General features: G+C 39.4%; 5 protein-coding genes across 9 annotated transcripts; 3 read left to right on the top strand and 2 right to left on the bottom strand.

Annotated features, from left to right (window-relative positions):
• Positions 1–109,244: 109,244 nt before the first annotated feature.
• Positions 109,245–161,753, top strand: VSNL1 (visinin like 1; the record flags this gene model as incomplete). 2 transcript variants are annotated; one of them, XM_080617021.1, is made up of 3 exons in its annotated part: positions 109,245–109,406; positions 160,410–160,625; positions 161,556–161,753. In XM_080617021.1, 3 exons carry the CDS (start codon positions 109,245–109,247, stop codon positions 161,751–161,753), a joined length of 576 nt encoding a protein of 191 aa, XP_080473147.1. The 2 variants fall into 2 exon arrangements, with proteins under 2 accessions (XP_080473147.1, XP_080473148.1); XM_080617022.1 differs by lacking the exon at positions 160,410–160,625.
• Positions 161,754–164,049: 2,296 nt separating this feature from the next.
• On the bottom strand, positions 164,050–197,236 carry SMC6 (structural maintenance of chromosomes 6). Of its 4 annotated transcripts, none has more exons than XM_080614945.1 (28): positions 197,100–197,236; positions 195,258–195,310; positions 193,271–193,419; positions 191,205–191,322; positions 190,793–190,898; positions 189,473–189,609; positions 188,784–188,845; positions 187,304–187,384; positions 185,911–186,012; positions 185,633–185,752; positions 185,430–185,528; positions 184,160–184,306; positions 183,695–183,783; positions 183,134–183,298; positions 181,643–181,821; positions 180,416–180,617; positions 180,158–180,272; positions 177,891–178,051; positions 176,204–176,339; positions 175,225–175,305; positions 174,543–174,713; positions 173,358–173,495; positions 172,822–172,967; positions 172,014–172,139; positions 170,495–170,600; positions 169,147–169,299; positions 167,750–167,847; positions 164,050–166,496 (listed from the first exon to the last, which is right to left on the bottom strand). In XM_080614945.1, exons 3-28 carry the CDS (start codon positions 193,412–193,414, stop codon positions 166,388–166,390), a joined length of 3,291 nt encoding a protein of 1,096 aa, XP_080471071.1. In that variant the 5' UTR covers positions 193,415–193,419; positions 195,258–195,310; positions 197,100–197,236; the 3' UTR covers positions 164,050–166,387. The 4 variants fall into 4 exon arrangements, with proteins under 4 accessions (XP_080471071.1, XP_080471070.1, XP_080471069.1 ...); XM_080614944.1 differs by having other exon boundaries at positions 195,221–195,310; XM_080614943.1 differs by lacking the exons at positions 195,258–195,310; positions 197,100–197,236 and having other exon boundaries at positions 164,050–165,353; positions 166,378–166,496; positions 193,271–194,285.
• Positions 197,237–197,396: 160 nt separating this feature from the next.
• Positions 197,397–216,468, top strand: GEN1 (GEN1 Holliday junction 5' flap endonuclease). Its single transcript, XM_080615618.1, has 14 exons — positions 197,397–197,470; positions 200,550–200,747; positions 202,569–202,755; positions 203,821–203,997; positions 205,616–205,726; positions 208,540–208,613; positions 209,127–209,218; positions 210,012–210,162; positions 210,248–210,284; positions 210,387–210,467; positions 210,927–211,057; positions 213,689–213,750; positions 214,287–214,430; positions 214,660–216,468. The coding sequence occupies exons 2-14, from the start codon at positions 200,587–200,589 to the stop codon at positions 216,120–216,122; spliced, it is 2,871 nt and encodes a 956-aa protein (XP_080471744.1). The 5' UTR covers positions 197,397–197,470; positions 200,550–200,586; the 3' UTR covers positions 216,123–216,468.
• A 16,431-nt stretch (positions 216,469–232,899) lies between these two features.
• MSGN1 (mesogenin 1) lies at positions 232,900–233,415 on the top strand (the record flags this gene model as incomplete). The annotated part of the gene is made up of 1 exon (XM_080615301.1): positions 232,900–233,415. The coding sequence occupies one exon, from the start codon at positions 232,900–232,902 to the stop codon at positions 233,413–233,415; it is 516 nt and encodes a 171-aa protein (XP_080471427.1).
• A 9,656-nt stretch (positions 233,416–243,071) lies between these two features.
• On the bottom strand, positions 243,072–254,162 carry LOC308220143 (zona pellucida sperm-binding protein 2-like; the record flags this gene model as incomplete). Its single annotated transcript, XM_080615931.1, has 19 exons — positions 253,257–254,162; positions 251,751–251,878; positions 250,922–251,065; positions 250,187–250,270; positions 249,485–249,652; positions 249,321–249,417; positions 248,997–249,220; positions 248,449–248,602; positions 248,169–248,377; positions 247,965–248,082; positions 247,604–247,809; positions 247,033–247,150; positions 246,229–246,398; positions 245,406–245,479; positions 245,199–245,326; positions 244,200–244,389; positions 243,640–243,781; positions 243,282–243,378; positions 243,072–243,145 (listed from the first exon to the last, which is right to left on the bottom strand). The coding sequence occupies exons 1-19, from the start codon at positions 253,360–253,362 to the stop codon at positions 243,072–243,074; spliced, it is 2,631 nt and encodes an 876-aa protein (XP_080472057.1). The 5' UTR covers positions 253,363–254,162.
• Positions 254,163–288,358: the final 34,196 nt, after the last annotated feature.

Below are 288,358 nucleotides of genomic sequence, written 5' to 3' on the forward strand. Positions count from 1 at the left end.
TGGTATCCTGGTTCAGCAGTAGCAGTCATTTTTTCTGCTTCTTAGTAGCTGGTGCAGCGCTGTGGTTTTGACTTTGTGAGTCCCATGCTCTGCCAGGGAGAAGGGGAAGCCAGGAGGAAGCAGAGACAGGACACCTGACCCAAACTAGCCAAAGAGGCATTCCATACTACAGCACGTCATGCCCAGGAATGTAGAACAGATAGTTCCTGGAAGGGCTGGATCACTGCTCTGTGTGTGGGAGTTATCAGTCAGTGGGTGGTGAGGTGTATTCTCTTCCCTTGTTATTTCTTTTATCATTATTATTATTGGTGGTAGCAGCAGTGATTTGTGTTATACCTTAGTTATTAAACTGTTCTTATCTCAACCCGTGGGAGTTGCATTCTTTCGATTCTCCTCCCCACCCCTCCAGGAGCAGGGGGAAGAAAGGTGGGGGGGAGGAAGTAGACTCTGTGGTTCTAATTTATGGCCTGGGCTTAAACCACAACACCTGGGAATCATGATAAATAGTTCCTTGAAAACATCAGCTCAGTACTCACTAACAGTCAAAGAAAAAACCACAAATAAACAAAACCTTCCCAAACTGTTAAGACTTCTTAGCTGAACAATAAAAAATAAGAGAACAAATATGACTACACCACTATACAAATCCATTATTCACTCATCCAAAAACACTGTGTGCATTTCTAGTTTGTTTGCCTAAGGAAGGGCATATTCCAACTCAAAAATATTTAGAAAAGAAGAAAAGGATAATCAGTTCCGCAGTTTCCATATGTGGAATGGCTGAGTAGACTGCGGGTCTTCAAATCTGAAAAAGAGATTACCTAGGAGAGTATGACAGAGCTGTACAAGCCACACATGGCATAGAGACAGTGGAAATGAGTTGCTGTTTGCTACCTGTTCCTGTATGTGTTTAATTTCAAAAGAAACTCAGTCAGCCTGGATCAGACTAAAGAGTTAATCAGTGTAAAAAGGGCTGCCTCATATTCTTGATTTATTTCACCTTTCTAGTTCTCAATTTTGTAACGCTCAGATGTCCATTTTATTTTTGTGGAGAGATAAAATGGACGTATAATTCTGTGCATATTTCTTTTATATAGAAGTCCAATATTGGGGCACTAGGGATCATAAGATGTGCTGCATTAAACTTATATTATGCAGCATCTTTTTGTGTGGTTGAGCCACACTGAAATATACAGGAAAATAGGAAAAATAAAGCTTTGTTACTAATAGATTATGATATCATTCTTCAATTTTCCATATTTCTGAAATTATTCTAAAAGACTAAATCATGAAGGAATACTATATTTGAGAAAGACAAATACTGAAGAAATATGCAGCAGAAGAGGAAAAAAAAGAACATGTATATCTGCCTTTGTGGATAGCTGCAGCTATGTTATAGCTATGTTATAGAGGTTCTGTTGCTCTATCTGTGATGCTACAGGGTAAAATAAATATTATAGTCAGTGCTAACAGTTTTTATTAGACAAGTAGGTATGCTCAGAGAAAGCAGAAAAGCTTTCAGGCACACAAGCCCTACAGATATGAAAGAAGAAGACAGAAGTCTGCTTCCAGTGCTTTAATAAAGCACTGACCTCCTACAAGCTCTGCCTGCTAAAACATAGACTCAAACCAGAGCTTCTGGAGCTCAGCAGACGTACACAAATGCCCTAGGCAACAGATGATCATTATGGCTGTCTCCAAGCAGGGAGAAAATACAGAGGTAACAAGAATGATGATTTCATGGAATAGAAGGAGAATCAGACAAAAATGTTTCCCAAAGTCCTCCCATCCTAAACTCATCCTTTCCATACTCTTTTTTTTCTAGTGGAAAGGCATCTCACATTTTCTCAATAATCTCTCTGATAATGTCCCGAAGACTAAGCAACTCACCCTCTGTTTTTTCAAGTGTGACTGCTGGAGAGGACACAAGAAACCTGAAGAGTATCTTAAAGAAATCACAGGAGAGGACAGAATATGTTTGTGCTCAAGAAGAGCTACACAAGAGCTGTAGTTTTGTTAGACAGTTGTAGCTGAGGATTTATGGCTTACAAACAGATATGTGTGAAATCTTTTCATAAGGAACATTACTTGGTCATTTTTCTGCTCAATTTTATATCTTTCTGCAATGGAATTAACATTTTAGTACCAAGAGTAGTCACAATATTCATATCTTTAAGGCTAATCCTTTGACTTGGCATCAAACTTATGAATGCACATTGCATAAACCATTAAAATTTACACAGAAAAAAATGCTTGTCAAATACCATGAGAAATAAAAAAGAACACAGTAATTTTAATACAGATTTTCAGCACAATTCTTTTTCGTAGGATTGCCGGGTGGAATGATCCACTATGCCACACTGATGGAAAGGAAAAAGTATCACCCCTAAACAGAGGAAGACACTGTAGGCACCATGTTTTCACTGTAGATAAGTTGCTACAGTTTTCAGAGCATTAAACTGTTTAAATTAACCTTTGAATTTTCTTTGCACATATTTGTCCATAAGCTGTTTAAGCTGCTATGTGCAGTGCAACTATTGCTCAGTGCAACACTGAAACGCAGAACTCTAAACAACATATTTACCATCAGCATTTCCACTCCACCTAATCCTCTAGGGCTTTGTTGACTTCCATCCATATGAATGACAGAGATTGAGCCAGTTCAGAGTTACACTATTTTGTATAATAAAAGCCATGTATAATACAAACTAGGCAGTTATATTTATTGATTTTTATTATTTTGATGCTTTCTTTTGAAGTGAAAATTTTCAGCATTCCAGATCAAGAAATTCTGTTGCCAGCTTGCAAGCCTGAGCAATCCCATTTTTCATGTTCTACACCTGTTTTCTTAACTCATGAAGATAGGACTTTTCCATAAGCATCACCGTGTGTCTTCCACTCCTTAATCCTTCCTCTGAAATCATTGTCCCCTCTCAGGATATGATATGGCTCACAAAATGGGTGTTTGCGGAAAATCTCTTTTGCACTTTTGCCTCAGTTGATGTGGCTCCCTGTTACGACAAAGTTAAGTGGAAGTCATTCCTACCTCTCTAACTGCATGGTCTGCTACATGCCTCATGCAACAAGGAGTTTCTTTACTTCAGAAACTTATACATTAAAAACATATAGGACTTCCGTTCCTATGCTTCCCATATCTTTTAATATGGGACATAAGATGTAAGACTGAAATAGAGGCAACCCTATTGCTACCCATTCCTTTCCCAGCTCTGCTCCTTACAAGCCCAGAAATGTCTCTTGAGCATCCACAGCTGTGGGCAAGGACAGGTCTCCCCAGTCAGCTTTCTCTGAGCCAGTCTCACTGTGTCAGCAATGGCACTCCCCCACATCACTAGTGTTCTTTCAGTAAACACCACCATGGGCCAATGGCTGGCCAAAGTCCAGCACAGTCCATCTATTGGAGTTATAATTTCCTTTTCTGGATTGCTGCAAGGATCCTGGCATATCATTATGATGGAGACATTTATCCTAGATTATCCCCTAACACACAGAGTTCAATAGGAAAGCAATAGCATAAAGGAAGACGGACTTCAAATGTTAGTTGCTCTGGAAAAGTAAGAATGTGCACACCATTTTTGACAAAAATTGAACCTCAAGAGCTTTAAATAATTTGACTGAGGTAGAATGAATTGAATTATGAAATAAGGCTGGTGAAATGTCAACCTTAATTAGGGGCTGTCATTAAAATAATAGCACCAAAGATGAAAAATATGTATTCCAAGAGTTCAGTGATAAATGCTAACCAGGGGAAACATATTTGGATACTATGATGTTTTGGCGATACTATTTAGAGATGAATCTTGAGGAACAGCTGCTGTCAGAATAATTTTCTTGACAATTATTATCATCTTATGTAAGTATCACTGATGCCACAAGATAACACAGAAGATAAAGGGGATTCTTGATATGAGGAATTTACAGACTAAGTGCTAAAAATAATTTCTAAGTCCTCATTTTTCAATTTTGAATAAAATTAATGTAGAAATAGTCATTGAGAAAGGGCACTCTGCCTCAATAGCTTCAGATCATTTGATTTTACCTTGCATTTCAGAGCACTCTAAGCAATTAAATTGGCAAAATGTGAAAAAAACCTCAAGTGACATTTTGTGTGGTTCTACAAACTTATGATTTCATATGTTATTTTATTTCAGGGTCATTTGGAAGAAGGGTCATCACTAAAATAATTGAATTACATCCTCTTGAATTCTATGGCATATTCTTTTCCTGGTTTTATAATTGCAAATTTGTGTATATGGCTCAGAAATACTTTCATGAAAACTGAATCTGAAATATCTACTTTGCTGCCCCAGGGTAGCTGATCGCTAAACTGTTTCCTCAAGTGTCACATCTTCCTGAAAACTTCTTCTGCACTGGTGGATTCCTTTATTGATTTTTTTCATTCAAAAGATCAATATTAATCTTTCCTCAAGGAGATGAGTAAAGAGATGAACATGGCTTTTGTTCATTTCTATAAAAATACAGGTAGGTCCCTGTTCACCAATGTCAGTATTACAGGCACATCAGCCCAGAAACTTCCCTGTTAAAATATTTTTATTTATACATATTAATGGGTAATAGAGGTGGACTGCACAAATAAATTTTGATTACATCAATCTGTGGCGTAAGACCAAAGTCACATAAGAGCTAGAATGAAATTTCACATGTAGTTTGAACCTTATATGAAAAAAAAAAACCAAATCCATTCCTCTGTTATTCAAAGCTCTTAATATTCAAGATTATCTCTTTTCCCTCTGAATTTGATTACAATAAAACCATTCAATGTGTAATTAAATTTCTTTTGGTTGAATTTGTTTTCATTTGAAAGAGGAAAATATACTCTTAGCTTTAGCTGCTGTCTTGTTTCTTTTTATTTATTGAGGGGCATTTATGCCTATCAGCATAAAATACAGTGCTCACTTTTCATACTGATCCCCAAATTGTTCTTGTATATATAGGAATTGCCTCACCTCAGCAGCTTAATCTTAGATACATTTGAAAATTAATATTGAAATGGAGAAGGAGAAATACACGAGCAAGAGTACAAAAACTGGTATGAACAGAAATATCTGGAGGGATTTTGTATTTCCCTCTTAACCTGGCCAGACCTAGGTGTACACACGCTTCCAATTAGCTATAACCAAACATGGAAAGAAATCTGACTCGTGCTCACTGGAAAAATTTGGTAGTTCAGGTATCCTTAGTCGCCTACTTCGGAATACAGCTACAAACTGTGAGGGTAATTGGGTGCGAAAAGGCGGTCACATCTGGCTGGAACCTGGGTCACTTTGGGATGTCACATTGCAGCACAGAGCTGGAGCATTGGATTAGTGAGCACTGACAGTTGTTACTTAACAATTAGTGTTTTATAATCTAGGGAAGAAACAAAAAAAACCACACAAAAAAAAAAAACCAACACAAAAAACCACAACCACGTGCTGGTGTTAGATTACGTAAAGGAAAATCTTTAACCTCCAGTAGCCACAACATGTTCCTATTCTATTTAATGCAATGGCTAAAATGCAAGTGATTTAGTCCATATTAACTAAATCACAAATGCCCCACTAATGTGCTAGGCTCCCTGTGTGTTTCACTGTGATTAATCTTGCCAGACTACCCTGTTCTAACAACATACAAAGTTATTTTGCCTTGCTGTAGAGCAGAAACACCTCTTACAGAACCACAGAAAAGTCTCTGTTAATAAAACAAACCAGGCTGGGACACGGGACTTGATCATCTGTGCTGTTAAACTGTCAGGCTGCTCCCTGACCACTTGGGCAGAGTTTAGCAGAGGCTGAGCAACACTTTCAATGTGTTGCTCAGGGTAAAAGGATACCAAGGGTAAAAGAATTCGATAGTATAGATGCTACAGAATGGTCCCATGTCTGTTTAATTTCCTGGTACAGACAATGCCAGAAAGTTTGTCTCTCCTTCTCCCTCCACAGCTGGCTAGGCAGTTATTTTGCTTTCCTTTTCAAACCTCCTTTCAACACCTCTTCCGAAAGTTGTCAAAATATGTCTTAACTGTATAAAATAGGCCTGAGACCTGGACTCATTATACTGTGGTGAGATTTCTTAAAACAGCAGGAGTATGAACCTGAATGCAAGGAAAAGAGCTTAACTTTTCTTCACTAAGGTTGCTATTTGAAATACCAAGCAAATTAATTAGATTGTGAGTAAACTTTGTGTAGACAAGATAAATCTGAAGATAGATTATACTCTTTGTATATTTCTCTTGAATAAAATATATCAATATGCATTGACACCACTGAGAATACAGATGTGGTTTTGTATTCTGGTATTAATTAATTAATTAATTATTTTATTTATATTATATATTATATTATATTATATTATATTATATTATATTATATTATATTATATTTTATTATATATTAATTAATTAATTATTAATTAATTTAATGTTTTCTGGACATTCGAAAATATAACATATGGCTTAAATCAATTATCAAACATATTTTTCAATTTTGTAACTGTTCTAAAGGCTGTACAAGAGAGTTTCATGGAATAAAGACATCAATGGCTTCCACCAAAAGAGAAGTAATAGGACTTAAGTGACCTAAATTCTATTATGCTTTAAATTCTTTGGGAAAAATTTATATTGCTGGTGAAAGATAATCTAAGACTTGGCAGATGGTCCTAGTTGTGATTTAAGACAATATCTGTTAAAAATGCATACATTTTTCCAAGTCTGAATTTCTTCACCTAAAATTTCAGTGACTGAAGAACTTGTCTTCCTTATTTTTCTGCATATTCCACACAATAAATGTAAAATATTTAACTAATTAAAGAAAAACATACTTGTACTTGTTTTAGGCTCTGAGATGTAAATCCAAAGGCTAAAAATCCAGTTGTGTGGATTCCCATTGACACTGACAAGACCTACACCTGCAACCTGCAGAGGAGACCTGAATCTTTGTGAAAAGAGGAGAGAAACTTCATTTATTTCTAAATGAATCCTCCACCCTGAGAGGCAAAGTATAACCCATACAATATACTCATGCCATGCGTGGTAAGGCAATCACTTGTCCTATATATTTCTGATTTCTCATCCTTTAGTTTTTGCTCACACACATACAAAGGGAAGAACAAGCAAAGCAGGTTTTGTGCTATCTTTGTGTTTTTCAAGTGATGCGAAAAAACTGTAGTATAGTGGTTAACCTACCCCATCGTGTCCTGTGATGATACTCTTCAATATTGGCTCAGACTACCTTCATGTTAATCAGGTGTGTCTGAGACAGACCACTGATTAGTTTGGGAAAAGGTGAATAAGAAAGTATGTTTGAACTCAGCTTAGACACCCAGCAAGAACTCGACAGTAGTAACTCTTCAGCACTTTCACCCACAAGTATATGCAAAAGGATTTGTTTTTTATTAGGTATAGCTGGTCTCCCAGGAAGGAGTGAGGCACATTGACAGTTGATGCATGTGAGAGTGGAGCTGTCCCTGGCATGCAGTGCGTGTTCAATGGATAGCCAGAGGATATGACTTGATCTTCTACTGCCTGCCAATCTCGGAGCTTTCACAAACACAGATCTTGCTTTTATGGATAAAAACACTGAATTATTTAAAGCTAAGAAACTGTCTGCCAGCTATGCACACTAATTTTTTTATCAATAATATTTTCATTTAAATACATCAGGTTTACAGTGGATAACTGGCAGCTGTCTCACAATAACCGCTAGAGTCTATGTTAATTCTCTGTGAAGTTCACTCTGCAATTACTGATTTTCCAGGTGAGCTGATAAGCAGCTGAAAGCCTAACAGCTACAGCGAGATTCCTGAGGCATTCTCTTCTGTTTATAATGCCAGAAAAGAGTCTTGAAGCCTAACAAATTCTTACAGTAAACCTGGGGTTTGTTTGTATCCTCTATTACTAGACATGAAAATTACTTGAATTTTAGGATGTTGATATTGGAATTGGAGCATGATCTTGGCAGAGATAAAAATCCTGCTGTTCATTGCATATCTGAAATGGCAAATTATAGATGGAAATTTTGGTAGCCAGGTACAAGTCTTCTCCAGTTCCTTTATCTAAAAGTTTGAAAAAATCTATAAAATACTAAAATACTAGGTTAAGAGCTTCTTGATATGATCTACTTGAATAAAAAGTTTGCAAAAACTCATGGATAAGTTATGAACATTTTAAATACATGCAAAAAAAAAATAAAATAAAATAAATGCCATAGTATCTCTTGCATTTCTATGCCAGTCTTACTTGGTAATATGTTTGTAATTCCACTTGGGGGAAAAGAAAAGGAATATAAAGATCAGAATAAGCTGAGAGTCTCATATCCTTTTAGCACAGAGAGGGCAAAACAATTTCCAAGAAATAGTCACAACCAGACTTAAAGCTGGCAGATCAACGTGTTTCACCCTTTTTGCTATGCTACAGGACAGTAAAAATGGGAATGAGGAGCGGGAAAGGAAAGGAAACAGAAAAGAGGGTTGGAAAAAACAGGCAAAGGTCTGTACATGCTGAGCACCTGCATCTCAGTCATGGATGCAAATTGAACAACACTGTGGCTCTTTTACATGCTTCCTAAACACTAACTAACTAAGCAAATGAAACCCCTAAATTATAATATTATCCCTTCAGCAAACAAGCGTCAAGAAAACACATAAGCTGAAGAGTTTTGATATTCTCAGCACTTTCCCTGATGCTACACTGGATAAGTCCGTTCAAATGCTGTATTTGATGAGACAGGGCCAGCATGTCCTTTTTCAGATTTACACCATGGATGAGCAATAGACACCTTACTTTTAATGTAAAATGATCAATACATGATTTGTGGTTTAATATAAGTGCAAACTATTCTATGATTCTATATCTAAGAAATATATGATGAGTATGGACTGAGGTTGCAGAGCAGGAAACTACTACTTGCTGTAAAACTGGAGTGATGAAGTACTCCAAAATCGTCAAACAATAATACTAAGAATTTAAGAATGCATATAAAATATAACCTTTATAAAATCTGACTGGTTTGACACCTTTTAATTGAATTTGGAAGGAGGGAACTTACAAATTGTGAGCAATGGTGGAGTTGAAGATAGAAATCTTTCAGGAAGAAAACATTAGTGATTATTAAAACACAATTTTTCAACTTTTATCTCACTTTATCTTTTACTTCAGCTTCAAAAAAGGTATTTGTGATAATTAGGAGTTAGTTAATATTTACATATAGCTTGACAAAACTGTATCCCAGTATATAGATAACCAGTATGTATCAGCATCATTTATTTATCTGAATCAGTTTAGCCCCAATACTCTCCTACCAGACTGTAAACTCCTAAAGACAGGGGCCTGTGGTCCCAGCTTTTCATTTACTTCTGCAAAATATGGAATAATCATGTCTATCCATGCAGCTCTCCTACTCTTCCTTTCTATTTTCTCTTTTTAGAGGAACACCAAAGTTTTCTTTTCCACTCTCACTGATTATGAGCTAGTGTTAATTTCCTGGATTCTAGAAAGTGATTTCTGGATTGCAGTGGAGGTAGCTGAAAGTCAGGCTTATTAATTCCTAGAAACTGAGTGAATCATTTCTTATACACTAAAACAGTTCCTTCTATTGTTATACAACACATTTTAAATATCACTTGTAAAATTTTATTCTTGTGTGAAATATTAAATTTCAGCAGATATAAAGGATCAAATTCAAGCCTTCTGTAATTTAACTGATCACAGCAAAAGCTCACCAAAGCTAGAAGATGAGAAAGCTAGAAGAGAGATGGGTGTGATTACATGGATTCATACATTATTCTTTCATTTTAAGATACACTGAATCCAAGTGGTTTTAATTCAAAGTGTTTTTAAAGGTTTGATTGGGGTTTTTTTTCCCAGAAAATACTGGCTTACTGGAACTGAAACTTTTTGCCATTGTGGTCTTTTCCAATCCTTTCCCTGCGACAGTTTTCAGAAATAAAAAATTTAATTGCACAGCTCACAAAATAAAAACCTATCCATCACTTATATTTTGATTTTTTGAACACTCTTTTTGGCCTTTTCAAGCAATTGCTAGGGGAAATCCCATGGGCAAGGCTGCTTGAAGGTAAAGGGGCCCAAGATAGTTGGTTGACATTCAAGAATTGCTTATTCCGAGCTCAAGAGCAGAGCATCCCGACATGTAGGAAGTCAAGGAAGAGGGCCAGAAGACCTGCGTGGCTAAATAGGGAACTACTGGGTATGCTCAAGTGGAAGAGGAGAGTTTGCAGGTCATGGAAGGAGGGGCTGGCCACTTGGGAGGAATATAAGGCTGCTGCTAGAGGATGTAGGAAGGCAGCTAGGATGGCTAAGGCCTCCTTAGAATTAAATCTGGCAAGAGGGGTCAAGGACAGCAGAAAGAGCTTTTTCAAATACATAGCTGATAAAACTAACACCAGAGGCAAGGTAGGCCCACTGGTGAACGGGATGGGTGCCCTGGTGACAGAAGATACAGAGATGGCAGAGTTATTGAATGCCTTCTTCGTCTCAGTCTACTCTGCCGGAGGCAGTCCTGAAGAGCCCTGTACTCCTGAGACCTCAGATGAAGTCAGGTCACTGGAGCAGTTTGCCTTAGTCGATGAGGAGTGGGTTAGAGACCAGTTGAGCAATCTGGACATCCATAAATCCATGGGTCCAGATGGGATGCACCCGCGGGTGCTGAGGGAACTGGCGGAAGTCATTGCTAGACCACTCTCCATCATCTTTACCAAGTCTTGGGAAACGGGAGAGGTGCCTGAGGACTGGAGGAAAGCAAATGTCACTCCAGTCTTCAAAAAGGGCAAGAAGGAGGACCCTGGTAACTATAGACCGGTCAGCCTCACCTCCATCCCTGGGAAAGTGATGGAGCACCTTATCCTTGATGCCATCTTAAGGCATGTCAAGGATAAGAGGGTTATGAGGGGCAGTCAACATGGCTTTACCAAGGGGAAGTCATGCTTGACCAACCTCATAGCCTTTTATGAGGAAGTAACATGGTGGATGGATGATGGCAGAGCGGTGGATGTGGTCTACCTTGAATTCAGCAAAGCATTTGACACAGTCTCCCACAGCATCCTCATAGCTAAACTGAGGAAGTGTGGTCTGGATTATCAGGTGGTGAGGTGGACTGCGAACTGGCAGAAAGAGAGAAGCCAGAGAGTTGTAGTCTATGGGGCGGAGTCTAGTTGGAGGCCTGTATCTAGTGGAGTGCCTCAAGGGTCAGTACTGGGACCAGTATTATTTAATATATTCATCAACAATTTAGATGAGGGAATTGAGTGTACTGTCAGCAAGTTTGCTGATGACACTAAGCTGGGAGGAGTGGCTGACACGCCAGAAGGCTGTGCTGCCATCCAGCGGGACCTGGACAGGCTGGAGAGTTGGGCAGGGAGTAACTTGATGAAATAGAACAAGGGAAAGTGTAGAGTCCTGCATCTGGGCAGGAACAACCCCAGGTTCCAATATAGGTTGGGGAAGGACCTGTTAGAGAGTAGTGTAGGGGAGAGGGACCTGGGGGTCCTAGTGGACGGCAGGATGACCATGAGCCAACACTGTGCCCTTGTGGCCAAGAAGGCCAATGGCATCCTGGGGTGTATTAGAAGGGGGGTGGTCAGTAGGTCGAGAGAGGTCCTCCTTCCCCTCTACTCTGTCCTGGTGAGACCGCATCTGGAATATTGTGTCCAGTTCTGGGCCCCTCAGTTCAAGAAGGACAGGGACCTGCTGGAGAGAGTCCAGCGCAGGGCAACTAAGATGATTAAGGGAGTGGAGCATCTCCCTTATGAGGAAAGGCTGAGGGAGCTGGGTCTCTATAGTTTGGAGGAGACTGAGGGGTGACCTTGTTAGTGTATATAAATATCTAAAGGGGGAGTGTCACGAGGATGGAGCCAGGCTCTTCTCAGTGGCAAACAATGATAGGACAAGGGGTAATGGGTACAAACTGGAACACAAGAGGTTCCACTTAAACTTGAGAAGAAACTTCTTCTCAGTGAGGGTGACAGAACACTGGAACAGGCTGCCCAGGGAGGTTGTGGAGTCTCCTTCCCTGGAGACATTCAAAACCCGCCTGGACACATTCCTGTGTAACCTTATCTAGGTGTTCCTGCTCTGGCAGGGGGATTGGACTAGATGATCTTTTGAGGTCCCTTCCAATCTCTAACATACTGTGATACTGTGAGATGTAGAAGATCCACCTAGATTTCCTTTAAGTCATCTGATGTTACATCGATGTGAAAGAGGATTTTTGGCATACTCTCTATTTTTTCCCCATACCCAAAAATGAAAATAACCTTGAATTAATTACAGTTCAGAACAGGACTCTTTTTTTAAATGCTGAGATTTTACAAGACTATTTTCCACTGAGACCAATAAGTGACATGAAATGTTTTTAAGATGAAATTAATGGTACTATGAAAACACACATATTAATATGGGGAATATGCATATAAGGGGAGGATAAGTTTCTCATTCCCTCTACCCATATAGTATGTTTATTGTCCATGGAGGATAGTAAGCTAATTTGGAACTTACTGCTCTTGCTGACTCCAGAGATCCTTTCCTTTTTAATGAAGGTTTAAAATGTACCATGGGAAGAAAAGCTTCAGACTTAAAGTCTACATTTTATATATATTCAGAGTAAAATGGAGAACTCTGTATACTTTCTGCTTGAGAAAGACAAATACTGAGCAGATTCTTCCTATATCTTTTCAGCAGAGATTTCCAACAGGACAACATGGAAGTTACTTGCACTAGGACTGTTTTTTCAGAATTCCAGTACCCGTGACGTTGTTAGAAATGTTTGCAGAAGAACTTCAATCAATAATTTTTATTTTCCATTTTAAGGTTTCTAAAATTCAAGTGATTACACTAGATAGGCTACTGTATAATTATTTGACCACTTTTTGTGCAACAGTGCTGTCTCACTATACAAATTAAATGTATAGCTAAATGAAATGGGACAATATGTGTTCATTTTGGGCTTAGTTTTCTTCCTAAAAGCATCAGTATATATCTTCTCTGTCCATTTTATTTACTGAATTGGATGAATGATTACCATACAATGGTTATTAGGCTGTACAGACAATATTTTCCCAATACCCAGATCCACGGCATTGTTTGATTTGTTTGCTTAGATGCAACTTCTGGGTCCCAATCATTCTCATGATCTCTGTTGATGGTGAAAATAAAACCCCAGTGGCTTTTATTTTCCATGACAATGGATGCTTGCTCTGATTTCAGCTGGGATAGAATTACTTTTCTTTCCAGTATCTGGTGCAGTGCTGTGTTTTGGCTTTAGTGTGAGAACAATGTTGATAACACACCAGTGTTTTACTTGTTGCTAAGCAATGCTTACCTGGATCAAGGACTTTTCAGTCTCATGCTCTGCCAGTGAGGAGGGGCACAAGAAACTGGGAGGGAGCAGAGACAGGAGACCTGACCCAAACTAGCCAAAGGGGTATTCCATCACACAGCATGTCATGCTCAGTACATAAAGTGGGGGAGTTACCTGGAAGGGATGAATTGCTGCTGAGGTCAGTCTGGGTATTGGTCAGTATGTGGTAAGCAATTGTGTTGTGCATCACCTGATTTTCTTTCCTTGGGGGTGGAATTTATTCCTTCCTCTCTCTTTATTTCTTATTATTGTTGTTGTTGTACTATATCTTACTTTGATTTCAATTATTAAACTGTTCTTATCTCAATGCACAGGTTTTTACTTTTTTTTCTCTTCCCCATGCCCCTGGTGAGTGTGGCGGGCAGTGAGCAAGCAGCTGCATGGTACTTAGCTGCCAGATGGGCTTAAACCACGACAGTGCTGTTTGACAGTCAATACTACCTTTCTTAGAACTATTCTCTTCCAAAACTCTGAAGAGGAAACAGAACAGAAACCAATTTGAACAGAAACCAGAAGAGGAAACAGCCAGAAGAGTCCTGCCACCTACGCACACATTAACCTTATTACAGCTTTCGCCTGACTCACTGACACTTGACATGTCTTTAGGATTCCTTTATTGGATGGAAATATATGTCCAAGAAGTTCTTGGAAACAGAAGTTCAGCAGAAGTACTGATTTTATGTGTCTGTCCCTTAAGGACCTTATTCAATGCTCACTTAATTATATTATGCTGCACCTTGGCATGCTGCATGCTTTCTTTCAAATTAATTGGTATTTTTTCTGTTTACATGTAATTACATAGAAACAGGTTGGGTTTAGCTTCAAAAGAGAAAAAAATCTATCTAGCTAGAACATTTGGTACTTTGCACCCTCTTCACAAATTCTCTCATCAAAAAAACCAGGTTATGATATATGTGCCTTTCACCTTTTTGTCAAAGTAATATTCATTCATCCCTTTGCAATTTTCCAGCAGTCCCAAGAGTACAGTCCAAGAAAACGGAGGATAGCAGCATAAATCACAACTAAAGTCCTTTGCAAAATACAGCAGTGCATGCTTAGGAATTTTCCTCTTGTTTCAAACATTTGAACTTCCTTTATCCACAAACACAAAAAGGTAGACTTGCCACTTTCTTTCCTCTCCAAGGACAAAGAAAAAGGGCAGGCTTTTTCCTTTGGAAAGAGGTTTATAGTGATACCTCCACTTACTTCCGGTGACCTTTTAAGGAAATTTAATTTTGAACACTGTCCAGCCAGGAAATGCTATGCTGTACAGTCACTAATTGGAAATTTGACTTCTTTTTGTCACCTGAGGCATCAGAGCTTTTCTAGGAAGGGAGGATTGTCATGTTACCTTTTCTTTGGTGATCATTTGGATGGTTTTCCATCTCAATTCTAAATTGCCCTTCCAGAATATTATTTTAGAAATAAGGTTTGTGTGTCTGAAACCAGAGCATTCAGAACTAACTTACTAATTCCTCAAATGGAAAAATTATTAATAATCTAGTCAAGAATCTCCTTTTGAAGTAATTCCTTCAATATCCATGTTTGGTACCAAATTAATGATAAAAGTTTATGTGTGGATACTAAGGCGATCATGCAAAATGAGAGGGCTTAATTGTTGCAACTTTGTGAAAGTCCATAATGTGAAGACACAAACTTCACGATTAGAGAGTGAATCACTTTCTATTTCAGCATTCAGACATTTCCCATCCTTAAAAATAATCCTTTGACCTATTTGCTTTAATATTTGTCTCTAACAGCTTCGACTTCATTTAGCATCCCACTGTATCTGCTGCCTTTCTCTTACAGAAACTCTCTTGCTTTTTACTCTTTGACCCATTTTTGCTTGCTAGCTAATGGCATTACACTTACAGGTTTTATTTTCTTGTTGCCTTTTCTGCCCCTGACTTTTCCCATGCTTGCTGTGTTCCTGGGAATGATGACCAGTGGTGGTGAGACAAGTTCTCCATTCAACCTTGGCAATAAAATTTCATCTATGGCAAAGTTTGCCAAACCCTAATTCATATAAATATTGCCTCATCACTTGTAGTTTTCAACTAAACAAAATAAATCTTCTCCCTGAGAGCTTGCCTGCTATTTGATAGGCAATGGATCTGTATGTGTGTGCCATCGTGTCATTTAACATACTGCCATTGCCTAAGAAATCCAAATAATTGATAATATGTATGAGTTAGATGCTATATTCATCTCAGTTGGCTGTAGGTACTTGAAGTGTTTTAGTTAGGAGCTTGATTGCCTTATGTATCTCCTCAAATCAACAGGGAAAGATGGACATCACTGGAAACAAATTAACTACAGTTTTAATTGTCCTCTGGCTGCTCATTCTTGAATAGTTTCTAAACAAGGTAGGATGAATCTGGATTTATATCCTAATTTGCAAGTTAGTTGGTGAAATAAATGAATGAAAGGTTGGAGCCCATATATCTCAGTTCTTGAATAGCCTCACTGTTTCTGAACAGGATGAGCAAACCCTCTGAGTTAGTCCTAGTACCTTAATAGAAACTCTGCTGACTAACTAAGCAAGAGGCACAATTTAAAAGACAAAAAACCAGCACAATGTAACAGTTAATTGTTGTGACAAATAACCTGCAAGGACATAACAATCACTGAACTATTTATAAAAATTACAAAGCTATATGATTTCACTATTGGACTGACAATTCCAGAGACAGAAATAGGTTTTATGCCTAGACAGTTCAATGGGGGAGTAACATTTCTAACATACTTTGTATTCAAAATAAATTGTATTTAATTGAAATGTTTTATCAGGCTTTGTCAGCTGCAGCCTATCTCAAACATAAAGACAAAACATACTAGACATCTCCCTTTTCTGTTAGAGTTGTTTACAGTTCTGCTTCTGTCCTGAACCACAGTACGCTGAGCAAGCCCTGTTTCTCCCCCAGGGCTGATTCAGAACTGATGTTTCTCTGCACTGCTGTAGTGCAGCAGACAGGATTATGTCTTGTTTAGAGCATATGCTCAACACTTAGGGTCTCAAAAACGTGTATGTATGTCCACTTAAACAAACAAAATCCAAAGAAAAAGATGGAATCTGACTTTTTTTACAATAACATCATTGGTTCTACAGCATTTATTAAAAAAAAAAAAGCATGGCCAAAAACAGCGCATGTAAGTAGCAATATCATAGCACTCATAACACAGAATGTGGTTTGGCTCTGAGCCCAAATTCAGATACATTTCTCAAGTGAGATCCTAATTTCCCATCTGAGACTACTTTTTTGTTTTCTGCTCTGTTAAAATACAATTAGTTTAATTTAAAATCACAGAGAAGCAGCACCAATAGTTGTCCTTCCCAACAGAGCTTGTTCTGCAAACATGTTTTTGTTCTAGTGGCCGAAAATCAAGCAGATTTCAGCTGTAGAAGAGAGAAAAGGGGAAAACACAGGTAGCAGGTGTCTCTTGAGAGGCAAGAGGGCTTACTGTCTAGCTGATACTGGTGTGTGGCTGCATGAACACTTTTCTCCCTCTGCTCTAGTGCAAGTTAAACAGTTTAGTAGAAACTGGCTATTTGAAGCCACAGTTAAATAAAACAGAAGTTCAGCTTTGATTCCAGCTGTATCCAGTTACGGTTTCAAGCCCCTGCCTATAAAGGGACACCATTTTACAAGCTTAGGATGCAATCTGTGCAAGAGTATGATAAGTTGCGTCATCCTACTTGAACACAGGGAAATGCACAGCGTAAACGTCCCTTGGGACTATTGGCTGATGAATAGCATCTAGAAGGTTGTGCTGTGTGCTCAAAACATATATATATATCTCTTTATATATATGTCAATAGAAATATAAATTGTCTTGAGGCAACAAAACTCTGCTTTGGTTCTGTCCCAGATACCATCTTTTGTAAAAGTACATAACAAAATCCAATGGAGGTTGATGACATGATTGAAGTCAGACCAGAAAATTTAATGAATGAAGTTACAGCTTAGAACTAAAGCTTCCCTTATGTGGAAGAACAGAGCACACCCAAGACCAGTTAATCTTTCTGAGCCAACTTTAATTTAATGTTAAAATGAGCGCATACCTTGATATTTACTATGCCAACACCTAAACAGGTCCCTGGTGGCAACACCGCATTTCCAGTCATCATCAAATGAAGTTTAATAATCCTAAATACTTGCAAGAAGTTGACTGAGTCAGCTAAAAACTTGAATTTGCCTGTGATACATATCACTATCAGATTTTTAAAAATATCACTATACAAGACATGCATAATAAAGGGGGGGGGAGGGGGAATTTGAGGTCTTTTCTTGCTGTCAAAGTGACCAGCAGCTTATTCTCTCTTCACAAGTTAATTAATTTTCATTTGTAACTTCTTATATGAGAAGGAAGATACTTTTTCTTGGTGATGGGAAACTACTATGTTATTTTATATAAAGTATTATGCTTAAGCACACAGAAGAGGCTCAACTCAAAGAAAGATAATCCCTGTTGGAGCAGGTCCAGAGGAGGGCTATGAAAATGATCAGAAGACTAGAACACGAGGGGTGTTGGACTAGATGATCCTTAAAGGTCCTTTTCAACCCAAACTGTCTGTGATTCTGTGAAAGACCACTGATACACTTCTGGCTTTAGTACACTTATACGTCCACTCTTCGTGAACTGCAACATTGTCCTCCCACAAATACAGGGACTTGCAACACTGTCCTCTGTACCCTCCATAGGGAGGCCACTTAAGCTAACAGGGAGAAGATATTCTTTAATGGATGGAGTTTGTTTTCTGCTCTTCATGCTTGTAGAGAGAAGATATAGAAGAAAGGCAACACACACTTCCAGTGGATGCATGGACTTGATGTTTCTCTGTCCTAGAGCAACTTCCCCAAAGGCTATGACTAACACTCTTTGAAATATTTTTTTCAAACTTTACATTTGCAGAGGGACCAGGTCACTGTCAAATCCTAGATGTGGCAGTGGTTTTGGGTCCTTCCGCTATATGCCTCCTTCTTCTGTCCAATTTATGCATTTAATGAGTTCCTACCTGTAACTGCGCAAACCTTTCTCTGGTGACTTACACCTTGTTGGAATTTGACATGTGCTAACAGCTTCCTTTTTCAGGCAGTGAAATGTGTAGCTCTATGGAGAACTGAATAAAAAATCCTGCATGTACAGCCTGGCAATAGGGGTGTAGTAACTCCCTCCCAGATGAAGCAGCCTGCCACTAAGAGTTGCACCTACGTATCTCCCTCAGAGAAGTTCTTTCAGATTTATCTGGAGAAATACTTCAAACAAAAGCGAAGGAGCAGCAGTCATTGTTTATACAATTTTTTAAATTACTATTATTTTGCATTTACAAGGGTATTTTAGATAAAGTAACTACATCAACAAGTTTTCCTGCAGTCAGCTGAGGAAAGTGAGGCACTTCTGCCCTGATTCAGGTTTCAGACTGCTACAAAAAAGGAGTAATGTCATTCCACTTATCTTTTTGGCACCAGAAAATTAGTGATCCTAGCAGCTATTTGGTCTATTGATTTAAAATAGGTTTAAAGTATCTTCTAAAAAGGCCTTCTGGATCACTTCTTAAGCATAGCCAAACCGGACATGTCTGCCGTGGTATTACATGCAGCAGTCTTGAAGTCTAATGCCAGGCATTTGAAGTCTAACGGTTAAATAATATAATGTGTGTCTGAAATATGCCATTATATTTATACAGGACACCAAATAAGTTGTGATCTTCAGTATTGTCACATTATTACACTACTATTGCTTTGGTACATGGTAGCACTTTCTAAACACGTAGCTGAAAGCCAGAGCTCCAAAATGCTTACCTCACTCAGAATATTAATTGCAAAATCGATCTGAAGTTTTACAGGGTAGACTTACTGAATCTCTGAATTTGCAGAAACAACACTTAGTAAAATGTGAATAGTTTCCTTTTTGACTTTCAATTTTCAATTAACATATAGGCAGAAGGATTTCTCTATGCTTTTCTATGCTTATCAAATAAATGGGTCTAAATTGCCTTATATTTCCATTAAGGCATTTGCATTTGTTCTTGGCTTGGATATGAAGTCAGAATCAAACTCCATCTAAATATCCTAACTCCTGGAAAGATTAGAAATATTCAGTTAAACTTTCTTCTATAAACTTCTGCTACTGAACATTGGTCTTTGTCTTTTACTATTTTGGGGGGTGATCAAAACCTGTAAGGATCACAATAGTTTAGGAGAAGGAAGTTAGTCTAATTCATATGTGATCTTATAACCTACATAAAGTATGAGGGATCCCAGCAAATCTGCAGTGAAAACATACACTAAGAAGGAATCTGTGGCTTAAACGCTTTGACACATACAAAGATGTTATTTGCCTGAAGGGTGAAGTTTCTGACTAGTTTTGAGATAATGAAAAAAAAAACCCCGTAAATATATGCCTTAATCACACCAAAAATCAGATTAGATATCTGAAGAATCATTCTGAATCTTGGTAGCTCCTAGCTTCATCCAGAGGCCTCCAGCCCACAAGTAATCAATGGAAGTATCAAAAATACAAAAGAATATAAAAACTTTGCTGGAAAGAGGTGGGAGCTATCACTCATAGCTCATAAGTAAGTCAGGAGTGGTAGAGCAAGGTAGTGGTCCACCACCAGCCTGATTTTAGTTGCTTTTTCCTTCAGACTTTTCAGGAGTGACGTCATCTGAAGGATGATGAGCAAGATTGGTTTATCCAAGTTCTACCACCTCTAGACAACCCTGCCACTCCAGTGTAGCCTACATCTGATTTCCCTTACCATGATGTTGCCTGGAACCTTCCTTGGACCACAGCTCCATCTCTGTGACAGAGCTGCTGGGAATTTAATACTTGTGGATTCCTAGATGTGACATGGATACTTAATAATAGTATTAATAAGTGCTGGGACTATATGAGAAGTATGTTAGTTCAGCCTCTCTTCTTTCATGTCAGAGATAATATGCTACAATAAGCCTGCAGATTCCATAAAAAAGTGAAAATTAATTTTGATTCATCATAAGAATAATTTATATTTTCCAAATGCATTTAGGATGATTTAGATACTAACCACTTTACAATTTTAAAGTATGTAGAGATTCCACTTTGAATTCTGAGATCAATAAAAATTAACTATGTTTGGTGCCACTGTAGCCCAGAAGCTTTTGAGACATAATGTTCATTAAAAACGGAAGTCAGAACTTTACTGAAGGTTATTGAGATTGTCATATCTTACTAATGCAATTTGCTTATCAGCTTTTCACCAAGTTTTTAACTTTTTAGAACAAACAAATATATCAGCAAGATCAATTTTATTTTGGTCATTAAAATGGCAAGATTAAAACCCAGGCTCAAACAGAAATCATTTTCAACTTTAACTACAGACAGTGTATCATTAAAGTGTCCTCTAGGCAAAAGAGTCTGTCATATATCAGCATGATATATGATGCTAAATCATTGGATTTCAGTTCACAGGGGAAGGTATTCCTCACTGCAGCTATAAGCCCTGAGACAAATGAGAGTTTAGTACATGTTTCATTTTTAATTCTTCCTGGCAACGATGTGAAACAGATAAAATAAAACTCTATTATGACTGGTAGAGTGGGATCTTCATTTTAAATAGCCCATTAATACATCCACTGGAGGAGAAACAAGATAACTTGATGACTTCAGGTAGACGTACTTGTTACTGTCCAAACCCTTTCTAATAGCAGCTCATTCTTATGTCACTGTTGTTCCTGGAATCATAGAATCATAGAATAGTTAGGGTTGGAAAGGACCTTGAGATCATCTAGTTTCAACCCCCCTGCCATGGGCAGGGACACCTCACACTAAACCATGCCACCCAAGGCTCTGTCCAGCCTGGCCTTCAACACCGCCAAGGATGGAGCACTCACAACCTCCCTGGGCAACCCATTCCAGTGCCTCACCACCCTAACAATAAAGAATTTCTTCCTTATATCCAATCTAAACTTCCCCTGTTTAAGTTTAAACCCATTACCCCTTGTCCTGTCACTACAGTCCCTGATGAAGAGTCCATCCCCAGCATCCTTGTAGGCCCCCTTCAGATACTGGAAGGCTGCTATGGGGTCTCCACGCAGCCTTCTCTTCTCCAGGCTGAACAGCCCCAACGTGCTCAGCCTGTCTTCATACAGGAGGTGCTCCAGTCCCCTGATCATCCTCGTGGCCCTCCTCTGGACTTGTTCCAACAGTTCCATGTCCTTTTTATGTTGAGGACACCAGAACTGCACACAATACTCCAAGTGAGGTCTCAGGAGAGCAAAGTAGAGGGGCAGGATCACCTCCTTCGACCTGCTGGTCGTGCTCCTTTTGATGCAGCCCAGGATACGGTTGGCTTTCTGACACTTAGGTCACTGCTATGTGCTACAAGTTAAAAAATGCTTACTGTCTGAAGACAGCATTGGCCTGCATGGAGTCTAATTTTTTATTTTTTAAATAATCTGTATTCAGGCATCTGTGTATAATTTTCTTCATTACCAGTTTCTTCACATTCTGACTGTCTTTTAAGTGCCAGCCCCTGTATCCTCTGCATTGCAGACAGCTGCTGTAGATTGTATTGATTTTAACTGATCCTGGTGGATTGGTTTGCCTTAGCTCCCAGTATAAATTACAGAAATGTCATCCACTCCCTGTAAAATATTTGGCATAACATTTCCACACACATAAACACAGGAAGAACAACTTTTATACAACTTTTTATATAAGTAATATCAGAAAACTCTTTTCAATTTTATTTATTGTAATTGTCTTATTTTTATCTTCCTTTTTATTCATTTTCACATGAAAAGGTTAATATGATAAGCCATGCCTAGTGATGAAAGAATCTGCATTTCTATAGGTTTTTTGTTTAAAAAGTTAACACCTTCAGCCTCCTGGGGTGATCAATTTAGTTTTACAATTTTCTTGGAAGTCTGCTGAAACTGCTCCTATCTTCTATGGGGGAAGCCATTGGTAGCAGCTATAGCAAAGTACATTTTAGCCTGGTAAAATTCATTTAGAAGGTACAGGCATTATGTATACCTGTGCTGGACGCTTGCTTTACCTGGAATTAAACTTGAAAAGAACAATTTCATTTATTCAGTCTTCATTTTAGATGCTGTTTATCCTTGAAGAAATGACCAGTGTGAGAAATGTGCTTTCAGTACGCGAGACCAAATCAGACCCATCAGACTAATTTTATAATTCTTTCCATAAGAGCAGACACATACATTTTAATTCTCTTTCCTAGCAGACCATGCAGAATGCATTTTTTTAATTATATACATCTAACTTCAGCAACCTCAAAAGTCTCTGCAACTCTCAATGTAAGTAGTATCTGACTCATGTCAGGTATATGGGGCAGAACACAAGTTTCAAAATTCACTTTAAACGGCTGGTTAAACCTAATCTCCCTAGCTGTTTAGCTGTGTCCCTCTGTGCATATCAAGCCACCCTACTCTGAGTAACTGTTTAACAGCTCAGGCCCAAGGTCCCAGAATAAACAAATGTCTCCCTGAGGTGCTCCTGGAATTTGACCTGCAAAGTTTCTCAGACCATACCAGATGCTGTCAGAGGCAGACACCCTGCAGGACATACTTGTGACAGCACTATCCACTTTTTACCCTGCCATTTCTGTGTAAAGTGGGATGACTTTTCTTTTCAGATTTACAAGGTCAAATCTCCATCTCCCAATCACAATAGGTAGCTATTCTTGAAGGTAGAATAAGGATGGAGGAATGCTATCCTACTCACCACGAGAAACTAGCTCAAATTTCTTTAGACCACAGTGTCAATAACATTAAGTAGAATTATGATTACATTATTCACTTTGGAGCAGAGTGATTCCAGAGAATTACTTGTGCATTTTCTAATTAAACATAAAAATAATTCTAGGAACAGGAATGAGACCTAAACCAAAGATAGGTCCCTTTCAGCTGAGTGCCCATTGGTCAAATCCTTAAAAAACAAAAAATCCTTCTAAACCCTTCCTTTCTGCCCCAGTGAGCTCTATGAGGGACCTGTCTCCCCACACATAAAAACAGCCTCCTCAAGGCTGAAAAACCTTCATTGTTAAAGTACCTTCAAGTGAGATAGGAAAAGTTAATTTAAATATAAAGCAAAGAAGCAAATTGGAATGTTCTAAGTATCTCAGTTCTGTATTTATTAAGTGTATATAGGCAAAGGTGTGTGTCACTACAGTCAGATGTACATGAGTTGAGCTGGGAGGAAAATGAAGAGCTGATCTCTGAGACCCTGCCAACATATCACCTCAGTAGCCACAGGTTGTGCCTTTCCTCCTTTGGCCCTCCTGACTGCCTTCTTGTATATTAGATGCTTCCTGAAAGGGCTTATGACCACCTCTTCCCAGGCTGTGGAGCAAAAAGGAAAAAGGAGCTTTGTAAACCTATGTGAGCTATCTGAGACCAAAAAGCAGAAACAAAAAAGAGGACCCTTGTTGTCAGCTTTTTCTGTTGTCATTAGTTCTAGGCAATTTTGCTCAGCATAGTAACTGGTTTGGGTCTGTTCTGATGTAACATTTGATAGGAAATTAGAAATATAATTTCTTTGAAAGAAAGATGAAATGACTCTCTTTGGGGAGGGGTTTTAACATTGGACCAGGTCTTTTGCAAGCCCTCCCAAAAAACAGTTTTGACAAAAGAACGTTATGGTTTTCTGTAACTGCTAAGTTGTAAAAACCTTTTCCTATCTGCCTGAAATTTCTTCTATTGTGATTTACAGAGGGAGAATGGATTCATCAGCATCCAGGGTCAGTGTGGTCAGTGAGATTTCAGGATTTTAGCAAGTTCAGTCAGGCAGCTTGGGGCAGTTGACTAGTTTGGTTAGCATTTTCATAACACTTACAGAAAAAGGGTAAGTCTGAATAAGCTGATTTGTGAGCTCTAGATCATCCAGACTTAGAGAGTCAACTCATATCTTTCTTAAGGCAATCACCAAAGATACCAGGAAGATCTGAACCTCACATGCCGTTTGATCTGAATGAAAATCAACACAAAATCACTTTTTGGTGCAGGACACAGCTCTGCTCAGTGAGACTGGTTAAAATAAAAGCAATTTTTTCGCCTGTTCTTTTTTGTCTTCCTTATCCTTGTTTGCAGTGTATTTGACATGAAAAAGCTCTGTGCAGTCCTACAAAAGTCTCCTTCCTGTCACCTTGAAGCCTGATCACGTGCCTGCTCCTCTAAGGAAACTCCCAGGTTCTTCTCCTGGGGCAGAATTGCTCCTGGTGTGGTCTCTGACTCTTCCTCCCTCAGCTCCAAAAGTTTCTGCCTTCCCTGAATGCTCAATATCTTCCCAGGAAAGAACAATCTCACCTCTGTCTAGGGAGCTCCTCCTGAGGGCAAGAGCCACAGAAAGGTAGAGCTGGGATTTCTCCTGCTGCCCAGACACTGCCATGAAGCCAGACCAGATCATAGGCTATACCTAAGACAAAATGCCATCAAAAAGTAAAACACTGTCCATCGCTTTTGGCTTGCAATAGTGATGATACATCAGCTAGTTAGCAGTATAAATTCAGTCTGCAATTGCTCCCTAGGGTTAAGCTTCAACTTTCAAGACAAGCTGAAAAACAGCTAGCTGTTTATAATAAATAACAATTTACTATTATTTTCAGCCTGATTTAAGGCCATTCATGTTATGCAATGCTGACTTTTCCTTTATGTTCAGAGGTTTTACTTTTTGGCTGAAATATTAAGTCAGCACACTTCTGTTCCTTAACATTCATCCATTAATTCCTTAATTCTCATGTACTACTTCTTTAAACATAAGGGGTTTGCTGCAGTGTCCTGGCCAAACATCAATTTGATACGTCGAAAATACTGCCTAGCTCACCTGGAGTTTCTGCCTAATACAATGAGACTTCTCACTGTCTCAAACTGTGTGTCTCAAATTAAACGTGTGGTGCTCTTCAGCGCAGTTCCTCCCATCAGTGTAAATTCACAGCACTGTTGTGAGAATGTATACATGTGTGTCTGTGTGTCTGCAGCAGATACAACATCTAAAAGGTTGTCTTGGAGCAAGAGAGATCTAACAGCATCAGGAAGTTCTCCTTCAAATTAGTTTTATAGAAGAAAAAAACCTTGGTTTAGAATGTACAGAAAGGCAAGGAAAGTTCCAAGGAAAGGTGTTCAGTCCTGACACAACTACCTTTTGGCTGACCTTTGTTAGATTTTAGTGAATGAATATTAATGAATTTCCAGCACAAAAGTAATTTAAAGAGTAAAAACTATTTAACACATTATTTTGGCACTGGAAAGCTACATCTTAGTTGCCTAATAAGCCTACTTGCTAAATTTTCAAATAAAAACACAAAAGTAAATTTAACATGTTTTAATGGAATTTTTTGTTACAGATCATGCTAAATTGGTGCTTCAAGTTGAAATATGTTTATTTTTAAGAGAGAATCAAATTATTTAATTCTAACCACAATTAGACTTTGTTTGGTTTACAAAAATTGTTTCTTGTGATCTCCATAGTTTCTAATATCAGTCTCATTTTCTCACCCATAAAACCAAAATCACTATAGCCCAAAATGATTTTCCCATCAAGGGGGAATGATATTACATTATTTTATGTTATTTTTATTTAAGTAGGGATTATCATTAATAACCTTTGTCATGTTTTCCTTATATATTGCTAATGTTTTAATTATACGAACTAAGAGTTTACAGTTCAAACCCAGCCAGTGCTTTTTTCAGTCTGCTATGAAACCAGTGGCAGTGAAGAGCAGCCTAGAAGAAAACATCAGTTATTCTGATTAAACATCCGGCCTGATCTAAACTATACAGACTAAATTATTGATGTTCTACTGCCTTCAAGACACTTTGAACCAAATCCTCGAGAAGCCAATCAATAGTGTCAATCACAATTGGGAATAAATAGCCAATCAGTTGCTGAATCAGGAAATAGTATTTCAAAAAAGTTTAGATGGCTACAAAAAAGTTGAACCAAAGAATTTGGTAGGTTAATATTTTGATGAGTCATGTTCCTGTGCAGACAAAACCATTCTGACGGTTTTATTTTGTTAATTTTAGAAAAATAAATTATTCAAAATTAGAATAAATTCACCTGTGCTACATAGAGATTATGTAGGATTTAAAAGACTTTTTACAAGAAGTGTGTTGAAATTTTGTGTGTTTAAAAACAGACAAGAAATTGTAATTGCAGAATGGTGGGTCTGCAGAAAAAAATAATGATTTATATTGACTGTATGGATAGCTCCTTTTTCATGGCATTTTTTTGTTTGTACATCCTCATCTGCTCTCACAACCATTTCAGGTACTCAATATTTATATTACTTCACAGGATCAAAACCAGATTTATTCTTATCGGGTAGATTGTATTAGAGTATTACAGCTGAAAAGAAAATCAGGGGTTTTTTAATCAGCTGTAAAATAATATATAACACACACCACACACACCCTGTGAATTGATATGAAATTTAAAAAAAAAAGCAACAAAACTTTCATGTTAAATTCAAGAATAGTTTTTTACAGCTGACAAGTGCCACATCTCAGGCGAAACTTAATTTTGGTAAAATAATTTGGATGATACCAGTTACCTCCATGTGCTAAATACTGTTATTTTCTTCATTATAAATGTGTGGGTTCATGAGGATGATTTCTGTGAAATTGCAGATGAATAATTCTAGACTATTTCTCTTTTTTAATGGATTTCAATGTGATGCAAAAAATGCTCCGAACAGCATAAGCAGCATTCACATCTGCCCACACTCAGAAAGCACAGCCTGCCTGTTAGACCGCACAAACATCGTGCTTCATAGCTCTCTTTGTCCAAATAGCACACTCACCAAAAGTATGTATTTTTCAGAAGTTTGTGCAAATACAGTGAGTTTTACTCTTCAGGAAAGATTAATAAAAGCCAGTCTGTCCAAATCTTATTTCCCTGATATTTGCCTTGCCCCCTTTTCTTTTTCCAGATGGCTTGTACAATTCTCAAATCTAGATTGTATAATCTTATCATCCCATTATTCATTATTTTTATATGATTCGTGGCAGTAATTCTGTAGCCAATATGAGAAAACAGATAATAATACAGAGAACTCAGCAGCCTGGGAATTCACATTAGGACGCATCTTCTGAAAGTGCACCTTGGTGTGGTTTCCTGAAGTAATATTAAGTAAATATTATCAATAAAATGAAAGGTTTCGAATCATGTTTCCTTATGTTTCCCCAAGGAAGGATGATCGTCATTCACAAGAGGGCCTTGGAAGGTGCCCAATGCTGCTAGAGCAGGTTCAGGAACTGTCTCCATCTACTTCAACAAGAAAGCCTGCGGCCATTAGTAAAGATAAGCCATTGTCAACGATATGGGGATCGCTAAGTGGACATCATCAATTTCTTGTCTTCATAGAAGAGAACATTTTCTGCAGAAATGTCTCAGCTTCTCCCCAGATAAATAATCAGGAAAATTAGCTCTACATGAGCAATATGTGAAATAAATGTGAAAATAAATAAAACAGTCTGGTTTTCACTTTCTAAGAAGATACAAAGGGATACAGACTCTGAAAGACATGTCTGCATGGCTAGGAAGTGCTGCAGAAACAGCAGTTGCTGCCCCTTTTGCCTGGATTATAATTTGGCAGCTCTTCTAGAACTGGTCTACTAAATTAAGAAAATGACAGAGAAGGTTACCAGTGGTTGATAAGAATGACAACTGGGGGCTTGACAATCAAATCAGTTTAATCTCAGTTTTCATAATAAAAAGAATGGTCTGGGGCATGAATCCACCTTCTAATAAATTACAATATCTTCAGCAGTTTTCACAAGATCAGTAGACATTCAGCACAGCATTCAACTGTGGATATAAAAGGCAAAGGAATAAAAAAGTAAAAAATATTGCAATAAAAGTAAAATGAAAAAATAACATCCTTGTAGACAAAAATGATTGTGTGAAGTAGGAAATGCAAAGAGGGGAGAAAACAAGTTGAAGTTGTTTTTTTAAATTAATTAAATATGAAGGCAGTGTGAGGGAGAAAGCTTCTGATAAACTCAGTCGGTATGATTTCTTAGAGAGATGTAATCTCAAATGTTGTGGTTTATCACCTGATATTGCTGGATTAAATATGTTCATAAAGAGGACCTTTACTTCTCTAGACATGCTGCTCATGCAAGGAGCAGCATAAAACAGAGTGGCACGTCAAAACACTCACTAAGGGACTTGCCTGTCAACCCTAAGTTTTTTTTTGTGGAAGAGAATAATAATGCTTCATACGGGATTTGTTCAGCTGACCATTAGTCACCTCACTCTAACTATCCAGATGGGTGAGATGGTGCTGGAAGCCAGTTGTGGTCTGAGCAATGAACAACTGTTGCACATGCCAATAGGTCAGACACAGATTTATCCCACAGCTGGGGTTGACAAGCAGTTTGGGCAAATGACTGCAAAGCAACAAAGATTTTGCTGTCACGACAGCTAACAGAAACAGAATGGCTCAGAAGAACATTCCTAATTTAGTTATACCTAAACTTAACAGCATTTATTCATTTTTTACCATGGAACTTTAACAAAGAGAAAGTTTTGGAGAATCTCTGCTAGATGAGAATCTATTGTCAGCTTTTCCAAAAGTAATATATCATTATGACATCAGAATAATATCTAAGCAGATATACTTGGATTTGATTTCTCTGTGGAGTGGATTTCAGTGAGGCTGAGACTGAGTACATAGTTTCACATACATTTACAGTAATCTAGGAAGTGAAGTGATGAAACAGTAAGAAGTCAATTTATTCTTCAAGAATCACAACTCATTACTAATGTCATCATCTCAGACTAATCCTCCTTGAAGAACCGATGCTAACCTGAGATCAAGGTGGAGAACAAATTCTCCTGGGACTGGCATAGCACTTGCTCTAGGAGTCACTGCACTCTGCAGAGTTCAGAGCTCTGTGAAATAGGAATACAAAAACTTCTTTATATACAAACAAACCATTTGGAATTATGTTCAAAGAGAACACGCGGTGATAACAACCGCAGTTGTGCATTTAAGAACAGGGAGCTCAAAAACCGTATCTCAGAACACAGTATATGACCACTACAGCGACTGTAATGCATTCTAGCATGTTGTTCAGATTTCTTCTTCTGAAGCTCTTCCATCTTGTACAAATACTTAAATATTCATGAGTGAGGTGAGAATGACGCAACAGGTTACACGCTCATGCACTTATTGAGGAGGCAGAACAAGCAGCTGTCAGATCCTGTTAAAATAATTACACAAAGTAGAACATCTGCAGTTGAATGACTGAGTGAAATTATACCCACATGGTAGGACACCTAGAAGGCACCAGGCAGGCAGAAGGTGAAGAAGCAATGTTTCTTGATGGAGGACTTAAACTTAAGCCTTCCTCATATTGTGTAAGTGTTCTAATTACTCACTGAAGCCAGTGCTCATGGCCTGGTTGCAACTAGTGCTTAAAATTTAGTACTGTATTTCTATAGCTTACTTTCCTTAGAAGTCTCTACACAGTAAACAAAATGTTGTTTGACCTTGAACTAAATGTTTCTTTGATTGAGAATGAACGTTTCTCACCTTTATACTATGAGAATAAAAAAAAAAACAAACACCAACAAAAAAACCCCACAACTTAAAAAAAAAACCCAACCCAACCCAACCCAAACAAAAAAACAAAAAACAAAAAAAAAAAAAAAAAAAACAAAAACAAAAAAAAAAAAAAAAAACAAAAAAAAAAAAAACAAAAAAAAAAAAAAACAAAACCGTGCTCCAAACAGAAAATCTTTTAAAAAGTAAAAAAATTCCAGTTCAGGCATTTCTTTTCATGTTTTACTCAGCCACTGGAAAAAAATTAATCTATTGCACAGGCTTAAGAGAGATCACCCTTCTTATAAAGAATCAGCATGACATAAATTGTCAGTCATTCACAGAGGCACAGCAAGAACTGCAACAGTATAGACTGGGACAAGTATGGCAACAATAGGCTCAGTGTCTTGCCAGGGATGCAAAGTCCATACCATAGCGGGCAGCCTAGCAGCATTAAGCAGGCTGCGGCAGGGTCAGCCTGAAAAGCCATTAGCAGCCTAGTGTCACCAGCAGGAAGCACAGCAAGGATATATGAGTGAGCAAAAGACAGCAGAAAATGGTTCTTTAAGATTTTAAGAGCCACAGTTTTCTCCAGAACAGCAGCCAGGAGACAGGGGGTTGCATGGCAACATGGGAATCAAGAGAGATATTTGTACAGTCATAAGCTCCCATATTTCAGATGGCTCAGTGCCAATGAAACAACATCAATTATTATCAAATTGAGAAGCCCAATATCATCTCCTTGAAACACATCAAGTGTATCCAGTAGTCCAGAATATTTGATAACGATAGAAAATCTGTGATACAGAATCATAGAATCATAGAATAGTTAGGGTTCGAAAGGACCTTAAGATCATCTAGTTTCAACCCCCCTGCCACGGGCAGAGACACCTCACAAAAAATCGTGCCATCCAAGGCTCTGTCCAACCTGGCCTTCAACACCGCCAAGGATGGAGCATTCACAACTTCCCTGGGCAACCCATTCCAGTGCCTCACCACCCTCTCAGTAAAGAATTTCTTCCTTATATCCAATCTAAACTTACCCTGCTTAAGTTTGAACCCGTTACTCCTTGTCCCTAATGAATAGTCCATCTCCAGCATCCCTGTAGCCCCCCTTCAGATACTGGAAGGCTGCTATGAGGTCTCCACACAGCCTTCTCTTCTCCAGGATGAACAGCCCCAACTTTCTCAGCCTATCTTCATACGGGAGGTGCTCCAGTCCCCTGATCATCCTCGTGGCCCTCCTCTGGACTTGTTCCAACAGTTCCATGTCCTTTTTATGTTGAGGACACCAGAACTGTACACAATACTCCAAGTGAGGTCTCAGGAGAGCAGAGTAGAGGGGCAGGATCACCTCCTTCGACCTGCTGGTCATGCTGCTCTTGATGCAGCCCAGGATACACTTGGCTTTCTGGGCTGCGAGTGCATGCTGCTGGCTCATGTTCATTTTCTCATTGACCAAAACCCCCAAGTCCTTCTCCACAGGGCTGCTCTGAATCTCTTCTCTGCCCAACCTGTAGCTGTACCTAGGACTGCTCTGACCCAGATGTAGGACCTTGCGCTTGGCATGGTTAAACTTCATAAGGTTGGCATCAGCCCACCTCACAAGCGTGTCAAGGTCCCTCTGGATGGCATTCCTTCCCTCTAGCGTATCAACAGAACCACACAGCTTGGTGTCATTGGCTGTCCATGATTTGTCCATGTCACCAACAAAGATGTTGAACAAGACCGGTCCCAACACCGATCCCTGAGGGACACCACTTGTTACAGGTCTCCAGCCAGACACTGAGCCATTGACCACAACTCTTTGCATGCGGCCATCCAGCCAGTTCTTTATCCACCGAGTGGTCCACCCATCAAATTGATGTCTCTCCAATTTAGAGACAAGGATGTCATGTGGGACAGTGTTGAACGCTTTCCACAAGTCCAGGTAGATGACATCAACTGCTCTACCACTGTCCATCAGTTCCGTAGCCCCATCATAGAAGGCCACCAAATTGGTCAGGCAGGATTTCCCCTTAGTGAAGCCATGCTGGCTGTCACCAACCACCTCCTTGCTCTTCATGTGCCTTAGCATGTCTTCCAGGAGAATCTGCTCCAAGATTTTGGCAGGCACAGAGATGAGACTGACTGGTCTGTAATTCCCCGGGTCATCCATTTTCCCCTTCTTGAAAATGAGGGTCATATTTCCCTTTTTCCAGTCATTGGGAACTTCACCTGACTGACACGATTTTCTCAAATATGATGGACAGTGACTTAGCAACTTCATTTGCCAGCTCCTTCAGGACCCGTGGATGAATTTCATCAGATATCATGTCTTTGGACTATCCTGAACAAGTTGTTAGTATTTTTGACAGATTTATACCCTTTTATTGCCCAAAAATGTCCATCCACTGTTGCAGGCATATTCCTGATCTCTCTGGAAAAGATTGTCAAGGGAAAAGTTGTAAATGACTGTGTATGTAGATGCTAGATAAAATGACTGAAAGACTCCTACTACTTCTGCCTGTGGTGGCCCAGGAAGCATCACACACCTCCTTGTTGTACAGGAATCCTTAAGGACCATAACTAGGAATCAGGTTGAATTAGATTTTTTCGAGTATTTTCTTTCCCTGAGAAGGACAGGTTGATGCAAAAGCATACTACAAGATTTGGCCCTAATAAGATCTGGCAATAGCCAAACAACCTCACATTTGACCTTACAATAGAAAAAAAGGATAACAAAAAAAGGACCTATTTATCTCTCTTTCCCTCTCCCTCATTTTCTTGGAAGCTTCTGAAAAATAAGAGCCTTAATAGGATAAGTGGGAGTGCATGAAATATTGCTGTACTTTGGATTATTTTGTGCCATTAGTGACATAGCTCATGCAAGTAAATATTCATTCTAGAAAGAAAAGCAATTACAAATACAATTCCATGTTCAATATTATTAGTTCAGCATTTTAGTAAACGTTAAGGTTCCTATAATGAGACCTAACATTGAACTATTGTTATTCCCTATAAAATCTAATTTAATTAACTTATCTGGGAAATGCAGGTAATCTATTTTGCCTTTGTCACTGAATGTGAAAACAGATTCAGCAGTGTGCAGCTGGAAACTTGTCTGTACATATTTCTGGGGCAAAATGAAAAGTAGGTGGACAATGAATATAATGAAAGGCTTGATACAAGCTTAGACTGCTGGTTTTTTTAATGGAAATTTTTTTAATAGAAGAGCACAAACATGTATTTTTAAAAGCTGGATGAACAAATAAGAATAGCCCTGGGCAGATCTAATCTGCACAGCTAGCACTTATATTATGCATTAAAGAATTCAAGCTGACACTGACCTTGACAACACTTACAAAGGAAGAATTTTCACAAGGATGAGCATGTCTGATGCTGTGTCTTCAGTTTTGTGAACAGTCTTGTATTTTTTTTTTAGTATTAACTATACTTTTTTGTCATCTCCATTCTTTGTACTGTATAATTATCTGCAATCAATAACATACTAAACACATAGGATGGATAAAAGAAAAGTAGTATAGTGTATTATACAAGCATAATTGAAGCCTTCATCATCTTTTTAAAAAGATCCTCTTCTGAAAATATGTCAAAACATTTTTTTACAGCTTTCGCCATTCTAAAAGCTTTTTTACAGATATATTGCTACTGGCAGGGTTTTAAAAAACAAATAATAAAATATACATGTAAAAATAGAATGATACACAAAAAAACGAGCATAGGATTATCCGCAAATACTTATTTCATAGGGAGGAAAAGAAGAGTTACATCTTAACTTTCATGGCACTCTCTTTATGACACTTTATGACACTGGTTCCAAAATCACAAAATCATAGAATCAGACAAAGGTTTGGGTTAGAAGGAACCTTAAAGCCCATGCAGTTCCAACCCCCTGCCATGGGAGGGACACCTTCCCCTAGACCAGGTTGCTCAAAGCCCCATCCAACCTGGCCTTGAACACTTCAGGGGATGGGACATCCACAACTTCTCTGGGCAGCTTGTGCCAGGGCCTTACCACGCTCACAGGGAATCAATACTATGTTCAAGTTCGTTTGACCATCACATTCCATAGGTTCCTGGAAACTGTCAATTTCTAACACTACCAGGTTTTTTTACAACCATTCCTGCTAACTGTTCCAAAGCTGGGCAACTCAGAACTGCCAGGGTCATAGAATCATAGAATAGTTAGGGTTGGAAAGGACCATAAGATCACAGAATCATAGAATCATAGAATAGTTAGGGTTGGAAAGGACCTTGAGATCATCTAGTTCCAACCCCCCTGCCATGGGCAGGGACACCTCACACTAAACCATGCCACCCAAGGCCTCATCCAACCTGGCCTTGAACACCACCAGGGATGGAGCATTCACAACTTCCATGGGCAACCCATTCCAGTGCCTCATCACCCTCACAGTAAAGAATTTCCTCTTTATATCCTTATATAGTCTATAGGACATTACCTTTCCCATGGACAGTTCCCTGCCGACTGCATATGTACAATCCATCACTTCACTCATGCATACTCCTCCAAATAAACAAAATTGCAATAGAAAATATTAGTTTATCTACAGTGTAGAAGTAGATTGCTCTCTTGGAAAAGCTTTTTTTCTTTTTTTTTTTTTTTTTTTTTTTTTGTCGTTTTGCTTTCTTTAAATGTGATAGTCAAAAGCAATAAATGAATTAAAGGTAAAAAATTAATTGTAAGATCTTTGGGCAACTCAGCTCACCTTAGAGCCCACCTTACTGTATTGGCTGGAGTCTCCCAGGTCAACTCAATCTATTTCCCATCCCTTCATGTGGAGTCATAACCTCTGTTCCAAACTGGGAAATACATCCTTGCCAGTATGTTGCATTAGAGGCTCCAAAATGCCTCTGTTAACGAGAATGCATTTTGGTTATACTTTAAAACCTGGTAGGTTATACAGGTATCCATATCCATGCTGATGCACTTATTTTTCAAGTTTCTTTGGTAGGCTTTGCATATTTTTGCATATTTAAGCTTTGACAGAAAGTATGTTAGCAGAGAATTAGTCTAGGCATCTTTCTTAGTGCATACACTGAATATAATTTGGATTGAATTTTCATTATGACTCCTGCCTAAAAATATTTTGATAATTCAAGGGGCCTTGAGAGGGAAAATGTTAAATAACAAAATGGAAGATTCACTTCTCTTTAGATATCAAACTTAGTCTCTTCCATCTTAGCATTGACTCAGACATCGAATGGTACCATGTATTTTATAAGATGACTGTTTCCTTTGCTTACTTTATTAAATCATGATGAAATAATTTTGCTTATGAAATTAATCATAACTTGTAAATGTTAAATTGCTGCATTTCACATAGACAGCTGTCAGCCTTTCATCTATCACCAAGACTGTCAACAGACAACTAGTTTCCTTATTTACAATTTCACTTGAATCATACTCAGAAGAAATAATTTTGAGCAAAATTAACTTTCAATTGTCCCCAGTATTATTAAAACTAATTTTGAGTTTACCTGATGCTCTGCTAGAAATGCTCTGCTGATGGCTCAGGAGGAACATGGCAGGTAAAGCAACTTTGGCAAGGGGCAATGGCAGGTATGTTCTCCAGTGGTGTGTGGGAATAACGTGGTGGGATGTCCATGTTGGGAGCAGAACATTAAGATTAAAATTGGATATGAATTGTAAAAGCAAAAGTTGATCTCACCCTTAACTACATGAAATTTCCCAGTAACACATATTCACAAAATGCCCTGGCACCATCTTTCTTGATGAAGAACCTTTTGCAATATACAGTCATTCCAGCACTTTCTCTGATGCTTTCCCTCAAATGTTTGTTGTCTGCTCTTGTTTGGAAACTGTCTTCAAATACTAGAAGGCGTAACTGGGCTTCATTACCTGTTTCAATTCAATTCCCTGGAAGAGGCAATAGCTATACTTCTAGTATTCAGGTGGATTTTAACAATCTTGCTTTTGTTCATTTATTAATCATGCATATTTATCCAAAATACACTGAGCAGTATTAGCTTTGCATCTAGTAATTCAAAAAGCAGACAAGAAGGATACTTCCAATTACTATTTATTAAAAAATCACATGTATTGGTACATATAACAGAATTCAAAGCTTTCAGTAGGCTATAATTGAATCCTTTTGTATTAAATAAACCATAGCTGTATCTATTGTTCTAGCAGCTGACAAAAAATTTGGAAATTATATTTAAGCTTTTCTGCATAATTATTAAAGTATAATGGCACTTTGCATCTGCATTTCTGTTAGAGTCAGCGTTACTTAGCTTAGCTATCTCAAAACATATCACCAGATACTGTGTCTACAATGAAAAAAATTCAAAATCTATACACATTTCTTCAATAAAATATTCAAAGGCACATGGCGAGATCTTTGCCTGGCACGCACCTGCGCAGCTCCAAAACCCAGTGGAACAATGCCAATTTACATGGCTGACATCCACACTCATGTGCTTCCTTCCGGCATTACAAGGAACCTAAGCTCTTCCAGCCCACAGGGGCGGGGGAAGCTGAAGCTGGCCAAAGGCCAGTCTTGCATTCCCAGTGCCAGTGATTCCTCTTAGCAGCTACCTTCAGCTGCATGACCAGCAAACCAAAGTTTACACAGCAGATCACCTGGTGTACTGCATCCAGCTCTGGGTCCCCCAGATAAGAAGGATGTGGACCTAATGAGCAAGTCTAGAGGAGGCCACGAAGAGGTCTGGAGCACTTCTCCTATGAAAATCTGAAAGAGTTGGGCTTTTTCAGCCTGAGAAGAGAAGGCTCTAGGGGGACCATAGAGCAGTTTTTCAGTACCTGAAAAGGGGCTGAAAAGAAATCTGGACAGGGACTTTTGACAAGGGCCTGAAGGGACAGGACAAGGGGAATGGCTTTAAACTGCATGAGGGTAGATTAGATATTAAGAATAAGGTCTTTACTGTGAACATGGTGAGGCACTGGCACAGGTTGCCCAGAGAAGCTGTGGCTGTCCCATCCCTGGCAGTGTTCAGGGCCAGGTTGGATGGGGCTTTGAGCAACCTGGTTTAGTGGAAGATGTCCCTGCCCATGGCAGGGAGGGTGGAACTATATGATCTCTAAGGCCCCACATTGTAAAAAATCCTCCTATTGTAAACATCAACCATTGCAAATATGAGATATATAAGCTGACTGGTAAGACATCACGCCTGAAAGCCAGTTCATGTTGGGCAGCAATCAAGAAACTCTTCACCTGGTTGTGAGGTCAAACCTCCTGGAGGGGACATTCAGATGCCTACAGAGAAGCTCTCCTTGTTCTGTGCCAGGTACACAATAAAGAACACTTAGCTGAAGATTTTTGATCAGTTGCTACTTGCTGGGATTCAGAGAAACGTAAGCTGATACTTCTGCCAGAATACTGAGAAACCAGCATCCCTTGACTCTTTATTTACAACTGATAAAATCTAAAGATCTCATACTTACAAGGACCAAAATTAAGTATGAGGAAGACAAAGCAGTGACCCCAGGTTGCCATTTGGGGATTGCTACCAGTCGTAAGTCCACAGGCTCCTCCCCACTGATCTTTATGCCAAGTCATCCTCCAGGACACCAAGATGGCTGCTGATGGTGGTGAACGTGTCCCAAGGTGAGTCCATCCCACCCCTGTCTACCCCACATTGTGTATTGAATTTGCTTTGCTTATAGGATAATCCTTTCCTATAGGATAAGCATTCTGATATATTTACTATTGTATATGACATATTCTGAAGGTTGCTGCTAAATCTTGGCACTGTTGCCATGGATTCTAAAGAACAATTTATCTATAGGCATATCTCCCTATCAATTCAGCTTGCTCAGCTTTCCTGGGGTCAGCTGCAACCAAGTGTTATTATTTGTACTGAAGCTTATCATCACTCCATCAGTGATCATGAATCCATGCTCGCTATATGGAAATTCTCATCCACTGCAACGTAAAATACTCTCTTTCTAAAAACCTTTGAGCAATCACATAGAGGATTTAAAGTTTTCGTCATGATATCTGTTATTGGATTACTCTTGCCTGACACTCAATGATTTCTTTTTTTTTCCAGACTTGACCCATGTTTATTTCTTGCTGTGTTCTTGTTTGGTTAAAAATGGATCTATTTATCAGATAACGCAAATATCAGTATATTAACTATTATTAGCAGATGTCCCTAACCAATAGTTGTATGCTTCAGATTAGCCCAAGTTTCCCCATTTTTTTGAGATAGATAGCCCCAGAACTTATGTGCTGGTATTTTGCTGTCATGTTGTGTGCAGCAGAATCAGTGCCCTCAGAATAAGTATTCTGAAGTCTGAAACATTTATAAGTCTGAATCACTTATAAAAAGTCTGAAGCATTTATATGTTTCCTCCTTTCCAACTCTGCACTGAAATTCAAGGGATTTCTTTGTCTAATGAGACAAGTGTGGAAGTGAAAGTACCTCAGAGGAAACGACCTCCAATGTATTTGTCCTATTTAGTAATTTGAACCTAGCTTCCTGAAATTCTCTCCTACACCTCTCTAAACATTAGTAACAAGTCCCTTTAAAAATATAATTAAGTTTTTTAAACCATATAAACTCATAGAGGATTGTAAGAACGTCTGAGTACAACAGAAAATTTCAACTGCATATTTTAATAGATGAAAAATACATGTCAGATTTTATTAATAATACATAAACTTTAAAAGGGCCTCATATTTCCATTAAAACTTCTACTAGTAAACATTCACTATAAATCCCTTTGCTATCAAGTATTCACAGGAATATTCTTAAATAAATCACTAGCAAACATTGCAATATTAATGTCTAAAAATACTATAAACCACAAAGATCAAACTATCAACCAAAACACTGAACATAAAAACATTTCAGATGTTTTCAAGCAGAGTGGTTCTATTTGAAGGCTGGTAAAAGTATCCGGTATCATTTCAGATAAGGATGAAGCTGTTGTTTGGGCCTAGCTTTTCTTGACAGACCAACCCTGATGGGGCCCTTGCATGTTTTGAGAGGCTGTACTCTTATAACTTCACGTGACAGAAAGTATCCTATATTAAAAAAGAGAAATAAAAAGTGAAGGTAAACCCAGAATTCCTATGAAATACAACGGAATTACATAAATTAGATTAACATTAATTGCAACTTCTCAGTCTTTGACTGCATTCTATCTCCTTTCCATTTGGTTCAGCTATAGAGCATCTGACTCTTCTTTTGGGTTGAAATTGAAATGCTAATATTAGATTCCTTCAGATCAGAAGGATCCCTGACCTAACATTACTTAACTTTCCTAACAGACTGGCAAAAGCATACAGTATGCTGCACACTACCATTCTGGGACAGAGCAGACATACTGAGAGGAATATGCTTTAATACTTACCACTAGTCTGAAGGACTTAGATGTACAAATCCAAATTACAGAGCCGGGAATCACTCTACTGGTTATAATAATCATGATGCCTTGTCCTGTGCCACTCATTTTACAGAAAGTGGGAGAGGAGGATGTGGACTATCAATTCCAGTCTATTTGGTAAGGTATACACCACCTGGTTATCTGGAGTATGATTCATAGCTTTAGAAGCTGTTCTGTTTTGCATAAAATAACATACTCAGTGGGGAAGAATAGAAGACCATGACCTTATAAACTAGAGATTAGGACAATAAATCATCCAGAAGAAGCAATAATCAATCACACAAGAAGGTGTCAATTTTTTCAAGATCTTTTCCGGTTCAATTTTCCATTATTCTATGAAATGATGAAGCACTGAGCAATTAGCTAAGATATCAAATAGTGAGCCCATTAGATCCTTAAGCATTCAGCTGGAATCCTACTAAAGGGAGAAAAAAAAAATGATCTAAGCCTTTCACAAGAATTTTAAATTATGGGATAAAAAAGCAACCCCAAAACTCTTAAGTGAATGATGAGATAGTAGTGCTGAGATGCCTTTTGTAAGCCTCGTAAGAGTCAGTTGGAAGAGGAATTGCATGCACTAAAAGTCAGTCAAGTGTTATGGGTTTATATGTAGCCAGTAAAGCACAGTAGTTAGTCATGCTGAACTGTAAAACTGCTGAAGTATAAATCCTCTTGTCCCACCTAGGTATCTCCTCCTTTCCAAAACAGTTTCTGAGGCAACAGTCACTTCATGTGACCAAACCGTGGGATGTAAAGCAAAGAACTCATTGGTACCATTAAGTAGAAAATCACTACCTCCTAATCTTCTAACTATAGGAGTAATATGCTGGATTAAGCCATGGAGTTTTGGCAAGTAAACTGGTAAAATTAATAGGCTTGGATTCCACAGCAGAAATGGTGTTCATATCCAAGGTAAATAACCAACCCCAATCATACAAGAGCACATGTGATGGCTCAGAATCCTACTGAAAAATAAAGGGAGACAGCCACACATCAGCAAAACTTCTGACATTAACTCCTATCAATACAGTAAATATAATACTCCTTCTGACAAAACCAGCTATAGTCCTTGCTTCAGAATAATCTCTAAGACAATGTTCAGTGGCAACCGTCTCTGCCAACCATAGATTACAGCACAGAAGCAATGTAGCTCCTTCTGGAAAAGAAGATGCTCAGCAGTTCCCTATTTGCTATCAGATGAGAATGACGATGAGAGGAATGTTGTATTTTTTCAGCTTCTTCTACTGTAAGTATATTAGATACCTGTTGATTCTGATAAAGCTCTTGAAATAAGGTATAGAATGCCTTAGAAATAAGCAAGGAACCTGCAAGATTTCTCAGCAATCATGGGATAAAAAGAAGTCAGTCATTGCTAAGGCTGCTTTCCAAAGGTTTCTGGAGAAGCTCAGATGGGAATTTTAAAATATTAGGAAGCAATGTGAATGGAATAGCTACTGCTATGGAGAAAATGTCTGGTTTTCTTTGCCCTTGGTGCTATGGCTGAAAACAGGAAAAGAAGAAAGGAAAAATAATCCAGATTAAGTCATCTTCTGATTAAGTCATCTTCTGATCTTCTGCAGGAGCTGCAATCTTGCATCTAGCAAGCTTCAATGCCATCTGAACAAAACTTCCAAGAACAACATGTTACTATCAATTACCTTGTGCTGTTATGCACAACACAGCATTCTGGAATTTGAATTTTCTCTAAGCAATAGCAGCACCTACTACAAAAGTCAGAAAGTAGAATCCACTTGCTCCAAAAAAAACCCCAATAAACAAATAAACAAACAAAACCAAACAAAACACAAAACACAAAAAACACCAACAAAAACCAAACACATTATAGAGCCATGATAAACTGTGACAAATAGTGATAAACAGTGAAAAATGTAGAGCAGAATTCTCTGTTGCAGTTTGCATTTGGTATATGAGATATTATCAAAAGGTGACATATCTTCAATATAAAATAGGTAAGAAGAACACCAGAAGTCATCTGTAAATGTTCAGGATTTTCAGTCTTCTCATTTCGCAGACTGGCCAGAATGAAGGAAACAACTTTCTGAATTCTGAGAAGAGCAAAGCGTGCATCAGTTTTAAGAGGTGCAAGAGGTGAAAATCAAGATTTGGCTTAGTGAAACAGAAATTGTCTATAGCCTTTTCCCTATAATGTTTCAGCATTTAATTGCAAAATAAACCAATAGCCTTGTTTTACTAAACGTTTTCAAGTGTTAGGGAAAAAAAAAGAAGAAAATCATGCTTTCTGAAGTGCTAATAAATTGATTGGCAATATCCGTCTGAATTTCTTTCCATGGTACATCCAAAAGTACAAATCTTCCAATAAAGGTATATCAAATCACATTCTCCTGGTAGTGTATCTTCACTATATCACAATGACTGGAGGCCCAAAGAGGTTTGTCCAGAATGGCTCAAAACAAACAAACAAGGAACACCACATTGTTAAGAGTTCTTTTCTTGTGTCCAAAGGACAAACACTCTTATCTGCATAACTTGCTCTGTGACCCAAGTCAAAGACAGGACAGCTTCCTAGTAACCTACAATTAAACAAAATGTGATTGCTATAGAGAGAAAGATATAAAGAGGAGTCACAAATACAAATGTCTGAGAAACAAGTTTATTAGCACTGGTATTTGTGGTATAAATAGCAATGTAGAATTACTCTTACCTCCCTCTTTCTGTAAATTACAGGTTTGTTCCTTAAGAAGCATGCAGGATAAAAAAGCAGGGTCCCATGTGTATGGCTTTCTATAAGCTATGTCAAAATAGCCTTAAAACAGAAGCAGAAGTATATTTAAGATTGTAACTATTTTCCATAAACAAATAATTAAGTTTGTTTCATTTAGTTACCAATTTGTGTTTCTTGTTGATGTAAAAGGTGTATGTGCATCTTACAGGAAATATTAATGAAGCTAGGAAGTCTTACTCTGAGGGGCTTGTCAAAAGCTATCCAAGCACCTCAGGAAGATCTCTGCATAGATGAAATGATGCAGGTTTTAATCCTCTGATGACATGTCATTTTCTCCACTTGGATCTTTATTCCATGCTCCGGCAGAAAAGTGATCACTTAGAGAGCAATTTATCCAGTATCTGTTAGGTTTTCATTCTCCAGGACAAGGCACTCAGGTGTAACTCGCAGCACATTCTACTGTGAAAACTCCACTGAAGAGAACTCCCTCTAGGGCTTTTCTGTGACACTTTTCCAATCATTTCACAAACACTAATTACTTTAATAAAGCCCCTGCAATCCTCACCTAATAAATTTAGGGCCAACTCCCTGAGAAATTTATTTCCGATGCCAAATCTGAGATGGCTGTATTTTAATCAGGTATTTCACCAAATATGACCAAAGCATACCTCTTATTGATTTTATCTGCAGCTGTGAGAACCCATCACCTCTGCAAACTGAATTTCAGGTACAAAATCCAATACGCGCGTTGTTGGAAAAGTGCTTGAATAATTTATTTATCATATAGGAGCCATCTGTAAAAGGTACAGCATTCAACTGGTTCTTGGAAGTGTTCAAGGTCAGGTTGGACAAGGCTTTGAGTAACCTGGTGTAGGCCGGACAAGGCTTTGAGTAACCTGGTGTAGTTTAAATGTCTCTGCTCGCTGCAGCGGGGAATTGGACAAGGTGAACTTCCAAAGTCCCTTCCAACTCAAACTATTCTATGATTCTATGATTTGATTACATCAGCTGTAAGGAAACAGTTGTCTCCTTTGTGAATACTGTATCAGGTTTTATATGGAGTTTTTTCTGTCTGTGAATGTGCACCCCTGGAGGTGTTCAAGGCCAGGTTGGACAGAGCCTTGGGTGATATGGTTTAGGGTGAGGTGTCCCCACCCATGGCAGGGTGGTTCGAACTAGATGATCTTCAGGTCCTTTCCAACCCTAACTATTTTATGATTCTATGATTCAATGACCTTACTGAGTCTTTGATTCTTTTAGGTATTTTAGAGCTTATCAGGATGAAATCAAAGACAAAAGAAATAATCTATAATGGCATTTTTATTAAGACAGGTTTGAGCAAGCCTGAAACTGGCTGACTGAATTCTGAGCTACAACTGCTACGGCACAGTCTGTAGGCAGCAGTAGTAGTGTAGGATTTTTGCATTTGGCTATTCACAGGCAAGTACCTTTTGTCCAACAAACCTTTTGCATTTCAATGAAAACTCTGTTATTGTCATGGAATTATTTGAGGAACACACCTTTACAGCGAACCAAATATTGCATAAAATTTAAATTTTCTCATTAGCATAATAACAAATAATTCTTTGTGCTTACCTTCTGCAATAGGTGAATGTAGCAATTCTTCAGTTGACACTGTTGAAATACAACATTCCTCAGATACTTTCTGGTCTTCATTTTGATTTGACATCTTTTCATTTAATGAGCTTTCATTACTGTCAGTTATGTTTTGCCCTTCTACAGCACCACAGATTGTAGAAGTACATCTTTTCTTTTGAGAAACACTTGTCACTTTTTTATCTATCTCCTCAGAATTATTTAATTCACAATAATTGTTGTGTGAGTTTGTTTCCAAACCAGATAAATTGTTTTCATTTCCCTTGCTAATTTCATGAAACATACGTAGCTCTTCTAGCACTAAATCAAATTTTCTCTTCAGTTCAAATTCATATGTGATTTTACTTTCTAAAGGTAAATACTGATCTTTTACATCTTCAAGACATCCATTGTTTATTATGGATAAATGCATTTTTAATTTCTCTTCTGCAGCAATGACTGTTTTAGCTTCATCTTCTGAATATGAAATAATCAAGTCATTCATTACAGTCTCACATTGACTTTCATTAGTTACATGCATTTGTTCATCGTTTATCTTTTCCTGTTCTTCTACATATTCAGGATGTTGTTCCAAAGTTGCTGGCTCTGAAATGGCTGTTTCCCTTGCCTGTGTATGCCCTTGCAAGGAAAACTGAACGACTTCTTTAGCCTGTAATGGCAAGTGTGTATCTGCCATGGCAGCACTTTCTGTGGTTGGATATTGAGTAGCAGCAGGATTTTTTTCACTCTGTTTTTGTTTGTCTGCACTTGAAGAACTCCTGCAGTGTCCATCTTCACTTACTACTCTGTCATTATTGACAAAACATCTGCTGTCTAATGGCAAAGTGACAGACTGATAAACATTTGAGGAACTAGGAAATAAATTTTCAAAATTTAAGTAAGCATTTTGGTTTTCCACTTTTTCATCTTTGTTTGTTAAATATGGACTATATGTATCTATTTGCTTGCAATATTCAGGTTGGTTATCTTGTAGCAAGAAAGAATGACATTTTTCCATAGCTGGTTTTGACTGCTCAGGTAGAATTAAAACATCATTTGATTTAGCAGGCAAATTATGAACCTTTTCTGAACTGGTGACTGCATTTTCTTCAAATAACCCTTTTTTGGCAGAATTGTCATGGTTTACAACTAGGAACTGGTCAAACTCTTCAGAATCAGTAGTAAGGGGAATTTTTTCATATGAGTCAAAAATAGAGAAAGATTTTTTGGAAAGAAAATTAAGAGAGTTTATTTGCAACTCTTCTGACTTAACATATTCTTTTCTATCAGTATTTATATAACCAGAAGTACCCAAGTATTTTTTCCTAGTATACATGACTTCATCTGTGACCACATTTGTAGAAGTCATGGCAGTTCTATATCCAATTGTTTCATGCTTCTTAGTTTCACATAGAGCAAAAGGGAAAGCTTTAAATACTTCCCCATGACAAGAGCTATTAAACACTTCACTTGGTTTCCTCTCCTGCTTTACTGATATTTCCCAATTTGCACATTTACGATTTAACTTTGCAAATTTCAGTTCCGAACGGGCAGGAAAGCAGCTCCAAAATCTAAGACTTGCTCCTATCAGATGTTGTACTTTTGTGATATTACAGCAATACATTTTGTCCAGTGAAGAACAATCAAAAGCACCCTGCAACAAGGTTAAGCATTTAGCAACTAAAATTTGCTTTTTCATACCATTTTTGTGACTGACCGACCTCAAATAGGTACTAAACCCTTCACTCTCCCTGGGTAAGAGGTGGTGCTTTCTGACATGTCTTCTCTTATATAATCCACTGTTTTGGTCATGAAAGAAGGCTCCTCGTTTTAGGACAGTGGACTCTTGCTCACCTAAAGATATAGAAAAATGTCTTCTCTGGCATTCATTATGAAAGGCAAAACCAATGCTTTCCATGGATTTGGAACTTAAAAAGCCTGGATAAGTTTCATTTTTTTTATAAAATTCTGTGTTTTGCCTCAAAGTATTATCAGTGCATGAGTTTAACTGATTTTGTTTTCTCTCACATAAAGGCTGTTTCTCCACGGACTTTTCTTCTAATGTATTTCTGCTACTGAGAAAGGAAGCAAGAATTACCTTTAGTGGTTCCACCTTCAAATGCTTTGAAATAATAGCCAGCAAACAAATGAGTATTTTATTGTTGAGGTTCCTATTTATATTGCTCTTTACTAACTTTTGAGCATCACAGTGCTCGTTTAATATTTCACGAAAATGAAACCCATGTGTAACACTGTAATCCTGACACATGGGCATATCTTTGTATGGAGATTGAGGCTGTGTCCTGACCCATCCAAACAACATGTTTTGAAATGAAAGCTTCAATTTGAACATTTCCTTTCCCCTAAATATACTGCAACTCACTTTCATAACTGGAAAATTCTGTGCAATAGTGCAAGAACAATTCCTTTCAAATATCATAGTTTTAGTTAAGTATCCTTTGAAATCAAGTATGTCTTTTGTAGAAAGTTGTGATTGTGCTTCATACAAACTAACATGAGTGTCAGACTTATGCCCACAACAGTCTATATCCAACTTACTTTTCTCTAACACTTCTGTTATTACTGGAATACTTGTCTGTGTATGATGAAATGTTCCCGCATTCTCATTACTGCTCTTCCTCCCTGTTCTTTTCAAAAGATCATTACCACTAACACATTTCTTATTCTGAACATTTCTAGCACTAATGTAAATGTGAATCTTTGACTTCTGGTCATCATCACCTTCTGAATTCTCCAGCAGTTGATCTTTGAATTCATTTTCAGCAAATGTCTGATTAAATTCAATATCAGTGCCGTCGCCTCTGAAGTAAGTTACAGAGACTCTTCCTCCTTCTGCCAAAGCACTGTTCTCTTGTTTGCTAATTGGTGGGCAATTATTTTCTCCAAGTTCAGAACCAACAGTTGAAGCTTTTGCACTACTTTTATCATTTTTCAGTTCTTGTTTCTCTATCTCATACATTTTTTGTACACTGTGTATCTGTTTAGACTGTACCAAAGATGGTTGGCCTTGAAAATTCTTCCAGTCTGTCTCCTTTAAGAGAGTTGATGTCATTCCACTGTTTGTTTTACTTGAAATGCAAGGAAGTTGAAAATTGGGGATTTCCAGTGGTTGTATACTTTTAAAGGGTTTTAATGTTGGAATGGTGTATGATGAATTTTTTTTTTCTTTACTCTCTCTTTCTGTAGTATTTTCGTTATCATTACTGGAGTAATATTTACCTTCTATAGAACACACTTTTTCCAGAAAATTATTTTTCTCATGTCCTATGTGTGAAAACACAGAACTGGTACCACATAACAATGGAATTTGCAGAAGCTGGTATTGTTTCCACTTTTTATCAGAGACAGACTTATGATTTAACAATTCCATCTGAAACGAGTCTCTGTTGAAGGGTGCAACTGAAGAATTTTGTTTGAGTTCATTTTCACTATTTCTTTTATTGTTTTGTCCTATATTGCTGTTCTGCTGCAGTTGGGGTGGATTTAGTACCTGCAGACTTTTACAAGTGTTGGCATCACTCCACACACTGAGTGACTCTATTTTGAGAGGCTGTCCATGCACATTCAGTGAAATGCCATCTTCTGTAGTACTCCGGTTTTCATTTTCAGAACTGCATTTTTTGCTGGACAGCTTATTTTCTGATACACTACATGGCAATATTTCACTATTACAAGTTTGAAAATGGACAAAATTTCTCATCCAAGTTTTTCTTGTGTCACAACTTTGCTTTTGTAATGCCCAGTTGTTTTGCCTTTCTGATAAATATACAGGCTCAAGTGTTGATGTCTGGTATCTGTTCACACAATGTGTGCTTTGCTCTAGCTTTTGCTGCTCCTCTTTCTCTATGCTTTTCTGATTACTTTCTATTTTAATTCTCTTTGGGTATAGGTAGCATTCAGTTTCATCTGAAGATGCAGAAAAAAATCTTTCAGAACATGTACTTTCCATGCTCACCAATGTAAGTTCTATACTTGCTGAGGCAGTCCTGAAAATTAAAGAAGTATTAAAGTATTAGGCATAAATGATCTTGTAATGAATTCCAAAATGTACAGGACACAAAGTCAGTAATTCTATCATCTACCCGTTATCTCACTGATATTTGTTCCGCATACATTCCAGGCCTGAGAAAAAAGCAGGATCACTGAACATTTAAAACCAAGATCTAGAATTTAAGATAGAAGTAATTCACTAAAGTTGCAGAGTTATGCAAAATAAAATGGGTGATAATTTCACTGTGTCGCCAAGTTAAAGAGATTAAGTGCACTTCTCATGCATTTGTCCCACTGTACTTTTGCCAAAAAATTTACACTGTGAACAAATACCAAGAAAATAATGCCCACTGATGAACTCTTCAGGATCTGGGGAGTGGATCCTTGTTAAAAGCTGAAAGAAATTGACAATCTTGTCTTCACTGTGTGATAATTTGTAATGTGGAAGTGAAGGCAAGTCTATCAAAAGTCCCCCAGTATGACAAAACACTGTATCAGATTGTATCCCCATACACAAAGAAACAGTGATGTCTCCGGCACAGATCTAAATTGTTAAATGTACTGATGCTGAAGCACGTGTCTCTTCAAGTCAAGTGCACTCAGCAATTCCATTTAAAAATTGATCTACCCAGTGTGTGGAACATAATTTGCACAAAATGAGATTTCATAAATTGAGGGAATTTATTATACTTGCAGCAGACTGGTTCACCACTACGTCTGAACAACCCAGTCACCGTGCAGAGTTGACCTCAGCCAGCCAACAGGAAGGCTCTCAAAACGTTTCATGAAGTATGTAATTGACAGAATTAATTTGTTAACCAGGGCTGCATGATTAAAGAATCAAGTGGCATTCCTGATTTGACAGGTTTACTTCTGTAAGTGCACAGGAAAACCCATTTTGGCAAGAAACACTCCTGCGACTGCGGGATATACTTGTGAAGCGCTGAGAGCAAACGAATCCTCAGGCTTGTGGTGTTTTCGCCTCCCTCCCCCTTGCTGAAGGTGACAGGACCCCTCTGTCCTGCCCCTGAGGTTATTCACCTCTCTGGCAGACAGCAATCCTGCTCTCTCCTCTCTGAATTAAGTTTTACGGGCAGGAAAGCCGTCTCTCCCTCCTGCTTTGTACAACCTCTAGTCAGCTTTTCTTTTAAAGGATTTTTAATTCCCTCCCTGCAGCAGGGTGGCTTCTCTCTCAGCGTCCCGACCTGCCCTGAGGTACCTCCTCTCGCTGCATTCCCCAGGAGCGCGGGGGTTACCCTCAGACCGGCTGCTCCCCCTCTCCCGAGGGTGCCTCCTCCCTGAGCTCTGCCCGCCCGCCACCCCGCTGCCTCCGAGCAGGGCCTCACTCCTTTGGGAACCCTAAGAAGCAGGGCTCGTCCCTCACACCGACCTAGCAGACAGCCACCCAACCCGCCGCGCCGACTACCCCACGGCGGGAAGAGCCGCCGGCGGGAGGAATCCCTCCGCTCCGCTCCGCCCCCCGCCCCGGCCGCCACACTTCGCACACGTTGTACTGTCTCTACGACGATGTGTCCCTCCGCCAGAAAGGAAAGAGGCCGGTGGCTTCTCCTCGCCCCTGCTGTGATTTTTGTGCCAAAAGCAGCAGGCTGAGGAGCATGGCTGCTAAGAGGCTGTAGAAACTGCACTTTGGTTGGAAAATCCTTTCTTTGGTGCCTGAGAATGAGAGTCACCGACCAGAGCCAAGCAACCTGCCACCAATTATTTCTACAGTTATTATTTTCCAAATTGCATAACTCCAGAAGCATGAGATCCTGCCTATGCAAATACTCTTGTCTACAGCCCTTCTCTGCCATCCTTTTCTGGTGAACATATACCAGAAAAGACATTGCTTCCTTTGATTCCAATATCTAAGGAGCCCTACAAGTATTCCAGAGATGGACTCTTCGTCAGGGACTGCAGTGATGGAACAAGGGGTAGGACATGGGGAAATGGCGTCAAAATGAAAGAGGATAGATTTAGGTTAGATATAAGGCAGAAATTCTTCACTATGAGGGTGGTGAGACACTGGAACAGGTTGCCCAGAGAAGCTGTGCCTGTCCCATACCTGACATTGTTCAAGGCCAGGTTGGACTTGGCTTGGAGCAACCTGGTCTAGCGGAAGTTGCCCCTGCCTGTGTCGGAGGGGTGGGACTGGGTGATCTTTCAGGTCCCTTCCAGCCCAAATGATCCTATGATTCCATTATTCTGGGTTTGGCTTTGTTGTTGTTTTTTTCCTTCACAGTAGCATGCATTGATTCAGCCAAAGACTTTATTCCAAAAATAACAAGTATTCGTGCAGCTTTGCGCTTTTGAAATAGGTGTTTCCTTTTCAACCACTGAAATTTCATGTCCAAAAGGTTCCTTTTTTGAAGTCTGCACTAAACCAGCAGGTTGCTTTAGTACCATTAAGGACTGGCTATAAAAATAGAAACATCCTTAGGGCCCATGGCTGAAAATATTTTTTTTTAAAGGTTTATCATCCATACTACTGTGAACAAATCCACTGAAGCCCAACAGGTCCATTGTTCCTAGTAGTAAACATTACATGCAGGAACCATATAGAACCAAGCCTTAAAATACCTTTCTCTTCAATATTTCTGCTTTTGTTAAGTAAATCTGGCTAATAACTGCCTTCTAAAACTTACGAAATGTTATTAATTGAATTAATCTTTATTTAACAAGGTACAGTTCCTGTCTATTTTTAAACAATAAACAATCTGGCTGAAATCAATTAGATTGCATTCACATTTTAAAATACTGAAAATACCACACGCAATGACAGTATAAACAAGATATAAACAAGAAATAGGAGGTTTAGGCATGTAAGAGAAATGCACCATGACACTTATGTTTGATAATCCTCTGCATTGGAATAGCATCTAGGAAGCATTCCAGGAAGACAAATTACTGTATTTTTTCTGAAGGGGAAATGCCGCAGTGTTCACAACTGTTTCTAATGTCTTCTGAATAGAATATTCCTCCATTTGCCTGTCAGTGGGAAGTCCCTTAGTATGCATGGTAAGTTGCAAGTAAAAAGAAGTCAGTTTAAAATTACTCATGTCTTTGAACAGTGAAAACAACCAGAATTAAATGAAAAATAAAGAGAACTGCCTTTTTCTTGCATCTACACAGCTGTAGATGAAGATTGTTTATTAAACCCCATCCAGTTGTTTCACATCTATGGTTTACTTTGTTATTTATAACTTAGATACCTAGCATAAGCTGACAGGCTTCCACTGAAGCATATCCTGTATGCTATGCACTTTTCAATTTGCAACTCACAAAAAAAAATATGCTACTTGTTTACTGATAATACAAAATGTATATAGCATATTTCTACTAATGGAGTGGAAAAAAGACATAATTGCTTTCCTGCTACTCAGTTCAATAACATTTTAACAGGATGAAAACACCACATTTTGGTTGTAGGATTTTTATAATTTCAATCTTTCACTTTCTTTCAATTGATTACATCACCACCGCAGTTATCAGGTGTATAACTATTGTCTTATATTGCATGTTGACAAAGTGGGTTGTAGAGCAGCTTTTTGATGATGTCAGCAAAGAAGTTTTGGGTTCTAATTGAGTAAGCAGTTCTCAGAAATACTCCTTCACTTATTTAAGTCTCTTACAAAAAGTTCTGTAGCTCTCATTCTTTTTTTTTTTTTTTTAACTCAAAAAGAAAAACATTGAAAAATATTAAAAAAGAAAGGTCAGGAATAAATATCAGGAAATTAAGTTAAAAATCAACAAAAACAGCACCAAAAATAATTATTCTAAAATATGACAATCTTGATTGGTCAAGTGAACAGTGCAATTTGGATTAAGTCCTTTATCTCAATTTAGCCTTGTCCTTACAATTCATTGTAAGTAAACTGCCTTTTTAGAACATGCAATTTCAAGACTGAAAGTCTGCTGTTATCCATCATGTTTCTATCATGAACTGTAATGCTAAAAACTTTCCACTCTCAAAGTAGCTCACCTTATAACACTCATTCATCAAAGGTTGGAACTAAGATTCCAAAGAGAATTAATTGCTTTACCAGGAAAATATTCATTTTGATACCTGTTTTATGAGCAGGACATTGGTCCTTAATGTTTTTAAGACTGTATTTTATAAATTACCTTTTTCTTGTCATCTTACTGTCACATGTCATACAATCACTTCACCATTAAAAGTATTATTTAAAAAGTTGGTGTGTGAAAATACTTCCTATACTTTTGATCACAGCTGCTTACTGTATCTGCGGCCCTAACTCACATTCTTCCTATCCATCCATGCTTTGAAATAGCTTAAAGGAAAACTTTAGTCCTTCCCTCTGCTCTAGAGCAATCCATATTTTCTGCTCTGTTAAGCCTGCTAAATGTTCTTATATAATTAAAATAGAACTTCAACTTTACCCAATGTACTTAAAATCACAAGGAAGCTAATGTCTCTCTGTGTGCACTGCATACATTAATTCCATATTCTCAACAGCGTGGCCATACTGACTAAGAAAGAAAAAGCATCACGTAGGAGGTACACTATGTTGCTGTCAGCTTCCATGTGTGTGCAAGCAACAGTCCTAATGCAATTTAGTGATGTGATGGTCCATCAAAGCTGGACCCGGAATAAAACTGTCCTGAAAATCACAGACTCCTTGAAAAGTTATTGAGTAAAAGTTTACTAACTGCTCAGTGGAATTTCTTGAGATGCCATTATTTTTATATTTGCTCTCACTTTTTATCTCCCTTTTTGTTTCTGCCATTATAAATGGTGACAGCTCTTTCATGACGAATACAAAGTCCTCAGAAAAGAAGGAAGCTGTTCCAAAAAACAATTTTTTTTTTTCTCTTGAAGCCTTATACAGAGCTAAATTGAAAGGAAAATACTGCTGTAAAACAAGGGGAACAAAGTGTGTGAAGATCCACTGTGAGACATTCAGAAAGCATTTTATTTAAGAGTAATAGTATTCTGTACCTAAGATTAACAAAACTCCTAATACAGAACTAATCCACATAAAAAAGGTTGGACTTGATGATCTTAAAGGTCTTTTCCAACCTAGTTGGTTCTATGATTCTAATAGAGAAGTGCAAGACAAAGCCTCTTTAGCTCGTGGGAACAGGAGTTCATTGACACACGCCCTCCAGTCCCTGTGCTGGTCTCACTGCTACCTGACTGCCATGATGATGACTTGAATTCTTCGAAATTGGTTTGGTACTCTGATTTCTGCTGGTAACAAACCCTTCTGTTGCTTTCAAAAGGAGTTCTTTTACATCTTGAGGGAGATAAAAAGAACGTGCTTAAGAGGCGTGTAAGAACTTAAGCTAGCCCTATTTAACTGTAGGGTGAATCATACCCCTCTATTTTGTCCACTACAGTGAAGTCACTGCTTGACTCCTTCATGTCCTATGCATTTGACAGCTGTCAGTTTGAATAAAAACTGCTGTTTATCGGACTTGATATTTTGGATACGTTCTGTTCCCATTACCTGACGCACTGTTTCATCATACAACTCCATTGCTGCAACCATATCATTCTCTATTATATAAACTCCCTGTATAATCCTAAAGATGTTCTCATTTTCCAGCTGAAATACCATATTTGCAGCTTAATTCCAAAACAGAAGTAGCAAAAAAGGATTTTTGTATACACAGCAGTAAACACAGAGATACAAAGGATCTTCATTCAATTTTATCTGCCATTATCCATCTTCTTCGCAAAATAGTTTTGCCTGCCAGACAGTTCAAAACCTCTTTGTTGAAAGTTGCTGCTGAATTCAGGTCACAGGCATTCAAAGGCACTCAGAATGCAGTGTTGTTCTTTTCATGCTAGCAGGGCAAGTAACTAAATCCATATGATCCCTAAGCCTCATTTACTTTTGCTCAAGATACTACATAGAATATACAGGCTTGTTCACAGAGCCACAGACAAATTTAGGTTGGAAGGGACCTCTGGAGATCATCTCAGCCACTCTGCTCAGAGCAGAGCCAGCTTTCAAATTACATCTAACTCAAGTCCTTGATCAAGCTGCTCAGGGCTTTTCTAGACAAGATCCAAATATTTCTAAGGTTGTAGATTCCTCAGCGCCTCTGGGGTGCTTGCTAGAAAAAGCTAGTTATAGCACTAAATTTTAAGCAATCCATCTTCCCTTTTCCAGTCTTTGTCTTCTTTTAGTCTCTGTGCTTGCCAAATGTGAACTAACTAAACTCATGTGCAATACATGACTAACAGGCATAGCGATTCACTCAGTCTTACAATAATATCTATTTCTGATAAAAAGCTAGTTAAGAATAACATATTACATTTAAATAAACAAGTCGTCTTCTTTAGACACATCATGAAGTTACAAAATATTTACATATCCTGCTTTACTCTTGAATAGTGTTTACAGTGAAGAGGTTACATTTCAGAGTCACATAGTAAAGCTAAGTATTAGCCATATCTGCTTATCAGTAGATTTTAATGTCCTTGGAAATAAGCCTTGTTAACAACAAACACAGCACCCCTTCTGCCATTACTAACTGGGTATAGTGCAGAAGTTGCAGTTGGCTGCTCAGGAAGCTTCTCAGTCAAATGAAGCCATTTAAGAGGTGACAAATTATTGCAGAAACTCACAAGAAGTACTGCTTAAGTTGAGAAGTCCACAGTGTAAAAGCTAAGTGTGAGCTGCACCCACACAACATTCTGTGTAAAACATCCATGGGACAACGGTGAAGTTTCACAAAATAGTTTTCCTGTATAAGCAAAAGGACAACAAAACAGGGACCCTTGTACCTTAAGTCATTTCAGAGCCCATCATTTTAAATGTGAAGCTAGGACTATATTTTTTCCCCTCTGCAGTAGTTTATGTTACTTCAAATTGAATTTCAACTGCCAGTTTATTGTCCCATCTCACAAGGTCCTTCTACAGTTCTTCAGCTGTGGTTCTCATTTTTACTACTCTAAATAAGTCAGTGTCATTGGTAAAGTTTGTCACCATGCTATGCATTCCCTTTTCCAGATCACTTTCAGATGTGTCAAATAGGATATAAGAAACTCCTTGCAGGACAAGAATTGAGGTGTATCACTAAAATTAATGCTCCAAAAGCATAGCACAAACAAAATATAGTACTTTTCATGTATAATTAAATTGTGCAACTCATGGTAGCATGTAGTGATGAGGCTCAAAGGCTTTGAGACTAAGATAAAATTCAGGAAGACTACCTCCATATCCTATTAAGCACAACGCCTTTTGCAAACTAAGAACCAAAAAACTGCAAAATGTTGTTGTCAGAAACTAGAGAGTACCAAGTGAAGGACTATTTAACATTTGCGGTGTTTCTTATATACTTTCTTTAAGCATCAGATACTGGCCACTGTTGGAGACAATATACTGTGCCCATCTGTAAATAGATCACGCATACACATCTGATCCAGTACGCCCATTTTTCCATTCTTTGATTAGATGTATATTTCAGATTATTATTAATGCTTTAAAAATATGCTGTATTTTTACATTTTCAAGAAGATACTGGATTCTGAAATGTGCTACTAATGAAAAATAATCAAATCTAAATATTATTGAAATAATAAACAACTGGCCCTAAAAACTCCATGGATGAATATCCTCTTTAAATCTGTTAAAGATTTTTTAATGAGTTCTTCCTTTCATTTTTATTATTCCTGTTTGAACTAATTCCAAAATGTATACCTGTCCAGTGAGAAAAAAAGAAGGTATGTTGATCTTTCAGGAGGCAGAACAGCATAATGGCGTGTTTGTTCTAATGACAGGTTTTGATTATCAGAGCAATTGGCTGGAATTTGAAGAAGACATTATTCCACGGCAGTTACATCCCATAAGTTTTTTAAAACTAAAATGTCTTATTTGGACATCAGAAATTGTTTCGTGTAATGGCATTGCAACTGAAGACATTATATTTGTTAGCAAAATATCTACTCCCAATTATTCAAATATGCAGTCCATGACTAAAGCTCTCTTTCAGACACACATTCCTCTGTTCATATATATGAGCCATGATAAATATCTTCTGAATTCTTTAATTTAGTATGATTGTAACACATTTGGCAACCATGAAGTAAGATTTACATATCAAGAAATAAAATGTATTGCTTACACTGTAAGCACTGGGAATTAGCACATTATAATTGATAGATGCATTATTTTTTCTTTTTTATTCTCCCCCACCACCCTGTTCTAATAAATAGTATTAGTTGTAGGCATGAAATGTGGGTATAAACTACAATTGTTTAGTCAAGTGTCAAAATCTGTTTATTGGGGGTTCACTTTTGGCAGGCACATAGAACTCATAATAAGTAGCTGGAGTGTGTCACCGAGCATGTGGGCAACTTATGTGTTCCCTGTTAATTTTGTAAAGTCTCCAGATGTCATGGCTGTTAATATAAATAATGTGGGTGAAAGCTGTTCCTGTGTTCTGAAACACTGGGAAAGATTAAGCTTCTGAACTACAGGAAAAACTCTTATCCTAGGTCTTAGCTGTTACTCCAAAATATGATTTACTATCATAAAAAAGTGAAAACTTTTTTATAATGTATGTATCACATCTGTAGAAGCCTTCTATTTTGGAAACTGAAACTCTTATGTTTCTTGGGTTCTAGGCTGCAAAACATCTGACAAAGGTATATCTAGGAAATCTGGATGAGGTATATCTAGTACAGCTAGATCAGAACAGCTCGCAACGTCCTGATTTAATGTACTGAACTTCACTTTTTCTGACATCGTTTGTATAACTGAGCTTTTAAAAACTGTCTTTTCATGCATTTAATATAGAACCATTGGGAGCTGATTATGAATTATTGTGAATAACTTAGCAACTATATTTAAAATGATGACTAAAAGATGAATGATGCAAACAAAGTTGACAAAGCTGAAACTCAGAGAATTACAAAAGCAGGAATACTGTTGCTAGTATTTGAGGAAACTGTAGGCTATAATGATGAAATACTCTAAATGGCTCAGATTCAAAATTCAAATATTTTTCCCTGTGGAAGCACAATTCACAAATATCTGTTGATTTTGCAGTATTCAATAATAATACTTGGGACATCTTGTGCAGTATTTTTAAGGTGAAACCAAGTAAACCTAAAATGTTTTATCCAAATTAATTTTAAACATAATGGATGGCACTTTCCTCTTACTATCTTTTAATGTTATCTTAGTCTGAATGAGATTCTGTAGTTACAACAAGATATATAAAATACTGTAAATTGAGATGCATATTTTAATTTGTTAGCATATAAGACTGTGAAGTGTAGGAAAAACAAATAATGTGGTATGTTAAAGAATGGGGGTGATGATAAAAAATGTTATAAGACCATTAATATGAGCAATCCTCTACTAGTCAAAAAATACAGTAAAAATAAATAATATCTATTCTTATTTTTAGGAAGGGAACAGCATAGAATGCTGCTGTTACGCAATGGTTCTACAACATAGGAGCAATATAGAATTCTTCCTTTTTATTTCTTTAAAGCTGCAACAGGCAATAGGTTGTTATGATAACAATCACTGGCCATTTTCTCATTTTCTTGAAAAAAATAGTGGCTCTTTGAGTAGTTTTATGTAAAAGATGCTTTCTGACATGAAATTAAAGTAGCTACAGTGTTAATTCATATACATATATTTCTTTACAAATATCTTCTTCACAGACACAGGAAAACACTTGAAGAAAGGAAAAGTACCTAAAGTGGGCAGACACAAATGTAAAACATACATTCATCGGCTCTCAGTTCTGCCTGTTGAGTGGGCTGGATGGGAGTATAATTTCCTGTGATCCCAAGTTTTCCTGACAATGCTGTAAATAGCAAGAGCATTGTATCTGTCTTCAGCAAGGAATCAGGCATAGCATACAGGTAGGCAGGCTATTCCTCTCCACTATTGCACAGCATGTAGTGATTTGATATAGCTGAAGGTCAACACTATAAATGAGACATCCTAGCAACTGGTAAGTGGTTTCCACACTGACTGCTTGCTAAAACAACTGCTAGACTATGTTGATTTAATAAGCAGTTTGCTTTTGAATTCAGCAATTATTCTTTCTAATCTATTTTAATATATTCAGGTGTTGCTATTTTGAAAAAGAGATGGAATTTCAGTAATATTCATGGTAGGAATAAAGATCAGTTAATCATTTTTATAAAAAATCTCCCTTTTAAAGATTTTCCTTAAGAGAGCCTTAGGAGAAAAATAAAGGGGGGAAATTATGGCCATGAAAAAGAAATTGAACAAGGTCTATAGGGTCCATAAATTCAGGAAGAACTTAATGTTCTTTTTTCAAGCATATGAATCAGAAATTTATGTGCAATAAAAGCATTAGGGGGAAAAAACTTCTTTAAGATCATGGAACTTTTTCTTGAGGTTCATGGTGAACACTGAAAAATTAGATAGCTTCCAGCTCCTGCTTGGCCCAGTCTCAAACATGGTCAACTACCAATGTATGACACAAGGAAGACTGCAGGCATTTCTTTATACAAAGTAACTTGTAAACTGATTGCATCATTCTCACATAAAATACACCAATTATATATATATATGTATTTTTATACTTTGATAAAATTATTGTGTGTATGACAGTTATGTACATTTATGCAATTTTATATAAAATGCATTCTTATGTGTAGATACAAGTATACATTAAAAATGACAGTTATGTAGGTCTTTAGAAAATTCCTACATTCAACTCCCATTTCAACTATGGATAGAAATTTAGAATAGACTCAAGATAAGCAAAGCAATTTGATTAAACATCTATGAAATAGCTCTGATGTCCGGTTAAACATCAACACACTGGTAAAACAGACCAAGCCACAGAATGGCTGAAAAAAAATCAAACCACCCAACTGCCTAAAAAAAAAAACTAAGAAGCAGGGAAGTAACAGCCTAAAAATTTTATAAACTAATTCTGTAAAGACAATAAAACATTTAACACATGAGACTGGGCAGTAAATAATGTAGGTTTAACATTTTTGTGTGTGTGTGCAGTTGCATACACACACAAATTATATATATACTAACCCACATTTAAACAACTCACATAGACCATAACATAAATTTCTTAAGAGAAATAACAATCTCAGTTATGCAATTGTTCACATTAAATTAAGTGGGACAAAACACTTACTAGTCTATCATTAGTCTGAAATGGCATCAGAATGAAGGATCGTGAATTACTAGTTGTTTTACAAAGGCAAGGAATCTAGAACACAGTATGACATTAAAACCTAAACCACTGCTTTCTTAGGATATTGTGCCTGCAAGAGATCATCCAGTGACAAACAAATGAGGTCTAAACTTTTTGCCCCTTCACTGTGTAGCTAATTATCACCTCACTTCTGTAATTTAAAAGTTGAATGTCCAGCATGGGAGACGCTCATCTAGACGGTGATTGATGTTAAGTCTCTAAGACAGAAAAGATGTGCTGCCATGCAGTGGTATCTCCTCAGCTATAGAGAGACTGTAAAATGATTTGCAGTAACGATTTTTTTTTTATAATAATGATTAGATTAGGTAGAATTATTTCCCTCTAAACTGCTGAAAGATCAACATGCTGCAGATCCAAGAGGTAAACCTGCCATTAACCTATTACCCATTTCTTACCAAGCTTATCTAAAAGATAAGATTAAAACCAGAGTACTGATTAACAGACTGTTAGAGTCAAATGATGGCACATGGACTGGATCTCCCGATATTTTCTAAAACACATTATGTGCAGAAAAGGGAATAAAATCTAAATTAATGCAAATTCAACACTGAAGCAACTGGGTCAGCAATGTAGGTCCCACAGATTCGAGCACCAGGACTGCCACTTTCACAATTAGCAATATTTCTTATCAGTCTGAAAACTACAGGGTGCTTTTCATGTAACCTAATTTAGGACATCTGCATCTGAGCTAACCACTTAAAGTTCCCTTTATAGACAGCAGGGAAAATAGTCACTTCTGGGCTGACATTAAATTTTATTTTATTTTAGATGTTTAGGAAGAGATAAATGATTAAAAATGTCTATTTGTTTTCTGACTATATTGGCAACATAGTGCGACTAACTCAAATGTAGAGGGCTACTCCAATGTCTAAATTTGATTAAGTGAATCTTAGCCCATGTGTTTGCAATTACATGCTAATCATTTGAGAAGTTAGTGAAATATTGCTTCTAAAAAGCCTGGAGAGAAAATAAAGCAACAAAAGATTGTGTAACGAACTGCATTGCAGCATGCAAGGTCGTGAACTTTAAAATATTTGTGTATAGGCAGCAGTTGGACCTGGGGGTAAATAAATCTGGACTCAGGGATGCATTAGCTCTTACTATCCCAAGTAAGCTCATTCAGGATTAGGAGTCTCTGTCTGGAACAGCATTAAGAAACACAGACATGTCTTTTGACCAACACTATCCTTTTATTGACTGTTAACCAGTAGTTAAGCTGCTACTTTTCAACTAGGCAAGCTCAGTGGATCACAGGGAGAAACATTATCTTCACTGAGACTGATACTTGCAACAGACATGTAGTCTGAGCCGTCTGGGCTTCCTCTTGAGTTTCTATATTGTGCATGCCTGCAGAATTGCTCCACTCAGAAATGAGAAAGAAGAACATGCTCTGCATTTATTAGTGGACAGCTCTTCATGGCAAAAGGAATAAAGAACTACATCCCTCCTCTGTCTCCTCCATTCATAAAACAAGTAGTTAAAAGCACAGGAACTGTATGTTGTAATTGGCTTCGGGAAACCTCATACTTAAGGTACTGAAGAAATGTAAAGAAAAGTCTGTCTTACCTATATACATCACAATAGCACATACACATCCTAGTATATGTGTACAGAGTGTGATGAATCTTTGGCTAACTATGTATGTATGCCAAAGTACAGTAAATGAAAAGGAACAGGTCTAAATAGTTTTGCTGTGCTCATAGACCTACTCAGTTCATGTTTAGTTATCTGAAAATTATTTGTGCATACAAATTTTTCAACTGGAAAGATATTATCTCCTTTGACTTAAAACAGCCTTCAGAATAAAGCATTTTCCTTATAATTTTTTTTTTTTAAATTAGAATCATAGAATAGTTAGGGTTGGAAAGGACCTTAAGATCACCTAGTTCCAACCCCCCTGCCATGGGCAGGGACACCTCACACTAAACCATGCCACCCAAGGCCTCATCCAACCTGGCCTTGAACACCTCCAAGGATGGAACATTCACCACCTCCCTGGGCAACCCATTCCAGTGCCTCACCACCCTCTCAGTAAAGAATTTCTTCCTTATATCCTATCTAAACTTCCCCTGTTTAAGTTTTAACCCGTTACCCCTTGTCCTGATGAAGAGTCCATCCCCAGCATCCTTGTAGGCCCCCTTCAGGTACTGGAAGGCTGCTATGAGGTCTCCACACAGCCTTCTCTTCTCCAGGATGAACAGCCCCAACTTTCTCAGCCTATCTTCATATGGGAGGTGCTTCAGTCCCCTGATCATCCTCGTGGCCCTCCTCTGGACTTGTTCCAACAGTTCCATGTCCTTTTTATGTTGAGGACACCAGAACTGTACACAGTGCTCCAAGTGAGGTCTCTCGAGAGCAGAGTAGAGGGGCAGGATCACCTCCTTCGACCTGCTGGTCACGCGCCTCTTGATGCAGCCCAGGATATGGTTGGCTTTCTGGGCTGCGAGCGCACCCTGCCGGCTCATGTTCATTTTCTCATAGACCAACACCCCCAAGTCCTTCTCCACAGGGCTGCTCTGAATCCCTTCTCTGCCCAACCTGTAGCTGTGCCTGGGATTGCTCCGACCCAGATGTAGGACCTTGCACTTGGCATGGTTAAACTTCATAAGGTTGGCATCAGCCCACCTCACAAGCGTGTCAAGGTCCCTCTGGATGGCATCCCTTCCCTCCGGCGTATCAACCGAACCACACAGCTTGATGTCATCGGCAAACTTGCTGAGGGCGCATTCAATTCCACTGTAATTCCACTCAATTACCCAAAGACAATAGATAACGTGTATTATAGAGGACTTTGGGTCTAAGGAATCTGAAGGTGTGCAAGTCCATGGGACCTGATGAGATGCACGCATGGGTCCTGAGAGAACTGGCAGAGAGAACTGGCAGATGAAGTGGCATTATTTTTGAGAAGTTGTGGCAGCCCAGTGAAGTTTTCACTGACTAGAAAAGAGAGAAAAAAGGAATATCCAGGGAACTACATGCCAGTTAGTCTCACCTCTATGTGGCAAGTTCACAGTCCTGAATGTGAATTGGGGCAATCCAAGCACAAATACAGGCTGAGTAGAGAATGGATTGAGAGCAGCCCTGAGGAGGACAGGAGATCAGCATGACCCGGCAGTGTGTACTCACAGCCCAGAAAACCAACTGTGTACTGTGCTGCATCAAAAGAAGCAGAGCAGCAGGTCAAAGGAGGTGATCCTGCCCCTCTGCTTTTCTGAGACCCCACCTGGAGTACTTACTTCAGCTCTGGGGTCCCCAGCACAATAGGGACATTAACCTTTTGGAGCGAGTCCAGGAGAGGTCACAAAGATGATCAGAGGGCAGGAGCACCCCTCCTGTGAAGACAGGCTGAGAGAGTTGGGCTTACTCAACCTGGGGAAGAGAAGGCTCTGAGAAGACCTTAGAGCAGCTTCCAGTACCTAAAGGGGACTACAAGAAAGCTGGAGAGGCACTTTTCACAAGGACATGAAGTGACAGGACAAGGGGGAATGGCTTTAAGTTGAAAGAGGGTAGATTTAGATTAGATATCAGGAAGAAATTCTTCACTACAAGGTTAGTGAGCACAGGCTGCCTAGAGAAGCTGTGGCTGCTCCATCCCTGGCAGTGTTCAAGGCCAGGCTGCACAGGGCTTTGAGCAACCTGGTCTAGTGGAATGTGCCCCTGCTCGTGACAGGGGGGTTGGAACTGAGTGATCTTTAAGGTCCCTTCCAACATAAAACATTCTACAATTCTGTCATTATATGAAGTAAAATATATTCAGCATTTCTCCAGACCTTGTTAAATCTGAGTAAAGGAGATTATAAATAATGGTAAGTTAAAATATCTAAGGCCTCTATTAGTCTTTGGGTTTATTAAAACTCATCCAACTCCATATTGCTTTCATTTCTTTGCCGTTCATGCTGTTGTACAGTGTTACAACATATTACTGAGTTAGCCGCAGCCTGCAGTCATATAATAAGGAGCTAGGGGCTATCCTTTTTTCACAATGAGTTGATTTTAAATTAAACTTACTCCATGATTTTTGATTCACCTCCACTGATGGTCTCATTATTGAATAAAACAGTACCTGGGAATGACTTGAATTGTGTTGACCAGCAATTTAGACATCATGTAGAATATGGGTACAAAAATCATGATCAGTAAAGAATGTGAAAATTAAAGGAAGATTAATTGGTGTACAGTACTGTATAACATGAAATAAACTACCAAATTCTTAAAAATTAAATAGAAATCTATGTTGAAGTTGAAAAACAATTTTATACACATAGCAAACAGTTGTCATTGCTATATTATATCTAATTTGGATAAACTAACAGAAGTATGGAATAATGCATTAATTTTTTTTCATTCATCTCCAGATACATATATATATCAAGCAACCACAGAATAATAGCTAGAAAAGTTGATAACGCTTATTTGAGACACCAGTATTGCAAAGGATCTGTTGCATTTGTTTGAAATATTCTGGCTTGCTACAGAATGATGTTTATGACAGCAACATGAGACTGTTCCCCCTTTTGCTTGGCTTACTTTGCTACCAGTGATAAACAAATCACAAGAGCAACTAAAAATATTAAAAATCCCTTTCTCCTATATAAGATAATAAGCCACATTTGAACTTTAAAATATCATATGCACAGAGCTACTCTCTATTTTGGTAAACCCCTTCTCTGGGAGCAGCCAGTCATTCTGGAAGAGGGCTTGTGCCCCAGGTAACAGGCTATTAGATGCAGCAGACAGCATGGTAGATTCCAGGGTTAAGGAATGAAGAGTGATGCAGCATGATCACAGGACCCTAAGAGGGAAGACAGAATTGAGGGAAATTTAACAATAAGGGCTAACCACAGGTTAGGGTGGTGAAAGTTATTCAGGAAGGGTCAGGGAAGAAGAAACACTTCAGAATAGTATCTGATGTTGAGCTAAACCACCTAGGGTGGTTCTCACAGGTAAAGGGTTTTCAAGCTCTTACAAGTTTTTGAAGGCAGGTTCTTTTCATCCTTACTCATCAAATATAATAACCTGTTAGCACATGGATACCCCAGGTGCTCCCTGAGGTCTGACTTTGGGGGATGGCTCTTGAATTCTGCAGCAAGCACACATGGTTATGGGATATACTTGTTTACAAGCTTAGAAAGTGGTGGTTTGTTTTCTTTTTCATTTTTATCAGATAGAAGAGAATGAAAATCTGTACAGTCAGTTCAGTATTAATATTTTTCATATTTTTATATTATGTCTTTCAATATTTATAAATTCATACTTTCAAACTTACTTCAAATTACTATGCTGGTACTGCACAGTTTGTTTTCAGTGTGGCACTACTTTTTTCACCACTGAATATGAAAAATGGGGTCTGTATTAATACTATGAGTCAGTATTTTTTCATGTATCTAATGCCCAGTTAACTATGGAAATCATTGTAACGGGAAGTTACAGAAACCACAGATATAAATTACTTAATAATGACAAATTCATGCCTAAGAAGCTCATCAGTGCCTGTTAAGTATCCTTTAAGTATCCTGATCCAAATGTACACTCCAGCTCTGCATGTTCCTAAACTTGAAACTACTAGAAAAGGAGGTGTTTTTGCAAAAGAAACATTGCGTAACTGCTTTGCTTTTGATACGCCTTTCTTAAGCTGACATCTCTGATACCAGGTACCAGACTAGATGCTGTATAATGTATTTTGGGGAGAGAAGCAGCAATGTGATTTTGACAAATAGAGATGTTGGCAATAGAAAAAAATGACCTAGTATTACATGTTAAAAGACTTGTTTTCATTGCAAATGAAATTATGAAATAATTTTTCAATGTTTTGTTTAACATCTCTTTTCCCTGATGAGCACGTCTGTCTGTTGGGTTTGAACTTATTTTATGTCCAGTAGCCTAGTTTCTGAGATGTATCTCCACTTTTGGCAGTAAATCCTGATTTTGTGATTATGGGCAAAGAGTGCTGATTCACTGCTGTTTGCTTAAACCAAATTATATTTAAAAGTATTACTTATGAAATAAAGACTGTTATGAGAAGTCCTTGTACCCCACAGTGCAGTTTCATTATATAAAGATAACTACCTAAATGTCCACCAAGATCTGAGTACATTTTGTCCATAAGCAAGTAAACAGTCCTGCTGTAATTTTTACCATAGAATCATATCATAGCATCATAGAATCATAGAATGGTTTGGGTTGGAAGGGACCTTAAAGATCATCTAGTTCCAATTGCCCTGCCACAGGCAGGGACACCTTCCACTAGACCAGGTTGCTCAAAGCCCCATCTACCCTCCCCACCATTTTTTAGTAGAAAGTACATTCATATGACACAGCATGGAAGTCTATTATAAAACATGCAGAACTGTAGGAGAAACATTATTAATAAAAATTATGCCAAAAATGCAAGAAAATGGAGTAAAATAATCTGGTGTCCAAAAAAAGATTAGGTAGCAACTTGTTTGTTTTGATTCGTGATGGTAAGATTAAGCATTTAATTATTAATAAATCTGCTAACCTTGTGAAATTTGTGGCCTTTTCCTTTATTTTTATATCCTTTATTATTTACTATTATTTCTATAGTTGCATTCCAATTTTTTACTTGTCACCAATTAAATATTTTCACAAAGGACAATCACTCATGGATTAAGTAAGCAAACAAAGCCCTCTTGGAACATCTCAAGATTGCATGACCGTTTTTACTTCACAGGAATTATTTTGTACATGTAAGAGTTCTGCCTTGAGCAAAATGGCAGAGGAAAGCATGATGCTATGTTTAGGACATCTGTAGAAACTGAAATGCTTCTAAGTTTTGTCATTCCTATCCTTCTAAACCATTATTTACTTGAATCTTCTTGAATTTCTAAGCCATTATTTACTTGAATCTTCTATTTCTCAGGTCCAGAATGTCAACCTTTTATTTCCACTTGAGCAAACACCTAACTCAAGAAGAGCAACTGGAGCAGCTTCTCTGGGAAACAGCCCTACTGAAGGGAAACCTGCGCTTGTGCCATTTAGCCTTAGACGCTTCATTTGGGTGCCTAAACTCCAATATATTTTTTTCTTGGCTTTTCGTAGCCAGGTTCCAAGTCTGAATCACCCTGTCAGGGCTTCTTTGTGTTTTCACTGACACCAAAGGCAATGCAAGGAAACAAGCAAGTAATTTAGCTATCATCAAATGTAGGTATCCAAAGTTAGGCATTGCATGTGCTCCCCAGTTGACTGCATTATACCACATCAGAGATGATGTTATATAAATGTTATTTTCTTTACATTTCATTCCATGAGAATGAGAAACTGAAGACTAATAAATAATCTCATTAATAAAAAGACTGAAGTATAAATTATTTGGTTTGACACATACAAAAGGGATGCATATACATAAAATCATTACATTTCATAAAGAAGAAAAATTGGATTTATTTGTAAAGTAAGTCCATTTTGGTTTATCTGCATTATTAGGGGAATTATTTAAAAATTAATGAGAGATGAATGTGAAAGATAACACATACACTTAAAATGTAATTTTTAATATAATTTTATATAGCACATTAAAGCAGCAAGACAATCTACAGTCATTTTGAAACTGATAATCTCAGTCACGCTCATCGTTTGCTTTTGAGTATCAAGAATCTTACCCTTTTCCAACTGCAGCGAGTTGCAGCAGCTTTATTTAATCATAGAGCCTTGAAGCAGCTCCCTTGGGCCAATCCTTGCAGCCGCATTGCTGCTTTCAGTTCCCCACGTAACAGACAAGTGTATTTCAGCGTGCAGAAACTGCATGAAGGGAACAGAGAAGGCAGAAAGGAAATAATTCCTTCAAAAGGCCTAGCAGAACATAAAGTATACAGATACAGATGTAGATACAGATATTTATTCTGGTGTTGATTCTTGTAAAATATATTTGCAAATATATTCCTAGCAAGTATTGAGCATAAAAGGGAGAGAGGAAAAGGCAACCTCCGAAATTGTATTCTGCAATTAAATTGGTGTCTGTAAAACAGGAGGTCATGCTAAAAAAATAAATAAATACCTAATTACCACTAATCCACCTACTGAGATAGTGACTCCTCTCAGAGACTACTGTGTCTTTTCATATTGAACTCTCAACTCTGGAGCAAAGAACAGAGAGAGAAAAAAGGACGGGAAGAGCCTCGATTTCGTTTGATTTTGAATTTCCCTCTGGAGATGCCTATCTATCTCCCTTGACAAGATCAGAGGTTTAGGGCATCACTCGGCTTCTTTCAAAGGCATAAACTGAACATTTAGGATTCAAAGCCTAAAGGAGACCCATATAAGCCATGGTAGACTGTAAAAGGAGCATGTACATTTTTGTGCCTACATTCATTCATAAGCTAAGAATTCTTATATTTACATCTACTACACTAAATAGAAAATTTGGGTAAGATCCTGATTTGGTTTAAATTGCTGTAGCTCTGTTATAAGCTTTAGGTATAAAAGCTTTTAGATATAAGCTTTATATCTGTGCTTTAGGTTCAAAAACCACTTAAAGTTGCTACATGTCAACAATTAGTTTCATTTGCAAAATCCGAAGAACCGTTTAGCAGGAAAACAAAAACTCCTAAAACTATATGTATGATACAGAAGTGCCATGGATCTAATTCCCCAGAGTCTAAAATACATTATTGTCATTTACATAGATTAAAAATGAACATTAAGTGACTGAAAATGCCAGCGGTCTGAACTGGAAAATTTGTACACCCAAGTTACAAAAGCCTCCAGTGATTGCTTACGGTGTAGGACAGCACAGTATAAGGCATGCCACAAGAGCACAACTGTTGACAATGTCATTATTACCTTTTAAATGATAAACCTATGCATGGTTTACTAGGCAACATTAATTAAATTGTTGATTTACAGAAAAATGAAGGTTCTTCATGGGCATTTTGGACTAAGCAGTAATACTGCACATGGTGAGGTTTTATGTATATTTACTTTTCAAATGGCATTTTGTATTGCATTGTTACTGTACTGGAGTACATGAAAAAAATAAGCCAAAGTTTTATAGAACAATACCTCAGAGTACTTCTTTTTTGAATGAGCATAATGTTTTCAAATGCATTTGAAAACATAATCTATGTAACCTGAATTTACCCAGAATTACCTCATCCTCAACTAGGATGGTTATACATGAAAGCACGACAGTATCTTCTGCTTAATTTACACTTTTTTAGAGTAGATGGAAATTCTGCCACAGGATTCAATGGGGAAAAAAAAAAAAAAAAGACAGGAAAAATCCCTTTTAAATGTGCTTTAGCCACAATGTCTTAAAATTCAACCTATAATTTTTGCTTTTTGATGACAAGCAAATGGTCAGCACCTTTTTGAAAAGGATGACCCCAAATGATATTAAAAGGCATGTCATCAATAAGCACCAGTCTCTTAGTAGATGACCCCAAGCTAGCTTTCAACCAGCTGACTGAGATATTTGTTGTGAAGCAGCAGCAAAACCCATCTCAGGCACCAAGGAAATGCCTGGTTTTACAGCCGACACAGAGCTCTGCACTGTGCACTGCCATAGCTACCACTTGTGCTACTAGAAGAGTTACGAAGATGAGATGAAGTCATGCATGTGGACACAATCAAAATGGGTCACAAAGAATTAATGTTGCACTGTGATGGTAAAAAGACAAACTTACAAAGAACTGAACAAGAGACAGAAAATATGATGGAACAACATGGTTAAAACTCATCAAGCAGATGCCACAGCACTCTAACTTTCATTATGCTAAAGACGATTATCAATGATCTGGCAGGCCAAACAAGCAATGGGGTAGCAAAATATGAAGATGACAGGAAATAATTTATATTAATCAGAACATGTACAGCAGAGATTTTGTAGATACTCAATGAAGTTAATCACCTCCTAACTGTTTGTTTGTGCCAGGTCTGGAATCAGCCTAAATTTTTAGCATTTTCAGATTGCATTTTTGCACATACAGAAAATCAAAACATGAACTGAGGGAGAGGAAAGCATTGGGAAATTCAGAAAAAGTGTAAAACTTAAAAATTATTAGCTTACACATAAAAAGTAATTCTGGGTGCAAAATTGGTGATTTTTGCTTATCACATAAGGATAAATTATGAGTTCGATTGTCTACATTAGCAAGCTGAAAATACTGTAGCTTCCTGTAAATTTGTATAGTAACTAACATATTAGTTGGTGTTCTAATTGAAATTTTCAGGCATTTCAACAACAAACTAATTATTGCCATCATGTGTTATACAGTCTTCATGCTTTTATATTTTTTTTCTGAAATTATGAGTAGCAAGATAAAAATGGGCATGGTTTGATCTAAGTACTCTTTCTTATGTATGTCATAATTTTGCCTGCCCTGCTGCATCCACCCGCTTTCCCCAGTGTTGTGCTTAAGACATGTTAAATATACTTAATTTGTGTAAACAGCGACAGAACTTGCCATGCATGACAGTCAACATTTACCTATGTCTTTGCCATAAAAGGGTCCTACCAACTGCTGTGCGACGTCTAGTGAAAGAGCCTTAATCTTTACTCCTCTCAGAACTACTATGAGGACAGCGACCACAGCAAGGGAAGGGCAACATCAGTTGATTTCTATATTGAAGGGTGCTATTGGTTTAATTTTATATGAAAGGCTGAATAACATTATCCAAATTAAACCATCTAATAATAACTTCCTCGCTATTGTCAGAAGCTTGTGTAAAACTGCAAAAACATGCAAGAAGTTCTTCGCTGTTATGGTGGTGAGACACTGGCACAAGTTGCCCAGAGATGTGGCTGCTCCATCCCTGGCAGTGTTCAAGGCCAGGTTGGACAGGGCTTTGAGCAACCTGGTCTAGTGGAAGGTGTCCCTGCCCATGGCAGGGGGTTGGAACTAGATGAGCTTTAGAGTCCCTCCAACCCAAACCATTCTGTGATTCTATGAGGGCTACAGGTGGCTCCACACGTGGGACCCAAGTGCCGTCAGCCTGGAGCAGCCCACACTGTGAAGCCTTCTCCCCACATACAGGACGGCTAAGGATGGCTCCACGCACTGGGCAGAAGAGCCACCAACTGAAGCGCACCCGCAGGGCAAGGCCGCGTCCCTGCACACGCACGATGCGGTTTCGCTCGGGTCGCTGGCAGTGGCACTGAAGCCCCCGCGACTCCGCGGAAGGCCCCACCCTTGGCGCGGGTTCCCGGCCCGCCGTTCTGCCCCGGGGCTTCCCTCCCCTCCTACCCCACCCCTCCAGCCGCCAACGAGACGTCTCGTCCTGCCGCGCGCGCGCTCCCCCTCCCTCACGCCCGCGGAGGCGGCGAGCGGCCGCGCGCATGCTCGGGCGGCGGGGCGGCGCGTGCGCGCGGCGCGGCGGTCTGCAGTGCAGGGCGGGCGGGCGGCGCGCGGGGCGGAGTGGCGGCGCGCGGGGCGGGGTGGGGGCGCGCGCGGCGGCGGCGGCGGTGCGAGGTGCGGCGCGAGGTGCGGCGGCGCGAGCGGCGGGCGGGCGCGCAGCGAGGCGCCGTCCCTCCGGCCCCAGCACCCCGGCGGGACCCCGTGGCCCAGCGCCCTCCTCCGCACCGCGGACAGCTCTCGGCGCCCTCTGTAAGTGCGCCACGGGGGTCAGGCTGGGGTGGGGGGTCCGGGCTTCGCACCCGCCCGCCGGGCTTCGGAGCTGGCGGGAAGCTTCGCCGGGGCGCCGGCAGAAGGGCTGCCCGCCGGGCGGAGATGTTGGAGCGGGGAACGCGCTGCCTCGAGCTGCCCCGCGCGGTGTTCTCCCGAGAGGACAGCGGGGGCCGGGGCGGGGGCTGCCGGGGCGGCGCGGCCGCTCCCCATCGCTCGGGGGTCCTCCGCCCCGGGAGCGGGGAAGTGGATACGCGCGAGTGGTCCTCGCTGCGGCGGGCGCGGGAGTGTGGCCTCACTCATGCAGGGCAGTCGCGCCCGCGGCGATTTGCCGTCAACTGTTGGCGAGATAGGAGACCGAACCCCGCATCGATCCGGATATCGATACCGGCAGCATCAAACGGAAGCATCGATCTCTCGCTTCACAGTTTGCGCCTGGAAATTGTTTTGGGGAAAGTGGAAGTCTTTGGCGTTCTTGTGCGTTTGAAAAGAGCGAACGAAAAGGTCGTTACTTTTTTTTTTCCAGTAAGGAAAAAGATAGTAAACCCGAAAGACCCTGCGAAAGCGAAGAGCAGGAGCAGTCCTCGCAAGGTCATCACACCCTCGGGGAAGGCAGGAGTGCTCCCGGCCCTTGTGGCCGCTCTATCGCCATTGTTACTGCCCGTGAGAGGGGGTTTATTTCGTTATTTCGTTTTATTCGGCACACGAGGCGGGCGCGGGGCGAGTCTCGGGCGCGGCGGGAGGTGCGGGAGCGGAGGTGCCGCGCTGCTACTGCGCGGTCGGGCACTGCTCGAAGTGAAATGGAGGTGGGAGGAGATAACACAGGCTGGTGTGCGGTCCCAGCCGTCATCTCCCACACGAAGGCGTGAGGAGGAGGAGAAGGAGACGACGGGAGAGAGAATTTCATATCCAGAGATCAAAACAAAAGGAGGAAGGAGCAGTTTGAGGCAGATCGTGAGCAGCCGTGGGGAAAAGTGAGGCGTTTTCCGCGCTGAACCGCGCGGAGAGGAGTGGCGGGGCTCCGCGAGGTGCGCGGCCGCGGAGGGACGGACAGACGGTGTGGGGGGGCTCAGCCCGGCCGGCGCAACTTTGCGCGCAAGCTCCGCTTGGAAACGAGTTATACGCGCGGGGTGATGTGCCGTGTGTGCGGGTCGAGGAGGCGGCATGCCTGTCGGCGGGCCGGCACTACGGCTCTCTCCCCTCCCTCCTTCTCCGCAGCCTCGGGAAGGGGCTCTTAGCCCCTAGCCCCGCCGGGAAGGCCCTAGTCCTGGCAGTGCGGTGCCGGGGCCGCTCCCCTAGCCCACGGGGATGCCGCACCGGGACACGGGGCTCTGCGCTGGGCGGGATTCCCGCCACTTCTCCGGCGGGGGCCGCTGGAAGGGCCCCACCAGCGCTGCCTTGCCCCCTGCAGCTCAGGTCCCTCCTCCCTCGGTGCAAGGGTCCACCACCATCACCCAGGGGTGTCCCGTCCCTCCCCGGAGTTCTCCGCTCTCTCCACTGCTCCCACCGGTGACCACTCCCTAGACGGGCAATCCCTCCCCTGCATGGAGCCACCTGCAGTGTCACCCCACAGCCCCTCTTCTGCATCTTGTGCCCAACTCCACTGAGCTCGTCATCTGCTGGGGGGTGTGTGTGTGCGCCCCAGCCTGGGTTGGCAGCTTCGGCCTCCGACGTGGGGAGGAACGGTTGGAGAAGGGGGAAGGAGCCTGATCTTATGCAACTGCAGCCCCCCCCGCGGTCCCTGCAGGAGCCCGTTCAGGAGTTTTTGGGAGGTGGAACGGGGCTCTCTGCGTTTCCAGGGCGAAGGGGGGAGCCCGAGCTCGGCTGCGCGGAGTTACCGCCGGGGGAACTGCGCTCCCAAATCCCGCATCGCCCGAAACGGTGCAGCGAGGCCGGGGGGTGACGGTGAGGAGGGGACGGCGATCACCTCCACCGGCAGGCTTTTCGGCTGACAAAGAGTGCAGATAACAGGGTAATTAAAAACGTGCCCTTTCATTAAAACTGAAATGTGATTACTTACACATACGAACCTCGGCCAATTAGCAAAAGGCCAAATGTAAGAATAAATTCCATGTTCTTGCAAAGAAGATGATAATGTAACAGATACAGGTGCTTCTCCCAGCAATTCTGCTGGCAAAATATTTTTAGCAGTAATTTGTAGTAACCGTTTCTGTGGATAGGCATTGAATTCCTTCATATATTAGAAAGTTCGTTTCTCAGAGGTACCACCACCTCTTCATGAAGAAGAAAAAGAGGCACATATTTACTAACTGGGATATGATAAGGAACAGATTCCTCACATTCAAGTAAAACTAAGTATGCTCAGCTTTTGTAAAATACATATTTGCTGGCCCTTTCAGAAGACATGCTTACTAGTAGTTTATTTCTATGACACATTTTCAGACTCACTAGATTTCGCTACTACCCTTTTTCTTTACAGAATACCTTTTTCAAAAAAGAACAATGTTTATTTAAGACCATTGTTTACTTGAAGGGTCTTCCAGTTCAGTGTTAGAGCAGCACTATGCATTTTGTGGACTGTGATCAGTTTTAATTAATTACATTTCACTTCTCCATTCAAACAAAACATAAAGTAGTGTGGACTAATGCTGCTGTCAAGGAAAAACAAGGAAATACATTCTTGATCCTTGTTATGTATTATTCCTGCCTTTTAATTAAGGACTGAATCCTTATCTTCTTGTTCAGCCACAAACGTGACTGGCATGGAACTGTAATATTTAATCAGTTTTTTAGGTCATTCTGTTTTCTTGCCCCATACAAATGCATACACATGCACAGAATTGCACCAGTGATTTTTCACCGTGCTTCATGTTGTGGAACGTCCAGCTATTGACAGCACAATAGCTGTTTCGTCGAGCGACATCTTCTTCAGACTCTCGCGGCATTACATAACCTCACAACTGCAGAGCAGTGCTAGGGATGTCCCCACTGCAGTTGGTTCCATTGTACAGGTCCCACTGTGCACTGCTAATGATGTAATACACCGACAGAGTCATAGCTTATACCGTGCCACAGTTCCAACTAGAAGAAGAATTAAGCCCTGGCCAGAATAATAAGGTAAAGTCTAGGTGTGATGTGATGAGTAGGACAGGGCAGAGCACAGCTGAGGATTGCTGGTTCAGCCTGCAGGAATCAGGCTGGCTGCGGGGGGATAGAAGTGATGTAATGAAGCTGACATTGGATCTGTTTGGGAAAGCACTGCATGTGTCCCAGGATGCGACACCCTGCTGACTGCAGCACAGCTGGGCTGTGCTGGGGTTCCCCATGCGCCTTCCAGCACCATCTTGCTCGAGGGCTCAGGGAATGAATGGGCTGCAGTACCAAGCTCCTGCAGCTCCCTTTCTTCTCCATGTGTTGGGATGGTATAGCCCTCTTGACTTTTCTGCCTGTACTCAATGTAGCTGCCAGCAGGATCTGAATCTAACAATCTAGATTCCTTTTAACAAAGGCATGAATATGGTGAACTTTGTTATGGGAGCTTCCAAAACTGTTTACTTTTCAAGCTGTTGTCCTGTTTCTGTTTTGCACTTTCAGAATTCTAAATTTATGTCTGTCTGCACTGCGCATTCCTGAGTTTTTTCTGTTATCTTTGTGCCTCATGCTTGTGTGTTATGTATTCACTTGTGTAAATTTTGCAGATTCCTGTGGATTTCTATGATTTCCAGAAGTTTATGTCACTTGGGTACATAATGCTGGCTCATCCTCCAGTTGTGAATTAAACAGTAGTTAAAATTACAAACTAAACACTAATTGAAATTAGAGTTAGAACATTTTCAATACGATAGGCAAATTTCTCTTTAAAGTACTTGGAATTGAAACACGTAGCACTTACTGAAAAACTGTGTTCCTTGTCTGTGATGTCAAACGTTTGCAGTGTTGGCCTTCATCCCTTTGCTTTTAACTTGTTTTACCAGCATGGGTTTGGGCTAAATTTCCTTTGTTGTTAAAGTGGTCTAAAAAGAATCTTGTTTCAGAATTTAATTGCCAGTAGATTTTACACTTTCCTTTAATTTTGTATTACACTAGGAAAGAAGAGCAGCCATGTGGTCTTCACACGATTCCTCAAGCCTAATTTTGACTCAGACTTCACTGTAATGAGCCTAGATCTGTCCCTCTTTTCTTGTGGGTCCCCACTACTTGCATTTGTGTACCTTTTAACATTCTGTACATCCTTAACCTTTTTCTTTCTTCCTTTGGAGTGTAATTTTGTTTCTTCTGTTTGTGTACCTTCATTGAATTTTTGAATTGCTTTTCTCTTTACCAGTTATGTTCTTCACTGTTTATTTCTTTTAATCCTTGGAAAGATCATGTCTTACTCTATAGCTTCTCTACGTGGCATCGCTGAAAGCATTTCTGATATTGGAATGAAGCACACATAGGGAAGACTATAAGCATATGTAGTGCTATAAGATGTAAGGGTCCAGATGGGCTTCCATCACAGGGAGGCGCTTTCTTACCTCAGTTCTGACTCTTTATTCATAGAAAGAGAGAATCTTATCTTTTGAATTTTATACTATTGCTCTGAGAGTAATAGCTGTAATCCCTTTCAAACTGAAACAGATGATAAAAAGGATACTTGTTTGTGGAATACAAAATCCCTGGGTAGTGCTTCAAATCTTGCTGCTTCTTAAGTTATGATTTAAGTTGCTAAGAATATAGATGTATTTTTTCAATTTGTGTTTTAAACTTTATGTGGACATAATCCACAGGGTTTCTGTGTTCAGGAGCTGTTCCACATTTAGATATGAATGTGACCCAAAGGACAATAACGCACATGTAGGAAATTAAGGCAGATTATTAGAGATGGTCTCATAGCTGAAGGTTGTAAAAAGTAAGTAGTTTCGGAGAGCGAATTGAAGGAGAGGAAAAGATAGAAATCATTTGATATTCCATTTCACTAATGTGTTTGTTAAAAATATCAAGCTGTTTTTCTTTGTGATTATTCCCCTGAGGAGGCTAAGGAACATAGAATCATAGAATGGTTAGGGTTGGAAAGGACCTTAAGATCATCTAGTTCCAACCCCCCTGCCATGGGCAGGGACACCTCACACTAAACCATGCCACCCGAGGCCTCATCCAACCTGATCTTGAACACTGCCAAGGATGGAGCATTCACAACCTCCCTGGGCAACCCATTCCAGTGCCTCACCACCCTCTCAGTAAAGAATTTCTTCCTTATATCCAATCTAAACTTCCCCTGTTTAAGTTTGAACCTGTTACCCCTTGTTCTGATGAAGAGTCCCTCCCCAGCATCCTTGTAGGCCCCCTTCAGATACTGGAAGGCTGCTATGAGGTCTCCACACAGCCTTCTCTTCTCCAGGCTGAACAGCCCCAACTTTCTCAGCCTGTCTTCATACAGGAGGTGCTCCAGTCCCCTGATCATCCTCGTGGCCCTCCTCTGGACTTGTTCCAACAGTTCCATGTCCTTTTATGTTGAGGACACCAGAACTGTACACAATGCTCCAAGTGAGGTCTCAGGAAAGCAGAGTAGAGGGGCAGGATCACCTCCTTCGACCTGCTGGTCATGCTGCTCTTGATGCAGCCCAGGATATGGTTGGCTTTCTGGGCTGCGAGCGCACAGAATGTGTTTCATAAAATAACTTGTAAAACCACAGTTAATTGAAATAAACAGTGTTCATTGGGTTTGTGATGACAAATGCCTAAATGACTTAAACATGACATATTCTAAAATGCTGATATTGAGGGCAAAGAAGGAAGTATTACAGATATTATTGGAGAGTCTCTGCCTGGAACAAATCCCACTGAGTCTTGTTTTCGATCCCAGATTGCACAAATTTAACAGAATGTATTATAGCTTCCCCAGTTTCACTGTCTTGAAAAAGCAAGAGTTTGCTACATTCTTGAGTTTTTCAACAACCTACGATTTTTAAAGCCATGAGAAGCGATAATTTGAGGTAATCAAGTGGATTTTTTACTAGGAAGATAAAAATTTAAAAATCACTTTATGATCAGAAAGCCATTTGGAGAAGAATATCTACACAAACAACATTACAAGAATCTAAATTGATGTGCAGGAAAAATCCAAGCTGGTAATGGTGATTTTTATAGATTTAACACTAATATTTATGAGACACTAAACTTTTTGATTAAAATGATCTTTAATCACATTTGGCTTAAAGCAGATGTAGTTTTAAATACTTGATGATTTTGAAAAAGCATCATTGTTTTTATGCAGCTCCACTGTATAGTTTACTAAATACCAGAAAGATTCATTTTACCTGTTTCTTGTTCACTAACTTGGACTTTCTCAAAGTTTGTTGATGAAAAGATGTAAAAACTGACATCCATAATGGTATGTATAAATGTCTTTTTAACTGTTTTGTTTTTATTTGGTCCTACCAGGGTATTTCCATAACATAGTTAGTCATAACAAAGTAGTGAGATATTTACCTCTGAATGACTTGAATCCACCATTGTAATGACAACCAGTGGGATTACCTTGGTTGTTCAGACTTTGATAAGGAATATACTGTCAGCAATGTACAAGTCATAATCTATACTCAGGAAAAAAAACAAACTCTGATGGTAATTTACAGAGCTTTTAGACAAATACAAGGTTTTAAACCTTTTGATGAAAGCTACTTTAATTACTTTTAACTTATAGCTAAGTAGGAAGGTGTGTTTTAGAAAGCTTTTAGATTCATATATGTTTAACTCTGCAAGCGAAAATAATATGAACCTTAACCAAGTGTCTAGCGGAGTCCGTAACGTTTGACTCAGCAATGCTTGTCTAGTCTTCTGTTCATGAAGCACATACCTTTTTGTTTTTATTGAAAAAAACCAAAAAAACCAAAAATCAACAACCCCCCCTCCAAAAACCAAACAATCCCAACAACCCAAAATCAGTGTTGATTTACAAGACAGGTAATGGCATTTTTTTTTCTGCAGTTCTCCCTAGGATTTTGTAGTAGTTAATTATCCTTAATGTTAAAACATGCACTTTGGTTCTGGTCTTCATTACCAGTTCTTGAGCCAATCAATCTGTGAAGTAGTTGAAAGAATATTAATCTTAAATAGGTAAACTATTGAGCCAGGTGCTTATAAAATACCTATGACTTGATTTTAGTATCTAAAATATAATTTATCTTTTTCAATAAAAGATTAGTGTTCCACCTAGTACAAAACATTTTTATTCAAAAGTGGATATTAAATCACTCACCACAAGATGGAATTAAATGGAAGTGAGGAGGGCCGAACATTACGCTTTTTGTGGACTGCATTTGAGAATATCTGTGTATTTAATTAGACCTTGTTCAGAATGGAGTCCTCTAAAATTAGAACATCTTGTTTATAAAAGCTCTTAGAATACTGCATATTTCTGTGTACTCTTATCTGCTATATTTAGAAATACAAAGTAACTGAAGACTCTTGTTTGGGGTATTAGCAGTTTGAATTAAAATGCTTTTGTTTTTTAATAAAAGTTTGTAAATCTAGGAAAAAAACTGTGATTTTGAAAAGTTAGTGAAAGTGAACATTTTTACAATGTCTTAACACTGAAAATAAAATCAGCTTATATAACGGATAACACTCAAAAAGTTATTTGTGCAAGTATTAATGATGCCCAGCACGTATACAGTTGATGTTCTTACATACTGCACTTTTTTAAAGAAGTCAATTTTCATTTGAATGTATTTTTTTTTTTAAATGACACAAATGAGTACCTACATTCAAGGATGGTCTTGAAATACCTGTTTTGAACTGCATAAAAGGCTTTCAGTTTGAAAGTGTGATATCCTGAAAAGGAGTTTTAGTTTGATGCGTAGAACTTTGGATTGTACTGTCACTTTTTGCAAACCAGCCTGACTTATATGAAATGACGGTTTCTTCAAATGCCTTCTAATGAAGTTTGACCTGTATTTTTCACCTGTCTTGACATTTCGCATCTCAATTGGATATATTAGTACTGTTGTATCTGATCACATTAGCCACATTGTAAGGTCAGAGAATGCTCTGCAGTGTGCTCCAGTGGGCTTGGAATCTGGTCCTTCATATCCATTCAAAATGAGAAATTTTAGAAGATTAGCATCCTTTTTGGTCTTCAGAATGTTAGGAGGTTTACCTTGTTAACACATACAACACATCCTTAAATTAAGAGAGTCAAAGAAATCACTAATTGTTTTTCCGATATAAATACATAAAATATGCCTGCTGCCTTCTGACAGTGAATTTCTAATGATTCAGCTGTATTACTGAAAATACAAGAGTGCTTAAGAGAGGTAGTTTCTAAGGCTCCATTTTCCTCCTCAGGTATGGTAAGTAGATCACAAAGTAGCCGTCATTATTTTTCATTAACTAGTTTCACTTACAAGAGCTGTCTCTTGCTATCGTACACATTAAGTGAGTGCTTACCTATTGAGTTCAATGGCTGTTTTTCCTTGATATTAATTCTTGTCTGGGAAAATAGGAGGATTGGAAGGGGTTATGAGGCTTTACATTTTTCTAAAGTGTCTGCCACAAAGAAGTGCTACTGGAACACAGATCCATAAGTAATATTAGTTTCTACGTGGTTTAAGTGATGAACATTACTCATTCAGGCTTCCCACTCTGTTATAAGAATTTAATCCTGAAGTGTCAGCAGGTACTAACTCTGCTTCATGTCTTATCTCATCCTTTAGCCTTCACTGATCCCTTTTTTCCTCCCTCTCTGGCTCTGCTTCCTTTCTTCTTTGATTCTGCTCCAACAGTCTCCTGTTGCCCGTCTCCCTCTCCTTAATGATACCTGGCTGTGTTTCACCACAGGGGATGCCTCCCTCATCTTGCATTTTAGCTGTGGCTTTGTGTTTGGTTTTTAAACTGTTAGCCTTATAAAACAAGGATCTGTTTTAGGAAGTGCAGCTGTATGTACAGTGCTGTAAGGGTAATTTTAAAATTCTAACAACATATAAAAGATCTTGTAACTGCAGCTTGTGCATGAAGATAAGCTGCATGTTCAGGGGTTTCACAGAGTGACATTGAACCAATCCATGTCTGATAGCAGCAACTGAGTCCTTCTCCTGCAAAGCTAATTAGGATATATTTATTCTGTAGTCACTAGGTTGTGAATGAAATATGCTGACATACTCAGCCTATCCCTAAACCAAATATATGATGTATCTGCAGCAAGCCAGACACAGCAGTATAGAGCTTAGCTGTACTCAAGTCTTCATCCTGCCCTTGAGCAGGTTATGCAGCCTGCAGCACGTTCTGCTTTGTCCTGGTGGGGCTGGTTACAGTGGCAAAGCCAGCAAGGTAAAAGCTGGCTCAGGCACGCATCTACTCCAGCTGCAGGGGCTGCAGTGTAGACGCACCTAGAGCACGTTCTAAACAGCTGGGTTTGTATACAAGTATCTCTAGATTGGTATTTTCAGGGAGAAGTCTGTAAGAAGTCATGGTACAATGCAAACAGATGTTGAATACAGCTGTGTTCTTTCTGTGTATCTCTCCTCTTTGTCTGTTGAATCACTCTCTTCAGTGCCCTGCCTCCCCATACCTCAGTGCAGGGCCCAAGGGAGCTTCTTATAAATCTGCATAGTAGGAACACAGGCTATGTATTTATTCTGCTTTTATTTTTTTAGTTTGGTTGTGTAATGTTGGAGTGGGAAGATGTGATACAGAAGACCAAAAATGTCACAATAATTTAGCATAACATATTCTGCATTTTTTATTTCTACATGCTGTTATCAATGGTCCCCTTCTCAGTATGTACATATCACTTAATGCCATAACATCCATGTTGTTAATTAGCTTAACAAAATCTATTCGTACAAGTTCTTCAGTCACAAAGCAGTTTGCTTTCTTTAGACAAGAATGAGCTAGAGAATTGTTTGCTAGTTAAATGCTATTCCTTGTGAGATACATTACATTAGTACCTCCTTCAAATATTTTTCACTGAATATAGATTTTTTTTCATAATATGCGACTGTAAATAAATGAAAACAGTTTAACAGGGTTCTGAATTGTTGCAAGAGAAACTCGTGGTAAATATAAAATAATAATTTGTCTTTTGGTATCGAAAAGTCCTATCATTACTTTGTATTGCTGGTTTAATATTGGTGAAATACAAATAGTCAATTTAAAATTAAAAAAAAACCAAACCAACAAACCCTGCAACTTCATGCATTTGGAAAATACGTGAAAAAAAATCCCTGTGTCTAACTATGGCTTGAGTTTTAGTGGGTGTCTTGTATTCCATAGTTAGCTGAGGAGCAGACAGAAAGATATCTTGAAAATTCCACTTTCTTCCATATAAGTTGGAAGGTCTTGCAGTATGTGACTCACTTCAACTGTATGCATCTCCGTGTCACCAGTAGGAGTGTATTAGTGTTGACCAATAACAATATATCAATGTCCACTCATCTCCAGATAAAAGGAGGAGTTCATGAAACATTCGAGGTTGCTCTGGGATTATATGTTACAGAGATACTGAAATTGTAATTCTCAGTGTTGCCCAGTAAACACAACTGTTTACTGTTGTCAGCATTGATACATTCAGAAGGACTTCAACATCCAAAGCTATGTGAGACAACTAACATACTACCTATTTCTGCAATTCTGCATTTTGTCACTCAGAATGGTAATTTATGAGATTCCTGATTCTAGGAAGACCTACACAGCAGCTAGTGGCCGTTTTAGTCTTGTACTTCTCTTTTCCATTGAAAATCCATTCAAGAAGTCTGCAGATAGGAGCAGTTTTTTGTTTATTCTAAATGATCGAAGTTAGTGGTATGACTCTGGACACTTGAGTAATGAGGTACTCTTCTATAAATATTGAATCTAGGAGGACAAACAAACTAAGGGATCAATTTCACACAGATTAGAAGGGCAAAGTCATGTTGTGTCAGCTGTGCTGTGATAGTTTGCCATGCTGTAAAAATTCAAATTACAGTAACTAATTTAGATGTGGCTGTACAGCAAAAGGAAGTGTATGTCGTTGGTGGGCAGTGGCATTAGCAGCTCTTTTGACAAGCACAGACATCAGGAAATATATGGGAGCAAATGGAAGGATGGCTTGACGGTGCTTCATTATTAAATGCTACCATAGAGTTGAATGTCAACTGGAAATTTCTTTTATGAATCAGTCCTATTCTGAAGTAGCTGGACCAAAGTCCCAGGTCACACAAATAGGACTCATTCTGTGAGCTGATGCATCAGATCCCTACTGGAAAAACTGGATCAAAGAATAGATTTGAATAGTGCAAAGAACGTCTTGAAGCACCAAAACACTTCTGTGAGTGATTAGATTTAAATACATGGGAAAATCTGTTGGTTTGAACAGAGTTGACTAGAAATGTAGGTGTAAGTATTTAGCTAGCTCATAGCCTGAAGGAGATGAGACTTGAGGAAAAGGAGAAGGTGTGATCATGAATCATGTTAGAGATGTAGGCAGGATGAGACCTGTGAGGATTTCAGTGCTAAGGAGAAGACATTTTAAATGAATCAAAAAGGAAGGGGGAAGTGAGGAAAAGGGGTAGGATAGCATATGAAGGTACCAGAATCATAGAATCATAGAATAGTCAGGGTTGGAAAGGACCTTAAGATCATCTAGTTCCAACCCCCCTGCCATGGGCAGGGACACCTCACGCTAAACCATGACACCCAAGGCCTCATCCAACCTGGCCTTGAACACCGCCGAGGATGGAGCATTCACAACTTCCCTGGGCAACCCATTCCAGTGCCTCACCACCCTCTCAGTAAAGAATTTCTTCTGTTGCTAACTCCCCAAAGAAGGCCAGTCAACATTTATTATCAAATATGAGGAAAAATACAACATGTTTATGTTTATACACAGAATTATGGAATGGCTGGGGTTGGAAAGGACATTTAAGATCATCTCTTATGGAAAGGGATGCCTCACATCTATGCGTGCATTTTCTCTCCTGTGAAACACGTTCAGCAGATGCCTCCATCTAAGCTTACAGAACCAGGCAAAGGTGTCAACATCTAGGAAAGAGGAGTGGCAACCCTCTCACAAAAAGGGTGATTAATTAGAAAATCAACAGATTCACCACTTCTCACTTTTTTTTTTATGTGTTATGAAAAAATTTTGCAGGGAAAAATCTGAATTTCGAGGAAACACTGAATTTTGTGATAAATCCAGCTGATTCTTGCAACTTTTCTTTGAACTGCATCTTCAGATGTAGTGATAACCAGGCTGTATCAGAACCATGCTAGGGCAAAAGCATGACAGGTGCTTAGAGAAAGCCTTAACTGAGATGCCAATAGCTAGCTAGCTGAGCTGTGGTAGCTTTGCTTAGATGTATGTGTGAGATGGGTGATAGATGTAGCTGTTGGGGAAGAAGAAGGGGAATTGAAATGGTTTTAAGTCACATGCAAGGAAGTCCTAAAAATGACCAGAGGAACACTCCCAGTGCAGACTCCCTTTCGCAGTGAGTTCTGTGTGGGTGCAAGGGAATTTGCTCATGTAGAGGCATTTGGGACATGAAACTAAGTGGGGAGAAGGATTGAAAAATAAAATGTGAAGCATTTGCATAAGACTTTAAATGTACTCTCATCGTATGATTCATTAATCTTATGATTGAGCTACTGCTTTTAAAAAGCCTGCTTTTTTTCTGTAAAAAGCTGTTAGTTTGGGGGCCCTGATTTTGAAGTATTTAAATGACAAGTTGCTCATTGTTTTGCAGTTGTATTTATGTGATATGTAGTTTTTCACCGCTGATGTCAGTTTTGAATGGGATATGACACCTACAGTATTGGCAAATTTATAGAATTTGACATGATTTCATTCACACTGTATTACATGATGATGCTGAAGACAGAAACGTGACTCGTCCAAGAGCTCTTGGAAAACTGAAGGCAAAGCAGAGGGTGGAATCCAAGACGCTGCTTCTCATAGTGAATTGTAGACCATGTTTTACCTATCTGATCACAGTGTTATAGTGAGATTCCTTTCATGGGAGGAACTCAGTTTGCACTGCTAATATGAAAGAGCTTGACTAAAACCTCAAAAACCCTGCTTCTAGTTGCAAGACAAGGTGGAAAAATGTTTCGCATTTGTGTAAATTTTTCACTGTTAAGCCACAAGTGTTTTGGTCCCACTCATCAGTAGAAGCCAATCTCTTCCTCAGAAGACCTGTCTATACAGTTCAGATACCATTCCTGCGTTGGTGATTGTTTTCTGCATCTGGCAGTGAGATGAGTAGTAGAGGATTTGCTGGTGTGGTGACCACATTTGGTATTTGGAAAGAATGAGGATGCAGACCTAGAAATTTGGATGAAAGCAGTTTCCCATTGGACTTTTGGTGTGATAGGGGTCTGTCTTGACTGAAGTGAAATGCAGTGCCTGATTACATCAGCACCAGCTGATCTGTGGTCTTGACAGTGGGAGAGTGAATGGTGGCACCAGCTTGGGCTGATCTCTATGCAGCCCAGCCTTTCCTGGCTAGGTTAACATGGTCACCGAATTACATTCATCTGCTAGAAAGGGAAGTGTTTCCTGTCGCCTTGCTTGGCTATTACCACCTATTCTTTTGCAGGTTTAGCTCACCCAAAAGATTTGTTTTTTTCTTTTCTGAGTGAAGAGGCATGGCCAGTATTTCTTTTTTTTGCCCTACCTTGCATGTGCCATGCAAGTCCTAGAATATACACAAGACACTAAGCAAGGAGCTGTTTCGAAAAATAGGAGAGGTTTTCTTTGGAGGGTATAACCCTTTTTGGCAACGGAACTGGACTGTCAAATTATAATCGCAATGTAATCCTTCCCTGGAGTAATGGGACCAATACAGAATTGTTACTGTTGTCTGCCTGTGACCTGTTCCTGAGGCTTCTCTTTCCTCTTGGCTCCCTGAGGTACTTGGTTTGAAGCTAAACAGTGCAGTTTAGAAATACTGGCTATACTTAAAAATTCTTACAGAAGCAAGTGCTTGTGTGCAGCTCATGAACTAAAAATGAAATGAAAGTATTAATGAACTAAAAGTAATAACTGCTTTAAATCTTAAATTTAAATTATTATTCTACCACCACTTTAACTTTGAAATATTTTTACAGTGGCAATTTATTAGTTACAGTGGTATTTACATCTCCCCCAGGTTCCTATACTTTTGGTGCTGAGATCTCAGTCAGGTGGTAGTGTGATAATAAGGGTCCACTTGGACTAGAGCTGACGAGGAAGTGGGCTGCAGTGCATGGATTGGGCTTTTTTAGTAGACAATGAGGAGATGCATGTCTCCGTTGTCTCTAGGTTTTAATTACATTGGATTAATTACATAGTAAATTTACAGACAATTATTACATCAATTTTATCAGTTTAGCCATGGTCCTTGACATATTTCTCTTCTTAGGTTTTTGCATAATAAAACACAGGTGTCAGGTCTCCACTACACACATGAAAATTGTTCTTGCATACACGGTTGTCAATATATGATGAAAGAATAAGGTCCCAGATCAGTTTCTCATTTGGGTTTGAAGTTATCTTTTAGAAAGAAGCATACGACTTTTTGTCAGTTGTATGCTTTATGGCAGACTAAAGTGGTGGAGCTCTCCTATAATACATAGCTGTATTCCATTTTAGTCAGGCTTTGTGGGTTTTTCCCTTGGACATGGTAAAGTATTACCTAGAAGTCAGTTTGTGAATAAACTGGAATATAAGGATTTCTCAGTACAGTGAAGTAAACAGGCATAACCAGTCGCATTCTGCTAATCTCCAGTTGTGCCGGAGATTTGTCATTACAGTCAGAGTTGGCAGCAGTAGCTATTTGTTCTTGCTTGTTTCAGAGGGGAATGGTGTGAGAATGTAAAGACTGAGACCTGGTGCAAGTAGGGTTTTTTTAAAGTACTAAGCAGAAGAAAATGAAAGGTACCTGTTTTATGTGGAAGGGTCCAGAAATTGTGTGTTCCCTGTTTTTCCTTTGAAAAATCTCTATTTCTTTGGCCAACTGTAGGTTATCATTGCTTCCCATTTATTATTGTGGCAAAATATTTAAAAGTGGAGTCATTTGAGCACCAGTCACACTGGATATGAGCCAATTCAACTCCATCAGGCTCCATTAAGTTCTTATTAAGTGCTGTCAGCCAAGTCCACATTATGTAAGACAAAAGATTAAAATCTGCCATATATGAGTTGATTGTACAATTTTTTTTTCAGCATAGCAAGACTCCAGAGCTGGTACAGCAAACTTTTCAGCTTAGATGTGTATTCTGAAGGTAGAACTTCAGAGTCTGGTTGTTTTTCAGCAAAAGAGCTTGCCAGTTTTATTCTATTCTTGTAGTTTCAGACCATTCAACAGGACTTTTTCTCATTCTAAATGAAAAATTTAAAGGTATGGTTTAACTGTAGCGGGACTTTGCTTTGGCTGGAACAGCCCTGCATCCCATGGGTAGCTCAAAGGGCTCAGTTACTTGATACTTTGCTTATTTTTCTGCCTGAGGCACTTGGACAGCACATGCCTTAATGTGTCCCTGCAGTTTTGCTTGTTCCCAGGGGGACAGATGAACAGGCAGGCAGGAAACAGTGCTCATCCTGTCTCTCTTCCTGGGCAGCATTCATTGATCAGTAGGCAAGGCAGCTGCCTGCACTCTGCCATTCCTGCAAGGATTTCTCTAAATCTCACTTCCCCTCAGCCAAAATAAAACTAAGCCTCAAGGAGTGGAAAAGCAGAATATGGCTGGTGGGAAGCATCAAGCAGCCCTTCCTGCGGTGAGCAGATGAAGTAACTGTTCAAAAAGGAGATTATTATAGGAATATATTCACTAGCATGAAGCTTACTCAACCTATTTTTTTTCTCTTTATCAGATGCTTTCTTCTGGTTTTATGTCAGGTAGTAATCTCTGCATCTGTGATGTATATATATTAGCTCATGTCTAGATTGCTTTGGAGTGAAATAAGTACTTCCTTGGTTGGAGTAAAGCACGGAGAGTGCTGCTGAGGTCCTGTTTCTGCATCTAGTGTGGGCACAGCCTGCTAGCACCAGGTCTCTGCCTTGCGTGGGCTGGGGAGAGCTGACCTGGGAACTGGGAGCTGGGGCACTTTGGCAGTCCAGTGCAGAACTCGTCTCAGCACCCACTGGTTTGATGTGACGGTTGGCACCTACCATGAAGACTGTCCAAGTGAATAAAGGCATAAGACGCCACAGACAGCTTGAATGATAACCCATTTTTCCTAAGAAATAAACAGGCTGCATAAGTTATGCCAAGGTCACAAGTTTGCATTTCCCCAAGGTCTGCATGAAGCTATGAGGAAAAGTTTCTTACTCAGCTGTTTCACATACTCAGGATAATTTGCCATTACCTCTGCTTTGTCAGTTGGCTTCAGAAGAGCCTAGCTTATTTTTCTCTACGTTATTCATGAAGAAATTTGCAAAGCTACCTTCTACCTCTGTGCAGAACCTCTGTATGGTATAGTATGGAGTATAGAAAATTTATGAAGTATTCAACACAGTGTGCATAGCTTGAGTGGGGATCTCAGTAGGGAATCTTTTAAAATAGAACTAAATTCAAATTTAATTTATTTTTAAAAGGATTCTACAGCTTACTGCAGAATCTGCATAATTTAATTATTTTAATGTAGTAATTCTCCTTCCAGTGCAGTTCTTATAAAATCCTGTAGCAGAATCAATTTACTATTGATTCAATTTACTATTTATCAATTGTAATCAATAATAATATGAGATTTCTGTCTGTAAGTATATAGGCCCATTGGTCTTACACGTTCTATGTAAAATGAGAGATCACATTTATGTAGTGAGGTGAATACCAAAAAGGAGCTCTCCTGTTCCTGATGTTCTTTGGGAAAAGCTATTCCAAAATAGTTCTCTGTATAGGTGCTGTTAGTCTATATAGAATTGTTATTCTCTGGAAACAAAGCTGTGTTAATAGATGCTTTACTGAAGGGTGAGAAGGGGATGAGAGTGTTATTACCTTGCATTTCTCAGGAATACTTTTTGTAGTTCATACCCAGTCCTGATTTCAGTCTGAACTAATACTCAAGTATAAGCATGTCCGTAGTGATTGAGTCATTAGAAGAGTTTGAAAGAGTTACAGAAACTTCAAAGACTGCGGTTATCAAGGCAGTAAAAGCAACTCTCTGTATGTAAGAATAGAAAGCTAAGCTTGAGACTGAAACCACGGCCCCATAAATGGACTTGCTGCACATCGTGTTCCTACCCGCAAAATTCAGGAGGTAATTACCTGGCTTAATCAAGCACAAAAGAAGGGCTGTCCTAGGAAGAAATTACCTCATCCTCAGGTTGGAACTAGGACAAAATTTCCTGGTCCTGAGAAAGGTATATTTACCTTTCTCAGGGTTTCCATGCTGCTTATGAAGCAGTTGGTGGTTAATATCTCCATTTTGTCTTAGTGACGCAACCAGCCTCAATTCTTTTTCCAAAAGCTCAACATAGTCTGAAATGCCACCGTGTGACCTGTGAAAATTGCTGCTTGGGTAAGTGAAGCTTGAAGGACAGCCTATGCAGTTTCCAGGGTGTAGGAAACTTTAGGAAATACTGACAAAATCAGTGTGATGAAATAAATAGTATTCTCTGGCTCTTTGTCTTAGTTTGAAAACATTACTTTTTATGGCCACAGATTTTCCAGTGGGAAACACTGAATGCAGTTCAGGGCAAGCTTTGTCTAGACTTCCCCTGGTCTTAACTCCAAGAAACTATTTGGCTCCTTGTTCACTGTAACAGTGCTAGAATTAAATTCTCTTTTTCTGACAGAAAATCACCCCCTGATTTGGTGCCTTAAGCTCTTAATGCTAGTGCTGTTAGAGATCCACATCAGCATTTTTTGATGGATAAATAACTTGCATTATTTCTATCTGTATCTAATATCTTAACTCAAGTATTTTACCTGTGGCACATTCAGTGGTATTTAGTTACCTAAAAAGTGCTCTGTCTGAGCATTACACGGGTATCTAGGTAGTGGATGTAGTTTTGCTGTTTATATCATAGTGTTCTACAAGTAACACCATGGTGGTTCAGAGTGATCTATGGCCGTAAAGCTGTAAAATAACTTCCAACAGTTCATCTTGATAGTCTGTTGAAATTGGACTGCTCTGACTATACCCCCTTCAGGTTCACTGCCAAGTTCATATTTTATCCTGAAATTCCACAAAGGAGACACTCAAAATAAACACTACACTAGCAACAGCTTGCATTATCTTTAAGGCAGTAGCTAGCATTGTTTTCACTTTAGCCTCTCTATGGCTTTCTTCATTTGGAAATCCATGAAGTTTGACCTTTTGGATACATTTTGCTCTTATTTATTCCCCCTGTTGCCTACAATGGGAACTGGATGAATGTAAATGAGAAGAGAATAGATATATCGTAGATGCTGACCTGTTACAACTAAATTATCCCTGTTAATCCCATGTTTCCCAGCACCAGCCACATATATGTGTATTTCTTCATTAGCTTTCTTTCAGGATAGAAAAATCCAGCTATTAAATTTGTGTTTCAGTTTTCTTAGGAGGGGAAAAAAAGCAACCTGGAAATTACAGGATTATTCCAGGCACCATTTCAGGGATGTTCAGCTTTTTTGTTCTGCAAATGCTTTTTCTTTGCTACTGCTTTTGAAAATGGTCTGATCTTGTAATTCACTGTTAAAACCTTAAGGTGAATGTGATCAAAAAAGCCAGTCACCAAGGTCAGAATACCCTTAAAGAGGTTTGCTAATTTTAAGCTTTAGTGTTTTTCAGAAAGTAGTGTCTTTAGAAAGAAGAGGTAGAATGTAAGATTGGGACAATATGAACGCGCACACATCTCTGCCAATGAAAGCAAAGCTCGCAGATCTAATTTTAGGCTTTTCAGCCTTGGTATTGTTCCTTACAGCACAGTTATTTTCCATATGATACAAAGGAGTCCTTTTTTCAAGTTTTATAAACTGCTTTAGAAGGCAAAAACAAGGACAAAGTGAGTACATGTCATGGTCGAAAGAAAATCAAAGAAGCTTAACTAAGTTAATGACAATTGCAGTGCCATTTCTATATGCAGAGGACAGTTCTTCAAGAAAAGCAGGAATCTAGAGAAACATGTCATGAGACCTGGAAGTAAAGTGAGTTACACAGTGTCTGAACTGGGACTCTTGGGTGTGACTGGATTTGCTTCAACTTGTTTAATTAACTGACACTCTGCTTAGATGCCTAAGTCCTCTTAAAATGTCAAAAGGACCTGTGCTGTTTGGAGAAGTAGGGCTTACAGGGTATCTACCTCTCTCTGTGTGCTTGAAACCAAGCATTATAGATGCAGTGGGATATTACAACTAATTTGTTATGTAACACCAGAGAGATGCTATTTTCTTTTACTGATACATTCATATAAAACAAATTTATAGAATTAAAGAAGTATAACACTGTAGAAATGCTTGTGTTCTTTCCTTTATATTAATTACCAAGGATTGGAGCTTGTTGGTACTAAGTCATTCCCCGTGGAAGTGTCAGGAAGTCAGTGGTACTAACCTGTCAAAACTATTAAAAATACCTTTAAATGTTAACAATAGTCCCAATTTTTCATCCAAGAGAAGCTTATTAACTCAATAAATGTGTGACAATGGCCATACAAAGACCAGAGAAACTGGAGAACATAAAGCTCTGTTATTTTTGTTAATAAATCTGAACCCCCAAAAAAGAGCAGTTTGAAACAGGTTGGTAAAAGGCTGCATTGGCAGAAAGACAATTTCTTGGAAAGTCTGCACAGGGGCTTGCTGTAATGTCGATCTGGTGTTTTGTCCCACAAGTACAGCCAAGATCCACTGCCTCCTCTGTGGACTTCACCAGCCGTGTAGTACTTATGTTTGGGTCATGAGGATTGAAGCGCAGTTTAGCTGTAGGCTCTGCAGTTGTCCTCAGACCAGGAGGGTCAGCTCAGCCTGAGCTCAAGGGGTGGTATTTTTTTTTCATGCCATTCTAGTTGTCTAGAAGTTATATGTTTAGTCTAAACTAATTGTGTAGGCTTTCTTGTTAGGCAAACAAAAGCAGGCATCTCCAGAGAGCAATTAATCCTACTTATCTTGTATGCATATTTTTAGCATGGGATGAATTGCCTCTTGGTGAATTGGGTGCCTGTTTCTCTCCATTGCGCATTGGAGCCTCGATAACTAGTTTAGATTAGATATCCAGCTTCTAATGGCTACCACCCAGGTAGAAATAACGTGGATTAATCAAGTTCCCTGCTACTGACTACGTAGTAACTTCCCTATTACTATTCTGTGCATGATTTGTGGATGCTGTGTTGGAGAAGAATCTTCTCTCGGTTTTCTTTGCAATAGTTTCAGATAGTTTGGCATTAACAGTACAATTGCTCATTCTTCCGTGGTCCCCAGTCATATGAAAGTTAAACATTGCAACTGTTTTTTTTGTTACTTATTTTCATCATTAAGAATAAAAACAAAACCCAAAACATTTTCATTCAGTCTCTTGAGGAAACAGATTAAGCTACAGACTGGCAGTTTGATGTCATTCTGGATTGTGGCCAGGTTCTCAGGGTTGTAAATCAACCTAGCTGCTTTCAAGTAACAGACAAATGGTGTTTCTAAGAAAGTTTGGAGGACTGGTAACAGAATACAGTGGAAATATGACATTAGCAAAGAATGAGCAGGCCATCGAGTGGCTTTATTTGGTGGCAGGCACCTTCAAGACAGTAACTGTTTGGTGGTTTGGGGATTGCAGTTCCTAAGGGCTTTCCCAGGCCTGTCAGATTTAAGATTATTTTTTTTTCAGCAACAGATCTACATGGCGAGCAAAACAGGAATGAACTGATCATTCCTCTTAGCTATAGGGAGTTTTTAAAAGAGAAAGTACAAATACAAGTGGCATCTCTGACCCCAACGCCCTTTCCTTTTTATCCTTTTATCAGGGCAGACTGGCAGCAGCAAGAGTCAGGTTCATTTCTGTATTTGTTCTGGGAAAAACAAACAAACAAAACCAGTTCAAGCCTCCACCTAGACAGCTAGATGAGTCGACAGTGATCTCTGCTTCCCTGCTTACAAGCATCAAACAAATAGGTTTGCTCAACACTACTTTGTTAGGAGTGAGGATGGGAGAAGGGATATAGAATAACATGCAAAAAATGTAAGTAACAACTTGTCCGCCTGGTAGTTTGAATTCTCTTTTTCTACATGAGGATATCGACTCGTCCCACACTTCTTCCTCCTATCCCACTTTTTAGGTGATTAGATTCACCAAGACCCTTTAGGATCTGAAAATGGTGTATTGATGTCTCACTTGCTGTTACTGCTTGTGAACATAACTGTCTCCTGCTCTTACTGCCCACAAACGGCTCCTCTGTACGTGTTTCCTCCTCCAACAAGCCTGTGGTGATTTTGGGTAATTGGAGGAGTACACATAGACATACGAACCCAGTGCATTTGCACACGTGTGAGGGAGATACCTGTATCACTCTTGCCTTCCTCCCTGCAGCTGCATCTCATGCCTGTAAATCATGGTGTTTCTCAAGTGGCTGCCTTGGGTTGTTTGAGCTTTACACAACGTAATTACAAGCTGCATAATTTACTTAGCTTTACAACCTGTTTTTTAACATAAAATGCTCTCAAGCATTGTATAAAGTGTACAACATCATTTAAACATGCTGAGGCCTGCCCCCCGTCCCTCCTGTTCAGGGCTGCCTCTGTGAGACATGCTGGCAGCCCTGCTGGCAGCGTGGGCATCCGTCCCTCTCTGCTGGTTTGGAGTGGTTGTATTGTGCCCGAAGGTGCCAAGATTGTTTAAATGTCAATAAGATGAATTCTCTGTAGTTAAGCAAGCAAAGCTCTCTTTTTTTTGCCTTATACACCTTGCATGCTGTGAACATCACTGCTCTCACTGCTTTTGCTGATAAAAAGCCAAAAAAGGAAAAGTACAGATAAAACACCAGGGTGATGAGAATTGGAATTGGGTAGGGAATAATAGCCAGATAGGAAGAAAGGAGGGAAGGAAAGTGGGAGAAAGAGTCAGAACGTGCTGGTACAGGTTTACTGGGACTGGTTTGACAAGCATGTTGCCAGAAGCCAAAAGTACGGGGAGAAGACTGGACAAGGAAGAAGAGGGACAACTTGGGGCTGAGGTTCACAATCAATGTACTGTTATTTAACTGTCTGTATGATAGCAGAGCCATGGTAATACTGTGTAGACACTCTTACCGCTGAGCACGTCTGCATAATAAACCCAGCTTAGCCTATATTTATTGCGTGGGTACATCTATATTAGGTGTCACTGTTTCTCAGCAACATTGTAGTCAGTAATTTCACTGGGCTATTCAGGCACATTCTTTACCGCACTCTTAATGTGCGCTCACAGCTTGGCACTCACAGCTCCCCAGGACTAATGATAATATGATGTATCATTATTCATGTGCCTGGCTATTTTTATGAAGAATCAAATGCCAACTTGAATGTTTCACAGTGGCAGTGTGTGGGAAATGGGGACTTTCAAAATGCTAAGAAGTGGTACCAGGTAAAACAAGGCATGGATGCACAGGCTAGCATGATGAAGTTCAGTGCCTAACCTGCTTTGTATGCTAGGGTTGTGTTCTTAGAAAGTAGAGGTGACAGAGTTGCATTTTGAGCAGGGAAAGCAGCAGCTAATACTTTAGATGAGATTTGCATAGTTATTTAAGTACTTGCTGAGATTTTGTAAGAGCACTCAAGCTGCTGGAGAGACGGTTGATACTGAACATCACCTTGACTTACTTGGAAACAAACGAAGCAAGGCAATTTAGTAACAACACCTACATTAACCAGTAGTCCAGAGCCATAGAAGTGCTTACATGTCTTTGTAAATCTGGCTCCTTATACCATGTGCCTTGATGTCTACATTTTCTTGTTCCAAGATACACACATTTTCCCACAGAATATAATACAGATTTTTATAAGCAAGAAAAGAGATTTCTGATCCTTTTCCCTGAATTTATTTCCTGACATACACTCACTCCTTCCCCTTTTACTTGGCCTCAGTAATGAGGCTGCTCTGGTCAGGAAAGATAAAGGAATTTTTTTCCAGCATGAAGGAGCAGGCAGATTTCCTGAATATCATTTGTTCTGTATTCTGTTTTGTCTTGGAGACTGAAAAATATCACTACCAAAAGTCCATCGTTTGGAGTCTTGCTCAGTTCCAGAGGGGATTCTGGAACAGGTTCTCTTTATGCTGCGTCTTTTTGGAGTAATTTAGGAGGAAAAAAGAAAGGAAAAAAAAAAAAAAAGGTGCTGCAGCTATAACCAGCTCAAACAATTCTTTGCCTTCTGGCAGCCAACAGTTTTTATATTGCATCCTCTGATTTGAGTTACTAGCTGTTCAAAGCTCCTAGCAAGTGCCACAATAGCTTTTAAGATTACTCTTGTTTCTTGCTGCTGTTTGGGGGGGGTGTGTGCTTTTTGTTATTATTTTATTTTATTCCACTGTTTAGCTTATTGCTAAACTGTAGCCTTCTTTTCCTTTAACTTTTCCCTCTATTGTCACACCAGAGAGAGTGAACAGCTCTATCAGTGCAGCATTTAGCACAACCAGGGCCTGATCCAGCTATAGATGTGGTAGATTATCTGTTGGTTTAAAGCTTTAAATCAAGACCAGGTGCCTATCTAAAAACTGTACTCTTGCTTAATGACAAAGATTGGAGATAAACCAGGAATTTGTGTGTGAAATTATGCTGTTTCCATCTTAAGTGATCACAACACCTCTTCCCAGGTTGTTAAAATACATGAATCTATAAAATTTCATCAAGTTTTTAACCTTTAATGATAGCAGCATGTTTAAGCCGTCTTCCGTCTAGTTTTGAATTTTCTAAGTCATTTGTAGTATTCATATATGCGTATATACATAGGCATAAAAACAGTTACCACACGGTTTTACAATTTATGTAGAGTGGGGGAAGAAATAAAATATATTTTAAATGACTTGCGGAGTTACTAGGAAAGTGAGAAAGCTTGCATATGATTTGACATCACCCATAACAATCAGATTTAAATCCGGCTCTAAAGTGCTGCAACATGATTATGTAGTACTGTATATTGGGAAGATAAAACAGCAAGTGAATGTGTTGGCAATAAGAATAAGGTTATGCATGTGGGACAATGTATGTTGATAACTATAGGTTACCTATTAGAAAATAAGAATGGATCTGAGAATTAATGAGGATAGATCTCTGCAGTTACCTGTTCATGACAAGTAGTAGTTAAAATGGCTAGGAATTACTTGGACAGAAGTAGGAAAAATACTTCACTATATAAGCATGTGGAGCATCCTATCTGTAGTTATAGTCACTTCCATGATAATGAGTAATGAAATTGATAAAAGTCTAGAAAAAAGGGGTAAAGCTGGTTAGGAACGTGGAGCATAGACTAGGCAGAGTCTGGGTGCTTCACAACTGCTGAGAAGCAGGTGAACGAGAAATAGTCACTGTTTCTCACAGTGCAAGAAATAGGGTCACCAATGAAATTATTGTTTAACGTTTAATGAAATTATGAAACTGATTTCCACAGGATGTTGTGGAGACCAAGATATAAGTGTGGTCAAAAAGAGATCAGGCAAATTCAGGAAAGCTAATTTAGTCAGTGATTATTAGACATGATAGTCTGGAGAGTCAATGGAGAGAACAGCATCTCCAATGTATGACTCATTCCACCCTACGAGAAATGCCTCAGATCAACTTGCTGAATTGCTATCTGGCTATGACTGTCTCTGTTGGCTGAAATGACTATATTAGTGTATTTGAGAGCACTGAAGCCAGGTGATTTCAATCACACTATACATGTTACATTCATAAACTCAAATTGTGGGGTTTTTTTGCAATTAAGAAAGCTGTGGATGCAATTAAATGGTGAACACGCCATTGACTATGAAGAAAGGTTATTCTTCTACTTGACATCCAAGATATTTTTGTTCATTCCTAGGAGTTTAATTTGTGTAACTTATTACAGAAATACAAAAAAATTAGAAGACATTATATCATCCTCAGTCACTCACAGCCTCTGGAATCATTAGAGGGAGCGACAACTATTTGTGATCATAAACCTTTTCACCTGCACATTCTCCAGCGATGAGTGAAGTAATCATGAGGTAATGCCAAGGAAGGCAGTGTTTGGTATTTCTAGCTTTCCAGATTCTACAGACTTAAATAGTCCAGGGTAGCTGTCAATGCAATTGCAGCTGCTTGGTATCATGATTAGGAATACAAGTATTTCACCCACTGCTGTCTCCTGTTACCTGGGAGCAGCAGTTACTGTGGAAGGCACAGTCATGTCAATGCTGCCCGAGCTGTTCGTCCTTACCTGTTACCTCCAACAATTCCCCCTTGACTTGCAGTGATAATCCCTGATTGGCTTTGGCAGAACCCACAAGGCTGTCTCAGCAACTCTGCTTTAAAATGGAACTGTCTGTTTATGGTTACTTTTCTGTCTGGCACCTTTTTAGTTGTAGTTCTGTAGGTCTCAACTACTCCTATGGACAATTCAGTGACAGACAGCCCTAAGTTAGGAACAAACATCCTGCCCCTTGAGAATGAGAGTTACATGTCGTGCTTTCCATGATTCACAGACTGTAATAATGTCTTTTTCTTGCTAGGTTTTCTAAAGTAGTTTTCCAGGGGGTCTTTATGTACCAGAGGTGGGCAGTGAGTCAGAGCAAAACTTTATTTTCCTAGACAATTTAATGGAACTGCAGGCTGGTATTTTAGATTGCAATTTTGAGACCTTGGAAAAGATTTTTGAGTCAGCTTGTTTGTGCTTAGCAGCCTCTATCAGTTGCTTTATCCTGGTGGATGATAAACTCAAGGAATTCAGACATTATTTTTTGTATTTTTATATTTCATATTTTTATCTGCATCACCTTTGCTTTTTTTCTCTTTTTTGGATGTATTGCTACAGCCTGTCCCAGAGATTTCGACTCTCTCTTCTACTTTTTGTCTATCTTTTATTCTATATATTTATACTATTTATTCCAGTAGAGCTCTATTGAAAAATAGTTTGAAGAAATTATTCCAATTATTTTTAATGTATGAAGTGATAAAATTGTGTAGTCCTTTAGCAGGAGAGGCTTTCTCTCTTTGGTTTTCTCTATCTCCCTGCCTCCCTCTGGCTTATCTTTTAACAGAAAGACCATTTGCTGTGATTCATATTTGGGACTTATGAAAAGTTGTATGTTTTACTTAGCTGTCTCTCCAAACTATTGTTTGCATAAATGAAGTCAAAACTAGAAGAAATATCTCACTGCTTTCAATTATTGCATATCCAAGATTTTCTGGTTTGTGTTTCTAATTAATTTTTTGTTAGGAAAGACATACATGAGGCTTAGAGGCTTGCCATTAAGGTCATGAAATAATAATGAAGTTCCTGTACTGGGGACATAGAGTCTTCTCAGAGACAGCCAGCTTTTCCTTTGCTTTGTCCTTTTTGTTCATTTTGCAGTTTCTATCAATATTAATGTCAGAGTGCATTCTTCTTTTCCCTCAATATATAACCTTGCTCGGAGCTCTGTCATCTGTAAGAACACTTATATTTTCCAGGAAGAAGGGTTTTTGAGACTCAGCTATGTTATCTGTCTCTCTGATTTCAAATAGCAATATTACTAGCATGTGCTAATTAATGAGGAAATACTAGCTAAAGGTTATGTGCATTATGGCTTTTTGATGCTGGGTTTTGCTGTTTAACTGAGATACTCTGTACTGAAGAAATCATTCTTACATTTTTAATTAATTGCATGCTTTATGACAAAAGTTAGGTTGGCAGTTCTGGAAAGTAAAACTCCTAAAGGAGGAAGGAAGCACAATGAATACTTCTAAGGTCAGTCCTGGTGGGTTTCGCACTTTCTCAGCCTCGATGTTTTTGCTCCAGCGTTCATCAAGGATACTAGTCAAGGCCAAAAAATGACTTGGAGATGAGCTACGACTTGGTCTTCCTGTGCGTTATTCTATAAAATAGCAAAGGGGTGTCATAGTGGTGGACTTGGCAGTGTTAGATTAACAGTTGGACTCAATGATCTTAAAAGCGTTTTCCAACCTAAATGATTCTATGGTTCTGTGATTCTGTATATGGACAGCCTGTTAATCTAGGTTGGAAACATCTTATTTCCCACTTAATCTTCAGATGCATAACAAAGCCGTCTTCCTAGCTTAAGTGTGGAAGAAGGCAGGCATTTTTCGTGAACTCCAGAGACAACCTGTAGGTATAAGCCTGATGCAATAGTTTAGGTGAACAGGGTTTGTCTGTGATGGCTTTTCCCTGTTTCCAAAACAGGGCTCTTTGGCACTTAGCTGGTTTGCTAGGCTCAAGTTAGCTGTCTAAAGTAGGTAGGCAAGATCTCATTCAACTGATTCAGCTGCTTCAGTAGAGGTGTTAAGTGCATTCTGAAAGGCTAAGGTGTCTGGGACATCCACATGGAGTTAGCAGATGCTAATGCAGGGACCAGCTGGGACACGCTTATGTCTGGGCAGCTGAGTTGACCTGAGTGGCTTAAGTCATACTGACAGGACTCACTAGAGCATTTCATGCACTCATTGCTGTGAGATGGTCACCAACTTGCCTGCTTAAACTAGATTGAAAGAACTAAAATATTATTTCAAATGAGCCATCAGACCACTCTAATTGAAATTATTACATTAATTCCAAACCATAAAAATCAAAAGGGATGGAAATAAAACTTTGCATTTCATAGTAGTGTGATGGAGGAATTTTTATTTGAAAATTCTACCTGAAGAAAGCATTTCCAAGTTTTCTAATGTGTTTCTTTGATAGTCAGTGTTACTGCCAGTCTAAATATATTTTTCCTGTTTAAGCTGTTCATGTGATTAATTTGCTCGCTTGTTTGTATAAGTAACATTTTTTACTGTCCCTCAATGTCCAACTCAAAAGTGTAAAGCCATTGATTTTGTTTTGCAGAATCATGATTCATCTTCTCAGTAATGCATTTCCTCTGCATTTAATCATGCTCCATCTGAAGCAGTCACAAGGGATAGTTCTGACTATCTGTTTATAATGAATTTGTGGTGAGCATTGCACCAATGGATCACTAGCCACAATGATGTAAACACTTTGTTTTGATTTTGAAAGGGTTTTAGTAAAATAAAAAGCTGTGATCTGCTTTCCTGCTAACCACTTTTGTTAATAACTGTCGTAGCATAGTCACGTGCTTTTTAGTTGTAGTTGTTTAGCACACAGGTCAAAATCATCAGTCGAAATCAGCTGATTCACAGCCATCATAGATGGATGTGCAAAAGCAAGCTAACTCCATAGGCTTAAGTGTTTCTTTTTAATGAAGAAATTGAATGGAAGCAAAATACTTAAATGTATCTGTATGTGTTAGCTTATATATATATATTTCTGTTACCACAACAGTATTTACAGACTATATGCTGATACCCCTACTCAGCATTTTACTCCATCCTTTGTCAGTCATAGTTGTAATTACACCACACAGGAATATTAACAAGATAAAAAGAGACCCTATCGCTGCTTTGTGAGTTGGGAACAGAGAGAAAACAATCTAGGCACTGATCTTGCTGCTGTTAATCCCAGCTGACACTGGAGGAGGGCCTTACAGTGCTCACCATGCCCACTTGTTGTGAATCCAGAACAATGACACAGTGTCTTGTGCTGCTGGACATAGCTGCTAAAGAGACTATGGTGGAGAGCTGGATTTTAGAAATTGGTTGGAGAAGACCAAGCTTTCATATAGCATTTAGATGGTCAGAATGAAATTTCTTACAAAATAATACTGTATTTAATAATAATAAAAATATATTATTCTTATTCTTTGAGGCCAGGACTTTACTTGGCTAGGAACTGTACTGGGGAAAAAACATGGGATGACAAGGGCATAATGGAGCAATCATCAGGAACCCAACCTCTGCAGTTTAGCTACTTAAAACTGTTTTGGTTTGGGGGGGCCTGGAAAAGGGTGGAAAAGAGGTTTGGTTTTTTTTTTCACTGGTTTGATGGAAGTAAATTCAGGAAAGACTCTGTTTGGTACACCAGCATTTGTACTTGGAATGGCATTAATGACATCTGAATAAAGATTGCGGTACATAGGATTAACAATCAACCTTGGCAAATCTGTGTGTTTCCTAGTGAGATCAGGAATGGCATTTTGATTCTAGGTTATCCACTGTCAATTAGCAAGGTAGGATTTTTCTTGCTTCACTTTAAGCGTTTAGAAATCCAGTCAGATCTAAGCAAGTACAGCGCTGCCTCTACAAGCAGCAGAAAGAAAGAGACATTTGCAAAAGGTGATTCATCCTGTCTTAAAATAAGTATACATGTATTCATCCTGCTTCTTCCAGGCATCTCTCTCTGCATAGGGTGAATCACTCTGAAGTCACTTCTGCCATCTCCATTGACTGCAGAAGGACCAAAGACAAATTACTTTTGAAACAGCTAATGTTTGATGTGATTAATCCACCTTTTCAGAAAAGTAGGGCAGTGTTGTTTAAGTGCTGTGATGAGGAATATAGATAAAAAGGAAGAGTGAATTTTGTACCATTAAGTAAAGCCCCAGTGACTTATGGTCATAAAAAGGGGATGTGATGGATTCAAACTCAGAATAAGGCTTGAAGGTGAGCAATAAAAGGACCTCTTGGTAAACACAGCAACTTAGAGAATTTGGCTTTTCACATATCAGACATAAGAGTACTGTGACATTTCAGACTAGCAATAGAACAAACTGATAGCAAATAAGACCTCCTGTAATATAAGTGGAGAGAAAGTACGTATTACTTTTTATAGGCAATTACAACAGAATAAATGAATATTTAAAACCAAAGAAAAACTGAGAAAAAAAAAAAAATGGTGTGTATATGTAAATATGGTCAAGGCAATGGCTAAAGTCTAAAGAAAATCAACATTTTAATGAACTTTAGTCTCTACAACTGGATATGTACAAAAAATATATATCACAGACAGAGGAAATTATATGGTTTAGCATTAAAAACCCTAGATGGATGTTTACAGTCTACATAAATGTTACCCTATTGTTACAGAAGATTGGAACCCACTCAGGGAAACTGTAATATTCAGGCATGCTTTGTCAATCTTCCCCCTCAAAAAAGGTGTTTGCAGTGGCTGCCCCAGAAGAGGTGAAATACTGAAATACCTAGAATTGAATAAGCCACTCTTTTGATATGCAGGGCTTGGAAAGTGATCATTAGTGCTGACATGTAACTTGTTCCACTGGCCACCCTGAACTAGAGTGAACATCACTGGAGTGATGTCCAAGAGGTTTTGGATTTCTCTGTTAACACATCAGGGCATCTCATGAGGGAAAGCCTATTGGAAACCATATTCTAGAATATAATCTTAGAAAAAAACCAAGATCTGTTTTACGGGGTAAAGTTATATAGCAAAGTTGTGCCTGGAATCAAGGCTCTGGTGTTGGAGCATTCTGGATAATCGGGTGATTGGAATGGTATTCAGCATATGAATTATTACAAAAAGGCACAGTAAATATTCTGCATGCATTTTAAAATATTTATTTATGAGGACAGAATTGAAGAAAACAGACTGGTGAAGAAAATACTCATTTCACTGCTGAAAAATAAAGCTTCTTCCTCAACTCACACCTCTTTGTTACCTACTGATCACCACAGCTGATAGAAGCTTGGCCAATAGTAAAATGAAACTATGGCACCAGAGGTACTTATGTGTTTGTCTGACAGTTAGCATTAGCAAGCATATTGTTCTTTTCAGAAATTAGTTGCTAAGTTTTCCAGAACATATAGGTCGCCAAATTCTGTCAAAATATTAGAGAAGTAGACATAAAAAAATCGAAACAACCTAAACCAAAACCAAAGAAGTTTGAGTTATGGCATGCAACAAAGCCAAGTAACAAAGTGAAGGAGAAAGCAAAAATTTTCTTAAGGACTTCTGAGCATTCAGAGTCTAAGCTTCTGTCGCAATATGGGTACTCTCCTTGTAGTCTAAAAAGAGACAGAGAAAGAGCAAGCAAAAGAGGGAATTTTCCCTGTCTCTCCAGGTCTAAAGCTAAGAGACAGAGCCTCAGAGCTCTTCCGAGCAGTTGGGACTTGTTGGACAACCCAGATAAGTCTCTGCTTTATGCTACGTACCTCTTCTCTGTCTACTTTCAAAGGAGGAAAACCAGCTATGACATGTTGTAAGCAAATGAACAGAGTGGGCAGAAATAAGACCCTGTTATGTACTTCAGGCCACATGTCTTCAAATAAGCTTTTGCCCAAGCTGCCATCTTCAGCGCTGGGCTTTGAATAGAGCCCTACTACTGTGACCCTCAGGGGTGCATCAGCAGTGGAGCTACTCGTGAGTCTGGCATTACCCTTGATTTTCATGTTGCAACTGTAGAGAACTCCCTTTTCTTTTAATTCCAGACTCAACAGAAAGCAAATCCTCACTTTTAATGAAATAAATCCAATTTTTGCTTCTTAGTCACCTAGAGAAAAAAAACCCTACATACCAGTCGTTGTTATGTTAGATCATCCTCCTACACAGCTTTTACCCTTTCAAATGTTTTTTTATTGCTTGAATCTAATTGAATATCCATCTCATTGCAAATAAAATTTTAAAATATATCTCTCTTCTTTTGCTTAAACCTCTTTTCTCCATTTATTATTCAATTTGGTTGGATAATTGCATTCCTTAATGTTATTACTCTCTATTTTTCCCCATTTCTTTTACACAGAGAGATTGCAGGCCTGAATCTGATCTTTGGTAAAGCCAGTAAAGTATCTGAAATCACTGGATTTATTCCAGGTTTTTTCTGTGGTGTAATATAAATCAGAACCTAGCCTGCTTGTTTCACCCTTAGTTTGAGGTTTATGTTGTCAGCAATAAATTATGACTGCTTCTAGGTTCTGTATGGTGTTACACAAACATACACACAAAAATCCTTATCTTAGAATCACAGAATGGTTTGGGTTGGAAGAGACCTTTAAAAATCATCTAATCCAATCTCCCTGCCATGGGCATGGATGTCTTTCACTAGATCAGGTTACTCAGAGCCCCATCCAACCTGGCCTTGAACACTTCCAGGGATGGAGCATCTTCCATCTCTCTGGGCAACCTGTGTCAATGTCTCACCACCCTTATTGTAAAAAATGTGCTCCTTGTATTCAATGTAAGTCCACTTTTTTTTGAGTTTAAAAACATTACCGCTTGTCCTATCACTGTAGCCCCTGGTGAAAAGTCTCTTTCCATCTTTAAGTGCTCTTTACTAAAAGTCTTTCTCAGTCTTTCTTAAAAGCTCCCTTTAAGTATTGAAAGGCCTCAACAAGATCTCCCTGGATCTTTCTCTTCTCCAGGCTGAAAAACCCCAACTCTCAGCCTGTCTTCATGTCAGAAGTGCTCCAGCCCTTCTATGAAACAGTAAGTGTATTTGAAGGAATGAGGCATCTGTGTGGATTGATAGCCTGCTTCTAGTTATCCTTCATGCTCATGTTAGTAGAGAAAAGGCAGTGTCAGAAGTAGCCTGAGGAGAAAGGAACAATGCTGGGAGTTGTCAGGAGTTACAGTTATTATTAGCACATAGCTGGAAATTTGATAAATAGTCTGCTCAAGAATAGCATGAAAATTATTCTGGTTTTGTAGATTATAGACATAGTTCTCTGCTTTCCCAGCATTTAATTGTTTGGGGGTTTGTTACCCCTATATTGCAGTCTATACAGCGTTTAATGTACTGTTTATAGATTTGTATTGTGTCAAAGATTGGAAAGACACCCACCACGTGCCTGCTCAACGCCTGGATTTCACATGTCATCCCCAGGCCTCTGTGTGTTCTTGTGGGAGCTTGTAGGCTGGGAGTGGGCAGAGGGGTGGAGATGAACCACAGCTTTCCTTCCAATCTAATGAGTGCCTGCCAGCACAGCTGAGCTGGCAGAGTGAGTGTTGTCATTTGCTTCTGGCATAGTCCGCATGACTCGTTCCCATTTCCCAGAGCTAGGGAAGAGCAAGAAAAAACATGCACCATACAAGCAAACTCGTTTAATGCAGAGACCTCATGAGGCTGCAGAGATGTTGGCTGACTACCCCCTGCAGCTCATGCAGGATTGCTGCGAAAACAGGAGCATGAGCATGGGCAGGGGCAGGTGTCAAAGCAACCAAAATATATTGAGATACATACCTTACCTATCTGTAATGGTAGCCCTATTCAGTTAGATGCTTGTGTGTGGGGACATAGGGTGAATGTCCCTGTACTCTTGGGGTCAGTAATGAGAGGGAGGTGACTGCAGTCACCAGCATATCTTTTCCAAATGGTCCTTGGGATGAGCCCTTTTTCTCTCAGCTACCCATGGAGAGAATTTAGTGAAACTAGGCAGCTACTGCGGATACAAAATGTTAGGTGGTATGACTGCCCCATTTTCTTCCCGAGTGTTTCACAGCGTCACTGAGGTTGGAGGGAGCCTCCGGAGATGCTCTAGTCTAACCCCTTGATCAAGCAGGGGCAACTAGAGATGATTGCTCAGAGCTGTGTCCAGTTGAGCATTGAGTATCTTCAAGCATGACGAGTACACAACATTTCTGGATAACCTGTTCTGGTGTTTCATCACCTGCATGATAAAAAATGTGTTTACTCACAATCAGATACAGTGTCCTGAATTTCAGTTCAGGCCTCTTGTCTCTGTGTACCACTGGCTCTGCTGTCTTTTGTCTCCCCTGTTGGGTATTTAGACACACATTGGTAAGACCTCTTGAGTCTTCTCCAGGCTGAACAGCCTCAGCTCTCTCAGTCTTTCCTTGTGTGATAGATGCTTCAGTCCCTTCATCACCTCTGTATTGAACTCCAGTTGTGTTTCAGCAGTGCTGAGCAGAGGGGAAGGATCACAACCTGGCAACACATTTCCTAATGCAACTTGAAAATAAAATGGTTTTGTATCATTGACTTTAAAGAAAGCAAGCAAAATGACACAAAACTGGATTTTAGGGGTATGGTTGGTCGTTGTTGGTGCTGTCTTCTCAAAGGAATATGGTTCCTTTTTCAGCACAAATACGTGATCTTCAGCAGCACTCAGTTTACTTCCTTAGGAACAGCCGGAGTTATATTTGCACTTGATCCCGTTGAACATTGAACGCTTGCCGAGGAGGGCAAAGTGGAACAGAGGGGAAGGGAAGAAGGAAACAGGTGGGAACGGAGCTGCATTAGCAACAGTTTGGGGGTGTTTTGAAATCGCTAAACAGCAAACAAGCTTCTGTAAGTGTCATGTTTTGCTATTGAAATTTAACTTCTCTCTTTAATAAAATTCTGATTTGTAAAACCGTACTCACACTGCCAGTTTAGTACTGGCAAGCCAAGTGGGAGAGGCAGAACTGATAAACCTGTGCAGGAACTGCTTGCAAATATTCCATGGAAAAAACCTTCCCATTGGCCAGGAAGTTTGGATGATGATTGTGTGGAGAGTGAAGAGCTTTTGAAAGAGCACGTGTGGGACATGTGATGGCATTGCAGGAAAGGTGTCAAACAGGGAAAACTGGCTTTAAAACTACGTATGGTCTTAAAACTGTAGGAACTGTCTTCTGCATGTGACTTAATGCCCGTTACCTCCAAAGTCCCCAGTAAATCATATAAAATCAGTTTGCTTAGCCATGCTGCAGAGTCATTTTAGAGTGACTTTCAGTAGCTGCTGAAGCCCTTTCCTGCTTCCCGGGTGGGCTGGCATGGACCTCCTGAGGCCCGGCGGGGCAAAGAACAAGCAAATATGGCCTCATATTGTCCCTGCCTGCTGCTGGCACAGCCTGGACTGCTGCAGGTTGAGGGTCGGTTGTTTAATAAAGTGCCATCTTTTAAATCTGACCTTCCTATGGGTGTGTGAAAACAGCAATTAAGGTGTTACTTAATGAAGTATTGAAGTACTACTGTAGTGAGCGTTTCTGAAAAGCTTATTTCTTTGGGTAGCTGATGGCCCCTTTGCAGCATTTCAGCCAAAAGGATGTGTTTTAAAACTAAACCTTCATTGCTGTTGCTACTTGTGCCACAGCAATAGGGTTTTAGTGGTTTTCTTAATCTCTAATTTGGATTCTGTTCCCCTTTCTAGTATTAATAAGCATTCTCCTGCCAGAGTATGCTCATTTGGAACTGACTTGACACCTTTACTGGTACCAAGTGCAACCCGTGTACTGTGGTTCCTTGTTTATCATGGAGCTCTTGTCCATGGTGGTTTGCAATCAAAGTATGCTGCTATTTGGTGGGGTGTGTTCCCTTTCATGATTTCTGTCAACCAGAAAACGCAACAGATGAATAACAGTGCTTGGATTGTCACATGTATGGTAGGAAAAATGGAAGTTGGAAGCAAATTTATAGTTTAAAAGAATAACATTTATTAAACAAAGAAATGCTTGCAGGGTGACCTTTCTCCTCTTGAAAACTTAGTGATTGTGCAGCTGTTCTCTCCTGTCTTTTCCTAATGCATATTCATAGATTTTTCACAAGGAAAAAACACGTTTGGGAAACCATGATTATAAGTTAATTAAAAATATTTTTAATTTTTGAAAATTAAATGTGTTGGCAGTGGCATACTCGTTGCTAATGGGTGATTGTACTTTTTCAATAATAATAAGAGATTCAATGAAACTCTAGAAGATGTTAGAATACTATTAACTAGATAATCTATGTATTTGAGTTTTTATTCCCAAATAAAACAGATTTCCCAATGCCAGAAGTGTGAGTTTATATTTGATAATTATATGACACTCTTGAGCTTTCTTGCGGATTGTAATTCAATTCCATGAGAAAAGAACTTTAAAGCGAGACGAAAGAATGGGTGCCTCTAATTACAGGAAGGCATTGTGACCAGCTTGGTCAGCTTGTTCAGTCCCTTGTTTCAAACAGATCCTGACAGATTATGCACCGTGCTGTGCTGGAGCAGCAAATAAGAGTATGGAACCCAGCAGTCCCAAATTATACCTTCCTCAGATACTGGTTTGGTTCTGTGGAAAAAAATTGTTTCTGAAAGTGTTTATCAAGATGTGAGCTGCGGTTTTCATTTGCTGGAGGCTATTATATGGTGAGGTACATCAGGGCTGGCTGGAAGCTGTTTGTGATTTATTGGACAACCCATGGCAGAACAAGCAGCTGACCAAAACTAGGGACCTGTATCACAGAGGCAGAAAATTGGTGTCTTGTTTCTTCGGATCTGATAAGAGAAAAGGTTATGCGTGGATATGTTTGTCCAGTTCTTTATTCATGTATTCTTGAATTTGTGCACTCACTCCGTTTTCTATGGTGTTTTGTGTCCACGCTACTGAAAACAGCATAGGTACCTTTGGAGGGTGGTGCTGAGGTTGTAGGTTCCTTCTGCTTCCACTGCTGTGTAGTGCCAAGTCCAAGGGCTGTAAAGCTGACATGATAAATACAGGAAAAGTTGCTATTACAGAAGATTTGTCAGTCAAAACCACCGGATTTTATGTGCAAGCGTTGTTGAGTTAGATATTAATGGGGATAAGAATCCAGGTGAAAAGAGTCAAGTAAAAGCACACTTGGCTAAATTAAGACAGCCAGAAGATGCCTTATGAATCTACCTAAGGTAGTTACTATAATTGCTGAGAATCTTTAAGGGTCCTCTGGGTCCTAAGTAAAGCACCTTATGACTGCAAAAAGGTAACACAGTTTAAAGTAGGAAAAAGAAAAAAGGGGAAATAAACAGATCCCTTGAAGATTAGAACAAATAAAATAGTCTATTGGAATAGTCTATGGAAATAGTCTGTTGTTTGCTTAAAAGCCATCTGAGTTGGAGCTAAAGAAATAACTAAAGTATACTTTAGTCTCCATGAAATTTAAATTCAGATTATGCCAAATTAGGCCAGTGCCATACATGAGAAGATGGAGATTCCAAGGATAAAGCTGGGGCAATTGTTCTAAATACTATAAATTGCAAACCCAGCATTTAATCAAAATGGCTAATTTCTGGACATCTATGTTTACTATTAGGCCGTGGAAATTACCTGAAAGATTGCACTCCCTCATATTTGTGCTAAGTTTACCAAAACATGGATGGGAGTTTGGCAAAGCTTCAGGGTAAGTTTAGAGCAAGTAGTATGTTGCCATTAATTAGCAGCTGGGTGAGTCCTTGCAGCGGGCTCAGAGAAGATACAGCGCCTTGAGCAAGAAAGCACTGCGGCATTCCGTGGCATTGATACAAAGAGGGTGTGCAGAGCCTGGGGAAGGGAGATCTTCTTTCTGGAGGCACTGCGGGTAATGGTGGCTCACTCCCACTTCCAGGTACATCTGTGCACAGCACAGTGCACTTGTCTAACAGCAGCGTCCCGAAGGCATGGACGCATTTCTGGCTGGAGTTCCTAGCCCGATGGTTTGTGGCATTTTGTACTTTCCAATGATCGAATCTCCCAGATTTGTTCCAGTGAATGCTTTGACGAAAGACACCTTCCTTCTGGGTGTCAGGGGTGTTTGTGTGGCCAAGTTGTGTGCTGTCTTGGCAAAGAGGTTTGCTGCCAGCCCTGGTTGTCTTGATGGGCTGGGGGGTGTGGGAAGGGGTGAGGACAGACTGGGGAGGACCATAGCCAAAAGAGAGGGGGGGCCATGATGTGTTTCAGAAGGAGACGTGGTGCTGCTGGTGGTATGGCATCAGAGGATGTGTTGGCCACTCACAGACCAGAAAGAATGTTTAGCTTTGCACTTGCTCAAGTGGAAAGGAAAAAATAAGGAAATTATATAAATATATTGATTTGTTGGAACAGAGCAAAGTGTGTCCTTTTGAGGAGAAAAAAGCTTCCCCTTCAAAATAGGGGAATGTAACAAAAGCAGTAAATTAGTATCAGGAATGGTTGGTGATATGGACTTAAAATCACTGCATTCAGTGTGATGCTGTCATTAGAGGCATGCTATACTGGGAGATAAAATGGAAATGCTAAGCTAGGCTTAGGAAAGAAATTATTCATTGTTTTGCAGTTCTGTACAGGACAAGTTAAGTACTGTCTGTCATCTGATTAAAAAACAACTGGAAGACATTTCCTGCCATGAAACAAACTGTAGTAAAGTAGAAAAAGTTAAAGAAAAGGATTTCTCAGAAATCCTCTCAAAGGACATACTTGGTCAAATGTCAGAGGACCTGGAAATATCTCAAAGGGCCAACGTGAGTAGTACTGAAATTACTGTACATATCTATATGCACATGCTTATTTTGTATTTCTGTGTGGTTTATGTTTAATGTTTATAAGTGTGTATGCAAAATGTAAGTAACATGTAGTGGATATCTTTAGAGTTAAGTGATTAAATATAAACCATTTACTGTGTATCATTATGCAGTAAATATATACATACACATACATCAACATACACATACATATTCATGTCTGCATATATACATATATATGTTCATACATATAAGAATTAAATTAATTTTTCCAGTTTGGTTTAACCATTTTTTGAGACCAAGTGTGTGGCCCTCTCACTTTCCTTCCTCCCGGTGGAGCACCTAGTGCTGACATTACAAGCCTGTCTGTCCACGGCCTTGTACTTGTGAGAAATAGCTGCTACCATGGATGTCATATCAGAAGAGATTTGCAAGATAAAGTATAATAGGAAATTGTGGACATGCCTAAATCTGTGAACAATTTTTGTTAAATTCAAATAAAAAGTTAAATAATCTTTTTCAGCCTTAGAGTGAAGAAAAGTAGAAATTACCTAATTTGAAGGCAAATGAGCAAGGCCTTAAAACTTCTAAGGGAAAGAAGAATGTTATCTTTTTCACTGTTTTTAGCCTCTAATATTCAAGCATAGCTTAGATTCCTGTTCACTAGTGAATTATGAAGTTGTGTTTGACTAAAACCAGCAGTGAATATGAAACAAGTGATGAGTTCGAGCTTTGTCACTAGTTCCAGTTTAAAATGTACACAGCAACTTGGGTAATTGTATTATTTTTTTTCTTCTTAAGGCAGAATGGGGAAACAGAATAGCAAGCTGGCCCCTGAGGTGATGGAAGATCTGGTGAAGAGCACGGAGTTCAATGAACATGAGCTAAAACAGTGGTACAAAGGATTTCTAAAGGACTGTCCAAGTGGTAGACTGAACCTTGAGGAGTTTCAACAGCTCTACGTAAAAGTAAGTTGTTTATTAAGTTCCTATTATTTGGCTGTAGAAGGTTGCTAAGTAATATGGTCAAGAGCTGCTAGTTGCTTAGACTAAAGAGTACCTTTGCTAGAAGAAGCAATGGTGAAGACCAGGAGATAAATAGAAAGTGCTCATCACACCAGCAATTCATGTAGCTCCAGTGGTCAGAACCAAAAGTTTAGACAAAAAGCTGTGATTTATTCACAGGAAACATATTCTCTGCATTCTGTAGTTTATGGTCCTCTTTCACCTTTAAAGATGGTCCTGTTCAATAAACAGCGCTGTACCTGTGTAATACTGCTGGAATATAAGCCTGTGATTGCTGGACCTACTCATATGAAAAGCTGCCCTTTTGGTTTCAGAAAAAGTGGTGGGATTTCATGACAGTATGTCCTGGAGATACATTACACACTGTGCAGAAAGGATTTCTTTCTCTAAATTTTAAGTATTGCTTTTATTTTTTCCCTGCTATCTCTTTGCCTTTGTTATATAGGAAAGGAAAACCAGGCTGCTCAGTCTGTTTTCTTCTTATTTTTCATTATTTTATCAAGTTCAGTGTAGTCTTTTCCTTACATTTATTATGTATTTATTCTCTAACAAGAAGAGCATGGGGGTAGCATAAGGAGTGTATTCATGTTACAAAGATAATTATATTTTAATTCAGAATCGAGTGCCTGCCTAAAGGTCAGAGACTTCAAAGTAGTTTTAATTAGTTAAAATATTGGATGGCAGTGATGAACAGTAGGATCAGAATGGTTCATAAATATAATATAAGGCTGAATAAAAATTAAAAAGTCTTTCAAATGCAGCAGTTAATATTAAGCCCACTCACAATTTCTGCAGACAAATGGGACTGTCTTTTCCCTTAAATGCATGCTACAGTCCTTTCCTAAATTTCTTCAGCCTTGAACCAGATCCCTCTGCAAATTATTACCTACCCCCTTTTTCCTTCTGTTGAATGGTCTAGCAAAGCCTGCTGACTCCAGCTTACATAAATAAGCTTTTGTCTTAATGTTTATGGCTCAAGATGTTGCCTCATGATTCTTTTTGTAAGAAATGGCTGACTTTGTAATGAGTGTTATTTTCAGATGAAAGAATTTTTAGTGCCTTGAGGGATTGTGTTTGTTATTGACCAACAACGTATAGCTTCCGTTTCAAACAGTGCACATCCAGCAAGATCAGACATCTAATAATTTCTTATACATGTTTCTGTGGAAAGTAAATGCTCTTCACAAAATACGGGTTCCTAATGAGATAGATCAAGTGTTTTAACTCCTTAGAAATCATTCTATTCTTTTTGGCAAATCACAGTAAAGGAATTACTTTATCATTGTTTTTTAATGATTTTATGTGTTGTGGGAAACGTATCTTCTTATAGCTTGAAAATGTTAGGACTTTCTCCCTTCAAAGGGGTGTTTGAAGTGTTACCAGGTATTTCACAAGACACTTTACTCATAAAGAAATAGCAAAGAGTAAATTCAATATCCTGTTTACAAAAATGGTAGTGCAAAAAATACTCTGAAGAGCACAGCAGTATTTTGATCCTGAAATTTGGAGACAGCTCTGTAGTGTTACTAAGCTGCAATATCTAGCTTTTAGTTTTATGGCCTCACACATTTTTAGATATGCACATCAAATAAGATTGTCTCCCTTGCTTTGGTAGTTATGGGTTTTGAGGTTTACTCTGTAGTGGTACTGTCATATATTTAGTCCAGTTTATTGTCATTCTATATATAATGTCTATATGCAGAGCAAAATACTAATTTCGTAGAGGACAAATACAATTAGCTGTAGCAAATCCAAAGCTTTTCTTCTCATTCTGTCATAGAAATGCTTGTGAAATTATGGCCCTAGGCTCTTCGAGGAGCTGATAGCCTGAGAGTTGGCTGTGGTGGTGACTTCTCCTATGAGGACATTCTGCCTGCCCTGGCTTCAGGCTGCAGACAAAAGCCCCACATGAGAAATGATCTTTCAAGGAGGAGCCACCAGCAGGAGACCCAAATCATTACGATTACTTTTACAGCATTTCAGTTCCTTTAATGCATATTAAGGGAGAAAATGTATGAAGCATGTATTAATTAGTCATTCCTCTATGTGAACTTAGAGTTGGGAGGGATGACATTTATCTGTTGGTCTAAATTGGGTTTTATTGAAGAAGATTTCTGTAAATCATGATATTTGGAAAACAAATATAGGACTTACCTTCAACTCAGGTTTACATTTTATTAAGATGACATTGTTTCTTTGTTCATGAGAGTTGTGTAGTGCACTTTAATGTGTATTCATAAAAGGGTGTTGGTCATCTAACTAAGATGAAAAGAAAGCTCTTCTTTTACTCACGCACAATAGAAAACATCTTCAGCTTAAAGAGAAAAAACATTTTTAGATTGTATCAGGAGCAATATTGTGAGGTGAATTTCCTGGTTACCTCCACTTCTCCTCCGTTGTAATTACAGAGTGGGGTGCACAATCTTAGGGCACAGAAACTGCCTCTTTTTTTTCTATTAAATTTACATCTGATGTATCACTGTATTTAATGTCAGCTAATAAGCTGGAGTTGGTCTAAAGTAAAAAACACCCAGAACATGTGATGCGGATGTCAAGTCCTCAACACTAACTCTTCCACTCCACGTATTTTCATCAATTGTACTGTGCCGTTTACTGATGTAGATGAAGACTGTATTGACTGAAGAGGAAATCACTCTAGCTTGGCTTGGAAGCCTTTGCTATTGAAGTTTCCATTGTTCAAATCATTCAGCGCTTAAAATAATAGCAGTTACACAATCGGGCTCTACAGAAGAATTATTTGCAGCACCTTTACTACAAGTGTCTATAAAAACATTTAGCCAAGAACACCTCTTTAAATAAGCAGCCAATAGACAGGAATATATGTTGTACTGCTTCGTATTTAGCATTATCTGCAATCAATTCTTGGGATCCGGAATCTGTGGCAAGCTGTTAGTGCTCATGTTTCCCTCCATGGTGCTGAATGAGGTGAATGCTTCAGCAGTTTCTGAAACAGTTTACTGAAGAATTGTTTATGTACTGTAAATCCAGAGCCAAAACGAGACCTAAATGCTGAAACACTGAGTTAGCTGTCTCGACAGTCTGCACGGAGTATGAGAGGGGGAGAAATTCGTGGATACCATTCTGGGGAAGCTGGAATTCCAGCCAGCATGTTGTAAACAAATGGGCCAATGCAAACCCATCAGGTGATGCTCAGGACAAGGATTTATATTAAATTCTACATTTCTCCAGGGTATGTACATGTGTTTTCATATTGGGAGTTCCATCTTCCAAATCTCTCCTGCAGAGAACTATCTAGGGCATTAGAAGTCAAAGCAAGCCCAAGTGACTCAAGTCCTTTTACTTTCTCTCTTAAGTAACAAAGACAACGTTTATGCATTACTTTTACCACAGTGGTTTAAGTACTCATCAAGCTGTAGAAAACTCTTAATCCATTATTATGTCCCTGTAAGGAGTCTGAGTCTGCACTGCTCACCCTCTCATTGCTCTACCTGTGAGGAGAGATGCCCATCTGGGCTGCTGGCAGTATCCCAGTTAACCTCTTTTTCTTTAGGAAGTATCATTGGACAGGCTGGAACCTGCAGTTTCCATCTTCGAAGAGAATATCCTAACCGTTAAGCTTAATCCTTGCTTGCTGTCTTCATTTTCCTTATTTCTATCCTAAAAAGCCCTTAATTCTTGTAGCTTACATATAACATCATTCATATTGTGGGCAGAGAGCTGAAGCAGTTAAGTTCAGAAGTGTCATTAAAATAAAATATGCCAATAAAGCATTCTGGACTGTTCCTATCATTTTTTAGGGTTTCTTGCAGTCTAGAAGGCCAAATACGTTTTCCTTCAGTTCTTTTCAATTCACTGAGTTTGGATGAATATGCCCTAGAGTGTGTGAGTATGCATAATCAATGCTAATATTCACAGGAATTATGCATGTTTATTAAGGGGAAAATAGACTTCTATATTGTGATACTTCTTGGAACTGGGTCATTGAACATGAGAAGCATATCCTCTGGATTAATGACAAAAACAAGCATCAGTGGTCCTTTAACTGGAAGGGTAGGGTTAGGAGTGATAAAGATGTAATGCTAGCATTAAATAAAGTCATTGACTTTGTGAATTTATTGCACATCTATTATTTAGGTATGTTTTGGTATTTTATATATAACGTTTAAATGAAAAAAGTAGTAACGCTATTTGATGAATTACAGTTAAATGGTTTGTCATATTTTTGGCTTTTATCTCACATTTCCTGCCTTGAAGGGAACTGATTTTTAGTCTTTCATTTTAATATGTGTAAAACAAAAGAATGTCAAAAATCCATTGAAATTTAAGTGTGTATATTTGCAGCCTCTTTTTCTCTATCCAGATTTTCAAGGCAGACTAGCATTTTTCTAAAGATGGCACAGAGCTCCTCAAAATGTTAGGTTAGATCTGCATTTCAGGCTTTCAGTGGCTGTGAAGAACTGGGATTCCAGAACAGCACAGCTGTGTTTACAGATGCTTCTAATATAGATGCAGTTGCACTGGCAGAAACTGATTTTCCTGGGATCATTTCTATTAACTGGAAGAGCTGTGGTGGTTTTACGAGTGTGGTTTGGCCACTGAAGTTCTCCCTATAATAGGAGCACTTTTTAGGAATATTATACCAATTAATAGTTACATTATACCAATCCTGTATTGCTAAAGGACTACAGCATGTTTTGAAATCATGCAGATTATCAGAAATATTGACATATCTACTCATGCAGTGATTTTAGCCCATGCTGTTGTTGCCTTCCAGAAGATGACATCTGGGGTGCTAGCAGTCTTTCTGGACAACATGACAGTATCTTTGTTGGATGCACCACTTAAATTTGAGCACAACACAGAAAACATCATGCACATCTATTTATAAACATGCCTCTAAAAATCCTTAAACAGGTCAATAGTGCTGCTGTGTTACTGAATTTTTAAGACTGATTCGAAATAATAAAACTATTATTGTTAGGTTGGAGACAATCAGACCAAAAAAAAAAAACAAAAGTAAAGCAACAAATAGCTCTTACCCAGGGACATTACAAGGTGGCTCTACAAGAAGCAGCACATATGTAGATAGACAGAGGCTAGAAAAAACTAACAGTAACATTATTGGCACAGTGGAAGTTCTGCTTTCAGGGGAGTTTGTGGAACTATCTATGAGATAGACATTCTTAATGCATTCCTTAAGCACTTAATACAAATCTGCACATTTGAGACAATTACAGTAAAATCATTAGCAACAAATGCTCCTAAGGAATAAAAAAACCTTTCACCAGAAGTGCAGTGAAAGTTCCTGTGAAAGGAAAATTAATACAGTAGAATCCAAAAGGCAGTATGCTGAAAAGAAAATGTATTTGCGGTCCAACATTATCACAAGGGAGTGCTTTTCAGGATGTTTAGTGCTCCAAAGCTGTATTAAAATTAGGTTCTGATAACTTTAAAAACAAAAGAGATTGCAATTGCTTTTAATGCAGAGCTTGGTTAAAAAAAATAAAAAAAAAAGGCTTCCTTTTGTTGTCTGGATGTTTTCCATGAAAAACTGCTTTTGCCATTATTTCTCCTTCTCCTCATAAACATGAATAGGCAGGTGCTGTGCCAAAATGCAGGTCTACTAGAAAACCACATAAGAGGCTTATAATATGTTTCAAACAGACGCTGAGATTGTGCTGCATGAATTTAAAAAAAAAGGGTCAGAATGTTTCTTACATATAAAACCAAAATAAAAAAAACGCCTAAGGCAGTGTTAATTTTGAAGCTGATTTTGAATAATTTGAGGAAGGGGATGACGCCCGTCTACTGTCTGTGCTGATACCAGAAAAAATAATGGCTGGACTTACTATCATTTTAAGGAACATCTTTAAAAACCTTTGAGTAAACATATCAGCAACCATACTGAAAAATGAAATTCAGTAAATAAACATGGATTCTCATTTAAGCTACAAAGTAAAATGAAACCTGCTTTTTAGAGGAGGACCAGCACAATGGGTAGCAAACTGTTCTGAAAATCTGGTTGTAAATCACAACACTGCATACTAAGAGCCTTTAACAAGGTAAAATGGAGTCAGTTTAGATTGAAATCATAATCTCACTGAAGCTAATGACAGTTTTATTCCTGATCCTTATTTAAGCACTTAGGACTGTACTGGGCTCTTGAAATTGTTTATCATCATGAGACCTTAATCCTGTGAAGTCTGATGCAAACTCCATTAATGTCCAGACCTATCAGCTGGATCTAGAGTCTGAAGAGCTTCTCTCATCACGTGTAAAGAACATGCACATTGCTAGCTGTCATTTAAAGGCAGCAGTTCCTCAAAACCTAAGTCTGTATTGGATGAGTGGTGAGAAGTTAGTAAAAAAGCAGTTTCAGAGGCAAAGAAGGACAAGTCCTATTCTTTTTGCAGCATTATGGCTAGTGGCTAATTTTAAAAGCTAAAATATATTTTTGTTTGCCTCTGTTGCAGAGCACATAATGGCCCATATCCTCCAGGTGATCTCTGGAGACTATATGTAGAGAATGAGGAGGTCAGGCAATTCTAAGAGATGAAATCTAAATAGCTAAATCGTAATTGCTACAAATAGCAGCTTGCGGAGTGTCCAGGCTAGTGGCATGAATCTTCCTGATGCTTGAACGATTGGGTAACATATGCTGACACCCTCTCTGTGAGAGGCAGGAATGATGGGCACATGAATCCAGAAAGCTGACCAACTATTCAAAGACATCCCCATGGCTTACAGCATCAGCAGTTGTGTGGGGATGTGAAGGTTTAGTCCAAACCTCTAATTATTATTAAGTATTGAGTAGTTCTGTAATTCTGTGGCTATATGTGGTTCCTGGAGGCATTCTAACATCAAGTCCAAAGCATTGAAGAGAGTATGTGCAGCCAGGGCAAGATGATCCAGCCTGGAATGCTCAAAAATCTCACCATGTACATGCGTGCCTAGTTTCCAACATAGCCTGATCAAAGGATCTGGGCTGTGTAAATTTTCCAACAATAATATACAAATTACTTTTACTTCATCTTTTATTCTGAAGGATACTTGCCAGTTCCAAAACCTGTTATGTATTTTCTAGATCTTGTTCATTTACAGCTCAGCTTTGCTCTTTGTTGGATTCCTTGGAGAAAGCAAAACAATGAATTTGGGATCACAAAATCACAGAATGGTTGAGATCGGAAGGGACCATTGGGGCTCATTCAGTCCAACCTTCCAAGCTCGAGGGACATTGTAATTATTTCTGTAGCAAAACACCGGATTCACTAATACATTTATGATTTCTCTGAAGGGTAATGCAGGATGTTAACCCAAGTCCCATAGCTGTTACAGTGTTCAGGTCTACTGTTTGTTGTAACAATGCTTATTTTACCAATTTAGTCCTCAGAGCAGTTGTCAAAACTGATTGGTGGTTCACACCCTTTACCCAACCTGTTGTAAAAAGTGTTTTGGGCTGTTTTTCTCCTGAAACTTCATATTTCCTGGTTCCCTTCACACCACCTCAGTGCTTTCTTTCCCATCACAAAAAAGGTGTTCTCAAAGCCAGTGAGGATGTACATTGAGGATGTACAGTGAAGAAGTGATGATAATGACTGTACTTTTTTCAAAGATATTCCCTTCCCTTGCAATCTAAATAAAATAACCATGAATGGAGCATATAAAGTCTCTATATTATGTATAGACAGTTGAGATACAAAAAGGTTAAACCACTTGCTTGATGTTTTTGGCAGGGTCAGGGTTGAAATTCTTTCATAGGTCAAAATATAAATGACCCTCATTTTACTTCTTTTGAATGAGAGGGTTTTTTTTTCCTACAGAATGGCTTGGGAATGACTTCCTGAGGTCACACGTACGCACTATAGAATGGCACTTTTGGCCAGACTTTAATCGAATGTCTACTCTAGATCTAAACTGTGATCTGCGCTCTGTAGTTAAACTGTGACTGTCTTAGTGGAAACCTGTATTTTAGGTCTTCAGTAACTTTGATTTGGAAAAATGCATCATCCTGAAAGTTTTTCTGAAGGCTTGTAAGCATATATTTTTGTTACTTGAGACAAAGTCAAATCAGGTCTTTCAGGGACTTCAGTTTGTCACATTTCTTGAACTATAAACATTTCTGTTTGTTTAAAATAAAAAAGCTGTTTGGTATTACAAAGCTCCTGAAGGAACCTTTGAAACCAAGGCACTTCGTTTCAGCACTTGTAATGCTGTTTTAAAGTATTTTGTCTTAAAACATTAAGTGTTTTCCTCTAGTATCAAAGTCTGCTTCCAATATCTCACTTGTACCCACGTCTGAAAACAGCGTTCATGTTTCATAAAGTGTGGATGCGAACTTGGTGCTCTGAACCAAGTCACTTCACCCTGATGTGATGCCTCTGACTCCGTGCCTCAGCTTTGCCTCCCCCTCTTCTTCCAGGGAACTCTTCTGTCCTTCAGAAAATTAAATTACGTGATACTTCTAGATCTTCCGAGATAGACAGCTGTGAGTCACTGTAGCTGGGTATGAATACTCCAAAAATTAAAGGGGTCTGATTAATCTGGACCGTGGCTCTTACAGCTGTGCACTGCGTCTCAGTCTGCTCCATCTTCTTGTGGTACTTTGAGATGGCAAATTGCTATTGCCAGTGTCAGGCATGCTGCTGTGGGTAGCTATAGCTATGCAGGTAATGAAACATCAGATGGTTTTCAGGTTTCTGTGGTATAGAGAGACATTTCGGAGCTTGTTTGGTTGCCAAGTTAAATGAAGTTTTTATTATCATGTAGACATTAGTTGAGATTCTAGTCAGGTTTCTACTAATCATAGTCTGAATGTTTCCAGTACCTTGGGATATAACTTTCTTTTTCTTCAATGAGAGTAAATTTCCATATTTTCATGTTTAATTAAGGCTCATAGGAATAGACTATTTGCACTGACAAACCGATTTGATTGCTGGATTGAGATGACTTACTGCTAGTTGGCATGACAGTCAGCTAGTTATCTTAATTTTATATTCAATCACAAACAAAAAATGAGAAAAAACATACTGTTTAGAAGAGAAAGTAATCAACACAAGGAAATTCAGACTGACTGGAGGAGATTTTGCCATTTTGCTGAATTGCACATGAAGCATTCTCAGAAGAGATTAGTGTGAAATCCACCTGTATAAGAAGTTGTGAAGTTTGTCTGGTTGCATGGATAGGCCAGAACTGAGCATGCAGCTTTAAATAAAATCTCTCTGTAGTCCAGAGAATCAGCAGTGTAAGCAGAAGTGTAAAGCAACACTACAGTTCACCTTAAAGTGCATATCAAAGTTAATTGAGGATTATTTCCATGTTAACAAAGCTATTAAAAATAATTAAAAATTCTTAGTTCATTAATTGAAGTAAGTTTTTATATGGACCTTGTTAGCAGCTTTCAACAGAAGTATATTCAATTGCAAAGTTATTTCTAAATGCCTGTGTCCCCTTTCATTTGAAAAGATATGCTCTAAAGTTGCTGTCAGCCCTTACTAGGAAATCACACACCTATATGAATACTCATGACTCTTCACAGCTTTCTTTGACAGATACTCACTAATTTGCTGCTCCTTGCCCAACTGATCAGGAAACGAGATTGCCCTAAAAAGTTAAAGCTCTAACCCAAGATACATGAGTTTCGGCTATGTCATTCCTGTCTCTAGTGCCAATACAAAATACAGAACTGATTAAAAGGAGCAGTCCTCGAATTTGCTATGATATTCACAGGCTCTGTCTACCACTGTTTCTTGTGTCCATGTTGACTAGATCTGTGTCCCTCTTCTAAATACTTTTTTGGTACTGGAAACGCTTTTAATTGTGTTGGTGTTTATTAATGCAGCAATTGCAGTGCCTAATCTTATAATGTATGTCAATGCAGATAATTATGTAATTAAACAATGTAACTGAAATGATGGCGTTGTCTAAGAATAGACGAGTTATTTAAACAAGAAATTGTGCTGTGAAAGCCTCCCAGGACACCACAGGTAAAGCCAGCAGATGACTTCAGGAGATGTCCTCCCTCCTAGCATGGATCTGTTTTCATCAGAACAAACTCCAGCCAACTGCTTTTGAGCCAGCTGCTAAACATGGGTAGCTGGAAGTGATGCTCTTTGGATGTGGTCCCAGTGAAATGCAGATGCCCTCAGTTCCCTTCAGAGTCTCCCTACCCACACACACATGCCTTAGCCCCAGCAGGAAAGGAGACAGTTGTTCCTCCCACTAAATCGGTTTCCTACTTTCCCTCTCACAGATGCTAGTGGCAATTTGGCAGGTTGGGTACCTTCCCCTGCACACCGTTAACACTTCTAGCTTAATTCAAGAGTAGGACACGTCGCCTTTCCTCAGAGTCCTGTTTCTACATTTCAGTACAAAGCATCTTCAGCACATTGAGTCTTACATTGCACATGGGTTGGTAAACTTGGTACAAACATCCTATACACACATTAAACTTCTCCTGGTTTCTTAATTAGGACAAGTCACTTATGTGATAATATACCACTCTGAGTTCACAGTTGCTTAGTGGTGACCAAATCCTAAAGTTTTCTTGGAGGAATACAGTCATACCATTTCACGTATACCTAAAGCCACTGGAGGGTACTGCTCAGCATCAGCTTCACAGTAATGGTACTGCACACATAATTTTCATCTTTTGTCTTCTGTTGTTCATTTGTGTAGAACAAGGTATGCCTTAACACTCCACTTGTTATTTAGGAAGTTACAGTTTCTAGTATTTGACTTTTTAGAATATAATGTCAATACATAGCATTTGTTTGTTTAAAAAAGAAAAGTAATACTTCAGATAACACTTGGCCTGAGAAAGGTGCATTTTCTGAGTTACAATATTTGGTGGTTCTTAAAAAGCCATCAAGAAAATTATGGCTAAAGTCTAGAACAGCTTTTTAAAGCATACCTAATGTCTTCTTCTTCTTCTCTTCTCTTTTTTTTTTTTTTTTTTAAGTTGGAAAAAATACTGATCTACAGCATAGGATTCTGAAAATGGAAGTTTATAATGGTAATAATTATATTTAAAGGTCCTATGTGAATCTTGGTTTAAAGAAGTAATTCTATATCTATCATTTAGTTGTTGCAACAGTTAAATATGGTATATGACAAGGGAAGCTAAATAAATTAGTGGCCTTGTGTTCGAATTGCAAAATCCTTGCCACAGATTAGCCCCTGTGGTGTATCGGTCTATCTGCTCATTTATTTTTAAGATTCTTTTCCCCTGGAGTGTTTCTGTGTAGCATGAAAGTGGTGTTTAATGGGCCTGATGTTATTTTCACGGAGACATAAATTCTGGGTTTGTTATAATGTACAGCCAAGGGTAGGGAGAGTAATGATAGTTTCTACTTCCTGTATCTACTACCCTGGGGTATCTTTGAAGCATGAAAAATTATATAAAGGGGCACATCCCCTAAAACAACATGCAAGGAAACCCTGTTTTCACTCTCAGAAAATGAAGTTGCTCATACAGAAAATTACCAGCAGGTTCAGTGCAGTAAAACTGAATAAAAAAATAAAATAATGCTAACAAAAGGTAAATGCTGGTATTCAGCAGATTCTTTTGATGAGGTGTACCTCTTTGTTACCTCTCAGTAGGAATAATGGCATTTTCCCAAAGAAATCAAATCCATTTCCAAAGGCTGAATTTAACACATTCAGTATAAAAATTACATTGACATGTAGTCAAATTTATTAAAGACTTTTGAAAATGCTTCTTTTGGCACTCAAACTTCTAATAGGCACCCTATAGAAGTGGACTACCAGTGGGAAATCAGCTCTTGAGCTCTATCCAGCGGGCAGTTTGTCAGTGTGAGATAAAAGAACTGCATTCTGGTTATCCAAGGGTGGAACTTTTCTTGCACAGGCACAGTAAATAGTTTTTGCTAGCAATACAGAGGCTGCCAGATCAGCCTATCTGAATAAAAAGCATGTTGTGCTTTACACATGGGAAAAGTGCTCCAGAACAGTTAATCCCTATGAAAACATTATCCCTGCTGTATCGCCAATAGTACTTGCCTTCAGGCAGTTTTCAGTTATTTGTTTCTATTTTCTATACATATACCCAATGTTCTTTATTTCCATGTGATTGTTCATCTCAATCATTTTCTTTGCTCTGATCTATTCCGGGCTCATGCGCATGCATTTTACATATTGCCAGAACACTATGGGCTATATTTAAGTTTCCAGATTCATAGAAATATTCTTCTATGTATAATGCTGTGAAAGCAAGTATGCAGTCCTGAGAGGATCACTGATTTCTGTGGGATGGTCCATGTCACTGCAAAGTGCACCAGTGGGCAAGAACTTTTTCTCCTTCCTTTTTATGTAGATTAGAAGCCTGAAATAGTACAAAAATTCCTTGGAAGTCCTGTATATGTGTGGTGTGAGTGTGTTCATGTAGCTTGCTGGCTGAAGAAGTCTCTCCCAGGTTTTATTGCAGCACATTGGTGTAGTAGCTGGGTCAAGGGGCAGGTGAAGTCATGTTACTATGCAGACAAGATGTCTGGGAGCCAAAAGAACAGCAAGGGGGGAAAAAAAATGTCTTTTCAAGAAAAGCAATCCCTAGTTACTGTGTAGATCATTTACCATGTTACAAAAGAGAGTGGTAACAGTGCACAAGTCACATGCATAGTGAAGCGGAAGCATCATAGTGGTGGGTAGGAGTTTGACCAAAGTGAGAATAGTTCTTTAGTATAATCCATGATGGACTGAAAATGCACTTTTTAGTATTAAAGCTTACTTACTGTATTAGGGCCTTAATTCTTGCTGTCACTGGGTAAACTCACAGAATGCAATACAAAGAGAAAGCAAGTTTTCTCCCGCAAGGAGTAAAGTGCCCTCCTTCATGGAGTAGCCAGAAGATGCAACCTTGGCATCTCCAAATTCCTGCACAGTCCTGGCTGTCAGGCATACAAGGTCTTGACATACATCCCCATCTTTTGCTTAACCCGAATATGCTTTTCTTCTCAGCTAGCTCATTTCCTTCTTTCCTAGGACACTGGCTAGGTGCGTGGTGAAGATAATGTGATGTCTGTACCTAGGTCTTTTTCTTCAGCTTTTGAATTTCTGCAACCCTGCCTTTTTGGACAAGGGATGCTGTGACTTCAATGTAATCAGAAGCTTGTTCTTAGTTGTGCTCATTCAGCCTATGATGAGGGCTTGGTTAATTTGTTTTAATTTTTCTCTCTCTTTACCTTAAGAAAAGGTCAACGTGACAAAGCCAGCCTGGTTCTTTATGCAAAGGAGGACCTTATAGATGAAAAGACAAGTCGACAAGCTCTGGCAAGATTCTGCATAGCAAAGCAAAGTGAATGGGCATAGCTGAGTGTTCATTATTCATTCTTAATGGAACCAAGAAACATTTTAAGAAGTGGAACTATCCAGAATCTTTTACTTGAGCTAAAATGAAATGTCTTCAGAAAGATTTTTGGAATGCCTTCCTTTTAATCTTTGAATGTATGCATTTCTAATTTACTGTGTCAGAAGTTTTTATTTTTTTCCTTTGTCATTTTTGTATTTAATTTTTGGGGGGAGCACTAATGCCAGTTATATGAATGGTGTGGTGTGAAACAGTACAGGTTTGAAGAGTGAAAGGAAATTAAAAAGAGGGAAAATTGAGGCTGCATATTTTTTTAAACCTAATTGGTTTAAAAATCAAGATAGATGGTGAAGAGAATGTTGTCAGTGGGGACATTATCTAGGTAATCCATTCCATGTTTAATATTATATATCTGTAATAAAAGACATGGTTCTGAGAAGAACTGTACTGCAGTCTTTAAATGAGGTTATAAATTAACAGACTGAATAGCCAGTGGTCCTGTTCCATATTCCAAATCCATAAGAGATTTGACGCCTTTTGTGGGACCAAGACTTGGGTTCCATTTTACCAGGTTATTGATTTATAACATATGATATACTTTGCAAAAGAATGACAGATGGCCTTACAACTATATTTTTTTGTGATGAGAATATGCTCACAAAAAATATTTGTCTTTTGTATGGAAATTCCTTCTCTCTTGGTAACTTCCACATCAAATCTGTTACAAGCTCATCCTGAAATGACAAATACAGTATCTGGAAGTACACAAGATGCTGGACTGGGCACTCCTGGGAACTCCCATTCAAACCATTGTGGGGTTTTTCAGTTCATTGGCCAAACAAATCAGATTATCACATCTGTTTAGCCATATGGTCTTTCTAGTGTCATGAGGCAAGTACAGTTGAAATACTATCTACAACTAGCACAAGGATTGTATTGACAACTTACTGCAGAAAAAGGAGCTATATTATGGAAAACCACTGCTGATAGCATTTGATGGTGATTTCCTTTGCTAATAGGCAAATGAACTGAGCACCATGTTGTCCTGGGTTAAACACATGTCCAGCAATGGTTGGGGTATGTAGGTACTAGGTAGCAGCTCAAGAACGCTGGTTGGTTGCTGGATTGTAAATTAGGAGCATTAATTTTCTATTAGTCTTGGCCTGACCTGCTTGATAGTATCAGATCTTTTTACTTCTTTCCTCGTTTTTCCAATAGCTCTCAGCAAAATAGTATTGTGTGTATTTTGGGTTCATTAGACTACTACTTTCTTCTGCTGGATTGTCTGTACATACATTAGTACTGTTAGGTCTATACTACATAATTAAAAAAGACGATGAAAGAAATTATCACAACTGCTGTGCTTCCAGCTAAAAGAAACTACCTGAGGTCTTTTTCCAACTTAGCATTCAGTTGATTATGGCCTTCTAAGGAATCTTCTCCCAAACGCTGATCCAGCAGTAGTTAAATCCTAAAAAATTGCAGTGACTGGCTATCACAATGGAGTCAGTTGAAAGTTCAAATGTTGTATGACACTTTGTATATTAAATAAAGTGAATTTTTTCCCCATAGACCTTGAAAATTCCATTATTATAGGAGAAACATATGAAACTATATTATTACTGGAGTAACAGTAAAGGCATCTCCAGTTCAAATGGGCAAGTCATCGTTACAAGATAAATGTATAAGATTGATGACGGAAACCATTCTGTGAAGGAACCTATCTATGTGTATCTGAAAGGTGCCAGTGAGCTGTTAGAAGGCTAGAACTGGGAAGAGGAACTCAGACACTCGTGAGAGGTATTTGAAAGAAAAACGATTTTACAAGGTCTTACGGAGACTTCATAGTGTTGCTTGGAATCTATAAGGATGTTTTATATCAGAATCTTCATTTTTTTCTGAGCAGATAGCAAAAATCAAAGAGGTAATTTCCCTTCACACACTTCTTTTTTTTTAATTGTTGTTAAAATCAAGAATCCACTGTGGTCTTTAGCAAGATTTTTATCTCCTTTGGTGGAGGCAAGATCAAGTCTTGTGGACTTAGATGGACAAAGGGAAAATACAAGCTGAAATGCATGAAGGAAAGGTGTGCTTTTAGGCATGTGTAAGCTCTTTCTTTGCTTAGCTTAGCCTTCTTTGCTTTGCTTCCCCCCCATTCATACGGGGGAGGGGGGGAGGTTGTTTCTGACTTTTTATTAGCTTTATGATAATTATAATAATTACTTTAAAAGTCACAAGCCAGGAAATTCTAAATGAGACAGTGTAATTATAATATATAACCGTAATAATGCTTCCTTCCATTCCTCACTTGGGTATTGTGAGGCTTAATTAGTTAATGTTTGTACAGCAGTAAAATGCAAAACACCATAAAAGTATTAAGCATTTTCCCTGTTTCGGTTCTTCAGTGTAATGGATTATCCTTCACAAGGTTCATAAAGGGGATAATTTAAAAAGATCTGTATAAACCAAACTGTGTTTTATATCTGTCCTATTGGTAGTTGGAGTGGCAAATCAGTGTTTAATTGCATCAGTATTTCTCATGAACATGCTGACACTGTGACAATGGATTTGGGCTAGAAATATTTGTTGATTATCATATTTCAGGGCCTTGCAACAGAAGTGTTCTTATGGGAGCCAGAGACACAGCTGATGGAAATTAGTAGAGAATGAGTGACACAAGCTGACAAACCATCGTATTTAGAAGGGAGAAAAAATCACAAATAAATTGTGTTCAGTTGGAATAAATAAAACCTTTTGTCAAATACTCAGGAAAATCTCTTACTTTTTCATTTCTGCTTTACATAGTTTAGTTAAGAAAAAGACCTTGTGCAATGCGTAAATCTGCAATGTATAAACAACAAATAGAGCTCGGGGAATGAGTCACTGTAGACTACAAATTGATATTTTTAATTATTTTTAAGCCAAAGGAGTCCCTAAAAAGGCCTATGTATCAAAATAACTGCTTTCCAGACTGTAAGAGTCAGCCAGGGTTAGAGGTGGAAATGGATTTAAATTAATTTTCAGGAGATTATTAGAACCTTTGTGGGTAGCACTCAGACCTGTGAGTTAAAATCCAGGACATTGTCCACTATATTATTGTTTATTTAGTCACCCTTATCCCTGCTATTGAGCTTCGGCAGAGATGCAAGGGCTGGGATTAATTTTACCAACTGAAGGCTAGTTGGTAATTTAGACTGCACTAGAGTCAATGGAAAGAAAGACATTTCCATTCACTTTGTCTGCCTTATACAAAATCGCTTTTGTTTCTTTAATAGCTAATGTACCGAAGGAGAGTTCTCAAAGGAATTAATCTGATCTTAAACACTTCTTTTTGGAAGAAATTAATGATGCTATGGAAATTACGTTCTCCATTCTTTATAAAGGGATTCTCAAGTTTCACAGTTGTCTTTTAGATTTGAACAATTTAGATGCATAAGATGTATTGCATCCTACATGTGCAAAGTATTAAGCCTTAAGCCTAATGATGAGCATGGGCATAACCCTCCCGCATGCTACACACCAGCAAAGCAGAAGATACTTAAGCACCTGTAGAAAGGGACAATGCTCATCGACTGGGGTCATTCTCAAGTGTATTAGTTTCAGTTTGAAGACCATTCTTGCTGATGGTACCGTAGAATTAGGAAGCATCTGTTGTAATCCACACATTTCTGTGAGCATATGGACCTGTCAAATACAGATTAAAACAGGTATTTTTTTTTTTTTTTTAGCTAAGATTGAGTGCTAAGCAGTTGGCTTTAGATTGATTCTCATGGACACTTGGATCTGTGTTTTTAAAAATAAGTTTTAACAAAAAAACCTGAAGTACTATGAAATACCAGTTCTCTAAAGGCAGCAAAAGTTTTGCAGTTGACTTCCATGAATATCTTATTTCACCCATTAAATGAAATGGAGTGTGGTCTGTTTTACTGGTAATTATATGATGGATAAATGCTAGAGTAATCAATACATAAAACCAATCATAATTAAATATTGACTCTTGCTTTTTTTGCCTCAGTCTCTTTATTATATGGGTTGTGTCAGGCTGGTTGGCTTTGTATTCGAGAATGTATTTTGTTTGGAAAGAATTTTTCTAATCTAATATTGCCACATACTCTGCTTCCAGCTGGTTTATAAACATCCGCTTTCAGCAGGCAAGAGCTTTCCACTTTTGTAACCGCGAGAATTTCCATTATTGCGTTTACATGTCTCTCAGCCACTGCTAAGCAACAGGGCTAAGTTACCTGCCAAAGCTCTGATTTAAATCCCAGGTTTGTAAAAAGGATGGATAGAAATATAGACATGTAATATACTTAAAATAACAAGTGTGTAATGTGGTTTTGGAAATATGTAGAAATGTGGAGGTATAAGAGGAATATAATTCCATTCTAGAAACATGTAAATAAGGGTAATATAATGCGTTAGAGAAAATTTAGTCAATCAGTGACTATATTTAGGTGATTTTTTCTTGAAAATAAACTATTGTCAAATTGGTTTTGCTTTGCCAAATCTTACCATGAATGGTTAGGTCTAGATAATGGGAAGCAAGGAGTAGGGAGAACATCAAGAAGAATATTTGAATGCATATAGTATTCCTAAATAGACCAACTGTATAGTGGCTTTGCTTCTTCTTTTAAGGACAGATTTATTTGTATTTGGAAAACAAATGAGTCAGGCTCAAGTGCTTTTTAAAGACTTGATTGACTTTCTTTTCTATTAGTGTTTTTGGTTTCATGCCTTTGGCTTGACAGGGTAGGACTATTTCTAAGAAATGGTTTGGATGTTAGAAATGCTGTTGAAATTAATAGCATTAGCATTTAAGTCTATAAGAGTGCATGATGTACCAACACAAGGCATGAAGATAGTCTTTACCCTGCAAACCATATAGTCTGCATTTAAGGAGGAGCTGGTAGATGGGGAGAAAACGGGCCATGAGAATAAATGTGAATAGTGAAACAATACCAAGAGCCCTGGAAGTCACAGCCCGAATGACAGCTGACCATCGTCAAGCCCTAGGTAGCCAAAGACATTTCAAGAAGACATTTTGAATAGGCTGAAATACCTGCAGTGGGCATGCTCTGGAAGAATGGGTAATGCTGCTTGCTCCAAAACTGTAGATAGTTACAGGCAATGTCACTGCTTGAAGTGAAGAGCTGGTCTACATTTGTGCCTTGGTACAGTGAAGAAAAGTACCATGAAGGCTGCAGGTTGAAGTGACAGGACAGGTAAATGAATTTTGGAGCAGTGTTGGTATGGTGTTAACAGTGGGAAGATAAATTTTTGTAGAATGAGGAAGTTCAAGCTGTTTGGACAGAGAAAATACCAGATTTTCGCCATGTACAACAGAAGCAGAATTTCTTTATTCTCCTCTGAAGTTTGTTCATGTTTTTCCCTTCTTTTGAAGGCAATTTATAATTCTTTAAGGCATTCCCTGCTTTGTAATAATACTACAAGCCAAGTAACCCATTTATCTGACATTATTAAATCATTTAAGAGAAGATGCCTAGAAAATGGTTACTGTTTCTTGCACTTAAAGACACAATCTGGTGAGACTGTAACGTCATAAAATATCATTTTAAACACGCAGTTTATGCAATAAATTCCTAATGCTTTCTTTAGTTTCCCTGGTTGGCTTGAAAATGATGTGTATACATGTAATCCCTAAACACGAAAGTCATGAGAAACAAAACATTTTCACATGTTTACTGTTTTACTAACAAAACTGTTGAAATGAGGCCACAAAACTGTGGTGCAATTTGGGGCAAAATACTTAGGCTGTGAAAAACAATGAAACAAAATACTACACAGAAAAAATGATACACATTTATTGCTGTAGAAAACAAGAATCGAACAACTGAATTTGTGCCGTAGTTTAAAAGATTTAGGACTAGTTTATCTTTATGGAATAAAATTGCACTGTATTTTTTAGAAAAAAAAAATTGGCAAATGGCATGGAAAAAGTGACGTACAAGAAATCAGATTAAATCAATGGTTCAGTCTAATTGAACATAGAATTTTTTTCTTCGGCACTTAGGAACCTATGTCCAGTTTAGCTGTATTTCCCCTGTCAGCATCGCTTGTATGAAGTCTGCAATTTAAGCATTGGGATTTATATATTTACAATCTGCTGGGGAAGAGTCAACACCATGTATTCCTTCCCTACCTCTCAGAGATCTCTGAAGGGGTAGTTGGGTATGTATATGAAGATAACCTGGTTGATACTGTTTACTTGACTTTCCAAAGAATTTGACAAAGCCCGTCACCAAATGAGATATTAGTGTCTCCTAGATTTTTTCAAGTTACAGGAAAGAGATGAGCTCTTCTCCAGGATCACCCAGAACAAGGATATAATTTAGTTTCTCTGATTTGACCCTATGTGAAACCTGTCACTCTCAGCTGAATACAGAGGGCCTTCAGGAAACAAGTACCCCTTGGATAACCCCACCCTTTGCAACTGCTTCCTTTAATATCCATGCTGGGGTTTTAACTGGATTTTCTGGATTCCTATGTCTGACAATGCTTTATTGTTTTTGTTAAATATAATACGCTAGTGCTGTTTTAAAGGGCACTGTATTCTCAGCCTTAACTATCTTCTGGGATATATTAAAGCTGTGGGGAGAAGCAATGGTTATCTCATTTGAAAATCTTACTGCTGTTCTCAGAGCAGTAATTGATATCTCACAGAGTATGGATACCTTTTTCTTTTCTCATGTGTATTATGATTCATAAAGGGGGATCTTATTACCTTTTTGAATAGCAGTGCCTGAAGGTGCCAACCTGAAGTGCTTGGAATAAAGAGATTGTGTCATTGGCACCAGTGGAGAAAAGCCATAGGAAGAAAAATAAACCTCTAAATAATGTGATTACTTCTCATGCCAGCACTTCCATTAAAGCTCTCACCTGGGCTCATGTGTTTTAACTTATCTGGAAGAATTTGAGCTAATATACCCAGGGAGAAGTTGAAATGGAAGATGAGACTAAAAATAGATGGCATCATGGATCACAAATAAAAGACTTGTAAGTAAAACAAAAACAAAGTAGCCAAAAAAGATGTGTAGATATGGTGCTTAGAGACATAGTTTAGTCATGGTGTTAGGTTTACAGTTGGACTCCATGATCTTAAGGGTCTTTTCTAACCCAAATGATTTTATGATTCTATAAAAAACACATCTGGATGACATTGGTCAAGGCAACCCCATCATTCTTTTCAGTAGCCCTGTTGAGAATAGAAGAACTGTGTCCCTGGGTTAACTAACCAAGAGAATGAACCCCTTAATCCCACTGATTCTGGATCATCTGCTCTGGCAGCAGGGACTTGTGTTTGCCGGTGATTGTGCTGGCAGCTGTGCTCGCAGTGACCCCAGCTGTGATTCCCTAGGGGACAGGGATTATGTTATGACTCCTGAACCAGCAGCTTTTGAAGCTGGGACTTTAGGGCATATCCAGAAAAAGTGGTTAGTCTTTATTCCTGTCCTTTTCAAACCCTCACCCAAAGTGTCCTTACAAATTGCTGTGTTGAAGGTGTAAGAAACAGTGCTGGAAGCTGGCTCTTTCACTTACAGGTAAAACAGGGCCAGTCTGCTGCTAAAATAGCCTACTGGTAAAACAGTAACAGTATACTAATAGAGGGACAAGTCAGAGTCAGATGGACAGTTCTGGTAATGGACAGATAGAAGGAAAAAAAGAGTCCAAAAGCTGTGATGGATTCAGTCGTCTGTTAAAACAATCTTTAATTCCTCTGGAGAACCACCCATCACTAAATTAAGAAATAAATCGATGACTGGTCTTGTGAGGCAATTTTCAAACTCATTAAGGACATACCTTCCTCTCGTTGTCTTCATATTTAAAGGACATCTTCCTTTTGTATATAAAAGCACTTTTGGAGAAAGAAGGCTTACTGATGTCAGTGAGCCATCTGATGTTGTGCAACCAAGAACATGTGGTTTGTATTTTCCCCTCTGCTGCTAACGGAGGGCTCAACATGTGATTTGTGTAATCAATAGACTGTGAGCAGTGGCTGTTCTGCATGGCAAGCCTTAGCTTTTAAAAGTCAGGGTCCTGTTTATTAGAGTGTGTTTGCTTGGGTTTGATCTCGTTTTCTCTGTGCCAACATGAGAGATGATCATACTTTATCTACCTTTGCCAAGGAAGAGGGACCTGGGATAGATGATGTGGTGCCATGTCTTAAGCTTCCCTATGTTACAATCTGGCTTCAGAAGTGAAATCCACGTGCAAATGAGCTACATGAAGGAGACAAAGCACTTCCCAAGCAAGAGCTGTTAATTGCTTGTGAGTGGTATGATTTGGAAAAAGTAGCATCAACAGTCTGCATAGAAGTGCTATTGGGGGGAGTTTGTGCACATGGCATGTGCACAGGAGATCCTGGGTGTAGCAGCCTAATATAAATGTAAAAAACCGACCTAACTAGACAGATTCAACAGGAAATGAGTTTTCTTTTTTTCTTCACACAAGGTGTGTGTCCAGGTGCCTGCTCAGTGGGTTGAGCAAGCTGAGACACTTGTGCATATTTTCAGGGAAGAGCTGATTCTCTGATGAGAAGTGTCCAGGAGGAGGAGTTAGTTTAAGTCCTGCTCTCAGGAAACATTGCACCCCATGACCTGGGCTGAAGACATTTGTGTCCCTCAGTTCTTGATTCCCAGAATGGAGAACCCTTCCTGGAGCAGGGCACCAAGTCAAGTTCAAGCCTTTCCACAAAAGTAATGTTTCTGCCTCCTTTATAGCCCCCATTTTAGTGCTTCAGAGTATGCTGGGGTTTAAGGGGTAATCTTACCTCTACTTGAGAGTATTTAAGCTTAGTTTTCCAAACTCCCATTAAGGTCCCCTTGACATTTGAGTGTCATATCTGTCTGGACAATATTTGCTGTCTCTTAAGGAAATAAAGATGATGTGATTGAGTTGTGTGCATGTTTGCATCTGTCTTTCTAATTTCCCCTAATGAGTTTTGAATATATATCCATGATTCATACAATTTGGTCAGAGGAATAAAACTCTCAAGAGAAAAAAAAATCCTACAAGTTTTATATAGCAAATACTCACATGAGGCCATAATACCCTTACAAAGACACCAAGATGGACTGAAACAGTCTTAGATATTAGAGGATTCACATGGGCACTTGATAGTGAGATACAATGATGAGTCTGCTGCTCAAGAGGTTATCTGTCTCCAATTTAACAAGTTTAATAGCTTGTTCAATATTGTACTTAATAATGAAACTCAATTATTAAAGAGCTCTATAAAGTGTGTTATATTAACCAGTTAAGATTATGAAGCTTATGGAAGCAATCAAGTTCTTGTTTCTCTCCCATTCTCTTAATAATTTAAGATAAAATGTATTACATTTTTGTATCTTATCATTCTGAATTCAAATTTATTGCTTAAAACCTAGTAGATTGTAATTAACAGTTTGCATACAGATCTTGATAAATCTCCCTGTCCATTGTAAGTATATAAATCAGGGCTTCAGGTATGCACTACAGACTATTTTCATGGCTTTTTAGTTGTCATACATCCCTTAGCACTCCAGTGATGTGATGCAGTGATTGTGTGTGGAAGAGGACACACAATTATTCATTCATTATGGTAGTAGTCCTTTTAGTAACTGAATTTGCTCAAATGCCCCATATTTTAGAAGCATTATTTGACTGACATTTATCTGCGGTTCATGCCTGATTTTCAAGGAATGGCCGGTTCAGTGCCTCACACAACATCATGTGTGTTCATTCTTCCAGTCATGAATCAACTGATGAAATCTTGTGACTCCCCTCGCAAGTGTTCTCCATCAGTGATATTTTGAGCAGCATGACACAGTTCACTACCTGATGTACAGCTTGTATTATTTATAAAAGCAATATAGCTAGGGCTTAAATAGAAATAATGTTTGACGGGAATATCATATGATCATTAGAAACCGTGAGGTTGCTAAATGAGTTTTGATTGCATGGTAGCTGAGTTTAATAGGTGCTTCACTGCAACACATCTGTCCTTTAGTAGAGACTAATCTCTATCCGTTGCACTGCCAGGCATCAAGTCTGTTAGTCCCCATGTAAACTCAAGTGTTTGAAAGATTTCTCCAGAGGAGATTAACCCATTTTCTGCATCATTTGTCTATCACTGTCATGTCATAAATGTACTTCCCTCTATGTAAAACTACCCAAATGACCTTTTCTCAGGTTGGATCATTAAAATAATCTTCTTTCTTTCTAATCTGGGATCATCAGTTTTGAATGAGGTTTTGGGGGTAGGGCTTTCCATTTGCCTGCTGTTATCAGCTAGTGGTGATTGTATTGAAATTAAAAGTCTCTAAAGCTAAGCTGTTAATGCCATAAATTATTGATTTATTATCACTCTTTGGAAATGAGTTTGTCATGGAGGGGAGCTTGAGCAATCAGAAATCTCTCTGTTGCAGACCAAAGGGGAAAGGTTCTCAGTTAAAAAAATAAGCAATAAATAAGAAGCTAAGTGTGGCTGTCACAGTTGATAGACTGGTAATTGCAGGGAGCACTCAAGAGGCTGGAGCTCTGTATGTGCTTTTGCAACTCCCTCACAGGCAGGGGAACAAGCAGGAGGGTCCTGCTGGTGTGCTTAGCGCTGTGTGTTGAGGGCAATGTCTCAGTTGCTTGCATGGGACAGGTGCCAGTGAGGGTGATGCACTAAAGGGTGATGCCCCTCTCTGTGCCCTTGTCCTTATGGGCAGCTGAAACATGAGGGAGGAATGATGTCGGGTCTTGGTGCAGCTGGGAGAACTGCTCTCAGCTGGGACAACTGCAGCTGCTCCAAGTGGTCGCACAGGAGCAGAGTTCCCAGCTGCTCCCTATGGAAAGGGACTCCTCCCTCCCTTTTCCTTCAGCGTTCTTCTCATTGGCTGTGCAGGACAGTGTAGTATCCCTTTAACATCCAAAATGGCTTTAACAAAGGCTGTTGTTTCAGATCAGGTTGGGCTGAGGATGTTTGAGAAAGATAAATCCATTTCAGTAAAAACCCTTCCAACATGAAAGAGCTCTTGACTGCAGAGCTTACCTCTGCTCAGAGCCTGGATACCCTGGGGACCATGGTTTGCAGAATGAGCTGTATGATCTAGTCTACATCAGCAGCACAGCTCAGAACTGGGCTGCCAATTGTAGCACCTTTCAAAATGAAGAGCTTTTAAAATGCAAAGTGCAAGAAATTGCTGTATAGGAGGCTCTACATTACAGTACGGGTGAAGAAGTCGTTTCACTTCATGCTGAAAAAGCCTTTGGGATACAATCCCATTTCATCCAACCTGTTTGCAAATTAATTATGCTAAACAGGTTCTTGTAATTACATTGCTGGAAGGAAGAGCAGCAGAACACGTAAATTTCACAAGAGAGAAAGCAAAGATTTCCACTGCCTATTACGGAGCTAAATTCAACAGAGTCAGCTGTAGCATCATGGGGCAGAATGTGATTATTTTAAATGAAGTGTAGAGAAACTCCTGAATCCCTCATTTTTGTTTTCATCAATGTCCTGCAGCGCTCGATTGTATCACACTGGGCATGACATTTTCCAAGTATTAAGACTTTCCGTTATGCAGCTTTTGTAACACAACAGCCTGGAGCAAGTTAAAGCACTTGGTTCTTGCTTGGGAAGGATGAAGGATGCTGTTTGACCTACACCATAGTGGAGGCCTGTACAGTGTGTGGAAGTTTCTTCTTCCTCGAGGTTTCTGAGAAAGCCAAGCAAAAAGTGTTCAGGTACCCCGAGTGTAGTATACACCATCCCCATCTAGTGGTTGCCTTGTAGCCTGATGGATAGCTGGCTGGAAAGTATTGGGCAGAATTATCCTGGAAATTGGGAAAAGCCTCAGCTGGGGCTGTTCTACCTCAGGACATTTCTGTATGGTTTATTTGTTTAGTTAGGGACAGTATTCAAAGAAAACAATAATTCTGTTGATAATTGTGTCTCTGTGTAACAGCTGGAAAGGCCATTTGAATGGAGTACAGAATCTGCAGAATCCTAAAATGCAGTGTGGGAGAGCACTGGTTTTTATGAGAAATCACTAAACGTGAAATACTTGGAATGTGACTCTTGCGTGTTACTTGCACACTTCCAAAAGCAAGTGGAGGAGTTTTAAAAGGTAAATACTTTAAAAAACCATAAGCATGACTCCCTTTTTAGCATGTTTCTTATGCTGAGCAGATAGAGCAACACTAGTCGTTGTGAGGAAGAAGGACTTAAACCCATCTTTGTTAAGCTTTTATTTTTATGCACATATTTGATTTGTCATTTTTGCAAACAAATATCTTCAGATAATTGGACTCATACAAGTAAAAGTGTTGTGCTTTATGCAATAGCATTGAGTGGATTGTTCAAGGCAGAATCCAGAATATCCATCCAAAACGTTCATAAAATTCTTGAAGAGTCACTCTGGTTGCAAAATACTGTGTTCAACTCACTCACTTAACCTGTGCCATGTTGGAGTCCAAGCTACATTAGCCACCTCCAGCAACCACCTCCTGATAGGAGTTTTCAGCCTACCTATTCCAAGCATCCAAGACAGACAAGTCTCCTGTTGCAAGCAATTGCTTTTCTTCAGTCACTGTTAAGGGAACCTTGAGAAGTAGCTTAGATGGAATACCTGGTTGTGGGACAGATAAAGTGAGGTAAATCTCTTGAAAAAAAACTAAAGGCACAGCTATTAGAGAAGAAGAAGAAATCACCATTTGATCTTGTGAATCAAAGTTGAATCTTTAAACTTAGCCTTTTTTTTTTGGTTTTTTTTTTGCTAAATATAGAAATGAGAGCTCCCTGCTCTGAACAGCAATTGGAAGGATCTGTCTTGCAAGCTGTAAAATCATCTTTTCTTTCATTTCCTGATATGAATGTTAAATATTTCACATGGGCTTTGGAAATTCAGGCCTTTCTCTTATTGTAAATAAAAGGTTTTGAAAAGTCAGCAGTAATGAGCTCTGTTTCTTATTCATAATTTCTGGGTGGACCCTTTGTTCTGATTATGTGAATTACAACTTCAGGCTCTCCCCACACCTTACTCTGCAGTTGGTACATTGCTGTGGCTCTTCAGAGGGACCTTGGGCTGAGGGACAGCATGAATTAGAGAGACATGGCCACATGGGCTGTTCCTGCACTCTGTGGTGTCTGCTCTGACCCACTTCAGAGACGGTAGTGGGGCCAACAGTGTACATAATAAACTCTTGGCTGGACCATGATGTGAAAAACAGGGAGCTCTGTGTGGGGAAGGCTCCTTGCTAAGATCATCTTCTGTGTATTCATGCTCTGAGCTTGCTCCTTCTTCCTGCTCCATCTCTCTTTTGTGACGTCTCTTGGTCTCTTGGTCTGCTCTTCCTTTCCTTCCATGGCTCCATGTCTCCATGTGTCTGCACTCTCATCTGCTGGCCCTGTGCTGCTCGTGTTGAACGAACCAGGGAGAAGCCCTGGGCCAGTGTGAACTGGTGCAGTGCGAGCACTTCAGTGAAATCACCAACTGGGGAGCTGGCCCTTGATCTGGATTCAAGGCAGCAGAGTTTCCACAGCTCTCCTTGAACTGTTTTTTGCTTTCTTTAGTCTCTGTTCCCTCAAAAAGATTTATTACCCTTGAGATATCTCAAGTTGATGCTAATAGAAAATGAAGCTTTCAGTAAGGGGGCAGAGATCCTCTCTCAATGCCCAGTCAGTCCTTGACCTTCCTGCCTAGACTTTTAACAGCATTAGAGCTCCGCTAATATGCTTCATTCTGGAAATATCGCTAGCAATTAAACCAGGACCACCATCTCATTCTGACAGCTGTCAGATACTAATGACCAGAGTTTGCTATGACCAGAGCTGGATTAAAACTGGTGACCTACATGTGAAAGATTTTGTATCTCGCTACCTCAAGCTATTCACCCCTAGATTTCTTTGAAATATAATGCTGTTTTCTGGCTTGCTCTTATTAGTCGTGTTTGCTGGTCTCTGCCTGCTTTATTCAGTGAAATGTCTGGGGATCAATATTCCAAGTTCCTCTCCCTCATATCACACACTATTTTCACCCATCCCAATTTTTGTTCACTCTAGCTGACCTTAAAGAGATCTAGAAACTGAATAATAACTCAGGAGTAAGAAGATCAGAGCTTTTTACATCTAGGTCACTACTAATAATCCAGTGGTGATCATTAGAGCATGTTTAGCAGCTGATGTAAATTCTTTCAAGCCCCTTCTTTGTGGACGCAAAATAAAATTTGTGCCTTTGTTTTATTGGCCCTTTGGGTGTCTTCAGTGGGTCTTTGGCTAATTAAGAACAAATCTGCGCTTAAGGCATCTATTCAGCATTTGATCCCAGTTCAGTAAGCTTCTTGTTGACTGCAATTGTTTCTATAAGATGAGAACCAAATGAAGATGCAGTGTTGGAAAATTAAGATGTTCCACCAGGCTGTCAACACGGTTTTGACTCTGCCTTGCCATGTGCTTCCATTTTGGTTGGTGTGGGGGTCCTACAAAAAGCCTGCAGCTGCTGCATGTTTCCAGAGAGCACTGAATATGAAGAAAAAGGGTTCTAGGCAGAGATCCAAAGCAGGGATGTTGCCAGGGTTCAGTCTGTATTTTAATCCACTAGCGTACAAGTTTTCCAGACAGACTGGTTCAGCAATTCAGATGTTCCCACCCCAACTCCTGGACAAAGAAAGTGAGACACATGACACATACACGTGTAAGAGGGAGCTCTGTATGCTGCAGAGCTACTGCCAGATACAAAATACCATGAAGGAACAGAGAAATGCTTTGAATTCTGTCATGCATGCTTTTGGAAGGAGAGTGATGTTATTAGCAGTGAGATTGTCTCCTGAAATGGAAATACATAATTCAGTTTGTGGTTCAGTTAGTTCTATTAAAATTTTGTCTTTATTTCTGCTGTCAAAATACATTTAGAACAAAACCTTCAAGTCAAAGGCAGGAAAGATTAAATTGCTCTTATCTTTTTTCAAGTTAAACTGAAAAGAGATGTTGGTGGAAGCGAGTTCTGGAGGCAGAGCAGTGCCGGAGTCTGTCTGTGTCTGCTCTGCAGGCAGTGGGAGGACAAACCTACAGGATCTCAGTGCAAGCTAAGGAATGTGGGAGAATCTTTATTCCAATGTCATAAGTGTTTCCAGTGCAAATGGTCACTATTTCAGGGCCCCAAAGCTCTGCCAATTCCCTGAAGTTTACTTGGATGCAGCAGAGCTTTTAGCAGCCCAGAATGTTAAGCTGCATTAAACACAGGGGCAGTATGAAACTGGCCCCCCCTGTGGAAGCTCCTACTAGGTCCTTCATGCTTCAAACTCTCCCTCAGCTTTGGACAATCTTCTAAGTAAAGCTGAAAACTTGGCTTTAAAAAGTGATTTGGACTTGTTTGGAAGCATAACAGACATAAAAGCCTCATCTTAGTTCACTGGTTGGCCTTGGCATTTGTTTCTAATGCCTAAAACCAAATCCCAACCTTTCCATGGAGAATTTGGAAGAAGATCAGATTCACAATCCAAGGTATTTAGAAACCAAGATCTCACCTGCTTTACATGGAAACTGTAATTCCTGGGCTTTATGGAGCAGCCTGAAATTTGTCTGCCCTCTCAGTAGTACACTGCTTGCTCTCATGGCTCGAGAGCTGTAGATGATTCAGGCGTGCTAATTCTTGCCAACATCTAAAATTCAAAATATGCTGTTTCTCATAGTTGTGTCTGGACTTCTTGGTAGTCTTCCTAGGGCCAGTTACGTGCTTCCACACTATGAATGGCAGGTCAACACTTCCTGTTGTCTGTATGTTGTATAACTAACATCTATATTAGTGTAACTAATTAGTGTAACTAATTTGCACTGAAACAATGAGCTTTGCGCCTTCTGGTGTTAGCCCTGGGTGTGTTGTACATGTGCAGATTGACTCTGCAGTGCATGGGCAGCCACTGTGGTGCTCCTGGTACATGTCAGACTTACTGTGCTTTACTGGGGACTCAGTCTGCAAACACGGGGTAGTCCTGTTTCTGGGAATTTGAGTTTTCCTAATGTTTACTTAAAGCAAATATTCCACCCTGTTTTCCACCAAAAAGTCCCAGCAGATGAACCCAAATCGTAATAATGTGATAGGTCATGTATAAAAGTGGTAGAGTTGGTAGGTGGCTTGCATACGTACAATCTCGCAAGCGCGTTTGTTTTGTTGCCTTGCTCTGCTGGTACTTTGGTGTCCATCTGTGTGGGCAGGTTGTGTTATTAGACTGATGCTAGCAAAGCACTTTGGGATCACTCAGATTTCTGTAGGTGTGAAAACAGCTCTTTTTAAAGTTGAAAACCTGTTATTAACCACATCTGACAAATTGGTATAGCTAGATAAAATCTACACACTGTTACCTCTCCTGAGGCGACGGGAGCATTGATATCTGTCAGAGGAAAAACACAGAGTTTGCTGTGACTAGGAAATGTACATTGCCCTCTTGTGAAAACACAGCTCCGCTGCAGCAATAGAAATATCCCAAGATACATTTTAGCTGAAAAGTCAACTTATTCTGCCATTCTGTAAAGACAGTACAGGTCAGTCGTTGCTTTAGACTGATATCTCAGAGAGTGTGCTCACAGGGCAACAGAACCAAATCTTTCATATTTATGTACACAGGGCAGAAAATAAACAGCTTTTTTCTCTTGGCTCTGCAGTCTCTCTGGATTTTAGTCACTTCATCAGCATGCTGGACTGGTTTGTCATTGTATCACTGTGACAGCTTCACTTGTGTTTCAGCTTCATGACAGGTCTCAAACACATGATACTGTGACCTCAAATTTGCATCGCATTCAAGCTTCAGTGCCATACCATTTCTTTTTCTCCATGTCATTTCATGAGGAAATAGCACTTTATATTTCAACTGAGAATTAAAATCTTATTTTTCATTTAACGTGTAGTCATGCAGTCCTTTATAACCCAAGAAATCACAAAGCACTCATCTGGAATAGGATTGAGGTCATGCCTGCTGTTGGGATATATAACCTGTCTTGGAATAGATCACTGCATCATGATGCAGCATCTCTTTCCACTGATGAAGAAGGCTGAGCAATGAGCTTTGAACTGGTGTTTGTCGGGCTGACCATTGAGCTAAATGTGACAGATCATTTAAACACCTTGGCTCACAAAAAAACCCAGTTTTTCAGCAGTATTATTAAAATAAAGTATATTCACAGATATGTAGGTACAGTGGTACTGATAAGGTATCAGGACTGTCCATGGCTGAGAGGCCATCAGGAATCTAGTGAATAAAGAAGCCAAACCTAAACATTTTTCTGGGGTGTAGCTATAAGAAGTATTGATGCTGACAGCCAGTAGAAATGATTAAGACCTTCTTTCTCTGCCAGGAGGGCTTTGTCTAGATGGTTTTCTCCATGAATAACCTGGGCAGCTGTGAAAAATCTACCTTTTTCTGCGCTTGCTTTGAGTATACACTCACTTTTACTCAAATAAAGAGAGCCAAAACCTTGTCACAGGGAGTCTCCAACTGGCAGACTTCTGTGAAAATACCATTGAGCTCTGAGAGCTACCTAAGAGTTGATGGCCTGCTTACACTCTACGAGGAGAGAGCGAGCTGGCAGAGGTACAGACTTGCTGACAATTCTGTAAGAAAGGAAGACCAGAGCTATCTCAGAACGCAGTTTCTGATTGACCTTCACAGACTTTGGTGCTTTCGGAATTCTTTCATATTCAGACAACCCAAAATACTGCTGCTAAGTGCTAATGGTGTTTGCTTGAGTGACTCCTTAAAGCGCTCAATTTGAGAGCTCTGGTGCTGTGCTTCAGGATTTTGCCTTCTTCCTCATGAGCTGTTGCTGCCCAGGGTCATAGCAGGTGATGCTGCTAAATCTGCACTGGCAGCTGGACTAGGTATCATCTGTGCTGCATCCCAACTGCAGAAAGAAATGTCAGTGTTGTGTTTTCTAGTTCGACCCTAGACCCCAGCCTGGAAGAGGAGCTTCTCTGTATTTTGGCTGAAAAGCACTGGCGCCCGTTAGCTTGGTAGGCTGTTCCTGTTCTTTAGACATGTCCTATCTAAGTCATAGTTCAAGTTTCTTCTCTGCTATTACACAGTATCACAGTATCACAGTATGTTAGAGATTGGAAGGGACCTCAAAAGATCATCTAGTCCAATCCCCCTGTCGGAGAAGAAATACCTAGATAAGGTTACACAGGAATGTGTCCAGGCGGGTTTTGAATGTCTCCAGAGAAGGAGACTCCACAACCTCCCTGGGCAGCCTGTTCCAATGTTCTGTCACCCTCACTGAGAAGAAGTTTCTTCTCAAGTTGAAGTGGAACCTCTTGTGTTCCAGTTTATACCCATTACCCCTTGTCTTATCATTGTTTGCCATTGAGAAGAGCCTGGCTCCATCCTCATGACACTCCCCCTTTATATATTTATATACACTAATAAGGTCCCCCCGCAGTCTCCTCTTCTCCAAACTATAGAGACCCAGCTCCCTCAGCCTTTCCTCATAAGTGACATCCTCCACTCCCTTAATCATCTTAGTTACCCTGCGCTGGACTCTCTCCAGCAGGTCCCTGTCCTTCTTGAACTGAGGGGCCCAGAACTGGACACAATATTCCAGATGCGGTCTCACCAGGGCAGAGTAGAGGGGAAGGAGGGCCTCTCTCGACCTACTGACCACCCCCCTTCTAATACACCCCAGGATGCCATTGGCCTTCTTGGCCACAAGGGCACAGTGTTGGCTCATGGTCATCCTGCTGTCCACTAGGACCCCCAGGTCCCTCTCCCCTACACTACTCTCTAACAGGTCGTTCCCCAACCTATACTGGAACCTGGGGTTGTTCCTGCCCAGATGCAGGACTCTACACTTTCCCTTGTTCTATTTCATCAAGTTTCTCCCTGCCCAACTCTCCAGCCTGTCCAGGTCTCGCTGGATGGCAGCACAGCCTTCTGGCGTGTCAGCCACTCCTCCCAGCTTAGTGTCATCAGCAAACTTGCTGACAGTACACTCAATTCCCTCATCTAAATCATTGATGAATATATTAAATAATACTGGTCCCAGTACTGACCCTTGAGGCACTCCACTAGATACAGGCCTCCAACTGGACTCCGCCCCATAGACTACAACTCTCTGGCTTCTCTCCTTCAGCCAGTTCGCAGTCCATCTCACTACCTGATCATCCAGACCACACTTCCTCAATTTAGCTATGAGGATGCTGTGGGAGACTGTGTGCTATTGTTTAACAGAGACTATATACAATTCTCCTGTGTTTCTTGTTCAGTAAGTATTTTTACATCCTCAGAGACTGAATTCTCTGGCTAGTTTGTTGCAGTCTTTGCCTGGGCAGTATTATCACCTTTAGGTATTTGGCTGTCACCAAGGAAAGATGCAAAGAATTTCAGGACTTTTTTACAAGGAAATCTGGTGCTGACCTTAGTTATGGAGATGCTGCCCCTCTCCATAAAGATCTCACACTATGAGAAGTGGAGGATTACCCAAATTTATAAGTGCATGATCTCTGAAACAGAAGAAATGCCAACTCTGTGATATAATTTTAAGTACGAGGCTAAATATTATGTATTATGTGTTATATATCATGTATGGAGTCTCTGTGAAACTAGTTGCATTCTAGAGACAGCTGCCTTTTAGAGAGCAGTTGTGAATTGAGTATCTCTTGCACATGATTTATGAAGTGTTTAGAGGCTTGGAAATCCTTTGACCATCAAGAAGTCAGGAGTGTGTTGCAAAATTAATGCAATAGAAGAACAAATTCAGAAAATCCCCCATGCTGGAGAAGATTGTTTACCTGCTGCTTCAGTGATAATAGCAACCAATCGAGAAAATGCTTTCTTGTTGTATTCTCATCTTTCTGTAACTTTGGTTTTGATTTTTTTGTTTGAGAATTTAACATCTTACTAGAATTAGGTCATTATTTTTCATCCTTAGTTGCATCTGATATGAAATGTAAGTCTATCAAATAAATGTGAAATATATGTCATTACTGTTCACTAGAAAGAACTTGTCTCTAAAGAACATTATATGCAGTCAACTCATAGAGGAGATATGAAAGAACTTTGGGATGTCAGGAACTGGGCTGTATCTCCCAGCTATAAACTTTGAAAGGACGTTTGGGAACTGGCATCACCAAGAACAGTGTTCCTGGGAGGCTCACTGTTAGCAAGCATAAACCGGCATCTTTCTGGAAAGCTGTTGGTAGCATAATAGGTTGGTCATGATTGCATAGTTTATTGTTCAACCATTAATGTCTATAGGGGTTTTTTTTCATCTTTGTTGACTCTGGGGTAGGGGAATATTAGAAAGGATGCAATCTGCTGCTCTTATAAGATAGAAGAGCAAACTTACCTGAAAGCAGGTGTCCTCCTTTGAACTCTCACCCCAATACTGAACTCTTTTTTTGCCATTATTATTATTATTATTTACTATTATTGTACCATTGCATGCTTGCTAAGGACTGTGTAGCTGTTGTTGTGTATTCGTGAAAGCCTACAACTTGATATATTTAACATGGTTGCCAGAATACTTGGGGGAAAAAGACAAATCTATTAATTACTCAGTATGGAAAAGCAACAGTTATTCCCTAATGTGAGCTAGTTACCATAATTATATTGCTGGGCAGTTGAGATTGCATCAGTCTGCATTTTGGAGCGTATTTTTAATAGATCTTGTATTTTGCTCCCTGCAAGTGGGTTTAGTTGGGCTTTCAGGTTTTTAGAGATTTTTTCTAGCTGGGGAGAAGAATTCAAATAGATCTGATATTGAAAGGAAATTACGTTCTCTACTACAATGAAGACACCAGTTTTACATTGGTCACACTCAGAATTTTGTGTCAAACTGAAGTGGTAAGAGTATCTTCAGTTGGTCTGGTGCACAGAGGGTGACTTAATCCAAAGAAGAATGTGTAGCTGCACTAAGCTTGTGTGATAAATAAAGCAGCAAGGAGCGCTTTTTATTGTCTTCTTTTCAGCTGACTCCTAATCGAGTTATTGAAACTTCACTTGTTATGATGGTGTCAAACAGTGCATGCAGTGAGATAGCCTGGCGTTGGAAGAATTGCATAGATAGTAGCTTTCTTTTAAGCATGCATCTTTTGTTAATATAGCTTTGTTCACCCTTTTAGATAAAAATCATTTATTGTTTTTAATTAAAGGTAGCTTGTTCTCTGCAGATTTTAGAATTGATTTTATACTATCCCTTTGTATGGGATAGTAGGAAGGGGAAAATGGATGACCCAGGAAATTACAGACCAGTCAGTCTCAGCTCCGTGCCTGCCAAAATCTTGGAGCAGATTCTTCTGGAAGGCATGCTAAGGCACATGAAAAACAACAAGGTGCTTGGTGACAGCCAGCATGGCTTCACTGAGAGGAAAGCCTGCCTGACCAATTTGGTGGCCTTCTATGATGGGGCTACGGAACTGATGGACAGTGGTAGAGCAGTTGATGTCATCTACCTGGACTTGTGCAAAGCGTTCGACACTGTCCTTTAGACATACTTGTCTCTAAATTGGAGAGACATCAATTTGATGGGTGGACCACTCTGTGGATAAAGAACTGGCTGGATGGCCGCACGCAAAGAGTTGTGGTCAATAGCTCAATGTCCGGCTGGAGACCGGTAACGAGTGGTGTCCCTCAGGGATTGGTGTTGGGACCGGTCTTGTTCAACATCTTTGTCGGTGACATGGACAGTGGGATTGAGTGCACCCTCAGCAAGTTTGCCGATGACACCAAGCTGTGTGGTTCTGTTGATATGCTGGAGGGAAGGGATGCCATCCAGAGGGACCTCGACCCTACAGCTGGGTCGGAGCAATCCCAGGAACAGCTACAGGTTGGGCGGAGAAGAGATTCAGAGCAGCCCTGTGGAGAAGGACTTGGGGGTGTTGGTTGATGAGAAAATGTGAACATGAGCCAGCTTCAGTGCGCGCTTGCAGCCCAGAAAGCCAACCGTATCCTGGACTGCATCAAAAGCAGCGTGACCAGCAGGTCAAAAGAGGTGATCCTGCCCCTGTACTCTGCCCTCGTAAGACCTCAGTTGGAGTATTGTGTGCAGTTCTGGTGTCCTCAACATAAAAAGGACATGGAACTGTTGGAACAAGTCCAGAGGAGGGCCACGAGGATGATCAGGGGACTGGAGCACCTCCCGTATGAAGACAGGCTGAGAAAGTTGGGGCTGTTCATCCTGGAGAAGAGAAGGCTGCGTGGAGACCTCATAGCAGCCTTCCAGTATCTGAAGGGGGCCTACAAGGATGCCGGGGAGGGACTATTCATCAGGGACTGTAGTGACAGGACAAGGGGTAACAGGTTAAAACTAAAACAGGGGAAGTTTAGATTGGATATAAGGAAGAAATTCTTTACTGTGAGGGTGGAGAGGCACTGGAATGGGTTGCCCATGGAAGTTGTGAATGCTCCATCCCTGGTGGTGTTCAAGGCCAGGTTGGATGAGGCCTTGGGTGTCATGGTTTAGTGTGAGGTGTCCCTGCCCATGGCAGGGGGGTTGAAACTAGATGATCTTAAGGTCCTTTCCAACCCTAACTATTCTATGATTCTATGGTCTTATTGCATTTTAGTGTTAAGTCGTTCATAGTCTAAGTACATGAATAATTCTAAGATCTTAAAGGAACCAAGTGGCAGGTAAGCTCTTACCCAGTTGATTTATCTGTAACAGAAGAGGCTGTTGTACCCATTATAGCTTTTAGCTGCAGTGGTGGTTTTCTCATAGCAGAAAGAAGCTGAAATTCAAAGGTATCATGTGCTGAAGGCTTTAAGTCACTTCAGCAGGCAAATGCAGGAGAGAAGGCAACCCTGCTTCTCACTTGCAATGCTTTAAATCGACAAGTGGCATGTTCCAATTTTTTACTAATAGGTTTACAGATTTCTCTAAAATGAACTCTTGAAAATCATGTCTGATATCTGGAAGAGTGAATAAAACCACAAAAACCCACTGCAAGTTGATAATACAGAGTTACAGTATTGAGGGGACAGAATCTGTGGGTAATTTTCCCCCTTCAAACATCTGCTTTACTTATGATAATCTCATACAAGGCTGCATCCCCCACAAGTTGATTGGGGTAGGAGGGATGAAACAGAGGAGAAGCGCTACTACATGTGGGATGATACTGTCTTCTTTAGGTGGCCAGTTGTCTAAAAAGAAGACACCTTTGGGAACCATCTAGTACTGATTATCACAATATCCACATTTTGTCTGCATTGGCTCATGAGCACAGTCAGTACTGGCATGGCAGCAGCATATACAGGGAGATGCCATGTCTCTGAAAGCAGCAATCCATATGGCCCACAGGGAGAATTTCTACATCTCTTTCTACAGATGGCAAAGAACATAACTGATGGGGAAAAGATGATTTTGTGTACCATGAGGATTTTCGCTTCTTGCACCATTTTAGACAAGGAACAAGAATGTAATGCTCCTTTACATCCTTGCATTCATCCTTTGAAAGTCTTTGTTCAAGATCCCTTCCCCTTAGGGGGGTTGATCTGTGAAGCTAATGACGAGGAGACAGTGTTGCTGAGAGCTGTCTTTGCACATCTGTGGTTTATTCTAGACCTGCCCATACATCTTAATTCCCAGAAGGTGACACAATGGGTTGTGTCATTCCTTTCTGCTTTCCCACTCTTGGGAAGATCCATTGGAATCAAGTCACAAAGAAAAGTCCTCCAGGCTCCTTTGCACTGACTTTACCTCTTCTTTATTTCTCTTGTATGTTGAGATCTAGGTTTTATGTAAGAAGTGCTTTTCAACCAGCATTCCTAGATATCGTGGCTATCAATAACAACAATAATAATACTTCTATTCACATGGAACTAGAAATGTGCACAACAGTTCACATAAATAAAACGGGGATTTTTTTTAAACGTCAGTGAGCTCAAGAGTGTTGTCCTCCAAGACATTTTTCCTAAGCAAGAACTGATTTAGTCCACATCGATACATACAGATGTGCTATCCTTTGCACCAGAACGATGATATTTCAAAGTTTTTGTGTACAATTGGGCTTGTAGGTCTTGGCATTGACCTTTGAAAGAACTTACAACATAAGAGAAAGTGTAGATATGGGAGAAAATACGTTATCTTGCAAAGCTGGAATCTTAAAACTGCACTGTGTTAAAAGAGTCCTTTTTTATTATCTATTCACCATAAGAACAGAAGTGACCGGGTTACAGAAGATGGATCTTCAAAGCAGGGCTGTAAGTTTCAGGCGGCTACCTGAAAACCTGTCTGCTCACAGCTTCCTTGCAAAGGGAAAGCCTTGCAGCAGTTATATAGGAGCCCATTTCCAATTTCAAATTATTAGAAACTTCATTTTAGTACAGCTCCTCTGTGAGTAGTTTAATTGCTTTCAAACTCAGTACTGAAAATAAAAGTCAACAGGATATGCCAAGGGAAAAATGGATGATACGAAGTCATTGCCCTCCTGCTCCTTGGCTAAGTACTACTGCTGCCACTGCTGCCATCCTTCCTGTCTCTCACCTCTAACTTTAGGGTCCTTTCCATTCCCTTAACTCTTCCCCATTTTGTCCTGCATGGAAACCTTATTCTTCTGTTACCAACTCCAACCAGACACATGTTTGTGTGACAAGACCACAGGAGTTCAGGGACAGATGTTGCGTTGTCTCCAAGCAGGGATATCAGGATTTACCCAGCTGGGTTCCCATGTGCCCTGTGTCATTAATTCTGCCTGGCCCTTAGGCATTGTTGCAAGTTTTGAGTACAACACAAAAAAACCCCACTGCCTGCCCACTGCCTGTGGTTGGCTGGGACCAAAGGGATGAAGTGCACAGCGCTGCACACTGACCGACCTAGGGACTGTGACTGTCATACGGTTACTTATATGTTGAATGTGTTCCTACTGGGACCAAGCTGCCTGGAAATGCTGGCTGTAGTTCCCATTTCTAGCCTGCGATGGCAGGGAGCAGCAGGGAACACCATTTTTGGGGGCAGTCAGCCCTTCCATTGTCTCTCCGTGAGCACTCAGTGACTTTCTGAGCACTTTATTTTTCTCTCAAGATGCTTGTGGTGCCATACAGCTTTCCTCTTTTCTACTCCTTTGGTCTTTCTGGACTTCAGGTTGTAGTTTCCTTCCTTGGATGGAAAGGTTTATGGACTGCTGTTATTACCACAGGTTTTATGAACTGGAAAAGATACCTGAATCCACCAGTTCCCAGCTCAGTGAGCTGTGCCTAAGGGAATTGATAGTTCTTTCCAGAAGTTAAAGCTAGTTGTTGGTAATTCCTGTATTAGCAGGTTTTGCACTCGGTATCAAGAAAAGGGATTTTGTAGTTTAGCAGTCACTGGGATCTTGAGGTTCAAATTCTCAGTTCTCCAACACTCCCTGCTTATAGCCATTTTCCTTCTCTTTCTGCAGTTTCCTTTCTGCAGTACTGAGCTACAACAACTCCATATGTATAGGAATTTTAGGAGGACATATTACGTAAGTATATGAGACAGTCAGATATTTCAGGCACGAGCATTTTTTTTGCAGCTCCATCTGTGTATTCATAAGATGGTTGTCTCAGACTTTAGTGACTTTGTGTTTCAAATCCCTTTCTGGCTGGAAATAGGACTTCCTGATGCTTCTATAGGCCTGTTCTTTTGTGAAATTTGCACTAAGGACTTCACAGCACAGCAGGCGCAGCATTCAGGTTAATGCTCTCAACATTTGGAGCCAAAACTCACTGGGAAAATAAAGCCTTTTTCAGAGATGAAAAGGAGTCAGGTGATCAGTACTGGGGGGAAGGGAAAGAGGAAGAGGGGGAGAAGGAATGTTCCAGATCAGTGTATTCTCCATCTGGTACATTACCAGATTCCTAAAGAGATAATATGATGTCAAGAAAAAGGATGTTGTAATTAGGCTGGGGCATAGCTACAGCACAGCAGGATCCTGACATTGCCATAGCCTTGTGCTGTCACTGACCTTGGAGTAGTGGAAGACTGTGCCAAACTTAAAATAAATAAAGAGTTCCAGTGCTGCAGCTCAGTTAAGGAAGATCAAAGGGAAATAACATTTAATCAACAGTTGTCATGGCATTAAGCACTGGCAATACTAATTGTTTTGACAATACACTCTGAATTCAGATATTTTTTTTTTTTGCTAGCACTGAGTAATAGCTGATGTGCTGGTGTATTGACCTATAGCACTCCGACAGCTCAATTAAGTGTCTTATTGTCCAAATCTAATCAAGAGAAAAGCTGAGATTGAAAATCAATTCATTTCCTGGTAGTTAATAACTAATTCCCCACAAATGTGAATATAGAGATTAACTTCTCAGGTTGAAAGGGTTTTTTTAGAGGTAGAGGCAGATGGATGCTTGAGAAGCAGCAGCATGGCTTCTCTTTTCCCATCCATCTTCCTGCAACCTCTTGTGGATCTTACTTTATCATAGCCTATAGTGTGTGCTTATTCTCTGGTCTCTTAACCTGCGTCTCACGTAATTGCAGAGAACTGTTACTGATAATTCAGGGTTAGCTCCTAAATTCTCAAGTATTTCTTCTCCATATCCCTGAAATGAGCATTTCTGCAGTGGCTAGAAACGTCTGCAAGATCGGGTGACTTACAATGTAAGAGCGAGGCACGGTCCTTGGAGATCTGGGTAAGAAACAGATTCTTCTCTGATCCCACTACAGGCTGAGCCTGTACAAGTTGTGAACTTTTCCCGTGAAGGGGGAAAATTACATTTCTTGGCTCTTGTATTTCTTCTTTATGTGAAGAACTAACAGCTGCATATGAGCCTCCCCGTGTGTCTGTGCATGCATTCATGTTCACAGCATGAAAGATACTAAGCAGAGACATAAGCAGTAAACATCCATGAACTTGGCAGTTCTCCCCAGTCCTTGCTGTTTGTATGACTCCCACTGCAGCAGTATTTGAAAGAGTCACAATTCTCTGTTGTATTTATCTCACAGAGCACTTCTGAGGTGGGGACTTCTCACAGATTTACACATGGAGAACTGAGGCCTGGATCTATATAGGCATTGAGGCTCTGGTCATTGATGGTCCTCAAGATTATCATTTCCAGAGGCTCAGCCCTGTGGCTCAGGGGCTGCTAAAACCTACATACCCATGGCTGTAGATGGACCCTCCAGCAAGCTGGAGGCAGTTTTCCTATGTGGGATAGTTCTGCCTTACACGGCAGATGTGCTGAAGAGTGCAGCTATACCAGACTCAGCATCTGTGCAGACAAAAGACTGGAGAGCTTTTACTGTGACGATTAGCTCTGGGACAGTCTATAAATTTGTTTGAGGTTTTTTTCTCATTTTGCTGTATCATTCCTGCTCTGCAACTGATGCTTTATCCCTGATGTCTTTTTTTTATTCACCTTGCTGCAGAAAATACCATGCTGGTTTCTGTTTTGCAGCAATGAATTTTGCCAGTGTTGAAAGGCTCAGGTCTGTATCCTGTCAGCCTGAAGCCCAGATTTGTGTGCATCAATCCACTGTAATCCCATGGAGTAACCTCCTCCCTCATACTCAGCAAAACATAATCCAACTCGGTTTTTTGGCTGACTAAAGAGAATTTGATTCCTCTGAAGGCATCTGTAGGTAAAAGCCATGCACACCTGAAGTACTAGCTTGTGGCATTGCATGCTTTGCTTCTGCATTTTGCCTGTGGGTCAGCCCAGTGGACCTTTTGTCTGTGTAAAGCACAGTAAAAGGGCTATAGTTGAGCCAGAAAATGGCCTTTCTCCCAGATACTGAGCAGGGACTCACATGTATCTGAAGGGGGCCTACAAGGATGCTGGGGGGGGACTATTCATCAGGGACTGTAGTGATAGGACAAGGGGTAATGGGTTAAAACTTAAACAGGGGAAGTTTAGATTGGATATAAGGAAGAAATTCTTTACTGAGAGGGTGATGAGGCACTGGAATGGGTTGCCCAGGGAGGTTGTGAATGCTCCATCCTTGGCGGTGTTGAAGGCCAGGTTGGACAGAGCCTTGGGTGACATGGTTTAGTGTGAGGTATCCCTGCCCATGGCAGGGGGATTGGAACTAGATGATCTCAAGGTCCTTTCCAACCCTAACTATTCTATGATTCTATGTTTTGGGGGTGAGTGCTTTGGTATGTGTATGACAAGCTGGAAAGAGGTAGCCCCTCAAAGGTTGAGTGGGAGAAGACAGAAAACTGATAATGCTTTGCTCCCAGTAGAGGCAGCTGTAGGAGGAACACAAAATGAATCTGCCTTCTGGAGCAGTGTAGCTATATTAACATGTGACAGAAAAAAATACATCGATGCCATTTCTTTGTTGCATATTCCATCAGCATCAGCCCTACACATTGACAGGCTAAATATCATTGTCTGCTTTGGTAATCTTGCTGTTACATTGCAGGAATACACTGAGCTTGGACTTCAAAAGGTACGCACTCTGACACAGTAGTACTGTGTTTATCCATTTGTTTGTACTTTGGAAGGCAGAGGAAATACAACTCACTAACCATGAACAGGGTATGCTTGCTCTTTCCAGTTTCATCTGCAAAGTAAAAACAGCTTACAAAAAGACATTTTTAAGCTAACCAGCTTGGTAATACACACAAAATGTTGCTGGGCAAGGCTTTCAGCTTTGAAACATACTCCACAGAGCCCTGCTGCTGTTCCAGTCAGTCAGCTGATCGGAGCTATCCCAGCTAGATCCCGAGCCGGCACGCTTCAGAGACCACGAGGTTCAGCAGAGATTAGGAAAAGCAGAGGGGACAGCGCAGAGACATCGCGATTCCCGACATCTCCCGATCCCCGAAGCCCCAGCAGCCCTTGCGAGAGAGCGGCTGACGTGGCAGGGGGCGTTCCCGCAGTAACGGCGACCGCACCCCTGCCCCTTGCCTTGAAAGAGCCTCTGAGGGGGCAGTGACTTGTCACTGCCCACCGGGCGCAGGGAGGAACAAGCAGGTCGTGTTGTGGACTCTGTTGCTGGTGTCCCAGACTGCTGACCAATATGGTCGCCTCCAGAAGGACACCTTGCAGTTAGGAGACTGTAGCAACTCAGACAGAGACCCTGTCCCAAACCGTGGCTGTTCAGGTCTCTGGCTGCAGGGAGTGCCAGAGCCTGCTGCTGCCGAGGGAGGGAGGCCAGCATTCCACCTGTGTGAGGTGTGAGCAGGTAGAAGATCTGCTTAGATTGGTGGCAGAACTTAAGGAGGAGGTCGAGACGCTGAGGACCATCAGGGAGTGTGAAAGGGAGATCGACTGGTGGAGTAACTCCCTGGCGTGCCAGCAGGAACGGTTCGAGGGAGATACCCCCCAAAAGGGGATGGACCCCCTGCCCTCTTTGACAGAGGGGGATGGCCCGAGACAGCCCCTGCCCTGTAGCTGTCGCGCAGAGGTAAGGGACCAAAAAGACGATGAGGGCTGGAAGCGAGTTCCAGTTCGGAACCGTGGGCAACCTTCCTCCCTTCCTGCCCTGATTCCCCAGGTGCCCCTCCGTAATAGGTTTGAGGCCCTGGATCTTGATGGAGAGGTAAGTGAGGATGTGGTGCAAGGCCAGACTACAAGGTCACATAGGAAAAGGCGGTCGACTTCACGCCTCAAGACTGCCTCTGATAAGAAAGAAAGAAAGGTCATTGTTGTAGGCGATTCCCTTCTGAGAGGAACAGAGGGCCCGATATGCAGAGTTGACCCTCATCATAGGGAAGTGTGTAGTCTGCCTGGAGCCCGGATCAGGGATATCACCAGGGCGCTCCCCAGCCTGGTGCACCCGACAGACTACTACCTGCTGCTGGTCTTCCAGACAGGTGGGGGGGAAGCTGCTTCCCGCAGTCTGAGGGGGATGAAGAAAGACTACAGGGCCTTGGGGCAGATGGTGAAAGAGTCTGGGGCTCAAGTGATCTTCTCCTCACTTCTTCCATCTTCCAGTGATGATGTCGGACTAAATGGGAAAATTCAGTCCGTAAACGATTGGCTGCGAGACTGGTGCTGCAGGCAGGGCTTTGGGTTCTTTGATAACGGCTGGTTTTATAAGGCTCCAGTCCGGATGATGGCACGTGGGAAAGGTTTATCTCACCGAGGCAAAAGGATGCTGGGGCATGAATTAGCAGGGCTCATTTGGAGAGCTTTAAACTAGATTCGAAGGGGGATGGGGTTGTAACTGGGCTTGCCCCAGTGGGGCAGCACTCTAGAATTGATGAAGACTGGGAGGCCTCCTATAATCCTAGGGTGGAATCGGTGAGCTCAGCTCGCTCCTTGAAATGCCTGTACACCAATGCGTGCAGCATGGGAAATAAGCAGGAGGAGTTGGAGACCTGTGTTAAGTCAGGGGATTATGATCTGGTGGCAATTACAGAGACGTGGCGGGACAGCTCGCATGACTGGAATATACTCATGGAGGGCTATGTCCTTTTCAGGAAAGACAGGCCAGCCAGGCGGGGTGGTGGGGTTGCTCTTTATGTGCGAGAGCAGCTGCAATGTACTGAGTTCCGTCCAGGGACAGAGGACGAGCGAGTTGAGAGTCTGTGGGTGAGAATTAAGTGGCAGGCTGGCAGGGGCGATACTGTTGTGGGTGTCTGTTACAGGCCACCAGATCAGGGTGAGGAAGTTGACGAGGCCTTCTACAGGCAGCTGAGAGCAGCCTCACAGGCACAGGCCCTGGTTGTTGTGGGGGATTTTAACTTCCTTGATGTTTGCTGGAAGGACTACTCAGCAACCCAGCCACAGTCCAGGAGGTTCCTCCACTGTATGGATGATAACTTCCTCATGCAAATGGTGGATGAGCCAACCAGGAGAGGAGCGCTGCTGGATCTCATCCTCACTAACAAGGAGGGTCTGGTCGAAGCAGTAAAGGTTGAGGGCTGCCTTGCTTGCAGCGACCACGAGATGGTGGAATTCAGGACCTTGTGTGGTAGGACCAGTAGAATAGCAAGTAGAATTGCAACCCTGGACTTTAGCAGGGCAAACTTTGGCCTTTTCAAGCAATTGCTAGGGGAAATCCCATGGGCAAGGCTGCTTGAAGGTAAAGGGGCCCAAGATAGTTGGTTGGCATTCAAGGATTGCTTATTCCAAGCTCAAGATCAGAGCATCCCGACACGTAGGAAGTCAAGGAAGAGGACCAGGAGACCTGCGTGGCTAAATAAGGAACTGCTGGGTATGCTCAAGTGGAAGAGCAGAGTTTACAGGTCATGGAAGGAGGGGCTGGCCACTTGGGAGGAATATAAGGCTGCTGCTAGAGGATGTAGGAAGGCAGCTAGGATGGCTAAGGCCTCCTTAGAATTAAATCTGGCAAGAGGGGTCAAGGACAGCAGAAAGAGCTTTTTCAAATACATAGCTGATAAAACTAACACCAGAGGCAAGGTAGGCCCACTGGTGAACGGGATGGGTGCCCTGGTGACAGAAGATACAGAGATGGCAGAGTTATTGAATGCCTTCTTTGTCTCTGTCTACTCTGCCGGAGGCAGTCCTGAAGAGCCCTGTACTCCTGAGACCTCAGATGAAGCTAGGTCACTGGAGCAGTTTGCCTTAGTCGATGAGGAGTGGGTTAGAGACCAGTTGAGCAATCTGGACATCCATAAATCCATGGGTCCAGATGGGATGCACCCGCGGGTGCTGAGGGAACTGGCGGAAGTCATTGCTAGACCACTCTCCATCATCTTTACCAAGTCTTGGGAAACGGGAGAGGTGCCTGAGGACTGGAGGAAAGCAAATGTCACTCCAGTCTTCAAAAAGGGCAAGAAGGAGGACCCGGGTAACTATAGACCGGTCAGCCTCACCTCCATCCCTGGGAAAGTGATGGAGCACCTTATCCTTGATGCCATCTTAAGGCATGTCAAGGATAAGAGGGTTATGAGGGGCAGTCAACATGACTTTACCAAGGGGAAGTCATGCTTGACCAACCTCATAACCTTTTATGAGAAAATAACATGGTGGATGGATGATGGCAGAGCGGTGGACGTGGTCTACCTTGAATTCAGCAAAGCATTTGACACAGTCTCCCACAGCATCCTCATAGCTAAACTGAGGAAGTGTGGTCTGGATGATCAGGTAGTGAGGTGGACTGTGAACTGGCTGAAGGAGAGAAGCCAGAGAGTTGTAGTCTATGGGGCGGAGTCTAGTTGGAGGCCTGTATCTAGTGGAGTGCCTCAAGGGTCAGTATTGGGACCAGTATTATTTAATATATTCATCAATGATTTAGATGAGGGAATTGAGTGTACTGTCAGCAAGTTTGCTGATGACACTAAGCTGGGAGGAGTGGCTGACACGCCAGAAGGCTGTGCTGCCATCCAGCGAGACCTGGACAGGCTGGAGAGTTGGGCAGGGAATAACTTGATGAAATATAACAAGGGAAAGTGTAGAGTCCTGCATCTGGGCAGGAACAACCCCAGGTTCCAATATAGGTTGGGGAAGGACCTGTTAGAGAGTAGTGTAGGGGAGAGGGACCTGGGGGTCCTAGTGGATGGCAGGATGACCATGAGCCAACACTGTGCCCTTGTGGCCAAGAAGGCCAATGGCATCCTGGGGTGTATTAGAAGGGGGGTGGTCAGTAGGTCGAGAGAGGTCCTCCTTCCCCTCTACTCTGTCCTGGTGAGACCGCATCTGGAATATTGTGTCCAGTTCTGGGCCCCTCAGTTCAAGAAGGACAGGGACCTGCTGGAGAGAGTCCAGCGCAGGGTAACTAAGATGATTAAGGGAGTGGAGGATGTCCCTTATGAGGAAAGGCTGAGGGAGCTGGGTCTCTATAGTTTGGAGAAGAGGAGACTGCGGGGGGACCTTATTAGTGTATATAAATATATAAAGGGTGAGTGTCACAAGGATGGAGCCAGGCTCTTCTCAGTGGCAAACAATGATAGGACAAGGGGTAATGGGTACAAACTGGAACACAAGAGGTTCCACTTCAACTTGAGAAGAAACTTCTTCTCAGTGAGGGTGACAGAACACTGGAACAGGCTGCCCAGGGAGGTTGTGGAGTCTCCTTCCCTGGAGACATTCAAAACCCGCCTGGACACATTCTTGTGTAACCTTATCTAGGTGTTCCTGCTCCGGCAGGGGGATTGGACTAGATGATCTTTTGAGGTCCCTTCCAATCTCTAACATACTGTGATACTGTGATTTACATGCATCATTGCCCCACAAGACCCAACAAACCTGCCCTTTTTCCTCTGCCTGTATGTGTGGTGAAGCAGAGATCGGGGATCCCCATCATTCTCATTAGTGCAGCACTTGCTTCAGCTTATGTGGAGATCTGTGGCATCAGTGCTGTAGCTGGGGGTGATTTATTGCAAGACCTATCATAGAATCATAGAATCACAGAATACATAGGGTTGGAGAAGACCTTAAGATCATGTAGTTCCAACCCCCCTGCCATGGGCAGGGACATATCCTAGGATGTCTCTATGTAATGGAGGCGTAATGCAGAGGGGACAGGAACAGAGAAGGTGGTTGAGAAGAGGGTCCCCATTGGTACCACAATTTTGAATATCATGTCTGGATCTGTTACAGCATCCCACCTCTAGTGCAGTGCAGAAACATCATCCAATTCCATACCCTGAAATTTCAGTGAAGAAATTAAATCATTGTAACCGCAGTTCATTTCCAATACATATGGACAAGACAGCCCAGACCTTTCAAAGGCATATGATGTACCTTTCTGTGCTGATGTGCTGCTACTTGGTGGCTGAGGGCTGGGAACAAGACAGGAACATCTGTATCTCTGGGATACAAATCCCTTAACTTTAATTAAGTTGTTAATGGAAGCATGCAGAGCTGCTGAAATTACTTCTGTGGAGCCAAATTCTTGGGTGCTCATTCATTGCCTGTAATGTCTCTACAGTAAACTTCTGCCTCTGAAAGCTCTGAGGCTGAAATCCTCAGTGGTTATCTAAATGCATCTAAATGCTTTTAATTTAAAGGGCAGCTGGGGATAGGAACCGCAGAAGGACTTCAGCAGAGTAAGGTGTGCTTAACTGCCTCTGAAAACAGGATCTCCAAAGTTTAGAGGGAAGATTTGTTGAGAAAAGGCCTTGGAAATCCACAGCCAAAACATGCACACCTTAGAGTGATGGAAGACCTGGCTATGGAGGCAACTGCTCAGAGCCCTTCATTGCCTGTGTCCCTTTGTGGATTTTGCCTTGGTTGCCTAAAGGCCCTTGGGGGTCTGGACTTGAGTAGGAACATTTGGATGTGTTTCGGTTCCTTAAAGATCTCATCCAATGCATAGTAACTCAGGGAAAACCTTTGACAGAACTAGGAAGTGGCAAAGAAAGGCTTTCAGATTTAACATGATCATAGGCCCCATTCAAAACCCATTGTAGTAGCTGGATCATTTCATTGGCCCATAGGGCTGATCGTATACATTCTGCTCAGTATCATAGCAGTTAAGATGCAGATGAAGTGAGAATTGTGAAAATTACGTGAGTTAAAGTAGATTTTTTAATGGGATACAGAAGCGCTGTACCACCTCCTGCTCACTCGCACCCTGTTCTGCACTCCACCTGCTGCCTCAGTGCTGAAAGCTCTGATGTTACATGAGTGCCTGAGTTGTCACCTGGGCATGCGCAGGCAGCGTGTACAGCTCTTTGTACACCAATTCTGGCTTTCTCCATTTTATAGCAGAATTTCCCTTTTAATAGAAATGCATCTCAAAACATGATAGAACATTGCGTGAAAACCAAAGCACCACTCAGGCCAGTCTGTAGATTTGCCCCACTCCACCCTACAAATGAAGGAGAGACCCTTCTTTTTTTAACCTCCCACATCACTGGGGAATTTGAAGAAACATACTGCTTTTGGTTGTTTTTTTTCTTTCCATATGCTAAAGCTTGAGCCACATGCTTTATATGCTTTATGCATATTCTTTATTATATGCTTTATGCTTTTTCAGTAACTCGCTCCCAAAGGTGATCTGAATAGAGCTGGCCACGGAGTTGTCTGTGAGCATCATCACTTCAAAGATGCTAAGGCATCTGCAGCCAGGCAGATAAATATTCCTACATATTTGATCAGTTTCCCAAAGACTTAAGTTACGTACAATTTGCAGATGCTGTTCATGAGATACTCCAGGACCCTAGAAAAGCTCCCATGTACCACAAGAGTGTCCAGAAACACTCTAGGAGCTAAGAATCTGCAAGACAATCTTCTCCACTATGTAGAAGCAGAAAAAGGGATTTTTTTCCTCTCCCTTTTTCCTTTCCTAATTGGTAGTTGTCTGTGGAGATAACACTTTCTTCACATGCCAGCACATTCATCTAACTGATCAGGAAAGGCACAGTCCAAGCAAGAGATGAGACTAGGGCAGAAACAAAGGAATGATCAGTGTTTGGTCACCTGTGGAACTTACTGCTGTAAAAAACCCAGGCAGGCATCGTTTGTCTTGGGTTTTGGATGAAAAGGGTAAGGCAGGAGAAAATGCTGTGTGTAGAGTGCAGTTTTCAGTGGTACCATTGCAGCAGAAGGGAACTAATTACTCTCATAAGTAGTTTGATCACCTGGACAAGGGTTTGGAAGGGAAGGCTGAAAGCACTGACCTGCACAGTGGCTGTAGCCTCTGAAAATCCTCCCTGTGTTCTTCTTTACTTGTTTCTGAGGCATTCACTGAGCTCATGCCAGAGTGCCATCCTCCTTCCTTATATTCCCCCTGCCAAGTATGGGTGTTTCTCGTCTAAAGATCCCTATTTTAAAGTAGTTAAAGTCTGTGTCTTTACACTTAGCTAAGGCCTCCCACGGAGGCTTTGAAAGAAGGCTGAGGTTTTCACCAGAAGAACAATTCAGCAAGGTCTGGTAGCTGCAGTCGCTGCAGGCCTGAGCTGTATCAGAGAATCCATCTCTCTTTGTGTGTGTTTACGAGTCCAGTCATGCTTACAAGAAAAGATAAAAGGTCAAAAATCAGAAAGTACAGAAAGAGCTGGAACAGACCATTGAGGTATTTAAGGCTCCATCAGTTTGGATTATCAGAACATAAGAGGGGCTGAGTTGAGCACAACCCCGTAAGTTACATTTTAAGGAGCAGACAATATCAAATGCCTCTTTCAGCTATTGGAGAAGGGACACAGAAGCTGTGGGTGGACTGTGATCCATACAAAGTCAACTGAGAAAATCACAACTTTAACAGCAATGTTAACCTGGACAAACCACCACTGGAATGGGTACATGCCAGATTCCTCCACACCATGCTCAAATATCTTCCTGAAAAGATACTTGGGAGTCGAGATGGACCTTTTCTGGGATAACACTGCGATTTGCAACCCTTTAGGGTTAATTTACAACAGGACAATATTCTGAATGGATGGAGGGGGGGCAAAGTTTAACCGTGCTCTCTTTTGCGGGTAAGAGGAAGATCTTACAATGACTGTAATGCCACTGAGCCAGGAAAATGATTGTATCATACCTCTTCCACAATGCGAAGGTTATCCAGAATGATGCCTGAAAAAACTGGTATCAGAGAAAACAGTTTTGAAGAAAACTTTCAGATTAGGACCCCTTTGGCAATACAGCAATGACGTGACCCACATGGCCACATAGTAGAAGCAGCTGGCTGCACATGAAGTTGTGTGTTTTTAGGGCAAGACACAGTATCCAAATGGTCACTTGGCCTCCTCAAAGGAAAAGCAGCAAAGGCTTGCCATGTTCTACAGCTGTGTTTACTCAGACAATTAGTAGCACCCATTTCTTGTATATGCTGTGAGATCCCCAAGATCCCCCATGAAATTTGAGTGTGATGTTCAAGAGCTTTCACAGCTGACCACAGCAACCACCGGCCTGCAGTGAAAGCTCTGGATGGGGAAATGGAAAACTGAAAATTGCAGATCCTCTTCCTCGGCTGCTACTGAAATTTCCTCCTAACTTATATTATAAAATGCAATACTTACTAAGAATAGGAGTTTCAAAAAGCACAAAATCAGATGGCCCCAGATTGGGATAATTCAGGTTTGTATTTATTTTAGGAGCATGAAAACCTCCACAAAATTGTGCTGAGAATATAGAAACAAACATTATTTGTGTACAGTCCCTGCACTGCTGTGGGACTTCAGCTCCAGTTTGAAACTTCCATTCTTAAGAGGTATGTTTTCTTGCATCTGGGCCACAGAAAGAACAACTACTGTCTCAAATGTCTTAAATCACAGGTTTCCTGAGGGAAAAAACATCAGCTGAAAACCTATATTTTATGGTCATGTAAAATATTTTGTTAAACTACAGTCAGTTGCAGTGTTCACTCGTAACGGATATTAAACATGAAAGCGTTGCTCTATATTGTTTATCTCAGCTCTCATCTTATGCACTTGTATTAATGTTGGTTGGCAGAACATATGTCCCTGGTTTTTTATGCTATGTGTAGATTATTCTTTTTGAATAAATGAAGTTCTGTAACAACAAGCCCACACATTTGCTTGGTTGCAACATGTCAAGGGCAGAAAAAATAGTGCTAAAATGCACCTTGGTCACTGTTTTTCATAATCAGAGAATATTAAATACAATCTCCCATTTGCACCCAACTTCAGTTTCAGGTTCATCTCATTAATTTAGCTTTAAATTAGGATTAAATATATTTGTAATGGTTGTTTGCTGTAGAGAAAACTTTTGGCTAGTCATTGCAGTTGCTGTTACAGAAGTTTACATTGTGTAGCTTCAATTTCACACAAAGCACACCAGCAACTCTCCATAAACGGCTCATTTCAGTGTTTTGCAGGCAGGTACAGAACTTGTTCTTTCGCATTGCCCACAGTTCTAGTCATTGTTTTATTTTGCAGTTCTTTCCGTATGGAGACGCTTCGAAGTTTGCCCAGCACGCCTTCCGAACCTTTGATAAAAATGGAGATGGGACCATCGACTTCAGAGAGTTCATTTGTGCACTGTCCATCACCTCACGGGGCAGTTTTGAGCAAAAGCTTAACTGGGCCTTCAACATGTATGACTTGGATGGTGATGGTAAAATTACAAGAGTGGAAATGCTGGAAATCATAGAGGTGAGGTCAATGTGACACTTAAAAATAACCTGTCTGAACATTAACAGAAATTAATTGTTCCCATACCCTTTAGCTTTTAAGTCCACGAATAGCTGTACCTGTCGTTAAAAGCATAGATTACATACATTCGTTCTACACTGACTCATGCTTCAATGGGGCAAGCAGACTGAGATTTATATAGATGTAATCTTTGAACATTGCAGGGAGTACATATAAGCTTTTAAATACCCAAAGGTAATTGCTTTTTTTCTCTGATGAACAGATTAACCATACGAATAGCACAGCAAAGGATTTACAAAGCCCGTCTCAAAATCACTTACCACCCATGAAATTACTGGTTTGTAGCTCAAGTAGCTGAAGCCTCACTGGAGATTAGCTTCAGATGGTTACAAAAATTTACAGGAAAAACAACACGCTATTTTCAGTGAGGTCTCACAGATGGGCGTTAAGATGCCCACAGTGCATAATACGAAGGATGAAGGATGATCGTTATCAACCAGCTACTCACCACAGTAGTTAACACCAGATTTTGAACCCATAGAAAGCTGTTAAAGGGTGATAATTTCTAACACTGATTATTCAGAATTCCTGTGAAATATTTCAATGGAGTGATTACAAGCCAAAGAAACAGTTGATCCAGAGAATAGGTTACAACAGTTTTGCACTCTGAAACAGAAAGCACAGAAATTCGTTCTAGAATGCAAAATGTAACCACTGAAATAATCTACACCTAAAAAAAGTAAACCACATTCTTCCTTGTTTTAAATGCAAGGACACCGGATTCTTAAAAAAAAAAAAGAGAAAAAAAACCGCTTAATCCTTTGGGAAACTGACAGTCCTGTTATTGCTGGAGTATCTTTCCAGAATTTGATCACATCAAGAAATCAGGTTAGTTTGTATGTTGAATTTTCTATTTGGTTTCTTCCAAAGGCCATCTACAAAATGGTGGGCACTGTGATCATGATGAAAATGAATGAGGATGGTCTGACGCCTGAGCAACGGGTAGACAAGATCTTCAGTAAGATGGATAAGAATAAAGATGACCAGATCACACTGGATGAATTCAAAGAAGCTGCAAAGAGTGATCCTTCCATCGTATTACTCCTGCAATGTGACATTCAAAAATGAGCTTGTGTACAATGCGTCATAGACTGCACAGAAGTTTAATGTTCCATTCAGTTTGCAGCTATTTCCACACACACAAAAATTTGCTTGGACTACCTATAAATGGACTTGCTTCTTGTGTTTGAAACACTTGTGTGCATGAGAATGTCATTTGCTAAAGAATTTTAAAAGTATATATTACAAAAATAAACTGCCACAACGTGATGTGTGCAATGTCATTTCACACCCCCATTCCTCTGAAGCCTGTGCAGCAGTCCTGTGCTGCAGTGAATTATATTATTTATTGTTCATGTTTTACTGATGCTAGCTCTGTGTCTCCTAGACTGAGTAATGTTAGTGACACTGAATTCCCACAGTAATGTTAACTGTTTACTAGAAATCATGTCACCATTCTGCTGTAAAGTAGTACTGGACAGACAGAGGGGAAGAGTTCCTCAGCTCTTAAGTCTGATCCACACATGTGCTTGTATTGTCAGTGGATATAAATGTACTTCATTTGCATGCCTTTTAGGTTTGCCTTAATTCTTACCTCATTTGCATCCCTTCAGTCTGGAAAGAGCTATGTCAGAGGAATGCAATATAAAAAGAAAAAGAAAAAAAAAATAATCCTGCTAAAATGATCCCTTTAATTAAAAATATATATAAATATATATATAATGTTTAAAATATTGTTTTATTGGAAGTTTAAAGGTTTTATTGGAAGTGTATTGATCTTTGCCTGAATTTTCAAAAGCTTCCACAGAGGTTGCAATATATATGTCCCAAAATAAATTTATAACATTTGACCTTTACCCCTAATTCTTATTTCATGTCTTCAGCCCAGTAATAGACAAAAAAAGTTCAATCTTTAATTCTCTGTCACTGTACTACTGGGAAGTACATATTTCATTCTAAAAGCATGAAGAAAACCTCTTCGCACTCACTCACCTGAAGGGTCATATTTTAAGAAACCAACAGTTGTATCTGCATTTACCAGCAGAGCAGCTGTTTATCCTCTAAGATGCTAATGCTAAGATTTAACAGTAAACCTTCCAGACCTGTGCTTATGTAGCTTTTTGAGCTAGCTGGAATTCAAATACGGTTTATTTGCTTGGACCTAAAGCTGGTCTTATAATGTTTTTCCCCTCACTTAAGTGTTATTTCTTCTTATCATGTGACACTAACCTACCCTTGGTTTAATATAAATAGACTTGTTGTTAAAAATCATTACTGGTAAATTCACCATAAAGTATGATGATGTGAAGTGATAGTGAAGAGAACCACTTTCCTTCTCAATTCCATGTATATCAGTCAAGTTCATACTGTGGCAAGTACAGGTTCTGCACAGCTGTGGGAAAGCACCAAGAACTGGCAGACTGCAGAAATTGCAGATAAAAATCTTTTCTATACCACATTTCCTAGCTGCATACAGGATTACAACAAAACAAGAGTGAACATCTCACAATTGCATGTTTGGTATTTCTTCTTTACCTTATGAAGAAACAAGCTGGTACTCTTAATAGCTAAACAATAAATATGACACAAACCAAATAATTCTTTGTATTTTCAGATTTTAAAAGTGAAGCTCGTCTTAAAATTGAGGGAAAAAACCCTAACAAAAACCAGTTTTACACGTTTTGCTAATAAACATGGGGGGCAGGGGGCATGTGACACACACAGAATCAATTGTTGCCACAACCACAGCCATCCATGCTTAAGTTTCTTCATACTCCAACAAACAGCAAAAGACAGAAATTTCAACTGCAATTTTTAATACCAGGATTTCACTTCGACTACACAGGTAATCATCTTAGCAAATCAGAGGGTGGTGCTGTATACATTTGGCTGTAACTTAAAAAAACCCCACAGTCTGAAAACATTCCATGCTTCTGAGAATGCCATGCCCATTGTTTCCACTTAAATGTAAATTACTTCTTGAATATTCCTGGGAATTTATGCCTTTCCACTTTACGTATACTTACTAGAGCAGCAGTACCTCATTCTACATTTCCCTGTACCTCGAATTAATGTAGCTGGACAGGCTCCATTTACTTTAATGCAGCATTAAGCAATGCATTGCCCTCCAAAATGGCCAACAAGTCAAACAGAGTCACAAAATGTAACATCAGTACTGCAATCCTCCCTCTAGGTAGCTGGTATAGTGAAATTTGTATTTAAAGCACCAAGAATGAAGTAGTTTTGAGACCTTAGTAGGATCACTGCAAAAATAAGTGCATCCAAGCAAGTGCTTCAGTAATCGTTTATTCAGGATTAATCTTCTGCCATGAAAACAGTTACTTACAATTAAAGCCAGGCACATATTTTCATCCAAGTACAGTGGTATATTAGAATAAATACAATATATTGCTTTGAACCGAAGACCAGAATTGTTGCCAAATGCTCCGGTATTTCAAGTATAAAAAACGTGGGAGAAAGCTGAAGTGTGAGCTCAGAAGTAATGCAATAATCAGTTTTCCTGAACCTCTTCTCCACACAACTCATTATAAACATACTAATGAAGATAAATCCTTTTCTCTCTCCTGCACTCTTGCTTTATATTTTTTGAATGCTGAAGAATATCAGGAGGAAACAATGCTATACCATTCTATCATTCATATTGTAAAAGGGTCTAAAACATGTTCTAGTTTCATCATAAAATTGAGCCAAACTAAACATGTGGCTCATGATCATGTAATAGTATCAAGGACTCCCAGTACAAACAATCCAGACTTGTGTTCCAGACAAGTTTCGCCAAATACGCACTTTGTATGGTGATGTGTCCCTACACCAGCACACACCACCCCTCTGCCCCAAGTGTTTTCACATAATCCTAAAGTTGTATCTTTAATACATATTCCATCAAATCACATGGTTATGGAATTGCTGAGTTTGGTAGGACCTCCAAAGGTCTCCTGTCCAGCTCCCTGCTTGAAGGAGGTGCAGCAGTCTATTTAGACCAAAAAAGCCTCCACGGATAGAGATTCTACAGCCTACTAGGACATACTCAAATGCCTCATATCTTCATTAGGAACAATCCCTACCTCTGTTTTATCCAGCCAGAACCTCCCTCCCCACTTGAATTTATGACTGATGTCTATGCCTCTTCTGCCACACACCTCCACAAAAAGCCTGGCCTTGTTTCTTCAGGAACTTCCTCAAGGGTGTGACAAGCCTGGCGGCCCATCACCCTGGCCTTTCAGAAGTAAACATCTGAAGCTTTTAAAAGGTCACCAGAATTAGTTCCTACAGTTCGAACACACTAGAACTGCAGTTAGTTTTCTCAAGCTGGTTTTGGCTGGGTTATTTCCTTCCCTTCTTACCTAGCTTCCATCCAGAGATACCTACAGCTTTAATATATGCTTGTGAAAAAACTAAACAATGTTAAAGACCACAAAATACGTGCAGCAGCTGAAAACAAAATCAGCTACAAAGTCAAGTTAAAAATTACACTGCAATGAGGTTTTATTGAAGAATTGCTGTTCGGGAAATAACTGTAGAAAGTGCAGAACTGTTCTCTGAATAGGCTCAGTGGTTTTTGTATCCCCATAATGTCAAAAAGAAAAATGTACTTCTGATAGCTAAACTCTAAAAAGCGATTGAAGAGCTCCCAACAAATTCAAGTTCCTGGAGAAAGGAGAAGAAAACAAAAAAGGTTAATTTGGGGAAGTTTGAAAAATCTGGTGGTTCTTTTTCCCTCTAATCCCCCAAAAATGCTTGTATTATTTAAATAAAGCAAGCTTAATTTAACTGCTCTACTATAGTCCCGAAGGAGGTGGGGACACCCAGCAAAACGCAGGCCTATACAATGCCATATAAAAGTTACTGTATTATTTCCCCAAATTCTTATTCCACTTAATTCCTCTATTTTGGAATGACTTCTGTCCCTTTGGTTTGTTATAATTAGTATCTACAGTCTTAGTATATACTTGCAAACACAGGCTGTTCAAGAATGGAGTTTATTTGGGTTAAAAAATTTAGAGTTTATAAAGCCACAGATTCCTAGGTTTTGTACGCCTATGTTCAAAGAAACTCAAACTCTTCCCTACAAACTCTTCAGGAGGAAATATTCTTCCTGCCCAGAGAATATACTGCAAATAAGTTTTCACTTCTCTAATTATGAAAATATACACTATAAATGCTAACATGGTCAGCTGCTGTGGTTCCACTGGAAAAAAAAAGAAACATGTTTTACTGCATGTATTTAATAACACACGTTTAAGAAACAGAGCTAGAAAGAAACATTTTTAACTTAATGCTAATTTTAAGAGCGGAGAGATGCTAAAACATTACCACAAGGATCAGTTCTCACTGTTTATTAAAATATTACTCCATAGTCATATAAAATACATTTTGTCTTTTCCAGAAGACAGAACAACTGATTAAAAAAGTCAGTATACTAGCAGGTAGTTAAAAATATCAACTGAACATTTAGGATTTTCTCATCATAAAAACTGTGCTTATTATTGCTCTGTACACACACAGTAATTCTTAAAAAAAAAAAAAAAAAAAAAAAATGTAATTAAAAAAATACTGGAACCTCTTCGTTTCCCAAGAGTATCTAAGAAAAGATCCCCTTTTCAGCATCAGGAAATAGTAACTTTATACACATCATTACACATTTATCCTCAATAATATGTCATATTCATACAGAGAAATACTTATTGATCTTCCTCTTTGTCATTCCTATTTTTGAAATTCAGTGTTCTTTGGCCTCTTTCAGGATCTTGCATTCGGAGGATTCGAATACAGGAACTCGTAGGCAGAGAACTAAAAATAAAGTATGCATCATTTAAACAGTGTTTCTTCCCCACAGATATTTGTATTTCCATTTAATTCTTTTCATCAACATGTTTTCCTTTCAATAACTCCATCTTTTTCTTTGAAGGTTTAAAAAACAGTATCATGGGGTGAAGTTCTGGCTTCACTGAACTGATACTGGAGCCAGACTTCAGTAAAAGCTTGAGGTAAACACAATTTAAATTGTGTGATTCTAACACTTAGACTACCTCAATTATAGAAAAGGCACTTTTAAGAGAAACTCCAAATGAAACAATGATCTTACACAGTTTGTATTTGCCTTAGAGATTCTGAAGTGAATCACATCATACTAAAAATGAGCAAAGTTACTACACATACATTTATACAGGTTTCTCCACTGATTATCTTAACATAGAATTTTTCCAAAGGTGCCGCTGTACTTTCATTAAATTAAATGTTTGGTAAACATGCATGATGTAACAAAATACAACACCAAGATGCACTTGAATTATTGCACTTTTAAATATAACTTCTAACCATACAGAAAATTCCTGTATGTTTCCTAAGTGCAGTTTCAGAAATTCCCCACAAAGAATTTCCAACAGAATACTATTACTCTACTTCTTACAGATTTATAATAAAGAAAGACAATTAAGAGTAAATTGACTATATTTTACAAGTATCTTTGTAAAGACTGCTTAACTATCCTCCGCAGGCTTCACAGATTACATCTGCCTAATAGAGAGGAGAGTTGGGTGCATAAGCTTGGATAGTGACTGTCCCTTTAAGCTGGGTATTGCTTTACCAGGGATGAACAAACAAAACCCCCAAGGAGTCTGTTATCAGTCTAGATAAAAATAAAAAAATCAAAAGATAAACATCTTGAAAGTACTGCAGTATTAACAGGAAAAAAATGGGAAAATGCAAAGTCTTCTGTTAATTCTGGGGGAAGAAAGAGAGATACAGGGCTAAAAGCTACCATGAGCCTACTATACACAATGAAACATTTCCAACAGCTGTTCTACTTAAGATAAAATGATTCCAGTCCTACTGAATGACCATATTAGAGACATTACATAAGGAAGAGTGAAAAACCTATTGAATTCCCAGAACAATCAGCAACGAACTGCTTAACTGTTCATTTTCTACTGCTACAAACAGCAAATTTTTTTTTCCTTGTACTGATTTTTTTCAAGCTATACTTCTTGCAATAAAACTTCCTTGCAATATTCCCTGGTACAAAAATAACACAACAGTATTACCTCATGCTTTGTGGGGTAAGCAAAATAAACTGTCGATGGCGCTGTGCGCCAGCCACCTTAAGAATCATATCCATTGCAATTCTTCTGTTAACCATGTCCTAAAGAAAAAGATTTATCAGACAGAGATACTGACTATGCACTTCACTGGCCTACTATTGCACAAATTAGGACAAATGCTTAAGAATAAAATAATTAGAAAATATCTTAATTGAAAAACCTACTGGAATCAATTCATACACAGTAAAGCTTAGCTAAAGAAATGTCTAATAAAAACCAAGCTGGAGAAACATTGTGGTTAAAATTCTAAAAATTATAGTCTGAGAAATTCTTAAACTCTACATTTTGGTACATGTAGACGATAGAAAGCTGCTATTGGAACAATCACATACTCCTACTCACAGCATTTTACTATCCCCTTTGATATGGACTTCCTACTTTATCAGTATGCTGAGATGAACTGTATTTAAGTAGAATAATGTTTCCCATAAAATCCTGCCTCAAAATCACCTGAAAGGATTTAAGGGCTGCATGAAACCCAAGCTATTTTGTAGCTTGTTTTATTGTCATTATTATTGTTGCTATTATTATTTTGAAACAACCTTATACATTAGGCTGAGTGAAAAAAGATGTGCAACGGGAAGCTATTACTAGTAGGGGTTAAACAAAGCTCTGCTTCTATGCATTGTTATACACGAAACTAGGTACCTCCCTGGCAAATATGCTGAAAGAGTCCTCTTGTGGTGGGTCTCCAGGATTACACCAAAAGTAACTACAGAACGTGGAGACAGTCATATTGCACTTACTGGCACAGCAGTTGAAAGACAAATTATGTGTAATTATTTACGGAATAGATGATATGGTATGGAAGTTCTCTGCAGGGCCTATGGTTCTGAGTGTCCACCCTTTCCTGGACAGCTGGCTAAACTTCTGCACAGATAACTTGCAATAAAAAAATTTGATTAATCACGTATCCAGGAAAGCTATACACAGATATGAGGTTTAAGTTTTACCTGACATTAGTATTTACTATTCATTATTCTGCATTTCAGCCTCTTGGAAAGATGCTACTGTCATAGCAATATGCAGAGGCAACCTTGACAAACACAGTAACAACTGCTTGGGGAACTATTCTATGATTTTCATGCTGGACTAAGTTAAGCAAGTGAAGTAACAGAGATGCTCATAGCTCAGGGTACCAACTTCAGAAAGAGAATAAGCTTCAAAAGTCACTAAGCAAAGTGAAAGAGCTTTGCCTTGGGGATTTGTTTTTTGATTTGGGGATTTTTTTATTTATTATTTACAGTTAAATTACAGTGTTTTAAAATCTGACCAAATAATAACCCAACTATTTCACTAATTTATACAAATCAGAATAGCAAATGTAGTTTAAACTATACCATGTAGACATCAAATTCATCCAAGCATCTGAAAGGAGATTCGGTAATGGACCACAGAGAAAGAATGAAACAAACTGTTGAGAAGGAACGTTCACCTCCTGATAAGGATCGCACGTCATTAAGGGTACCTTTGTCTTTCTCTCGAGGTTGAACCTTGAAATAAAAACATTAGAGCCATTTTTAAACCTGAGATGGAGACTTACTAACAGAATCATAATTTTAATGGTAAACACATTATGCGTGAGCAGATAAGAGATCACCCAAGAACAATTTCATGCACTTAGCTATCATTGCCATTCTGGAATGGGATGGCTCCTAATCATTTAGTAACGCATTTCTAGGACCACTGCATCTTTCTCAATCACAGTAAAATACACTTGAAAGACTGAATGACTGCCAGTGTTTTCTACTGAAGAAACAAGGGTTTAAAGGAGAAACAGTTTCTTTACTAAAATACATGAATCATTGTGAACAATCCTTCGCTGCCATTGATTATGATGACAGCTTGTAGCATTCCCTCTCTAAGATTAAACTTAAGCATCTTCTGTCTTGTTATTTACACTATCTTTAACAAGCTAAGCAGGAAAATAAGAATTATTTTAGAGTGGAGTCTTTGGTGTTTTTTTGTAGGAGCTGTATTTCAATTTACCTTCCTTGAGTAAACATGTATCTCTTGCACGAGAAACATGAAACATCAGCTATAAAAATAAAATGTATTTTGACAAAGCCACGTAATGACATTTTACAGACTGAGTTTGAGTTTTTCAGATACAAATCCTTCACATGTTTAATTAGGATTCTGTCAACACATATTTATGTTGTCAATACACACTTTTCCCTTCAATTCCTAAAAGTGAAGTCTCCCACAGAAACAAAAACTTAAAAAAAAGTAAAAAACATAACAAAAACTTTCTGGGAGGTATGATAAAAGATACACAAAAGAAAAAAAAACAAAACATAACATTGAAGCTCTCAGCCATTAAAGGTTGTTTAAATAACAACTAGAGCCATTATACAATCACACAAATTAAGGTAAACCTCCTATCAATAGAATAGGAATGAATAATTTTGAAAGACTGACTTGCTAGTGAATTTTTATCCTCAGCAAAAGACAAGACTCCAAATTTATTCCATATAATCTTGCAACCTGGCCATATAAGATAGCAGTGAAGTTTTTGTTCTGGCTTGTTTTCAACAACATCCTACAATTTAGCATAACACATTTTGGAGAGGGAAAAACAATTTCTTCTATCTTTGCAATGCATGTTCTAGCACCTGATATACTAGTAATAATAACTGCAATAATAATTGCATAATGTGATAATTTCAGTAATATAAAATAACTTACTGTTATTGAAAGTGTCTCATTCTTGTGATCAAAAAGTATTTTTCCAGAGCAAGCTCGAATACGTAATAAATGGTCAAAGTAGAGTTTGCATCGTAAAGAAAGGAGCCTTAAATCAGTTAAATCAAGAAAACAAACATTAGGTCTGTAAGTTTTAAAATACATGATAAAGTGACAACATATTTTTATCAAGTTCCGCATCATAATCTTAAATAATAAACTCACTTTAATAGTATTATTTCCCCAAATCAATTAAGCTCTGGAGTGGGTGACATTCTATACTGGACATACTAGAGAGAATCACCAACACAAAGTAACTAAGTAAGAAATCAAGACATCCAAGGCTTTGTATTTTCTAGAAGCCTGCTTCATCAGACTGGAAGCTTTTTACACCATTCTTCCACAACTTCAACAGAGAAGGACCACATGCCACTTCCAATAGTGGACAGGAAAGAACTGCACAGTAAGGACAGTAAAGAATTTAAATGGACTATTCTAGACTCTGGAAATTAAACATTAATTTCCCTACCAGTTTTCTCAATCCTCTCCAGTTCTAGCATATAATTTCCCCAACAGACAACACATCACAGTTATTTCAAGAAAGAACTGTTGTGCTTTAACACACCTTAAAGTGGGACTGATACTCAAATTTGGGCACTAGGAACAAGATTCAGTTTGACATACATGGGCACCATAAGGCAAGTATCAGATTCTGCATGTAAATCTTTGCTACTACTATTTCTATACTGCCATCTGCAAAGGCTGGGATTCTCCTAAGCACTGTTATTTGCCATGGTCATACTGGCACCCCCTTCAGATCCCAGATCAAAAATCACAAGCAGAATCAATACAAATTCCTCAATTTCTGCTGAAGGGAATGATAAACTATGAGGGACTGCTCCAGGAAATAGACCATCAGTCCTTTTCAAAGGTGCCCACCACAAAATCTTCTTTGATAGCAATGGGATAGTGAGGGGCTGAAGCAAGAAAAAAGGGATGCAATCCCACTGATGGAAACTCCATGAGAGAAGCAGCTGTCAAACTGCAGAATCTGAATAAAGATCTCAAAATTTTTTCAACACAGGGCAGAGAAAACACATTTGGCCCACAACAAAATTACACAAGCACAGCACCACTAATTAGACTTGATGAAAATAAGCAATGGTCCAGATGATTTCAATACTACTATGTTGCTGATATTTTAATGACTAAAACCAGCACTGAAACACAAACTGAACTGCCTTGGATTAAGTCAGCAGAGTAGAGGCCTTTGGTGTGAAGCAACATACAGCCTCTAGAGATCATGTTGTTTTTTCAGCTGTCAGTCCAGGCTGCCTCTAAACTGAGGGCGCAATAGTATTGGATCTAGGAGCATGATGAGGTTAGAAAGATTGCTGTGAATACTACCTTAAAGATATGTCATTCTCACAGGTCTGCTTTATAATTTTCACCCTGGAGTATGGGTGCATGCTTAGATCTACATCTTTATCTAAAACCAGAAATTAGAGCAAAATTAACTCACCGTAAGAATTGCCGATATATTTTGAATCTCTGTGTCATTATTTCTTCCAGCAGCCTAATAAATTTCTTTAAATTCTTTACTTTACTGTTTGCATCCTTGTATCTTTCCTTTGCATCATGAAATTGCCTGTTTTAATTAACAGAAAGTCTGGACTCAACATGTATTGCATTAAAACTGAGCTATTGTTGTAAATCCTGAATATCAACTTGATAATCAAAACATTCAAATAAAAACTTTCTCGTGAGGATCTATGTTAAAGCTAGAAGTATTTGATGAGTCAAGTAAGACACTGTTCACAAATGAAGTTGGAAAAAATATTACTTCTATTTTAATTCTTTTGAAAGAAAACTCTTACATCAAGAAGAATGAATGACTGGGCTCCCCATGCTCAAGAATACCTGAGGTGAACGATTTCTTGAAATATACTTGAGGTCAAAGCCTCAAATATTTGCCTAACTACTGCATTAGTTATTCAAACTGGAAGTGCGTTTAATGCTCGTTGCACCACAGAACAACAGCAAGCTACGTTTACACCACAGTCATAATTGGGATACTTCTAAACCCTAAAAGGGTATCTGACTGTTGGTAATTTCATATATATAGTACAGACACTGCCTAAACTCATGCCTAAATGTGTTCAGTTCAGTGGCTGACCGCACAATCAGTACTGCAGGTTTCCACATATTCAGACACGGATTAAATCCTAAGAACACATATAAATGCAGTGTGACTCAGTAAAAAATCCTCTTTTTTCCCCCCTATCTTTTCCATCTTACCTGAATTACTTCAGAAAGCAAAGATGACTTACTGTATTATTTCTTCTCTGTTCCCATGGCGATTATTTTCTGTATTTATCTTCTCTCTCAAGCGATTCATTTCTGCATCAAGACTCTTAACAGTTCTGCTGACTTCTAGGCGCTCTGAATAGATTTGCCTAGCTTGTGCCATTTTTTCCTAAAGTACATTTGAAACTCAATTAATCGTTAAATAGTTAAAAGTCTTCAAAAGATCTGGTTTGTACAAGGAAAAACCTAGCATCCAGAAAAACAGTAATTCTCAATTTAAAATCTTTTTTTTTTAAGTCATTTTAATCTTTCCCTTGAAAAATACAGAAGAAATACTTTTGATGGATAACCCTTATCTATCAAAACAGGAAACGGTGCTCTGCCAGACAAGGAAGAGGCCTTTGACTTGATTTAGACAGTCAGCTTCAGATGTAATGAGAATGAGATGAGAATACTCAGTGTTATATGGTCTGTAGGATGTACAAGTGGAATTATGTATTATTAAATATTAGAAGAATCATGACCATCCAAGTTCAATAAAGAAAAAACCCACACCTACCTCTAATTGTTTTTCTTTGACAGCTAGTAATTCTTTATGTCTTTTTACGCAAGCCAAGTGTTCCTTCTGTTTTTCTTCATAGTGCTGCAAACGGCGTTTACTAGTCTCCAGTTCAGTGTCAGCTTGGTTTAATTCCTCCTGTTTGGAGTAAGTCAAGAAGGGAGCTGGTGTGGATAGATTCCTAAGCATCTCTCTGACATTTACTGGTAATTACGTTGGTTTTAACACTGCTTTATTTTATTTTTATTTTCAGTAAGACAACTCCTAAAGCCCAGGAGCTTTAACAGCAACTTATCAGAAAGTCTACACTCCATTCTGATCAGGACATAAATAAATGCTTGAAATTGCTTTTAGGAATCAAATCTTGAGAGGATGTTTTAATCTTTGGGGATTTTAAAACTTAAAAAGCTACATTTACTTTTTACACTATATTCTAGCCACAGCTTCTGATGCTTGTGTCACATCAGCTGGAACTGAATTTCTGTGCGACAATTCACTGCCCTGCTATACCTATAATATGATGTAGACTCTAGCAACTTCTATACTACATAATTCTAGATACAGCTGAAGTGATACCATATCTTTTCAGAGAAACAAAGAGGTATAAAGAATAACAAATCAGAAGACAATTTTCTTCCTCATTCTTGTTAACTAGACAGGCTTATTAAAAAAAAAAAAAAAAGCCAAAAAACCCAATCCCATACCAAAACCACACTTCTTCTCAAAACCCCGCAAAACAACAAACAAGAAAAACAACAATCACCAACAGTAATGGATGCTCTTACCATTCTCTAATCCTGGCTTAAAGTCATAACTTGCTATATGTCAACAGTTAATTAAACAGTTGTAGAACACGCAGCAGTACATCTAATCTAATATTCTTTCAGGAATATAAAAGTTACCTTCTATTTTGTTTAGCACTTTTAGTTACGAGCAATAAATACCTGGAAACAAGCTCTTTTTAAACATGAAACACTATAGCGACTACAGTTAACAACCAACTTCAAAACAATGCCAATCTTATTTTTTCACATGGTTTAGATGGAATACTCTGTTTCCATTTCACAGGTAGACCTTAAATGTATCAGGAAGTTGCATACTCTTTTCTCCTCCCTCATTTTAACCTAATTCCCCTTACCATACAACAGGAAATGAATTAAAAATACAACATGAAATTATTGCTACCTTAATTGGACCTGCAATTTCTTCTACTTGATGAATTTTTTCTTTCATTTCTTCAAAGTTTTTTTCAGCTACCTGGAGAATATTTTTCAGTTCTTCCATTTTTCTGCTGAGTTGCTGCATGTCTGTTTTTACAGATTCCATCTTACACTTATTTTCTTTAGCTTCATCTTCCTGTTGATGACATATTTGCAAATTATTGTACACAGTTTTTATTATCTCTATCAGCGTAAAAGATTACATGCAGTACTCTCTAATCAGAAAACAAGCAGTTCAATGTAGTTGTCACTAAAACCCAAAAGAACATACTGACAGATCTTGTAGGAGACCACTAAATGACAAAAAAGAAGGGAAGGAGGGAAATAACCACCAAAATAAAAGAAACAAACAAATAAACAAAAACACCCTGAAAAAATGAAAATAAAAGAAAACACCCAACAACCACAACAACAACAACAAAAAAAAAAAAAAAAGGCAAGGGAAGCACAGAAAAAAACTCACCAAAAATAAATTCACGCCATTACAGAATGTTTACATTTATGGCAAAGTGTTACATTCTTCACTATGTATCCAAATAACTACACTAGTGAAAAATCTACATTATTTGCTTATTTTGAAACCCCACCAAAATTAAAAGACATTGTTTCATATCCTTATTGGACATAATATGATAATCTCTTCTTACTAATGTACGAATGTCCACTGCCTGGTGTTCTTCCATATTTTCAAGATCTGCTATTTCTGCATTTGTTGTTCTTACTTTTATCTGAAAAGAAAAAGAAACTAAATATTTTTAGGCTTATCTAAAGAGAGAAGTTCACATTTGTTCATTTAAGTCAACATAGAAAGCAAGATATTTGGCCCTTTAGTTTCATTAATGCTCACAAAGACTCTTCCCAACTACCTATGGAATCCATTTTTATAAGATAAAACTTGTTCTCAAAGTCACATGCATTTTAAATTATTAACTTATTTCTGTATTTGCATTCAACATGACAATTGAATACATTTATTGTTTCCTTCAAATATTTATCTTCAGCAAGTTGAGTCCACATGACAGGTTTTTTGCTGTTTCTTATTTGTAATTCAGTGAACATAAACTTATGTATTAGCTTACACTGCCTAACTGCCACCACAAATATATATCCTACCTTGAAGTACTGGAAAGCAAAGAAGGAAGACTAATAGGTGTTAAAATGGTTTATAAAGAAATTAAAATTAAGAAAACATTAAAGTGAAATATTAAGCATATTAAAATGGGTTAAGAATATAAACAAAGACCATGAAAAGAAACAATAGTCTGGGAATGAAGAGCCAAGGTTCAACAGAAATAAAGGAGGCAGAAGAAACTTGCATTAAGTATTGCCACAATTTCTTACCTGTGTCAAAAGAAAGCAGTTGAAATTTGTGAGATTTAGTACAAGGGGTGGGGAAGATGCAGAAACAAAAAGGATACTGTACAGAAACAGCATACACTAGGACTGATGTAGCCTCTATCATTCTGTCCTAAATGATGAAAGCATACTACAAAGGCAAACCGCATGAAAGCAAACAAAAGGAAGGATAAACATTAAAAACTTTCATCCACTCAAAAGATACTGCAGAAGTCAAAATTAGAGAAAGACTAAAGAACTTCTAAAAGCTGACACTGTACTTATTTTTACCTGTAGTTTTTTTTGGTGCTGTCGATGACCTTGAAGATGATCTTCATTCTGCCTGATCTCATTTTGAACGGAATATAAATGCTGCTGAGATGCAGTCAAATGCGCCTTTTTGCTTTCAATCTCCTTCTCCAAGTGACTTTATTAAAAAGTAATATTGAGTTATTATATATATATTAGATATTATTACATACATACATATATCATTACATGTGTATGTAATAAAAAGAAATATACAAATAAAAATTAAATCCATGACAAAGGGTAAAAATATATAAAAATGTCAAGTTTGTTATGCACTGGATGGTTTTAATGATCAGTAAAGAAACACCAAAGCAGATTTCTGCTTGATGGTCCTACTTCAATGCCTGGTGGATAAATCATTCATGTTATTTAAACCATCTGTAACCTCTGTCAGCAGTTTTCACAAACAGGCCGTATGTCTGAACTGAGCAGTGGTTACTTCTAAAAGTACTTCTGCATCTTCAGAGAAAACAAATGCTTTGTACTTTTCACTTCCAGTCAAAATATTTGAAATGCAAAGCAAAGCTATTTTTGATTACTATTTATAGATGACAAAACTTGTATAGTGTCTTTCACCCCTGCAAAAGAAAGGGGAAGCTTTACTAATATTACAGGGAAAAAAATAAAAATCTTAATACAAGCGTTTAATACAACTTTTGTTATAGCTGCATTAAAAGGACTAATTAAGTCTGATCCCAGAATTGGTGTTTATAATACTAATCCAGGTAAAGGTGTCATTGCTTTAGGGTAAATTCTGAAGGGGGATAGGGGAACAGGAAGACATTTTCCCTTTTTAACTGGCCTACACCATTCCCCAAAGCAACACTGGCAATGAAAGACCTATAACATTTAAGATAATCTCGAAGCTCATTATAAACTCACACTAACAAAGTATAGTTAACTGACATATTTAAAACTTTGGGAGTCTACATAAATTTTTAACATTCAATTCAGTCTACATTATCAGCTATTAATACTAAAATTGAAACACTTACTTATTACATCTGTAATATAATCTAAGCATCAAAATAAAAGTATCTTATTGTCAACAGTTTGCTTAGTGACAGTTCAAATTTGCAAACCCTGAAATGTATTTGGCTTTTTAAACTACCATTTTGAAAGTAATGAGAGAAAAAAAATGGCAGAGGAGTGAAGTTTTGTCAGAGATACCTACCATGAGTGAAATCAAATGCTTTAGAAAATACAGATGAAAAGTTTGAAACCAGTAGGATGATGTGTACTAACACATTTTTGGTTTGAAAAAAATCAGGCCTCCTTTGCAGTAAACTTCAATACCATCATTCAGGTATTAGATTTAAAAAAAAGCAAACAACCATCTTTGATTCCATACTCTTTTTCAGCAAAAATAAAATAAAAAGGAAGGTAGCTAGGTATCCTGGAGTATTCAGTCCAGCAAATCCCTACTTGCTGGGCAAAATTTACATGCCACAAATTGAGAAGCATCTAGGTGTAAGTCAAGTTTGTACCTATCACAAAAAAGCATTGAAATCAAAACGTTTTCCAGAATTCTCAGAGAAGCAGCAAAGAATCTCAGAAAGAAATTGTAGACTAGAGAGTAGTGTACATGCAAATAGACAAGTATGCAATTACACTATTTATGTCAACAAGTGCACTTTTCACAAACACAACATTACAAGATGCTAACCTTATTTCTGCTTCAACATCTTTGCTTAAGAACTTAGGTCTGACGTAAGCAGAAGAGTAATACCGTCTTTCAAACACTTGATCACCTTCAGCAGTGAAAGCTTCTCTACAGTTTTTTGGAGGCCGATTAAACTGCATTACTTCACGAGCTTTACGGCTACTCTGAAAGAGACAAGGGCCTTATCATACCAATGGAAAAGCAACCATAATTAAAGATATAAATTTAAAACTTGTCTAGAAGTTCTCACCTGGAAATAATTTCAAATCCGAATGAAAGATAAGAAATACAGTGATCAAAGCATGTAAAAAAATCTGTAATGTCAAGAACCTGCTTTTTTTAGTTGACTGAGACGTTCATGTTCTCAAAACCCACTCAGTTTAGCTGTCCATTTCTTTTAGTCTATTAGAAATTTATCTACGTTGTAAGTTCTGCAGTCTAGCTCCTTATAATTTGCCATGGGTAAAAAGCCAAACTCACTAACTGAAAGGTCGCTACACGCAGGTGTATTTATGGAAAGTGAAATACACATACAGGAAACAATTTTCCAAGGCAAGCTGTGAAGTACAAACAATATTCAATTAAAGTTTGGGGAAACATGCTGGTATAAAAGATATTGCCAGTGCCAGACTAAGTAGTCACAAGTGCCTTTGTCCAAGGCAATCATGTTATCCATTCAGAAGTATTATTACTTCCACACAATACCTATTCAACTTCTTTCAGATTCAGTTGAAATCATTCAGGTAGGGCTCAAAGATAATAACATTATGAAAACCAGTGGTTAGGTAAAGCAGAGAGAGAAGAACAAAACTAGCATTCCTGCCATGAGAAAAGCCTAAGAAGTTCAGCTGTTATGTATCCCATTCAGTAACAGCCATGCTTAGTAAACAGTCAGCTCTGCACTAGACATAGCATAAACTGCCTCTTTTTCAGTAGGAATGTCAGAGGAAAAACTGGGACAAGTGGCTTTGGAGAAAAATAAAATTCACAAAAGTAAGCATTATCAGTTCTGCTGTTTATAGAACACCCTGCTTTCTTTAAATAAAAACACACACATTTTTATCTTTGAACATTTTACCTGTAATCTTACTTGCAGGAGTTGGTATCTTCAGTCGTAACAGAAAATAAAAAAATCAATTAAGTGGCAGGAAACAGCTCATTAACATGTTTTTACAGTGATCAAACAATAGATTGTTATCAAAATAATGTCAATTTAATTCAACATCAATTGATAGTCACCTCATTCAAATCATACTTAATAACCGATAATTGCTATTCTTTTATTTTTACCAGACTCTATCCATAACCATGTTTCTTTGCACTCTTTATTCTTAAATGCTTTAACGCTGCAGAGTCTAAAGGGCCTCTGGTTGTTGTGTAGATCAAAAATAAATGTAAATGCTCACAGGTGGCTGATAATTTCACATGAGGAGGTAGCTGTGGAAAGCGAATTTTTGAACTCTCAAGCATAAGCCTGCTACAGTTAAAATTGGTACCTAACTACGAGTTGCTAGGTACAACTGGTAGGGGCTGGCTGACACTACACGAAATGACACATCCTGAACCCACCAAATAATAGACATGAGATAGAAATGGCAGTTAGGAGGCTGATTACACACACATGGACTAGATGGGAAACTACACCACTTAGGGGCCCAGAAAGGTGGTGGTGAACACCTCAGGAACAAAGAAAGATGATCCTGGAAACACATGGGGAGAGCTATGTGGAAACAAATCCCACAGAATGCCCTGGGACCTTGGCCAGTAACAGCCCAAACAGGTATCTGTGAGCAGCTGTCTCATGACCAGCAGTGATCCACCTACTGCGGACAGCAGTTGCGGAGGGCAGGGAAGTAAGTGTGGAAATAAAGAGCAAAAGCTCTAACCTTACTGATTCTTAAGTAAATCCCACTATCTAAATCCACTATGCAATGCCACTTTACTCTGTCCCACCCATGACGAAAATAATGCTTGAATTGGGATACTGAGAGTTTGCTTAATGCCAAGAGGGCCTTACTTGGAGCCCTATAGTGGTCACATACGTGTTTGTGCACTGCACTGTAACACTCATAACTGCTACAGTTGGGGTCTACTGAGCCATCAGGGTCCTTACCTCTCCTCGGGGGCAGGAAATAGTAAAAAAAAACCAAAACCAACAACCTTTCTCTACCTCTCTTGTCCATTACAGACACTACTACAAGTACTGTATTTGCTCTGTACAAAGAGAAAACACTTTTCTTTAAAGACTAATAGGTAGTGGAGAGCCTTACTTTAATCAGCAGGATTGTTTCGATACCCCTCACATCGATCAAACAATTGGCAACCACAGCATGATCTATATCCAGTGCTGTGAGAACTGATGGGAATTCTGGATGATGGACCCCTCTGAAGAAAAGAAGGAGAAAAACCCATTCATAAAGCTCACATGAGATTCTTAACAATAAATAAAGCAAAATAATGGTTCTTCTCAATTAACAATAATGTGAACCATAAAGGCGAAGCAGTAAAATTCAAAACAACAAACTTACCTGTGCCTAACATCATAAACTGTATTCTGAAATTTATTCACAATTATTTGAGGTCTAAAATCACGTGGATAATATTTTGACATCAGTTGCTGAAGAGTTTTTTCATCACTGTGATTGTCACAGCAAAATGCCTGAACTAGGCTCTTTAAACAAGATTCAACAGCCAAGGTCAGCTCAGTATCTTTTGGATGAATGAAAGCACCTAAATAAACATAAAAAACAAGGCTTTAGGGATTGTGTTCCATAACAAATCATCCAGTACTGCACTTTTACACAACTCTAGGTTTTTATTTTGTTGCATTATGGGGTTTTTTAGGAATCTAAAATAAACCTTTCTTACAAGAAGAAAAAAAAAATAAATTAAACAGTTAACTAAAAAACTCCACAAAAAGCTACCCTGAAAACAGACACATTATTTCTCTTTCTATAGAGACACTTGTATATATTTGGAGGCACACATTTTCTTCTTTGACAGGTCACTAACAACTTCTATTAAGGTACCAAGTCTATGGCAGGTCAGCAGAAGTATATCAATCAAGGTAAAGATTGCTTATCAACAATTTAATGCTTTACAAGTGAAAGCAGAGGAATGCCTAAGCTGCAAGTTAAACAAACATGAAGATTACCATTATATCGCCTGTCTTCAGCAGTATGCGTGTTTGCACATTCTCACCCTGAAGTAATTCAGTACTTGACCTTTACACTTACATCCAGAATATGCTGAAACCATTACTCCCATTCACAAACTGAAACTAGCAGTCACTGTAAGAGCTGGTCAAAAGATTAATTAAACCAAACTTCCCAAGAAAATCTTAGTTGGTTCTGCCTGACTTGCTCCATGCCAAATATCTCAAGTTTGACAAGCCCACAAGTCAGCCACTGAACATTTTGAACAGAACTTGTCAAAAAACTGGATAGTGCTATCCATCAAGGAACAAGCTGTCAAAGCACAGAGGTCTGATGCTTAGAGAGTGTGGGGGAGTCAGAGAGGTGCACTGAAAGTTTAAACATTGTAACTACATAAAATACCTTAACAAAAACAGTTGGAAAATGAGGAAAAAGGATAGAAAGATAACGTACCCAGATACAACCTTTAGTCCAGGAAGTACAGAAGAAAGATGGGTCTGAAGCTCCTTAAAGAACAAATAGTTTTTCTAGATCACTGTTTACTTAGTAGCCATGCAATAAATCCCATAAGGTAATGTCTTTTTCAGCAGTCATTCTTACCTAAAGGTCCAATAGGTTTTTGTTTAAAGCGCCCTTGCCTATAGGCTCTTTCAACTTCTTCAAGAAATGCTGGAATTTGTGGTCCAAATCTTCTAAAGGTATTTGTTTTACTATCTTTCAGCTCTCTCAGCTGTTTCTGCTTGGCATCAAGTGCTTGTCTCACATCACAGCTTTCTTTCCTAAGAGAACAGAATTTTTCTCAGTAGCAACAGCTTATGGAAAAAAAAAAAAAAAAAAAAGGCTTATTTTTGAAGTACTAATAGAAGGACAGTGTATCAAGGCCTCAATATTTCAACATACAGCTAACTACACACATAAAATGATATTTTTATAACTTAAAGAATGTGAGACAAAAAAAAGCAAGCAAATTACTACTTTGCAACTAGTTTTACATGACTATTTCTAACAACTTGTAATAAATTTATTTTATTTCTATTTATATGCTTCAATTTCACTGTCTTCTACAAAAGGTCTTTAAGAGAACACGAAGTAACTGTTGGTTACAATAATCCATAAAGGACATTTAATCTAATCCATCAAGTGCAATAAGAAACAATTCTCAAATCTCTTAATACAATAAAACATAGAATAATCATAGAATACCATGTTGGAAGGTACCTCAAGGATCATCTGGTCCAATCTTTTTAGACAAAGCATGACTTCGACTAGTTGTCCCAGCACCCTGTTCAGACTAATCTTAAAAGTATTCAATGCTGGGAGACCACCACTTCCCTGTGGAGATTACTGCAATGGCCGATTGTTCTAATTGTGAAGAAGTTTCCTCTTGTGTCCAGTTGGAATCTCCCAAGAAGTAAGTCGTGTCCACTACCCCTCTCCTTTTCCATTTGACTCTTTAAAAAGGGAGTCTCCCTCTCTCTCTTTTTTGCAGCCACCCTTTAAATACTGAAACTGATTACACACATCTGCACAATTCCTCCAGTAACCACTGTTCAAATTCAGGTTTCCAAACCAAAGCCAGCAAGTGCTTTGTTTTCCTCCCTCAGGTATGGGCTAAATTGGAATTTGAACCACTTGCTTCAAAGTCTCCATAGATTTACCTGAACTATAGACCCCGTAGTATATCTATTTCCTTTTATTGTGTTCTAGATCTTGTGACATCATATCAGGATGTATTAGTGTAATAAACAACATGAAAATTATTAAATCCTAGTATACCTATAGGACGATAAGAGAATAAGGGACAGATGGCAGGAGAAAGAAAGAAGGGCATTAAACTGACATCATGAATTTTTATCAGGTTTTAAATTAGCAATAGTTTTTACTTTTAATGTCAAAACAGCTTTATCAATTTTCCAAAAGTTTCTAAATTAAGTCATTGTGTGCCAAAGACAAAAGTTTAGCAACTCCTAAGATAAACTGGGGAGGAACTGAAGTCTAATACCTCAGGGAATGAGGGAATGCAGGTACATAAGAAGGAACCTCTTATAACTTGAAACAAAGGAAAAGTTATATTCAAAAAGCATTACTTACGTAAGTCTAGCCTGTTCTTCCTTACACTTATATATAGCCTGCTGAAACTGATCCATCTGTTGACCAATCATTATTTCTTCATCATGGAACGCCTTTAACTGTTCCCTTAAGCGTGTGATTTTCCTTTGTCTTTCCAATTTTTCAGGCTCTGAAAGGTGGTTAGCACTACGAAAGATCACATGACAGTATTTTAAAACCACACTGATGATTTACAAATACACGATTTTTTTTCAAATTTGTGAGGAAACAACTCCCCCTAGCTACATTCCTTTTACATTTAATTTAAGATAGATTTGGTTTGCAACAACACGAAAACTAGAAAATGTATATTCTCACCAATAAAAAATTTTTTTCCCCACCCAATTACTTCATCACCTTCTAGTCAAAATGCTGGTATGCAAAGAAGCAGGATCAGAAACATTTAAATGTTTAACTGGACCCACCTTAAGTTTAAATAAATATTTTCTGTGACTGCAGATTTTCTCATTAATCAGAAGAGCTCGCTCCCTGCATCCCTATTCCTTAATTAACATACACTGTGATCACCGTATCTGTATTTACCTGCTTTTCAGTTCTTCAATTCGTTTATGTAACTGTTCATCATCTTTTTCCAGACGTTTCAACTCTGTTTTGAAACGATTATAAACTACCTATGAAGGATACAATAGTTTAATGAATAGAAGTAAGAAATAACTTCAAAAGTAACTATGGTTTTCAGTAAATAAACACTGAACTGCATCAGAACAGACAACCAGAACTTGAATTTCAGGAATGTGAAAAAGGAATAACACAGTTAACTTGCATCATACTTACTCTGACCTAAGCCTAACACTGCTTAACATCTGTGTAAAGATATAAATCCCATGGGCTCTAGCTAGTTGCAAAGGAGGCAGGATACCACACCTATTTTGAACTGCAGTATGGATTTAGGAAGCCTAAACACAGATGGAGAAGCACATATGAATAGAGCATGGACAAGATTAAAACCTTTAAGTGGCATGAACTTTGAAAGTTCTTTTTGCCTACCTCAGTTTCATTGACTGCTTTTCTTCTTGCCTGCACATCAGCCTTCAAAGAAGTAGACTGAGGATGCAGGGCTTGTGCTTCTTCATTTATCCTTATTAACTTGTCTTGTATTGCTTTGTACTTTTCTTCTGCTTCACTGACTTTCACCTTTGGTGCATAAAAAGAATGACAGAAAAGTAGTAATGAGGCACAATTTTCTTCAAAACTTTTTAATGCTACAGAAGAAATATCTCTCAAAAGGATCCATCTGACATGCCTCATTTGCTCTTTCCTTTTTCTTTTTTTGCTAAAATATACTAAAGTCATTGCCACTGTGAGTATGCTAAAATGAAAACTCACAAAGGAACATTCTCAGGAAACCAACAGGGTACCAAATCTGTAAAGAAAAGAGCAACCTTCTTTTCCAATTCATGGTCATGAGTCAAACACAAGACAGTAAGACCACGAAACGGAAAGAAGTGAAACCAGTATCTGGACAATGTTCCTTCAAGACTCCATAGACATGTTTGGCCATAAAGTAAAAATACCTCAACTTAAAAAAAAAAAAAAAATTATATATATAGATATAGATATTTCTTTTATTGAACATTAAAAAAAAAAAAAAAAGTACCAACTCAGAAAGTTTGCAGAAAGAGTTTTGGTAGACTGAAAAGTTCAAAATAATTATGCCTAGTGTTTCTCTGCAAAAACATAAATCAAATGTGAATCTGAATGCTTGGCAAAACTATTCTTTCTTGCTACCTACAGAAGTCTTAAGTACCGTCCAAAGAGTATATTAAATTTCCAATTGTCTCCTGAAATCAGACACTGATCTTTTCTACAGGCAGTGATACCCTAGAAAACCTACATGAGAGATCTCTGAAAGACGCTCCTACACTACAGAAATAGGTATCACGTAAGTACACTCAACAGCAGAAGCAGAACTACTAGATTAATTTCACTTGTATATGCAATGCTAGTCATCCCAAATCCCCAGTCAAAATAATATAACCCTTACCTGAAGCAAAAGCATCAGCATGAAAACCACACACACACCCCCCACTAGACAACAGAAAACAAAATGTCCTAATTTTATTATCAAATGATATGTGGAACGTGAATATTACTGTTAAAACACGTATAAATGGGAATGCTCTTAGCTGCTTGTGGAAAGCTAAGACGGCCAGTTTCAATAGCTTACAAGCTAAAGGACAATTATAGTCTAATTATTTTTATTCTTGAGTCAAGGAGCCAAAACTAGACTGACATATGGTTTAAACCATATATGTACCTGGCATTCTTCCAGCTTCTGAACAAATTTCTTCGTATTTCCTTCTTCAGCAATGATGAATTCTTTGACTGGCTGAATTTCTTTTTCCATCTCACCCACCTAAATGGAAGCATATATTAGGATATATCAGAATATCCACAGCAGAGTAGAAATAATTGAAACTATGTTTCATATGAGGAAACATATATGAACAAGATATTTACCACTGCCCATGCCATTTTATGTTTCAAATCTTCAAGATGATTTCGCATATCATTCACAAACCCAATACTCTTGTAATGTTCCTTTTTTTTACAATAAAGCTCCTTAAGTTCTTGAAGACGCTTAAAAAAATAAAGAGAGGTTCAATATGAAACATGGCAAAGACTTTATATTTTTTTAAGTCCATGTCACTGAGACCTAACCAAATCAAAGCTATGTAGTTTAACTCATATAGTTATGTCCATGCTCAGATCTGTACTAATAAATAACTTTTACATACCTCTACACCTTGTTCTATCTGAATACATGTATTTTCTTTAGTTTTCATAATAGATGAATAATCTTCTTTCATTTGTTCCAACTGAGTTGCTTTCATAAAAAACTAAAAAGAAATAAAAAGATGCAGATGTCAGATACAGCAGCTTATCTAAGTGAACTCTGAATAACTACCATAGAAAGACCACTCATTCCAAACTCTTACATATGCTGAATGAAACCCAAAGTAAAATATCTGGTAAGGTATTTCTGAATAATGACTAACTCAGCAGTGTCCTAAGATTTTTTTAAAGTTATTGATGTCTTTAGAGAAAAGAAACTTAAAAAATTGGTTTTGCAAGTGGATGACTGCTGCAATCAGATAGTGTACTGGGTCTTGCTGGGATGGATATGAGTTTCTTCACAGCAGCTGTTACATTGCTGTGTTTTAGATGTGTGACCAAAACAAAGCCGACAACACTCTGCCCTTCTAGTGAAGAGACTGGCAGGCTGTGAAAGAGGCTGCAGGGGAGATACAACCAGGCAGATGACCTCCAACTAAGCAAAGAGATATTCAATCCCATAAAATGTTACTGTCATGGCTTAACCCCAACCAGCAGCTAAACACCACCCAGCCACTCGCTCAATCCCTCCAAGTGGAATGGGAAGAGAACCTGAAGGGTAAAAGTGAGAAAATTCATGGGTTGAGATAAAAAACAGTTTAATAAAGCAAAAGTTGTGCACACAAGCAAATTCATTCAAAACACAAGCAAGGAATTCATTCACCTCTCCCCATCAGCAGGCAGGTCTCCAGCCATCTCCAGGACAGCAGGGCTCCATCATGCGTAACGGTGACTTGGGAAGACAAACACCATCACTCTGAACATTTCCCTCTTCTTTCTTCCCCCATCTTTTGATGTTTTCAACACAAATACGAAACATAGCCCCTTACCAGCTATGTGAAGAAAAGTTAACTCTATCCCAGCCAAAATCAGCACAGTCAAGCTTATTAACAGAAAGGGAGGCAAGAGGATTTAGGGGGAAGACATCTTTCACTCCAGAACTGGCTGGCCATCAGTTTACCTATGGGAGGTGGTAAGTGATTGCCTTTGGAGCTCTTGTTTTGTTCTGCCTTTTTCTCTCCTCTTCCAGCTTTTCCTTCATTTTTTAGACAATTTTTATCTCAACCCACAAATCTTCTGCTTTCACTCTTCCTTTCCTTTTTCACCATCCCAAGCAGCAGGTAGCAGGAAAGGAAGGTGACTGAGTAGCTGTGTGGTGCTTACCTGCTTACCTGAGTTAACTCACAACAGGTCATTAAAATTACGAACTCCGATTTTATTTTTTTTTTCCTCCAAATGCCACCTCTAAAAATTTGAACTATTTTAATGTTTAATCAAAATGGTTATTTTTCTTACCTTGTATTTATCACCTTCATTTTTAGACTGTAAAAAGTGCTTACTCATCTCTTGGGTTAAAACAGACACAGGATTATCTACCTGTAAAAATAAATTACTTTTATTTTAAGTAAAAAAGTTTCCATCAAGTTGGAACCACAAGTTAGTTTCCATAAATTAGAACCACAACAAGGACAACTAAGGAACTGTTTCCAGGAGGATAACTGATTTCTAGAATGACAGTGTCTCCTTTTTCATTTAACAAGACCAGCACTAGAAATTTTGTCCAATATCCTTTAGTTTCTGATTATTTAACTGATCAAAGTATCGCATTACAGGCAATGAATCGCCCTATATACTCTTACAAAAGTTGCCACAACATAAAAATCAATACATGCTAACAGAACTCTGTATTATTTGGAAGGCTGAATATGTTGAATATTTTGAACTTCCTGTGGACTATCTGATCTTTCCTTTATTACTTAAACAGCAAAACCACACTCAAATTCCTGCAACAGCAAAACCTGAAGTAACAAGAAGAGAAAAACAAAACCAAAACAAAGCTCCAGGTACGAAAGAAACCTAAATATGATAAAACTTTCATTAACTGGATACATGACTCACAATTCACAGATGACAGAAAATATTTATCTGTCTCAGACAGAACATTATTCTGCATTGCATGAGGTTGAAATTTCAGTTTTCTTTTGCCATTGCATTTGATGAAGGAACATGGAAGAGATGAATTTCCATTTAACAAAATTGAACATTGTTTTTTAATTAAATTATAACATAGAATCATAGAATCATAGAATAGTTAGGGTTGGAAAGGACCTTAAGATCATCTAGTTCCAACCCCCCTGCCATGGGTAGGGACACCTCACACTAAACCATGCCACCCAAGGCCTCATCCAACCTGGCCTTGAACACTGCTAAGGATGGAGCATTCACAGCCTCCCTGGGCAACCCATTCCAGTGCCTCACCACCCTCTCAGTAAAGAATTTCTTCCTTATATCCAATCTAAACTTCCCCTGTTCAAGTCAGAACCTGTTACCCCTTGTCCTGTCACTATAGTCCCTGATGAAGAGTCCCTCCCCAGCATCCTTGTAGGCCCCCTTCAGATACTGGAAGGCTGCTATGAGATCTCCACACAGCCTTCTCTTCTCCAGGCTGAACAGCCCCAACGTGCTCAGCCTGTCTTCATACGGCAGGTGCTCCAGTCCCCTGATCATCCTCGTGGCCCTCCTCTGGACTTGTTCCAACAGTTCCATGTCCTTTTTATGTTGAGGACACCCGAACTGCACACAATACTCCAAGTGAGGTCTCACGAGGGCAGAGTAGAGGGGCAGGATCACCCCCTTTCACCTGCTGGTCATGCTGCTCTTGATGCAGCCCAGGATACGGCTGGTGTTCTGGGCTGCGGCGCACACTGCCGGCTCATGTTCCTTTTCTCACATGCTGATGTCAAACTGCACAGAATTTAAACACTGTAACAATTACCTGTATATTAAAGTGATCCAGTATTCCTACGAGTTCCTCTTTCTTTGATGAAACTAAGGTCCCTAGTGGTAAAAAAAAAAAAAGAAAAATATTAATATGTCCAAAGTAGAGAGACATGCAATTCCCTAGCCTTTTGTTCAAACTGGGGGTTCTTAGTAAAATGACAAGCATTTTCATAAAGACAAATAGTGTATGACCTCAAATCATGCAAAACCTGACACAACTGCTTTTGACATGCTAAAATATAAATATTCTTAGTCTACAGTAAACATACACAAAAAAAAAAAAAAAAAAACCAAAAAAAAAAAAACCCACCAGAAAAAACAACTTCATCATCATCCTTCAATAATGAATGAAATGACAAACATCATCCTTTAGAAGAGGGATTCACATTAGACATCAGGAAGAAGTTTTTTTACCGGTGAGACACTGGCACAGGCAGCCCAGAGAAGTTGTGGCTGCCTCATCCCTGGCAGTGTTTGAGGCAAGGTTGCACGGACCTTTGAGCAACCTGGTCTAGTGAAAGGTGTCCCTGCCTATGGCAGGGGTATTGGAACTAGATGATCTTTAAGGTCTCTTCCAGCCCAAACCATTCTGTGCTTCTGTGATTTACTAACATCAACAGATTCAAAGCAATGAAAATTTTAAAAGACCTTCCAAGACTGAGAACAAAACAAACTACCACTAACCAGATTTGCTCTTCAGTCTGTAACTTCTGCTTCCATCCAGATTAATGTGCTGATTCACAATAATAGAGCTACCATACACTTCTGGCTTAAACGCATCTCTACCTTGGTTTCGCAAGGTTATAGAAATATCTGCAGAACTAAAATAAAAAAATATAAAAGTTAGAAAAGTGACAACTGAAATTGGTCCCAAGCCTAAAAAAAAAAAAAGTAACTTCAGAACATTCTAATTTTCCACAAAAATTGCCATATCTTATACAGGTCACAGCAAGAAGTCAGCCACAGGACCAATGAGAACAAGACATATTTGTGGGTTTTTGAGCCAAATCAGCATAGAATACACACTGCCAGAAAGCCTGCCTCAAACTTACCTGTTTGCACCTTCTATGCTTCAGATACATCATGACACAAAGCAAACAGTTGCAGGAGGAGATTTCTCCTGCCTTCCCTTCTCACCCAAGTGCCCCTATCTTTAGGCTGCAGAATCAAGTTGTGTTTTCATAGGTCTCTTGTCCCCAAGCTGGCTTCCAGTAGAAACAGTTGCTTCGCTTCTACAGCCATCTCTAACCAAAGTAATCTATAGATGAATGCTTAAGGCATACTTTTACGAAGATGAGATGCTGTTTCAGTTCTAAATTAATATTTTGTTTCTCAAGTGAATGCTGAAGCATTAAGTTATTACACATAAGGCAGGTACTGCCAACAATTTTACTCCAAGCACCTCTGAAAGGAAAAGCTTGGAGCTTTTAGTTACAGCTTCATGTAAATGTAAACTTTTAAACCTCCTCTCCTATCTTTTTAGTGATTCCCCTAAACTTGTTATCCCCACTTTTGCAGCAAACATGAATCCACTTTACGAACGTTTAATAATCCACCTGTACGTCAAGGTCTTTATATTGTATATTCAGTCGTATCAAGAGAAAGAAAGAAAAAGTATTATCTTCACTCTTTGCACAACAATGATAACTAGTTTCCAAATATTTTTTTTCCAATTAACTCAATTGTCCTGTAGGATACTCAAGTGCCTAGCGGAACTAATACACAAGGACTAGGTAACACGCAGGACATATCACTGTTAGCTAGTTCAGAGACAATGGTGTACTACTGGTAAATTACTGGTAAAATTTCTGATCTGTTTTTGTGTGTTTGGGGATTTACTTTTTTTTATTTATATATGATCTCCTCAGTGCTATGCTTTTCACTCAAATCTTGTAGATCCAGCAGGACAACAGAGAAAACGAAAGAAAACAGAAAACTGATCAGCTAACTTGAATCACAATCACTAAACATGTTCAACCTTAAAAATAGAACAGTTTTACTTACGTCTCCCCATCTCGTACAAACATTTTTAATGAGGAACCTCTATTAGTTGCGGTGGCTTTTCCACCAAGTCCAACAATAAGAGCAGTTAATACAGAACTTTTTCCACCTGTAAAAGAAGCATTGTAATTTTTTTAAAGAAGTTCTTGTAACTCTTTATCCAGTTCACCCATATTACAGATTTTTGACTGCTTATGTATTCATGCACTAAAAGTACAAATTCTCCAAATATAAGACCTAACTTTTTCACCAGCCTTGAACTACTGGGATAGACTTGTGTGGTTCCAAAGTCCAGAAGTGAATCCACCTCCATGAATAAAAGATGGCTTGTGACTCTTATTCAAATAAAAATTCCACCTTCTAAATTATTAACTAAACGGTTCTTTGACAAATAAAGGATGCAATTAATACTTACTTCCATTGTTTCCAACAACAAAATTGAGATTTGATCCAAACTGGAAAGGCCCCAACATTGAATGGCACATGAAGTTCTTCAGCTGGATACCTTCAATTATGCCAACTTCCCCTTCAGTCTAAAGATTAACAATTAAAACTGGTGTTACGCATGCATTTTAATGATATAGTTTATCTATTTTAAATATAATGAGAATTCAAGTGACTGAACGATATAAAACATCCATGGTTACAAGCTACAAGCAAATCAGAAGGGCTTCATGACACTTGCTTGCTACACAGCAGTTACATAATAAAATAAGAATAATAAAATAAGAGGAAGTTACCAAAGCTCACCCGTAGTAACATTCAGTTCTCCCCATAACTAACTTATAATTAATACAACATAAAAGATTAAGATCATAGATGCTACAGTTATCACAGCAGTAATAAAAAGCATCATAGAAACACTGTTTTGTTACTTGAATAATACTATTTGTGAGAATTCTTAGTATGGCCTAGAACAGCGAGATTAAATTAAATCAGGAAGGGGGAAATGAAACAAAGTGGGACAGCCCACAGTTCAACTGGTGAAGTATTATTTTGACAGGAAACTTTTTTTATCACCAGTACTTCAGAAAAGCAACATTTTCTAAGAAAGCAAAGTCCTCGGGAAAAATAAACAAACCAATGACACAGAACAGCTGCTGTTCAAGAAAATGAAGTGAGTCATGATGCTTCTGTGTACCAAAAATCAACCATAGTGTCTTACAGAACAGACTACTTCAGTTGGAAGGTGTTGTGGTTTAAGCCCAGGCAGTAAATCAGAATCATGCAGTCCACTTCCCCCCCAACCTTCTTTCCCTCCGCTCCTGGAGGGATGGGGAGGAGAATCAAAAGAATGCAACTCCCACGGGTTGAGATAAGAACAGTTTAATAACTAAGGTATAACACAAACCACTACTGCTACCACCAATAATAATAATGATAAAGGAAGTAACAAGGGAAGAGAATACAACCGCTCACCAACCGGTACCTCACCCCCACCCCGCAGTGATCCAGCCCTTCCGGGAACTCTCAGTTCTACCTCCTGGGCATGACATGCTGTGGTATGGAATACCTCTTTGGCTAGTTTGGGTCAGGTGTCCTGTCCCTGCTTCCTCCCGGCTTCCCCTCCTCCCTGACAGAGCTTGAGACTCACAAAGTCCTTGGTCAGGGCAAACATTCTGACCAGCAACTGAAAACATCTGTTTTATCAGTATTATTCCCAGGTCGAAAGTCAAAACCACAGCACTGCACCAGCTACTAAGAAGGAGAAAAACTGACTGCTGCTGCTGAACCCAGGACAGAAGGGACCTACAACAATTATCTAGTGCAACTGCCTGACCACTCCAGGGCTAACCAAAAGTTAGGGCATTGTTAAAATACCCCTTAAACACTGCGGCATCAATCACCTCTCTAGCATGCCTGTTCCAGTGTTTGACCATGCCCTTAGTGAAGAAATGCTTCCTAATGTCCAGTCTAAATACACAAGCCATTGTATGCAAATACATGTATTTGCCATCTCAGAATTTTTTTTTTTAAATCCTACATCAAATTAGAATTCAGCTATTACAGAAAAGCAGAAATAACTAGTATTCCTGTTTTCAAGTTTCATTTCCATCAAAATATGTATTTCAAACAGTAGAATTTTTTTAGACATTTGAAAGTGTCAGCTATGGAAAACAAGTATTTGATACTTCTTTTACCAAATGATTTGGTTTCTAAATATTTTCTCTGCTGTTACTACAACCATAAACCAAATATATCACATTTCCATCAACCAAAATCCATTTCCTTTATTTTTTGACAACTTCCATAGAATTCATTCTATAAAACCAGAATATTGTTGCTTTATGATTGACTGTTATAACCAGATGACCCAAAACAACTAAAGTAAGAATGAACTTATGCAGAAGTCCTCATCAACAGTGGTTCCACTGAAGTCTACACACAAGATATTTATTTCAACATCACCGAAAGGCACAGAACTTTTCTATATCAACCTTCTCTTGCATCCTTCCCCTCACGACACTTTAAACAACTTACTGACAGTGAAGAGAAACTACTATCAGCTGATGACTGCAAATTTTCCTCTTCATTGGATTCATCGCTGTGTTCATCTCTGTGTTCTTGTCTCTGCTTTTTATGGGATCCAGGCTTTGAAATACTTTCTTCCTTTCTCTTACCCATGAGCACTGAAAAATTAAAGTAATGAAATATTGTAGCTTTCAGTCTTCTAGAGAAAAACGTATCTAATACCATAGCATAAACATACTAATTTATTTACTTTGGTAAAAAAAAAAAAAAATATTAAGATCACAGCACACATTGCAACAAAAAAATACTTTTTCAGAACAAAAATTTCAGTGAATTTAAGCCTAAGCTTACTATGAAGCTGCATTAGAAAAGAAGAAACACAACTTCATTATTCTAATCAAGATGAATTTGTTTGTTGATTAACAACAAAATCAACTTTGATTCCATTTACCTGGTACATTAAAGTTTGGGAAATTTGCTATAATTGGTAAGTTGTAAAAAGTACATAGCTGCCATAGTATGATCAGTAGCATCAATGCAGGTTTGATTAAAGCGAGCTGTGCAGCCAGAAAGAAAGTGTATTAATATATGCAGTTGATAAATGCCTAGAAAATTAATACAGAAAGTTAAATAAAGGAAAATTTTGAGTAAAAGCATTGTTCCCATGATGATTTTTTTTTTTTTTTAATGGGGTGGGGTGCAAGAAAGAATGACCAGCACAAGACACTGCATGTCCAAAGTTGATACCATGTGTCACAGTTTGAGACCAAATTGACTGTGAGCCTAAACACACTGGCGGCTTGGACAGCAGAACATTTTAGTCAACAATACATTTAAGGATAATGAATGACCACTTCCTTGTCCAACAGGGCAGATGGGACAATCCAGGAAGGTCAGCCTAACAGTTCCTAATAGATCTCCTATGTCTTGCAGGGAAGACTGCACAGTCCTTGAGGAAGCTGGGTGGATCAGCACAGCAGTTCCAGCTGTCCAGTGTACAGCTCAGGACCTCATGAGGCTTCCTCATTAAAGCACTAAGGCCCTCCCAGAGCTTCTCTTTGGGTCCTCCTCCACATTTGCTCTTTAAATATCTCCAGATTAGTAACCTGGAGAATGTACAGAGAACTCAATGCAATAAACACTATTAAACTATAAATCTTAGGACTAACATTGTAGTTTAAAATAGTGTTGCAGTGGAAAGGAGCAGTCTTTCCTCCCCCTGTCTCTTCCATTTCTGTCTTATCTCCCTGAGTTCAAGCAGCTCTTTACACAGCAGAATAATAACCTACCTTGAGGCACTAAATTCTACTAAAAAATAATGCAGGAAAAAACTTTCTTCTTTTAAATTACGTAAGTTCCCCAACTATTTCAACATGCAGATGTGTAAATTTAGGTCAATGTGGAGAAAGACATGCTTCTTTGAGCTGCTTTTTTTACTTGTGTCAGCTTAATGTCCTCATCAGATAGCTTGAACTACCATGTACCAGAGACAGCAGCACTTGTTATATGAAACACCACAAACATTAAAATCTTACATCATTACAAAGAGTATTTAATTTCTATTCCAAGTATTCACTGTTTTATAAAATACAGTGTCTAACAATTCTGTCAATTTTGACACAGCATCTAAATTATAAAGAAAGTAATAATATGCATCTCTTCCCCATAAGTGCAATAAATAAAATTCAAAGCAAATGCAGAAATACAATAATCTTTCCATCTGACATTCTTGTAATAGTTCTGTATGGCAGGGATTTTCAATCAAATACTGGATTATTATTATGTTCATTAAGTATTTACAGGGAATCTGCCATTTCCATTTTATGTTACCTAGTTTAATACCACACACATAGAAACCAAGGAGGAAATACACTTCATGATTCAGTTTACGTAACTTTTGCTAAGCTACTTTCAGTTTCCACCACAAACAAACATATCTTCATGCTTAAGTACTCAGACCTGAGTCACTTCTATGCTCTTGGAATTTATCCATCACCTTAATATGAAGGCAAGCATTCATTCAATCTGCTGTTCCATTAAAACTTCTCTCTAGAAAAAAGGGAAAACACAAAGTTTAAATGTTGTAATTATTAATGTGGGAACCAAAGATCAGGGCTATGAGTCCTATCACAAAACCACTGGGACATTTAAAAAAACACAACATGAAGAGTGGAAAACAGAACAAAATAACCTAGAAAAGAACTCACTCATGTAATCCAAGCATGATGAAGGCCAAATGAAGGACAGTCTACACTCTAGAACTCTTGAAGAGCTAGTACTGCAAATAAAACCTAACTGGAACTGAAACAAACAGTACTGAAGTCGCCTCAGAAATTATTATGGCAAGTGCCAGTGGTTGAAATAGCTACAATGAGAATAGGAATAAAAACTGGACCTATAAATTAGGAACAAATAAGGGCCAAGTAGACCCAATTATAAAAACATCATAGGTTTACTACAAATTATTAGAAGTAATAGTTACACATGTAAAGAGAGTACAAAATTAAAACTCAATACCCAAACATGCTGTATAAAACTATTAGGACTATTACATGTTGTAGTAGAAAAGTAACTGCCCTGTTAACATCAAAGTACAGGAAAACAGAGGCTGCATGCACTAGAAGCAACATGCAATGCTGCCTGCCCATGTTGCAACTTAACCAAGGGCACCTCTTTCCAGTTTCCATTGTGGTGTGCTTCTACAGCTGTTCTCCCCTTTCCCTACCAGGCTGGTCACAGCTGGCCTCATCCACAGCAGACACAACCAACCTACGGCCACCAAAGCCTCTCCACTGGCTTTCTAGCAGCCTTGTGCTGGCCTGGTGTGAGGTAGGAAGCAGCTGGCACTCAAAACATCCACTTTAATCACTCTATACGCTGCTACAATCCAGACTGCCTTTTGCCCAGTTAGCAAAACAGTAGGCAGAAGACATCAGAGCAGACCTACAGCAGGATGAATGCAAGATAGGGAAGGAAGAATAGGGTGGGAGGAAGAAAAGAGCTGTGGTCTTCTGCTGAGGTGTAGCACACTATGTTTGTTTAAACAGATACAAACTGACAAGTGAGAAATTACTTCTAAAGTTTATAATAATGAAGGAAGGGAACTTAAAAGACACATGTTTCAGAGGACTGAAGTCAGAAGCTCAGCTTCATACACAGCAGTGGAGTGCTGTGTTTTTAGCGGCTATCTGTGACAGAGATCCCAAGTTAGATTACACGACTCTGACATTCCTGACTCCTCTTTGAATATATTTGGAGCCAACGCACAGAAAGTCTACATCAGCCTATCAAAATAACTGTTAAAGCGCTGTCTGACCAACGACAGCGCAGAAGGCAGCTCCACCTCCTCTGTAGGGAGGCACAAAGGAAAGAGGGGGGGCAGAAATCAGAAATCCCGCCCACTCGCACCTCCAATCTCATGGTTATTTGTTGCTGGGCCTCACAATTTACGCAGATGGAAAGGACCCACTCACCTCCCAGCAAACTTACACCGGTCCCTCCGCGGATGGATAGCCTGGGCGGCAGCCGTCTCTCAGTCCTTACCTACTCCCCGCCCCGATCTCCACAGCACCGGCTACCACCGGCCAAAGCCGTGCAGCCGGCGGTGAGTCCTCGCCCCGGGCAGGACAGCCATGCTGGAAAGCGGGTGGCAAAAGCCCGCTCTCGCTGCTAACGTGCCCCCACAGAAACACCATCGAAAGCCGCACCGAGAGGAAGCGGGCATCGCCGCTGCCCTATGACTGACTAACTGATCTCCCTCCCAGCCGTCCCCCGCTGCTAGGGAGAAGTGGCGCACCCGGCACCGACTGCCAGGCCCCGGAGCCCGCCCGCCCCTCACCTCTCCTCAGGCGCCACTGCAGATGGAGTCGTTGCAACCGCCAACGCCGACTCGGACCCTGGGCGGGCCCTGAGCCCCGCGCAGCAGTGACGGGTGGGGAGAAGCGGGCCAGGGTAACGCGCCACACGGAACTACCCGCTTCCGACGGAAGAGCCAGCGCAGGCGCGGCGCCTGCGCGCTCCTGCCCCTAGTGGGCCGTTACCGCGCGACAGCGATTTTCACCCCAGCGCAACAGGCAATGTTCCCGCGCGACCGCAATTTTTGAGAGGACAGAGTGGCTGCTGGATCGTTCGTTTCCCTCGCCTTTGCTGTGAGGCCTTGGTAGCTGGTGAACTCGGTGGCCCCGCGCCTCTCGGGGCTGTAACCGGGATGTAAGTTTCTACCGATGCCCTTTCCCCCCCCCCCCCCTTTTCCCACTTCATTCACTGAAAGTGCCTCAGCCTTTGCTTCACCAGCGTCCCCTCGCAGGCGGGCAGCTCTGCGGTAGGGCAGGCTGCAAGCCTGGAGCCGGGGTGGTGGGCCCGCAGTCCTCAGCGGCCAGGAAGAGCCCTCCAGAAGGCTTCTCGCCTCACAGGGGATCAGGGAAAGCTCGATTTCCGTCTATGTGGTGCGTTCTTACCGCTGGTTGGCATTAAGGCGGGAATTTTGAATGCTTGTGCTCGAGACGCCTGTGTGTCCTGTTACCTCGCTTTTAGGCAACCTCCCGTGTTTGTTTTCATTGAGGGGAAGGACACACGCATAAATGTAAGAGTTTGAGGAGGAATCTGTAAATGCTGAAGTATGCCACTGCTGTGCTTCGGGTGCTCGGGTTTAGAAGCAAAGCTGAGACAGGCGTTGGGGTATCGCCGTAGCACAGAGGGAGTGGGAGAGTTACAAACGTGTTGAGAGCTTTCTTTTTCTTTCTCTCCCCATTTTTTATTTATTTGTTAAGGGCTTCTGCGTTAGACATGAAGTATATGCTTGGCAGTCTTTGCAGATTACCTTGGCAATGGGTGGAAGCATATCTGTGTGAAATTTCGCCATTAAATGTATTCTGTAGTTATGTTCAAGTAACTGACTTACTTTTCTGTGTGAAAAACTTTGTAGGGTAAAATGCAGACTTAAACACAATTTATAAAACGTAAGAGCTATGTTTTATAAAAGAACATACTGGCCCAGTGAGAAATGGGAAGGTTTTTGAGTTTGTATTTCCTGTCAATGATCTTGTAATAGCATAATGTCTTCAGTGACTTCAAAGTTCAGTCTTCCTACTTTGGAAGATACCATCTCTAAACACATCACAGGTTTGTAATGAACAAAGCTTCTCAATAAAATCTGAGTAAACAGTTCACTCCTATTAAAGGTAGTAGAGCTGTTTGTATAGAGGATCCAGTTCTAAGTATTTTACAAAATATGCTCAAAAAACCAAAGACTAGTAGGTCTCACAGGCTTTCATAACTCTGCCTTAGATATATACTGAAAGGGGCAAGGAAAACTTCTGTCCTTAAATAACAATATTATCTCATAATGGGGAAAAATGGTCTTTTTTTGTAGTTTTCAAATTTTTATACTTATTTATATTATTTCTAGTGTATGTCTTTTAATTAAGTAGTGTGTGACAGTCCATAATAATATTTAGTAACCAAGTAATGCAAGGGATTTTTAAGAATTTGTGTTGATGCAGACTGGCAGGAACCAAATGCAAACATTAAGAAAGACATGTCCCTTTTTCTGCTAGGTGTTCTCTTGTTAAATCTCACTGAAGCTGAATATCACACTTGTCTCTTGAGGTTTTTGGCCTCCACTGTGCATCAGAGAAATTGACCATCCTGGACTTCAAGAAATTGTGCCACGTATTTGCATGTTTTATTTGTGTTTAACGCCTTTTATGTGCTTTAGATGTAGCAATAGGAAAAGCTATACATGTATGCATATGACTAAAATCAGGTTAAGTGACTGTAGTAGGTAAATGGATTAGAGAAACATGATTTCTGTTGAAATTAAATCTTAACGTGAGAACTTAACAACTCAGAAACAACCTTTCTGAATTTCAGCTGCCTTGCTTTAAAACAATTCTAAGCTATAAAGCAACATACCCTATAAAGACAGGCTTGCTTGTTCCGGCAGACTCATGTGAAATGTGGAAGGCTGCTGAATTTAACGTGGCGTTCTCACTAGAGGCCACAAGGTGGCATAGCTCCCCGGATGTCTTAAACTGATCTCCGAGCACGGGCAGCTGCCCTATCCAATCACGGTTTATTCAGAGGAGGATTTTGTTTTATTCTGAGTACGCTGTATTTCCAAAATCAGAAAGAGAGAAATACAAAACATTCCAGATTTTATTTGATTTTTATCTTCTAGTATTGCGGGAGAAGAAGGAAAAATAGAGAAATAAGCATCAGACAAACTTTGTACAATAAGACAGTGCAGGAATAGATGGATATCGTGAGGGGGAAAATTAGAGTATATGCTAGAGGCCTTGTATAGAACTGGCAAGGTATGAAAACAAGAGTAATGGAAAAGAAGAAAAAACCTAAATCTGGTAGTGTGGTAGCATAGAGAACAGAGGTATAGAAGTAATGTTAAATAAGAGACAAAGAAATATACCACCTAATGGGTGTAGTTTTTCAGCTGGTGCTCGTTATAGGTAGTGCCAAGCACACCATAACAAAATTAGATGGTAATAAACATACATGCTGCTGTGTTTCTGCAGTCACGCCATTATAAATGGCAAAATGCTAGCTGAAAAGGACCTGTGGAGGTCATCAGTGCTGATTCCCTGCTCAGAGTAGGACTTCCACACCAGTAGTGGATTAAACTGGTAAGATAGTGTGCTGGCTAGATGTTGAAAATCTCCAAGAATGGAGATTCTGTAACCTCTGGACAACCAATGCTGCTGTACCCCTTGTCATTTTTTTTTGTGAAGCCCAACTTGAATTTCCCAAGCCAGAATCCGTGGTTGTTGACCCTCTTTGTATCATCTTGGAATACTAAGGAAAGTTCAAGTTTTGTTTTCATAGTAAGTATTCCTCAAGTAGCTTTAAACTATTTCTGTTTGAACAGAAACATCTTAATGTGAGTCCTGCCACTCCAGATCAGGAAGTAATTCCCTCAAGAGGTGTGGTTTTCCTTGTTTTCCTTTTTTTTTTTTTTTTTTTTTTGCACAAAGCTTGGATTGTGCATGTGCAAGAGACACACGCAATTTGGAAATGAATGACTTGCACACATACACTGAGTTTGTTTTTATTTATGTTCAAGATATTAGCAATGAAAATGTACAGCCCTAAGAAGGTATTTAGTAATAAACCATCTGTGAACTGGAGTCACTACACACTTTGAAGGCTTGATTGAAAGTGTTCTTGGCTCAAAAGTAAAACTGGTGATTACTAAATATTTATTTTCTGAGCCTCATGTTCATGATATACTTTATACTGTATACTGAAAGTATTTTATTTTGCTTGGTCTTCACAGCTTAAAGGGTCATCCTGACAGCAAAGAAGCTACAAAAATGGGAGTGACTAATCTGTGGCAAATCCTTGAACCTGTGAGACAACCTGTCAACTTGACCAGTCTCAAAGGAAAAACACTTGCTGTTGATTTAAGCCTGTGGGTCTGTGAAGCACAGACTGTTAAAAACATGATTGGAGTAGTTACCAAGCCACATCTGAGGTATGGTATCCACATAAATTATTGTAGCCAGAAGTCTTGTAGCTGTTTAGGTATGACAGTTACTCCAAATTTAAGACTACCTCCAAAATCCATGTGAGTGTGTTGGCTTGTTATCACTTGTGCTGTATATGTAAAGGGTTTGAAGTGAAGATGCAGCCATAATGGCTGAATTCAGCTTAATGCTTGGGTGCAAATATAAGTTCTTGGGCATAGCCTACATTATCTTGAGGCCTCAACTGTGGATAAGGATGACAGGGATTTAAGCAGAACCATATTTGTTTTACTGTGGTATAGCTCTGTGTGATACGCAGACTATCAAGGAACACAAATCAATGTGTTATTCCTGTCTATCTCTGAAGCTGTGTGATGGAAAGTAGTATGGGAGTTTAAACTGTTTATTGCAACAGCTTGGATGCTAGTAAATTCAGAGCATAGTGACAGCCATGCATGCTCTATCCTGATCTGGCTTATAAATTAAAATTCTAGTTAGACACCATGTGGAATTAAATATGTTTAAATCATTCTTCAAGCTTATGAACAATCTTGAAGGGTACGTATATTTTTAATTTAAATGAATCGCATCTTAAGGGATGAGCAAGTATAAGCAGCTGTATCTTCAAAGCACTCTTTTCTGCAAATGATGCTGACAAAAAGAAAAATGTATATTATATATATTTATATATATTATATATATTTATATTATATATAAATATATATACAAATTTTCATAAATGTCATATTATTAGTTAGGTCAGGAATCTCAAGTTAGTGGCTGCTGTTAGATGTTCCTGTGGCTTGTGTTGAATTCAGTTGATATGAAATGCCAGCATCTTCTGAGAATAATTTCTTATAATGTTGTGCTTACGACGCCAAATGGATAATTAACTATAAAACTTGAAGCATGACCAAAGTCATTACTTCCCTCTGACAGGATGTCCTGTGTGCAGTGGAATGGAAGCATCAGTCCAGATCCCTTATGCAGTCTTTCCAAAGGAAGGCAAACAGATTTCTACAAAAAAAAAAAAAAAAAAAAAAAAAAAAAGTTTTCAGGCAGTTAGAAATTAAACTGTTTTACTAAATATTTCACAGAAACTTATTGTAAGTGATAGATTTTTATATCATTTATGAAAACAGAACTAGCCTCAACAGATCAGCTTATTCTTCTTTACCAATAGCAAATGTACAAAAATTAAATCTAGACTAATGTCAATCAATGTGATATAAATGTTTGGTCTGCTTCTTTTGAAAGATTGATACTGGAATTATGGGAAAAAGTATACGCTTTCTGATATTAACTGCTCTCAATTTTGCTGCTATAGACCAAATAGTTATTATTGTTCTCTTGCAAAATTCTGTCCATCAGTGATGCTGGTTTGCATATGAAATAGATTGGCATGGTAGTGGTACCTATAAGTCTGTCTAATAACACAGTATTCAGTCACTTCAGAATCTGATGTACTGGTATTAATAGATTTGGGATAGAAATTTGATGCAAAAGAATCAGTGTGGATATGTGTTCAGGAGCAGACTTTGGGTATTTATTTGTTTTTTATTAAGCCTTTTATACTTGCTTACATTCTTGTTCTTGTATGGTATTTCCTTGGGAATTTTGTAAAGCTGTTACAACTTCATAGTAAAAGAACGTCAACCAAAGGCAGGGATATAGATAAAAGGTTTGTTAGCTTGAGGGTGAGGAAATCGTAAAAGATGGAGAGAAAGCTAAGATTATTCCTGAGGTAGGTTGATTAATTTAAGGGAAACATCTGAAGAAATCAGGCTGTACTAATTCTGCAGCTTACGGAGCACTTTGCTTTATTGCAGAAACCTCTTTTTTCGGATCTCTTTCTTAACATCAATGGGAATTAAACTAGTGTTTGTCATGGAAGGAGAGGCCCCCAGACTGAAAGCAGACACATTGAGTAAGAGGAATGAGATGCGCTATGGACCTTCAAAGAAAGTTCGAGCTGCAAAAACAGGGAGATCTGTATTTAAAGCCATTCTGAAAGAGGTGAGTAATTGAGGCTGTGTTTCAGTATTTTTAATATGATAGGGAGAAATGTTAACCAAACTGAATACAAAAGCTTCCCTGTTCAACAGGGAACGCATACCGCTGAAATTGGGCCTTACAGCATCTGTTAATTGCTCTTGTAGAAGAGGGACAATATCAGGATAATTTCCTTGTTTCATGTTTGTGTGCATGTTATGCTGTAGTAAGCCATAGTCATAATTGAGTGTTTTTTGAAGAAATTCAACTTTCTATTTCTTTTATAGTGTTATAATTGATACTTTTTTTCGTAGATTGGGGTGTATGTAAAAACAGGAATGTCCACAACACTGTTTTGTAACAGAGATCTATGATTTGGAAAACTAGCTGAATAGATAAGAGGATACACTTGTTGGAAACTTACTGGATTTGGCTAAAAGGAAGATTTGTATAGTCACTTGTATAGATGATTGCGACAACTCTGGTTGCAGAGACCTCCTATTCAGTAGTTTTATTCTTCATTCTTTCTTGCAGATATTAAATAATTTTTGTCTATATGAAATTTTATGAAATAGAATTTCTAAATGCTCATGGCTTCAAGAGATTGAATTTTTTACTGAAATTTGTAAGTAATATATATATTAGTATTTATCAGTATGTCTTATACTGTGGTCCAGTTTTACTAGACTGATAGTACTCTACTTTCATGCTTGATATTCCTGGGGAGTCTGGTGTCTGTTGAAAGATGTCTGGGCTAGCCCAGTATTACTACTTGAATAAACAGCTTTGCTTCTCATAGGTAAATATTCCTTTGTTACTTTTCTTTTGAAAACATCCTAAATACCTATTTAAAGTGTAAATGAGTAACCATTAATCATGCTGTGTTTTAAGTCCTGTAACTTTACTCTTGGATATTTCTTTCAACTGTTACAGTAGACTATATTTCTCCTGACGTACTATTTGTATTGATGTAGTGTTCTATAGACAGTGCAACAGTAACAAGTTTTGTATACACTCTAAGAAAATGCATGCTAATAGGTGGATTTAATTCAGCATTCAATCACTCTGCTTTTGGATTTCTTCTTTTAGTGTCTTGAACTGCTGGAGTGTTTAGGTGTCCCTTGGGTTCAAGCTGCTGGGGAAGCAGAGGCAATGTGTGCCTACCTAAATGCAGAAGGACTTGTTGATGGCTGCATTACCAATGATGGAGATGTCTTCTTATATGGAGCTCAAACAGTTTATAGGAACTTTGCAATGAACGCTAAGGTAGTGTATCTCATCCTGTTCTCACCCTCTCTTTAGACTGTTCCCGAAAGTGTAAAGAGAGAGAAGGGATATGAAATAATTACTTAGATATTATTGTTTCATAGATGAGTTTCTCTAAAGTAGTATGTTTAAGACACAGACTTTTTGTTTGGTTCATTGTCAATTTGTATATTGAATGTAAGAGCAAAACTACTGTATTAAAGAATACTTAGGTTATTGTCTGTGTTTATAGTGTCTAGTGATGCATAATATAAAGAGATGTAGCAACCTTTGATTCTCACCCCCTCTCCAACCCCATCCCCCTCCCCCTATTTTCTCCTCTACAGTGGAGGATTTTAGTGAAGTAATTGCTTCCTATAAATTTACCATTAGGTCATATGGGAGTGATCAGCCTCCTGGGTCTAATAAGTGTTCACATGCTTGTGTCTTAAAGGTTTGTTTTATTATGAATATACTTACAATTAATAAAATTAGTCTCCAATTGAGCATGAATAAGATTTGATTGTACATTTATGTCATAATCAATTTATGACACTGAGCGGAAGTGTTCATTTGTTAGGAATGTATTTTTCCAGACCTGGCGAAAGGCAACCCCAAATTTCTGTAATTTATATTTTTTCTGTATATCATAGAAAGGAATGCATATGTTCTGTCTAGTAAATTTAACAAGAAAGTGGAGGAAAAATTATATAGGGGTTGGAATTTTAAATAATGTTCAGTTGAAGGGCTTGTTAAGAAAATGCTCCAGTAACAGGAGAAAAATCAATAGCAAAAAAGCACTATGAACAATTAACTTTTAAAAAAATCAAGTAGTTAAAGTTGATGGATGATGACTTGCTTTGATGGCACTGTGTTTGGGTTCTGTCTTGACCTGGTATGCTGTGTCATTTATCACCAAAAATGAAGGTGGCCTCAGTCTTTTAATGTGCTGTTCCTTACCTAAGTCAACACACACAAAAAAAAATGTATGTATTTGTATGGCAGGGGCGTCTCTTCCAGAGCACTGGATTATTTTGGGTTGTTGGCATGTGTGGTGTTTTTATTTTGCTGGGGGAGGGGGCAACAGGGCATGGAAGCCATGTTCTGTGTTTCGATTCATGTTAATCTTGATTTCATGTTGTTGTGTTTGAGTCTCTCTACCCTTCAAAGTTTCAGGAGTTCCATAGCTCATGTCTAATATTCTAGGTAATATTTTAATTTTTTTTTCTTTTTTTATTCAAGTAGCACATTGAAATGTTTACATATATTTTAAAAACTGCAGTTCCTGAGATGACTTGCACAGCCAGTAATACTGGATAATGTTAGTTTTGCCACACTTTTTCTACAGGTGGCAAACAATAAAAACACCCCTTGGCTTGTTTTAGTTTTTTTTAACAGTTGATGCCTATACCTAAAACATGAAATTCCATAACTGTTGTTGTTCATGTGTTGTCCCTTAATAACTATAAATTTTAATTGATGCTTATTTTTTTTTCTCTCAGACCCATCTTAGGGGATAGACCCATTTACTGCAGATGTGGGTGAATAGGGGTGGGTAAGCAATCACAACTGAATGTGACTCAGGCCAATTCCTTCCCTATGTTACAGAAATAACACGTGCAATGAATTTCTCTTGCAGGATCCACATCTTGACTGTTACACAATGTCGTCTATTAAGGAGAAGCTTGGTTGTGACAGAGAGTCTTTAATTGGGCTAGCTATTCTTCTGGGTTGTGATTATCTTCCAAAGGTAAGCAATATAATTATTTTTTATTAGGTACTTACACTGCCTTGAAAATCAGTAAACTATGTCAAGGGTGATGTGTTCATGCTGACAAAACTGTATGCAGTGCATAATTACTGAGTTCTAGTTGAAGAAGATGCTTGGTAAGTTGCTGTAAATTTTATTTGTGAGGGCTTAAAGATAATCAAAATGGTTCATGTATATTAATCTTTCTAAAGCTGTTATGTGTTATTCCAGACTTGGTCTATAACTGAAGACAAAAGTTTAGCTGTTGATAACACTGAGCAAAGTTGTGAAAACTCAATTGTTTGTGAGGATGCTTTGTAACTGTGTAAGTACATCCCTGGCAGAGTAGCTATGGAAAATGAGTTTTGTCTATGGTGCTTGGAAAACTTAGTAGTGATTGTTTTAGCCTGTAGTTATTAGTGTTGCCAGTTCTGGATGCAGTTTTGATGTATCTCCTTTTAGTTCTATTGTTTGTAAATATATTATTTATTGAATAAGTCACCTACTTGAAAGTTTGCCTAATGAATGAAGTGAGAAATACCTCACTTGTTACTACTTCACTGTTTTTTTCTGCGAGCTCTGGAATTTTTGGGGTCTTTGAATAGAAGCTGTTGTAATGGCTGTTTGAAGTGGAAAGGAAGTAGGATGAAACTTGATTTCTATACAGTTCATTGTACAGTGACTTTGGGCAATGGTTGCTCCCATTCAGGCTTGCAGTGTATATCTAGTTATGCTTTAAATATATTGTATTCCAGTTTGATAAATCTGTCATTTTAAACTAGCTGATAATGCTGAATCTCTATTTTAATTTTTTCTTGTAAGACTTATTTCTGTTATAGAAAACTTTAAATAGTTGTTTGCCATTATTATACATTTATTTTGTAAGAATTATGGTAATAATAGGGAGCTTAAAAACCTAGTGACTAATAAGTGGTTATTGTAATGGAAGTAGCAGTTCCCGGCATGCCAGGTTCTTGCATAGTCCTAAGGTGAAACAATTATGTAATGTCAGGTAGGTATTTTGAGTTACTGCAGCCTAGTAAAGTGGATGATGATGCATGAGCAAAGTGGATGAAGATAGAAACTTCTAACGAAAGCTGAATTACAGGAATGCGTTGGGATGGGGATTGGGAACAGAAAAATGAGAATACTACTCTATAATTGTACTTTGTTAAACATATATCAAGCTGATGCTTTTGTTGCAGAAGCTGACTCTCTACCCGAGTGTCTGGCTGCAGTCCAATGAGAACTCCTGATTGGTTTTGAATGTACATTTATTTCACATGGTTGCATAATTCAGTTTGCCATTACAACTGAAGAAAAATAAGATACAGATTTATTTGTAATAATGCTGTAGAAAGCACACTCAATACAATCTTTTTAGTCAACTATACTGATTCTTGGCAAAATAGGATTACGATTGAAAGAGTAACTGGAAAAGCAGTATGTGCATTTTAAGTCATGAAATATTTTGAGTTAGAAGGGACCTTTGAAGCTAGCCCAACCCCGCCTGCCATGAGCAGGACATTTTCAACTGGATCAAGTTACTCAGAGCCCCATCCAACCTGATCTTGAATGTTTCCAGTGATGGGGTGTCAACCACCTCCCTGGGCAACCTCTTGAATGTTTCACCAACCTCATATAAAAAAAAAAAACTTCTTCCTTATACCTAATCTGAATATTTCCTCTTCTCAGTTTAAAACCATTTCCTCTAGTGCAACAAGCCCTACCTCTCCTAAAGAGTCAGTTACCATCTTTCTCATAAGTCCTCCTTAAGTCTGAAAGGCCTCAATAAGGTCTCTCTGGACCTCCAGGCTGAACAGCCCCAATTGTCAGACTGTCTTCGTAGGAAAGGTGCTCCAGCCTTTGGATCATTTTTCTGTTCCTTCTCTGGTTGTTTTGAATCAATTGATTTTCACTCTTCAGTATGTCTAGGAGTGTCCTGGTTTTGGCTGAGATAGTTTATTTTCTTCCTAGTAGCTGGTACAGTGTTTTGGCTTTAGTATGAGAATAATGCATATAATACACTGGTGATTTAGTTGTTGATTAATAGCGCTTACCCTGACCAAGTACTTTTCAGTCTCTCATACTCTGCCAATGAGGAAGGAGCACAAGAAGCTGGGGTAGAGCAGAGATAGAACACCTGACCCAAACTAGCCAAAGGGGTATTCCATACCACAGCATGTCATGCCCAGTATATAAACTGAGGGGAGTTACCTGGTAGAGACTGATCACTGCTCTGGTCGGACTGGGTATTGGTGGATGGGTGATGAGCAATTATATTGTGTATCACTTCAATCTTTTTGTTTGTTTACACCCACACCTTCTTTCCCCCCCTGCCTTCCCCTCCCATTTTATTATCATCACTGTTGTTATTATTGCTGTATTTTATTTCTGTTATTAAACTGTTCTTATCCCCACACATGAGTTTTTACCTTTTTTTCCTTCCCATCCCACGCAGGGGAGGAAGAGATGAGTGAGCGAATGGCTGTACAGTACTTAGTTAAACCACAGCAAGGGGTTACTACAAAGTTCTGGATTTCAGTCTATAAGCTAGGTTCCAGAAAAGGAACCTCCAAGGCTGGTTGGACAGGGCTCTAAGCAACCTTATCTGTGTTATACTGGTAGTACAGTGTAGTATGTCACCTTCTCTGATGTTAGAACTTGGTTAAAGTTTATTTTTCTCAATTTATTCTTAACACCTAGGATAATTTTTTCAGTTTTCTACTTAATGTTATGAAGGCAGTTTTTATGAAAATCTGAATACTTTTCTGGTTTTCATTAAATAATGTTTCATATTTCTGTTTCTATAGGGCGTTCCAGGGGTTGGGAAGGAACAAGCTTTAAAGTTAATTGGGACTTTGCGAGGTCAAAACTTATTGCAAAGGTAAAATTAAAATTTAGGTTGTATGGTGATGTACTTTGATTTTATTCAAACTTGCAGGTATGTACTTCAGCTCCAAGGTAGTTTGTAATACTTTAGTTTGAGGGGGTAAGAGGTTACCATGTTCTTTACTTTACATTTGCTGAATGAATTGTATTTTACTAAGCAAGCTTCTTAATTGTTTCAAACATTAGCGGGTTCCTAGCTCTTGAGCTAGCAGATATATTCTGATATATTGGAAAGGAAGTCATAGGGACTGATGAGAGACTTTCGCTGGTTTTAGTTGGGTTGTGGATCAGGACATGAGATACCAAAGGCTTTCTTTGTTTGTTATCATAATGTGTCTGTCTATACTAGAAATCCAACAATCATATAATGTACTGTAAAAAAAAGTCATTGTAGAAATTCCATTTTCATTGTAAAAAAATAAAAAAGAAAAAGATAATCCCTTTAATTAGAAAACTGCTTCTTTGATAGATCCAATATTTCTAAATCCTTTTAATATCATCCTTTTAGGTTTGAGCAGTGGAAAGAACAATTTCAGTATGATAATAATCCACCTTTAGTTGTTAAAAGGGTAATACACTGTTCTGAGTGCCATCATCCAGGTCAGTTTGAAGAGCAATGAATTTTATTTCTAGCCTGATTATTTACTCTTTGTTCTGGGGAGGGGAAAGGGATTGGTTTATTTTGGTCTGAGGGTATTTTTATGAATAGCATTAAAAACTGCTTGTCACTCAGCTTGTGGGCTGTGTTCCTGTTTTCAGTATTATTTATGTGTATCTTTATGTAAATAATTTGAGGCTGGGCACCACCTTTCTTCAAGTATGAAGGTAGTTGGTAGCAGATGCAATGTTACCAGAATGCTTTTATGTGTTCCCAGATACTTGCCCTTTTAATACTATCAATGAAGAAAGTATGCTATACTGACAAGCAGCTGTTTCCTTAGTTGCTTAAGTTGGTCTTGCATCAAGAGGACTGAATCCATTAGCATTGCTGGGTTTTGCTGCAGTGTCTTCTTAGAAAGACATTAATCTTAAGGAACCTCATTTTGGTAGCGTCTTTGATCAGTGAACTTGTTCAAACCCATCACTTGGAGAAAGAAACGCCTGTTTCAAATAGGTTACTTCTATTTGCCAGTTTGTCACAGACCACTTCTGTAGTCTTGGGTAATAAAGTTTTCAGTGTAAGGTCTGAAACTGTTGGGGAAAATGTTTTACAAAAAAATGAGAGCTTGATTGTATTTGTTAGTTTTCATTGTAGATATATAAATACAACTAGTGCACTCAGATCATCTTACAGCTAGTATTCATGTCAGATTCATACCTGTTCTAAGCTTTTGTATATTTGGAGATTTTGGAAACCTTTTTTTGCCTCACACTTGTGCCTCTGCTTCTATAGGATCTTACAAGGAACATGGGCACAGTGGATGCAGATTCTGTGAAAGCACTAGATACTGCAAACCCAATGACTCCAAATACTGCTGCTCTTGTGAATGGCATCAGTTAGAGCGAGTGAAACAAGCAAGTGCAGTGGAGGACAGTATCAGAAAGTAGGAATCTCTTAAAAATTGAACTGCTTTTCCCTGCATTTTTTCCATTTATATTTGGTTCCTAACATATTTGTTTTACCTGCAGAAAAGCTAACAGTTGTGAGGGCTTTCCATTCTCTCAGGTAACAAACAAGCATATTTAAAGATTAAGTATTTTTCATCAATTACTTGAAATTTCAGTTTTCTGCTTTCTCTTAAACTGCCTCTTTTTGTTTTATCTCAAGGTCATCCAAGAATTTCTTGTAAACAAGAATAAATTAATCAACATAAAGGAATGTCGAAGGCCGAATTTATTGTCATTTCAGGTATATAACAAAATACTGGACATTCAGCTGTGTAATTCTTTATTATTAAGTATTAATATTTTTATTAGTAGGGCAGGCATCTGTGATTTTGAACGTCATTGGTAATTTTACTGGAAATAAGAATTAAAAAATCTTGCTACAACTTCTTAATATACTTCATCTTTCTGAAAGCCTAATCAGTTGATGTGAACAGTATGTAAAAAAGCAGAATCATAGAAATATAAAATGGTTTGGGCTGGAAAAGACCTGTTCATCTAGTTCCAACCCTCCTGTAGTGGACAGGATCAGCTCCCACTAGAAAAAGAACTCTGAAAAAAGGTCACTTGTGCTATTGGTTTGGTTTTCACTTTCCAGTATTACTAGCTACTACATAGGTATCTAAGCATGGTACCTAATAGAATAAGAAACTTACAGTTTGGAGTGGGATTTTTTTTTTATTTTTTTTTTTTATGCTGACAGATATTTGCTTCTGAGAAGATGGAATGGAATAAACATTACGCTTGTAAGAAACTGTTAGTACTACTGACATATTATGATATGATCCAGAGAAAATGTGGATACATTGATTCAAAACAAATGCAGGCGATACGGTAAGGTAGCTTGATTTCTGGAACTTAATACGTTTTCTTCTGCTGATGAATGGAAAATCATGGGGTTTTACCTCCTTTACAGAAATACAGTGCTTTTCTTCCATCTCTGTTTCAAGCTGTATGCTCGTTTTGAATAGAGATAAAAATTTAGATCAGAACTCCAATTCTTACACTACTGCTGCACAAAGTAATACATACAGCAGTTTCATTTCATTCTAACTGACAATGTCTGCTTTTTCCTATGCTTACTGTCTGTTCTCTTTCTTTGGATCTACACATGAGATTTAGCAATATAGGACTGATCCTCTTCTCAGGTTCTTAGCAGAAGTTTAATTGACTTCTGTGATTCAAAATAAGGGCCTAGGCTTAGAAATTATCATCTGCAGATTCAGTCATGGTCTCTGATTTCTTATTGAACCTACCAACTGCCATTGTACTGTGTGTTTGATAAAATCATTGGCTTATGCTTCTATGCTGCTACCTCTTCTTCTCAAAACAACATTTTAATTCAGGAGTGCTGCATTAAGGAATATAAAAATGGCCAAGTATGCTGTTCCTAAAAATGGTTATGCAGGGAAGAAGAGAAGGTAATTGTGTGATTACTTTCCCCAGAATATTTTCCCATCATCGAGGATTCTGTTAATCAGGGGTTTTCCGAGCCATAATTAGTATCTGCATATGCTACCAGACCTCTAATGTGTATATATATATATATATATTTTAATGATCTAATCTTCTTAAACTTATGTAAATTTCCATAGTCTACAGTGCCTGTTGGCAAATCTCAACTGCACTGTGTGAAGGAAATTGTGACTTACTTTAGTATCTGATAATCTCTGTTTCAAAATGAAACCCAAATTCCCTCTTTCCCTCCAAATTCATGTATTGCAAGAAGGTAGTAGATTTTCCATATTCTTTGATGCTGTTCAAGATTTTATAGATCTTAATTTTGGGGAACAGAAGTACAGTCTATAGCAATGTGATAGTATCTCTTCTGTGTTGATGTGTCATAGTTTGTTAAATTGTTATTTGCAGAAAAGCTGTTCTGTTCAGTGCTACCTTTAAAACAAGTGAAGAGACTGGTTGGGGGCTGCTTTTTAAGCAGATTGGGTAGATGAATTGCCTGCATTTACCTTGATGGGCAAATTAATTGGCATACTCTAACACTTTCTAGTGTTTCAAGAGTTTAAAAGACAGATAATGCATGCTCTAGAAGATTTCTTTTGTTAAGAAGTGTTTAAAAATGCAGTAATGATTCGGCAGGAGCCTCTTTATATGCGGGATACTATTAAACTGTGTAGATAATGCTCTTAGTGTAGATAATGATTTTAGAAAATCTCATAAGGACTGACTGTCCCTGCTCAGCTCATGTATCTTCCTTCATGCTCTGATGCAAAAGATATAAATGGCCTTGTCTGGTCATTCAGAAAATTACTGTCTGTGACAACAGCTTCTCTGGGGATTTAGAATCGCAGAATCATTTAAGTTGGAAAAGACCTTTAAGATCATCAAGTCCAATCATTAACGCAGCACTGCCAAGTCCACCACTAAGCTATGTCCCCAGCTGTCACATCTGCACATCTTTTAAATACCTCTAGGGATAGTGACTCCACCACTTGCCTGGACAGCCTGTTCCAATGCTTGACAACCCTTTGCTGAATAAATTTTTCCTAATATCCAATCTAAACCTCCCCTGGCACAACTTGAGGCCATTTTCTCTCATCACCTGGTACTTGGGAGAGGAGGCCAACACCCACCTCTCTAGAACCTCCTTTCAGGTAGTTGTAGGGAGCTTTGAGATCTCCCCTGAGCCTCTTTTTTTCCAGACTAAACAACCCCAGTTCCCTCAGCCACTTCTCGTAAATCATCTGCTCCAGATCCGTCACCAGCTTTGTTGCTCTTCCCTGGACATGCTCCAGCACCTCAATAATCTTATAGTGAGGGGTCCAAAACTGAACACAGTATTCAAGGTGTGGCCTCACCAATGCCAAGTACAGGGGGGCAATCCTAGTCCAGCTAGCCAAGCCATTTCTGATACAAGCCAGGATGTTCTTGGCCACCTGGCCACTCTGCTGGCTCATATCAGGCAACATCCCCAAGAGGCCCAAAATTAAAGTGTGATGAAGAGTACCCACATCCAAGTCATGAGCAGCTAGTTTCTCTGGGAGAATGCTGAGGGAAGAAGCATCAAAGGCTTTGCTAAAGTCTAGGTAGACAACATCCATAGCCTCTCTGTCATCCACTAAGTGGGTCATCTTGTCATGAAAGGAGGTCAGATTAGCTAAGCAGGAACTATCTTTCAGGTAGGTTAGTTGAAGATAGCAGACTGATGTTCGTGCAAGTCTGCATTACGGTTGTCTGTCGCAGAATAGCTTTTTGATTTCTTGTTATGCTCTGGTGAGCTGTATCATTTAAAAAAAGAGAAATGTTTCAGTGCTCAATTCTAGACCCTAAATTATACTGTGTAACTTATGTGAAGAAGTAGTGTATTTTTTAAAGGTGTATTTATTTTACTATTACAAGAATTTTTTTTCCTCTGAATCATTACAAATTAGACCATTAAAATATATTTAGATATTTTTCATTTCCTGTTTAAAAAAAAATCTTTTAATGGCCTTTTTGTTCTTGCAGGATAGTCAAGACACGTGTTAAAAACAGAATTCCTTGCTTTGAAATTGAGTGGCAAAAACCAGGTTGGTCTGTTTCTATGTACATTTTGGAAAGAAACTTTTAATAGAAAAAGAGCATGCTTTAAAGAGGGGAGAAGATTTTGATGACATTATGAGGCAAAGAAACGTGGGTTGGATTGGAAACTGTTCTATGAAAGCAATAGAAAATATGCATCAAATTTCACATACTCTGAAAGTAAAATCAGTGCTTAAAAAAAAAAATCTAGAAAATATGGGACTTTATCTTCAGGTACTTCTGGTACATTTTAATAAGATCTGGACTCTATTAAAATACAGAATCTTAGTTCACTATAAATAACCTGAAGCTGTGTCTGTTTCCTAGCTAGGTATTTTTCTGTGCTGACAAACTTCTACCCTTAATGTGCCCAGAAAACTAGCAAAAAGAAAAAAGCTTTACTTGCAGCTAAATCTCAAACATTGTGCTATTGACCTTTTTACATACCTTCTTTGTACTTAAATCTTTTGTTCTTTGTTTCTCTTACTGCCTACTTGATAGGTGTGTATATGCATGTCTAATGTACATTCATTCATTTTTTTAGAACATTATGTTGGTGCAGAAGATGAGCCTGCAGAGCTATTTGTAGTCACAGTGGAAGAGGAGTCTTTGTTTCAGGCTGCTTATCCTGATATTGTTGCCCTTTATCAAGTGGAAAAGTCAGAAGTTAGGAAAAAGAAACAGAAAAGTAAGTCCAAAAGCGTATTTCTGATGAACTTCTGGGTCTTAAGTACATGAAGCAAAAGTAACAAACATTTGTCCCACCATTGAACAACATCATATTTTGTCAAGATTGAGGTCATATCTTGCAGGGACTGTGCTTTTATCTTATCATTTTATACTTGTAATACTAGGAAATCTGAACTGTGGTTGGTACACCATTTTGATATGCCCTTTTTCCCTTTTATTTTTTTCAGATAGAAAAGACAGACCAAAAGAAAAGAAATTATCAAATGTTTATGATGAAGTTACCAATCTTCTGTCTCAAATGAATTTGAAAGCCAGATGTGGAATTCTTCCTGTGCAGGATTCCATGTTGGATAGAAAAACTCCCCCAGAAGATCAGCTACACCAGGAAAGTACTGAATCAAAAGATACAGTGTTAGCTGCAGCTTCCTGCATATCTACTGTTCAAAAGCCAGCATCACCAGCTGTTCTTCCTCTGACTGCATCACGTTACTCACTCTTACAGAGTACAATGGCTGACTCATCTGTATTGCCAGCACAGTTTACTAAAAGTTCAGGGATGTCAACAGCCTTCTCTATAACATCTGGTCTACAGCTGAGCAGTACTGATTGGGAAGGAACCTTCTTCAGTGGTTCACCAGCACATGGGGGTGATGCCCAAGATCCAGCAGCTAACTTAACTAGATGCATAGAACACTCACATCCACTGGATCATGAAACAGTCAGAAATAGGTCAGAATATTCTGATCCTATTCAGTCTGATCAGCATTGTTTGGATAGTGCAGATGATTTGTTTTTGAATGATGCCATGGGGCAACTTCAGAAGCAGTCTTTAACTGAGCAGATACTTAAGAAGACTTCCATGCCATCGAAGCCTTTGTTGTCTGCAGGTATAATGCAACTGGAGCCTTTGAAATGTTTTAAACAAACAGAAGAAACATTGAATCTTGATGAAGATTACATCCCCTTGTCATGTCAGTTAAATAAAGTAGTGCAGGAAAGTAAAAACGTGCTATCAGAAAACCGCACAAAGGATTCCAGTGTGCACATTTATCAAGATAAGTACAAAAGAGCTGACAGCCTGGCTGGAATGATGCAGAAAGGCCATAATATAAGCAGTTCAACATCTCTAGCCCTCAGCGGGCGAACAACAGAGACGCTTCATCTTGGGTGTGAAATGCTTCAAGTGTCTCAAAAGCCAGCAGATGTTGTAACTGGCTGTCACATTGAAAGAGCTTATATTCAAGCTACTTGGAAAACTTCTTTTAAGAAGAGTGTGTGTCAGAACAGGTGTTCTTCTAGTGAAGACAGTGATGATGGGAACATCAATAAAAATCAGATTCATGAGCAACAGAAAAGGCAGCTGAACCATGGTCAGTTTAAAAAATGTTTTACAAAGAAAAGGAGTAACATTGTTTCTGGCAAAAGAACAAACAGTGACTCAGCCCCTATAATTGAAGGGAAGGAGAAACCAACCACTTCAAAAAAAGATGGCAATAGTTTCTCATTGCAAGTAACTCCAAAACCATCCTCTTTAAGGGATGTCAATTGTTTCCAAAGTCCAGAGCAGCCATTTGAGAGGTTGGGTTCTGGCCCCGCACAGCAAGCCAAAGGTGCTGTTCTGTCTTACGCATGGGCAGACAGTCCCCTTCCCCTGTCTGAAAGACTAAAAGGAAGAATCCAAATCAGTTAGGTTCTACATAAAATACATCTTGCTAACAATGAACTCTTAATCTTCAGTTCTTACAAAGTTCTTTCTCGAAGCTTCTGCAGTATTATCTGTCAATTTTAAGTGGACACAGATTTGATGAATAGGAAGTGCTGTGAAACACCACATACTGGACCTTAAGTTTGAAACCAAAATGTTAGCAAAAGTCCAGATAGCTGAGTATAGGCAAGTACGAATTATTCTGGACTTGATTACATGCTGAAGTTGATACATAAGTATCAGCATATAGTATACAAGGCAACAAGGAGGTTTATATAAGAAATAAGGGGTTTTCCACTGATTTTGTGTACAACTATTAGTCCTGCTTATAAAAAGACTTATTAAAATAGTGCTGGCACTGCTGTTGAATATTCTTAATAAGACAAAGTGATAACAGCTCTTTCCAACTGAAATTTTCCATTCTGCTCCATTAACTTAATTTTGCTAGTTTTAAAATGGGTTTTGAAATCCTGGGATGCTGGTTGTATTGATTATCTCTGAAGGACCAGATAGAGAAACACAGCAGATGTACCTTGCAGGGTAGCTAAATTTATATCTGCCATGCCCTATAATAAACTGTTCTTTGAGTGTGCGCATCTTCCAAAGAATGGAATAAGCAGTGTAAGAATATTCTGGTTTTGTAGCTGCCAGGTCTAATACGTAAGGAAATTTGATGGCTGTTTTAATCAAACATTTATCGTTTGCAGCATTTTTTTCTTTAATAAGATATGAAATACCATCCAAAGCTCATACCAACTTACACTAGAATGAAGGGTAAGTTACAGAAATCTAATGATGATATTGCAGACTCTTCAAATAATATGTAAATGTTTGGTTTAAAAGGCGGAAGTTGAATACAATTACAATTTTGAAGGTGTGCTTCCTGCCTCTTTAACATAGAAGCAATCTGCTCATACATAAAAAATCTTGTCTTCAACAGCGTATTAGAAAATGCCTTCTTGCCTGTGTTTAGGTGCTCATAACTTTTTCTACGGACCAACCAGAAGGAAGGCCACTCTTACCAAGGTATAACAACAGAAATTTAGTATATCCATGCCTTAATGAAAGTTTTAATTGTTTCTTCATAAAGGCCAAGGCTTAAAAAGTTAGGAAGCTAAATTCCAGATGTGCTTAAGGGAAGGTATAAGTAGCCTATAGAGAATACAATCTATAATTAGCCAAAATGGTAGTTTCTTATTTCCTCTGTGGGCAGATGGAGAAAGCTTATTTATAGTTTATTTTCCAAATGAGAAATATATTATGGAAATGAGAAAAATCCAAAGTATTTTGAACTTACTTTCAGTTTTGAAGATGGTCTCTCTCCTCTGGAGACTCTTAATCACCCAGATGGTGTGAGAGGGTAGCTAGAAGAACAAAGTTTCTAAGGAGAGTAAGAGTAGCAAGCACCTGGGAACTGTAAATTGAGAGATTTTGTTTATGCAGTGGTCAGTAGTGGAGAGATCAGACCATTGTTTTGTGAAAAAAACAAGATTCTTTGTTGTGTATGATTCTGTTCTATGCTCCTGATTTTGAATACTGAAAGCTGGAATCAAGAGTTTGAATTTTCTTTAATAAAAGTACCAACATCATGTGAATGACTTGTCTTTGTTCCCTCCCAGCATACGGGAATGCACTCTTGTTGGAGGGATCATACAACTTCAGTGTGTGTTCCTGTGGTTTATGGTTTTCTTTTCAACTAGGGGGCAGGAGTGGTCATTAGAGAGTTTTTTGGTTGTTTTTTTTAATCTGGCTGGGATGACTGCTTTAGTGGATGATTCACTGAAAATACTGTGCCAGAATTATGACAAATTTGGTTTTTGGATGATAGAAACCAGAAATTAGATGTAAGATATTGAGAAATCGTGGTGGGGGGGAGGGGCAGGAAAAGAGACTTGCTGATTATCACTACAGATTGACTTGGTTTCATAAGTACAGTTCAAACATAAAAGAAAAAAAAAACTTTTTTTCATTTGCAGTGCATCTCAATTTTGGGCAAGTTTTCTGCCACTACTTCAGAAGCAGCAACAGAGGTGAAAACAACTGTATAAGATGCCCTCTCTTATGTAGACCAGCCTGAGTACTTCACCTGGTTTGTGGCTCATCATATCTGCATCCCCCTAGCTTGACTGATTCCTTTAGAAATATAGAGGAGATCCATGGGTTCTGTCTTAGCAGGATAAATGCCATTATAAATATTATTTCCACTTAGGTGTCATCTACTTAGGTGTCACAAATATATTTAGCATAGCTTAACAAAGGAAACACTTGGTGTTACTTATGATTGTAACTTGCAGTTTCAGGTCCCATGAGGAATCAATGAGAAAGGAAGATAAATACTGTGTATGTGGAATGTATACATAGAGAGCTAAGAAATACATAATGGAAAAAAGAAACAACCTATCCCTCAGTGTCTATGTATCACACTATCAAGCTACACATGCTCATTTTTTCACTGGAAAATATGATTGAAATATTCATCACCATGTGTGAACATGCCTATCAAAAGGAAAAATTTGTTTTCATTGCTTTTACCAATTTCTACTTCTTATATAGGATTGGTGCCTCTTTTGCTAATTAGCAGAGGAATTTCCTAATTTGAGAAAGGGAGTCATTGAACTTTGCAGATTTGCACAGCCTTGCTTCTGTGCTCTTATGCCAAGAAAGATTCTTGAAAATACAGTGGTGAAGGAGACTAATGGCAGCTGTTACTTGAGACAAGATAGTCTTTTCATGTCTAAAAAGGTGTCAAACCCTGCCCTGTTATATCAGCAGATAAAAAGAAAGTGGTTAGAATATTATTGAGAGTTGTTATAAACCAAAGTGCTACTGACAAAACAGTAAACTGGGTGCTAGATTTAGCACTTTTTTTCTTCAGGAAACAAAACACTTTAACTGTTTCAAGAAAACAAAATTACGATGGGAGACAGAACCAATCTTTGCAGTTCTTTTGGTCATGTATCCTGCATTATAGGTGCATTAATACTGAACCTAATTTAACTTGGTAAAATTAATCACATATAAAACTTTAGAAGTTCTGTAAACCCAAACCTTGCCTCCACCCCCATCCCAATTTGCCTTGACAAAATTTGAGAGATTTTGTCACTTCAAAAACCAAGCACAGCTGGAAAAAGGGACATACCTTTGAAAATTTTGCTCCATAAAAGCAGCTGCTTTGACTAAAATTCCACCTGGTGGATATTTAAAGTGAATTAGCTGCCTGACTAAAATACAGTGAAAGAAAAGAAGCTAACTAGGGATATTTTTAATGCTAAGACGGTGTAGAAATAGTAGTATTTTAGCATTATTTTAATATCTTGTTTTAAAATGCAGTTTGCTCTGCTAGATCACCCCCTCAGCCAAGCTTGAAGACAGGTTAATTCTTGACAAAGGCTGGATCCATGATAGGGTATGGATATTTAGGACCTGGTGGGAGGAATTGTGAGCATGGTCTGCTTTGGATAAATTTGTGGGCAAACTTACTAGGTGAGCCCTTACATGCAGTCTTCCTCCATCCCAGCGTGCCAGTGCTGCCCTGACAGTAACACCGCATAGCAGAGACAGACAAAATATCCCAAACCCTATAAACTGTCCAAGTTTTATCTGCTGCAAACATGAAATTTGTAGCCTTGTTTCAGGTCAAATTCAGGCTGTCTTCCAGTCCGACATGGAAGCCAGGTCTCAGAGCAACTTTAGCCTTTAAGCCTCTCTGTCACTCAGCCCACTGCGATGTGTTGTAGATGTTTTCTTTGAATCTTTTGTGCTGGTGAGCTTAATCCACTGCTTGATCTGCAGCTGAGTGGAAAAGAGCGCTGTGCTCAGGCTCAGATTGCCCAAAGCTGAGCAAATTGCTCTGGGACTTATAGCCACATGCACACCTACTGCATAGGGGTTCTATAAGACTTTACACAGACTAACACATTGCTAGTTTTCATAATTATTGAATGGTCTCTTTACCAAATAAGACCTGCCAGTCAGAAACGTGGAAGATGGTCTGTTTTCTTCTAATTAGTTACAGGGCTGATGAGAAGCTCTTACTAAATAGATAATTTCAGTTGGAAAAGGTGATTGATTGGAATAACCTTCTGGGATAGTTAGGCAGCTCTGCTTTCGTCCTCCCCATGTCTGGCTCCTACCATAATTTTTAGTAAGGCACATACAGCCCAACATCTACTTTTGCTTCTCTATTACCTTGTTAAACTGAAAGTACTGGGTCTACAGCATGGTTCCAGATAGGTTTGCATTAGCTATATATTTATTTTGAACATCATGAGATGTGTGGGATTTGTAGGTGTTCTTACGATCGAGTCTGAATGAAGGTGATGGGATTGTGCCCACACATCTCCAAGCACAAATACAGCTTTATTCTTGTGTCTGCTGATGTGTCATCATCCAAGAGGTTGTCACTCTGCTTTCTGGACTTCCCTTTGTTTACCTTTCCACAAATCCCGAATCTTACTGCTTGTAGATTGCTTAGAATTGGCAAGATAGACACTTGGGGAAAATTTTAGCCTTCGGATTTTTGTTTGTGGTTTCTAAAGAAATGCCGTTTTCAGTTGATTTCCCCCCAGTTTTACTGTCAGTTACTAGCTGTTAGGGTTGTTAGTACACTAACTGTAAAAATTCATTGAATATGTTACTCTGTTTTTCTAGGAATAGTCATTTTGTCAATACTAGAAGAAAACATGACAATAATCACATGGTTAAGAAGTTCTGAGATATAATATTGAAAGCAGGCAAGATTCATAATAACATTTGCCTTTTTTGTTTGGTTTTTTTTTTTTTTTTGTTGGTTGGTTGGGGTTTTTTCCAGCTGCAAAGGCCAAGTTTGATTCTATTTACCAAAAACCCCCTTATCCAGCACCATCTCTTCCAGCACCTCCCACAGTGTAGTCTCTGATTTTAGTGGTTTGGAAGGTGGGCTGGAGAGTATCCCGTAATAGTTGATTGATTTCCATATAACAGCCTTATGGATTTCATAGATATTTTTCTAAAAGCCACTAATCATTTTGCTTGTTCTGTTATCTGTAGCTCACCACTGAGGTCTTACAGAGAGGACATTCCTCTCCCCATATTGATAATTTGGAGAATATAACTGTGTAGATTAAGCATGTGGCTCTGGCACTGAAAGGGTTTGAATTTGTACACAAAACTGAAAAATTCCTTCAAGAAAATTATATTCCTTCCAATAACAGTAATAACAGTGGTGTGTACCTTGTGGCAGCTTCTTTGTGATAGCGTATCTATCTTGTAAGATACCAGCAACTTGATGTTTAGGGTTTGGCTTTTGTTTGTTTGTTTGTTTTCTCATTAAAAAACCAACCAGGGCATTCTCACCACAGAAGCCTAAGACTTGGAACTGCTTTGACAGAATGGTGAACGGGGAAAAGCTTTCAAAGCTGTAGAGTCCTCTTGGTGTGACAGCCATGTAGGTATCTTTGTAAACCTGTATAGCCTTCTTGTATGAAGATATGCCCCTAGTTTGTATATTGTGTTTAGGTGATCATAAAACTCAAAACATGACCCAAGTAGGTGACTGTGGAAGGATGAATGTTTCAGAGGGGAAATGTATCAAAACTTTGACCAACAGAGCAAGTGAGGTACAAAGTGTCCCTGATGCAGGTAGAAGTTACCAGCACAGATGTTCTGGGGAGCCTCTCCAGACCCAACCAAAGACACCTTCTGAAGACGCTTGCTGAGCTCAGGGTCCCCGGTCAGCTCCCCTCAGACAGCTCCTTGTCCATCCTGGCCAAGAGCTTTCTAATCAAGGCATATCTTCTTTCAGGGTCCCAGTAAAGCTCACTTAGCAAAACTTCCCTGCAATTGTATTTTTATCAATCTATAGAGGTCTAGGATTTCTCTTTATATGTAACGATTTTGTGCAGTTGTGGGTTTTTTTTTTAACTCTTGCTCTTCCAATCAATTCAATCAATCAAATATTCTATTACATCATTGAAAAAAACCAAGACATAGTACCTTTTAAGAAAATGCTTACGTTTCCAGAATAATGACAGGATGCTATGGAGAACATAAAAATTAGAAAGTACACCTTAAAAAATTCCCCTGAATGTAATTCAAGCTAAGAAGATGATAATTGTTAGTATATAAATCACAGTAGCTCATAGTGTGGCAATTAAAAAGAGTAGCTTATTGTAAGTACTGTTTTAATAACCTATTGTCATAGGTCTGGTTTTAACTTTAATAGCAGCATTATGTGATCGCATATTTTATTTATGGATCATTTGAAGAATTTGTCATGCATATATTCTGATTAGTGGGCTAGTGGGCCACTAGCCAAATAAATCTAAAGGTAATAAAACACACAGGAAGATAAATGGCTTTCTTTTTCTTCTTCTTTTCAGCTAATTCAGGCTAATTTAAGCCTTTCACAGGATGGTGATAATGAAGGATTTGTTCCCAGCAGCTCTATGGCAGGTGATTTGCATTTGAAAGTTTGACACATTTATAGGCCTTTGATCTTCTAGTGCTTGTGCCCCAGGCCAGACACTTACATGCACATTTTACCAGGTGGAAGATCTAGGAGTAAAAGCAGCTCTAAAAGTCACTCTGAAGATGTACACTAGAAAAAACAATTACACAGTTTGTGTCCAGAAAATATTCTGTTGCTGAATTTGAGTGGTCTTTACATAACACAAGACAAAATACATTTGAACTTCTCTTATTAGAGTTTCTTTGAGGCTAGGAAATGTCCTCATGGAAGATTTTACAGGAATGCAGAGTCTGATATAAATCCCGTTGAGCTATAAAGATTGGCTTCTTCAGTGGGTTTGAATTTATTGTTGAAATGGAACTTCTCACTGTAGGACCCTTCAAGAATTTTGGCACCAAGTAAACTCACAAAAAGAGTGTGACAGCCCCATGGAGATATTTCTTAAATATAGAATCACAGAATCACAGAATCACCATATGTGAGCAAAATCAAGCTTATAACCTAGAATATATAAAGGATGTTCTTAATGTTTGCTTAGTGACCCCAGAAGAAGTTGGGAGTCACAGGATTCAGGGGGAACATAGCTGAATATTTGGAACAGGATTATTGTACCTCTCATGATTGTCTAAAATTTAAAATAATCAGCTGATTTCTCTGCTGGTTCAAAGTGTTTAATTCCAGGTCTGTAAAGTCAAGGGTTCATTTCACTCTCATCTCAGGCTTGATTCCTGAGGGAGGCTGTGTTCACTAATTAAAGATTCCCTGCATGAAATTCTTTCCTGTGCCATAAGCAAATTATGTTTCTCCAAATTGACCTTTTCCTCTGAAAGAAGACAAGGCTTGCTAGGTTTCTTGGAGGAGGACAGCCTGTCTGATCTCAGAAAAACTCCAGTGATGGAGGTGTCTAACCAAATAGCTGGCTTCAGGCTATATGTTGTATTCAGGAGGATGCAGCTCACCAACCCCGAATACTTAAAGCTGTGTAATGAGTATTGATTAGCCATTGTCTGAAGTACATTGAAAGTAGCAGGGACTATGTAAATGTTAGCTTAGTTTATATGCACATTAATAAGGAATCCCCACTAGCTATTTTGAGTCCTTCCGCCCCCACTCCTCTCCTTTAAAAGATGCTCCTTCAACATAAGAGTTAACTTCACGTTGAAGGCACTTGAAAATTCAATTCCTGGAACATTTTGTTCTTCAAAAGAGAGCACTATACATCTGTGCTTTCAACTCATCACAGAATGTCAGATGTCAGATAAGAGCAAGAGACTGATGAGTGTGCATCCCAGCCTGACAGGGCAGGTCAATGTCAGGGAAACATTTTTTCCTCTCCTCTCCCTCTTCTCCCTTTCCCTTTCTCTCCCCCTATCCCTTTCTTTCTCCTTTTTCTCTTCCCTCTCCTCTCCTTCTCCTCTCCTTCTTTCTACAACCCATTTGCCACTATTTACCATAGAAAATAATTTCTCTGGGGGCTCAGTTGACTTAAAGCAATATTTAATTGGAGAATTTAGCTTTAACTGTTTTCTGATACTCTCTCCATTTTATGAAGTATTTTGTAATAGGGCAATGTCACAAGCTTTAGGTTGACCCTTGTGGTGGACATCATACAGAAGATCTCAGCAGAGAGGTAATCCCTCCCCCAGCACAGTCTATATCTAAGGAAGAGAGATTTGGAAGAGCAGGAGCAGAAGATGAGGTTTCTTTAGGATCATGCAGGTCAGTAGCAGGGTGGAGGACAGGACCTGATTTCCTGTCCATGTGATTGTGCGGCCTCTCCAGACAGTGCTTTACTGTCCTCCCAGATCTGCAAAAAAATGGACCCTAAGAGAGCAGAATTTTAGCCAGAAGCAGCTGCCCTCAAGATTTGCATACCTGCTGTTGTAAGATCTACCTGCTTATTCATGCATGTGCTGATTTTACACATCCCAATTACCATTAACTAAGCAGGAACTTAAGCAGGGTGCAAACCAGATGTGTGTGTCTCATCAGTGACAAGGTGGCCAGCAGATACAGTTAAATGGGCTGCCAGAATGAAGACAAGCTTAAAGTTTGGTTAGTAATCCCTTTTCCTGCTAGTTCTACATTTTACCTTCTCTTTGTTCCATCTGCTAGATTTACAAGCTTGACTTACTTTACCGTACAGAAGTTTTCCTGGTAGGTTTTTTTGCTCTCATGAGTTTCAAAACAGAAATGAAAATAATATAAGAGCTCTCTAAACATCAGTGGCCTGAAGTAAATGACTTTCTGCAACTTTTCAACCTTAACTGAGCCCCTGTGTGTAACTATATATTGTAACTATAACTATTGTAACTATTTAATCAATACCCTGTGCTTTGGACTTCCTGAAAAGCCTGTTTCAAGTGGATAGTTAAATGTTTCCTGCTTCTAACATTAACTTTATCCATGCAACTGAGCAGATAAACAGAGATGTATGATTTATATGGGTAGGGGATGTTAAAAAAGGCATCATGTTCTACTGTCAGTACCAAGAAGCACCAAAAAAATGAGAGACTGAAAATTCAGTAGATGAAACCTAAAAAAACCCAAACCAAAACCAACAACAACAAGGAGAGAGAAAGTAAAAGATAGAGAAAAGAGGAAAGGAAATACTGTTTAGTCATAGATGGGACAAACTAGAGGTATTAAAAATGAGAAGAGATGAAAAATAAAAGCTAATAATGAGGCAAAGAAAGGGAGCAGGGTCTTCAGTGGTGGAGAATAGACCTCTACACCATGCCGTTGTCACCCAAACACAATTGTCCAAACATCTAATCAGACAAGAAAAGTATATTGGTACTTTCTATCACCATAAGTACAGCAGGAAACCTGTAATGCATCATTGAAAGGTGAAAGGCACCACATCAGAACTTGATGTGTTCATTGTCTCTCCTTCTTCCACTGTGAACTTCTGCAAAGAGTCTGGTTGTTCTTTTCACTCTCCCATCAAGAAGTTGCAGGCAGTAGTAAGGTCTTCCCTGAGCCTTCTTGTCTCCAGGCTGGACAGACTCAACTCCCTGAGCAATCCCCATAGGCTGTGTTCACCAGCCCCCTGGCCAGCTTAGTGATCCTTCTCTGGACTTGCTCAAGTCTCTCAACCCACCAGGTTCCCCAAGTCTTTCCAGAAGCCACCTCCTGTCCAGACACTCTGAGCCTGTGCTGCTGCATGGGGTTATCCCACCCAGCACAGGTGTTTGCATTCTCTTTCCTTACACCTCCCAAGGCTGCACCCAGATCATTTTATCCAGCCTGTCCAGGTCCCTCTGAATGGCAGCTCTGCTCTCCAACATGTTAACCACTTCCTGCATTTCAGTATAATCTGAAAAGCTCTGTATGTGCAATGTTACCTACAAAAAAAGTGAATAATTTTACTTAAATATACGCATGGGATTGTTATAAACCTGAGTGTAATTTGTTAGGCAAAATTTGTGGAAGCATTCGTAGCAACTGAAAATTAAAATATTCCAAACTTAATATGCCATTAATATTCATCAGTAGACTACAGGACAGGCTTGGTTTTTTGTGGGATTGAATGTGATTAAAATTATGATTTAGCAACTTGCCAAGAAATTTATGATTGCAATTTAAAATCAATGTTCCTCACCCGTGGGTTAAGCACATGCTTGTGAAAGGTGGCTTCAACAGGCACACAATGCTTTATTTCAGAATATGAAATATGTAAGAGCTAAATAAAATTTGTAATCTCACACTTGTATGTTGTCTTCTATCCAGACTATTGATCCATTTTATAAGTATTAAACTGAACTGCAGGCTGTGTCCAGAGCATAACTTCATTTAGTACTGAGATGAAACATGTTTTCTATTAGCAGGATGCAGCAATTCTGCACATCACTGCTAGGACACAGGGGAGGAAGAAACGAGCAGATACTGATGAGGAAGTTCAGCAGATGAAAAGGAACAGCTTAAGCTGCAGTGTAATCACAGCAATTGAAAAATAGGTCCCTTCAAAACTACCCAGCTTTAGCTGTGCAGCTTGACTAGAAATAGTCATAACTGAGCTTTTAATGCATTTTCCTAGTTACTGGAATTTCTTGTGAGATTTACCTCGTTTTGGAAAATTCCTCATGCTGCAAAATGAACCATTTAGAGCACAGAGTACGAAAGCCTATTGTAATAGAGGAAAGCAAGAGTACAAACCCTTAGGTGCTATCTCAGTTCTTTAAAAAGCCATATGAAACCACTATCACACATGGCAAGGGCAATCATCAAGATGTTCATGGGGTGAGTAAAAGAAACACTTGGAAATAAATGATATTATACTTTATCGTTTATTAAAATGAATGCATGTTTTTGGGTAGAAAAGGAGGCAATCTTGATGATCCTGCAATATTTACAAGAGGTAACTCTCCACCTCTCCCATAAAAACCTGAGATATATCCACTTCATTACAGCAGACAAAATTTTTTAAACCAAATGTGAAATCTGATACAGTGAAGCTGTGCTAAGCAATAATGGGGTTCTCCTACTGAAATAGCTTCTATTATTTTGATAATATCTGTTACTTTTCATTTTCTGAGCAAAATAAACCTTGTTAAACTTCCTTTCCACCCCCAGCTTTGCCATTTCCTTCTGGCTGAAGCAGCCAGTAGACATTAAAGACCAACCACATATTCAAACCTCCTTTTAACTTCTGCTAACAGGGGTATTAAAAAGACATTCCCAAATATCAGCTGAAAACCACTAGGTAATAAACTCCCTACTTAAAAGGTGACTAGGTGTAAATTCCACACGTAGGCCTTTTCATCTGGGAAGCCAGTTGCTTAGAGATCAGATGTTTTAAATGAATTGCGGAGCTGATGTCACTTGTCAGTCGATGGAGACTGCCACTTTTTGGAGGATCAAATACTTACATTTAGGGATGTAAAGCACATAGATAGGTCCTGATCCTACCAGAGCAATGCCAGAGAGGTGCTTGTCACTATACAAAGCCCTCGTGAAATCAGTGTTACTTACTTGACTGTCTTTTCCCCATGAGCAGGCTCCTAGTTTGGTGTTCTGGACTTGTGCCCTTGAGAATATTAAAAGTTTTAAACATTTGTGGCAGGAATTTTTAGCAGCACTAGAACTAGCCTATTTCTGGTCTTACTACAAATGAATAACAATGTTTTCTCTTGTGCTAGCCACAGGTTTGTTTGGCCAAAGGCAGTAATAGCAATTAGACATCCAATTTACACATGGGTTTTATGGGTTATAATAAGGGTTGTGGCCTCCTTTTCATAGGGCCAGACTCAGGATCAGTCATGGTTTTCTTACTGCCTTCTTTCCCTCTGGGAATTGTAGCTGGCTGTTCATCCATGTTCTTCAGCATATTGACCTCGAGAAAAGAAAAAAAAATAAAAAAGGAAAAGGAAAAGAAAAAGGGAAAGAGAAAGAAAAAGAGAAAGAAAAAGAAAAAAAAGGGGAAAGGGAAAGACAGAAAGAGAAAGAGAAAGGAAAAGGAAAAGAAAAAGGAGAAAAAGTATGTATTTGTAGACCAGCTTGCTCACCTAGAAGCCTTATCTATTTCAGTAGAGGTTGGACCCAGATTAAACCATTTTCCACAAATTATAAAACAAGCTGCAAAATCTACACATTTAAAAATAAATGCATCTGTCAAAGTTGAGGGAAAGCCTTAAGAAGGAGAGAAGCACTGTCTGGTGGCTCATGTGACTCTGGATAACAGATGTGGTGGATCCTTCCCTTTGTTTGTTGTGAATTTGGGTGTAAACTGAGGTGTCCAACACTATTTTTCAGAAGTGTTGAACACCTGCTGCGTCTGATGGAGTTAGTGAGACCTGCAGCTGCTTGCCCCACATTTTATCTATGGGGGATAGACTCCTCATCCGCGCCTCTGTAAAGCTGGATGGTGACAGCCACCTCCTCAGTGAGTCGGCAGAGTAGCAGCTAATACTTGTGAAACATCTTATTGAATGAGAAGTGAAGCAACTTTAAAAGCTTTTGAGAGAGAGACTTTTTTTCCTGGTACAAACTGCAAGATGAGGCTTTATCGTCTAAGTGCTCTACAAGGATATTAGTATGGTCTGCTTCTCATCAATAAAATAAGGCTAGACTTCCATCCTAATTGTAAAAGAAGCTGACTGTTATGGGAGTAGTGTTATGGAAAGATATTTATTCATGTTTACTCAGTTTCAGCCTCTGCATTCTTCCCATCCAATATGAGTTTTTACTTTTGTCACAAGTCTGTTTCTCCTACCAAACTCACAGCTTGGTGGAAACATACTCTAATATAAGTTAAATAAAGTAGATCAGTCTTTAAATAACTTCACACAAAAAAATTTATCTACCATACTCGAGGATGACAGTGATTATCTGCACAACTTACTGTAAATTTAAAACCTGAATCAGACACATATGGAAGCTCTAAAAATTCTATTCCATGTATGTTTGTTTGTGAACAGAAAAATTTTTGTTCCTCTCATGTTTCTCCTTCCTTCTGTAATGAATTCAGAAATATGAGCAGGGAACCTCTCATTTTAAAAGAGATGAAGATTAAGATGTTAGCCTTTACAGTGCAGGATATATTACTGACAGGAAAATCAAAACTATCAGTCAAGCAGAAAATGCGTTATCAATTGTTAAGTGTCAGTTTGTGTTTCACTGTTGTTAACCTTATATCTCACTAGCCTTCAATGTTCTGACATTACTGCCAGACAAAAAGGGAATTCCTAAAAATCGTGAGAAGTAGAATGAAATAAAGATTGCATATGAAATAAAGATTGATTTTCCTCACAGATTTACTTTCTAGGAAGGTGCCAGCTGACATATTAGACTTTCTTAGCTCTTTAGTGAGAGAGCATTAAACAGTCATAGCGTATAGATAAATAAATCTGTCTCCAGCCTGTAGCCATGCCTTGCTCTGTATAGTGCTTTTTAAAGCCCTGTTATAAAACAACACTGTGACCTGTTCTGCTGGTAATTTCTGCCTGTTACATTGTCTCTACTTTGCGAGATAGTTTCCTAAATGAGGATTTTTGTACTTATGGGTGGAAATGTAGTGCTATCCAAAATTACATACGACGAGACTCTGTTGGCTTACATAGGCTATGTACAGCGATCGTGGAGAGAGACATCACGTAGGCTATGGATCATACAGTGATTGTGGAGAGAGATTACATAGCTTCCTGATTTGGCCAAAACTGAGGCACACTGCATGTGAGTACATTTGGGGAACAGAGGGGCTGTGGGTAGACGTGGGTGGCTGTTTTTCAAAACTGAACCTTTGGCTGCATCTATAGCAGTAGAGCAATAGGGCCATAGCTCCTTCTTTGGCTCTGAAGATGTGTTATGGCACAACTTGCTTTCATACGGGTAAAACCTTTGCTCATGCCTATGCCTCTAGTGGCATCTCCTGAATCACAGTTAGGCAACATTTGGGACATAACTAGGTGGGTCCAAGCTCAAATAGCACCAGGGAATATAATGGTAATAAACAAGGATGCACAGACGCAAGACAGTTTTCAAGTATGAGCATTAACCTCTTATTTCTTAATACAGAAAAGCCTGTAAATTTTTTGTGTCTGTGAAACGGTTTAGAAGAGCATAAGCTTATAAGATACAGTGATTTTTCATGCAAGCAGAGCAGTTGTCCACATACTCTAATATCCTGCCATGGTTACTCTAAACATTTACCCATAAGATTTAAGAAAAGATATAGCTATTGCTATAATTTGCTTTCCTCTTCCCTGTGCAATCTCATCTGAATCCCTATATGTTAGAATACAAAGATGAAATCAGACAGCATTCACCCAACCTCTACAGCAATAGCAGCTTGGACATGCACAAAATCTTTTCCCCCTTGGGGTATGAGCAACACTTTCTATGATTTACCCATAAAAGAGGAATATAAATAAACTGGCAACATGCATTGTTTATAGTCAGCAAACAAGTGACTTGTTGAGATTTTTGCTTCTAAATTGGACTACCTATAATTAACATATGATTCCATAATCAAAACTGCTGAACAGAGCAGTTTTTATATATATGTTCAATGTGTGTGTTTTTTAATATATTTATATATTGACACACATACATATATTTACAAGCTCCTTTTTCTTGGCATGCCTTCACAGAAGTCCCTCCTCTTCCACCTCCCACTCCTGGTTTTTTATATTTGTAGACTTCTAATTGTTGTGTTTACCAAAAAGGGAAAGACATAAAATAAAAGCAAGGACATGCAAATGGCAAAGGCACCATAGACACAAATATGGGGAGGAAAAGGGAAAAAGAGTGGGAAGGAGATTTTAAGTGGGACAAAAATGAATCCCCTGTTTATGACAAATTAGACCTTGTGTCTAACTTCTGGCCTTGTGATCATTGTCTTGGTGCTCAATGAAACACATCTGTTCACTGAAGTCACAGAAAATACCTGTCATTCATCTTGTCTTAATTTTAATCTATAGCAGGCATTTGTGATTCCTATGACTGTTTCAGCTCATTTTCCTTAAATGAGTAAAGCAGAGCTCAGAATATGGCAGGGTAACCATAAAACCCCAACTCAATCCTGACTGTGGAGAGATGTGCCCCGAGTTTCTGCACAAAATCATGGAATTAACTACATTGGAAAAGACCTTTAAGATCATCAAATCCAACATTTATCCCAGAAGTGCCAACAGGGGCTAGATGTCATCATAGTCCAACTGTCTCAGCCTGGGTTGAAGTGCAAAAATCCTTCACTCTTTGGTTCTGTGTTACTAATCTCAGCATAAAATCTCTGTCTCCCACAAGCTGCTTCCCAGCATTTTGATTCCAAACTTACCAAAACTCACAAAAACATTCACAATGCTTATGGTGAGTATTGGATTGTTGTGTTGCTTTTCTCTGTGGCTGAGGTGAGGATTTCACAGTCAGAAAGAAATGTATTCTAGAATGGCATAGCTGAAGCATTCCCCCCACTTTTCAGAGTGGATTATGATGCACACAGAGAACACTACACAGAAGAAATCTCTGAAGTAAATCCTACTTTTCTTCTACCCCAGGTTGTTATTCTTTACCCCCTTCTTTTCATTATATATTTTTTTTTGCTTCCTTTATGGGCAGACACAAAGTCACAGCTGGCAGCCAAGCTGCTCAGTATAGCTGCAGAGCTCAGTAGTTTTGAACAGTTTTTCTGGCTCTCTTAATGATTTGCTCTGTGATTTTGGGCAAATTACTCCTTGCTTCTGCTTATCCATTTCCCCAGAGTAATAGTGGTCATTTATTATCACTATAAGCTGTTCTGAAGCCTAGATATGAAAAGTGCTCATAATTAATGCTATTAATTTATAGGATATACGTTTTCACTGAACTGCCTAGTATATAATTTCACTATTGAGTTGAGTCAGGACTGGGAAAAGGTTTTTTTGGCAGAAGAATGGATTCCTAGAGATAGAAAACTTTACAGAAGTAGCTAGTCTTCTCTTACACACGTGTAATCTGTAAATTTCTTTGGATGACATTTCTATGTAAAATATTTATCTAGGTCCAAAGTTGATACACTGTGTATTTTATTTAATAGACTTTTTTGTAAGATTGTATTTTCCTCTTTTTTTTTTTTTTTTTTTTAAATGGGACTTTGTTAACAATTACAGATTTCTTTTTTGATTTCCCAGTCATGATTTAAAATAGCAAATGAATCTATAAGCTGCAGGGGAATGCATCGCTGTTCTTTTCTCCTTTCTGCTGCTGAAAACCAAAGTGATCCAGAGAGAAGCTGCAATCTCATGAGAAGAGAACTCCAAGAGCTATAACACAGACAAACTCAAACAAACCATCTTTGACTTTCATGATTAAGTTGCAGATAACGAGAGACTACTTCAGCAGCAGTGAGCACAAATCAAATCATCCCTGCTGTAGTGCCGTCGTACGCAGTTACTCAGAAATCAGGGCTCAATGGCTTAAGTTCAGAGTTTGTGTTAGCAGCCATTAAATTCTATGTCTGTAAATTGTTTGTAAAAAGGTTGATTTTCTTTTTCGTCTCTTACCACTTATCCCCCCAGCACAATGTTAAATGTAGATGCGCAGCCTTAATTGGTTTAGTTGCAAGAAGATAATCTTTTTTTCCTCCTTTCTTGCTGTTGCCTGTTAGCTTAAAGGGTTTTTAGCTGAAGGTTGATAATTATCACTGAGAAGAAACCAGCACATCAGGAGTTCATTTTCCATCTTAGCACTTGTGCTGCTCCTTTGAACTCCTCTCACCAAACCTGCGTTCCCACTCTGTCACTTTCCTCCCTCCATCATAAAAAGGTCTCAGCATCCGGCAGCTCCAGCCTTTGCTGATAGGCAGAGGGCATTGCTTCTCCCGAGCGCTCCTCCAGCATGGACAAACTGCATGAGACATTGATAAACATGGAAGACGCTTTGGGTTCAGAACACTCTGTCTGCTTATCGTCCTGGGACTGGAAAAGCACCACTGGGTCTTTCGAGCTGCACCCCGTCTCATCTCCGCACAGCTTATCTCCAACACCCTCCTTTGAATCCTACTCCTCATCCCCTTGCCCAGCAGCAGTGGAGACCCCCTACAGCAGCAGCAGTGGCAGCCTGGTGGGCTACAGCCTGGTGGACTTTCCCCCTGCCTACCTACCCAGCCCCGGGCAGGCTCGGCTGCCCAAGGGCACAAAGGTGCGGATGTCCGCCCAGCGCAGGAGGAAAGCCAGCGAGAGGGAGAAGCTGCGGATGAGGACCCTGGCCGACGCGCTCCACACGCTTCGCAACTACCTGCCCCCGGTCTACAGCCAGAGGGGACAGCCCCTCACCAAGATACAAACCCTGAAGTACACCATCAAGTACATCAGTGAACTGACGGAGCTCCTCAACAGCGTCAAGCGGGTGTAGACCCCACCTGGAACACCCATCCTGGCACGCTCAGGGTCTTTACAAACAAAAAACCAGCAAAATTTCTTCCTTGCCAGAGCATGGGTCATGAAAGGAGGGCAGAACAAGGGAGGGAGAGCAAGGGCCAGTGCTGTACATATGACGTGATGATGGAAGGTGATGTAGGATTGCCTAAAAACCTGAGCTGCAGCTTGCTGAGACAGAAGTCTTTTTGCTTTTTTATGTCTTTCTTTTTTTTATTAGTAATAAGCTTCTGAGAAATATTAAACCTATTCTGATACAAAAGTGAAAAAAACAAAAGCCAACTGATCTTCCTAGGATTTACCTATCGCTGTTCTGATGGATCTTCTGGTTATTAAGGATAATAGTAAATCCATATGTTTTAAACTGAATTTTAACAAAAGAATTGACAACGCTATAAGGATACTATGTGTATTAGTTTGTACGCACTTTAATACTAGGATGAGGAAGAACATGTGTGGTTAGTTCAAGTATTGTCTATCTATCCACGTTTCCACTGTACCTAAAAAATCAAGAAACTAAGTAATAATGAGAATATCTTTGCTTACAAACAAATAAATACCAGTGTCATAGCCTATATTTTGTATATCTGATTGATAGTTAAGTAAAATCTAGCCATTACTGCTAAATATTGAAAATGAAATATAAACAAACTGACATTTTGTATACATAAATTGCTGTTATAATCCTATCTTCTTTATTGATATATACAGAAACATGATATTTCTGTATTTAATGTATAAAACCTCCTTGCCTCAATGCCTGATAAATTATAGAAGAAGTTTTTACATCAAATTGCTAGAACAAATAAGATTAGGCTGAATTATCTTCCTGCTCTTCCTTCTCTCTGACATGAAATAAACTGATTCAGGTATCAGAAAGATGTGAAATCTTACCCTCAAGGTGTACTGAAACCTAGGAGGGCTCTAGTAACCATAATATCTCCTTATTAAAAGCTGTCAGATCAGCCTTTTCCTACAGCTAGTAACACTCCTGTAAAGCACGAACCAAAACCAAACTAATGGGGACGTAGTCTTAATTACTTTGATTTTCTATCGACAGACATCACAGAGTTCTTGCTACACCACCAAAAAATAGGGGTCGTTTTGTAAATCCCATTGCAGACTGATTCATCAGATTTGTCTGTGCTGAGGCCAGGAATGCACAGAGAGGAGCAAATCCCATGGTTGAGTTGTGTGGAGCTAATTGAGACAGATTAATCTTTTCTCCAAGGGCAGATGTAAGGCACAGCAAGAGCAGGCACCAGGAGCTAACAGGCTTGTCTCACCGGGATGGACATATCAGCATATCTCTGTGGGACGAATGGCTTAGGTTTTTGGTTTGTGGATACACCCTGTAGCAGAGCACTGTAAAGTCAAAACTTTATGGTATCCTTCTCTTTTTCTCTTTCCCTCTATTTGTTGGGAAGAAAATAGAATTGTCTTTACCATTTTTTAGTCCAAGGCTCAGCCTAAACTGACTCTGTGTTCTTCTCACATGGTACACGCATATTGCAGCAAACAGTGTGAAATCCATCAGTGTCTCAAAAAGCAGCTACATTCAAATTTATGCAGGTAGCACTGGCCCTCAAGATGTAACCACATTTAAGCATATCCCATATGCTTCTGTTTTGTTTTAACCCATGTTAGATTTCTCACAATCTTTAGGATTTAGGAAGAATATAAGAAGAATAATTCTTTAAGCTGTGTTGGATTTGCATAGCAAGGTTTTGGTAGCAGGGGGGACTACAGGGATGGATTCTACAAGAAGATGCCAGAAGCTTCCCCTGTGTCTGATAGAATCAATGGCAGCTGTCTCCAAGATGGACCCACCACTGACCAAGGATGAGCCCATCAATGATGGTGGCAGCACATCTGGGTTAGCATAGTTAAGCAGGAAAAATGTTACTGCTCAGGAGCAACTGCAGTTGGAGAGGGGAAAGAGAACGTGTGAGAGAAACAGCCCTGCAGACTCCCAGGTCAGTGAGGAAGGAGGGGAGGAGGTGCTCCAGGAGCCAAAGCAGAGAGTCCCCTGGAGCCTGTGTGGTGCAGCTCATGGTGAGGCAGCTGTACCCCTGCAACCCATGGAAGTCCATCGCGGAGCAGGCTTGCTGCAGGATTTGGGACCCAGCAAGGGACCCATGCTGGAGCAGCCTGTTCCTGAAGGACTGCACCCCATAGAAGGGACCCACACTGGAATAGTTGATTAAGAACCACGGCCTGTGAGAAAGACTCACTTTGGAGAAGTTCATGAAGGACTGTTCTCATGCTGGAGAAAGGGAAAAGTGTGAGAAGACCTCACCTGAAGAGGAAGGAGCAGCAGAGAAAATGTGTGATGAACTGACTGCAACTCCTATTGCTAATGCCACTGTGCTGCTGGGGGCAGGAGACAGAGAATGTGGAAGTGAAGTCGTGCCCAGGAAGAAGGGAAGGGTGAGGAGGAAGGTTTTTTAAGATGTAGTTTGTATTTGTAATTACCCTACTCTGGTTTGATTAGTAATCAATTAAACTAATTTCTCCAGGTTGAGTCTGTTTTGCCTGTGACAGTAACTGGTGAGTGATCTCTCCCTGTCCTTACCTTGATCCACGAGCCTTTCCTTCCATTCTCTTCTCCTGTCCAGCTGAGGAGGGGAGTGAAAGAGAGCCTTTGGTGGACACCTGGCATCCAGCTGAGGTCTACCTACTGCAAAAGGTCTTTAGAATAGTCAACCAAAAGAAAACTTTATGCACATGCGTGATGGCAACACTGATACCAGCATAGCATCCCTCAGTATAAACCTGTGGAGCTGATCCAGATTTAAGCAGATGAAAAGCCACACAGACAAGGTCAGTCTAGATTATATTTTGCAAAGGAATGAAATTGCATGTTGACCATGCAATTTCATGTGGGATCTTGCTTTAGAGCTTGATCCCACAGACTTTCTCAAAGACTCTTATTGCTGCTGACAGCTGTAGCTGCTTACTAGTACTGGCATAGGAAGATAGCTCAACCATTCTGTGATGTTAAACACCATCATCTTTCACAAGTAGAGTGGGTGTATTGTCTGTGCTTGGGACAGACTTTTTACCTTGTACCTTAAATCTATGACACCTGAAACTATAGGTAATTTGACTATGCTTTTCAGCTCTAGGGAAGCTTATAGGTCCCAGAGCAGAGAAATGAGGAATTAGAAGGATCCACTTTTATTGCTTGGTTATTTATGACCCTGGCTGGTCATCCAGCATTGCTGCCTCAGTTTACCCATCTACAAATGAAGCCTCTGATAGCTAATGGCTTCAGAAGGCCACTGCTCATAGGCAAAGCTAAGCAATGCTGCATGCAGAAAAAACACTGCAGTAGGAGGTACTCTGAAGATTTGAGAAGTGGCTCAGGGTCAGCATTTCCCACCACCCTGGAGAAAGTGGCTGGTTATGACCCTGAACATGCTTTGCTATAGTGTGTTAGGTGCCCGTAGAGCACCTTTGCCTCCCTCCAAGTCCAAGGTGCAGCAACAGGTTCAAGTAACCACAAAGGCAAAGCCTTGCATTTCAGGACACTTCACTGCTTCAGCAGCAGTGAACTAGATCTTGCCTGTGCCTGTTCTCTGGCTTTGGAACTCCAGTGGCCACTGACATACCTTTAAATATTTTGAGCTCCAGCACAGCCTGACTGCATCTAAGTAGACCTTAGGAAATTGTCTGCCCTAAGTCACTCGCTGTGCTGCAAAAGGACCAGAGCCCTTGCCCAAGATGGAGTCAGTTTACTAGAATACATTGCCTTCTTGCACTGTTTAATTTGTCTGATCCTCCCTTCAGGGTATGGCTCCTTCCACTTGCATGTGTGTGTGACTGAGATGCATGAGTAGGAGACAGAGGTAGGTTCAGTACCTGTCTGTGACCGGGAGCTCCTAGGAGCTGCCAAGGTTTGTTTCTCCCCTCTGAGAAAGAAATTAATTCTTGCTCTCGTTGACACAGAACATCTCTATAACCCTCTCCTTTTGTAATTCATGCCCTGCGCATAGACATTTTACCAATCCAGAAGAAACAGTCTGAATTATTATGTTCATGATGGTACAAGCCCTGCTGCTACTAAACGTTGGATTTTATTTATTTTTCAATAAAATGAAACGCAGTCAAGGTTCTTCCTCTTTTCCCTTTCCTTTATCCACAGAATTAATTTAATTGATGTGAAAGAGACCAAGTGCCACATTTGAGGCTACAAGTTTTAGCCTCCAGGACTGTACATAAAGCTATAATGGATTCCAACAGCAACACCACAATAATCCATAAAACAGAGGCAAAAAAAAGTGGAACCTCAGTCCAAAAAAGTTGTCCTCTACTTCTCTAACTTGTGCAACTTTCACATAAAAACATCTTCTTTTATGTTAAAAACCTGCATAGAAATAAAGCTAAAGTAGCAGCCCAAGTATTGCAAGGCCATGACTAAGGAATCAAATTAAATTACATTCTGCCTAAAGGACAGAATTGCTTACTGTGCTGAAGAGAGACAGAGAGAGATACAGGACAGTAAACTGGGATTAACCCCAGTTTACTGAAATAAACTCATCCAGCCCCAAAAGTGCTGTTTTCTAGGTTATCATGTCACTGAAATTTGTTACCAACTTGGAGAGCAGAATGTAAGTACTAAAAGAGCAGCCACCACCACAAAATATAGTTTTCCTACTCTAGTCACAGTTTTCTCATACAAGAAATTTCGTGCATGATACTAGTCAAAGCTGAAAGGGTGGCAGATAAATGCTCAAATACTAAAGAGAAAAGGGATGAAAAGCATTGTAAAACCTTCTGTAGAAATTAATTAATTGAAAAGAAATAAAAAAATCTCAGGAAAAGCTTCCAGATACAACTGTGTTAAACTACTAGGCCTTCACTCTGTTTAATGGTGAAACGATTACACCATTCTGCAGGTCCCACTGTCAGCTGCTGAACTCTCCAACTAGATATTTTGCTTTTTAAACAAAGGTGCTCCCAGATATATACCCCCTCCCCCCAATAACAACATGCTTCAGGCTGAGCCAGAGAGAAACAGCCCAGACTGTGCATAGACCCTGCCCAAAGACACTGGAGAGCAGTGCAGTGAAGCAGGCTAAAGGCAAGACGAAAGATGAGCAAGGGGCATCAGCTTATAGGTGAGATGGCTGGACCACACCAGTTGCTTTCTTAAGAAGTTCTTCGTTTTCACAGCTGCACCCTTGGCCCCACTCCAGGTGAATTGATGAGAGGAGACAGTTGCAGAACCCAGAGAAAAGAGGAACTTCTGCCCCACAACCATCCTAAACCTTGTATTATGGAAGAATAAAGCAGGGCAGAGCAGGTGGTTACATATAATAGATTTTACACAAGTTAACTCCTTTGATGCCATCAGCCAGGCAGTTGGTGCTTCTAGGAGGAGTTGTTGCTATTGACAGTATGAGAATAGGCTCTGGGTTTCTCATACCTCAGAGTCCAGAGGCTGCTCTGGTGCAGCTGGGAGTATGTGATGGTGCTTTATTTAGGAAAAAGCACATCAATGGGAAGGAGGAAGCCTAATAAGTAGGGTATTAGCCCAGGATTCAGGTTTGCACAGCTTCACTCTCCAGGGCAGGTTTTTTCCCCTGAATTGAGGAGAGTGACAAGTTCCCTGCCCACCCCATGAAAAGGGCTCAGCAGTGCATTGCCTGCTGGCAGAAATAACACCTAGGCAAAACACCCTGAAGATAGCAAGCAGGCCAAATTCCCTCTTGGTGGGAAGGGTGAGTACCTCAGAGAGAATATTCCCTAGTAGTTAAAAGAATCACACATGGAAAAGGTTCCTTAGATAAGCCCTGGCTCTGAGGCAGAGAGCTCACCCCCCCAGCAGAGCGGAGCCTGGAGCTGCTCACCACAGCACTTTGAAATTCTATGCTAAGGAGCACCATATAGGTGGCAAGAGGTTTTATGATTACACATTTGGGCTGCACATAGGTGTGCTTAGGGTGAGGGGGAAGAAAGCCTCCTGGAAAAGGACTTCAGCCAGTTTCTTGGGAGAGCTGTTTAAGTAGTAGCTGCCACGGCTCCATATTCCATGAGCCTAGGAAAGCCAGAGCTATCCCTCCAGGTCTACATGGCAGTAGCTAAAAAAGCCCAAAACAAACAAAACAAAACCAACCCACAACCATAACAATGTGCATACACCTCAGCTTGTAAGGAGCTAGTATTTGACTTACTTTTACTATTTGCCATACAACCACAAATGCTGTTACTGCATTTGACAGGTTGAGGAGTCCCAGCTCCCCATAGAGCAGCTGGGTTTTAATAAGATGTAGAAGTTAGGCCCATCTGAACCCCCTCCCTGAACAAGCCCCTGGCTTTGTGCTGCTTCACACAGCAAGATAAGCCCAGGCTTGGTCTCCTAGCACTACACTAAGTAGTATAACAAGACTGATGCAGCTTACTTAGACTGCAAGGCATTTCTTTCAAAGCACAGGTCTATCTGGGAATATAGGAATCTAGCAGAAAAAGCAGAATTGTTTAGGAGTGACTAGCTGAAGATTCAAATCTCAAATACACATGTAGCAGAAGCCAAAACTTGATGGAAGTATTTGGGAAGCTTTGGTTCACTGTAAGAATATGTTTTCCTTTGGATAGAATTGCATTGCATTTAGTGAAGACATTAAGATCTAAAGCAAAAAGAAAAGCAAAATACCAAGAAGGAAAATTGGGCTAGAAAACATAAATGTCAGTTTTATTAATTTTTCAGTATTAGTAGGGAGTTTTGTGCTGCTGCTTTAAATCTGCAAAGCAGTAAAGTTTTAACTTTTACACTAGCCCTATCTTTGAATATAGACTACAATAAAAATGAGAGCTCTACATTTCTTTCAGTAATCACATATAAAATAAGGCTACTTGTAGCACTGATTTATTTCCATTCCAAATAAACGGTGGTAGATGTCTGCAGTACACTTCTGCTATTGTTCCCATTTTCCTATAAAAACAAATCACACCAGACTTCTCTTTTCCCTTAGACTTTTATCATTCACCTGTTGGAATTGCAGAAGACATTAAGCATAAACAAAGAAGATTGATTTACTTTCAACTTGTGTTAACAGGGATATAAAATAACATCCCAAATACCAGGGGAAAAGCATGTGGCCATAAAATATCCACTTAAAAGGCAAAGAGGTGTTGATACAACACTTGAAGAGGATTTTGTCTTTTTTTACATATATAACCAGGAAGGCAGTTCCTGAATTTAACTATAAACAGACACTTCTGAGGTTGAGAGACCATTACTGTCACATCTTTAAAAGATTTTACTGATATTCAAACACATTGTGTCTTGCATACTGTTGGCAAATCTGACAAGAAGTTTTATATAAATCCAAGTTCAACCATGGAGAGGAACCTCCTTGAATTTTTGTTTTCCCACATATCAAAAGATAAAAGACCATCTAACTAATGCTTCTTATATTGAAAAGTGACACTAAACAGAACTTTAAGAAAAGCCGAAGAGTAGACCCACAGTTTACCTGGGCATCATTTAGCTTTTCAACAATTCTTATATCCCCCATCAACAGATAAAGAATCTCAAGATACTGACTAATCTTTCAATAGGAAATAAAGGTGTGTTAGATGAGATTGTAAATACCAGCTTTTTATTCTTAAGTGATGTTGTCCTCTAGTCTTGTTTGGAAGAGAGGAATCGGAAACCCAGGAAGTCACAATTGAGACTGTGTTAACAGTACTGAAATAGGCTGCCCAGCCTCATGCTTGAATCTCACAGTAGTCCCTAGTTGCTACATTTCCCCCCTACACATCTCTAAGAGGGGAAAAGGCAGCACAGGCTACCCAGGACAGCTTATGCTTTGCTGGTAGAGTGCTGTCACAGCAGATGAAGATTGCTACTCACCCACCTGGAGAAAACACTGCATAACAGTATCATTTCTTAGGAAACTGTCAGCATGATGCAAGATAAACAGTAAACTCACCATACCACTTAAAGCGCCCATACTTGTGTTGTCTTAGGTCCAAAACCCTGGCAGCATAATATATGTGTCCTTTGATTTCTCAGTAGATTGCTCCTGCAGGCTGAGGAATAGTAAGCACTTAACCCACAGCGTTAATGTACAGGAAAGCACTAAGCACAAATCACTGACTTGTCACGTCTGCTGTCAGGCTTATGTTCTGCATTTTTGTTTTATTCCCATGCTAACATATTTACATCTCATTCCTCAATATCTCCATGGCTTTAGTCTTCACCTACCACAGGAATAACAAAATATGACTCCTTTAGCATAGTAGCCTCCTCTATTGGAAAACAGATTTGATGCACAGCTAGAGACTTCCTCACCATGAAGCCCACACAGATTTTCCCAGAAATGATAGTAAGACACCTACTACAGATATGCTTAGCAGGCAACCAGAATACCGACAAGACTCACTAATGTGAGCTTGTAATTATAGCATATATCTCTGTACAGGTATTGTAGCAACAGAGCTACAATCTTTTTAGACACCGTACTTCTTCAAAGTGCAAATAGATTGACAAAATAATTTCTTGCTCAAGTTAGCCTTCACAGAAATTCTATTTAATATAAAGTTAAAAAGCAGACATCCATTATTGTATCTTTAGCCCTAAGAGATAGTGATTCATGCTAAGTAATAGCTTCCCTTAGAACAGGAAAAAACAATATTGAATCTGAACTGTTTTCACATCACTGTTCAGGTGTAAAAAAGTAACCAAGAAATCTTCCTCCCATAAAAAAGAAAACCCCCAAACCAAACCAAAACTGAAAAAATCTCACACCAACACACGATAATCTGACTGGAGCTCCTGAGCATCATGTTTTCTAGTAAGCAAGAATCTTTAACACTTCATGAATAGAGTCCATGTATTATCATTACTACTACCACAAGTCCTCAGTACAAGGATTTTTTATTTTTTAGTTCAGGCTGACAGCTTACTTGTCTATGTAGTCACTGATGCTACCTGTGAGCACTTTCTCCCCACCTAGGGAAGGCAACTTGACATTGCGGAGCCACAGCACTCCTGTGAGATCCACAGTTTACAGCTTTTCTGTCAATAACTTCTACAGGATCAAGTATGTTCAGCCCTAATTTGCTTCAAAACACATTTTCTCTTATTGACATTAAGCTCCCTGCAATCCTTTGTTCATACTGAAGCTTTAAAAAAAGCTTGGAGTGATTTACTGTTGATTTCCAACCTGTTGCCACCTTTCTCCTCCTACCCCAAACCAGATGCTTCCAACTGCAAACTGATTAGACAAGTTCTAGACATGCTAGCTGAGCAGACTAGGTCAGATGCAAGTCACACAAAAGACTAAGTTTGACACTGTAGAGGAGCACAAGAGAGCAAGATTAATTTAAGTTAAAGACAAAAGATATCTGTACTGGTTAGCTGGCCCTTTTCTGAGTAAAGAGAATCAATATATTTTCCTAGTAGATACTTTTAAGATGTCTTTACTTATAAGCCTGGGCAGGCTATGCATGCTTAAGCCACCTAACTGCAGCTTCATAAAAGTAAATAGTTCTTGTTGAGTCTCTGTCACAAGTCGGTGTCTTCACCTGCAGGGAGAAGGGAGGCATACAGAACTATGTTATATTACAACAGCAGATGCTTGGTATTTCAGTAGAGTAGTTTAAGACTAACACCAACCTTTGCTAATTGTTTTCTTTCCTAATAAGCACTGGTCCAGATGACACTTTCCCACGCTGATGTGGTTCTGCACTGCGGTCTAGCAAGACATTTCAGCTTTTAGTTTTCTGTACAGCTCATGCTAGGACTCAGTCATCTGGCAAGGCTCACGATTGCATGTGCCATACTGCTGAGCAAAGACTCAGGGGTGACTTGAGAAGTGCCAGCTTTCTTACCAAGCCTGTGTTTCCCAGGATTGCATCTCCTTGGACAACGAGAGCCTGAAGACTGCTGCATAGTGCTGCAGATCATCACACTGCAGTGGAAATACAGCTACAAGAGAAGAACATATTATGTGTAGGGGAGTCTTATTTGGCAAACATCTGACACATGTACTGACTCTAAAGGAGATGAACTGAGCAGTCTTAAGTGGCTAGTCTTTATTTACTACTATTACAGTATTATGCCATCAAGGAGGTAGCTAACACCCCAGAGAGCACCTGCCCAGCTGAGACTTTACACAGCATTTCCTGCATGCACCATTCCAGGTTCACATATCAAGACTGCAGACAGCATGTGAAAGACATGCCTTACCTGCTCTTGTAACAGAGTTGTGCCTAGTACAAAGGTGAACATCCTCACTTCAAATCTCTTCAGGTGCTGAGGAAATTTTACTCTGAGGCTATAATTAACTTTGTGGAAGACAGCTTTGTAGGAGTCTTCACTGTTTTCACACCTTTTTGGGAATGTGAAAGAAAAAGTATTTAATCTAAACCTTCATCACTTGAACCAGATTTTCAAAGAAAGCAAGGAAGCAAAATAGAGGAGCTTCTCTCTTCATTTCCCTCAGATCACAGGCATAAAGATACAGCCTCTCCTATTTATGATCCCTGCTTTTGGCCACAGTCAGGATTGCTGCTTGTTCTTTCCATATGGCCTTTAGACCCATTCCTGTGCACCCCAATGACTGCTGCCACCAGAAGGCATAATCCCTGTGCTGATGCTAACATGCACTCCTCAGCCTAGCAGCAATTGATCATCAGGATAAAACAATGCATTCAAGCTGACTTCAGTCCTCTTTCCCTTTCTCCCCACCTAAGGTAAGGGGTCTTGTGCTGAACAGTTACCAAACACAGGAGGAAAGCCCTTCTTACCCACTTATAAGCATAGGCCACTGTGGAAGACTGTCCTGGCTTTGGGAGTTTGTAGCCCAACAGTCATCCAGGTTTAGTTCTAGTCTCACATCTTTGGGCTGGAGCAGTTCAACTTCAAAATACAGTGCCTCCCTCAGGTATTTTACCACAGGATATTCCAGCTCCTGATAGGGCTCTGTGTAGGATTTCTCTAGAAGAGAGTATTGATGTTAGAGTTGCCTTTTTACAGAGTATGTATTCACAAGCTTTCTGCTTCACTTTCTACCACCATTTTCTCTGGCACAGTAACATCAAAATGTGGGAGACAGCATGAATGTCAACAAATGGGGATAGGGTAGCAGAAAAACAAGAAACAGCAATGAAAACAAAGATCTAAACTGCATTCCTTAGCTCTGAGGATCCAGAAATGAGACACTCCTCCTTCTGCAAAAACCCATTGGAATAAGATGCTCCCTCAAAAGCACCTCTTTGAAGGTACGGAGTGTTGGGGGGAGGGGAGCAGAAATATTCATCAGAATCACTCCAGTCCTGGTGAGGATTAGGTTCATACTTCAGCCGATTCTACTAGCATAGTTACCATTTTACAGCAGTATTGCATGTAGTTTCCTTCTCTGACACAAATATTTCAGTCAGCGCTCTCTGCTCATCAACACTTAGGGAGCTGATAGGAGAGAAGCTCACATTACATCCACTCTACAACTTTTAGCATGCCTAGACCAGGCAGGGAAACCACACATCAGTAATGCTACATCTGTTCCACTACAGGTACTTGGCCATTTATTTTGCATTCTGGAATGGAAAAACATGTTAGAGACCTTAAAGAGGTTTCCTCTTCATCCTTGGAAATAGTCAAAAGTCATGTGGACATGGTCCAAGGCCACCTATTCTAAGGTAGCCCTGCTTGAGCAGAGTATGTGGTCTCAAAGTGAGCTTTCACTTTAAGAACCCTTCCAACTTCAACTATTCAGTGATTCTATGGAGTCTAATCCTAAATGTTACCTTTGAAAAGCTTCAGTGAAAGAGCAAGAGAGCCAAACCCTGGCTTAATACTGGGTGGTGGGTTCTTCTTAGATTCATATTGGACATCAAGAGCCTGCTTGATTGCATACCAGCATACAAATTTCAGCCTGAGGGAAGAGGTTTAGCACAAAATTTTTAGAAAGCAAAAATATCTCAGGCAACCTTTTTCTAGGGAATGACACTTACCGGTATACTGGTGTATCACTGCCGGGTCTGAAATAGAGTACATCATTTTCATATGTCATAGTTGTGCTATTGAACTGAAAGACATATCATTACAAACAGAACAGTTATATTAGAGTTCACTTTGGTTTTGACACAACATTCACATCCCTTCTCTTGTCTGGCAGACTGCACTGAGCAGAATAGCCAGAAATTGCTGGCTAACAGCCATATGCCTGCTGAACTAAAGCTGACAACTATGCCATAGTCAAGAAGAAACAGTTTATTAGCTAACAGTAACTTGTATATGACATAACACCCCAGAAAGGGAGTACACTGGGCCTAAGAAAAAGCTCACTTGTTTCTGTTGACAGAATCAATGTACAGCATGAGATGTAACACTTGCAGGAGCAAGCTGCAGTTGTGTTGACCTGAATTTGAGAATAACCCATTATTTTGTCTGCTTTCCATCTGTGCAGTACTGAAATGGCAGGAACAGGACTCACTCTAGTGAGTGGACTGACTCTATTAGCAACACCTAGCCAGCTTCTGGAGGGCATATGAGTATCTCTCAACAACATAAACTCACATTCAAGTCCAATACTAAGCATTTCAAAAGTGTCATATTGAAGGCTAGTTTCAGAAAACACATCTGACCTTGAAAATAAATTACTAGCTAAGTAAGAACTTCTGCCCAACTGAATTTAATATCCTCAGAAAAAAGAGTGTAGATGTAGTAGTTAACAAAGTCAGCTGTGATCTTCTTGCAGTTTACCTGTGAACCTCTGCCATTCTAGTAATAACCCTACCCCAATGCACAGTAAACTTCATATGACTAAGCCCTTACCTTTCTACTTGTTCCACAAGTGTTCACATTGAACTTGAAGGTTGCAGTCCTTTCTGTCACTAGACTGGGTTTGCACTGTCTGTCCCTTAAAACAAACAGGTTGGTATCCAGGTCTGCAGCTCCCACCAATTTTACTGCAGTAATAACCACAGTACCATTGGGTAGGCACTCTGAAAGAGAAAAATAACATTTTCATACAAATCAGGGCTCACATTCTTATGTTCTATGGCCTAGCACAATAAAGGGGCTCTGCGTGGATTTGCTAGCAAGGTTATTGGCACATTACAGGTTTTGAGCAAGACTGCCTTCAGTATTAACACCCGATCTTCAGACTAACTGCTAGTAGAGTGAGCAGCAAAAGTGAAACTGGTGATTTCACTTACCTTTCTCCTCCTAGGAACTCTCACCCTGTCCCAAAAGGACTTTTCTAGCTGAGATACTCTGTATATTTGATACCCATGAGTAGCTTTAGCATGGTTAATTTCTATGCTGATCCTCCCCTCACCCTAACAAAAAAACCCCAACCATTCAACATCCAAACCAGCCACAAGAATCCTTTAAAAAGCATTATGATCTTGGAGTTGTGAGGTGAAGTAGAGTTTCCCATCTCCTGTACTAGACAGGATAGTCATTCCAACCTGTAATTTGACTTGCTTTTTAGCATATTATTTTATAGGAAATCTGACAGCCAAATAGAGTATCACACAAGTATAAACTCTAGAAACATTTCAGACTTCATGGGTTTGTGCAACTTAGTTATGCAACTCAAAGAGCATTAAGAGCTAATCCCCAACATGTTATTACGTATTAGCTGGGAAGGTGAAAAGTTGCAGGAAACTGAGAATTTCCTCCTATTAGCCAAGGTGATGCCATCCTTCAAGGTTAGGTGGAGTGAAGCCTTTATTCCAGAGGCATGAATATCCTGGAGATGACAATCACAGGTTAAACAAGGTAATAAAAACACGTTGTTCAACTAACGTATTCAGAAACTAGGAGAGAAGGTTACCACAAGACAAAGATAATGGTGCTTGATCACAGTCAAATCCACGGGAGATTTTCTTAATCTAGAAGCTCACAGAATGAGCTTTTTTCAGTAATTTCGCAATAGAGTGCAATAGAAACCCCACTGCATGTACAGTTGTCATTAAAAGACAGCTCAGCCTTGAAATGCTTGCAGAATGTTTTCCTTGCCTACTTCTGCCAACATAAACCAAGGGAAATTAAAGTGTTCTTCCAAGGGTAGAAAAGTCCTCCATTAACCCTTTGAAGCCTATCTCAAAGGGAAGTTTTATTTCACTGTCAAGGACACAGTGTATTATGTTCATATTTCACAGCCAGAGCATGCTTTTTAATTGCTATATGCTGCCATCCTTACCTCATAGTTCACGTGGGAAGAAAGGAAAGGGACAGAGATTGCTAAGTGAGTGCCATTGTCTCTCAGGCTGTAGCTGTACTTCTTCACAGACTCTGGGGTCAAGTGCCTGTCCGAGATGAAGGGGAGCCAGTTTTGGTCCACATTCCCATGAGTGATAATGAGATGAAGGTTCCTCCCATCACAAAATCCTCTCGCACTGGGTAGTACTGCAATACAGTTAAGGGTCAACCAGCATGCTATCTGCCATCAGAGTTTAATACGGCTATTTAGGACTGACAGTATCCCTGGCTGAAATTAGCCCAGTTAATTGCAAAGCTCAAAACCAGGTTGGTACCATTTTGCCCAAGTCCCACTAGTTTACCTGCATCTTCAACAGCTGACACTGTTATGACTGGGACAGTGAAGGTCTCACTTGTTGGATGGATTATGAATGAAAGTGTAACATTCAGGGTGTATGCTCTCATATCTGCTCCCATGTACTAGGAAAATCATATTTAGAAATTAAAATCACCAGGTGATATCATCTCTTCCATACCATAGTATGCTGCAGTGTCCTAGTACGCACCTCTTTTTTAATGCTTGGTGCATCAAGTGGGACTTGTATTATGTAGGCTTTGCTTCCATTAGGATATCTGATCTCGTATGTTAGATATCCATGCTGAACAGCTTCAGGTAAGGCAACGGTTGTCCCCTCAATGGTTAATGTCACAAGCTTCACATCTGGGAGAAATGTTCCCACTGTAACATTCATTAGCCTCAAACTCAGATTTGAATCTGAAAAGGAATGCAGTAACATTAAAGTCTTAACAGTGCCAGAAACTTCAGTAAATTGTTAGGCTACTTACTGCTGGTTACAGCAAGTTCCACTCGTTCAAATGGTGTTTCTATTTCCTTGATGATAACATATTTAGTTAGTCCCCATTTGTTATCTTCCCACTGATGTTCCAAGAACAGGTTGATAGCATATTTTTTCCCGTGCTGTCCACTGCTCACAGATGTCTAGAATTTCAAATCAAGACCCTTTAGTATAACACAATTTCACATTAAAGTTGTATCGTAGCATCTCAATTGTCTTCTCTCAGCTCGGAGATCACAAACTCCTAAGTGGCACTTACTATATCTCTATGAGTTTAGATTATCTCAGAATATTTGTAACACTTCCTTTGCAAAATTATCTCCCATTCCCAAGTTTCAAAGCAGCAGGGGACCATTTCAGTAGTGAAAGAGCTCCTCCTGCAACTTCCTTTGCAGTTCAGTTGTTACAACATTTGCCCAGGATTCAGTTCACTCCAAGCAACTAGATTTAAATGTTTAAGTCTGAGGCCATCCCCCCAAAAAAAGAAAAACAACCCACAGAATATCTGTTGTGTGGCACCTAACATAAGTCACTAACCTTGTAATAGCCGCCTTCTGCACCTATTGGTATTCTCATCATAATTGCATTTAAGTCATTCAATAACACATATTTCCTGGAAGCCATTTCTTTGGCAGAGAGTTTGCGTAGATCCACACCAGCTTCAACAAGCACATCCTTAAGGCTAGTTTCTCCAGCAGAGACTGGTTGAATATATTTTGGAACAGTCCAGATGATTGTTTTGTTAATGTACTCCACACCATCTTAGGGACAAGATATGAAAACTGTAAGCTCATTACTACAGTTGTAAGTCGGTTCCTATGCATTTAGATATTGGAGTAAGTAAGGTACTGCATTTCTCACCTACAGGACACGCCACAGCAGTATCCACCATCAGGATCATCCATCGCTGTTTGTAAAATATACTTGATCTCACTGCAGAGAAGGTAATTCCATGATCCTGTGGGAAGAGATCTGTTTAGACCTCACAGCCTGGCAGCTTGCTGGGCTGGAATGAGCGTACCAACCTTGACCAGCTGAATTTGTGCAGCAGTATATGGTATTCGCAGCACAACCCTGGCATCTGTGGTGTTGAGTCCATAACCTGCACTCCAAGCATCACTCACAAGCAGAGCTGTTTTTTCTTCTGGCTGATGAAAAACTATTTGCCATATTGAGGCTTCTCCTGCTTTTGGCTATCCAAAGAAATTCATCAACAGTTTAAACACACTGTTTGAAGTAACAGATTTACTATGTTGAATGATTTATTGTATTGAACTGCCCAGCAATTTTATTGCCTCATTCTAAATACTATTAGTGGGATACCACTCTAGCTTCCCTCCCCCATGTCCCCCAGAAAATTTTCAATATTAAAGATTAACTGCACTGCAAATACAGGGTCCAAAAAGAAAAAAGCCTATCCATGGTTCACTCCTGCTTCATGGGGTCTTAAAGACAGTTTTTTGTTGCAGTCTTTTGTCTTGGGAAGACTTTATTTCTAGGCTTTTTGAGAAATAGGTTTCCATTTCCTCATTGGAGACATGGCCTACAGCTGTCTATTTCTAGCATATCGAAATCTTCATACTAAAACCACTTGGTACAAAAGTTCCACTCTTCCTACTTAAATGCTTTTCAAAAGGACATTTTGTACTGTGTAGACATAGAATAGAAAGATGCTTGTACCTGAAGTAGCATTAGCTTTTACTAGGGAAAAAACACTGTGGTTTTACCTCCAGAAAGGCAAGATTCCAGTCCTCAGGTTCATCTTGAATGAAGTCCTTCACAGTCCGTGGAACCTCTCTCCTGACAGAAACCTGAAGGGAAAGAGCTTCTGTAAGGGGTCTGCTGATGGTACTTGTTTCCTTGTCTTCAATGTCTTACAAAGTCTTTTCCAAGGGAAACTAGCATTTCCTAGAGGGAGGTTTCCTCCTGCCAAGTAAAAGATTATGGCACAAGGTGTCATCATGCATGGTGTATTTTCTATAACTCATTTGGTTTCAGCTTGTTTTTATTTTTCACCTGTCTTCCCATTTCTACTTTCAGTTAAGGCTAGAAATTTATTTTGACTCCCATGTACTCTTCCAAGGAGTCCTTTGTTCCCTCCCTGCATTTCTCTTCAGCAAATTCAGTAGGAAAACTTCCATCAGAAAGTAAATATTTTTGTTATCTCAAATGAGATTTGTTGAGGCAACATACAGCAAGTTAGCTTAATGTTTTGAACACCATTTCACAACTTAATTGGTTATTAATGTTTACAAGTGGGCTAAATAAGCATAATATGAGTTCATCACTAAACTCAAGATGCATGCTGTGCATTCGCTAGTGAGCTATTCATGGTTGAGCATTCAATTTCTGCTTCCAATACACATTCCTAATATCTAATCAGCTTCAAAGAGAGCATCTTCCAGTACTTACCTTCTTACTTTACTTTTCATTACCTTCCTATCAGTACTTCCAGTGCTTACCTCCATGTAGTTACTTTCACATACTAGCTCCCTTGGACTCCATGGACTGTAAGAGCAACTTGCACTTTTCACATGAGTTGTAGCATTTTTCATATCAGCAGCATCAGATGCTATAATTTCTACAGTTATTATGAACATATCTTCCTGCATGGAGAGAGAGAACACTTTCTTGTTAGACTGATTTTCTCTAATTAGGGACCATATATCCTGGTGACCTAACAGTATATTACAAAACCCATCCACCAGGCTCTGCGCAGAAGAGCAACTCCATATTGAAGCATTATTACTTTCTACCTGATTAACTACATAGGCTACATGCATGTAGCTGCACAGCTAAATAGCAACAAAAATACTCCAGGGAGTAGTTAACCTTTCATATAGCCCCAGAACTGGACAAAAAAAAACCCTCCCTAAGGCACAGTTTTATGACACAGTAGGAATGAGAAATTAAAGCAGCCAAAGCTTTTAAGGTTTGTTTTTTTTTGTTTTTTTTTTTTTTTTTTTAACTCTGATGTGTCTCAGGCACTAAACACTTGGGCAGAGTGCAACACAGCTGCCAGACAGAACTCCCTATTCTTATCCAAAAGGAAAGAGTTGCCCTTCAAGGGTATATGTCATATGCTTCTTTATGTGTTCATGTGCAGGCCGTTCAAATGTCAATACCATAGAATATTCTAGGACCTCTGGATATATTTGAGAAGAATTAAATAATTTTCTGCTAACAGATGCTCAAGACGTTCCACACCTCAATATCTATCAATAACTTGGTACTGTTTCACATAAATCACGCATAACAGCACTGCAATCAGAACACTTATAATAGACTTACCTCTAAGCGAGAATGGCAGCTCAGCGCAGAAGCACGAAACTCGATGTTACTCCAGTTGCTGTAAGTTACTGTATAGCCACACTGTGATGCCATGGTCTCATTGAGCTCCCAGGCTATGCCAGATTGATCTATGGGCAGTTAGTGAAGAACTGTATTAATGAGTGTAACTTCTGCTCTGCTAACTCCTTGAGCTACCTGCCCTGGCCTCATGGTTCAGTTGGCCCTGCTCCAATATGGCCCAGCTGTATACCCTGGGCTCAGACATAGAAGAATTTCAAAATGGTAAAAAAGTTGTAACAAAGCCTATAGAAAGTAAGAAAAGTAAAGCTAAAGGCAGGCTGGGACAATGAACTGTTGCAGCTCAAGGACTCGAGATGCAGGGGGCAGGGAGAGAATGTCACCAACATAGAAAGATATTAAATCCTAAAAGGAAAAAACAAACCCAGTGAGCACAGAAGAGTCAGTTAGGTCATCAGCGTCAGAGTTGTCAGGATTGGCACATGATGACAGACTAGCAACTTCAGGAGTTTGATCTATGGCTGGCACAGGCCTGTGTTTCTCTTGGTGCATGTCTGGCCAACAAATTCTCTTCAGGGGTTTTACCAGGGTGACAAACACACTGAAGCTTAGCTTAGATTTTTCTTAAGTTACAAAGCTACCTTGATGGTTTTGGACATTTTTTTGTTTGTTTGTGTTTTAGTTGTTTTGCTCTTTTTTTTTTTTTTTTCTTCCCAAGGCAGTTGTTTTATACTTTCAAGCTCTACATATCCCAGAGTGTCTTTCTTTGTGTAGGAATGCCTGAACAAAGACACTATTAAGTATGTTTTTACCCAAGTTTAACATTCTAGAAAGATGGGTGTTACTGAATGCCATTGACTAAATCTAGTTAGACAGCTAACTAGCATGGAAACACAGTTCAAGGCTGAGTTTACATTTTCTGCATATAATCTTACACCTGAGACTCATGTATCCCAGAAGTTCTCACTCTGTCCTTCCAGTGCACTGCATGGTGCTTTCCACTCAAACGCACCACTTGTTGACTACTGAGGCCATAGCCAGAGGGCCCAGCTAATTTTTTTATAAAATTCAGTAAGAATTTATAGACCTCCACCAAGTCCCTTAGCTGTAAGCAAAAAAGGTGGAAAGTCACTAATGCAAAATCAGTAATGTAGTCCCAGCTTCAAATAATAGATTTTCAGAACAGCATGTGCTGTTACTGGGAAACATTTTTACCAGGATGGAAATCCACCATCATAAACACACCTAGAAACTACCATGAGGCCAAAGATCACCATGATTAGACTTGATATGGCTAAGTTATCACACAAGTCTACATGTTCTACAGAAATAAAGGTAGCCTTCGGCTTTACTTAGCAATGAGGACAAACCTACTAAACTCTATTGTCTTAGAATAAGCCAGGGAATTCCAGTATAAGAGTATCTCAGAGAACTTTAAACATTTCATCATGTGCAAATCCCTCTTCAAGTTCTTCTGTATCAACTTACCAACAACAGAGAAGAATAAGTATTTGTCCTCAAAGTATTCTGCACTCAGTGTTAGACGCAACAGGTTCCCAAAGCATTCTGCACTCATTGGTCCTGCATTGGACATATTGAAAGGCTAGTGAGTAGTAGATTAAAAGTAACATTCAAACAGAAATCCGTTACTTCCCAGATTGCTTTATAAGAACTCAGTGTTGTGACAGTCCTATCCCAGCACCTCTGTCCAGGAGGCTTTACAGTTGTTTTTAATTTTTAAACTGGCAATACTTCCAGGAGAAAAGCAACCTGAAATTAGCATTCCAGTAGTAACTGTCTTAATTAGCTGGCAATACTACCTCCGACAGCCAGCCATGGAAATGGGATTTTGGAACACAGTCAAAAAAGTACTAAATTAGTTCCCCCAATCTGAACACCTCCAGTGGAATAAAAGAGAACAAGAAAATCTCCTCTACCACCCTGGAAAGAGGAAAAATCAATCCCTATATAAAAAAAAAAAAAAAAAAAAACAAACAAACAAACAAAAACACAAAAAACCAAACAAAACCAAACCCACACTTAAACAAATAAACAAAAACTCACAAAAAAACCCACTAACTCCAGCCCCCCTCCCCCCCCAAAAAAAACCCCACCAAAACTCCACCAAAACCAAAACCATAACAACAAACAAACCAACCAACCAAAAAACCAAACAGTCCATACACAGCTATTCACAAGAAAAGCTGCAAGCCAAGTCTGGGTGGGGAGGAGGCATCTCAGCTACCCATCAGCCTACCCTGTTCACCTGCCCAAGTACCAGAAACCAGTTGACTCGTGCTGGGAAAAGACCACACAGGAGCAAAGAGGATGGCTTGAGATGCTCAAGTCCCAAGCTATGGTTGCAACAAAAATAGGCTATGGCTGCCAATCCTCTTACACACAGGAAGCAGGTACAAACTGTGCTATATGTAGGACGCAAGACCAGAGAAGAGTTTTCATTTGACATATATTTCTAATAAACTGGGAACTGTTGTTTCAAACAGAATTCTCTGCCATAGTAAGCTAATACCAATTAGACCTTTCATAGTAATGGAACATTTCAAGGGCTTAGAGGATCCTTTTTCATAGAGAGTTCAGCACTATACCCTTAAATTAACCAGAAATGACACTCCCATGTCAGAGATGGTCATACTAGAGAACACCAGACAGATGCTAGCAAACACAACTTCATTTTGCCCATATTTCTAACTTGATTCTGTGCAGTGGCCATATAAGTGCTCTAAGATGGCTAAAACCTCCTCCAGTATCTTTTTATACTGATCTTTGGTGAATGCTAATATGCTTATATAGCAGAGAGCAGGGCAAACAATCCTAGAACCAGCTCTCTCTGTATCTGCTGTTCCAGGACCAGCTCTGTTTTATAAGGAAAAAGTTAAGGCAGACAGCAATTTTGGCTAAGAAAACTGCTTCTTCTCAGGCAAAGTGATGACACCTTTATAGCATCTAAAAGACCTTACATATTATATGGCCAATAAGTAGGGTCAAGAAAACAAGAACAACAATGAAGTTCCTATTAATTCATCAGTGCTTTTTATCAGAATGAGAGATAGAAAGGTAGAAACATTTGCTTAATATGATGGTACATGAGCCTAAAGCAGAGTTACTAATAGACACCTATACGTTTGGAGTTCCTCAGAAAAACGTGCACTCTTCTGAAACACACATATCACTCATGAGAAGGCCTGAAAATTGTTACTTGGAAGCAGTTTATAGCAGCACTACCTGGTCTCTCTTGGGTCCATATATCAGAGATTAGTATTTCTATTAGTAACAACCTGTAAGAGAAGACAGGGATTAGCAGTAGTCTCAGCTGTGACAACAGCTTAGTAAAAAAATTTCAGTGCTAAGAAAGTTCCAGTCTGGATATTAAGGTAGTCTTCAGTTTAGAGCTACAGATCCAGATTTTGAAATTACAAAATAGCTTTTCCTCAGTCACCTCTAGACAGGCAAGGAAAGTAAACCAGAAAAGTTCATGCATTTAATGACTACTTATATTTGGCAGCCTTGAAGCTCTCACCTCTGCACCAGACTCAGCTCCATCATACATAAACTCAGCCTCTGTTGGTGGTGTTTTTTCCTGCAGATCCACACACAAACAAAATCCTCCCTCACAAATTTTGCACAGACACCAAAGCCTTCCTGGCTTCTCAGAGTCTTGGGTTAAATAGAAAGGCTGCCACTTTTATACTGATGAAACTATTTTTCATCTGCTTACCATCCTATGAGCGTATAATTCATGTCAGCTGTTCATTTGCTTTACTGATTAAATCTGCTTCTACCTAGTTCCCTAGGTTCCCCCTATTTCAATGGTTGCTAGCTTCCAGCTAGCAGGTTGTCAGGGGACAACATGAAAACTGGTACTGTTCTGGCTCTCCATTGGTTGAGAGTTATGACTCTTCATCCTGTGTGGTGACTTGACCTTGGTTGGACACCAGGTGCTCACCAAAGCTGCTCTATCACTCCCCTCCTCAGCTGTACAGGGGGGAAGAAATACAATGAAAGGCTCATTGGTCAAGATAAGGACAGGGGGAGATCACTCACCTATTGCCATCATGGACAAAACACACTCAGCCTGGGGAAATTAGTTTAATTAATTACTAACCAAACCAGAGTAGGATAATGGTAAATAAATCAAATCTTAAAAACACCTTCCTCCCACCCCTCCCTTCTTCCTGGGCTCAATTTCACTCCTGATTTTCAGTATTTCCTCACCCCCAGCAACACAGGAGGACAGGAAATGGGGTTTGCAGTCAGTTTACCGCATGTCTCTGCTTCTTCTTCCTCCTTAGGGGAGGATTCCTCGTACTCTTCACCTGCTCTAGTGTGGGGTCCTCCCTGGGCTGCAGAGGTACAGCTGTCTTACCATGGTCTGCACCACGAGCTGCAGGAAATCTCTACTCTGGTGCCTGGAGCACCTCCTCCCCTCCTGCTTCACTGACCTGGGTGTTTGCAGGGCTGTTCCTCTCACATATTCTCAGTTCCCTCTCTGACTGCAGTAACTTTTTCCCCTCTTAACTATGTTATTCCAGAGGTGCTGCTGCTGTCGCTGATGGGCTCATCCTTGGCCAGCAGCAGATATGTCTTGGAGGCAGCTGGTACTGGGTCTATCAGACACAGGGGAAGCTTCTGGCAGTTTTTCACAAAGGCACTCCTGTAGCATCTGGCTAGCAGAACCTTCCCATGCAAACCTAGTACACCTGTATCCTCTGTGGAGGACTTTGCATAACCTTCCCTGGACAGCTGAAGCCTGACAGAGGTGAATGTGTAAAATATAGTTTTAAGGCAATTGGTGTAACAAGAAAGGTAAGGAACTGTTGACCTTTAAGGTAAGTGGTCAAAACTAACAGTAAAAGAAAACCAAGCTGGAGATTGATGGGTGTCACAAACTAAATGAACTGTCTCATAGGATGACCAGAAATCATCACCAAATTTGGGGAAAATTAACCCAAAAACTGTGGAGGAGTGGATCTGACCACAAACAGATTGGACAAAAGGCAGAGAAGTCATGCCTGTGGCCCTGGGTCTGGGTCAGTAGCTGTTTCCCATGTACTCTGGTCACTGTGAGTGATGTGTGGGAACATGATGTTCCTGGAGCTGCTGAGCTGAGCTGCTGATGGTCAGAAGGTGGCCACGTCATTTAATGTGCAAAGGAGTTGCTGTAATGTCTGTTCACACTGCCTGTGAGTGTCGAGCACTGTTTGTGTATAACTGTAGCAATATCAGTAGCATAAACAATAACAGCTACAATGCTCTTTTATGTAGTAAAGGATGCTGGAATTCATTATTCCTTGTCTTGGACATTATTTTGTTATGCCATCAGGCACTCTGTGCAAACGCATCCTCAACTCTCAGAGACATAGTTTTCCTGAGGCAATGAAATTATTATAGGTAAAAAAATAATCTCTTCTTTCATGGCTAAGCCACTGCTTTCATTTCCCCATTTTCTTTGTGCACTTTATATCTAGCAGCTTTACCAGGATGTAAGGAATATTCATTCACCTTGTGCAGGTGAGTGCATGCTATTCTTCTGTTTGAAACACCTTTCCCAAGAGGCAAGCTTGGCAGTGATGCCAAATGAATAGTCAGAGCTGCCTGCGTCTCTCTACATAGTTCGTATCTCGCCTAATCTTATATTGGGGATTCTTTTGTCCTAGGCTGATGCCTGTAACCTTTGATTGGAGATTGATGCTTGCCCTGCAGACGGGAAGGCTGCGGGAACCGCAGAGCTGGAGGGTTTACTTGTAATTAGCACTCGTGTCCTCGGGAGGGCGCATGAGTCCCTCCTGCCGCTGCTCAGCCCCGTCCTCCCGGCCGCGGCTCCCTCCCGGCCTCGGCAGCCGCCTCTGGCCAGAGCTTGTCCTTAAACCTCGCGAGGATTACACAGGCAGACATATGTATTTATGCTTCTTATCACGGCTAACCTTACTGCACCCTTCCCACATCTTCAGGAGTGTCAAACAACTAACTGAATGTAAACCCCAAGCTTTGCCGTGCTCCAAGATGATGGATTTTACCCCAGCAGTAAGTGTTCATGTTGCTGTTGTTTCCTTCTGAAATTCCCTAGATGGTAATTTTATAACTTTATATGGAGTTTTCCTGAGAAGCACTTTCCACCAAGGATATTATAAAAATAATGGATTATAATAATAAATAAAACTATGATTAAGCAGTCAGGGATTAAATATTGGATCGCGCACCCCATTGTTGGAGTGGAGACCACTTGAATTATGGCTTTATTTCACTTTGCAGTGTGTTTTTACAATATTACAAAACAGCTACTACACTTCTCCAGAACTTGATTTTAGGTATCACCAGGGAAGAGCCTGAGATTTCCTCCAGCTTGCATTAACTACACTTTGCACTGGTTGACAAGCCCATCACAGTAATTATATGGTAAGTGTCAAAGCCGCTCATGCTTTTCCGCCCCAAACAGATTCTAGCCATGTTTCCAATAATCCTTCCATCTGCCAATACTCATGCAGGCTGAGGTTTTGGGGCAAAGTGGCATCCTGGATGTGTCTTCCTTACTTCTCACAGTTTAAACAGAATCATGATAACTAGCAAACATTTACTGGAGTGGGAAGAGAACTGCACTCATCCTGTTACAACTTGGCTTCTGTTGTGGTTTTTTTAATTTTTATTTTTTATTTTTTAGTATGTAGCACATGATGTCTTGGACCATAATCATGATTCTGGGCAATATAATAACATCAATAAATCTGAGATTATTTATATCCAATCAAACCTAAATTACCATCTGATTTAACTAGTAAGCAGGAAGAACTCTTGTCTGACATAATTTTATTTTCTAAAGAATACTGAAATCCTAAAGGCTTTACTTCAGCTGTATGACCAAAATGTCGCAGATTACAGACAAAATTTTCTTCCGGCCTTTCAATCAGCATCAGGGCAAAACCAGGAAGAAATGATGTAGTATTATGAGCACTTTTAGGCCTAACAACTATGTGGAACCACGTGCTGATGTCAGTGTATCTTAATCTTACCAGCCTTGTCGCTGGTAGCATAATACTCCCACAGCAAGCAGTGACTGGGCAATAGGATCAGATCATGTAGTGACATGACCCTTGGATGAAGGAAAAAAAGAGGTCCATACTATCTTCTACAGTTACCTGTTAAGCATACTTCAAAAGCTATTTTGACTTCATGCAAAAATGCACAACAAATTAGTCAAATCATAGTCCCTCTAGGATTAGGTAATAGATAATTCTATGCTGACAGGAATAATAAAACAAAGAGAAATTTTCCATTCTCGTCCTTATAAAGAGACCCTTGTAAAATGTCCACCACTCATTTTCTTCACACGGTTCAATGCAGAATAATATTCAATCAATATCTGTCTCTCTTTGTTTCCACTTCCTCCCATTAATCTGTTCCTAGACACTGTGCTTATGTGCTGGTCTAATTCAAATGTTTTCCATGTAAAAATAAATAAATAAATAACGGGGAGACAGAAAGCGCACAGTTCATCCGTGACATCTGCAAGAGCAGACACATTAGATAGAATGAGGCCATTAACTAAAACTCAACAACTTATGCTGGGCTGTCTCTGCTGCAAGATATGCCTCCTCTGGGAATATGAATTATATCCTAAACCATCATTGATTTGATTTTCAGTTAGGCACAGTCCTGCTACAGGAGTACAGTAGAGATAAAATCCCCAGGGGGTCAGGAAACAATCTGTCTCAGAATTATGGGTGGTTTTCTGTGTGCTTCCCCATACTCAAGAGCAAGAGGTACGATGATTGCCAGCTAACAATTCACAGATTAAACCAGGACCTGCACATTTAACAGGACAAATGTCATAGACTCATAGAATGGTTTGGGTTGGAAGGGACCTTAAAGACCATCTAGTTCCAACCCCCCTGCCATGGGCAGGGACACGTCACACTAGACCAGGTTGCTCAAGCTGGCCTTGAACACAGCCAGGGATGGGGCAGCCACAGCTTCTCTGAGCAACCTGTGCCAGTGTCTCACCACTCTCACAGTGAAGAATTTCTTCCTCATATCTAATCTAAATCTCCCCTCTCTCAGTTTAAAGCCATTTCCTCTTGTCCTCTTCCTACATGCCCTTGTAAAAAGCCCCACTCCAGACTTCTTGTAGTTCCCTTTAGGTATTGAAAGACTGCTATAAGGTCTCCCTTCTAAAAGCCTTCCCTTCTCGAGGCTGAACAAGCCCCTCTTCATAGGAGAGTTGCTCCAGCTCTCTGATAATTTTTCTGGCCCTCCTCTGGACTTGCTCCAACAGATCCTTGTCCTTCTTATGTTTGGGGTGCCAGATATGGATGCACTACTCCAGGTCCTGAGTTAAAGCTTTATAAGGCATGCTATGGTATTTCTTTCTTCTCTGAATAGGATACAGCAGGCCATTTGAAAAAAGCCTCTCCATAAGACTGTTGATCATAACTGTATTGTCTTGTGAAGCGCATCATGTTTTGCACAAAGAGCCTCCACTCCACCTTCTCCCTGCTCATTTCCTTTTGTGTCATCTTCTTCAATGTGGTGGCGCAAGAGGAGTGGATGCCCTCCCCTGAAGCAGGACCATAACCTATGGACTTATGTACGATATCTCCTATAATTGATACTACCATTCTCAAAGCTTGTCTGCACCACTAAACTTGAGCCAAATTAAGCAAAAAAGAGTTACTCCAGGAAGTAATTTGGCCCTCGGAGTCCAGTTAGGATTTGAGAATAGGAATTTATGTGCGGTGAAAAGCAGTTTGTAGAAATGTCTGGAACCAAATGCAAAGCAATTTAGATTACTGTGATAGCACAAAAGCGCTTTGTATAGACAATTTAAGACATCTGCCCGTGGTCCAGACATCTGTGTGCAATGAATACCATTTCTGAGCTAGCTCTTTATCATTCACTGATGTCCATTAGTAATTGCTGCCCCTGTACAACCCTGTCTTTGTCTATATGTAGTTATATATGGTTACTTGACAACTGTAATAAACAAGGAAAGAATTGTTCTTAAATTGAAAATACAATCTGTGATCTAGTTCTATTTTAAATACAGATAAACACATTTCACTCTTCCTTTCCATTCTCTGTCTAAATTTGAAGATGCTATTGCATAAACTAGCTCCTGTCATGAATATGGGTCATGCAGATACAACAATTTTGTATTTGTAGGTGTTCTTCAGTTTCAATCCTTCTGCAATGCTGAAGAACCCGAAACACTCAGGCCTATGCTCAGAAGCCAAGATTCTTCTCTTCAGACAGATTTCTTGTCTTCAGTCACTTCCAATACTTCCTGGTATTTATGCTCACTGTTCCACTGATTTGGAATCCTATCTCTTCTCTGTTTATGTAAAGTCTTTGAGATCTTGCCATATCATTTACTTGTCTAGTAAGTAAGCCTTTAGTGCTGCAAGAATGAAGGAAATTTTATTTGGTGCAAAACCATGCACCGGTACTGATTAGACTTTGTAGCAACAGAGATAGCAAGTGAAAACAGTGTGTAATCAGCAGCAAATAAACAGATTTGTTCCATCTGTTCAAGTAATTCCATTGTCTTATTAGCAGTCAAAATGAAGCAATATAGAACCAAGAGGAGAGTAATCTTCCCAGAGTATCTTTATAAAATTTAACTTGAAAGTCTCATTGTAATTTATTTAAATACAATTTTAGGCTTATATATTGAAGCCTCTAATGTTTAATGCTGTAGTCTTGAAAAAACAACAATCAGATCCTCTCTGATTTCAGTGAGCTTTGGATTAGGCTCTTGGTATTTGGAGGATGAGGTTGTCTGTGTTCCCAGCACACTGTAAACAGTGAAAAACTTTTTTATTGATTGATTTATTTTGAAATTTGGAAGTGTACTCAATTTCATCAGTGTTTATCTGCATTGCACTGCTGATAGAGCTCCATATTGCCTGTGGGGTAGAAGATAGGTTCAAATTTGGATGATGTATCTCTTCTCCCCAGAACTGGCAGCCATCCAGCGTTAAGCTAAAGGTCTTACAGCACTTTTCATAATGGTTAAGGGGCAACTCCAGCTTTTTGTCAGATTTCCTTCTTCTGTGGAAACAGAATCTAATCAAAAAGATCCAAATGATAAATGACCTTTATGCAGGATCATAAAACATAGATATTGTCTGGGAATATCCCCACCTTGTGCAATGAATTTTGTAAGCAACAGGTCATGTATATGGAGAGTACCCTATGAATAAGGCCAGAGAGGAAAACGGCTTACCCTTCAGTTTGATGCCACAGCATTCTGTGGAAACGACTGTGCTAGAGAAAAGCCGTGTTGGGTCTTCCAAACTCCTCTTCTATTTTTTTCCTTTCTTCATCTTGAGCAATGAGACAAAAGAGGAATTATTGCACTGATTTAGAACATTATACTGAGATTGGGGCAGTCTCCCTCAGATTTTCTATGTGATCTTGGAAGTCTCATTGGGCATAGAATCATAGAATCATATAGAATAGTTAGGGTTGGAAAGGACCTTAAAATCATCTAGTTCCAACCCCCCTGCCATGGGCAGGGACACCTCACATTAAACCATGTCACCCAAGGCTCTGTCCAACCTGGCCTTGAACACCATCAGGGATGGAGCATTCACAACCTCCCTGGGCAACCCATTCCAGTGCCTCATCACCCTCACAGTAAAGAATTTCATCCTTATATCTAATCTAAACTTCCCCTGTTTAAGTTTGAACCCGTTACCCCTTGTCCTATCACTACAGTCCCTAATGAATAGTCCATCCCCAGCATCCCTATAGCCCCCCTTCAGATACTGGAAGGCTGCTATGAGGTCTCCACGCAGCCTTCTCTTCTCCAGGCTGAACAGCCCCAACTTTCTCAGCCTGTCTTCATACAGGAGGTGCTCCAGTCCCCTGATCATCCTCATGGCCCTCCTCTGGACTTGTTCCAACAGTTCCATGTCCTTTTTATGTTGAGGACACCAGAACTGCACACAATACTCCAAGTGAGGTCTCAGGAGAGCAGAGTAGAGGGGCAGGATCACCTCTTTCGACCTGCTGGTCACACTCCTTTTGATGAAGCCCAGGATACGGTTGGCTTTCTGGGCTGTGAGCGCACACTGCTGGCTCATGTTCATTTTTTCATCGACCAACACCCTCAAGTCCTTCTCCGCTCCGCAGGGCTGCTCTGAATCTCTTCTCTGCCCAACCTGTAGCGGTGCCTGGGATTGCTCCGACCCAGGTGTAGGACCTTGCACTTGGCATGGTTAAACTTCATCAGGTTGGCATCAGCCCACCTCACAAGTGTGTCAAGGTCCCTCTGGATGGCATCCCTTCCCTCCGGCGTATCAACAGAACCACAAAGCTTGGTGTCATTGGCAAACTTGCTGAGGGTGCACTCAATCCCACTGTCCATGTCACCAACGAAGATATTGAACAAGACCGGCCCCAACATCGATCCCTGAGGGACACCACTCAGTACTGATCTCCAGCCAGACACTGAGCCATGGACTACAACTCTTTGTGTGCAGCCATCCAGCCAGTTCTTTATCCACTGGCATCAGTATCTACATCCCCCATTTATAAGACAATTTCACAGTACCATTAGGTAAGATACCAAAAAAGCTTGTAAACTGCTCATACACTACAGTATATGTGTAGCAAAAAAGCCATATAAGCCATATAAATATGGAAGATCATTTATGTTTTACTGCAGTGGCAATATTTTAAATATAATCTATCTAGATTTACACTGCTTTTGGGTAACTACAGGGAAAATTGGTCCCAGATTAGGTATTTTACAGGAAAGAGAGAAGTTTGAGGCCTAAGGAGATACTGCTCACATCTTTTCTGCACTTCATGTACTCCTATTGATTCCACAATAAATGTCATTGGACATTCATCAGTTCAAGTAAAAAAAAATGGAATTATGTCCTGGTAATGAATTTGACATTTGTTTTACTCCCAAATAGAAATAAAGATCAGAAATAATTAGATACTTAGCAGAAGAAAAAGTTCAGAAGAAGTGAACTTCAATCTGGGAAGAATTCAGAAGAAATTCAGGGGCTTTGCATCATCTTGCTTTGAAGTAGGGTTGAAATCTCTTGAGGTTCTGTGGTGTCATTTGGAGATTACAGATTAAATGTCTTTACAGTGGGACTAAATCTTAAAGGTCTTTTCTAATCTACATGATCTTATGATGTCACTGCTCTTCACAGCAGGCCAAATTTTCCTGCCAAAGTTCCCTATCCGCAACATACACTATTGTCTTGATCGATAAGAGTCTGTTCCATGTCCTGGAAGATGTTTCACAGCAAGAGACTCCAGATCGTGGAGAATAACAGATACTCAGCAACTCAACCACAACTTCCATGAGGTATCATGGTAGCTGATGACAGTATGCCAATACTTATCATTTCAGATTTGCATGGACATTCAGTAGTCTGGCAGGAAGTCATAGCAAGTTTTAATATAGATATTAATGTCATTTTGCCGAAAGGAATTACTCTATAGTAATTACAATCACAGCTGAAGGAGTCAGGGTGATGCAAAAATCCCAGGATGGATGAGGGGTGTGGAAGCCACTTTTATCCGACACTAATCAGAACAGTTATGAGCCATCAAGGCATAACAATATAACCCTTTCTGAACCCAGTTCTGGTTTGACCTTGACTTATATGTTAAGTTTTGCATCTTAATTTCAGCTTGCTGACAGAAAACACTTATTCACTAAGATTTCAGAATTTTAATCTAATTAAAAAAAATCATAAATCAATCTTTACTGGTTTCATGTGAAAGCTCAGTATTTTCTACTGAAAATGCCAGCACTTCTTTTTGTCTCCATTTTAAAAGAAGCATCAGAAAAACCCCCACAATTTATCAAACAATTGAGTATTTGATGAGGATCTTACTCTTATCACAGGAAACTAGAAATTGTTCTTTTGAAATCAGTGAAGATCAGCTAGGACAAGACTAGTCTTGTGTGACCCAGGATCTGCTCTGACCTGGTTCTGGCTATAATTTCATTATTTAGGCTATAGGAGGGATGTGAAAAGGTTCTTGAAAAGTTCAGGAATGCTTTTAGTACAGCTTAGTGAATACACTTGTTTATTAGCTTATTTGGCTTCTTTCAGGGTAGGCTATGGTTTGACTATGCATTGCCCACAGTGGAAAAATTGCCTTAATATCTTCTCTTCTCAGCTCCCATGATCTGGTAGATCTTTCTGTCTTCATGCTGCAAGGTGCTGCCCACATAGGAGCATCATTTTGACTATTTATGGTGCTATGCTGTGGACTGTATTTGCTGGCTGCTCTACCATTAGTTTTACAGTTCTTCTAAATCAACTGGGTGCAAGGAGAGGAGCTGGGTTGTTTTGGTGTGGATGCAAGGAGAGGGAGCTTGAGAGATTGATCTGAAATCAGACTCCACTGTGCATTGTTTCAAAGATGAGATGGGATTCCACCTATCTTTTGTCTCAGAGATGGGTGGGAGGAGTTGAGATAAGACTCTTCCACTGTCCATTGCCTGAGGGATGAGCGGGAAAGAGCTAAAACTCTTCCAGTCCATTACCTCAAGTATTGGTGTGAGAAATTGCTACCCATTCTCCAAAGAATTGCTGCAGACATGTGTGCAGTTGAAGAGCTGGCTGCAAAACCAGGGAAACTGGTCCACCAGGAACATGTAATATGTGACACAAAGAGCAGAGGTACTTCCCTCAGCTCATCATAAAAGGGAGAAAAGGTAAACACCAAGAGGCACATTGCCAGGAAGCCATTGCCATGAGGATGATTCCAGGAGGACACTTCCGTGAGGACACTCTCCACCAATGACTACTACGGACCCTGATGACTATTATGGACCCTGTCCATGAGACATTGCCATGAGGGCAATTCCAAAAGGACACCCACCTCCAATGGACTCTTGGAGGACACTCTGCCCCGATACCAACTATCAACCCTGAAGAACTCCCACCACCAACGATGATGACAACAGATCCCCGGGATCCCGCCAGATCCACAGTAGTGACTATTTCTCTCTGCACCCCAAATCCTTACTTGATTTCCCATCCTTTTTCCAATCTGTCCTATCACTATCCCTTTTATTACAACAATTTCCCTTTTTTACAATAACTGTCTTTTTGTAATTTGTAATAAACAAACTGACTGACTACGGTACTTGACCTTGTTTGCATCTTAATTTCACTCTTGGGATCACAAACTGAAACAGGGTCCGGCACTGGGTTTTCTCCAATCGGACCCTGACAAGGAGCTGGGTTGTTTTGGTGTGGAGAAAGGTCTGTGTACAGAGATGGTGTACTGCTACTGATAACAGGTTGTCAAACAATGTGTTTTCAGCACAGTAGATGTTTTGACTACTTCAGCCATTATTGCAGAGACTGGCAGGGTCTGGCAACCTTGAACAGTAGAGAATGTGACGTACTCTTCTCTTGAATTTAGATGACATGGCTGTAGTCAGAATGCCCAAGTGAGGCAACTGTAAGATGTGATTTGAGCATGGCATATAACTACTAGATAAGCCTCCTAAAAATTGCAGTTCAGATGCTTTGTATCCTTGCCTGTTCTTATAAAACTATAATGTTACTGTGTTGAACTTGCAGGTCTATTTGTAAGCCTCAGATATTGCCCAGCAAAAACAATCCTGTCAGAAGGCTTATGTCTCTAAGAGCAGGAGAAAAACAGGGCGAAGAGCTGTGGAGATGTCTTCATTTTTTTATGGTACAGTTGCCATACCCTAAACAACATATAAACATGCTATTTTAAATTTTATGCATATTAGAGCCAAGACCACCACAGCTTCAGAACAAAATCATGCTAGATTTAGCAATATGATTTAATTTTATATAAGTTGGAAGGATCCCCTTTCAATGTTATTTTTAAATTAAAAAGCAGCACTCTGACATCTGCATGGGAGTAATGATGCAGCTTTTAAAACTATCTGTTAGCCTGACGATATTGCATATTAGTCCAGTAGATGTCCCAGGACTGCTTTTAGAGGTCCTATGTGTAGCAAGTGAATTCTCTATGCTTGCATAGCAGTTGCTTTAAACTCCTTTGCATTCTCTTTATAGCACAGGACTGGGAAGCAATGCTGATGTTGATTTTCTTTTGAGAAAGCACTATGTGCTTTGAATGTCTTCAGCTCCTTAAGGCAACAAGTGCTGTTTTTCCTCTTGAAAGGAAATGAGCAGTGGCTGGTGTTCAAGAAAGTATTAATAAAATAACAGATTCTCCTGCAACTACATTAACTCAGATATCTGGAAAAATCCAAGTGTTATAGGCATCATCCAAAAAATTTCCATTCACCTATAGGGGTCAAAAAGCTCATGTTTTGACACTGTGTTAGAACCCCCATAATTCATCCAGATAAATATTTAGCTGAGTTAATACTATGTGTTAACTAATAATAGTTAATAATCTAATACTATGTATCGCATTTGTACAAGGGGGTGCTACAGATCCATTAAACCTAAGCTCAGTGTGGGATTCATGTATCTTTCTATTAAGCAATGAGGTTGCTCCACAGCTGATTTATAATAGGCCCACCTGTTTTTATGTTGGTAAACTCAGTCTCATCAGATGCATTGTTTGGATCTATGTGGTGTTTCCACATTTACACTGGTGTTTGTTGCTGAAGGAAGCCATTCTTAAAGCTTGATTCTAATCACTGTGAGAAAATGGCTTTTGATCAGGGTAACTATTCACAGCTCCTGTTGTGCAAATATTGAATGCTCTTACTTTAATTTGAATGTTTTCACATTTGCTTGCAGTGGTATCCTTAAAAATCTCAGAAGTTTATGAGTCTATAAATCCATGTACTTAGTATCCCACTGTTGCAGGCAATGCTCTATACGACCGTGTTCATCAGCTGATTGAATCCTACTCCAAAACCAATAAAATTTGTTGCCCCCTCCCACTTCTCTAATGAAAGAATATTCTAGATCTTTATTTCTTTGCCATTTGGGAATGTTCTAATTTTTATCCAGATTGTGTTCTTGAGCAGTTTATGTTGATTTGTTCTTGTACCAGTACAGCTCTTGAGCCTAAATTACTCTTATCTACCTCCTGGTTTTATTTCTCACTTTCAAAAGGACAACTCATACTCACTGTTACTTTTTATTTTGTGGACTGAAGCATCCTAGTCTTTCTCATGCTACCTAACACTTGACTCTCCATTCCTTTGAAAATATTTAGCATATTTTCCTGTTCTATGGAATACAGATGAGGTTTCACCAGCACTGTATAAAATGATACAAATGTTTCCCTATCTCTACTGAAAACATCTTGGGGTTTTTATGCTCACCTTCTGTTGATGGCTCATAGCCATGCTGTGACCAATGACTTTAATGACATCCTTCTCTGTTCTTTCTAGTCAAAACTCTGAGCAGATGGATTCAGCAAAAGGCATATCTTCTTGCTGCATTTGAACTGCTGGACATGGCTCCCACCTTTAAGTGGTAAAAAACTGTATTGTGTTATATGCCCAAATAATAAAGTTATATGAAATGTAGCTTGCTTACATTCAAACAACTCCCAGAAAGGACAAAGAAGCCCCACAAAAAAGGTATATGCAATGTGAAAAGTGAGCCACTATACACACTAGGAAGCACCAGTACAGCCTGCATCTTGCTCATTCATTCTTTGCTGGACATTGGATCTGATGAGTTCTAAGCTCATCTTTGGAGCTTCAAAGATGTTAATGCTCTGTGTACAAGGGGATTTTTGGAGAGACTATGGAACATGACCAGAATAATGCAACAGAACACACTGCTGTTTGATGGAAAAACAGACAGCAGCCAAAGAAGACTTTGGCAAAGCAGGGCCTTACAGCTGATAGCAAAGCAAGGTAAACCACCCCACTTCATCCACATTTTCCATTCAACATCTACATTTTTAGCCAGATGTAGTGATGACGAATGCTATTGATTCTTTTGAGGGGAGAACAAGCATTCCTTCTTAAACATCAATTTTCTTCTTGGTTGTGTCACCAAGAATGTGTTAGTGCTTCATCTGCAATAGGCTGTGCAGTCATTTTGCTAGTGCTGCCATTTTGGTCGGTACTTCTTCCATAACTGCTAAATAACAAAAAGAAAAATTAATGTAAATATCATTTGAATCAGAAAGATAATTCCCTTTTATTTAATCACATAGAATGTGATTAACTTTACTTTTAGTCCTCTGATTTTAGGTTTTTAGCCTGAGCCATTAGGCTTTACCTGCAGTCAGTCAGATGAAAATGAGCACTTCCAAAAAAGCAATTTTTATCATTTGTGTGTCTAAAATACATAGAATAAATCACTTGTCACTGACAGAAGAAGGTCCTAACTGATTATCTTAGACTGAAGACATAACCTTTGAAGGAATGCAGATGGGTGAACTTCATACCATTTTACTATCTCTAGAGCTGAAAGACTTCCGTATTGACCTTCTTTGGAAATTACATAATAATATTGTCAATAGTGTGCCCAGATAGATTCTTCAGAATAGAAACTTTCCAAAATGTGGACAAAGTTCTTAGCTTTTAGTGCTCTGTTTTTTCCAGAACACATTAAGTAAACACAGGATGGCAATGAAGATGTAATAGTCCCTTCATAAGCTCCAAAGATTTTATTTAGCTAACCCAGACCCACAAGAATGCCATAACTTCTTTCATTATTCATAAGAAGAGCAAGGTGGAATGCTTTCAGATGTAAATAACCTTACATCTCAATAATCAGTGCTATATGCCTGTATAGCAATATTGATTCCTGGTCTGTCTTTCTTGAAAGTATTGAAGGAAATCTTTGCAATTCTATCCTTCACTCACACAGCCAATGACTGATGGCAAGTCAGAGAAGTGGACATGTCAAGGACTTCAGAGCTGAACAGAAATGCAAAGTAAGGACAAATCCCCAAAAAGAAAGAAAAGAAATTAGAACTAGAAAGTTTTTGCTAGATTTGAAAGAAATAGAAGAAAATAAAGTTTAAAAGTTAAACAAATTGAAACACTGCTATAGCTTTAATATGGCTCTAGTCATTTTAGTATTGCCTTGCCTTCCAAACCCTGATTTTCATTTTCTTCTATAGCCCAGTCTTATCCAATCTTCAGGATTTCTTCCTTTGTACTTGATTGTATCACATCTACCCAAATGAAGTTATATGCCTGGACTGAAGTTCCTAACAGACCACGTTGGTAACACTGAATAGTAATAGACTTGAAAAGCAAAAATAAAGGCAGCAAAGGAGAAATAAAAGAATAAAGAGAAAGAAGGTTGCAGAAAGAAAGCCCCACCTTCTACTTCATTTTCTTAAGCAATGAAAAGATTACCTTTGATCTTTCTTCACCATTCTTTACAGACATCCTTTTCCGACTAAAAGACTTTGCATTCTTTTACCTCACTATGCTTTCCCATTATTATTTTTTTTAACGTGCAGCACTGTAAAGCCCAGCATATTTGTTGTAAGAAAGAATTCAGCTGCAACAGCAAGCCAGGTTATATAGCCAATGCGTAATTACTGTATTAGCAGCCTGTGTAATGATAGCTGCTGCATTCAGCATTTCCACGAGTTGTCATTTATAGATTGTGCTTCCAAGGCCCTACTTTAGACCTTTTCTGCTACAGGTCACATTGTAATTTCAGATTAGTTTGAGTTAGGAAAAGTACCAGGAATTTCCTATCTACCTCAATGAACAGTGATTCGGTAACTCGCCACCCATCATTTTCTATTAAACAAGCTTCTGTACTAATATGTTTTCAGAATTAATGGAAAACATCCTTTCCAGAAATGGAATATATTTAATGCACATAGACATTTGACTTCTCTTCCTAAGAAATGTGTCAATAGCCTGGTAATCAGGGAGTAGCTGGCATTGATAAATGTCTTCACTTCTGCTTGACTGAAGATCTGATATGGTTCACATATTCCTAGAAACATTTACAGATGTTTTTAAATGCAAATGCTAGCAGTATACTCCTTTGACTACTCATAATATACTACCAAACTCAGCACTAAAAAAATCAGTAAAAACCTCTGAGGCTCCAGGTTCTGTTACTAGTTCTGATGTAGTGTTCTCTCAAGTTACTGAACCATACTGCCTCACAAACTCTTTAAAACTCTCTTTCTTTCTCTTGATAATATTTTGTTATAATTAGACGTTGCTATTTAGTGAATTGAAGGTGTTACATTGCATTATATGAAGTAATTGTCTCAGGCTAATTAAGAAGGACCCTAACCTTTACAAAGAAAGTTTGTCTTCCTGATCTAAACAGCAACAGTTGTAAATTCCCACTGACTTTCATGAATTGAAAGAACACAGACAGTACCCAGATGTGGAACATAAAAGCAAGTACAGGAGCATACTGTCTCCAATCTACCTCTTGCTTGTGACAATGTAAAACCATAATATTACAACAGTAGTTCCTCTGATTTGTATGAAAGGGAGGTCTCAGCCTCTGTGGATGTAGTGCAAACTCCATGTAAAACTCAGTTGGATGAGACGTTTTGCATCCAGCCAGGGTGCAAATGAAACCCAAAGTCCTGCACTGAGAAACACATAAGTCACTGGCAGAATGAAATGCTATGATTGCTATGAATTGTATATGAAGTGACAACTCCTTCTGCTCATTGGTGTGGCAGCCGTGGATGTCCATCACCAAGTACTGCAGGGGCTGGAAGTAGATTTGCAGTCCCTGTTCCGCATGCCCTCCTGTGGGCTGGGGTGGGTGGAACTTCAGCATCAATTCAGCTTTTGCAGGTCAGATTCAGCTTTTGCTGAGCGGAGAATTGCCATTCTAATTGCATTTTTTTTGTCTTTTCTCCCCAAGAAAGTACCCAAGGCAGAATTACTCCCACTTTGTCTCACAGCTGTGCAGCTTAAATTATGAGCATTTGTAGAGGAAGAACATTGAATCTGTTTGCCTTTAATAGGGTCCCCCTGCTGTAACTGTTGACAAAATTTGGTTGAATAAAGGCAATTCAGGGAAGAAAACAAATAGGGAATAAAATGGCCAGCCCCTAGGGATGTCAGCATTACACAAACACAACAAACTCATGCACAACAGTGCTCAGGGCATTGTCGTTTCCAGTTTCAATTAGCCAGTGGCAGCTTGACTTTGGATAGGCTCATTGCGTGCTTTAGAGAGCCAAAAAAAGGATGTAAGATATTTTATGGGGGAGTTACAATCCCTTCTGAGGTAGCCATATGTTCACTAGTGCAAACTTTCCACTCCACTGGTGAAAATCATCTCATCTTAAGAGAGACTTAAACCAAAAGTTTTGTCTTGAGTTAACTTACAACCAGCAGCTTTGAAGGAGTTAATGTTTGTAAAAACTATTCTGCTGACTTTGTAATGATTTGTTCCAGAATACAAATATTTTTGGCTGACCTTTGGCTAGAGCACAAGATACTGTAAGTCAGCCTTATATGTGCCATTTTCCCTAACAGTCTTCATCTCACAGTCCTTTTTGAGCTGATGAGCAACAGTTAACACCATTTTGCATTATTATAAACCACTGCAGTGCAACAGAGATGATGGTGGTATAGCCTAGATTTCCCTTCGTCTCTTTTCCCCACTGCCAGCAGCTAAGCTCATGCCCAACATAAACAGCTGGCAATAAGTTTTCCTGCATCAAGAATCTAGAGATGACCTCTCTCCTTTTTCAGACGAACGAGTCAAGCAAATTCCAGGGCATGTTTTCAAATGAAGATGCAAAACCCTGCCAAAACCATCAAGTCTTCTCTTTATGTAAAAGCATGATCCCAGTTCAGGGGAGCTGCTGTGTTTTAGTGGAAACACGTGAAAAACTGCTTTGTAAGGGAAGATGCTCCTTCAGACAGCTCAGTGTTCAGACATTGCTTATGAGAAAAGAAACCATGAAATACAGAAATAAATGCAGTTCCTAAGTCTTGTGATATTTCTTGATGCAGATACAAAAGAAATCTGGCTCTGCAGAACACTGGAAGGAGAGAACTGGCATTTCTAAATGTGCTGCCCCCAAGGGACTGGGTCTGTTGTCCAGAAAAAAGCAATGCAACATCATGCTGATGTAAGGAGCTGTAAGTTGTGATAATGCAGGTTGCAGCTTGACAGGCTCGGTGGGAAGCCAAAAGACAGCACGTTTCTGCCCTCCATGCCAGGAGGACCATGGAGCAGGATCATGGGAGATACCCAGTGGCCACAACAGTGGCTAAAGACACGGTCACCAGTGACACCAGGTGTATTGACCTGAGCAGCGAGCTCACCACATCCTCCTTTGCCACTACAGATCTCACTGACAGTTACAGAAACGTGTCCTTGCTGCCCAGGGAGCTGCCTCTCAGCGTTCTGGGCAATTTCCAGCATCCCGCATTCTTGCCTGTGAGACTTAGGTTGTGTAACTGTCTGATGCAGTGCTGTGCTGCAGTATCACTTCCAAAGTCAGTAATGATATTTCTGCAGGATCTGTCAAATTTTATACTGAAATCTCCAAATGGCCCACTAAGATGACCTCATTTGTCTTCAGGAAGTATTCTGCTCACATTCTTGTACTTGGATAGTTCTAAGAAATTCACTCTGCACTCAGTGCATTGCTTTCTCACCAACTTTCTGTAACAAAATGTTTTTCTGTGCAGGTCATTACTTTTGGTGCTGTTATACTCCTGGTTAATTATGGTTTTAGCAGATTGCCATGCACAATGTTGAAAGATTGCTGTAATAGCTGGACAAGCCATATTCTCCAGTGATTAAAACTTCAATGATTAATGAAACAGGAAGGTGATAAACAATGAATTTATTAATGCAATTATACACCATAACTTGTAAGAGAAAGAACCCTTTCCACACAGTAGTAGTAACTTAAGTAACCAGTAAATACAATGAAAGAGAAATGTACTACCTTAGGATCCCCAGTCTCTTCATTCCTCATAACTGAGGACTCTTGTAAGACTTGAAAATTATTACCAGTAACACAACAGCATGGCGAGTATTCATGTTGACTATACAAGAGGTCACTGAAGTCCTTAAAACATGTAATGAATTCTAATAAACCCACACCCAATCCCCCCAAAAAACCCAGGGAAATTTCAGCAACATTCGTGCATAGCTTTTCCCAAGGTAATATTGATTAGGGGAAAAAAATGGCAGATACAGTTACTAAGCAAATATCTGCTGTTGTTTATGATGATGTTGCTGGTTCAGATGGCTTTTTTCTAATTAAAATTTTGGGACTGTTAGCCAGAAGTGCAGAAAACACTTTTGTTTGTCTCAAAATTTGTAATGAAGGACTAAACCTCCACATTCACACTCGGCAATTTTCAAAACGAGACCAAGTGGAATGGGCATAATGTTCCATTCTCGAAGGTTTAAGCGTGTGTGCTTTTGTTATATCCAGAGCTGGCCTGGCTTCCTATTACCCTCTGCTTTCGACTAAGGCAGAAATAAGCCCTTATACTACGGAAACTACTTTGGGGCATAATATGGAGAAGAAAACACTTCCCTCTGCAGCGTGCGGGGGGACACGCCGCATCTCCCGCTGCACCGCTGGCAAACGAAGTCCTGGATCTACCACTTCAGCAAATCAGCGGGAGTGAATCAATCGCGGATCAATCCCGTTCACGCCGTCACGATCTGCGTCGTACTTTGCACCACTGCCGCACAAAAGCGGGAAGGTAAAAGCCGAGCAGACCAGTTTGAGAGGACCCGCGGGAGAGGTGGGACTCGCCTGAGCCCGCCCGCCGCTGCCCGCCTTCCCCCTCCCACCCGGGCTGTGCGGTGCGGCCCCGCGGAGCCGGGCGGAGCGCGGCGGGGCACCCGGCAGCCCAAAGCTCCAGGTAGGCAGCGCCGCCCTTCCACCGTGCCCCGGCCCGCGATCCGGGTTCGCCCTCCCCGCCGTGGCGTGGCGGCTCCAGGGTGGGCGCCTTCGCGGCTTGGTGGGGAGGGCGCGCAGCCCAGTTCGGCATGGCTCGGCTCGGGCCCCAGAGGTGCGGTGGTTTCTCCTTGCGCTTTGCGGGGCAAACAGCCGGGGGAGAAGGAGGAGAAAGAGGAAGGGGTGTATGTGTGTGTGTGTGCAGCTTGGTGCTGAGGGAGGCCAGGGGGCTTCCATGCTCCGCCGAAGTCTTGCCCGGCACTCTTCGACAGGGACTTGCCGCGCCTCTCCGACACCGGGGGAAAGGCGGCGGCTGGTCCGGTTGGGCTCTGTCGGAGGACAGCCGCTGCTGTGGGCGTCTGCCGGGTTCTCCTGCCGACTTCTCCGCGGCTGCTTTTTAATGGCTTGTGCGGAAGCGGATCAATAGAGATGTCTCTGAACCCTTTTCACGTTTAGAGGTCTGCCTTGCCTTTTAAGAACACTTTTGGATTAAAAAGTAAACTAGATATAAGCAGCCGTGAGTCATTACAGTAGCCTGTATGGCTATAGAAATGCGGGAGAAGTCTCTTCTCTCTGGATGGCCGATTTAAAGTAAACTTACTAAGTTGGGAATAGTTAACTTGGATTTTAGATCCAGGTAGATTTTGAAGGGGCTTTCTCTTTTTTTAATAAAAGCTTTTGTCACGTGCTGCTGTAAGACTGGAAATCCTCATTGCTCATTTTCTGGATTTTCCTGCGGTGAGATAGCCCTCTGTCAATACTATTTCTCTTTTGTCTAATGCAGAGCACAACTGCTGGTTATTCTGGGAGCTGAGCTCAGAGTGACTGCTGAGGAAGGTAGACCTCAAGATCTGAGCATCAGCAGTGTATTGATTCCATTAGCAGAATCTTACAGATCTATCGCCAGATCCCTTTTAACACAGTCACTTTCCCATAATCAAAGTTCTCCTCAGAGTGTCGGTCGCTGTTCTAGGCCAATAGATGGCATAAGGTACTCAGGCTAACATCCTAAGAGGGCAGAGGAGGCAAGAATGCACTTTGTACACGAGCCAGGATTTTCGGAGGATATTTGTGAGTCAAATTCTGGGTGTCCGACTTGGGGTAATTTGGGAGGGTCTCGTTTTCAGAAGCATGTCCTAGGTCACACATTCTTATTCTCCTCTGTCACAACTGCAGCATTTTCCAAACTCCTTCTCTGCTGTAAGCAATGAGGGTTCAGTCATACGCAGTTTTGATAGGATTCGATCAGTGTTCATACACTAGGATGCAGAGGTGGCTTTTTAAAATAATAAAATAAGGAAAACCTGTATGTACTTACAGAGAGGACATTAAAGGTCTTTTTGAAGAGACTGTCTTGAAGACTGCATCCAAATGTCTGTCTTGTACCAGTCTTGGCTCTAAGGCAGTCCACAGAAATGGTAGCAGCCCTTCAACTTCCTATTTGTGAGTGTGGGCAAAAGGAAATCAGTGAACAGCAGTTTTCAGCTGAAATGCAAACTCCAATGTGGTCTCTAATGTTACTCCTGAGACAGGTGAGGTCAGATGTTTTCCTAAAATGTCCTCTGTAGAAATAGAGAGGCCCTGAAGGAAAAGCATTTCTTTGCTGACCCTCTCTAGGACTTAGCAAAATTCCCAGGTCAAGAAGAATAAAACCATCTCAAACCTGAACAGATGATAAATCAATATTAAGCCATCTTAGCTGGGCAATTACAGCTATAGGCAAGGTAAAATCAACTATTAGTCGTTAGTGCCAAGAGCATGAGCCAGTCTCAACATCACTGCAAAACAAGGTTCAGCAGTGACTGAGCTGAGTTGCAGAGGCACCTTAAACCCTTATGGAGGGTGGAGATAGCTGGGCATTCCCAACTCAGGACTGGTACATCTGCCAGAGGTGAGCTTTTTGCTCTGGCTGAGCCCCCAGTGAAGCTGACATTGGACACATTGCCTGCTTCTGTGCTGGGATCACTGCCAGAGACCTCTGCCACTGCTCCTGTGGCTGCCTGCTATTTGCATCCCTTCTACCTACCAGCTGAGCAAGCTGAGCACCACTTGATCTCAGGTAAAGTAAGTGCTAGTTAACAAGGGGGGTGTGTGAAAGGCAGATGCTCTGCAGAGTCTGACATGAGCTAGGGTCAGAGTGAGAAGCAAACTGTATCCTGTTGGACAATATCTTTCCTGACATCTTGTCCTTCAGCTTGATTACTTCAAACAAGTTGTGGCCATGCTTTCTGTCTTTTCTCCTGGAATCTCTCTCTGGCTAAATTCATTTGTTTGCAACGTGCCTCCTATCTAAAGGCACGTTTCAAGCACTATCTGCCTCCTATCTAAAGGCACGTTTAAAGAACTTGCTTACTTGCTAGTGGGGCACATATATAAAAAAAGATATAGCCAAGGCTAATGACTAGGAACAAGGCTCAAGTCTCTTAAACTCGCATCATTCCTTGCCTTGCAAATTTTCAGTTATGGGATGTCTGCCAAGGACACATAATAAAACAGAGCTTATGAATAAATAAAATCCACTAATCTGTGGATATTTTCCTCTTATCTTGCCTTTGCCCTCGCTCTTTGTTCTTATTTCTTGTTCTACATCTATTTTTTTTTATTTTTTTTTTTTTTTTTTTTTTTTTTTTTTGTTTAGCCTCTTTCTCCTTTTTAGGTTATGGGATCATCTTATTTTTTTCCCATGTTGCCTCTTTACTTTCTGAGGGGAAAACACCCCCCATAAAACTAGGCAGGATGCTGCCTTATTGCCTTTGGTTCTGTGTAGAGGGCCAAATTCCCAGCTAACAGAAACTGTCCTTGGCCTGTTCCAGTCAGTGGTTCTGCACCAGTTGATGTCAGGTGATCATCTACTCCAAGGTATAACCCCAGTATACTTCTCCATACTTTACAATTTATTATTCTTTTTTTTTTTCCTATTCCTTCTGTCCGCTTTTATTTTTTCTGTATTTTACCAATGAATATGTTCTAGTCTGCCTTGTCTTACCATCATTCATAATGTATCTGAAGTGCTAGCAGTCGTGTGTTAAACTTTTGTGATCTGTCATTTGTGGATAACTTGCCCATTTTCTCTTAGAAGGGAGTTCTGTATGTGACAGTTGCTTGTTACGGCTTTGTTTTGTTTTTCATTTGACTTTAGAAGAGATGACTTCTAAAATACTTATCTTGGAGAGGAAGATGGTATTGACCATATTGGTTCTTAGCTTCTGAGAGAGCTCATTCCGCAGTCATGATCTTATTTTCAAGATAAATTTGTCTTCTGGAAAGATGAGCCTCATCACATGTTAGGAGCTCCCATTGTGGTTACTGTTCTTGTTCTAGAGCTCAGTTTACTCTGGATTCAGGCCATTTGCTCTGCTGGAGATAAAGTCTGAGACCTTAATTTTTGTGTGCTCTTCTGCAAGGAGCTATGGTAAGTCTGGAGTAAACATGGTGGTCTCTCTGGTTGAAGTTTTAGTAGTGTTGATATGAAGGGTCATGGAAAGCGTCGCACTGATATCTGTCTGCTAGGTATTCCTGATGTCCTCGGTCTTAGCATAACTTTATGTTCTTCCTTTACCCCTTTAATTTCAAGAGCTTTATCCGCAAGCTCTCTAACTTATCTTCTTGCCCTTCACACTAAAGTGCCGTATCTGTTTTGCCTTCCCATCCTTGGCAGCTGAGTGGCGAGTGAGGTGAGAGATTTTGATTTACTGGCTCTCATAGCTGCTGAGGAGTTGCTGGAAGGGGGCACATCGGGAAGCCATTATGGCTCAGCCCTTTGGACTCCCAAATGTTCAGAGCAGCATGTCTTCTGACTGCAGACGTCAGGCTGACTTCAGTTTGCTCTCTGCCTATTACTGTCTCTTGGAGGTATACCTGTTCTGCTGGAGCTATGTGTGCTCCGAACAGGACTATCTTGGGGTAAAGGCTAATAAATGAACTTCTCTGTTTTTGTCTCTCCTCCTCACACCTCCCACTCCTTTTGAAATGTTTTTGTCTAACCAGCCATTGAAAACTAGCAAAGGCTACAAAGTGGAGTGTGGCTCATTTAAAGAGGACAGGTTATTTATCATCTGAGACAGAGAATTTTACTTCCCCCCCCTTTTTCTTCCTCATTCATACATTTTTGCCCTTTGTTTATCAACTTAGATAAGCAGTTTAGATGCTGATACCTTGAAAACTGAGTAATTCTTCTACCTTTAATCATTCTAGTGCAGTGCTACTCTAATGACAGGCTGGAAGCTCAGCCTGTGCAGAGGATTGCTTGTCTTCTCTTCTGGTTCTCACTAAAATCAAAGCAAAACCAGAGGCTTTATGAATTTGGGAATGTTCAAGTAGAACATGTTGACCCACAATGCAATGTAGAGCAGGTCACTTCTCAAGTCTCAGGTTTGCCTTCCATAGCATGGAGCTTAAGGCATGTGCCTCACAGCACTTTTAAAAAAGTGGTGTGAGATTTATGGACAAAACTGTACTGTAGGTAATAGTCTTGTAAAACTTTTTATTAAGAATTTGCTACCCCTTATAGAAGGCATTTTATATTTCTCTGTATTTTTGTTCTTTTTCTCTGAGCCCAATAAGTTGATTGCTGCTGTTTGTGTAATTACAGGCAGGTTACCTGTGGGATGCAGAAAATCAACTTGAGGGAAAGCTTATGACAGCTTTGATTTTGCATGGAGGAGTTAACACACAGCCTGGGTAGTTTGATAAAAATTGGAAGCATTTCTGATAGCTCTGCTTCTTTCTTCTCTTCTACCTCCTCTTCTTGAGCTCACAAAAGCTGATGCTGCTTCCATCGGTGTTAACAGCTGTGAAGGCTTCAGTTCAGAAACATCCTTGGTACCAGAGGAGAGCGCATTGCAGAGGGCAAGGGGATTCTCACTCTTGACTTTAGTGAGAGAAGAACAAACCTCATAGTTTGTGAGATGCAGTGATAAGCCTATAACATTACTTTAGTGTACAATTACTGTCAATCAGTATGTTTAAAAGGGAGGCTGCAAAGAATCAGGTGTGTCCCAAAGAAGACTCTTTTTTATTATAATTTTTATTATATCTTTTCAATTTTTTTAATTAAAATTCTTCAGTTATCTGAATCATTGTGGCTGCTGATTTAACGGGATTATGATTCCAATGCTGCTTTGTAATTTTATGAACTATTTGTTGTCAATTGAAAGAAGACCAAATAGAGCCATAAGGTAGGTTTTGATTTTGAAAATAACTAACACCTTACTGTAGCACAAATTTAAATGAGTCCTCCATGGTTTAGCCCTTGCTAGTGACAAGCACTAAATGATGTTTTCAGCATGACATTTTAGTGGCATACATGTTTTTCTTGAATAAGCTGCTGAAAAAGGTGCTGTCTTGTATATTCTCCTTAATTTAAAGAGATCTGTATGTCTCCCTGTCCAGTGCAATGTTTGCACTGGAAAGGACAGCCAATAGTGATAAATACTGTTCTTTTACTTCCCCCATGAAACTGGTAAAAGCTTGAGCTGAACAAGGAGGATAGCATGGGTCCTTGATGATATTTTAGCTCAGTGCCATTAGTCTGGAAACAGTAGTGGTGTTTATGGTATTATGTTTTGTAAGCTGTTCTTTTCAGGGAGTTGTGATTTTGTTTTACTGTTTGCTGTTTGTTATGCCAGGCAGAGAGCAGTTTTCGCCACTCATTTTGATTGATTTCTTAGGATGACAGGAAAGTACAAAACTAAGGACAAGTTAGCTCTTTGGATCTCATAGTATATTTGACACTCAAATAAGAGTATTTGTGGGACATGCTGAAACTTGTGGATCTTAAAACTGAGAAAAGCCTAATCTGCAAGCACTTACTGCTACTCAAAGTGCTTATTCCTGTGTCTTTGGGATGCTCCATCCATCTAGCTGTGAAGCCAGCCTTTTCTGAGTTTTGCTGTGAGCGCTAGAGAGTAGGGAATGTGTTTCAGCCTTCTTAAGCTACCAGTTATCCTTGAAGCTGAGCAAAAGCTGCAGTTCAGACACTTTTTGCTTGTGTATATCCACCTCTGTCTGGAAACTTTGGGCTGTCTTAGCTGGCATCTCTGACAGCTGCTGGCCCTAGGCCTGAGGCTTGGATCTTGGGCAGTCAGACATGTTTCTCTTAGAGATAAATCTCAGTGATTTCAGCCAGTATCAAGTGTTTATGTATTCGGATACAAAGGCTGAACTTTAAAGATCTTTGGGGCCCATGGAGCCTGTTGGGAAACTGCCACAGAAATGAAGTGAGAGGCAAAAGTCATCATTTTTCTCTCCGAGGCTTTACTGAGCACATAATGAATTACTTCATTCAAACAAAGTTCAAAAGAAAGATATGTAATTTCAGGTGTCTTCTTTTTACGCCTAGTGAATTGTGGATTAGCACTGCTGCTAAGGGCAAACAGGTTTTCACTTAAAGTTGTATTTAGTGGTACTTAGCTTCAAGCAGCAGCTTATAAAGGGAAACTACCAACTAAAACCAAACACATATTGCTCTTAAAGTAGTTTCTTCCAGTGCACTGCATGCACTTAATTAAATACATTTTTTTCTCTGAAGGTATGTAGTCAGGGTCTCAGATCTTCCTCTGGACTTGTTGGTGTGAACTGCCTTTGAAATCCTTGGGGCTCATTGAGGGAGTTTATGAATCTGTCTAGCTGAAGGTTAGCCCAAGTAAAAGCCTAAGAAATTCCTCATTCTGTTAAAGTCTTCTGCAAAATCTCTACTGATTTTGTGGGATTAGGATTTACCCAGCTGTCTATCTTTAGTTTTCTTCCCTGGACACTTGTGTCGGTCATCTTAGATGTTAGAAAAACATGTTTGTAAAAATAAGGTGGTAGAAGGAAGGAGAGGAAGAGTTGTTTCTGAATTATGAAATTCTTTCTAATTTGGTCTGGCTTTATATTCTGTTCCAAACTTTCTGTCATTGGAAAGCAATAGTAAAAATTACACCTGAGTAACTTTATAGGGCCTTATATTAGGTTGAGTAAATGGCCATATTGACATGGGCTCTATATTAATATTGCCAGAGTTCCACGCATATAACACCTACAGTACCTTACAAGTTGTGTAAATATGCATTATTATTTTGCATATGTAAATCCAACTCTTCCTGAAAAAATCTATGGATAATAATACTGTCAGGTGCTGAGATGAGTTACACTGGTATGATTAATGCTTATTTGGTGAAAAACCTACTTATTGGCTGTTCCTTTTTGTATATAATGACAATGCCTCAGCTATTTCAATGAATATTCAGTTGAACAGTGGCATAGTGATGTAATTTTATATTTTAGCCTGTCATGTACTTCGTTCACACATTTTCTGGCAAATGTCCTTTCCTCCTCAATGCTTTGAGGGGGCAGCCATGTTGAAGTAAGTGGGGCACATACCTTTGTTTTTGAGGGCTGAGATGGCTAATACAACTGTCATACGCTGATGGGATGCTATTAAAAGGGAATTTGGCATCCTGGAGAAGCTCCATCTGGCTGCAGTAGCCCCATGCAATAGTACAGTTTGGGGGCTTGACTGAATGGAAAGAGCTCTGCAGAGAAGGACATGGGCATCCTGGTAGGCAATGTGTTGACCAAAAGTGAGCGATGTCCTCTCACAGTTAAGTCCAGGTGCATCCTGGGCTTTATAAGCAAGGCTATAGCCAGCAGGTCCACAGGAGCAGTTATTGTTGCCTGCTTGGCACTATGAGACTGCATGTCAAGGTCTGTGTCCGGATTTGGGCTCTCCACTCCAGACACTGACATACTGCAGTGAATCCTGCAGAAGGCCATCAAGATGGCTGGGGGTTGGAACACACAGCTTATAAGGAGAGGCTGACAAAGATAGGATTGTTCAATCTAGGGAATGTGCAGAGGAAACTTTACTGTGGTCTACAGTTACCTGATGCGTAACTTTTCTCAGAGATAGACAGCAATGGGATGCAAGCCAATGAACCCAGTTTGGAATACAAAAGCATCTGATTAGACTTTAGGAAAAATACTTTAACAAGAAGAAGGATCCAACACTGATCTAGGTTGCCCAGAGTTTGGGAAATCTTTGAGATATTTAAAAATTCAGTTGGCCATGAACAGCTTGCTCTAACTGGACCATCTTTGAGCACTGGGTTGGAGAAGATGACATCCAAAAGACCTTTTAAATGCAAATTAGTTTATGATACTACCTGGAAAGTTAAGAGGAAGGGTGGAACAAAGTGATGTCCGTTATAGGAGTGGTGAGCATCTGACCCAAAATCTTGAGTTCTCTGAGAAACTGAGGCTTTTAGAAGCCTAAGTATGCATAAGGCTTACACAGTAGCTCCAAACAGTATGTCCTTAGAGCTTGATCTGCATCTAACATTTCCCTAACACTGTGCTACGGTTTGTCCCCCTCTCTGAGTTGATACCTCATGGACACAGGTGGCTGGCTTGAACTGTAGCATACTGGATCAGCGGCTCCCAGTGTTGGCTGGAAGGCCGCGTCCAACTCCTTTCACACCCAGAGGCTTCCGTGCTCTAGAAAGTCACTCGTTGATATTCCCTCATATCATACATGCTCATACATTATAAAAGTTACTTGTGTGCTTGGAAAGTGATTATTGGATTGAAGCAGATTGCAGGACTTGCATAAATGAGATCTGGAGCTCTGCTTCAGTTGCCTTGGGTCAAGAGAATTTTTATCTTGAACAACAGACTCCTTTAGTGACATCAACATGCTTCAAACAGTTTTTTACAGTTTTTCAGTTGAAGGTTTCACCCAAAATATCCACAATAACAATTGCTTGTGTTCTTGTTGCCCAAGAGACTATAAGTATCTTGGAGAGTTTCACTGTGGTAAAGAAAGCCTTTGTTCATTTCTGAAATTAGCAGACCTTTTTTTCAAAACATAAAGAAATAAATACTATGTAGCTGTAGCTACTCAGGCTGACAAGTAAAATTAGCTATATAGCAAAGGAAGAAACTGAACTGTGATGGAGAATTTGTAGATAGCCTGTTTCCGCTGTCCATCCTCAGTCCATTCCATGGGCCTGAACTGCAGCGCGGTGTGCTGAAGTAGGTGTTAGGAAGATAATTTGGAGAGAACAGGGGCATTCAGCACTGGACTAAATTCCATAACCTCACTGTGCAAGTGTTATTATGGGAGATTAAATAAATGTGATGCAAATTGTTTAGGAATAACTCATCCTGCCTTGAGGTGAGGGAAAAATTTGATTATATTACTCTTCAAGGTCTATTTCTGACCTAATTTTTGTAGTCAATACTTTATTGCTAAAATAACCATTTTATAAATAAATAAAAGACCCCAAAGTGACTGAGATACACCTGCAACAACATTGTGGGGAGATAATTTTTTTTTTTAAGCAGCTTACCCCAAAGCCAAGACTTTTTGGAATAAAACTATAATGGAGTGGATTAGTACTGTGCCATCTGCAGCCGAATTGCCCTTATAGCTATTCTGGTGCTGTGACTGAGTGTTACTGAAGGTGTGATTGGTAGCACAGGCAGGACTGATTTTGCATGTCTTCTAACAATTTTTATCTGCTATGATGTGTTACAAAATAGCCCTAATTTATGAGGTGCATCGATCTGTCATTGTTTAGAACAGCTTTTTCACCCAGTGAAACTGACTTTTGCAATTGGACTGTGTGTGTGGGAAGGGATGATCTAGGAGCAGAAATGATGCTGCAGCATCAGGACTTATCTGTGCTAAGAAATTGAGGACAATTCCTCAGACTCCAAAGTGGGAAATAACTGGTTTTTCTTTACAATCAAGAAATGTAGGATGGACTAATGAATGGAAGATTTTGAATATCAGGTCGATGTGCCTGGCAGTGAATTAAAATCTTAATTTTAACTCTCTCTTCCCCTTCCACAAGAGATAAAAATATTCTGAATTTTGCAAAATTCCATATTCAGCTTCCTTCACATGGAAGAGTTATAGTTCACTGTGGGTATAATTCACCTTTGTGCAGAGAGACAACTTCTTTTACATCAAACCACAGCAATGATGACTTGGTAGTAATAATGCCTTTGGGATCTTACCATCTTCTCAAATATTTGTATGAACTTCAGGAATTGTGAGAATATAGCTCAAGGATATGCTTAATGTGGTCAGCTGGCTGTTGTAGCCAACAGGTGGTGTAAGTGCAGCATTATAACTATGCTTAATTGGTGGGGATTTATGGGTAGATTTTCAAGCATTTTCATATGTTATTTCCACTTAGTTAAGGTGGATAATGATCTTTTAATTTATATGAACAGAATATAAATTGCAGAGCTTTTGGGAGCACTGCAAGGTGCAAGCCTTGTTAACTGTCATAGTATGTGTTATCTCCAGGAGCTTTTCAAGATAGGAAAAGGATACATTTTTCTTTTTCTCTGTTTTTTTTTTTTTAATCATTTCACAAGGTGGCATTCTGATAACTGAATGGTATTAGATCACTCTCCCTGCTCTTTATGTATATGAAAAGGCAATTCAGGTCAGACGGCATTCCCAAAGAAGCTTCTGTCACGTAGATGCTATAGCCAGTGCATTTTTCACTGGCTCCTTTGTCGTACCCACCCCTTGGCATATCCTCTGTCCTTGCCAGCATCATCACAGTGCAAATCAGCAAAATTTCACTTTGGGAAGATTCATTTTACCTAGTATTAGCCACATGCAAGTTAGGTGCCTTACGACACTACTCACATAGGCTGCTTATCTAGTCAGTATGGAGTTGGACCCCACCTGAAAATGTGTGCCTAAGCTAAGTGGTATGAACCATGGTCTTGAGGTGCTTATTCTTCTATTTTTGCTTGTGTTCTTTTATAACTCTGAGTTATAAGAGCTCCATTTCTTCCTTATGCAGTCTTTTGGAGGAGGTGATTTAAAAATATATATTTTGCCTTCCACAGGTACAGATAATTTTACGTTTATTGTCAGCAGTGCTCCTAGCAGCTACTGCTGTTTCCAAGTGATGATCTTCTTTCTGATCTCCATTTTATTGCAAAGATGCATGAACATTTGGCCCAAGTTCAGTTTCTAAAACAGTCTGGAGACATCAGTACATTTGTACCAGGGCTGAACTTAGCCCAGTAGGTTTATGTGAAAGTAATAGCAGAACAAAAATTCAGTCCTGGATATTTCAACTGAAACTTTATTTACCTAAGTTCTACCTGGGAGGTTGTACCCAAATCCATTTTGAAGAGAGAGGTAGTTGCATAATTCTATTATGTTCACGGTCTTTTAATGTAATATTCTGGATAAAGGATGTGGAGTATAAAAAATGGGAGTATAAAAAAATACTACAACTGATCAGATAATTTAGCTGATGAATTTATCCTGTTTGCCTCACAGAACGTCCATAACCACAGACCAATTTCTTCAGATCGTCCTGCTGTTTGTGCTAGATGACTTTTTAGTTAACCTCTGTTGCCACAGACTGTTTGTTTGCAAATGACTTTACAGTTAACTATGTCAAGTACTACAAAGGAGAATTGACGGTTACAGCTTATATCGCATTGAAAGAGGCTGTGACAAGTAATATTGCCTTACATTTTTTTCAGGCTTAATTACATGTGCTAAAGCAGTTACAAATTGCCCAGCTGACAGACAATAGGTTAAATCATACTAACTGGATTTCAGTCCAAATCCTTAATTGTGATTAATCAAGTAAATTATACATGCATTTAGATGTTTTACTATGCTCAGTGAGTCACAAAGACAGTACTTTTAGGTGGAGCATTAGACAAGTATTTACCCTATGATGAGTGGAGAAATTCAGACACTTAAAAAATCAGTGAAACTGTTGATCCTGAGCTAAAGCTTATTAGGGTCATATCCACAGCTTTTTAAAAGTACTTATGTGTCTAAAGCTGCATATGTGTAGGTAGGGTGATTTGTAGAAGCTCTGAGCTGTCAGGAAGTTAGCTGAAGTTAGATCCGAGGTGGTTACCTGCCTCATTAGGAGGCAAAATCTGGTGCCTGGGGATGGTTGGGTGCCCAAATAAGATACTCTCGATTTTCAAATTCAGTTTTCTGAATTGGGAACCCTAAAATTGAAAATCTACCTAGATTATCAGATTCTTTGGGGAAAAATATCCCTAATCTCTGGAAATATTTTGTAGAGTTTTAAAAATTTGCATGCTTTTTCAAGTGCATGTCAGTATCAGATTCCTGTTCAGTGTGAGCAGGACTAGGTGATTTTTATTTATATTCTTTCAACTTAGAGGAAGCCATCCTGAAATGTGAATTTTTTTAGTCTTGAGAGGTTTATGAAGTGCTACTGTGTAGCAAGCAGGAGGTGAGGCTATAGATAACATAGCCATGAAGCATACTGGGAGAAAATCTGTAGGTCTTCACTGTCTTTTAAGTAGCAAAGCACAATATATCCTGTCCAATTGTAAATTAGTTCAACTTTCTATTGTGTCTGGATAATCACAGACAGATTAATGCTAACAAAAACTGAAACTGTAACAATTTGGAATTACCAGTAGCTGAGGTACTGCCATACTCAAATGTGCAACATGTACTGAAGCTTGTAATGTAGGACCTCGCAGAGTATGGGGCTTTGTGCAGAGATTGTGTGAAAGATAACTGCAAAAGAGAACCTTTGCTGACAAATGTTTCAAATGTTGTGGCATGGGAATCCACATTGCCACTGAAAATCTTTTAGGGGGTTGCTCCAGAAGAGTTTGGAAATGACAGCATTTTGGGGTATGTTATACATCTGTGGCACAATTCTCTAAAAGGGACTGTATATACAGACTCTGTTGCAGTAACTCTTCTTTTGTGGGCTTTAGGGATTTCACAGTGTGTAAAAGCCCAGAAATTTACAATATCACTTCTATAGTCAGACAATGGGCCTGTGGCCTTGCCAGCAATGTATGACTGCAGAAGCTCTGGCTAGAGCCCATCTGCAAATTGAACTGGGAGTTGGATCCTGTCATTTTGATTTTTATTCTAATGTTTGTATCCTTTTTCACACAGCTTTTCCTTATGACTGGCTTTTATTTAGCCCCCAGGCTTAACATTTGGAACTTTTATATGTTGGGGGTTGTCATCATCTTGGAAAATACTGTTAATTCTTCCAGTAAGCATCTTTCTTTTGTATTCTGTTTCGTTTCCTGTTCTATACGAGTTCTTATCCAGTAGCTCATTCAAACAACTGAAGCAATGAAAGCAAACAAATAACTAACATCTGGGATGTGTTTGTTTACTCTCTCATATTCTCACCAGGACAAGAAGTGTGTGCTTTGGAATGTTTAGCAGTTTATGATGTTATATATGAATATTTGTTGTGTATAGAAGATCAAAGATGTTAATGTTGCACTTCCGTTTGAGAGTTGCTAAGTTTGTGGTATTTTTATGTTCTTAGGATGTTCATGACACAGGCTTTGGCACACCAGGCAAATGTTGTTTCCAGCTGAGCAGTTTTACCTTTGGTTGAGTAAATAAAGAGTTCCCTTGAGTAGAGAGCAAGTTGGGCTGAGGCAGAAGTTGTCTTCTGTGGTCTTTGCCCTGTGGCTGAAGTCACTTGTTTGAATGCCACAAATTATTCTGATGGTGCCTGGCATAACAATGTCTTGGTCCATGGTCAGGGATCAAGGTCCCTGCAAGTCAAACAAGACATTCTTCAGATCACGAAGCTTCTCTTGACATAGTTAGCATATTTCCTATTCATAGTTTCCTGTACATTCTTTATTTAATCTAAAAATAACTTAATAGTAGCATTATAGCAGGTTCTGGATCATGGCCTTCCTAAGCAAGATCTATTTTTTCTCTGTATTTTGCACAAATTATGACTACAGTGCCCTCAAAACAAAGCAGTAAAATGTTGCTC

The sequence above is a fragment of the Psittacula echo genome, assembly GCF_963264785.1.
Source record: "Psittacula echo genome assembly, chromosome: 4".
Classification (NCBI taxonomy): domain Eukaryota; kingdom Metazoa; phylum Chordata; class Aves; order Psittaciformes; family Psittacidae; genus Psittacula; species Psittacula echo.

Excerpts from the sequence above, each read along its gene's own strand:
- SMC6 (XM_080614943.1), bottom strand. The coding sequence starts at position 193,486 with ATGGTATTAGATACGTTTTTCTCTAGAAGACTGAAAGCTACAATATTT. Across the intron at positions 185,753-185,910 it reads AGATAGAACAAGGTGTAGAG|CGTCTTCAAGAACTTAAGGA; the intron begins GTATGTAAAAGT and ends TATTTTTTTAAG. Across the intron at positions 172,968-173,357 it reads TCAAAGAAAAACAATTAGAG|GAAAAAATGGCACAAGCTAG; the intron begins GTAGGTGTGGGT and ends AATGTACTTTAG.
- GEN1 (XM_080615618.1), top strand. The coding sequence starts at position 200,587 with ATGGGAGTGACTAATCTGTGGCAAATCCTTGAACCTGTGAGACAACCT. Across the intron at positions 202,756-203,820 it reads TTAAAGCCATTCTGAAAGAG|TGTCTTGAACTGCTGGAGTG; the intron begins GTGAGTAATTGA and ends TTCTTCTTTTAG. Across the intron at positions 210,163-210,247 it reads GTGGAGGACAGTATCAGAAA|AAAAGCTAACAGTTGTGAGG; the intron begins GTAGGAATCTCT and ends TTTTACCTGCAG.